The sequence below is a fragment of the Podarcis muralis genome, chromosome 11, assembly GCF_964188315.1.
Source record: "Podarcis muralis chromosome 11, rPodMur119.hap1.1, whole genome shotgun sequence".
Taxonomy (NCBI): Eukaryota; Metazoa; Chordata; class Lepidosauria; order Squamata; family Lacertidae; genus Podarcis; species Podarcis muralis.
In genome coordinates, this window is record NC_135665.1 from 59,538,037 (window position 1) to 59,826,394 (window position 288,358).

General features: G+C 44.4%; 1 protein-coding gene across 1 annotated transcript; it reads left to right on the forward strand.

Moving 5' to 3' along the window:
* The first annotated feature begins 14,652 nt into the window (after positions 1-14,652).
* On the forward strand, positions 14,653-192,885 carry RIT2 (Ras like without CAAX 2). Its single transcript, XM_077936519.1, has 5 exons — positions 14,653-14,912; positions 83,930-83,986; positions 103,720-103,793; positions 111,632-111,823; positions 189,933-192,885. Exons 1-5 carry the CDS (start codon positions 14,807-14,809, stop codon positions 190,158-190,160), a joined length of 657 nt encoding a protein of 218 aa, XP_077792645.1. The 5' UTR covers positions 14,653-14,806; the 3' UTR covers positions 190,161-192,885.
* Positions 192,886-288,358: the final 95,473 nt, after the last annotated feature.

Consider the following 288,358-nt stretch of genomic DNA (forward strand, 5'->3'; position numbering starts at 1 on the left):
AGCTAAAATTTCCAAAGTTGCCTGTGAATGGTAATTTATTGTCAAACCAATTTGGAAACTGTAGCTCTCAGCACCTATGACAAACTACAGGTCCCAGAGTTCTTTGGGAGAAGCAATGATCGTTTAAAGTGGCATCATAGTGCTTTAAATATATGGTGTGACTGTGGCATCTGACAAAGTTCCATCTCAACCTATGATTGTGCCTTCCTTGAGGAATCCCACAAATTTCACTCCTTTTAGGTTCCCATGAAGTTCCTCTGCTGTTTGGTTGAAGAGAAACCTTCAATTTCACTTGACATTTTGGTTGCAATTCTGCAACCGATCATACAAACCATAAGCACCGTACATTTGAAAGTTCCTGTGTGCAAATTCTACTTCATGGAATGGTATTTCTGCATGAGCTTTCACTTCAGCAAGGCACCTGAAGACAAATATTATTAATAAACATTAGCAGCGCGATTGCACAGACTTACTTGCCCTCCAGTTCAAATATAAAAGGAAATCTTCCATCCATTTAGGAAATAATGTATTACTACAACTACTACTACTACTATTTCCCAACAATTGCATCCCAGATATCTTGAAAACATTTGCAGGCTGCCATGAAGATAAAGGATAGCTAAGCTTTTAAAGGTACTTAACATTATATTTATGGGATTCACTGGGGGTTAGGTTCACTCAGTGCCCCAAAGTTGATTTCTCCAGTACTCTTTCAATTAATCTTAATTGACTGTCCTTAATTGGAGGTTCCCAAAGATTTGAAGCTCTCAAAAATCAAACCTCCTTTTGTTCTACTGGGTTGTCAATTAAAGTTGACTGATTACATCTCCCCTTATCCTGTGTGGATAACATGCAATTAATTGCTACAATCTGCAAATAGTCACCAGCAAATTGCTTACAGGCAGCTATCCTGCATCCTAGATATTCCAGACTTGGACATGAGAGTCCCAATGCCCAGTGCTGATTCTTGGAGATCTGTTATATATTGTATGTCACAACAAGGCTCTACAGTGTGCTCATTGTGTGGCTGTCAGTAGATTAAGTGGTACATTAAAGAGTGATTAGATAATCTAAACATAAATATAGGGTGTCATTGGGAGGGTGCTTAGTGTAATCAAGTATGGAGCACACTTTTCAAGATATTCACAACTGGTGATGCAAATGCACACTAGTGATTAAACCAGGGGTGCAGCCTGGGAGTCATTTTGAACTCACAGCTGTCCATGGAGGCGCAGGTCAATTCTGTGTCCAGGGCGGCTGTCTACCAGCTCCACCTGATACGCAGGCTGAGACCCTACCCGCCTGCAGACTGTCTTGCCATAGTGGTGCATGCTCTAGTTATCTCCCAATTGGACTACTGCAATGCGCTCTATGTGGGGCTACTTTTGAAGGTGACCCGGAAACTACAACTAATCCAGATTGCGGCAGCTAGACTGGTGACTGGGAGTGGCCGCCGGGACCACATAACACCGGTCCTGAGAGATCTGTATTGGCTCCTAGTATGTTTCCGAGCACAATTCAAAGTGTTGGTGCTGAACTTGAAAGCCCTAAATGGCCTTGGCCCAGTATACCTGAAGGAGCGTCTCCACCCCCATCGTTCAGCCTGGACACTGTGATCCCGCGCCGAGGGCCTTCTGGCAGTTCCCTCATTGCGAGAAGTGAGGTTACAGGGAACCAGACAGAGGGCCTTCTCGGTAGTGGCACCCACCCTGTGGAACACCCTCCCTTCAGATGTGAAGGAAATAAGCAGCTATCTTCTCTTTAAAATATATCTGAAGGCAGCCCTGTTTAGGGAAGTTTTTGATATTTAATGCTGTATTGTTAACACTTGATTGGAAGCCGCTCAGAGTGGCTGGGGAAACTCAGCCAGATGGGCGGGGTATAAATAATAAATTATTAAACAAACAAAAATCCTGGGGTTGCTCTAGGTTCAAGCCCCGCAAGAGTCTTTGCAGAATTAGGCTCCAGGTGCAAGTACACAAGTCCACAAACTGCAGGTTTCTGCTCGAAACGAGCATCTTTCTCCCCACTTTCAAGAGCTCTTGAAAGTCACTGTCAGAATAGGTTGCTGGGCAAGATAAGCCATTGACCTATCCAGCAGGCTACTCTTTAAGTTCTTATGAGGTTTCTAGTGCAAGTCCTAAGGTACATATTCCACATCAGGAAATGAAAAAATTCAACGACATCTTTAGATATTGTTATAGACAAGCTAATGAAGGTTTTGTGGCCCACAAAGAACACAGTTGATTAATTTGTGGTGGAATCAAGTGCAAGTTGCTGTTGATTTACAGGGTTCTGTTGAACTATTGTCTTTCTTTCTGTACATTACCCCAGTGTGGTGTAGTGGTTAAGAGTTAAGAGCAGTAGTCTCGTTGTCAGAGCTGCCCTAGGTCCCAGCTCACAAAGGACCAACGCCAGTTTGTTGTTATATAAAACAGTCTTTATTGAAGCTCAGTTCTGCTTTCACAGCCGCGGCGCGCAGCTCTGTGTCTTGAACTCTAGACCGCTGAAGCTCCGTCTGAGTCTCCTCCCCCCAGACACCAGTTTAAGACTCTAGCCTTGCTCCACCTCTTCCTTTGCCATCTTCTCCTCTGGGCCCGCCTGTCCGCTGGGGTCTCACCTCTCCTAGACTCTTCTGACGCTGAGTCTCCTGAGTCCTCCCCCTCCCTCCGGCGGGCTTTAGGACCTGGTTCCCAATCCGGGTTTCCTGCTGTGCCGCGCGCCTGTACATTCGAACTTGGCGCGCGCGCCCAGCCAGCCACCTTCCTCCTGACCGTTACACTGCTCCTGTCACTGCTTCCCCCTTCGGGGAGGCTAGCTGCACCTGACTCTCCCTCCGTTCCCTCACTCTGCGATGGAGGTGTGGCCACCCCTGCCTCATCTTCTCTCCCTGCTGGAGGAGAAGCTGGCCCTGCTCTCCCGCTGCTGCTTTGGGAGTCCCCGCTGGCCCCTTGCTTCTGGTGTGTCCCCCCTGGGACCCCCCTCGCCCTGGCCATCGGCGCCCCCCTCTGGGAATCTTCTGATTCGCTGGAGAGACTCATGGAATCTCTCGGGCCACTTTCATACTCCCCTACACTGCCCTCAGATTCTTCCCCTTTGCTCTCCATTTCCTCTCTCCCCTGTGCCTCTGCTCCTGAGCCCCTGACACTCGTAATCTGGGGAACCGGGTTCGTGTCTCCGCTCCTCCACATACAGCTGCTGGGTGACCTTGGGCTAGTCACACTTCTTTGAAGTCTCTCAGCCCCACTCACCTCACGGAGTGTTTGTTGTGGGGGAGGAAGGGAGAGGAGAATGTTAGCCGCTTTGAGACTCCTTAAAGGGAGTGAAAGGCGGGATATCAAATCCAAACTCTTCTTCTTTTTTAAAAAGAAACTTAATAGATTGATCAGTCACTAGAGGAATAGCCTCTTCAAACTGATTAGCAGCAAAACAGGCTGCAATCCTTCCAATAGCTTTGGCATAAGACCTTCAACTGGAAGTCAAGGGTTGATGATCTTACTTTTTCAAAATCCCCTTATAAGCATCTCAGCACTATTTAATGAGGTGCCTTTACCAAATCTATACACTTGGAAAGGGCCTGCTCTGAGAATGCACCCAGACCTAGACCTTTTCCCAGAAAGCTAATTCCTCCTTTTAGTCTTACCTTTCAGTACCCAACTGCAATTACAATTGGGGCTCCCCCTCCTCCTCTTAACACGAACCATTTAGGACTAACACCAGTCAATACATATAAATCTCAATAATGGCTTTGCTTGGGCTCTAAAAAAAAACAACACAACACACTAAAATGGTTTCTCCTTTTCCAGTGGCTCACTGGATTGTGACAATTCCCCCCCCCCCCGAATTGTATACATGTTAACAAACATACTAAAACGAAATCTTTGGCCAAATGTTTGCTGTATAATCTATAAGGCCCTCTTAAGTCAATGGCATCCGGGAGGGGCCACCATTCAATGCCTGAGAATCTACTTTGCATGCAGAAAATTGTAGAGTCAATCCTTAGAGTCTCCAGGCAGGGCTGGAAACATCCCCCACCTGAAATACTGCAGAGCCACTGTCATCCACTGTAGATAATGCTAAGCTAGATATACCAATGGAGTGACTCTGTACCAAGTAGCATTCTATGTGCCCACATTGCATGCATTGAAGGCTTTGGCAGCTCCAGAAAGTTATGGGCCAAGCCATTGTGGATAAGCGTGGTCTTCAGCACTTCTTGAAGGGCAGTGTTGACATGACGCCCTTCATCCGAGGATCACAAATATTTTTGCTGAATATGTCCACAGCCATTTCATACTTGGGGAATGTGTTTGGCATTGCAATCTGCTGAAAATAATTTTGAAGGTAATTTGTGTTTGTGTGTGCGGATTTGCAATACATCAAAGGTAAGGTCATTGGGCTTAAAGTTTCCTGCTTGGCAGGGAGTTGGACTCGATGGCCCTTGTGGTCTATTCCAACTCTATGATTCTATGAAAGAATGAGATACAGTGGTACCTCGGTTCTCAAACTTAATCCACTCTGGGAGTCTGTTCGACTCCAGAAACTGTTTGAAAACCAAGGGGCAGCTTCCGATTGGCTGCGGGAGCTTCCTGCACTCAAGCGGAAGCTGCGGCAGATGTTTAGCTCCCAAAAAACATTCACAAACTGGAACACTTACTTTGCACTTAGGTTCGCAGTGTTCGGTAACCAATTTTTTTGACAACTAATAATAATAATATTATTATTATAATAATTTATTATTTATACTCTGCGCATCTGGGGTTGAATAACCAATGAACCACTGTAGTGTGGTATTTCTAGTGGCATATGGCTGGCAATTTTTAGTTTGCATTTGAGTTCTTTAGTTATGAGCCAGCTGAGCTTCTTCTTCTTTAGTGTTTATTAATTATCTCTTCTTGTGATGGGATGATGCTGTGGTCTAAACCACTGAGCCTCTTGGGCTTGCTGATCAGTAGGTTGGCGGTTCAATTCCCTGTGTCGGGGTGAGCTCCTGTTGCTCTGTCCCAGCTCCTGCCAACCTAGCAGTTTGAAAGCACACCAGTACAAGTAGATAAATAGGTACCGCTGTGGCGGGAAGGTAAATGGCATTTCTGTGCGCTCTGGCACTCATCACAATGTTGTGCCAGAAGCGGTTTAGTCAGGCTGGCCACATGACCCGGAAAGATGTCTGTGGACAAACGCTGGCTCCCTCAGCCTGAAAGCGAGATGAGCGCCACAACCCCAGAGTCGCCTTTGACTGGACTTAACCGTCCGGGGTCCTTTACCTTTACCTTTTACATTTTTACCTTGTAAGCCGCCTTGAGAGGGTTTCTGTCCACAAAATATTTTAAATCAATAAAAGCATAAGTACATGTTTGCTAAAAGAAATAGTGTCCATCCATTCAGACTGAGGGTGAGAGAAGCACTGCCCTCATTCTGAATTATTTTCAGAGTGCCATCATGTAGCCCCTGTGATTGCATAGTGCTCACTTTAGGAGCTGTTGCTTAACACAGGAGTGAAAGGGAGGCACATGAGGTGGTGATGAGCAGGGTACAAATGCAGCAACCCCCCCCCTCAGAAAGCCCATCTGCCATAAAGGAAGCATGTGGCTCTGCCCCAACAACTGAGCCACAGTGTGTCTGATCCTTTTTCCTGTTTTCATCACAAGGGCAATCTCAGCCAACCAAGGATCAAAATATCACAATGTAGTCAATCGGATCTCTCTATATGGCATCACTGGGTGAAAACAAACCCAACTGAGAGATTGGGCCATCAAAATTAACTGAGAAGAAGGGAAAGTGAGTAGGCAAAAAAGACTCTGCACTCAGTAGTTTTAAAGCCACTCAGGGCCCCAAATGCCACTGCCCAATATAAAATACTGTATAATATAACGTTGAAACCAAATTAACGATGGTAAGGAAATGCCAGCTTGAAAATCGTGTCTGTCTGCGTATCATTTTTGAAGGGCTTTTCATATGAATAATAAAAAAAACCCAGAATTTATTTCTCCTCCAGAGTTTTTGTATCAGGCTTATGTAGCAAAACACAAATGTTTCCCCTGGTACACACATTTATATGCAAATCCATATAATGCACCTATTGAAGATTCATTGCACTATGGTGTCTAGATCTTAATTAGTATATTATAGTCTCTCTCATAGCTCACTGCTTTCCATATGGCTGTTCAGCATTTTGTAGCTGGTGCTTATTCCTTTTCCCTGCATACCTTTAGCTTCCCATCACAGGCCTCCCACAACCTGTCAGTCAGTGTATCTGAATCCACTTTGGTGTGATTCCCCATAAAATTTAAAGCTGTTAGAGAGTTGGTCCATCTGACCTCCTCTGGTCCTCTGGTTAGCAGCTTTAAAAAGTCTCTTGTAAACCCCACTAAATAATATTCTGTGATCTCTCCTACTCGGTAGCAGCTAGGGATGTCAGAGAATTCCATCAGACATGGGAGTGGATATTGCTGATGGCTGCATATTTGTATCCTGTCCTCAACAGAAATCAATCCAGCAAATACGATTGGCATTTGCTGTTGCTTTAAGTCCACGATTGATGTGTAATTGATTACGTTTCCCTTCTCATTTGCATTGTGTTTGCTTTTCATTGAAATGAATGACATTACAAATGTAAGATCAGCCTGCTGGATCAGGCCAATGGCCCTTCTAGTCTAGCATCCTGTTCTCACAGCGGCCAACCAGATGTTTGTGGGAAAGTAGGGAGTGCAAAGTAGGGAGACTTTTGAGAGTCCCATGGACTGCAAGAAGATCAAACGCATCCATTCTTAAGGAAATCAGCCCTGAGTGCTCACTGGAAGGACAGATCGTGAAGCTGAGGCTCCAGTACTTTGGCCACCTCATGAGAAGAGAAGACTCCCTGGAGAAGACACTGATGCTGGGAAAGATGGAGGGCACAAGGAGAAGGGGGCGACAGAGGACGAGATGGTTGGATAGTGTTTTCGAGGTTACCAGCATGAGTTTGACCAAACTGCGGGAGGTAGTGGAGGACAGAGGTGCCTGGTGTGCTCTGGTCCATGGGGTCACGAAGAGTCGGACACGACTAAACGACTAAACAACAACAACAAAAGGGAGTGCAAGAGCAGCAATCCCCTCCTGTGGTTTCCAGCAACTCGTATTCCGAAGCATCTTGCCTCTGGCTGTGGAGGCAGAGCAAGAGTCATCATGGCTAGTAGCAATCAGTAGACCTCAGTAGCCATCAGTAGAGCCAGTGTGGTGTAGTTGTTAAGAGTCTGGTGAACCGGGTTCACGTTCCCGCTCCTCCACATGCAGCTGCTGGGTGACATTGGGCTAGTCACACTTCTCTGAAGTCTCTCAGCCCCACTCACCTCACAGAGCGCTTGTTGTGGGGGGGGGGGGGAGGGAAAGGAGAATGTGAGCCGCTTTGAGACTCCTTCGGGTAGTGATAAAGCGGGATATCAAATCCAAACTCTTCTTCTTCTTCTTCCTCCATGAGTCATCTAGGATGGTGGCCATCACTGCTTCCTGTGGGAACAAGCTCCATCATTTAACTATGCACTACATGAAGTGATTAATTACGTTAAATATACAAGTTATGTCATTTTGCCACTGTGGACAGTGAGGAAAATATCTTGGGTGGAAGATAGCGTTGCCATACTTCAAGAAGTAAAAATCCAGACATAGTTGCTGAGTTTATATATTTCAATATATCATATTTCAACATTGTAAAACATACTTTTATAGCTTATACAATTTTTTTTTTACTTCCATCAATCACATCTGAAAATGTTCTAATTTTTCCCACTTAATTTACATTTCTTACTTCACTATTACTTTTAAATATCTTAACTATTGTCTCTCTTCTTTATCGTCTTTGCAATATTTCATATATTCCTCCTTACAAAACTTCTTGTAGTGCTACTAGCGTAATTTGTTGATTACAATTGCTCTTCAGATAGTTTGCATATTTATTCCAATCTTCTGTGAATCTCTGGTCCTGCAGGTTTCGAATCCTTCCTGTCATCTTGTCCAATTCTGAGTAGTCCATTAACTTTGTCTGCCATTCTTCTTTTGTCGGTATTTCTTCTTGCTTCCATTTCTGGGCCAACTAGTTGCTGAGCTTTTGGGGGGCGTCAGGGTGGCAAGTGGGCATGGTAAATCACCATATGGGAGGCAACAAGGAAGCAACCTCTCCACAGTGCTTCCGCTTCCGCCGTGGAACATACAAAATTCTGGACATTTAATCCTAAATTAATCCCCCCCCCCCGGATGATCACATTAGACTCTGCCCCCCGGACATCACAGGAATTTCCCAGTTTATATGCCCAGTTTATATGCCCAGAGGAGGGTAACCAAAATGGTCAAAGGCCTGGAAAAGATGCCTTATGAGGAACGGCTAGGGGAGCTGGGCATGTTTAGCCTGGAGAAGAGGAGGTTAAGGGGTGATATGATAGCCATGTTCAAATATATAAAAGGATGTCACATAGAGGAGGGAGAAAGGTTGTTTTCTGCTGCTCCAGAGAAGCGGACACAGAGCAATGGATCCAAACTACAAGAAAGAAGATTCCACCTAAACATTAGGAAGAACTTCCTGACAGTAAGAGCTGTTCGACAGTGGAATTTGCTGCCAAGGAGTGTGGTGGAGTCTCCTTCTTTGGAGGTCTTTAAGCAAAGGCTTGACAACCATATGTCAGGAGTGCTCTGATGGTGTTTCCTGCTTGGCAGGGGGTTGGACTCGATGGCCCTTGTGGTCTATTCCAACTCTATGATTCTATGATTCTATATGGCAACCCTAACAGAAGACAAACTGCAGTGAAACAGAAGCAGGGCTGCATGCAATAGAAAAATGATGCCTTCTTACATCCTTAGTAGGAAGCAAATTATTCCTCAATCTCAAAGGGGATAAAACTCCACAGCATTTTTTGTGAGGGTTTCTTGTGAACAAATTGCTGAACAGTGAAGAAGTGGGTAATTGCTCTCTGCTGTGAGGTCAACCATCATATTGTTTATTTTTAATCAGCTTGTCATCTCTTGTGAGGCTATTGGAAACAGATGCAACAGAATCATCACAAAGGAACAGAGTTAAAACCACAGTGGGGGAAGTTCAGCTAGTGCACTGAAATTTCATGGCCTGCTTACTATTGTCCAGTTCTCATGGCTGAACACCAGAACATCTATAGATGTTGAGGAAGGGCTAATGCTCAGTGGGTGAGCACCTGTGTTGCATGTAGAAGGTCTCAGGTTCAATCTACAGCATTTCCAAGTAAAGCATGGAAAGAGCACTGTCTGAAATCTGGGAGAGGCATTGTCAGTCAGTGTCAGCGATACTGAGCTAGCTAGACCCATGGTCTGGTTCAGTGGATGGCAAATAGCTATGTCCCTATGATTCCCATCTGTAAAGGTACCCCTGACCATTAGGTCCAGTCGTGACCGACTCTGGGGTTGAGGCGCTCATCTTGCTTTATTGGCCGAGGGAGCCGGCGTACAGCTTCCGGGTCATGTGGCCAGCATGACTAAGCCGCTTCTGATGAACCAGAGCAGCAACGCCGTTTACCTTCCCGCCGGAGTGGTACCTTTTTATCTACATGCACTTTGATGTGCTTTCGAACTGCTAGGTTGGCAGGAGCAGGGACCGAGCAACGGGAGCTCACCCCATCACGGGGATTCGAACCGCTGACCTTCTGATCGGCAAGCCCTAGGCTCTGTGGTTTAACCCACAGCACCACCCGCGTCCCCATCCCATCTGTATGAGCACACTACAAACAGATCAAACCAATTAGGGGAAAGGCAGAGGGCTTGCAAGGCACATCTGTGTATACCAGTTATTGAGAATCACATGCAAGGAGAGGACTGTTACAGTCAGGTCCTGCTTGCAGGCTTTCCATTAGCATATGGTTGCCTACTGCGAGAACTGGATGCTGGATTCGATGGGCCTTTGGACTGATCCACCAAATCAATTCTTATGTTCAAGGTCCCTTCTGGGCAGCTGGCCAAGAGCCCCATGCCTGCGGTGGGTGGAACCAGAGGCAAAAGTGGGCAGAGAGAAAAATGCACATATTATACACATCTACACCAGACCCTCCAAGTTCCCCTGTTTTCCAGGGACAGTCCTGGATCTAGAGAAGCTGTCCCAGTTTCTCATTTGATTCCGGAATGTCCCACTTTTCCTTAGGACGTCCCTGTTTTCATCAGATAAATGTTGCAGTGTGTATGGAGTTATGAGACCTCCCCCAGCCAAGGAGATAAGTAACAATACATCCTTTAGACGACATCTGAAAGCAGCCCTTTTTTAATGGTTTTTTATGTTTTTATATATGTTGGAAGCCGCCCAGAGTGGCTGGGGCAAGCCAGTTAGATGGGTGGTGTATAAATAATATAATTATTATTATAATGAATTAGGATGTCTCAATTTTCATGGGATAAATGTTGGAGCGGATGATACACAGACACACAAATAACCTTCTCTATCCTCCATCCATGTAAGTGGATCTTGAGTTCAGGAAGACATTCTAGCCAGGCCAAAACACTCAAGGAGGGTTGTTATGTACTGAGCTGAATCCTAGAACAATAGCATCCAGAATGCAGCAGTCTGATTGGTCCGCAGGAGCCACCCAATCCAGCTCCAGGTGGAAGTGAATCAGTGACCTGCAGGAGCAGCCAATCAGGCTCCTGGATGAAGTGAATCAGCAACCTGATTGGCCTGTAGGAGCAGCCAATCAGGCTTCTGGAGGAAGTGAATCTGCAACCTGATTGGCCTACAGGAGTAGCCTGGAATTAGCCAATCATGTGGGGCCCATTGTGTAAATAATGTATATATAGCTAGACGTTTTGGGGAAAGCTTCATTCATTGCTACTATGAACCAAATAAAGAGCATGAAATTCACACTTGACTCTGAGTATATTTCAAGGGTGCAAGGCAGAGAGGAAGTATAACCTGAAAAGAGGGCAAGACAGAGGGGTCTAGAGGTCTACATTTAGAATCTGGGTCTGAATTTCCCCACCCCTGTCTTGCAACAACCTTGTGAGGATGTTTAGGTCAAGAGACAGTGACTGGACCAAGTTTACCTAGAAAGCATCTTCGCCAGTGGAGATTCCAACCTGGGGCTCCCCAGTCAAAGTTCTAGCCACAGCACCCCACACTCTATTGCACTTTCCCTCTCTTGTCTTGGAACGAAGGAATTTGCGAGCTTTTCCCCAGATATGGTCTTTTTTAATTGCTTTCTGCATTTCTAACCAAATATGATTGCTAAGGAGTGGGGGAACGCCCAGTGTTTGCCACTTAACAGGATCTTTCATTTGTATGCCCTCATCCATATTCATGTATTTTAAAATGATCCACATGTCTTTAAGGCCATCGCTTGCTGGCACAAAAATCACTTACGATTTGCATAATGCTTGGGACTGAGGTTTTGTAGACTCCCAAGTTCACCAGACAAGTGGCAGGGATACTTATGCAGGCTAATTGATGAGGAAGTGTGCAGATCTCCTAAAGACAAAACGATCTCCAATGCAGTCTCATGGTGCTGTATACAGTGACTGCTTGCTGTATCAAGATCCCATTATTTTAATCCCACATGCTTCTTGTTTGCAAGATGACTGCTCTGAGGGCCAAAGTCAATGCGGTATTATATGTGTAGCTGCACCAAAAATGGCAGCTTTGCATCTAGTTCCGTCTCCTGCTCCATAGGACCTGGCAGAATTTAGCCTGCATCATACCATCAAAAGAAGGCATTGCTGTATGCTAACTGTGGCCAGTGCCACAGTAGCCCAATTTGGGAGGTATCTAACTGGAGAAGGGACATAGGAATCAGCCCTCCCAGGAAAACTGAAACGTAAACTGAGAACGTCTAGAGGTCAATAAAGTACAGTGGTATCTCGGGTTAAGTACTTAATTGGTTCTGGAGGTCTGTACTTAACCTGAAACTGTTCTTAACCTGAAGCACTACTGTAGCTAATGGGGCCTCCTGCTGCCGCCGTGCCGCCGTAGCAAGATTTCTGTTCTTATCCTGAAGCAAAGTTCTTAACCTGAAGCACTATTTCTGGGTTAGCGGAGTGTGTAACCTGAAGCGTATGTAACCTGAAGCGTATGTAACCCAGCGTACCACTGTAAGTGCAATTTCTTTTTCTGTTTGGTATGATTTTATTATTTACGTTAATAATGCAGAGCATGAACAATCCCCATGGAAGAAAATTCCCTTTCGGGGTTCAATATGGAGGCTCACACCAAGCTCCCAATTGGTTAGACGTTATTCATTAATGAATGCATTAAGGCCTGCAGGGCTTTTTCTCAGCTGGAACTTGGTGAAACTCAGGTGGGTGCCATTTTCATTATAAGAGAATAAGGGAGGTGTTCATGGTGAGTTCCAGCACCTCTTTTTCTAGAAAAAATAGCACTTGCAGGACAAATTCCAGAGTCTGCAAGAACTTTCCATTATGACACACATCATTAAAAAATACAATCTTAGCTGTATCATCCTCTCCCTGACCATCTTCTGCCAATGTTAGGAGCGTCCTACTTTCGTGTAGGACCCTGGTAGAGACACATGCTCGACTGGCATGTTCTCTCCCTCCTGGTCGATCATTCGGGAGCTTCAAGAGCTTTCTTCAGCCCGAACATCACAGTGACTGATACCAAGAAGCATCAGCACGCTTAGGGATCCACAGTTTGTGTAACAGACCTCAGTAGCTCAGCATGTTGGCTAATCTACTTTTATTTACATATAATACACTCGGAGCATTCTGACTCAGCTCCTTCCTCTTTCTCATCAGACAGCAAAGAGAGAAAGAACAAAGAACAATAGTCCTACTTCACGGAACACAGTAGTACAAAACATCCTGGCTCCGTCATTTCCCACACTGTGGAATGAAAACATACACTGTCATGTGATAGACAACAATCTCATGACTGCAAACACAGAGCAGGAATCCTAACACCGCTCACCCCTCCATCTCGCTTTCAACCATGGTCCTTGTAAACACTTACTCAACCCCTGTTTTTACTGTACATGCAGAGTCCTCCTTGTAGTCCCCGATTATGGAACTCTCAGTGCATAGTTAAAATGTGGAGACAGTGATGACTACCAACCTGGATTGGTTTAAAATTCTAATTTAAAAGGATGGCTGTGTTTCCACTTGCGTATTGTCTCAGGAAGAGCATACTTGGCAGGTTCACCCATAAATATGAACTCGTGAATACATCTCCCCTCTCCTTACCAGTGGAGCTGGACAGATTTGGCTTTACTGAAGCATCCGCAGTGGAGTCATCTGAAGTCAGAGGATGGCAAGGAGACATCCTTGGGCCAGAGAGACATGGCACCACAAGCTCATCTTGTAGAACTCCTTCTGTGCCTGGCCCTGCATGGAGTTAACCTTTTACTCCAGATCACTCAACGAAAGTTTCGTGACAAAGATACCAGAATCTTGCACCTTCTGTAGGGTTAGCATTGGTGAGCTCAATTCCTTGGAGACCCTTTTTGCTAGGATTCTCATATTATAGAAATCTGAGGTACTGATTCACACAACCATGTAATTCCTGCAGTACTGAGGGTTGGACACGGGTGGCACTGTGGTCTAAACCACTGAGTTTCTAGGGCTTGCTGATCGGAAGGTTGGCGGTTTGAATCCCCATGACGGGGTGAGTTTCCGTTGCTCTGTTCCAGCTTCTGCCAACCTAGCAGTTCAAAAGCATACCAGTGCAAGTAGATAAATAGATACCGCTGCGGTGGGAAGGTAAACAAAGTTTCTGTGAGCTCTGGCACTCGTCACGGTCCTCTGTGTGCCAGTAGCGGTTTAGTCATGCTGGCCACATGACCCGGAAAGCTGTCAGAGAGCCAGTGTGGTGTAGTGGTTAAGAGTGGTAGTCTCGTAATCTGGGGAACCGGGTTTGCATCTCCGCTCCTCCACATGCAGCTGCTGGGTGACCTTGGGCTAGTCACACTTCTTTGAAGTCTCTCAGCCCCACTCACCTCACAGAGTGTTTGTTGTGGGGGAGGAAGGGAAAGGAGAATGTTAGCTGCTTTGAGACTCCTTAAAGGGAGTGAAAGGTGGGATATCAAATCCAAACTCTTCTTCTTCTTCTGTGGACAAATGGTTCCCTCAGCCTGAAAAGTGAAATGAGTGTCACACCCCATAGTTGCGTTTGACTGGACTTAACTGTCCAGTGCTCCTTTACTTTTTTTTTTTTTACTGGGGTTTGGACTAGATGACCTTCCAATTCTACAATTCTATGCTTCTATGAGAATACACTTGTGTTGTGTGGATTAGTTCCTTGCACTGCTCTGAATTCTGCCCCCCTGCTTATTTACATTCCCTGGTGTAAATAAGAACTACCCTTCTATTTATGCAGCCTTGCCTTCTGATATGTAAGAGTGTTGAATCCAGGGTCCCTGATTATCTAGGGGGTTCTTTGCTGAGCTGTCACCTTGCTTCAGGCTTGGAGCAACCCTTCGGTTGTGAAAACAAATCCGATCTCAACGTTGCTGAAGGAAGCTTGTTCTTACAGCAGAACGGATAACCAAGACAAGTCCTATAAACCTCATAAAGGTGCTTGGTTGGTGAGCAATAGGCAGCTTTGCATGTCCGGGAAGAGGACAGTGAAAGAAAAGCGATACACAGAAGGGAGGGAAGTATGTGAGAAAGGGGGGGGTGACGAGCTGGATTTTTATTGGAAGCTCTTAAACTGGTTGCTATGAGACCTTCTGCAGCTAATGCAGGCACCGCAGCCAGCGCGAGAGAGACTGCTAAACTGTACCTCTCGTGTCTCTCTCACTCTCTTCCCCTCCCCAATTGCTTGCATAGTTGTTTGAAAGAGAGCATCTGCCACTTCTGTGTGCGCCCCCCTCCCCAGAAGATGATGGAGACTGAACGTGAAATTCCCAATTCCTCCAACAGTTCTCCAGGAGACTCCAGGGAGTACAAGGTGGTGATGTTGGGATCAGGTGGAGTAGGCAAGAGTGGTAAGTTTCTGCTGTTGCTTTTGGGTGGGCTAGGGTATGTGTTGAAGGGCAGTGTTTGAGATGAACATGGATGTATGGATAGGGGGAGGGCACATTTAATAGCGTCGGAAATCCTGCTCTCCGTCGATCCGTAATTTGGATTAGAGAGTCGGTTTCTGTTGGTGTTAATAATAATAATAAAATGATTTTGAATGACTTTATTCATTGAGCCAAGGGCTGGTTTGCCAAGAATTTACCATTGTCAAAGTCTTGCACTGATTGTGGAAAGAGAGAGGGGAATAGGAGCTGTGTCAAACCACAAATGCACAACTCATATTGAGTCCAATGGATGTGATAGACCTTTGGATGTTTTGAGTGTGGGCCTGATGAACCTGAAACCCGGTGTCTGCCGAGTTTCAGATGCTACATGCTATAATGGGATAGTAGGAATTGGCCTATATATTTCCCCTTCAACTTTCCATCCTAGAGTTGTGCAAGGGAGCCCACCCACGGCCGATGAAAAAGCCAGCTCAGCAGTGACAAAGTGAATGGGATGCTTGCGGCTAACTTTCCCCAACTTTTCCTTTTGACTTCTTTATGGCTTGCCATTAGACCTTGGCTCATAATACAGTCACCTCTTGCCTGCAAAGTTATTAGGGTGTAACTCTGATATTCTCCTTCTCCCTCTGGACAAGAAGTTTGTTGGTATCGGACATATTATAATGCCCTGGAGAGAGAGGGAGAGAGAGATGCTGTTGTTCAGTGGCTGCGGTATCCTCCGAATGAGCTGTTACTTAGGTCTGGTGTTTGTCTTTTGCCAGAGATTGTAACCTTTTGATTTATCTTTGCTGACACTTAACATCCTCTAATCTTAAAGCTACTTTGCTGAGCACGCAGAGTCTGTCCTGGCACTTGCTTTCTGGGATGATGTACCTGCCTCTGAAACATGCCTATAATTACATCTGCTAAACCCCGTACACTCTATTAAGGCTCAGAACTACTAGACTGAACAAACAGCTGAATCAAGCTGTACATATTTTGTATATGAACTGTGCTTTCCTTTTGTTAAAAAAAAAAAACCCACCTTGACAACACAAGGTGTGAAAAGCAGCTACATTTTATTGACCTGCTTAGAATCTCCCAGAGTTTCAGGGTAGTGAGCAATCTATAAAGGGGAACTGAGCAAGCAGATGGGGAGGGGATTTTCTCTCCCCCACCTTGATGCCCTTATGTCTGACACAATATTAGAGAACATCTGGACTTTGCAACCTGTACATTTTACACGTGGAAGGGATTTAGAGGGTCCTATACAGCCCAGGCGTCTGTAGGAATATTAATTGTGATGTTGGTGAAAGTTTGTCACATGCCTCTAAGTTGCCGCTGAACTTAAGGTAAAGGTAAAGGGACCCCTGACCATTAAGTCGAGTCGTGACCGACTCTGGGATTGTGGCATTCATCTCGCTTTACTGGCTGAGGGAGCTGGCGTACAGCTTCCGGGTCATGTGGCCAGCATGACTAAGCCGCTTCTGGTGAACAGAGCAGCGCACGGAAACGCCATTTACCTTCCCGCCAGAGCAGTACCTATTTATCTACTTGCACTTTGACATGCTTTCGAACTGCTAGGTTGTCAGGAGTAGGGACTGAGCAACGGGAGCTCACACTGTCACAAGGATTCGAACCACCGACCTTCTGATCGGCAAGTCCTAGGTTCTGTGGTTTAACCCACAGCGCCACCCACGTCCCACCGCCGCTGAACTTAGTTTAAAATAAAAAATAAAAAGTGAATTTGGAGGGTGCTGCTCAGGTGAAATATCCAACAGTACAGAACATCTGCCCTTTGAGGGAAGGAGAAAATGTCCAGATATTTTTTGTTTAGGAGGGCAGACAGTAACTTAAGAGGGAATGTGCTAGATATTTAAAAAGCATAACATATATATATACACATTCTAAAGTGGATAGAGAGAATGTTCTCTCCCCTTTTTAACACCAAGGCTGAAATCCTATACACATTTTCATCAGGACACAATTAGGCTTACTTCCTAGAAGATTTCATTTCATGGGGGGAGTCACTCAGTGAAACTGGTCAGCGGCAGATCTTGACAACAGAAGATACAGTGGGTGTTAAATGAACAGAGGATGATGGAAGGATGTGACAGAACATCTACAGTTTGCTTACAGAAGGTCTCAGGGTTCAGTCCCCAGAACCTTCAGGTAGGACTGAGGCAGCCCCTTGCCTAAAATTCTGGAGAACCAATGGAAATCAGTATAGACAATTCTGAGCTAGCTGGAGCCATGGTTTGACTCAATGTGAGTTTCACATTTTGCTAGAATTCACATGGTACGGTGACAGCTACTAGTTTAGTTGGCTTAAGAGGGATAAGCTAACTTCATGGTATGGCACTGTGTTTCAATGTCTAGTTATGATTCCTGAATTTCATGAGGTTGGATTAGGTGACCCTTGCAATCCCTTTGAACTCTATAATTCTATGAGTCTATGACTATCGGTCATGATGGTCAAGGGGAAAGCTGCAGTTGCTGAAGGACTGCAGTGCAGGGAAAGGTACTAATTTTCAAAACCTGTTTCAGGGCTTTCCAGAAGAATCTGTCTTTCCTCTGGTGGTGTTGTGGGCCTCACGCCCCCAACACGAGCACGGAGGCTGGCTTCCAGCCCCCGCGCGATCAGGGGAATCCTCGGGGCTGCGTCATCCTCTGAGCCAGCCAATCGGGGGTTGTGGAGTGCCTCACTTAAGGCAAGCACGGCCCCGGGATCTCCCTCTTTTGACCGCTCAGCTGCTGAGGTTTCCCACCCACCCTTCAGGGTTCCCCTTTTGACCTTGCTATGGACCTCAGTTGGTTGCCATTAAAGGGCCTGGTAGGATTTTTTTCCACTTGGCAAATTGGCACTGGCCACTGGGTTTTTTGCCTGCCTCGTAGCAAATCGTCACAACTCCTTTGGTTTTGGCGGTTAGGCATTGGTAGGGGTATTGTTATGTAGATGTGTCGGGGGGGGGGGAGGAGTGCCATCACCTCCCCCAAATATTGAAGGGTAGTCAGGTAAAGGATTCCAGGGGGTGTGGCCTTGTCCGAAGCCTATGGAGGCCAGGGCCTAAAGCACCCCCCCCCGAGCGGTGACCCCGGGGGAGTTCCTAGTTGATGTGCATCAGCAGGTCTCCCCCTGCTGGTGTTAACCCTTCCCGGTCTTCAAGCAAACAGGCTGAAGCCGGATAGGACCAATGCCTAAGCCAGTACCGCTCTTTACCTGTAACCAATAAATTTGTGGCCAATTTTAGCGCATTAACCTAAATAATGGTGTCACGTGTCTTTATTTCTACTGGTGGGAGGCGGGAACTCACCACGCAACAAGGTGGGCAAAACCCTTTTGGTCCTGTTCCAGCAGGGATCTTCCTTGGTCCTTATCTCTAGGAATCTCAAGTGAGAGTTAAATGGCTTTGCATAGGGAGATGGAGGGTTGACACAAGGAAGGAGGTGGGTGGGAAGAAGTGACAAAAGAGCTGCCATTGGCCCAGGCACTCTGTTCAATTTGAGAAAGATAGCATCAGTTCCAAGTGCTTGCAGAAACACAGGGCCCATTCTAAGCAATGTGCTCAAAGAGGCTTTCCATCTGCTAGGTTTGCACTATGTAGGACTGTGCTTGAAGTTTTGCCTGAAGTGCAATCCTAAAAGGATTGCTAGCTAGGTGATGGGGAAGGAATTCAAGTCAATAGACTTTTAAAGCCAAGTCTATCAAATTTGCGCTTCATGGAAGCAATATGCAAAATGAATCAGAGCTCTCCTTTGAAATTCACACTTCTCTAAATTTTGTCACGCCAATTCTCCACCCAAACAATGTTTACAAAATGCCACATATGAAAAGCCTTCGGATACTACTTTAATAATCATGGCTCCCCTCAACAAATCCTGAAAGCTGTAGTTTGTTAAATGTACTGCGAGCTGTTAGGAGACTCCCTCAAAGAGCTACAATTGCCAGCACCCTTAACAAGCTACAGTTCCCAAGATTCTTTGAGGGTCATATAAGAGTAATTTAACTGTTGTTGTTGTTGTTGTTGATTATCTGTCCTTCACCCTAAGGTCCCAATTAAAACATAACATAACATTATTATTATTATTATTATTATTATTATTATTATTATTATTCCCCCCACCCATCTGTCTGGGCTTCAACAACCACTCTGGGCAGCTTCCATCACATACAGAAACATAATAAAACATCAAACATTAAAAACTTCCTGATACATGATTGCATTCAGATGTCTTTCAAAAGTTGTGTAGTTCTTTAGCTCCTTGACATCTGATGGGAAGGAGTTCCACCGGGAGGGCGCCTCCACCGAGAAGGCCCTCTGCCTGGTTCACTTTGTGCAGTGAGGGAACCTCCAGATGACCCTTGGAGGTGGACCTCAGTGTCCAGGCTGAAAGATGGGGTTGGAGACATTCATTTGGGTATACAGTGGTACCTCGGGTTACAGACACTTCAGGTTACAGACTCTGCTAACCCAGAAATAGTACCTCGGGTTAAGAACTTTGCTTCAGGATGAGAACAGAAATCGAGCGGCAGCAGCACGGTAGCAGTGGGAGGCCCCATTAGCTAAAGTGGTGCTTTAGGTTAAGAACAGTTTCAGGTTAAGAACGGGCCTCCGGAACGAATTAAGTACGTAACCTGAGGTACCACTATATAGTCTGAAACAACCCCCGGTCACAGAAATAAGGTGGGTCCTAAAAATGAATGTTACCTGTATATCTGAAGGACTGTCTCCACCCGCATCATTCTGCCCAGTTGCTGAGGTCCAGTGCCGAGGGCCTTCTGGCGGTTCCCTCACTGTGAGAAGCAAAGCTACAGGGAACCAGGCAGAGGGCCTTCTCGGTAGTGGCGCCCACCCTGTGGAACGCCCTCCCATCAGATATCAAAGAGATAAACAACTACCTGACATTTTAAAAGACATCTGAAGGCAACCCTGTTCAGGGAAGTTTTTAATGTGTGACTTTTTAATGTATTTTTAATCTTTGTTGGAAGCCGCCCAGAGTGGCTGGGGAAACCCAGCCAGATGGGCGGGATACAAATGATAAATGATGGTGATGGTGATGCTGCTGCAATAGCATTCAAACAAAATGGTTCCTCAATCAAGTTGGGCTCAACTTATGTTCTTCTTATAAAATCATAGAATTATGGGGTTGAAAGGGATCCAACGGGTAATGCTTATCACACAGAAACTGTACTCAGATTGTTGTGGCACATGGTGACCTGAATGACAGACCCTGATCAGGGTGGGTGCTGTTATGGACTGAAGTTCTCACCCTGGGCCAGCAGATAGTTTTCACTCAGGTCCACATATGCAAATAGGGGATTGAAAGTGACATTCAGTGATTGGATAGTTACAGAAAATGGTTACACTTGTGTTCTAGTGGAGCTCTATATAAGCAGGCTGGCTGAACCCTTCAGTTCAGTTCTGTTCTGGCCTGTGAATAAACAAGAGCTGTTTGAAGAATTACTGTGTCATCTGATATGTTCACCCACAACTTAACAGGTGCTGTGTCTTGTGGTGTGTGGATCTCCCACCAGCCCCTTCCAACATTATGATTCCACCAGACAAAGGGAAGACATGCAAAGCAGAGAGGAGTGCTTTGGCCCAAGAGGAAAAACTCACACATCTGCCAGGGAGCCAGCTGCCCCATTTCCAAAACAGCCCGTCTGTGCAAAGCTTCCTTTTACTACCCTCTTATTTAGACGCGAAACAAGCGATACACAAAATATATTTAAAGGACCCTGCATCCCAGTCTTTAAATTTGTTATGCTAATTACGCTAATAACTATAATTAATTACAATGCACTCCGCTCAGTGTTTGCAGTAATTAGCCATGAGGGCTGCACAAAGCATTGGGTTAAGCATTCTAAAAGGAAGGAGCTCTAAACAAGCCAGAGTGAACTGACATCGCGCTCCTGAGTTAACTGGAATTACTAGATGACTCACAGTGGGATGGAATGTGCAGGGTGCAATACTATATGAAGAGGTGGGCAAAGCCTCATAGGCCCTGGAAAGAACCATCTGGTTTTAGCTTAATGGCAAGGATGAGTGGCAGCTCCCCAATGCCTCAGTGTGGGATCAAACCATTGTAGAGTTGGAAAGACCATCTAATCTAAGGTTACCAGATGTTTTTCAATGAATCCAGGGACTAAATAAATAAATACTACACGTTCGGGGCATTGATGCTGCAGCGATGGTGGCGGCAGAGGGGTAGCAGCCGCCGCCTTGACCTCAAACACCATGTTTCCCCTTCCTCTGAGGCTCCGATCTCCTTTCTCCATGAGCTTGGCCAGCCCGTGAGTTGTTGGTTCTTCAGTGGTGGTGGGGAAGTGGTGCACGGTGGGTCAGGCATGGAAGGTGGAGAAGGAGGGCCGAAAGCAGTGGCGGTGGTGAGGCTCAGGCAGCGCGATGCCTCCCTTCCCATCAGAGCAGCCCCAATCCTGTTCCTACTTTCATGCAAGCAGGAGGGGGTAGGGATCTCTCAGCTGGGAAGGGAGGCTTTCCATTGCCTAACTGAGAGATCCCTGCCCCCTCCTGCTTGCATGCAAGCTCTGATAGGCAGCGTGAAGCCTCCCTTCACAACTGAGAGATCCCTGCCGTGCTCCTGCTTACACACAAGTAGGAGTTGGGAGGCTGCTCTGATAGGCAGCACGAAGCCTCCCTTCACAGCTTAGTTGCTGGGGTCAGGGAAGGTGGAGGCAGCCCGGAAGCTGCATCTTAGAGCCCATGCACCATCGTCATATGGGGACTTCTGATCCAGGCTGCTGAGACTGCCGCTGCTGTGCTTCCTGGGGACATTAGATGAAATCCAGGATCATTCTGGGGATGGAATTTGTCCAGGGACTTATTTGCAAATCCGGGGACTGCCCCCGGGAAATGGGGGTGTCTGGTAAGCCTAATCTAGTTCATCCCCCTGCAATGCAGTCAGTGAAATTGATGCTGTCCTATCAACAGTGCTGTGGGGAATGGGATAGAGCAGGGCTGGGTGGACCTTCAGGCTGGAAGCCAAATGTGGCCCTTCAGAATCTCTATCAGGCCCTCAAGACTCTCCCTCCCTCTCAATGTCCTTCTCCACAGGCTATGCCTCCTCCTTAGCCTTGCACCATCCTCAAGTGGTTTTGCCTTTGTGGATTGTGCAGTTGCGTGTTGAGTCCCACAGTGCCACCCCCCAAAAATTCACACTTCACACATGATTTTTTGTTTAAGGTTTTTGGCATAAATTTTGGCCACAACTTTATTCAAATACAAAAAATGTGAGTGGTTGCTTAGGCATTGGTTTGACTATCTGTCCTTGCCCCCCGAGGACAGAGCTGGCACTTCCGGGCACCACCGGAAGCCAGCGTGGGAAACAAGTATTGGGGAGAAGTGAGGATGGGAAACAGTCCAACACTTCTCACCCTCATGTTCCGTTGGGGCTTGCACGGCCCAAGCCCGGCTCCACGGGCAAGGACGAAAGAATGGCAAGCCCCTGGATTCCTTTAACGGAATTCCCTTTCCGCATCATTTGGAGGGATAGGCACCTTACCCCTCCAAGAACCAATTTAACCAATGCCTAACCGCCAACCTTACAAGTTGTGACGATTTGCTACGTAGTAGGCAAAAACCAAATGGCACCAGCCAATCAGCCAGATGGCAAAATTCCTACTAGACCCTGCACCAAGGCGGACGACCCCATGACAGGCAATAGCAAGGTCAATAAACCACAGAACCACCCTATAGAGGGAGGGGGGGCAGGTGATCCGATGCAAAAACGGCCAAGAGATCGTCCCATCGTCTACTCCTAATATTTATAGACTTTGGCCCCTCCTTCGAATTTGCAACACACAAAAATCCCCAGCAACCCAATTAACCCTTTACCTGTTTGGGTTCCAAATTTGCCTAGTCATGACCCGGTGGCCTGTTCCCCCAACCGCAACACGTGCTCTCTGTTAAGGAGAACACGCTTTGTCATTATTTGGATCTATATCCTGCCTTTCCTCCTGAAGGAGCCCAGGGCAGCAGAAGAAAACAAGCTTAAAAAGCATTCTATAAACAGTTTAAACAACCTAAAAATAGTTGTGGTTAAAAACAAGTATTCGGTAATCTCAGGATTGCTTGTAACAGTGTTCTTCAGCCATCACATGCCTGGGTACACAGGACTGTATTCAAGGTGCTCCTAAAAGACAATAATGATGAAGACAGGCACACCTCACCAGGAAGGGCAGTCCACAAACTGGGAGCCGCCACTGAAAAGGCCCTGTTGAGGGTCAATGCCAACCAGGAGGTCCCCATGGAACCACCACCAAGAAAGTCTCACCTGCTGATCATAGTTTCAGATGCCTGATACTTTGAGAGATGCTCTTGTAGGTATTTGGGCCCCAAGCCAAGGGTTTGGGAGTTCATATGCTAGTACCAGCTCCTTGAATTGGGTTCAGTACCTCACTGGCAACCAGTGCAGGTCTTTCAGAACCAGTGCCATTGGGAATGTTTTTCTGTGCTGAGTTTTTTCATTTTTTTTACCAGCTCTGATTCTTTTATTCCTGGTTCAGACTTCACTATTTCATATAAAAGCCCCCCCCCCTATAAGTTTTACCTGGACTGATTTTGTGATTCTGTATCTGGGACACCAGATCAGTATGTAGCAACGTGCACCGAAGACCACAGGATTCCTGATTCCTGGAATTTCACACTGGATTGTTAGCTCTGTTCTTCTCTCAAATGAAAAGACCATGGGGTTGGGACAGCTGGGATAATGTAGTGAGCTTTAACTAGAGAGATCAAGGTGAGCTACTGCAGGATTCAACAATGGTTGAATTGTAACTGATTTGAATCTTGCACATCATTCTTCTGAATATTCTTCTGAGATTTATTCATGTATAACGTGCTGTTGATTTCCCCCCTTTGATTTCATTACGCTCCAATCTTTCACAAACTGTGATGTGTTCATTGGCCTTCTGCTGGTGTCTTTAAAAAGAAAATTCCTAATGGATTTTGGCTTCTCACTTCCTGTCTGGGCACCACCCTCTTGCGAGTTGGAGCAATTTAAGAGCCTCATTTTTAGGCTGAATTACGCTGAATGTCCTGTTGCACCTACTTGTATTTGTTTAAAACAGCCTTGGGGAATCTTTGGTTCTCTGTGTGCTGATGGACTCTGATGGATCACTGAGACCATCTGCAGGAATGCCTCTGGTCATTTCCCGAAATGGTGAGGCTCATTCAACAACCATGAGAAACTGAAACTTTAGTGCCATTGGTCCAGTCCTGTGGAACAGCCTGCCAATAGACTCAGTGGAGGTGCACTGTGCCAGCTTTTAACAACCCGCTGGAAACTTTCCTATTCTGTGAGACCTATGTAGGCAATTAAGAGTACATCTTTCCACAATGCTTTACTGATCTCAGTTTTAACTTTTAAAAAACTTTTTGTGCTTTTACTGTATGGCTGTAATTCATTTCTACTGTTGCAAACTGCTTTGATATACTTTTGTGATATTGTTGTTGTTGTGTAGTCGTTTAGTCGTGTCCGACTCTTCGTGACCCCATGGACCAGAGTACGCCAGGCACTCCTGTCTTCCACTGCCTCCCGCAGTTTGGTCAAACTCATGTTGCCAGCTTCGAGAACACTGTCCAACCATCTCGTCCTCTGTCGTCCCCTTCTCCTTGTGCCCTCCATCTTCCCCAACATCAGGGTCTTTTCCAGGGAGTCTTCTCTTCTCATGAGGTGGCCAAAGTATTGGAGCCTCAGCTTCACAATCTGTCCTTCCAGTGAGGACTCCGGGCTGATTTCCTTAAGAATAGATAGGTTTGATCTTCTTGCAGTCCATGGGACTCTCAAGAGTCTTCTCCAGCACCATAATTCAAAAGCATCAATTCTTTGGTGGTCAGCCTTCTTTATGGTCCAGCTCTCACTTCCATACATTTTGTGATATAGCGGCACACAAACATTTTTATATAAAGCAGGGTTGCCATATCTTGAAGAGCAAAAAAGAGGACAGCCTGAACTGCTGCCAGCCAGAGCCGGACAGAGAGGCATGCAGGTACAGGCACATGGGGCCACTGCCACCACACTTGCACACCTCTTTCCCCAGCTTAGGCTGGCAGCAGCTGCGGCATGCAGAGCACCCGTGTGCTTCTTTCCTGGCTCGGGTTGGCAGTGGCTGTGGCATACAGAGCTGCCCACACCTGAGCTGCGTGCACCTGAGCCCAAGCCAAAAATCAATCAATGAAACGAACAAACAAACAAATAACCCCCCTCAAAAAAAATAGACATTTCCTCTAAAATGTAAAAAATTGCCTGAAATGGGCCTGTTGGTCCCCCAAAAGAGGACATGTCCAGGATTTCCAGGACATATGGCAACGCTATAATATAAAAAGCCAACCAAGCAAACAGATAATATAATAAAACTCCTATCAGTCCCAACCAGCATGCCTAGTGGTCAGGGATGATGGGAGATGAAGTCCTACAGCACCCGGATTTCCATAGTTCCCCCAACTCTGGCTTAAAACCTTTTAGACATTGAGAGATCCTATGAACAAATAGGCAGAGCAGCTTCCATCTCTGGGAGGAAAAGGCCTTCGCTCAACTTGAAGCCATTTATCATCATTCTGTCAGGCTCAAAATGCATTCATGTTTTTGCATTAACATTTATTTTTACAAATCTGGACAGAACTGCTGGTCAGAATTCTTTCCACCTCGGGGGCAACACAAACATAAAGCCTTTCATTATTTCGTCAGCGCCTGTGATTCGCCTGCCAGAGGCGACTGGGATTCAATTATGTTTCCCATGTGTACATTTAATGGGTTCCCTTGTGTAAGTCAAATACCAACGGGTTGTTGAGAGAACGTGGCATGAAGGTTTCTCCCTTCAGAACTGGGGGGTTGCGGGGGGGGGGCGCATAGATGGTGACAAATTGGACGAGGGTCAGAGGAGAGCAACAAAATATTATTAAAGGCCCAGAGTTTCTGATTTATGAGGATGGGATTAAAGGGGCTGTACATGCGCAGCTTCGACAAACAATAGACCCCGGATTTTTTTGGTATTAACTAACAGCATTCTTTCAATTTGTGTTAATGTGATGGGGAATTAGGCTAGGGGTCTTGACAGCCCTTGCAATTTGTAAGACTTTAAGGGGGCATAGGCATTAACAAGGGAGCCTCCAAAGTGAGAGAGGAGGGGCTGCAACCAGTGGGGATAATGGGATGAAATGATTGAATTAAAACCAAGGGACATTTTGGTTGAATATTTAATTTGGCTATGGGGCGCTCGCTTGATGTGCCTTTTGAGGGAGGGCATTTATCAGCAAACATTTGCTCGCAGAAAGATTGATTGGCCCATGGAACCATCTCCCTGGGGAGCAGCTTTGTAGAAACTCGCAGCACGTTTGAAGTGAGCTGGAGAAAATGAGCATGGCTCTCAGCATTTCAAACATTCTCACGTTGCCCAGGGGAAGGGTGGATCGGACAACTTCCATTGTGATTTGTTCTATTCTAAGCCCACATTTAAAACACAGTGATATCACTTTAAATCAGGCTTCTTCAACCTTGGCCCTCCAGATGTTTACAGACTACAATTCCCATCATCCTCGACCACTGGTCCTGCTAGCTAGGGATCATGGGAGTTGTAGGCCAAAAACATCTGGAGGGCTGAGGTTGAGGAAGCCTGCTTTAAATAGTTAAGGCTCCTCCCAATGAATTCTGGGAACTGTTGTTCATTAAGAGTGCTGGCAAAACAAAAAAAACACACTACAACAGTTGATAAAAAATTACATTTTAAAAAGACCCTAAAATGAAATTTATTAACTCAGTTGTTTTTTCCAAAAAGAAAAAACGTCCTTCTCCTTCTCCTTCTCCTTCTCCTTCTCCTTCTCTTCCTCCTCCTTCTCCCATTCTTTCACCTTATCAAGGTGTCCAAATAATGCACCATCAATACATTTTGACAAACCACCCCAAACTCCAAGTGGTGTGATACTACAGGTTTCCCGGTACTTGCCCAGGATTCGGTTCCCTTGGAATGAGGGACAGCAGAGACTGTGGTAACTTTAGGATATATGGTTTATTTACACATATATGCAACCTGAGCCTAAGATGGAGGATCTCACAGCATTAACACCTGAAAAAGTCTTGCTTCTATCATACGCACAGCCTAGGATTGCAGCAGAAACCAAGCCTAGCTTTTCAGAGCTTATCCACACTCACTCTTTGCAAGCGCAGGTCCACACTTTAAAATTCTGTGTCTGAGTGCCCTGGTTGTTGTTCCAGAACTTTCCCTATGAAAACCCACTCTTGGAAGCTGAAGTGCAAACAAACAACAATCCAGGTTTTCCACAAATTGCTGTTTGCTCTTATTCAGCTTTAGAGAGTGAGTTTTCATGAGGAAAGCTCTGGAGGAGGAAACAAAACAAAATGAAAAAGGAATTTGGACACAGAATTCTAAATAAGCCCTCGGCTTATAACCTGATCTCAGCTCAGATCACCCACAACTAGTGATGTTAAATTCTCAAGAATATTCTTCAGAGAATAGTCTCACCTTACATCACTACCCACAACTACCTTTGATGTACCAGCCAGGAGTGGTGATGATTCACAACCATTGCCCTAGACAAAGAGTTGCTGATTGAGGTGCTTAAGTGGCAAGCTATGAGCATTAACTTGCAGTTGCCCAGTTGGCAATGGGACCTTCCATCAGGTTCTAACCCAGGGGTTCTCAACCTGTGGGTCCCCAAATGTTGTTGGACTACAACTCCCATCATCCCTGAGCTCTGGCCTTGCTAGCTAGGGGTGATGGGAGTTGTAGTTCAACCACATCTGGGGACCCACAGGTTGAGAAAGGCTGTTCTAAACTTTCCTGGGTACAAGATTCCAGGGACAATTAGGACGGACACAGGGCATCATGCAAACAGACCACCCACAAACTCACAACAAGATTCTGCTATATTTCGAAGCTGCATGCTCATCCTTTTGGATTCCATTCCTCACTTCAGTTTCACCACCATTTGCTTCCCTGTCAGGATTAGGACAGGAAAGGATTAGGACAGATGGGCAAAGTCATAGCAATCCAACAATCATCATCATCACCACCAAGCAAAGGGCAGCTGCCATAAATGACAATTGTGGGAAGGACATGCGCTTGCCAAAGCAATAAGACAAGAAGCAAGAAGGCACAATTTCGGAACTTCAGCATCATCACAACCCCAAACTAGGATGGGGATATGGTCATGAGAAGGTCTGAAGAGAGAATGGAAAGCTTATGTTGGCCCTTGGTGGGGGGAGTGGAATCGAGCCATCCACCGTAAGCAAACTCCTCCTATTAAAACAAGGCAGCAAAGACAGCAATAAAAATAAATGACCAGTGACTGTAATCTATCCGAGTAAGCTTTATATAAGTGCAAATTGCACCAAGCACATTTCCAACCTCTTAATGGGGGGAAAAAATAGTTGTTGGAGCACCCTGATGGAACAAGCAAGAGTGAATTATAAAATTCAAAACCTCCAAGGCAACTACTTTCCCCTAGCAATATTTTCGTCCATATGAAAGTGCCCATTTTCCAAAGGGACGGATTCACGTTGTAATTTGAGCCCATGTAGGTCTGGTCACTTTCAATCTCATGTCCTGTGTTCATCCAGAAGTCAGTTTTGCCCTGTTTCTGGATTAATCTGCATTTTTAATAATCTACACAGATGTTACCTTTAGTGTGTGTGTGTGTGTGTGTGTGTGTGTGTGTGTGTGTGTAGGGACACAGGCGCACAGGTGGCACTGTGGTCTAAACCACTGAGCCACTTGGGCTTGCTGATCAGAAGGTCGGCAGTTCAAATCCCCATGATGGGGTGAGTTCCCATTGCTCTGTCCCAGCTCCTCCCGACCTAGCAGTTCGAAAGCATGCCAGTACAAGTAGATAAATAGGTACTGCTGTGGCGGGAAAGTAAATGGCATTTCTGTGTGCTCTGGTTTCTGTCACGGTGTTCCGTTGCACCAGAAGCGGTTTAGTCATGCTGGCCACATGACCCGGAAGGCTGTCTGTGGACGAGCAGCTGCTCCCTTGGCCTGAAAGTGAGATGAATGCCGCAACCCCATAGTTGCCTTTGACTGGACTTAATCTTTCAGGGGTCCTTTACCTTTTTACCTTGTGTGTGTATACAGTTCACCAGATTCATACGAAACCTGAACCAAATTGGGCCAGTTCAGGTGGATCTGGGCTCTAGCCCAATCATGTTGAGAAAAGTCCTTGATTGAAGGAGAAGCACACAACCTCTGCAGAGAGTAGCATGGGGCTGATTGGAAGATGGCTTTCATACAGCCCTGCACCAGGCTTGGGTTGCAGGCGTCTGATCTTAGAAGCCAACCTGAGCAGTATTTTGCCTCTCTGCTTACCAGTGAGCAGTGGGTTCAATCATACTGGCTGCAGAGGTCAGGTTTGCCAACATGCTCCCCACTCAGATTGGGGCTAATTCAAAGTCCCAGATTAAGGCTTTGATCAGATTTGGGGAGGGGGTACACACAGGGAGGGAGGGAGGGATGGAGGGATGGTGAGAGAGAGAGAGAGAGAGAGAGAGAGAGAGAGAGAGAGACTGCAGTCTTATAGTTCCCTGGGAGTAATTCTCCTTGGACTCTTTGTGTGGGGTGGGCAGTACTGAGATTTTTGTAGGATTTCACGAGATTCATTTCTAGACATAGTTTATCTCAAAGCACACATTTTAAAAGCAATTTTCAGAGGGGTTTTTGAGCCAATGACTACTTTAGGACATTTGAAAAATGCAAAAAAAAATTTCCCAATGTATAGCAACATTCTGAGCAACACATTAAGGACTAAGGGTAGACTTGCCTAAAGAAAAATGTTTTCAGCAGGTCACAAAAAGAGTACAGAAAAATTGCCTTCCTGGCTTCAATAGACAGGGAGTTTCAGAGTGCAGGTGTTGCCACACTAACGAGTCTATTCCTTCAAAGAGTAGGATTAATATTATGTAGCCCTAGTGGCATTATTATTTTCAATTATGCATCACTCCGTTTGAAACATCTCATAGCTATGCCAACTTTTTAAAACAACAACACTGAATGTATATATATATAAAACACATTTCTTGAAAAGCACAGTTAAAGCAATTACACATCTTACAAAAAATTATATCCAATACAAATATCAAGTGGGATAAAACTCTCCACTTAGAAGGTGTGTTGAAAAAGGGACACAAGGACCATAATGGCAAGGCACAGCCATCATGGTTAGTCGCCATTGATAGTCATCTCCTCCACACATTTGTCTAATCCTCTTTTCAAGTCAACTGGGTTGATGTCCATCATGGCCTCCTGTGGAAATGAGTTCCACAGTTCAACTCCGCCCCATGTAAAAAAGTACTTTCTTTTACACATCCTGAATCTCCCAACATTCTGCTTTACTGGCAGCCCGTGAGTTCTAGTGTTATGAAAGAAGGGTGGGGGGGGGAACTCTCTCTCCATTTTCTCCATGATTTATTTATTTTTCAATTTTCTCATGTCTCTTATTTACCTTTACCTTATTTACCTTTTCTCTGAACGAAGAAGTCCCAACCTTTCTTCAATAGGAAGGTCTTCTCCCTCTATACAAGATTGGATCCAAAAGCTAACAGAATATGCCGAATTAGACGGTCTATCAGAAAAAAATAATAAAGAATAAATCAAAACAGGATTTGTTTCAAAATGGGAGGTTTTCAAAGAATATTTAATATAGTAGTTTAAACTCTGTTGCAGCATTCAAGGAACTTCAGTAATAGTTGCAAGGCAGATATAAGAAGTAAGATATATTAAGAAAAAGTTATGATAAAAGTGTGTATTGGCAATAAGTAATGTGAAATCAAAATATGGAATAGATGGGAGGTTGGGTCTTTAGTGTTAAGACCAATTTATGCTTTATCGTTTGTTAAGAAAATTCTGTGTCTATGGTTATTCCTGGGTGTAATTTGGTATTTGTGTTTTCTTTTTCTTTCTTTTCTTGCTGTATCAATAATAATAAAAAAGAAGGTCTTCAATAGGTGCTGGAAAGTCAGCAGAGAGACCATGTGTGTGATATGTTATAGCAGGAAGTTTTGATAAGTAAGTGCCACCAGACTAAAGGCCCAATTCTGATGTTGTAAAGAACAGATCTCTTGATAAGATAAAATCTGCAGGAAACACTGTACTGCACAGCACAGTGATTGGTTGCCTCAATAAGGGATGGTAAGATCTTTTTGACATCCCTAATAAACAGAGGTACACATTAATATAACATTATTGGGATATGAAACGATCGACTAGGTCAGGGTCACAATCGTCTGCCCTTCGGCTCAATGCTTCAGACACCTGTGGCTGAAAGAACCCATCACCCAAATGATGATGCGATAGGGAAGGATTCCTGGATTAATGCAAAGGGGATCCTGCAAGTTCAGTCCAGAGTTCAGCCAAACTGTCACGGACAAATGTTATGCATAATTCATTTTTTTGACTTAGTGCCCATAAAGCATTGATGGGAGAAAAGAAAAGAAAAATCAGCTGGCAGTTCAGAGAGGAATGATTTCCACTTCCCTCCAAGCTTCACTTCTTTGCATGGGCCGTTCCTTTAAGGGCACAGGGAGGAAAACAAATTTATGAGAGCGATGCCAGGTGGAAAATACCACTTGTTTATGTTAGTGAGCTGTGTGCCGCTTGCCCGATTTTTCATATCCCATTTTTATCTTCTCCATAAACAACTTTAAGGGCATTGCTTGTTAATAAAAACATTTTATTAGGAATATGTGGGTTTTTCAAGGGCTCAGATTTGCAGACTCTTTATATAGGCTATGCATTTGCTTCCCGCGTTCATATCTTGCTTTAGATTCCACATCTTGAAAAAGACATGGAATACCAGTGAATACCATCCCCATGCCCTGTTTCAGATTGTGCATCAAAAGGTGCATTTAGGAAATCAACCCCAAAAGTGTGGGCAGACCAGATGAATATACTGAGTCAGACCAATGGCCCATCTAGACTAGGCTTGCCCCCTCTGACTAGCCAGATAGGCAGCGTATAAATAATAATAATAATTATTACCAGGTCTGGGATCTTCCAAGTCCTACTATATGGGCTTCATGCAGATCAACCCAATCTGCCCTTTCCGAACCACTCTGCATAACACAGTTCAACCATCCACTGGTTCCTGCACCTCTAAAATTTGGATTTCAGCTAAAAAATGGGCATCCCCTTGATCTCTTGACCCAAGTCTCTGTTTTGAATTACTGCGTTGTTTTAATGGATCTGCTTTATTGCATAGAATTATAGAATTGGAAGGGACACCAAGGGTCATCTAGTCCAACCCTCTGTCATGCAGGAATCATAGCCAAAGCATCCACAATAGATGACCATCCAACCTCTGCTTAAAAACTTCCAAGGGAGGGAGGGAGGGAGACCCTCCACTGTTCAACAGCTCTTACTGCATACTTTAATTGTGCCTTTTAATTACTGTAACTTGAAGCCATTGGTTTGGGTCCTAGCCTCAGGAGCAGGAGAAAACAAACTTGCTCCATCTTCCTTTTGGATATCTGAAGATGGCTTTCATATCTCCTCCCAGTCTCCTCTTTTCCTGGCCAAACATACCCAACTTCCTTAATGGAATGTGTGCAGAAAAGGGCAACCAGGATGATCAAGGGTCTGGAAACCAAGCCTTATAAGGATATAAGGCTTGGTTTCCAGACCCTTGATCATCCTGGTTGCCCTTTTCTGCACACATTTCAGCTTGTCAATATCCTTCTTAAATTGTGGCACCCAGAACTGGACACAGTAGACCAGGCATGGTTTAACCAAGGCAGAATAGAGCAGTACTACTATTCATTTTATCTGGACACTATACTTTTGTTGAAGCTGAGGCTCCAATACTTTGGCCACCTCATGGGAAGAGAAGAGTCCCTGGAAAAGACCCTGATGTTGGGAAAGATGGAGGGCACAAGGAGAAGGGGACGACAGAGGATGAGATGGCGGGACAGTGTTCGCGAAGCTACCAGCATGAGTTTGACCAAACTGCGGGAGGCAGTGGAAGACAGAAGTGCCTGGCATGCTCTGGTCCAGGGGGTCACAAAGAGTCAGACACAAAGATGTTGGCTATTTGCAGTATGGTAGCGCTGCAGATAGCTTGCTGGGGAGATCATGCATTAAAAATGAAAAGGACTCAAAAATAACTTAAACAAGGTTTTAATAAGAAAAACAAAAACTCCATTTACACTAAATACATTAACAACCAAACCAGACCCAACCACCAACCCAAACCCCAGGGTAATGGGAGAGCTAGGTGCTGCTCCTTATATACTAAACCCAAATGCTGACACACCTTAATCAAATACAACTCAGCAGCACCTGCTATGTTTCACAGCTTTAAAGTTGGGTCTCGTTATCTTGCTCTGGCCCCTTTAAGATATACACATCGAGTGGAACAATGATGAACCTTTACATTTAAAGAAACCATTCAACATTTCCCCTGCGGTTCATCATTGTGGAACAAAAACAGAAAGCATACTTTGTACATGTTTTTCATGTGTAACCTTTGGAAGTGCTTTTGTAAAAATGTCCGCAATTTGACTGTCACCAGGAACATATTCAAATACAACCATTTCATCAGCAATTAGTTGCTTTACAAATTCTAAACGTAACCTTAAGACTCTAGTGCGCTGCGTATTGGTCTCTGAGCACAGGATAGCAAGTCCACTCTGGGAATCAAGGTAGACTTTTACTGGTAGTGTTACTTGCATCTGTAGGTCTGCAAACACTTGCAGATACCATTCTACACCACGAGTGGCCTGAACGCATGCACACAATTCACTTTCTGTTGTGGAGAGACAAATAATGGTTTGTGTTTGGGACTTCCATTCAAATGGACAACCGTTATAACAAAACACCATACCAGACACACCCCTGCAATTATTTTGTTCCATTGCATGAGATGCATCGCAGAAAATTTCAAAACCTTTGTCAATACATGTTGTAAACTGCAACCTATAATGTTTGGTATGTTTAAGGTACATTACCACTCTCTTAAGAGCAGAGAAACATTGTGTAGTAGGCTTTTCCACAAATTTTGCCAGAAAGTGAAAAGCATAAGTTATATCTGGTCTTGAGATTCTTTGAATGAAATTTAGCTTGCCTATAGCAGAACGATACAAAGTTTTGTTAGGAAATGGCTTGTCTTCACCTGTAAAGGTGAAACCACACACCATAGGTGTTTCCTTCCCATTTGCATTTTCTAAACATAGCATTTCAACAAGATCATCAATTTTTGCAGTTTGATGAACCAGAAAAGATCCATTTTTGCCTTTCTCAATTTGCATGGATAAGTAATTTTTAGCTATGCCTAATTCCACTACATCAAATTTCTTCTGTAACTGTGATACCACCTGTTCATATTCCTGTTTAGTTTTTGTAGAAATTAATACGTCATCTACATACACACATATTTTTGTTACAGAGTTTGCCCTTTCCTTTATGAACACACAATTGTCTGCCTTTCCTTGTGAAAAACCAATATCCAGCAATTCTTTTGCTAAAGTTTGGTGCCAATTCCTTCCACTTTGGTGCAGACCATAAAGGGATTTGTTTAATTTGCATACCAAACCTTCAGCGGCGTCTATGCCTTCAGGAACACGCATAAAAATTTGTTCTTTTAAATCTGCAAACAAATATGCAGTTTTTATATCTAGGTGATAAACGGAATGTCCACGCTGTGATGCATCTTTTAACAAAAGCTTAACTGTTTCATATTTTACGCTTGGTGAATAACACAAATCATAATCTTCGCCTGGAATTTGTTGAAAACCCCTAGCAACTAATCTTGCTTTGTACCTTACAACTTCATTTTTGTCATTCGTTTTAACTCTATAAACCCATTTCGAATCAATAAGTCTCATATCTGGGGTTTGTGGTACAAGAGACCAAGTGTTATGCTCTTTTAAAGAAGCTATCTCGGAGTTCATAGCTTTATACCAATTTGCAGCTTGTTGCTTAGGTAATTTCTGAACATCACTGTAGCTTTTTGGCTCAAAAACTACCTTATTGGCATACACAGTATTAAAATGTTCATCTGCAAATCGTTGTGGCTTCTGTCTCTTTCTATCTGAACGTCTCAGTCCAGAAGGAGAGTCAGACTTCTCAGACTTAATGGGACTAAGTAAACCACTAGTTTCAGGTTGTAAATCATTGTCAGATTGAAGAGGTGCCTGTAGGCTAAGCTCTCGGTCAGAAAACTCAAGAGAATCTGACCTCCCCTCGGGTGCCTGTGACTTTAAATCATCAAACAATTTATCAGACTCAACAGGCTTTTTGTCTTTTCCCATTAATTCAGAAGCACTATTTCCTGCTGCTTCTTCTGCTGTTTCTTCCTCTTCTTCCTCAGTATTATCTATACCATCAGTATCTTGGAAGATAGCAACTCCATTCCAATTTACAGTTTGTATCATGCTTCTGGTAATATGAAATTTGCCAGTTGCTGGTATGTAAATTCTGTACGCCCCCTGCTGGTAGCCCATTAATTTTCCCTGGACACTACGTTCACCCAATTTTTGTTTAGCAGGATAATGCATAATTACATCTGAACCCCAAATGCGGAGGTATTTCAGATTAGGGCGTTTTTTAAACAGTTTCTCATAGGGGGTGACATCTAAACCAGTATGATAACTGCGATTTCTAACGTAACAAAATGCATTAAGTGCTTCAGCCCAAAAGTCTTTGGGCAGATTAGCATCATGCAGATACGTTTTAACCCCTGCCTGTAGGTCACGCTGCACAACTTCAACAAGCCCATTTTGCCAGGGACTTCGGGGGCAAGATAACTCATGAGTAGTCCCCTGCGCTTCCAGGAATTTCTCAAAATCCTCAGAAACAAATTCCCCGCCCCGGTCAGAAAACAGGTTCTTAATTGGTTTGTTAAAGTGCGTTTTTACCCAGTTGCAAAAAACTTTATACTTTTCAAATGCTTGGGACTTCTCAGCTATTGCATAAGTCCAACAGTATCTACTATACTGGTCTATCAGAGTAAGCCAGTACTTAGAACCTCCTAATGATGGTGGGAGTGGCCCAACTAAATCACAATGTACACGCTCAAATGGTTCAGTTACTTTCCTATCTGAGCACCTACCCTTGCGTGCAACCTTAATCTTATTCTTGCAACAGGATAGACATTGCATAAAGAATTTACATGGTTTTAAGTTGAGGCCATTAACAATATTCTTTGTCTTAATTACATCAGCAAAATTCAGGTGTCCCAGAATTCTGTGCGCCTCATGGACACACCCGGAATGAGGCCTTACATTCCTCAACCCCTGGCTTGACTGTGCTGCTCTGCAATTTATAGGCGATTGGGAGTAGGTGCGAAAATACAGTCTATATAAACCATCAGAGTCCCGGGCATACAATAAACGTTTGTTCCCATCAAAAAACTCACACATTGATTTTAAGAAACGCACAGTTATGCCTTGACGAGCAAAGCACCTTACTGACAATAAATTGTCCACTGACGGGCAGTAAATGCAGTTTGCTATTGTAATGTTTAAAGAGTCAAGTTTAACAGTACCTCTGCCAAGCGACTGCAAGACTTGTGAATTGGCTAAATGTACATTACCAATTTCCTCTTCAAAAGAAATAAACAAGCTTCGATCATTGCAGATGTGCTGAGATGCTCCAGAGTCTATAATAAAAGACTTCCACTTGGCATCTTTAATTCTTTTACGATTTGTAGTCCAAGCATGAAAAGCTCGCGGCTCGTTTCTGTCTTTACTATACGATGTCTGCTGTTGGGCTGACAACCGTATCTGACGAACAGAAACAGACTTGGGAGTACTTTGCTTTCTTTTGGCTCTGCAGTCCTTTGCAAAATGTCCTTGCTTATTGCAGAACCAACAACGCTTTGCAGCTTTAAATGCAGTTGTATCACCACAGGTTTGCATATGGCGTTCCTCATTCTTTCTGGAAATAGGAGTGCTTATGGCACAAGCCTCCCTTCTATCCAACTCGCCCATTAATCTTGCCGTTACCCCTTCCACAGTTAATTGTGCTGGTGGAACAGCAGATATCTGGCTAGCTATACCATCAAAGTCCTCATTAAGGGAACAAAGGATGATAAAAACATACTGAATATCAGGTATCACCATGTCCCTTCGAATTAATTCGCCGCGTATTGCCTCCAGGCGTCTCAAGTGTGCTGCCAAATCACCACCAGGCTGCAACTTCGTCTGGTACAACTGCTTGAAAAACGTCAATGCAGATGCTGACTCTTTTCTAACATGCACTGCTGCAAGACTGTCCCACATTTCTTTGGCAGTTTTCTTATTTCTTATATAGACTACTTGCTGGTCGCTGACTGCCAAATTAATTATCGCCCTGGCTTTTGCATCTCCTTTCGACCAAGCATTAGTTACAGGGTCAGGAGGGTCATCAGTTACATAGGTCCATACTTCTCTAGAGGTCAAAAGCGCCTCCACCCGAAAAGACCATAAACTATAGTTCTCATCTGTTAGCTGTGGGAAGACCAGAGCCTTCTCAGCTTCAGGAACCCGGTCAACCATTCTGGAACTCTTCCAGACCCACAAAAAATTACACTAACAGGAGAAGGAGTTTTCAAACCTTTCTCAGAGTCCAAAAATATGCAGTCATCCACTCAGCAGCTGGGCCCATAACCAAAGATGTTGGCTATTTGCAGTATGGTAGCGCTGCAGATAGCTTGCTGGGGAGATCATGCATTAAAAATGAAAAGGACTCAAAAATAACTTAAACAAGGTTTTAATAAGAAAAACAAAAACTCCATTTACACTAAATACATTAACAACCAAACCAGACCCAACCACCAACCCAAACCCCAGGGTAATGGGAGAGCTAGGTGCTGCTCCTTATATACTAAACCCAAATGCTGACACACCTTAATCAAATACAACTCAGCAGCACCTGCTATGTTTCACAGCTTTAAAGTTGGGTCTCGTTATCTTGCTCTGGCCCCTTTAAGATATACACATCGAGTGGAACAATGATGAACCTTTACATTTAAAGAAACCATTCAACAAACTAAACGACTAAACAACAACAACAACAACAATACTTTTGTTGATGCAGCCTAAAACAGCATTAGCTTTTTCTTACTCTACTGCATCTCATGGTTCACTCATGTGAAGCTTTTGGTCTGCTAAGACACCCAAATCATTTTCACACATACGTACTACCTTTACTAGCAAACCAGGTGTCCTCCATATTTTCTTTGTGCAGCTGCCTAAGTGTAAGGACCTTACATTTGTCCCCATTGAGATTGGTTTTGTTAGCTTGGGCCCAGTTCTCCAATCAAGCTGGTGGACACAAACAGACTGAAATACCCCATAGAAGGAGACTCAGAGACAATGTGCATCTCAAGAAGGAGACCCAGCAGGAATGCATGCAAGGGAAATGGAGGGAGCAGAAGGCTCGTAAATGTTATCATAAACCAATTTCAGGCAGCACCTGCTCTTGTCTCCAGGATACTGGAGGAGTCTCTGAACTCCCAGGTGGCGCTTGCAAAATCTAGGAGGATTTTGGCCTGAGCTAGTATTGTGAGTCTCAGCACCTGGTTCTTTTTAATGAGTCATTAGACTAGGCCAGCATTACCCACCTGATCATACTTAAACAGGCATTAATCATTGTAGCTGCATTGATTTTGGTGAGGCTGTGCCTGTTGTTTCAGCTTAATATAAAGAGCATGCAGAACATCGGTGGAGCACGGCTCATTTATTAAAAAAGGATAAGCAACGCCAAGGCTTGAGCCTGCAACCTGGGGAGGCATATTTTATAACCTAAGTTTTAATGTGGTGTTCTCCTCCTAGAAATGGGAGAATCTGTCCATTTTGGTTTATCTCGTGTTCCTGCTCTTAACTCCAGTTCTCTACATCACCAAATCTGTTAAGGATATTTTTTCATAACGAGTTGTCATGAAAATTCAGCAGCATTTTAATGCAACTGTCTCCTAACATACACATCTTTGAGTTTGGCCTGATATGCAGATTTTTGCAAAGCGTTTCCCCCAAATGTTATGCTGTTTTCACTAAAATGTGCACTTTCCTCAGCTCGCGTTCAAAACTGGTGCAAATTTCAGGTGATACCTGTGTTTTATAGAACCACAGAACTGCAGAGTTTGAAGGGACCTCAAGTGTCATCATCCAATCCCCTGCAATGCAGGAATCCAAGATAAAGAATCTCCAACAGATGATCATTCAACCTTTGTTTAGAAACATCCAATGAAGGAGAGTCTTTCCACTGTTGAACAGCAATGACTGTGAGAAAGTTCTTCCTAATGTTTACTCAGAATCTCCTTTCTTGTTATTTGAATGAATTGGTTGGTGTCCTGCCCTCTGGACCAGCCAACCATGTGACAGTTCCAGCTTCCATGTGACAATCTTTTATATATTTGAAGATGGCTATCATTATCACCTCTCAGTTTTCTCTTCTCCGGGCCAAACATACCCAACTCCTCAACCCTTCCTCATGAGGCTTGAGAAATTTCTGTTTGCAAATTGTTTTGGAAAGTGGAAATTTGGTAGGTTTGCCTTTAAATCTGAACTGAAACAAATTTCTCCCCATGTCAGCTGTTCTTCAGGGACGTCTGTTGCATATCTACCTCCCAAGTTGGGCAGCCAGCCTTTGGGATTCATCCCTTAGGCTGTGCCATTCGCAACCATTAGACCTATAGCAATTAGCCAGTCTTCCGTGGCTTCTACAGAGACAAGCCAAAAAGGAGAAGCTTCACCTGCTGATTTCTGCATATCAAATGTCTGTTAAAGGCACCAGCAAAGGCAGCCTGTTGTTGCTTGTTTTCAGAGCCACTTGGCAACCCTCTTTCCCAGCACTGTCAACATAATTAATGGCCACCCTCCTTAACATATCCATCAAGTTTATGTGGCTGGCTCCATTTATCTTGCAGAGTGAAGAATGCAAGGAGAAGAGCCCTGCTGGATCAGACACAAGGCTCCCCCCCCCCAGGCCAGGATCCTGTTTCACAAAGTGGCCAACCAGATGTCCCTGGAAAGACTGCAAGCAAGAGCATAAGGCTGAACGTCATCTCCTGCTGTACTAGCATTTGGGAGCTCACTGTCTCTGATCCTGGAGATAGCATGTAGCCTTTGATAGCCTCATCACCCAACAAGTTGTCTGGTCCCTTGACAACTTCCAGCCATGTGCCTATGGGAACAGAGGCAGCCAGGTGCAGAAAGTGTCCAAGTGTCCCTATTTTCCAGGAACAGTCCCAGATTTACAGAAGCTATCACAACTTCTGATTTGATCCCAGAATGCCCCGCTTTTTCTTAGGACAACCCTATTTCCATTGGAGAAATATTGAAGTGTATGGTAGGATGTCCCTATTTTCATTGGTGAAATGTCAGAGCCAAGCAGGGGAAGAGAGCAAAGCCTCATGATGCCCATCACCAGAGTAGCTTCAGCTGGTCAATATGGGCATAAGGTTAAGGGTTAATGCACAGCCATAACAAGTGCATTTCATAACTCCAGCAAAAGACCCTAAACCTCCCAGCAGTTTGTATATGAACATACATGAGTGCTGGCACTGCACATGTGAGTCCAAATATGCACATCGTAGCACAGCAAGACAAAGCAGAATTTTAGCTCCTGCTTTCATGGGGGGATATTTAGGGGAATATGGGGGGGGGGGAGATTTCTGCCCAGTCTGAATTTGCAAAGAGTGGGTGTCCTCTCTCATGATACCCAGGTGAAGGCTAGAACTGTACATCTTCATTTCTCGTTCTATTTCTGGGACTCTACTCTCCACTCCCTTGATTATTGTTTTTTTTGTTTAGTTATAGATGATATCTATGTTACTAGCATAGCCCCAGGCTGCCCTCCTAGGCAATGTATGAAGGAAAACTTACCAAAGAGGAGCAAGGAGAGGTTAGGGAATATAGTTTGTGAGATGAAAAGAGTAACCAAAGGGGAAAAGATGGGAGGGTACTTCATGTTCACCATGCTGCCTCTCAGGGCTTAGCCACATTTACCTGTTGCTGCACTCTTTTCCTGCAACAGATCCACACTTTAAAGCTCTGTGTCCGAGTGCTCCTTCCCCTCTCCAGCTACATCATTCCATGGAAAACCTACTCTTTAAAGCTGAAGCACAACAAAAGGCAATTCAAGTTTTTGACAGATTGCTGTTTGCTTCAGTTCAGCTTTAAAGAGCAGGTTTTCATGGGGAAAGCTCTGGACCAAAAAAGCTGGCATTCAGACACACAGCTTTATGCCTGGAAAGCATAAAGGAAAGGTGAAGGTGGAGGAAATGTAAGCGTTCAGATTCCCTCCTAGGTAGATTTAATGCCTGACCCCTTTCTAATTCTTGGAATATCTAGGCTTGCCATTGCTGGCTTGCTAATATACTTGTCCAGCTCAGTGTCAATAGAAAGGGTTCTAGTTATAGTGAAACCCACGTAGACATAACCATCTGTTTATATGTGTACCTATACATATCTTTTACATACATGTGTAAATAAACCATATATCCTAAAGACACCACAGTCTCTGCTGTGCCTCATTTCAAAGCAAACACAAACCAGGGGTAAGCACCTTGAACCCCTGGAATCTCACACCACTTGGAGTTTGGGGTGGCATGCAACAATACAAAACAACAACAACAACAATTTTATTATTTATACCCCACCCATATGGCTGGGTTTCCCCAGCCACTCTCGGAGACTTCCAACAAAATATTTAAAATACATTAAAACATCAGTCATAAAAAACTTCCCTAAAGAGGGCTGCCTTCATATGTTTTCTAAAAGTCAGATAGATGTTTATTTCCTTTGACATCTGGTGGGAGGGTGTTCCACAGGGCAGGTGCAACTACCGAAAAGGCCCTCTGCCTGGTTCCCCATAGCTTTGCTTCTCGCAGTGAGGGAACTGCCAGAAGGCCTTCGGCGCTGGACCTCAGTGTCCGGGCTGAACCATCTCTCCTTCAGGTATACTGGGCTGAGGCAATTTAGGGCTTTACAGGTCAGCACCAACACTTTGAATTGTGCTCGGAAATGTAAGGTAAAGGTAAAGGGACCCCTGACCATCAGATCCAGTCATGACTGACTCTGGGGTTGCGGCGCTCATCTCGTCTTGCTTTATTGGCCAAGGGAACCGGCATTTGTCCGCAGACAGCTTCCGGGTCATGTGGCCAGCATGACCAAGCTGCTTCTGGCGAACCAGAGCAGCGCACGGAAACGCCGTTTACCTTCCCGCTGGAGCGGTACCTATTTATCTACTTGCACTTTGATGTGCTTTTGAACTGCTAGGTTGGCAGGAGCAGGGACCAAGCAACGGGAGCTCACCCCATCACGGGGATTCAAACCGCCGACCTACCTTCTGATCGGCAAGTCCTAGGCTCTGTGGTTTAACCCACAGCGCCACCCGTGTCCCGTGTCAGAAATGTACTGGGAGTCAATATAGGTCTTGGCAGCCACTCCCATCTAGGCTTTTCAGCAATGCAGAGGATTTCTGGCAGTAATTGTGTCAATGGCCTGTTTCATTTCTCCATTCCACAGTGGAGCCAGGGCAGCCACAGGATCACAAGATCTGCCAAATGACACATCCTTCAGCGCATCCAGGAATCCTTTGGATTCTATAGGTCTCTGGAGGTGGGACATCTAAATGGCTCTGTCACACCTCCAGCAGGGAACTGGGTGTGCTGAATGTAACACACACAGCCCTTCCTCTGAGAGGTTATAAAACTAGCAGGATGGCTTCTACATGAGAAGGTGCAGGAAGCCAGCACGGTCCTTGTGGCTGGTTGAACAACAGATTGATGTAGCTCTGATATTTTTGTTGCACAACTGCTTATGCAACAAAGCTTCTGCTAGTGCAACTGTTGCACTGGATTTCATATGGCACAACCATTATTCTCACCCTTATGCCAATGCAAAAGCCCTTTTGCTGGTGGTCAGAGTGCTGAACCAAGGATCACCCAGTGAAAGTTGGTTCAAGTCCTCAAATAAAGTACTTATCTACCTAAGAAATGCCTAATTTATTGAACTAAGATGTGGTGAGGGCCCTTAGTTTCATGGCTTTAAAGAGGGATTGAAAATAATTGAAAAGAATAATCATAGAATCATGGGCTGGTGATCATCTAGTCCGACCCCTTGCAAATGCAGGAATATGCAGCTATCCCATATGGGTCAAACCTTGGTGTTTTCAGTACTGCACTCTAACCAACTGAGCTATCCAGAGGTCTATTGAAGATCATATGGGTGTGTGTGTGTAACTTATATGTCCAAAATCAATACGCCAGTGATTGCTAGCAATAAGGCAAGGCTATTGCCTCCATGCCCTGCTTGAGGGCTTCCTCAAGGGGCATATTTGTTATGATGAAAAATCTTAGCTGAGTGATAGAACACATGCTGTGAATGCAGAAGGTGCAATGTCTGGAATCTCCAGGCAGGGGTTTCATAAGACCCCTTATGAAACATTGGACAGCCGCTGTCAGACATTGAAGAAAACAGTGAGCTAGACACCATGATGAACTGACTCAGTTTCCTTTGGTTTCATTGTGTTAATATTGCATTGGTTTTGACTTTATTGCGATTCCCATAATGTGCTGTACACTGCTTTGTGGTTTCTAAATGAAGAGCAGTATTTAAATATTTTAAAAGAAATAATATATATAGCTGAGAAAGGGGATACCCCAGGCCGTTGACTTTTGGTGAACTATCCCTGCTTGCAGAGTCATTGTGGCTACTCATGACTTTGCTGCAAACTTGAGGCTGCAGTCCATGGAAGCAATAGAGATTTTATCCCCCCCTCCCCCGTTTGGCTGCTGTAGCCTCAATCGCTCAGGGCATCCTCTTCCCTGGCACCACTGCTGCCACTTGCAAAGGAGGTTGACTTCAGGGGAATCTCTCTGCCTTGCAATGTGGGGGATTTACTAGCTAATCACTGATTTATTTAATGAGAGCGGCGGTAAACAGCAGGACCATGTTTCATATAAATAACACAATCGATAATGGCTGCCCCTCTGCTCCCGCATCTAACTCATCCTTGTTAGAAATAAATTTGCTCTGTGTGAGCTGAGAGCAAATATTCCTTTTTAGCTGAGTTTATCCTGCCAGTAGGTGCATGAATGCTTCTTGGCTTCTTTGTAGAGAATTAGAGAAGAGGGAGATAGTAGGGGGCACAGCTTCCGATGGAGCAAACTACTTAATTTCTTAGCAGAGGAATTAAACCTGACTGGGCTTAAGCCTAACTGGAAACCACACTATTTGACTATATTTTATTTCAATGATTTCCCCTTCCATTCCACCAAGGGTTGCCACCCTAGTTTGTGCAGGCAGAGGATGTGACCGTGAAGAGGAAAGCTGAGAGTGAGAGCGAAAGTTATTGCAGGATGCGGGATGTGGGCAGAGGGTGAGGTGAGGTCAAGAAGAGGCGTTTGAGAAAACGTTCCCAAGGAAGACTATACCTCAATGGTACAAAACATACATTGCATGAGAAGGTCCCAGTTTCAGCATCCCCAGTTAGGGCTGCGAGAGAACACTGCCTGAATTTCTGGAGAGCACATATAGAATAAGAGAACAAGAAGAACATTATGTTTAAAGAAGATTGGAACAAGTTTATTAAATATATGGGAAATGATTGTGTACAGCTGAAAACGCTGGCAGCATTAAGATAAATTCAACAGTGTAAACAAGTTTTGATGGATGCAAGAATGGAATACTGGATAGTCTATGTAAAATATGCAGGGATTTATGATATGTAAAATGAACCATGGAAAGAGAAGAGGGAAGTCTTCGATATACAGAGGTACCTCGAGTTACAGGCGCTTTAGGTTACAGATGCTTCAGGTTACAGACACCGCTAACCCAGAAATAGTACCTTGGGTTAAGAACTTTGCTTCAGGATGAGAACAGAAATTGCGTGGCAGCAGCAGGAGGCCCCATTAGCTAAAGTGGTACCTCAGGTTAAGAACAGTTTCAGGTTAAGAACGTACCTCCAGAACGAATTAAGTTCTTAACCCGAGGTACCACTGTATTAAGGATGTAAAATGAGAATTTTAAATTGTAAAACCTAAAAAATTAATAAAAATTATATGAGAATAAGAATAAAAATAATACAATTCTGGAGAGCAGCTCCCAGCCAGTGTAGGCAAGACTGAGATGGGCTAAACATCTGGCTCCATGCTAATCAGCTTCCTATTTTTCCTCTGTTTTCAAATGAGTCACTGATTGTTTGGGGAAAGTGAATTGTGAGCATGATATTTGCTAAAAGAGAAATAGCCTGATCTCTCCAAAGAGCGGTGTGGCCTTGGTTCTAAGTCATAAATTGGGGTGGGGGGTGGGGAGCTGCTGGTTCAAAATCACAGATAAAAGTGCCTGAAAACAAGAGAGCAGACTAGGACTCCAATGGGGCTTTTGAACACCCCCTCTCCCCCCCCCCCACTATTAATGCAAGCCACAGAAATCAGGGAAAGAACTGCCAAGCTTACAATGTCTTGAGCAGAAGAAAGTAGGCTTGCCTGTGGCTGTTTTCCCAGTAGGGAAGCATCCTTCATGCCAGGTACTGAAGTTTCAGAATCCCACCTCTCAAAGTTACTTTTATATATATAAATAAAATCAATCCTCAGTTGAGCATAAGGACTGGGGGGAGGGATGAAGAGTTTGATTTTGATTGCACTTTAATGCAAACTTTCCTAAACTGCACATCCTGCAATACAACGTGACCTGCAACGACTGCTGCTCTTCAGACTTTGCACTTTACCGTATTTTGCAATGGTGTTCACCATCCCAATCAGAGCCTGCAAAAAATGTATATCCTAGTGGAAATGCACTAAATTGTGGGAGAGTGCTTACGAAAAATGTGCATATTATATACAAAAAAACATGCACACTGATGAGCTTTGTGAGGATTTTTAAAAATTGTAAACTGCTGCAGAAATGTGGAAAGCTGAATGTAAGGTTGGAAAAAATGGGAAACTGAGGGATACTGAAATGGACAGGTTTTCCCAGACTTTGACTGGGGTGAGCTCTCGTCCCCTGTTTCCGCACAGCTATCTTCCTTGTTTTTCTGAAATATTGGTGGTTTCTTTGGGAGAGATTCAGAACTTAAGAGTAACATACAACAAATTATCCAGTGAAAGTCTAATATTTGTCCACTCTTTTATTATTCTAATGTGGTTTCTAAGGAAGATCAATAATTACTTTTCTGGTATAACCCTACTTGTGTTGCATCTAAGTATGCTTCGTGGGAATGCTTGCCATTGCTGGTGAAGATTAAATAGACTTTCCATGCTCTTATAAGGGAGTGATTCTACTACTGAACAGCTAAGTTTTGATCACTCATGTCATTTCAAGATCTCTTGAACCACCACCCATGCTTTACAACTCCCATCGCAAGAAGCCACAGATTCACTGTTGCAAATCAGCACCCCAACCAATCAACAGATTTGAGCATATTGTCATCACTGGCAAACCCTGTGACTATTCATTGCAGGAGAAAAATATGTGTGTGTGTTAGGCAGTAGGGTTTCTCTGCTCATGACCTGCTTGTGAGCTTCCTAGAAGTATCTTATTGTGGGAATTTGGCTTGTCCTCTCATTATGGAGTATAAGGCTATCGATGCCTATTAACAGGGATATTCCTTTCCACCTTAAATACAGACATGATTGTTGTGTGTCTCATGCCTGTTTACACTCCAGCACAGCTTGCTGGGAACTTCCTTTTGTGTGTTGCTTTTGCTTATGCTGCTTGCTTTGGATGAGATTGGACATGTTTTCCTTTTGTCCTGCTGTACGTTGAATAAACTGCTTGTAAATATGCTCACACAGCCGTCTCCTGCCACTTCTGTTGTGTAGCGTTTACTCTGCTGAGTAGCATGCTCTTGTTTCTGAAGCTTGAGTCGCTGATGCTGCACCAAGGACTGGAGATCACCCCACACACCAGCTGGTGGGCTGGGGCCAGCTGGGGGCCTGCCAATTGTCCCCGATTCCTTGGCTGCATCCCAACAGTGGTCATCTCCTTCCTTTTTTTGAAGGAAGTATGCTTCTGAATACCAGTTTCTGAGAATTGCAGGTAGGGAGAATGCTGTTGCATTCTTCTCACAGGGATCTGGTCTGAGAACAAAATGCAGGACTAGATGAGTCCTTGTTCTTTCTTGAGTGCCATCTAGTAGCAAAGGGAGAGAGAGGGTAAGCAGGGCATGCTTGGCTGCTTAGGCTGAGACAATACCAACTCTATGTGTCTCCTGCATGATCCATTTCCATCCAGGCAGGTCTGTATTATTTCCTTTAGACAGAAAGCTTGTGATCATGAATACTGGAGTAGATGAGCCATTTCCTGATCCAACAACCTAAAATTATTATTAAAGATGTTCTCGTGTAATGAAACAGACAAACAAACAAGGAAAAAATACATGGACCTTAAGGTCCATGAATAACCATCGTTTAGAAGTCCTGGGCCCTAAGGAAGTCAGATTATCCTCCACCAGGGTCAGGGCTTTTTCAGTGATGGCTCCGACCTAGTGGAATGCTCTCAAAGAGCTATATATAAATGACTAGGGCCCTGCAGGATTTAACTTCCTTTCTTCAGGCCTGTAAGACAGAGCTATTCCGCCTAGCCTTTAATTTGAATTCAGCCTGATCTTTTATTTCCCTTCTCTTCCCTCCCCCTCCCCTTTTATGAAGATTACCCGCTCTGAGACCCCACAGCTAATTCTCCCCTGGCCTCCTCGCTGGCCCAAGTAGGACCAATTCAGCCAGCTAGTCCTGGGGCTTACCTAATGCTTATTTCCCCTGATTGATTTCTGAATTTATTGTTATTCATGTTTTTATAATGTATTTTATGCTGCTTTTATAATTAAGGGTTTTAAATTTGTTGTTAGCCGCCCTGAGCCCAGTTTTTGAACTGGGAAGGGTGGGGTATAAATAAAAAATTATTATTATTTTATTATAGAGTCTCTACTTTCAATTCATAGTCTTTTTCACAGTTCGTTTACATTTGGTATGAGACACTGTTGTCATAGACGTTATGTGGTTGTGGAGGAATAGAGGTGGGGGATAATCTTTCATTCTATTGCATAGGTTTTTTTGCAGGGTTTTTGTGTCAGCATCACATGGGGAGGTCCTTGAGCGACCTCATTTTATGTCGATGTTGTTGTTAGTGAATTTTCCAAAAAGAAACAAATACAAACAAAGTCAAACAATACAAACTAAATCATAATAAAGCAATGTTCTTAATTTCTTAAATGCCATCTGGAGACTCCTTTGATGATTCTTCAGACATTTAGGTGTATAAGTAAGAATGCACATAGCATGTTTTTCAAAAAATGATCATCCAGACACAACTACCAGGAGCTAATGACTGGATATGGTTCTCTGTTGAGTACAACGTTCGATGCCATGTTGACTCTCCCTGTCCTAAGAAGACAAAAGATGATTGCAGTGATGGGAAATGACATTACATCTGTTTCAATAAATAGGAACACTGCTTTTTCTTTTCTTTTTTAATCTTAGGGAATAAAAGAAAAATGGTAGCACAGAAGAAGATAAGTGCCAATAATGTTTCCCCTTGTCTCTCATCATTATTCTGCCACATCGCCACATGTCAATCAATGGCAGAAAGAAATATAGGGCTCCGTTACTGGCAATCAAATTGATTTCATTGATTGACGCATACAGAATCTCTGACTGAGCTAAGTCCGATGGCCCATCATTTGTCCGCCTGTCACATTTGCTATGTATATATTATTGAGCTGATTGAATCTTAGGGCAATCCAAGCCCCAACAAATACCACAAACTGAAAGGGGAAAGTCAGCCAAGAATAAGGGATAATAATTAATGAAGACAGGAGGCTTTACTTAACATTAACTCTCCCTCTCTCTCTTCTTTGTGTACCACCCAATGGCTTAATGATTAATACCTTAAAAAGAACCATAAATGCAAGGGTCTTATCTTGGTTCAACTGATAACCCATTGTTCCTCCAAGGTGCTCACAACAACCCTGCAATGTAGGTTTGGCTGGGAGAGAACCAGCAGCCCAATATAAGAACATAAGAACAGCTTGCAGGATCAGACCTATGGCCCATCTGGACCAGCATCTTGTTCTCACAGTGGCCGACTAGCTGCCTGCGAGAAACCCTCAAGCAAGACCAGAGCATAAGAGCACGAGTTGACTAGAAAACTCTCAGAGTCCCTCCAAAGTCTACAGTTCTATGATTCCCACAAATGCGGTTGCCAGAAAGTGACATTCAGAAGCACGGCTGCCTTCAATGCTCTGCAGAACATATCCATTATGGCTAATGATCTTCTCCATGAATTTGACTAATTCTCTTTCAAAGCCATACACATTAGTGGACATCAGAGCCAGTGTGGTGTAGTGATTAACAGCAGTAGACTCGTAATCTGGTGAACCGGGTTTGCGTCTCCGCTCCTCCACATGCAGTGTGACCTTGGGCTAGTCACACTTCTTTGAAGTCTCTCAGCCCCACTCACCTCACTGAGTGTTTGTTGTGGGGCGGGAAGGGAAAGGAGATTGTGAGCCGCTTTGAGACTCCTTCAGGAGTGGGATATCAAATCCAAACTCCTCCTCCTCCTCCTCCTCCTCCTCCTCCTCCTCCTCCTCTTCTTCTTTTTCTTCTTCTTCTTCTAGGGCACGTTCTATAGTTTAACTGTGCACTGTGTGATTAAATATTTTCTTCTATCTGTCCCAAATCTTCCAGTGTTTAGCTTCACTAAACAAGTACCAGTGTTAGGAGAGAGGGGTGGAACCTTCCTCTATTTTTTCTGCATGTCATGCATTTTTTTTAATATATATAAAAAAATTATCAATAACGTGGCATCACATTGCCATCAGATGATGATGGTAAGAACCTCAAAGCCCCATGCAGCACTTGCAAATGGCCCTGTGTAGGGCTCTGAAGTGCTGCTGAACAGCAAGCTTGAAATCACTGTTCATCGACTGATGGGTGGGGACTTCAAGACTGCTTTCAGCAGCAATGAGCTATGTGATTGAATTCCCTGGAAGGAACTTGGTCCTGCATCCCATCTAGCTGTGTCTCTACTTGTCCCATATGATGCCAAGTGTGAGACAGGTGGGCATGGTTTGGGAAAGCAGCCTCTCGGGCCAAACTGGAACTTGTGCTGGTCTAAATCTGGCCCATGTGGCAGAGGGATTAGCTACCCCTGTTTTAGTATATCCTTGCTGACTGCAATGTATTCTTATTCTTATTCCTTTGGCTCTTGATTTTTTGTAGGTGGTTTAGAACCCCTTTGGGATTAGTAATGAGTATGCCTAAAGCCCGATGGGACGCGGGTGGCGCTGTGGGTTAAAGCCTCAGTGCCTAGGACTTGCTGATCGAAAGGTCTGCGGTTCGAATCCCCGTGGCGGGGTGCGCTCCCGTCGTTCGGTCCCAGCGCCTGTCAACCTAGCAGTTCGAAAGCACCTTCGGGTGCAAGTAGATAAATAGGGACCGCTTACCAGCGGGAAGGTAAACGGCGTTCCGTGTGCTGCGCTGGCTCACCAGATGCAGCTTTGTCACGCTGGCCACGTGACCCGGAAGTGTCTGCTGACAGCGCTGGCTCCCGGCCTCTAGAGTGAGATGAGCGCACAACCCTAGAGTCTGTCAAGACTGGCCCGTACGGGCAGGGGTACCTTTACCTTTACCTTTTATGCCTAAAGCCCACCACTTTAATCATATATACAAATAGTTATCTTATTCTCCAAGTCTGGATGCTTGTTGTTGTTGTTTTTGTTTAGTCGTTTAGTCGTGTCCAACTCTTCATGACCCCATGGACCAGAACACGCCAGGCACTCCTGTCTTCCACTGCCTCCCGCAGTTTGGTCAAACTCATGCTGGTAGCTTCGAGAACACTGTCCAGCCATCTTGTCCTCTGTCGTCCCCTTCTCCTTGTGCCCTCCATCTTTCCTAACACCAGGGTCTTTTCCAGGGAGTCTTCTCTTCTCATGAGGTGGCCAAAGTATTGGAGCCTCAGCTTCACGATCTGTCCTTCCATTGATCACTCAGGGCTGATTTCCTTCAGAATGGAAGGTTTGATCTTCTTGCAGTCCATGGGACTCTCAAGAGTCTCCTCCAGCACCAGAATTCAAAAGCATCAATTCTTCGGCGATCAGCCTTCTTTATGGTCCAGCTCTCACTTCCATACGTCACTACTGGGAAAACCATAGCTTTAACTATACAGACCTTTGTTGGCAAGGTGATGTCTCTGCTCTTTAAGATGCTGTCTAGGTCTGGATGCTTACATGCCCCAAACGGCCCATCGTTCTAAAATGAAGGCATCCATGGGCTCATAGAACCTCAAGGTTTTCAGAAGCTCAAAGCAACTTTATTAAAAATTACTTATTTATTTTAAAAAACACTTCTTAAGAAAGGGGAAGCCCAGAACAGTCCGATGTGGACTTAAGATGCTCAGTAGGCATGAAAAATTGACTGATGTGGTGATGTGGGTGGCGAGGAATGAATGTAGAATCCTGGGAAAGGGCATGGTTGGAAGGATGGTTGGAACACAACACAAACACTCATGTAACAATATTTTGTGGCAAATCCCACTTTTGTTCACACAGTGGCTCCCCCTCTCCTCCCCCCTCCACTTTCTGTTTCCTTGGTGGTGGTGCTGGGAAGGACCTGCAGGCAAAGAGTATCTTTTCTGGAAGAAGAAAAAATAATGTCAAGGAAATCTGAGATACCAGGTAGATGCCGTATTGAATATCCGAGAGCATGGGGAGACAAAAGGAAAACCCCAGTGGAAATCAAGAGACAGGCTTCACACTTTCTTGCCTGCAGCCTTTATTGCCTTTGCCCTCTCAAGAACCACATGAGACAGGTGACATTAATTCCCAGGTTATGACAGAGATGCTGAAGTTGAGAGAGTAGCCAAGAACACAGTGTGTTTCTGGCACTGGTGGAAATGTTGCTTGCCTTGTTGACACTCTTTAAAGTGTCCTCCAATCTCAGATGTTTTGCCTAAATACAAACCTTCAGATTCTTCTTCTTTCTCTTGATCTTGATGGAATTTGTGGCAACTAATGATCTAGGAATTTCTTACAGAATTGTTTTCAATGTGGGTGAAAAATAATGCAACATTCTTTCCCCAGACACTGTAAGTTAGATTCATACTTGTGTACAGGAAGGGTCCATTGGAACTGGAAGAAAGGGGTAGCAACACACACACCCCTTCAAATTTGTCCTTTCTGGGGATTGCTTTAGAACAGCATGAGATGCTGTCCAGGGAACCTCTAGCACAGAGCCCCTGCTGATTCCTGGTTCCCTCCACAAATGGAAGGAGCACAGTGTTCATTTTAGGTATACCTGTCCCTTTCAACCTTTCAAATACCTGCATTGCAGAAATCACCTGTCCAAACATCCTATGACTTCTACATTTTCACTATGATAACTTTTGCAGTGGGATTATCTTGGTAAATGTTAAATCTTACAACAACTCATAACTTTTAAATGGAGGTGCTTGGTGTATTTTTTTTAAAGACCCTACATTAATAAATGTGCAGCATTGCAAATCACTGAAGCACAAGGGTGCCCTTTTCTTTTTTTAAAAACACCATTTTAAAATCAAAGACAGAGCAAATGAACTGAAATAGCAACAACTCTCATTGCGGCAGATCACAGCGCTCATCTTCTGTAAACGGTTCAAGATGAAGTGCATTAAGTGTTTTGATGATACCACATATTCCGGGCAAAATTGCAGGTTATTACATAATTCAGAGATTATGCCGAGCAAAACGGCACTGCTTATGGGAAGGGATGAAAGTGACTTACCGCTGGCACAATAAATGTGCAAAGCTTCCAGTGGAAAATAGAATGTGGGAGTTAATAATAACAGTGATACTTGCCAGGGCCGGCCCTATGATGAGGCAGAGTGATGCAACTGCCTCAGGTGGCAGATGCTGAGGGGTGGGGGTGGGCGGAGCTGTGAGTGCCCTGTGGCCTCCCCTGTACCCGCTATGCTAGTCTACTACCCTGAAGTGCTGTGGAGATACTGCCCTTTCACCAGTACTGAAGTAAGATTCAGCTTCCAGTCCAATTGGCTTCTGTATGTGTCTAATAATAATAATAATAATTTATTTATTACACACACACCCCCAATCTGCCTGAGTTTCCCCAGCCACTTTGGGCATTAAAAACAATACAGCATTAAATATTAAAAACTTCCTTAAACAGCGTTGCCTTCAGATGTGTTCTAAAAGTCTGGTAGTTGTTTATCTCTTTGACATCTGATGGGAGGGCATTCCACAGGGCAGGCGACACCACCGAGAAGGCCCTATGTCTGGTTCCCTGTAACCTCACTTCTCGCAATGAGGGAAATGCCAGAAGGCCCTCGGCGCTGGATCTCAGAGTCCAAGCTGAACGATGGGGGTGGAGACGCTCTTTCAGGTATACAGGACCGAGGCTGTTTAAGGCTTTAAAGGTCAGCACCAACACTTTGAATTGTGCTCAGAAACGTACTGGGAGCTAATGTTATGTGGTCCCAGCGGCCCCTCCTAGTCACCACTCTAGCTGCCACATTCTGGATTAATTGCAGTTTCCGGGTCGCCTTCAGAGGTAGCCCCACATAGAGTGCATTGCAGTAGTCCAAGAGGGAGATAACGAGAGCATGCACCACTCTGGCAAAACAGTCCATGGGCAGGTAGGGTCTCAGCCTGAGTACCAGATGGAGTTGGTAGACAGCTGCCCTGGACACAGAATTGACTTGCACCTCCATGGACAGCTGTGAGTCCAAAGTGACCCCCAGGCTGTGCGCCTGGTCCTTCAGGGGCACAGTTACCCCATTCAGGACCAGGGAGTCCCCCACAGCTGCCCACCCCCTGTCCCCCCAAAACAGTACTTCTGTCTTGTCAAGATTCAACCTCAATCTGTTAGCCGCCATCCATCCTCCAACCGCCTCCAGGTACTCACAGACACTCCAGGCACTTGGGAGAGAGAGCCTCAGGCAACAAAGCCACTCCCGACCTAAAGAGGGGGGGTTTGCGGGCTCATGCCCCCGTCTACAATCTCGCGGGGCTGGCACCAGCCCCGCAGGACTCAGGGATTCCCCAGTCTCATTAATATTCATCACCCTCAGCGCCAGCCAATCGGCTGGCGCTAGGGGCGGGCTTACTAGGTGCTCTTAAGGTCGGGGCAGCCCTGGCTCGCCCCTTTTCTTCCCTACAGCAGCTGTGGTTTCCCACCCACCCGCCCTCTAGGTTTGCATTCGGACTTTGCTATGGGCTTCGGCTGGCCGCCGCAAGGGGCCTGGTAGGAGTTTTTCCATTTGGCTAATTGGCTGTATTTTGAAGCCACTTGGTTTTTTCACCTACCTCGTAGCAAAACCTCACAACTCCTTGGTTTTGGCGGTTAGGCATTGGCAGGGGTATTGTTATGCAAATGAAGTCGGGGGGGAGGAACGCCATCACCTCCCCCAAATCTTGAAGGGTAGTTCGTTAAAGGACTCCGGGCGGGGTGCGTTGCCTCATCCGAAACCTACGGAGGCTAGGGCCTAAAGCGCGCTCCCGAGCGGTAACCCCTTGGGGAGCGCCTAGGGATGTGCATCTCGGGGGCTCCCCCTGTTGGTGCTTAACCCTTCCCGGTTAGACCGGATAGTCTGTTAGGGCCAATGCCTAAAGCTAATACCACTCTTACCTGTAATCAATAAAGTTGTGGCCATTTTCGCCCATTAACCTAAATTCTGGTGTCCGGTGTCTTTATTTACTCCATCTGTGGGAGGGGGTGGGAATCGCCACGCAAAATGTCTTGAGCCTACCCTGATTCTTGGTGGTTGTGTGATGCCCTTAGAGTGTTCAAAGATGGGAGACATGGCTCACTCCACTGGCTAGGTTGAGAGACCATCTGGCTCTTCCTCTCCCTCAACTAGCAACCATTCCAGTTGGCATCAGCTGAGGGAGTGGAGTGTCACTCCGCTGGCTCAGCTGATAGACCCATCACTATTGCGCTTGTCCTATCTACATGGAGGGCAAGGCTATCAGTGGCTAGTAAGCACAATGACTGTGTTCTCCCTCCACTGTCAAAGACAGTATGCATCTGAATTCCTGTTGCTGGGAATTGCCGGTGGGTGGAATGCTGTTGCACTGAGGTCCTGCTGGTGTGCTTCTCACAGACATCCAGTTAGCCACTGCAAGAACAGAATGATGGACTAGATGAGTCCTTGGCCTAGTCCAGCAAGGTTCTTCTTAAGTTCTCTCTTGATTGACATCTAGCAGCAGAGGGAGAGATGGCAAACAAGGCTTACTCCACTGCCTAGAGCAGAGGTTCTCAACCTGTGGGTCCCCAGATGTTCTTGGACTACAACTCCCATCACCCCTGAGCTCTGGGGGTGATGGGAGTTGAAGTCCAACAACATCCGGGGACCCACAGGTTGAGAACCGCTGGCCTAGAGTGAGACGACACCAGCGCCATTTGTCTCCTCCCCTGCCTGGTCCATTTCCACCCAAGCAGGTCATTATACAGACTTCATAAGTATACGAACTGGTGCTTATGTTTCCTTTCCACTCTCCCCATCACTATTTCCTTTTATATCACGCCTTTTAGATTTCAAGATTGTGATCAGATACTTTTTTTTTTTACTCAGAATAAACCCATTGAAATTAATTAAGATGGCTAAGTTAGGTCGTTTCAACAGGTCAAGTCTAAGTAAAACTTACTTGAATGCCCCCAATTCAATGAATGAGTCCTTTCAGCAGAATCCCTTTGTAAGGAGATGTGCTTGTAGAGCGAAGCTTCCCCTTGCTCCTCCTCCCAAAATGGCTTAGCATTTTCGGGAGAACCCAGTTGTGTTTTGCACTGTAAAGGCAGCACACTTGAAGAGTAAACAAAACAATGTGGAAAGTGCTCAAATGAGAATACGCCAGTATACAAAGGGCAGATTCTCCTCATTTTCCAGCATCAGTCAACTACAAAAATGAGCTTCTTCTCTTTTTCTCTCTCTTTCTGGAGGGGGGCACTCCCAAGTCCCAGGTGGGGGCAAGCATCATTCCTTCCTCTGATTGCTTAGCAACAGGATTAAGTGATTAAATAACCTTAGCAACAGCAGCTTCCCTGCATCTGCAGCCTTAGAATGGTATCTCTATGTTTAGCTCTTTAACTTTATAAACATCCAATGACTTACTTAAATGAGAGAAAAAAAGCTAAGAATCTGGCACCCGTGCTGTCATGAAACTTGGTACATATGTATTCTCTTTACCCCGCTGTCAGTCACTCTGAATGTTGCCTTACTGATTGCTGAATGGTAGTATGTAGATAGTTTGCAGTCATGGATAAAGGAAGCAAAAGGCAAAGAAAGAACGATAGGAAGGAGTTGGGCTCCAAGGCTTTTGTTTTCTTCAACAATAGTAAAGTAATAATGAATAATAGTAAAACTGGATGCACAGTTGCACCCAAATTAATGGATGGTGAAATTTAAAAGGCTGCTGTGTGGAATAATAGGCAGGGAGTGAAAATCTCCAGCAGTTCAGAAGCAGATCAAACGAGACAATGTTCAAAAAGTTGTCACAAAATAGTTTTCTGGGAAATTGCATTTACCTTGAGCCTACACAAAGAAAATATAGTACTGATGTTGGAACTGTAGGGTTTTCCCATGTTGGGACTGGATCGCTTAAAGGTCCAACAATGATGAAGTATATCAGATGGACCCTTCCGCCTCTAGATGGAACCAGACTTAGGAGACCCCTGTTGTGTTAGAGTCGGAATGGAGAATGTGTGGCCTTCCAGATGTTGTTGGGCTCCAGTTCCCATTAACCTCATCTGGCATGGCCAATGGAGACAGGGCCCAATATCTGGAGGACCCCACCACTACTTTAAACTAAGTTTTTCTGACTCACTTCTAAACAAAAGCAACACACACACACATATATCTATGTGTATTTTTTTAATAGCAAAAACCAGTGTGGTATTTGCAAAGCTTCACACTCTGGTAATGTTCCACACTCTAGAGAGGAGTACAGGAGACATAATTCAGTCTTTTGGCTCCGTGACAAGTTGCATCTTGGCTTGAATCTTTCAGGACTTAAAGGGGGAAAAATCCCTGTCAATACATTTCTGAGTACTTCAAAGAAATCACCTAGTTCCCATCTCAAGTCGTTTATACAGATCTCTCTTTTAGAATACACCACCCCCCCCGGCTCCTCATTTTATAGCTAGCAGTTGGGCTGTACAACCCATAGTTTGACAGTCTTACCTCAAACTTTTAAAATTCTGCTGCTATAACTTTTAAGTGAGAAGTGTGTGTGTGTGTGTGTGTGTGTGTGTGTGTGTGTCTGATATGAACTGGGGATGCACCATACACACTCTGGTCTGGTGAGTCCTCCTCACAGCTTCTGCCACCTATGTAGACCCATGTTTCCACCCCATGGTTGACAAGCATATGGAGATCCTTCAGAGGGTTAGATTTAGCCCACTTGTGAATACCTTTTCTTAATGATTGGCTAAAGCCAAAGGTCCTGTGAAATCCTGTTTGTTTCCTACCTCTTGAAATCTTAGAATTCAATGTCATCTAATGAATCTGTATCTTGCAGGATTCAAAACAGACAAGATATTGTTTTCACAGGGCACATAGTTAAATGATGGAATTTGTCCCACAAGGTGCAGTGATGGGCATCAACTTTGATTACTTTCAAGGATACTTAGGCACCATTACAAATCCTGAGAACCCCCATGTAAGCCCCTCCATTATTTCCCCTGAGCCCCCGAAGCTAGTCTATCCTGCATCTTCTAAGTGAGTACTGTATATTGCCCTCAGATTTCATGAAGGTGCTGTCCAGGAAGAGGTGCTGAAATGAGGTTCAGAAGTCAAGATGGTTGGATAATGTACATCAAACAGGTATCTTGCCTCCTGCATCAGGTAGCTAAATGGCTTGGGCCAGTCCTGGTTCCTACATCGAGGTTCAAAAATGGTTGGATTGCTTAGAAAATGAATAGTAAACAAGGGATGGCTCACCTGCGGCCCTTCAGATATTGTGAGCCAGCATGATCAATGTACAAGAATGATGTAGATGTAGCCAAGTTTTTGAATGGACCACCTGGATGTGGACATAATTACACCTGTGCTGAGATAATTTTGATGGCTGCCGATCAACTCCTGGGCCATGTTCAAGGTTTTGTTGTTAACACAGAAGACCCTGAACAACATGAGACCAGGTTACTTGAAAAACCAACCACCTGCTCTTGTATACACCTGCAAGATCACTAAGATCATCCGAGTAAATTCTACTTGTGGCATTACGTCCTGCAGGATATCATAGGCAATCTGAAAGCATGCAATTTATGCTGTTGGCCAAGTACTGTGGAATGCCCTTCCTTCTGCCATACACAAAGCAGCAATCATATGTTGTTGTTGTTGTTTTCATTTCCCTTCCACTTTATATTTGCTTCAGATGTCTTGCAAATACTTTGTTTTTTGAACAGGTTGCCCCTGACACATAAGGTTGGTCCCTGTCTTAAGTCTTTAAATCCTCTAGATTTCTGGTTTATTGCCTTTAATATGCCTTTATGTGTTTTTATATTGCTATTTTATTTGTTTTGGGTTGTGTTTTTGTTTCAGTGTGTTCAGGATACATTGTTTTAGACTGTACACTACTTAAGAGATTTTTTGAAAGATTAAGCAGATTAGAAATAGTTAAAAATAAATATACAAACAAATAAATATATTGTCCAGCAACATGAAAAGAGCCACGGGTTCTTATGCTTAACATGAGTCAACAGTGTGATGCAGCAGCAACAAAACAAAAAAAAGAAAGCTAATGCTATCCTAGGCTGCATCAATAGAAGTATAGTGTGCCAATCAAGGGAAGTAGTAGTACCACTCTATTCTTCCTTGGTCAGACCACACCTGGAATACTGTGTCCAATTCTGGGTACCACAATTTAAGAATGTTGACAAGCTGGAATGTGTACAGAGGAGGGCAGCCAAGATGATCAAGGTTCTGGAAACCAAGCCTTATGAGGAATGGTTGAAGGCGCTGGGTATGTTTAGCTTGGAAAAGAGGAGACTGAGAAAAGTTATGATAGCCATCTTCAAATATCTCAAGGGTTCTAACATGGAAGCTTGTCTTCTCCTGCTGTGGAAGGTAGGACTTGAACCAATGGCTCCAAGTTACAATAAAGGAGATTCTGATTCAACATGGATAATAACTTTTTAATGGTAAGAGCTGTTGTACAGTGGAATGGACTCCCCCAGAAAGTGGTGGACTCTTGTTCATTGGAAATTTTAAAGCAGAGGATGGATGGACACTTGTTATGGGTGCTTTAGTAAGAGGGGGTTGGCCTAGATGACCCTCAGAGTCCCTTTCAACTCTACAATTCAACTCCTGATCTAAACTCATAGGGTTATATGGCTTTTACATGGGATCGGAGAAATTTATGAATGGTTTTTCTCCATAAATTCCAATGAAATTTCATCATGGGAGCTAAGTGGAATCTCTAGTATCTCTCAAGAGTAGGTAGAAGTGTTTTATCTCCTGATCTTAGTTCTAACTGCCACAGCACTGAGATTGAACATGGATGTAAAAAGCACCAGTTCTTCCCAATCCAGTACTGGGGTGGGGATGGTTGGAAATTCTGCCTTTTTATAAGCCAGAAGAGTGATTATATCTGCTATCAGTGCTGGGGAGCTTATGATTTAGACCAGGGTTCCCCAAACTTGGGTCTCCAGCTGTTTTTGGAGTACAGTGTGGTGTAGTGGTTAAGAGTGGTGGACTCGTAATCTGGTGAACCAGGTTTGCTTCCCCACTCCTCCACATGCAGCTGCTGGGTGACCTTGGGCTAGTCACACTTCTCTGAAGTCTCTCAGCCCCACTCACCTCACAGAGTGTTTGTTGTTAGCCACTTTGAGACTCCTTCAGGTAGTGATAAAGTGGGATATCAAATCCAAACTCCTCTTCTTCTACTACTACTACAGTCCCCATCATCCCTGACCACTGGTGCTAGGGATATGGGAGCTGTAGTCCAAAGACAACTGGAGACCCAAGTTTGGGAAACACTGATTTAGACGCTTAGCTATCACTCTCCCTCCTTTTTAAGGACTTCTCTCTCCATCTCCATAAATGATGGTGTGGGATGACTGGCAGGTGGGCAGAACTTGCTTGGAGAGGCTTTGTGGGCTGGGTCAGATAGACCTTTGATCTAATCCAGCAGGAATCTTCTGATATTCTTACATTTCATCTCGCTAGTGCATTTACAAGAAACACACTATACTGATTCCGCCTCACAATAATCATAAGCCCTGAGATGAAGCAGTACTTCTCTCTCTCTCTCTCTCTCTCTCTCTCTCTCTCTCTCTCTCTCTCTCTCTCTCTCCACTGCTAGACTATCAATCCCCACTCTTGGGTGGTTTAAGAAGTATGGCTTTAGCCTTCTTCTCGACACCTGGATATAATAATGCCATCTTCTACTTCTTTGTGAAGTCTATGAACACTGCAGGAGTTATTCTTTCCCCTGTATGTTTTACTGCCTCGGTATTGCATGGACTTCTGCGTATGCTTTGCAATTGATAAGGCTCGAGGGTACAAATATCCCAGATAACAAGCGGATCAACACAGAATAGATGGAGACTTCCGGGGTCTCTCAGCCCAAAGGAAAGCTCATTGAGTAGCAAAGTGCAGCAACCAAATTGGATTTTACACTCCAGCACGTGTACACTGAGGGCCTTCTCAAGCAGATAATCATAAGCAGAGCTCCAGTGGATTGAAACCTCCTTCTCGAAGTACAGTTTTAGAAGCTTTTTTTATCTTCGTATTTCGTTCTTCGTTCTTTTGTGGAAAATTCTATTGCTTTAAAGTTAAGAGTTGCCTTGCTGGGTCAGATATTGTCTGGTCCAGCATTCTTGTTTCTGATGGTGCTCTGATCATATGTCTCTGAAAAGCTCATAGCCAGGACTTGGAACACAAATCTGGAGAGGCACTAAACTTTCTCAGAACACTGCCCCCCCCCCCTGAGAATTTTCTTTTTTCCTTTGGGAAAGAGGGCATTTTCAAAACGCTCTACAACTTTTGGTATGTTGGTTGTAATTTTCGGAGGAAGAAATGGACTCCAGGGAGGAGAAACTAATAGCTATTTAAAACTCCCTCCCCTCTTTTTTTTCCTTCCTTCCTTCCTTCCTTCCTTCCTTCCTTCCTTCCTTCCTCCCTCCCTCCCTCCCTCCCTCCCTCCTTTCTTTCCTTCCTTCCTTCCTTCCTTCCTTCCTTCCTTCCTTCCTTCCTTCCTTCCTTCCTTCCTTCCTTCCTCTCTCCCTCTAGTTAAAAATGTTTCTTTTTTAATTTTAAAGGCAAATAAATAGAAATAAATCTAACTTGACAGCAGACAAACCTCCCTAGGGAGGAAGTTCAAGATGGAGCAGGAGCACCTTGTTCCCAGTCACCAAATGCCTTCCCTCTGACAGAGAAGCCTCTCTAAGGATGCTGATAACACTTTCCCATGTTCATATGGAAGGATGGGAAATAAATCCCATTCCATTGACACTTAAAAGTGAACTTACCTAATTTGCCCTTTCCCCCCTAAAAAACAAACAAACAAACACATAGACGGAAGCACAGTCCTCTATAAAAACTCACACTTCTCCAAATTTTGAAATGCCAAATAATCTGTACCAAGATGCATATACTAGGGTAAAGTGTGCAAAGAATGCATATATTACCGGAAATTGCACTGCAAAAAATGTTTATGTTAGGAGAAATTTTCACTCAAATGTTGATGAATTTTCATGGGCAGCTTGCTTAAAAAATAAAAAAAAAACTGTCATGGAAATTTGGATAACTGAACTTAGGAACTGATCTTAGAAACCAAAATGGACAGATCTGCAAATCCAACATCAGATGAACCTATCCAGGGAGGATCTTCCAGAAGAGGCAACAGCATCCAGTGGTCTGTCTCTATTCACCACTCGCAGTGGTGCCCAAATTTCTTTCAAAGAGGACCAGATTTAATGAAGTGAAAGTTGACCTTTTTTTAGGATTGAAGTTCTTGAGAGATAAACTGCCACAGGGGCTGGATTAAACCGACTGTTCGGCCGGATTAGGCTGCTGAAACGGACTTTTCTTCTCCTTTTCTTAGGTTCATGCTGCAAGAGCTGGGTTTTGAAAAGTTAAACAACCCTGTTGTATCGCACTCAGGAGATAAAACTCAAGGCTGTTGCCTCACACTCTGCCAGTGAATTCCTCAGGTTAAATAAGCATTCCCTATAGAGTGCATTTCCTCCTGCCTGTCCAGAACCTGAATTTGCAGCAAATCAAGTTCCACATGTTCTAATATGGGCAAAAACATTCTGCTTATGGAATCTAGATGGCATGCCCTTTGGCCAAGATTCATATAGGAATGAAGGAGGCTAAGGTTATACTGAGTAAGGCCATCAGTCCATCTACTTCAGCTGCATTAACATTGACTGACAGCAGCTCTCCAAGAGTGGAATATTTCCAAGCCCTACCTGGACTATAAAGAAGGCTGATCGCCGAAGAATTGATGCTTTTGAATTATGGTGCTGGAGGAGACTCTTGAGAGTCCCATGGACTGCAAGAAGATCAAACCTATCCATTCTGAAGGAAATCAGCCCTGAGTGCTCACTGGAAGGACAGATCCTGAAGCTGATGCTCCAATACTTTGGCCACCTCTTGAGAAGAGAAGACTTCCTGGAAAAGACCCTGATGTTGGGAAAGATGGAGGGCACAAGGAGAAGGGGACGACAGAGGACGAGATGGTTGGACAGTGTTCTCGAAGCTACTGTGGGAGGCAGTGGAAGGCAGTGGAAAGCATGCTCTGGTCCATGGAGTCACAAAGAGTCGGACATGACTAAACAACAACAACAACCTGGAGACAACAGAGATTGAACCTGGAACTTTCTGCATGCAAGGTGTTCCTTTGGGTCCCTTCCAACTCTACAATTCCATGATTCCTCTTCCACTGGGTTAAAGCCCTTCTCTAGTCATATAACTGAAAATTATTAACCAGGGAGCCTTTCTCAGCTTTACCTGGAGACACCAGGAATCGAACCTGTGACCTTCTGCATGCAAAGCAGGTGTTCTGCCAGTGAGCTACATCCATTCCCAGCATAAGATATGAGAGATTTGCCCTGTACAGCACCAGGCACAGCACTGACATGGCACTAACTCAGTGTTGAGGGAGCCTCAATAGTAGATGGCGCTTCAGGTATTCCCCAGTGCTCATTAACCATTCAGTCCCTAAATGATTATGCATCTGTCTAATGACAATGTCAGCTTTAAAAAAAAATAAAACAAGAGTAAAATACTGCATGTGATAACAAGGAAGGGTGTAGGCCTATTAGGAGAGAAACTCCTGGAGGTGAAGGTGACAGCTTTATGGCACTGGCCCCTTCCCTTATTTGCAGTAACTCATTTTATGTATAGTGTTTCATATTGGTGCAGCCAAAGGGCTGGATCTGCTGGTGATTTACTCCCACCCATAAGGAGGATGGGAGCTTGCAAGAGGGGAGAAAATAAGTCTGTTGATTAGAACAGTAAATTAAGGTGAGCCGGAGAGGGGGGAGCACCAGAGAACCAGATTCTACAGGCCTGCATAAACATTTCATGCTGTTTTGCCACTTGTTACTTTGCTTCCTTATAAACTGTGCACTCAAAGCACTCTTAATCCCATCATAAAGCTCTCTTCCCCCTTCATCTTCTTCCTCACCTCGCTGGGTGATTTTATTTCTCCTTTGCTCAGGTCAAACCTTCGGTTTGTTGCACTTTTGCCACACAATCAGAAACACAGTTGCTGCTGCTTCTGGGGTTGCCCAGTGAAAGCTGGCCATTTGGGCAACTGGGGTAATGCCCCACCAAACTCAATCTACCCTGGGCCAGTCCCCACTTCCCTGGCTTCCTGTTCACAAGCAGTCCAGGCAGGGGATGGTACAGCCTGTGAGCTCCCTCCTCCTCCTTAACCTCAATGTTGCCCTCTTGTAGAACTCTGAAGGGCAAAAATAGGATGAGAAGGTTCTGCCTGAAGTTGGTTCTGGCCCCAAATACTTCCACTCTGCCAGTCCCAATGGGCATCAGCTACCATGGCCACAGACTATTCAAAATGGAGGAGGATGAGGAGGAGGAAGAAGAGGAGGAGGAGGAAGAAGAGGAAGAGGAAGAGGAAGAGGAAGAGGAAGAGGAAGAGGAAGAGGAAGAAGAAGAAGAAGAAGAAGAAGAAGAAGAAGAAGAAGAAGTAGTTTGGGTATTGTTTGCTGTTAAATGATGAGCTTGATCAATGACCAGTATGTGATTCAAAGTGAAATCAGAATCAAAAGTTGGGTGACCAATCCCAGGTAAATCATGTGAGGAACTTCAAGGGAAGATGAAATAAAGCTTTATATCAATACCACAGTTGTTTTTAAGGAAAGGGATAGATGACAGCTTCCATCATCCCTGACCATTGGCCATGCTGCTTGGGGTGATGAGATCTAGAGTCCAACATCAGGTTCCTCAACCTTGTCAGTGATTTCCCTGTTGTGAATGGATCTTACCAAAATAACAATTCTCTTCCAGAGAGATATCAAGGGAAACTTGAGGGAAGCTAAAAGGGTTTGTATAATCACAGAGTGGCTAACCGGGGGACCCAGGCACCATGTTGGCACTTGAACTCCATGCTGCCTTTCAAATAATAATAATAATAATAATAATAATAATAATAATAATAATAATAATAATAATTTATTATTTATACCCCGCCCATCTGGCTGGGTTTCCCCAGCCACTCTGGGCGGCTTCCAACAGAACACTAAAATACAATAACCTATTAAACATTAAAAGCTTCCCTAAACAGGGCTGCCTTCAGATGTCTTCTAAAAGTCTGGTAGTTGTTTTTCTCTTTGACATCTGGTGGGAGGGCGTTCCACAGGGCGGGCGCCACTACCAAGAAGGCCCTCTGCCTGGTTCCCTGTAACTTGGCTTCTCGTAGCGAGGGAACCGATGGAGGTGGAAATGCTCCTTCAGGTATACTGGACCGAGGCCATTTAGAGCTTTACAGGTCAGCACCAACACTTTGAATTGTGCTCAGAAACGTACTGGGAGCCAGTGTAGGTCTTTCAAGACCGGTGTTATATGGTCTTGGTGGCCGCTCCCAGTCACCAGTCTAGCTGACTCTCACCCCTCTCTGTACAAAGCAAAAGATATCCTAAGGGCCATGGGAGCATCCTCTCCTTTCACACCAAAATGGGTAGTGGCTGGATAACATGTGGTCCCTTCAGTTCTGTTTTTGTCCTAGGGAGTCTTGCCTTCAGCATTTTATCCATAAATGCATGGGGCGGGGAAGCATTTCAGAATCTAACACATCACCTCGTGAGCTACCACGAATTGCAAAGATACTTCCAGAGGGATCTATGATTTGGAAAACTAAACATGAAACATATTTAGGACTAAGGATCTGAATGCATTAGATGATAAATTTGGAGTTAGAAGAACAAATCACTTTCTTTATCAAGAGTGGAATTGTGGAAATAGGAAGACTTAAAACAGACAAGCTTCTTACACAGGATACTCCTCCCTTTTATTTGGTGTTTGTGGATGGAACTAGATATTATGGTAGAAAATGACAATTGTACTCCCCCTGTAAAATGCATGCAGAATTGGGAGGGGCACAGCTGTTTGTCAATTGATTTATACTGGGAGAGATAATTGCATGCTTAGGACTTTCTCATGGAAAGGAGGACATTAAAGTACTTAGCATTGGCTGGATCATGCACATTTAATTTATATTTTGATGCATATAAAGGGTACAAAATTGAATAATGTGTCGATTCCATCAGAGGGGAAAATAAAAGACTAAAAAACCTCCACTCACCTTTTTTTTTATTTCAGCATTTGTAGATTTCTGACCTTTTCAGCCACGCATAAAAGCTACAATGAATCACCTCCATGGTGCTTGAAGCACTCCCTCTCACCCTAGAATACATTCAACCATTGTTTCTTTTGTCAATATTTCATCCAAACAGAGCGCACACATCTGCAAGGCAATGTGAGCACCCTTTTGTTGGGAGCAGAATGGAGAGGATAAAGGGATAAGTAGCTATTTTATTTTATCTGAACCATAAATATAATAGGAGCTCTTTCTAAGGATTAAAAAAAAATCCCAGTAGCTAATGCATAGTTTCCAACATTTCACAGTGGAAAGTAGGGGACACTCTTCTGTATTTATAATGCCCCTTGTCTCATTGCTTGAATGCCCCAATACAAACCTTTTCACCAATAGGTGCTGTTAATAGGGTCCCCCTCCTGTCCCTGAATGCTTGGGTAAAACAAGCACACAGTTTTCCTGTTGTTATTATCAAAAGATCAAAGTGAAGCTCACCAGCCACATCATATGAAAAGGAAGGATATCTTAACTCCTTGCTGCCACCACCAGGGACCTCATGGCACCAATGGTGGAAAGTGGGGTGGCATTTTGGTATGTTAGGCTGAGAGATCATGCCTGCTTCAAGAGTACCCAGTGAGCTTCAAGGTGGAATGAGGATTTGAACCTGGGTCACCCCAGTCCAACAATCCAACCATAACACCACAGTGGAGCCACATCCAGACCATACATTTAAAGCACAATGATACAATTTTGAATAACCATGGCTTCCCCAAAGGATTCTGGGATGTGTAGTTTGTTAAGGGTGCTGAGAGTTGTTGTTGTTGTTTAGTCGTTTAGTCGTGTCTGACTCTTCGCGACCCCATGGACCAGAGTACGCCAGGCACTCCTCTCTTCCACTGCCTCCCGCAGTTTGGTCAAACTCATGCTGGTAGCTTCGAGAACACTATCCAACCATCTCGTCCTCTGTCATCCCCTTCTCCTTGTGCCCTCCATCTTTCCCAACATCAGGGTCTTCTCCAGGGAGTCTTCTCTTCTCATGAGGTGGCCAAAGTATTGGAGCCTCAGCTTCAGGATCTGTCCTTCCAGTGAGCACTCAGAGCTGATTTTCTTCAGAATGGATAGGTTTGATCTTCTTGCAGTCCATGGGACTCTCAAGAGTCTCCTCCAGCACCATAATTCAAAAGCATCAATTCTTCGGCGATCAGCCTTCTTTATGGTCCAGCTCTCACTTCCACACATCACTACTGGGAAAACCATGGCTTTAACCATGAGAGTTGTTAGGAAACGCTAATTCCCCTCAGAGAGCTACGATTCTCAGAGTTCCCTGGGAAGAGGCATTGATTCTTAATCTCGACTGGGAAGTGTAGATCTGGGAGAGGACTACAGGCAGAGGCATATTTTGGCTCCCTTGGCAAGCAGCTGTATCGGAACCTCCAAAGCTGGGAGAGGCCACGGTCCAGAAAATCAAAAAGCGTGTTGCCTTTTGTGCTCCTCCAGTGACTCCCTCTGTGGTTATCAGGGGTGTGTCTGCTCTGCTCCACCTCTTCATCCTCCTTCTCCATTGGTCCATCTGCCTGCCCGTCTTCCTGCCTCCCTCTCTCATTCCCTCCATTCACTGCTTTCCTTTCTCCCTCCCTCCCTCCCTTTTTCTTCTTCCTGCAACTCTTGCTGCCCCACTTCTGTTTCCTCCCCACTGCAAGCCCCACTGGATGTTCTGCTCGCACTTCTAAAAGCATCCTTAGCCGACTGGGAAGGGGGCCCTGCAGGGTTACTGTGATGGCCCACGCCAGTGATCAAATTCTTCCGTCAAGGCACTCCCAGGGCCTGGCCACCCAGAGCTGTGGAGGAGTGGTCCATGAAGTGTGCAGGCTGGTGGGCTCCTAGTCACTCCAAGTCAGAGTAGAGAGGCATGGTTTTTGCACCCTCCTGGGGCTGCTCCCCTGGCAGAGGCCAACCTGGCCAACGCCTAGGTACACCCCCTGAATACAAGTCTCAGCACCCTTGAGAAACTTCACCTCCCAGAATGATCACAGTCAGAATTCAGTTCCAGAAACACCTCTCTCCCCACCGTCATTGCCTACTCTGCAGATCTTAAGGAGCAAAAGGCTTAAATGTGGTCCTTAATCCCATAGCCTTGTAGGGTTGGAAGGGATCCAACCTGTTATCTAGTTCAACCCCCTGCAATGCAGGAATCACAGCTAATCAAATACTTCTATCAAGATTCTGGTCTTCTGGTAGCCCAAACTTGTTCATTTGATCCTGCAGACCTTCTCTTAGAATCACAGAATCATAGAGTTGGAAGAGACCACAAGGGCCATCGAGTCCAACCCCCTGCCAAGCAGGAAACACCATCAGAGCACTCCTGCTTTCCCATTCATTCGTTTTTGACAGATGTTGCAATAGGTCAGAGGAGCAGTCTAAGCAGTTTTAAGCAGAAGTATGTTTATTATTATTTTTACCAGACCAGTACGCTCTGGTTTTTCTATGTCTCAAACCCCACAGAGTGCATGTTGTGGTTCAGCTTCTCAGAGAAGCAACTCTGCTCCATTTGCAGAGTTTGTCAACTCCTGTCACAGCTGTTTCATCACTGCTTGAAGTCAAGGGTGTAATTTTACGTGGGAGAAAGCTTGGGAGACTACGGAACGGCTTGCGTTATCTGAAAAGGCTTTATTTACCATTTCTCCCAAACAGTAATACATCTATTCAGAGAATATTGAGATCTTATTATATGGAATCATGTCAGCATTTAGAAAATTAGAGGTTTCTTTTTAAAACCTAGAATGAACTGATTTTTAAAAAAAATCTTTTTAAAGATGATCACACTCACAGCTCAAGCTGGTTGTCTGGGGGGGAAAATTGTTAGTTGAGGAAAGAAGAGGGAAGCCTGAGCTTAGAATGTGTCTGAACAGATTGTACTGAGAGCAAAGTTCTGGGTAAGAAACATTTACAAGGTCAGGTAGAATCCTATTGGCCCCTTCTGTCCCCTGATCCCTGCAGTGCTGATAGATGTAATACCACCTCCGGGCCAAATGTGGTGCTCAGTGCAAGTCGGATGCAGCTGATGCTCTGAAAAAGCTACACAGATGGATTGTGGATAAAACCAGTTACTGCCATGGTCCCCAGATGAAGACCCTCGGAGCCTTCAACTTGTGGCCTTTACGTTATTTAAAAATGCAAAGCATTTGGATATTGCTTTTCAGCCCTGAGGGCCTCTCATTTAGGTAAATACTTGGCATCCGATTTCCTCTCTGCATCAGCACCATAGCAGTTTAGCAGAATAGCGCTGTGTGGTGTAGTGGTTAAGAGCGGTAGTCTCATAATCTGGGGAACCGGGTTCGCGTCTCCGCTCCTCCACATGCAGCTGCTGGGTGACCTTGGGCTAGTCACACTTCCTTGAAGTCTCTCAGCCCCACTCACCTCACAGAGTGTTTGTTGTGGAGGAGGAAGGGAAAGGAGAATGTTAGCCACTTTGAGACTCCTTAAAGGGAGTGAGAGGTGGGATATCAAATCCAAACTCTTCTTCTTCTTCTGTGAAGTGTGGCGGCAGCAGTGGTGGAGGATGTGGAGAGGACAAATTCCTGTAGGAGAAGGATAATAATGGCCACTAGACATGATGGCCATGCTCTACCTCCATGGTCAAAAGCAGAAATGCTTCTGAAATGCTCCTTGCTGTAAGCCACAGAAGGAGAGAGTGCTCTTATGTTCGGGTCCTGCATGGGATTTCCCACCAGCTTGCCAGGAGTGCGTGCAGGGGCCAGGCCCTGTGACCAGTAGGGCTTAGCAGGACTGGGGCCTTCCTAAGTTTGTTCTGGAGAGGCAAGACGTGGCCACAAAGGTGAGGCCACTTGGTAACTTACTGCACCTGGTGGCAAGAGCCAGGAAGGGATATAAGGTCAGTATTTCCCTTCAGCTCTTTGCCACAGCAACACATTTCCTGCCTTGCTGCATTTGGCTTCTTGCTTCCTGATCCTTGGACCTCAGCTTCGTGGCTCCTTGTTTCTCGACCCTTGGACCCTTAACTTGGTTACTCACTGCTTCCTGACCCTCATACCCCTGGCTTCTGGACTCTCATTCCTGCTCCCACCCTGCCATCTTGCCCCTGGTCTGGATGTCCTCAGCTGGGACTTTGATCGCTCAATGACCGGACCATGACACAGCATCTGGTTACTCACTACGGGATCAGGATGCTGGGCTAGATTAATCAGGGTTCCTCTGATGTTCTTATAGCTGGCATGCCCAAGAACCCTTGGCATCTCTGCTGAGGTGATAGGAAAAGGGGCAGAGGAAGATCTCTTTCCCATACCTTTGGGGGTGGGATGTCATTGCCAATCAGACTGTGCCAGAAGGGGGTAGACTATAGACCTGAGCTGGTAAATACCCTCTTGATCATCTTCCATTCATGCAACAACAACAAGAAGAAGAGTTTGGATTTGATATCCCGCTTTATCACTACCCAAAGGAGTCTCAAAGCGGCTAACATTCTCCTTTTCCTTCCTCCCCCACAACAAACACTCTGTGAGGTGAGTGGGGCTGAGAGACTTCAAAGAAGTGTGACTAGCCCAAGGTCACCCAGCAGCTGCATGTGGAGGAGCGGGGACGCGAACCCGGTTGACCAGATTACGAGTCTACCGCTCTTAACCACTACACCACATTGACTTCAAATGGCATTGGGAACTAGAGAGGTGCTTTCAATGTGGACCCCATTTCTGCCACAGATTTACCTTAGGAACTTAAGAAGAACCAAAGGCCCATCGAGTCCAGCATTCTCTTCTTCCAGTGATCAACCAGATGTCCAGATACGAGGTTCACAAAGAGAAGCAAACACAACAGCCACCTCAAGCCATCTCAAAACCATTGGAACCAGCTCTCCATGCATTTGTGAACGCACCTGCCCTTCAGTCTGATTTTCAAGTGGATATTTGATGTATATAATCCGTTCTGAGCCTGAAATACATTGACTGAAGTTTGGTGGCTGAAGCTGGGATTTGTTTCTATTCCTTATCTCGCTCTTCATTTGTTTTTGGCAGTTCTCCTTTACTACTGCCAGAGGGGGTTTTGTCAAACTGAGAGGCCGTGGCATGGATAAATATCTAACCAATTCTTTGCCAACAGAGAAAAGAGTTTAATAATTTGCTCCCACTGAGCCACTTTTATGGGGTAATTGCTACTCATTTCATTGAATTTCATCAGCTAAGCAGGATTCCACGGGCTTGTGATGTCTAAATGAGACCTCTTTGCAGGTCAGAACAGGGAGGGAGGGGGGAATCTTGTAGAAAATAGCATTTAATCTATATTGATCTAAAAGTGCTTTATGGTGTTAGAGGTCACCATATTGCTGTTGTCATGGGCTTGTCTCCGGAGAAATAAAACAAGGTCATTTTGATCAGCGATGGCCTTTAAGAACATAATGGTACCTCTCAGAGATCAGTAGGTGAAGTGGACAATAAGGTTCCACCGCCCTGCTGCCTAGCTGCAGTTCCTCAGCAACCATCTGAAATGGACCTTTTCAATTTGCCCCAGAGGGAGAGGGAGGTTGCGACTGGTACAACCAGAGGCCGAAATCAGTTTGGGGGGGAAATGAACCACATATATTTATAATATATATATATCAGCAGAAGACTGGTGGAAGCATTTCAGTTCATGAGAGATGCGAGCATGATCTACAAATAATATCAAAGGGAAAAATCAAAAGCACTTTATACATAAATGAGTCTTGAGGAAGGGACAATATAAGTCTGTGCAAGGAGGAAAATGGGATACAGTGATTACACTGGAAAATAAAGTGTGAAATTAAATCAACTGATATTAAAGCATTAGGGGAGGGATTCAATGTAGGACTAATTTGAAATCTCTTTCTAGTGTACCAGCTGTGCTAGTGAAATGGCTTAAGCACGAAAAGATGCAGGAAGCCAGCAAGGTTCCCGTGGCTGATTGTGCAACAAATTGCTATATTGGTTGCACAACTGGTGGCTCAACAAGCTTCCAGTAGCACAACTGTTGCATTGGATTATAGATTCCACAATGCTGAATTACAACTTATTACCAAACTTAAAACCATGGAGAGACCTGGTCTGAATACAGTCATACCTTGGATTACAGCCGCTTCAGGTTGCGTTTTTTTGGGTTACGGACCGCCAAAACCCAGAAGTATGGGAATCGGTTACTTCTGGGTTTCGGGTCGTGCATGCGCAGAAGCACTAAATTGTGCTTTGCACATGCGCAGAAGTGTCAAATTGCAACCAGCGTGTGCGCAGATGCGGCTTGGGAACACTGCAGGTTGCGAACATGCATCCCACATGGATCACGTTCACAAACCGAGCGTCCACAGTAGAGACCTTGGATTCTTATCTCATTATACATGATAAAGCTATTTTTGGCCATCTCATCCATTGCTTTTCCCTGTAAGACCAATTGCAGTCATTAACAGTCGACAACAGGTTTACCACACCTGTTTAGGGAAGTTTTTAATGTGTGACAATTTAATGTATTTTAAATCTTTGTTGGAAGCCACCCAGAGTGGTTGGGGAAACCCATCCAGATGGGTGGGGTACAAATAATAAATTATTATTATTATTATTATTATTATTATTATTATTATTATTATTATTTTATTATCAGCCAATCACCCATTCCGACCACCCTTCTGAGTAATACCCCTCCCCACCCTCTCACTATATATAAAGGTCTGGTTACTTCTGTTTCAATGTATCTGAAGAAGTGTGCATGCACACGAAACCTCATACCAAGAACAAACTTAGTTGGTCTCTAAGGTGCTACTTGAAATGCAAGTAACCCATTTTCTTCCATTGTTGTCCTTGTCCTAAATAGAAATAATTGCAGCCTGGCTCTTCTGCAGAGAAAAAACAGCTTGCAGGTGGAAGGTGATGGAGACTGTTTTGTGTCTGTATTATCCCACTAGTAATTGTGATGGACCTATTTTGGCCCATGGGGCAGTGGTCCTTCATTGATGCTTTCCTGAGAGTCTACAAAATGGGCAGTTGTTTGAGGAGGTGATGGAAAACCAACCTCAGCAGTCTCTCAGTTGATCTTCCCTGGCACCCATCTTTCACTCCTGGAATCTGTTAATTCTGCCTTGTGTGAAGAAGTCCTTCTTTTCTTGGTTGCTCAAAATATCCTCCAGGTCTCCCAGGTGACACCCATTCATGAGATGTGCAACCAAACTCCACCCTCTTTGTATGTATGTGGAATGGCCAGGCTGGCGGAGCATTTTTTAATTTCAAAATTTCAATTTAGACTTAACGTGACATGATTTGCAGCCTTCCTCCACCCCCCACCCCCGGATCATTTCTTGGAGCGGGGAGGGTTAACCGTCTGATCGAAAAGGTTACAGATGAACAAGATTAAACATTTATTGCCGTGTTAATAAATGATTGCACCTGCGGTGGAGGCAAATATAAATGTTAAGGGGCCTCATTATAAATTCATAGCAGCTCTGCAAGCATAACTGTTTAAAGAAGTCTCTTCCCCCCGTCAGTCTGGATACAGAATGTGGGGAACAGGGCCTGCCCAATACATTTTGCTGCCTGAGGTGAACCAGCAAATGGAGTCTCCCCTCAGAATCCTGGGATCTGTAGTTTGTTAAGGGTGTTTGATGGATAGGGAATATAAGTCCCTGGGACCAGATGCAGCCTTTCAGACCTGTCTGTTTTGCATCCTCCATGAGTGTTTTTGACTTAAATGCGTCTTTGAGTGCCTAATGCTTCTCGCTTGCCTGAATGGAGGATAGACAGTGATGCGCGAGTGTGAAGAAATTAGCTTACTTGTCAGATGGTAGTGGTGGTTGCTCGTGAGTAACCAGTCAGGACTCTGGCCTGTCTTTTAAAGGTTTTATTTTGTTGCAGAACTATTTACAGTGCAGAACCGCAAGTTCATGTCTGTCTCAGTCGCTAGCAGAATCCGGGAGTGGTCATTTCTGGGTCCTCCCCCAACATAAGAGCTTAGTCACCCCCCAGCCTTTTCCTTCCTTCTTTGCTTTTTACACCTCTGCGCAAGGTGGGCAGAAGAAGAAGAAGAGTTTGGATTTGATATCCCTCTTTATCACTACCCGAAGGAGTCTCAAAGCGGCTAACATTCTCCATTCCCTTCCTCCCCCACAACAAATACTCTGTGAGGTGAGTGGGGCTGACAGACTTCAAAAAAGTGTGACTGGCCCAAGCAGCTGCATGTGGAGGAGCGGAGACGCGAACCCGGTTCCCCAGATTACAAGTCTATTCCTCTTAACCATTACACCACACTGGCTCATGAAGAGGCGTGCTTCCTTCCTGGCTGGCTTGGCCAGGAGCGGTGCTGAGGCTCCCATCTAGCCCTTTCCCCTCCTTTACCTAGGAGGTGTGGCTTTTCCCACCCTCAGACTGACGAGGTGTGGAACTGGGGCTCCCAGTAGCATCTTCTGGTTCCTTCCCCTCTTCCCCACTGGAGGTGTGGCTTTCTCCACCACAGGAACTGCTTCTCAAGATTTTCGGAGGTTTCCTGTATCCCAACTGCCCCTCTGCCTCCCTTCCCTGTTCCGATGGCAGTCCCCTGACACTACTGTATAAAAATAAAACAGGAAGCGCTAACTTCTAGCAGTGAGAAAGGCAGCGTAATCAGCAATCCTAACAGTGTTCCTGTGCTCAGTTTATTAGAAGGAAAGCATATAAAATCAGCATCAAATAAACCTCCAGTTTCACCACAGAAAATGAGAAAAATCTGCCTGCCTTCCCACCTCTGTCACTGAAGCAGCTGCCTCATCGAGGCTCATAATAGTGCCAGTTCTGCTTGGGCAACACACTTATGACTCTCACCTTGGTGGCAGGGAGTGTGGGCAAGTTTGGTTTGGTGGTGTTCCCCTCAAATGAGAGACAATGTGGCCTAGGCCCACATACCTATCGGACCACCTCTCCTGGTATGCCCTGCAGAGGACCTTAAGGTCCACAAATGACAACATTTTGGAGGTCCCAGGTCGCAAGGTGGTTAGATTGGTCTCAGCTAGGGCCAGGGCCTTTTCAGTACTGACCCCAACTTGGTGGAGTGCTCTCTCACAAGAGACTAAGGCCCTGCGGGACTTGACATCTTTCCACAGGGCCTGCAAGACAGAGCTGTTCCGCCTGGCCTTTGGTTTGGACTCAGTCTGACCTTTATGTTTCCCTCCCCTTATGGTTTTGATCTATGGGCTACTTTTGAAATGAGGCTGCATTTTAAATTGCATTTTAACCTGTATTTTAAATTATTGTTGTTGTTTTTTCCTATTATGTTTTTACTGTAATTTTACTGGTGTTAGCCACCCTGAGCCTGGCTCTGGCTGGGGAGGGCAGGGTATAAATAACAACAACAACAACAACAACAACAACAACAACAACAACAATAATAATAATTAGTGTTGTAGTTGCATCACTACATCCCCTCCAAGTGTGCTGTTTTAAGTGGGACATCTCATATTGACAGCCCATCCCAGCTTCTGATTCCTGTCCAGGATATCCCATTTTGGCTCCTTTGCTCTGGCCGTGCCAGAATGTGGGACTCAAAGATGGGCATTTGGGGTTCTGTGCTGCAGCGCAAGTCAGTTGGCTCACACCAGAGTGCAGGACCAAAAAATGGGGTGTGTGTGTGTGTGTCAGTGGCAGAAGAAGCCGCTCAGGTGTTTGGGGTGGTGCGCACAGGGGCGGGGCGAGCCACCCATAGGGGCAGGGTGCACCACACGGCCTCTTGAGTCTGCCTGCCTCCTCCCACTCAGCCACCCTACAGCTGGGGGCTGGGGGCAGCGGGTGGACTGTTTGGGCAGCACGGATCCTGCGCTCGCCAAGCCACTGCATCTCTCCCAGGAGAGACATGTGGCTCGGGCGCGCTGCAGGCCCCACGGAGAGTGCTGCCCCCCTCAGTGGTGACACCCCTCAGTGGTGCCCCCCTTCCTCTGCCCCTGGGGAGAATTACCTTGACCTTGCCACTCTTCCTCCTTCTGTCACGGGGCTTCCAGGAGCTGGCTTCTGGAAGTATGTTTGCAGCATTGGCAGAGGAGGAGGAGAAATCTGTAACTTCCCCTAGACTGTTCTTTGCTGGTGGAGCATCTCCCGAGGCAATGGAGGAGGAGGAGGCCATCAGATGCCAGCAGACAAAGGTGGGAGGGGAGAGGGGGAGGTGAGCAGCCAAGCAAGCGATGGGGTCAGTGGGAGGGTGGGTTGTTCCAATTTGCCCTCTTAAAAGGTTGGGGGATATGTCACTATTTGGGATGCACCTAGGCCGTAGACTATAATATGTGTCCCCAACCTCCCAGCTTTCTACAGTGATGCCAGATGGTGGTGCTAGTATGTTGTCTAGGTGGGAGGTTTTCTGAGCAGAACAATTGGGCCTGATCCCAGTGCACCAGCTCCAGACTGGTGTAGCAACTGGACCTTGAATGGACTTGCTGCCATCTTGCAATGGCAGAGTGACTGGTTTGTACCACTTCAGGACTTTCCTCTAGGCCAGGCATGTCCAAAGTCCGTTTCGGGGGCCTAATCCGGCCTGACGTTTGGTTCAATGTGGCCCCTATGGCAGTTTTTTTCCTGGGGTAAAATCAGCAACTTCAACCCTAAAAAAAGCTCAATGACTTCAGTTTTAAAAAATGGTTAACAACTGTGGTTGGCCCTTTGGTTGGCCCTCAAGGCCCTTCACTTCATCAAATCTGGCCCTCTTTGAAAAAAGTTTGGACACCACTGCTCTAGGCTTTGCCTGTGAGTAGCCCACCACTGTGTCCCCTGTCCACAGGTTTGATGGGAAGAAAATGGAAGCCAACATTGATCGAGTGACTCTCACATCGCTCCGTCAGCAGTAGCTGATGAGAGGCCAGGTCAGCCCAGTGGTTGGATTACCCCATCAGATTATGAGTTTTCTGTTAGAGTGAATTTAGATGGGCTTTTGCTCAGATCAGGCAAGGCTGTCTTTATGTTCTTCTTGTACTGTTAAGCAAAAACAAAATAAAGAGAGAAAATGTCTGTCTGGTAGGAGGGCATGGCATTGATCTCTGTCTACAGTTGGATAGTATAGTAATAGATAAATCTGTTGCTGATGACATGCCTTTTGGTTTCATCAGAATATTAAAATCCTGTGCAAAACTGCACCTATGTATAAATTAGGTACACTTATCTCTGAATTATATATGCAGCAGAAGAGGCTGCTGTATTAAAATGAGGCTTTTAAATGAGAATGAGTAAATGAAATACATGGGTAAGTCTGGAATTGAAATAAATACATAAAGATGCAGAGGAGAACGACTGTAATAAATGGTATGTTTATTGTACCAAAGGGAGAAAAAAAGAATATTCCAATTGAATTGTTGTCATTATTTCCTAAAATCTTGAATTGCAAGTCATCATATAGATATTTAATGAATATTTGATAAGGTTTTGAAGACCTCTCTGTTTCGAAGGCATGATTTAATTTCAAGCTGCTCAATAAAAATAGATAGCTGTTTTAGACGGTTGGGTGACTTCTTTAACCCTTGTACTGCCAGTGATTTGCCAATTGTCTCAAATATCTGAAACATTTAGCTTCGTCTCTTCAGATTCTGCAACAAGAACACCACAAGTCTTCCATGCAAATGAGAAGAAGCATTCATTCAGTATGGGCAAAGTAAAAGAAGAAGAAGAAGAAGAAGAAGAAGAAGAAACTTCAGCATTTTTTTCAGTCCCATGCATTTGTGAACAATCTTTCCTCCTGTTGTATTGCAGAGTGGATGGGGAACTCAGCAGTGAAACATGTGCTAGGTTGTTGTTGTTGTTTAGTCGTTTAGTCGTGTCCGACTCTTCGTGACCCCATGGACCAGAGCACGCCAGGCACCTCTGTCCTCCACTACTTCCCGCAGTTTGGTCAGACTCATGCTGGTAACCTCGAAAACACTATCCAACGATCTCGTCCTCTGTCGCCCCCTTCTCCTTGTGCCCTCCATCTTTCCCAGCATCAGTGTCTTCTCCAGGGAGTCTTCTCTTCTCATGAGGTGGCCAAAGTACTGGAGCCTCAGCTTCACGATCTGTCCTTCCAGTGAGCACTCAGGGCTGATTTCCTTAAGAATGGATGCGTTTGATCTTCTTGCAGTCCATGGGACTCTCAAGAGTCTTCTCCAGCACCATAATTCAAAAGCATCAATTCTTCGGCGATCAGCCTTCTTGATGGTCCAGCTCTCACTTCCATACATCACTACTGGGAAAACCATGGCTTTAACTATATGGACCTTTGTTGGCAAGGTGACGTCTCTACTTCTCAAGATGCTGTCTAGGCCTGTCATTGCCCTTCTCCCAAGAAGGAGGCGTCTTTTAATTTCGTGGCTGCTGTCACCATCTGCAGTGATCATGGAGCCCAAGAAAGTAAAATCTCTCACTGCCTCCATTTCTTCCCCTTCTATTTGCCAGGAGGTGATGGGACCAGTGGCCATGATCTTCGTTTTTTTGATGTTGAGCTTCAGACCATATTTTGCGCTCTCCTCTTTCACCCTCATTAAAAGGTTCTTTAATTCCTCCTCACTTTCTGCCATCAAGGTTGTGTCATCTGCATGTCTGAGGTTGTTGATATTTCTTCCAGCAATCTTAATTCCAGCTTGGGATTCATCTAGCCCAGCCTTTTGCATGATGTATTCTGCATATAAATTAAATAAGCAGGGAGACAAAATACAGCCTTGTCGTACTCCTTTCCCAATTTTGAACCAATCAGTTGTTCCATATCCAGTTCTAACTGTAGCTTCTTGTCCCACATAGAGATTTCTCAGGAGACAGATGAGGTGATCAGGCACTCCCATTTCTTTAAGAACTTGCCATAGTTTGCTGTGGTCGACACAGTCAAAGGCTTTTGCATAGTCAATGAAGCAGAAGTAGATGTCTTTCTGGAACTCTCTAGCTTTCTCCATAATCCAGCGCATGTTTGCAATTTGGTCTCTGGTTCCTCTGCCTCTTCTAAATCCAGCTTGTATGTGCTAGGTTAAATCCCCCCAATTCTTGGTTGTCGCCAATTTGCTGTTGTTGTTTAGTCGTTTAGTCGTGTCCGACTCTTCGTGACCCATTGGACCAGAGCACGCCAGGCACTCCTGTCTTCCCCTTCCTCCCGCAGCTTGGTCAAACTCATGCTGGTAGCTTCGAGAACACTGTCCAACCATCTCGTCCTCTGTTGTCCCCTTCTCCTTGTGCCCTCCATCTTTCCCAACACCAGGGTCTTTTCCAGGGAGTCTTCTCTTCTCATGAGGTGGCCAAAGTATTGGAGCCTCAGCTTCAGGATCTGTCCTTCCAGTGAGCACTCAGGGCTGATTTCCTTCAGAATGGATAGGCTTGATCTTCTTGCGGTCCATGGGACTCTCAAGAGTCTCCTCCAGCACCATAATTAAAAAGCATCAATTCTTCGGCGATCAGCCTTCTTGATGGTCCAGCTCTCACTTCCATATATCACTACTGGGAAAACCATAGCTTTAACAATACGGACCTTTGTAGGCAAGGTGATGTCTCAGATTTTTAAGATGCCGCTTTTTAAGATGCTGTTGCCAATTACAGAAGCACAATTCTCAATTTGTTCCTGTAGCAATTTCATGACACATTGTGCAAGGAATTTCAGTTGCCACGAAGTTGCAAAATATTATGCTGCAAATGTGAATGTCCAGCCATGTATGTTTACCTGTTAATGAATTATGTTAAGGAATTACCTGCAACAATCAGAATCTAAGCATCAGTCAAATCCACCATCCTATTTTCAGGAGTAGTCTTCAAGTTGCCTTTGGGAAACCCACATAAAGGGTGTGGAGACCCTGATCATTATGTCCATAGTATTTGTTATCCAGGGATAGGATGCATATGTCTATAGAGACATGCAAATGGATTTCCAGAATGGTGTACAGTGTTCTGGATTTGGAATATAGATAAGAGTGAATGCGCTCTTTTTGGGCAAAGCAACCCTCCACCCCTTGAAGAAATATTCTTAATAGGGTTATTAATTTATTCTTAATTTATTCTTAATAGGGATCCTTTGTATCATATTTAATGGGGGGATTAACACATTTGATTAGAATGGAAGAAAGAAATTAAAGATGGGATGAATTCACAGTAGATTGGTTGCATTTTTAAAAAACATTCTAGTGCATCATATCAAAATATGCAATTTTGCAGAAAGTTATATTTAATTAGAGTATATCAAAAAGAGGAAGATCTAGTTTTTATGTAATCCATGTTGTAGTAAGAATGGATCAACTTTTGTTTTTGTGTCATTTAGATGGTTGCAATTTTTCTTATATTTCTTTATATTAAAAAAGAAGAAAGGGAGAATGCTTTTTTGTGCAAATGAATGCTGATTGGGGAACATAAGGGACAGGTCTTCTCAATGGTGGCCCCACAGTTGCCCCTTGTACAGTTCAGGGATTTATTTATTCATTGCACTCGTCACCTTTTAGCCTCTCAGAAGGGCTTACATAAACATCCAGTGGCCAGTGATGGTTTTGGTTGTTATCCCTTGAGAAAGAACACCAACTCTTCTCCTTCCCACAGCCAGATTAGATCCTGTGACAATATCTAGGCCAGGAGGAGAGGACAGTTATTCTTCAGACAGCTGCCTTCTTAGCTGTTAGAATCCTCACAGCTTTTAAACATCCCTCAAAAAATCAATAGTTTTGAGTTACTTTCAGCTGTTAATAATAATCAATTTCTGATTATTAAATGGCTATATTATTACTGGTTTTAAATCACGTAATTCCTGATGGTTTCATTGGATTTTTTATTTTTATTTTTTTAAAAAATGAACATTGAGCCGGATTGCGGGATAAATGTTTTTTAACTGCTATTTAAAATGATGGTCTTTCATTGAATTGTATTTTACTGAATATTGTAACTGCTTTTTGCTTGCTCTCCCTGCTCTGCAAGCCATATCGGGAGGGCTTTGCCCAGAAAGGCAGCCTGAAAACATGAAAATAAAATAGAATAAATAAACTGCTCAAGCCAATGCTGTTTTTTTTTAAAAAAAAATGAAATGCACAAAATGCTTTGGGACCCTGACTGCTTTCGCCTCCTAGACACCAGAGCTTTGTGATCTTCTAAACAATCACAGCTACCGACTTTGGGGATGCTCCGGGGTTGAAATCCCTGTTGCGTTCCCTTCACTTTTAGAAAATGTATCAAATGTGCTTGTGGGCAGCCAGGTGGGAGTTCATGCCTTAACTTTCTGATGGACTTCTCTGCAGTTTGCGATGATTCTTCTCCTGCCCATTGATTTCCTATCAGAAAGACTTGGCGCAATAACTGTGTGCATATATATAATAAATGATGGCTACCAAAAGGCTGAACGACGCGCGCTTTGTGAGCACTCCATGCTACCTGGGTTTTTATTGATTGCAAGGGGGCGGGTTGTGCTACAAGGGACAGCAATAAAGCTAAGAAGACAGATGAGATGCATTTTGAATGATGTGAGTAGGCAGCGACAGTCTTGTATATTCATAGTCTTGCCCTGCTGGCATCTGAGGCCTGCAGAGGGATGAATGAATGGTAGGTTCTCCACGGTGATAGAATGGACTGTACCACACCAGCTGCAGGGGTGATTGGAATTTCTGTGCATTCGGGAAAATGGTGAAATTAACTAATACAGTGGTACCTTGGTTCTCAAACTTAATCCGTTCCGGAAGTCGGTTCCAAAACCAAAGCATTCCAAAACCAAGGGGTGCTTTCCCATAGAAAGTAATGCAAAATGGATTAATCCGTTCCAGACAACCCCTAAAACAGCAATTTAACATGGATTTTACTATCTAACCGGACCATTGATCCATAAAATGCAAGCAATAAACAATATAATGCAGTCACACAATCAATCAGTAGCTGAAGTGGGTTCCACATAGTCGCAAAAACAAACCCAAAAAAAGGGCCACAAAAACGCAAAATAAATAGCAAAAACAGACAGACCTCAGCGTAACACTCAAAAGAGAAGTCTGGCACTCAAAACGGAGCACGTTCGGCTTCTGTAAAAAGTTCGCAAACTGGAACACTTCCAGGTTTGCAGTGTTTGGGTTCCAAGTTGTTTGAGAACCAAGGTACCACTGTATTTTAGTTAAGGGAAGGTAAAGGTAAAGGTAAAGGTACCCCTGCCCGTACGGGCCAGTCTTGACAGACTCTAGGGTTGTGCGCCCATCTCACTCAAGAGGCCGGGGGCCAGCGCTGTCTGCAGACACTTCCGGGTCACGTGGCCAGCGTGACATTGCTGCTCTGGCGAGCCAGAGCCGCACACGGAAACGCCGTTTACCTTCCCGCTGGTAAGCGGTCCCTATTTATCTACTTGCACCCGGGGTGCTTTCGAACTGCTAGGTTGGCAGGCGCTGGGACCGAACGACGGGAGCGCACCCCGCCGCGGGGATTCGAACCGCCAGCCATGCGATTGGCAAGTCCTAGGCGCTGAGGTTTAACCCACAGCGCCACCCGCGTCCCAAAGGGAAGGTAGACAAGTCAATAATATGCTTAACTGAATCTAAGAACATAAGAAGAATGCTTCTGAATTTGGCCAAAGGCCCATCTATTCCAACATCAGGAAACAAAGTCCTTGAAAAATAAACTATACAGTGGTACCTTGGGTTACAGACGCTTCAGGTTACAGACGCTTCAGGTTACAGACTCCGCTAACCCGGAAGGAGTACCTTGGGTTAAGTACTTTGCTTCAGGATGAGAACAGAAATTGTGTGGCCACAGCGGGAGGCCCCATTAGCTAAAGTGGTATCTCAGGTTAAGAATAGTTTCAGGTTAAGAACGGACCTCCAGAATGAATTAAGTTCTTAACCCGAGGTACCACTGTACTTGCTCTTCTCTGTGACATCTGTTGAAGGCAAGATTTCTGCATCAGTCTGTTTTTAAGGTTTTTAATTTATTATCGTTACAGTAACAATCCAAAACTATTAATAAAATGCAGAACTGGTGCTTTCCCCAATGCCATGTGATGTTTGTTCTGCTAATGCAGAAAATCCAGCGTGACAGTACCTACACTTTGGAACTCCCTGCGTAGGTGGCTTTTGGTGTTGACTCTGTCCTCTGTGAACCTTTTGCCCCTAACAGATTACCTGAGTGAATAGGGGTTGGCAGGGGTTGGGGAGAAGGTTCCTCACCTGTACTCTGGGACCTGTGTAAGTTCTCAATCCTAGAGAAATTATTCCCCCACCTCTATTTTCTGGTAGAAACTGGATTGCAAACATTCTGGCCCCCTTGTCTTCCTGACCATTTAGAACATCCATGGCTATTCCACATCATCATACCCATCAGTCAGTTGAGCCAATCAGCTCCAGAGGTTGCATAACATCACTAGTCTAGTATACAGTATTGTAGGTTACTGAAAACAGGAGGGAGAAGCATTAGGCTGAAGATTTTGTCTGCAACTTTCTTTCATTTCCAGTCTGGACAAGTTATGGATATTCATGAAATATGTATGTGTGCTGGTCACTTTATAATAATAATAATTTATTATTTATACCCTGCCCATCTGCTGGGTTTCCCCAGCCCCTCTGGGCAGCTGCCAACCAAATATTAAAAACAATACAGCATCAGACATTAAAAACTTCCCTAAACAGGGCCGCCTTCACTTGTCTTTTAAAAGTAAAATAGTTGTTTATTTCCTCGACATCTGATGGGAGGGTGTTCCACAGGGTGGGTGCCACTACCGAGAAGGCCCTCTGCCTGGCTCCCTGTAACTTCACTTCTTGCAGCGAGGGAACTGCCAGAAGGCCCTTGGTGCTGGACCTCAATATCTGGGCTGGATGATGGGGGTGGAGACGCTCCTTCAGGTATACAGGATCAAGGCTGTTTAGGACTTTAAAGGTCAGCACCAACACTTTGAATTGTGCTTGGAAACATACTGGGAGCCAATGAAGATCTTTCAGGACCAGTGTTATATGGTCTCGACGGCCACTCCCAGTCACCAGTCTAGCTGCTGCATTCTGGATTAATTGCAGTTTCCGAGTCACCTTCAAAGGCAGCCCCATGTAGAGTGCATTTCAGTAGTCCAAGTAGGAGATAACTAGAGTATGCACTGTAGGAAAACAAATGTGTACAATAACAAATATATTAACAAAGTGCAGAGCTGAGGAGGGAATATAACTCACTTCTTATCAAGGTCAAGGTGTGAGTCAGGAATTTTTTTTAAAATCTGCCATTGAGATTTTCAAAAAAACTCCATCCCTGCATAGGGCTGCACTCTGTTTTTCAGTTATTCAGAAATGCAAACTACTTGGTTTTGGTTTTTCTGAGCTGCGTATCACAGCTGCTAATCATTGACTCATCATTTCCATCTCTTTCTGTTTCCCCAGCGATGACAATGCAGTTTATCAGCCACCGGTTCCCCGACTACCATGATCCCACCATAGGTAAGTTAAACCCTCTTTCTTACACCAGCACTTTGGGCCGTGGAGCAATGAGAAATTGGGCTTCTAACTGCTGAAAAGGTTTCTCATTGATTGCATCCCCTTTATCCAAGTGACTCATTAATTAACCAATTAAATGGAAATACATTTGCATATAAATCGGCACCTGAATATCATTTTCACGTTCGAAATTCTGAAGGGAGCACAAGATTGCCTGCAGCATGATAAACCAAAGCTACTACATGTGGTTTGAAGAAATGGCTCCCTTTAGGATTTCCTTGTTGTTTAGTACATCATAAACACACTGGAACTAAAATAGCCTTGAAAAATAGGGGAAGGGGACCGTGATCATGACCATGCTAGCATATTGGTTCCCAGTGTTTTATGAACTCAACTTTTAGTTGATTAATCTGCTAATGATGCAAATGAAAAGCTATAGCCCTGGTTGAAATGATTCATGGCCATTGTGTTAGAATTAACTGCACAGTCCCTTTATGTATGAGCAGAGGCATATCTAAGCTCCCTTGCACCCTTCAAAGCCATGGGCCAGAAACTTTAAAAGCTTGCTTTTCAACACCTTTTGTGCTCCAAACCAGATTTCTCCGCAAAGGCGCCCAGCTGTCGAGGGCAGTAGAGGAGCAGTCCAGGGAGCGTGTTAGCGGATGGGCTCCTAGTCACTCTGAGCCAAAGTGGAAAGGCACAATTTTTGTGTACCTCCCAGGCCTGCGTCCTTGGCAGGGACAAACCTGGCCAACCCCTGGGTATGCTGCTGTGTGTGACTCAGACTCCATGCTCTTCCTTCTCAGCATAGACCTTCTTTTAGGGTCCTGCCAGGGAGCTGTATATAACCCAGTTAAGTAAAGCAGTTTGTTACCAACACCTGTGTGCAGCCTGAATATTGGAAAGGTTCAATAGGCAAGGCTTCCAATGTGAACTTTGTGAAACCTTCGAAAATTCAAAATGGCAGTTACTTGGCCAGGGATTTTGGGAGATGCCTAGCAGTAAAATTAGCTTTCAAGTTGGTGTTTCAGAATCCAGCGTTTTTGTGTTTATCAAGGGGAGGCAGGCATTTTAGGCCTGTGGGCACATTTGGATTGTTGAGCGAGTCCTATTGGCACCACCTGCTCTGGCAATTTCTCTCCCTCTTCCCCTCAGATTTGCTCCCCCTCAAACAGAAAAGGAGCTAGAGCACACCCATGCAAACACTTCACATTTCCTAAGGACCTATGTAAAAGTCATATCTAGAAGAAGCCTTGAAAAGCACATAGGGATTAAAGAGGAAGTTGGAAAGGGCGACTCTCTTACCACTTCCTTCTTCAGCTCTATGTACTTTTCAAATGAGAACAGGGTAAGCACACTCTCCACCTCATGCATGACCCAAGAGGCAATGGTGTGGTGCGTCAGAGACTTTGTCGGCACCAGGGGAAGACCTCAAGTACACCACTGAGCCCATGGGCTCCTTGAGGGCAACCTCTGATGTATCTACTAAGTGTGAACTGCCAGCAAAAAGGATGAAACTTCTGTATACATACCAGCTCACAGTTTGACCAACAGAAACACTGCAAGTCATTCATAAAAGACTGAATGAAACGGTTTGGAATAGTCCTTCTCTGAGTATCTGAATCTCTTTTTAAAGCCCGTTGACGTTTTAAAGCCCATTGACTTTTTAAAGCCCGTTGGCAAAAACGTTCTTTTATTTAAAGCTTGGTCAAGGTCAAGTGGGGAGGAAGCTTATAATTTTTCACGTAAACAATCTAGATCCTACACCTAAGAAAGCTGAATTTTCCAGCCTGTGTGTAATGTCAGCACTGAGAATTTAACTTCCATTCCATAACAGAAACTGTTTTTCTTTCTTTCATAAGTCATTAATTTATTCAGGCCAGGAGTTGTTGAGAGCCCCAGAGGCCCATCCCCAAGCTTCCAAATATATATTTGCAACCATAATAAGGACTAGAAACCTGCTTGTTTGTTATGATTCTCAGGAAGATGAATCCTGAGCCATTTCCCGTATTGTGTCTCCTTTCCCGCTCTGTACTCCTCTAGAAATGTGATATGTTTTTTCAGCCTTCCCCACAATGCTATCAAGGAAAGGCCAGACCAAATTGTAACCCTGTGTCTTTTGAGTCCTCTGAATTATTGGTTTGCGATTGCCGCTGCAACAGCATTCAGTGGCAACAGCAACATCGGATGTCACTGTCCATCAGGCCCTTTTGCTTGATCCCAAAGATGGTGGGCCTTGTTATAAATTCCTAGTATCACCTTTAAAAGGGAAGAGTGAGTAATGACCCCAGAGGTACCCTTCTGGATGTCCACAGGGCACATTCATCACTTTGGATTAACATTGCTGAGCATTCGGTGCTGACAGATGGCTGAGAGCAAACATTTATCTGGCTATAAAAGGAGATGGCTTTAAGAGAATGAAAGACAGAAGTTTGCTGCACTCCGTTTTCTTTGAGCTTTAACCATTTCCTCATCTTTCACACTTCAGATCTGCAGGAAAGGAAGGCTCATTGAGTGTGGGGTGGAGATTTTGCTTTTGCACTAGTTGACAGAAAAGTAGAGAGGCTAAGACAACCCCCTTAAGCTAGTTTGGGGCTCAGGACCGCAATGCCTCAAGGACCACCTCTCTCCATATGAACCTACCTGGATCCTGTGAACATCCTCTGAGGCCCTTCTTCATGTGCTCACTCCACAAGGAGTCTGGAGGGTGGCAACACAGGAATGGGCCTTTTCTGTGGTGGCTCCCCATTTGTGGAATGCTCTCGCCAGAGCATTCATTATACACCTGTCACCTTCATTATACACCTTTAGGTGCCAGGCAAAATCGTTCTGCTACAACCAGGCTTTGGGCTGATTAACATCCTATAACCTTTCAAATGTGTTTGTGGGATGGTGTGAGAGGAAGGGAGTTGTTGCTTGTGGTTGTTGTTATGTATTTTGTGCTTTCATCTTGTATTTTTGTGTTGCGAATCTCCTTGAGATCTACGGATGAAGGGCGGCATACAAATTTTAATAATAATAATAATAATAATAATAATAATAATAATAATACTGAAAATGTTTAGTTAATTGGTTAGCACAGAGTTTAAAACTTAGATTAAAACATCATTAGGGCAGCATTCATGATGCAAAGGACTCTTGATGTAAAATCATTTTAACCTGACATCTAAATTTTGGCAAGGATGTTGACTGTAGTTCCATAAAGTTGGGTCCACTAGGCTGGAGTCACAACTCTCATTGACACAAGTAATGCTTCTGGGCCATGGAGGACCAGTATTAGATCTCCCCCAGATGATCTTAGTGATCAGTTGGAACATACAGGGCAAGGTGGTCTTTAAGATACCCTGGGCCTAAGTTGTCCAGCAGCTTAGACACTGGTACAAGAACCATGAACATGACCCAGTATCAGATGGGAAGCCAGTGCAGGTTATTTAACACTACTGGTGGTTGTTCCCATCATCAGTCTAGCCTTGGCATTCTGCAGTAGCTGAAGCTTCCAGACCAGACCCCAGGGCAGCCCCACATAACGTGTATTTCAGTAGTCCAGGCTATGCATGAGTTAAATGTGATCAGGTTGTCCCTGTCAAGGAGCTGTTCTTTACTTTAGGTGACTACATGAATTTGTCCTGGGGTTAATCTCTGTGTTTGCTTCCAGATTCTGGGCTCTGCCTGCAAGTGTTCCAAATATCCCTAGGCTCTGCTTCTAGGCTCATAGCAAATTGCTGAAAAATCCTCCAGTTCCACCCTTAGATCTGATATAGGGCTCAGGCTGTCCATCCCAGCACCTGCCCAGATACCAGAATTTTGTATGAGATGACAGCCTAATCTTTAAGTGGATTCCCCACAAAGAAGAAATATGTTGACTTCTGTACATTTATTTTAGCATATTTTTTCAGATCAGTGTATTTTCTGAAAGCAATTCAGATTGGTGGTGTTTATTTATTTTTAGTTTTGCGTTGCCAAAAACATGACTAATGCTTCCATCTACTGGTCCCCAGTTGCCTGCCTGCCTGTCTGCCTGTCTCTCAAATATAACCATTGAGCCAACTCTCTGTAGCAAAACATCCGAAATTTGGGATCACAGACAAAAATCTGTGATTGGAATTATGCAAAGCAGGCTCATTTGCATAAGCTTCCTTTGCATGTTCTCTCCAATTTTGCGTGGGGTTTTGAATACTGCATTAGGGTTTATTTGCATAAATTCGGAAAAGATTGCTGGAACTCATGTTACAGTCTGAGCCACTCTTGGAGATTAGGGGTATCTATTAACCTATGTGCACCAATTCTCTCTATCTACCAATGACAGGTCCAGTTTTTCTTATGCCTGTCCCTGAGTCCTAGCCATGCCTACTCAGAAGTTAGTTCTGTTGCATTCCATAGGTGATACTGAAGTAAAGCGAGATTGCCTTACCCATCAGTGAAGGGCAATCAAATCAAGTTTTAATTATAATAATTATTATTAACATATGCCCACTCAAACACTTCAGTTTGAAGAACTGTCATCGTTTCAGGTGCCACATAATAATATGTCTTCCACATTAGTAAGAAATGGATATTTTAGCGTGGCGGCACCTGCATACCCAGACGTTTAGAAAGTTGATGCGAGTTTCAATCTGTTTTTACTCTATTGCAGGGGGTAGGCAAACTTTTCCACCAGAAGGCCAGATCACCCACCGCTCTTGACCCACTGGCTTTCGGAGCCATGGGGGGGGGGGTAGGCATCTGCGGCTTCCTATTGGCCATGGTTGCGTCCCGGAAGTCCTATCCTGCAGCCAGTAGGAAGTCATTGCGTCCCCCTCAGTCAGTCCCCGTGTGGAGCTAAACCGGTGCACCATATCCAGCCCACGGAACATAGTTTGCTGACCCCTGGTCTATTGTTATTTTAACTATCTGAAAGTCTTAAATTATTGTTATTTTTTCTTATTGACAATTTTATTATTTTATCTTATTTGTAAGCTGCTTTGTGGGTCTTTTTTTAACAATCAAGTGATGTCTAAAAGTTATGAAATGTATAAAATTGGGGGCGGGGAGAACAATGTATTTCTTGAATTTCTTTGAGGAAATGTGGTGATGTTATTCTCTTTTGGCCTATTACCCAGTAGCAACTACACTTGTTAGAGTCAACAATATTGTTAGATGGGCCATTGTTTTTACCCAAATAAGCATGTATTTTCACAACAGATTTTCAATGATGCGGCTCATTAAGAATCCCTGGCCCAACTGCATCATTTAGCAGAATCATAATTTTGAAGGAGAGGTGGTCTTGGAAGAAGAACGTTCCTTGCTTGACTTGCTAAACCATATGTGGCGACAATTCCAGAGGACATCCCTGGAAGAAAATGAAATGATTTCCATTGTACATTTCCTATTTAATAGCAATGAGGAAACAATTTCCCAGCACCGGCAGAAACAATTTTCTTCCTGAACAAATGGAGAACTAATGATTTTGCACTCAGAGCAGTTACTTGGCAATGTTGCTGGGCGTTAGTGTAGCTAGAGAGATGGGGGGAGGAGGAGGAGGAGGAGGAGGAGGGAACAAACTGGGTGGGTGCCAAGATGCTCAACAGCCATGTAACTGATCTCAAACCAAATTCATGAAAATCAGGTGGCATGCAGATTAGACAGCAAAGCAGCTAGCTAATTTTAAGCAACAATAACATGTCAGGAGGTTCTGCAAACAATAACATGTCAGGAGGTTCTTGAGAAGCACTTGGAGTCAGGGTCATGAGAAGAATGATATTGGGGGCCATCTTCAAAGACTTTTGGAATCTGAAACATGGAAATGATGTGCTCTCACTATTCCTCTGGGATGTGTTCCAGTTCTCTAGAAGCTGGAAGAATAGAGATTGCCAGAAAAGGGGGGGGGGACTGCTTTGGGAGGGGGTGAATGTTTTTATTGCTGTATTCTGTAGTGAATGTTTTTATTGCTGTATTCTGTATTTGCAGGGACATTCTGTGAGCCACCCTTTAACACAATGACACAGGGATGGATAGCCAGTGACCCTCTGGATGTTGGTAGACTGCAGCTTCCCCCATTCCTGATTATTGGCCATGCCAGATGGGACTGATGGCACCCAATGACATTTAGCGGGCACCTAGAAGAGAACAAGTTTTCTGAGTGATAGAGATGGCAGAGGAATGTGATTCAAAACAAAGCCATCCTTCAAAATGTTGACTTCTCCAAATTTTGCAATGCAGTTCTCCAGCCAAGTATTGTGTACAGAAATGTACCAGTTAAATTAATGGAAAATTAGTGAAAACAACATACACAAATGCATAATCATAGAATCATAGAATTGGAGAGTTGGAAGGGACCATGGCAGATGACCCTACAATCTCTGCTTAAAAACCTCCAAATTTGATGGACAAATTTTGTTTTGTTCACATTTAAAGAGGAACCTACATTACAGTGGTACCTTGGGTTAAGTACTTAATTCGTTCTGGAGGTCTGTTCTTCACCTGAAACTGTTCTTAACCTAAAGCACCACTTTAGCTAATGGGGCCCCCTGCTGCCACCACGCCGCCAGAGCACGATTTCTGTTCTCATCCTGAAGCAAAGTTCTTAACCTGAAGCACTATTTCTGGGTTAGCAGAGTCTGTAACCTGAAGTGTATGTAACCTGAAGCATATGTAATCCGAGGTACCACTGTATTTATACTTTCTGAACCAGTATGCAGACCAAAATATAGCCCCTCTTAGAAATTTGCATTGGTCCGAATTTTGCACTGCAATTCTGCAGTAATATGTACAAAAATTAATAGGCTAGGGTAAAGCATGCATAAAATGCATGTGTTTGTGAAAAGAACATACAAAGATGCATTATATTTGAGGAAATTGTTTTGCAAAAATGTGCATATTAATTTAACATGCAAACATGTAATTAGCACTAAAATGCTGGTGAGCTTTCAGTGAGTCATCCAAATGGATGTGCAAATGTTGGTAAAGGCAGGGGGAAATGAGAAGTAGATAGAAGCAGAAAACCCCATCCCTACTTCTAAATAAACATTTATGCGATTGCTCTGGCAATGAATGGGGGGAAATGCACATTACTGTTAGGATCGAACAAAGTGGAGTGTTTTGTCCTTGTGAACCAGCTCATCCTCTCTCCTCTGCCCGGATAATTGTCCTGAATTATCAATGCAACGTCACCTTTTGACAACAGGGAAATATTTGTGGAAACAATAGAGGAGGCTTTGCACATCCTTGCACTCTCTCTCTCTTCTTTGTGCAGCTCTCTATCTTCCTCTCTCCCTTTCCAGACTCACTTCCAATACCACTACTCCAAGGTTAGGGGTTAATTGGTAACTTTCCTTTGGGGCACTTAGCCAGTCCCTCTTGGCTCAGAAATACAATTGCATGTCAGCACTGATCACTCATGCCTGAAGAGCTTAAGGAAAGGGAAAGCTAGTGGAGCGCAAGAGATACACACCATCAAGTGTCACCGTTAATCACAGGCACCAAGCTTTTTAATGCACAGGGTATTTTACATCAGTCGGCGCACTGCACACCTTCAAGGCGTACCTATGCAATTGCAAACATGAAGCATTCCAGTATTTCCCATTCTCCTCTCACATGCATCGGCCCTGCATGCCTTTTCCTCAGATAAGGCTGTAGACATCACCTTGCTGGATCTGTCCAAATGCCCAGGATCCTGCTTCCAGAAGTGGCTGGCAAAATATGTTCCTGGCAAGCCCAATTATGCACAAAACTCTGTCAATACAAATTCTGTGCCAACTTGTAAAGGTAAAGGGTAAAGGGACCCCTGATCGTTAGGTCCAGTCGTGGACGACTCTGGGGTTGTGGCACTCATCTCGCTTTAGTGGCCGAGGAAGCCAGCGTACAGCTTCTGGGTCATGCGGCCAGCATGGCTAAGCCCCTTCTGGTGAACCAGAGCAGCGCACAGAAATGCCGTTTACCTTCCCACCGGAGCGGTACCTATTTATCTACTTGCACTTCATGCTTTCAAACTGCTAGGTTGGCAGGAGCAGGGACCAAGCAATGGGAGCTCACCCCATCACGGGGATTCAAACCGCGACCTTCTGATCGGCAAGTCCTAGGCTCTGTGGTTTAACCCACAGCACCATCCATGTCCCTTCTGCCAACTTATAAATGCCTGCTAAAAAGCTTTTCTATTCTGCCAGGCCTACTGTATATAGGCAATGAAGAGTACATCTCCAACAATGGCTTATTGATGCTTGTTTTAAAGCTTTGTTTACTTTTAATTTTTTAGTGGTTTTTTATTGTATGTTTTTTTATCTTTACATGTTGTAGATGCATACATTCATAATTTTATTTGTATGTTGCCTTTCCATAGTTCAAGCCATGCTCAAGATGGCTTACAATATGGAAAATATATATATATAATTACAAACGTAACCAAAATAGTGATAAACAATAAATTAAACATCAAAAAGTACATAACCAATTAAACAATTTCCAATAAAGATACAAAAATTAATACCCATAATAGCAACAACCCCACCCCCACCCAATGAAAACCCACAAACAATTCCCCAACCCAAGAGTCTGTTCAGCAGCCTCAGCTTTTGTAGTTGGAGTCAGTCCGGGGACTCCCTCTCAGTAGAAAAAGGTCTGCAAGGCAAGGAGCAGGTCTTCCAGAACTCACTACCAAGATATAAACTTCTTAGTTATGTTTTGTGATTTAACTGTATATAAATACTTTTATAAATAAATGCTAATAAATCTAAGGTGTATGAAGCATGAAGGTGCTATGGGTGTACCATTCTGTTGGTTTTCCGTAGCATAACATCTGGGGACGTAGTGCCTCTGAACACGGAGAATCCATTAAACTGTCACCAAAGGAAAGTGGCCTGCAGCCCAACCATCTTGGACAGTGGAGCCATCAGGAAGAGCAATGGAGACCCTTAGGCAGGAGATTCAGCTACCCAAGAATTCTCAAGCCAAAGAAAGTTGCTTTAGAATAATCTGCAAGCGTTTTCTAACAGTTAGGAGATCCTCAGGAAAAAAGAGAGAGCAACCAATTGCCCTGCTTGCTGAGAGATGCTGGCAACAAGAAAAGGAGAGAGGGCAGATGTGTAGACAAGTTCCGGTGGTACCGGGTGCAAAGTTTTTTTGTCACACCCCTGACCTACATTGCAATTTTTGGGTACGTTGCCCAAAGTTGTTGAGCTTATTTTAAGGTAGGGTTGTCCACAAAACAGATATGCCCACAGATAGCACAAATCTGACCAACGATCACATAAAACTAGGTCAGCACCGCCAGCCAGGGGTGCTAGCGCCAACCACAGACCATGAAAATCTGACTGCTGATTGCATAAAAGTGCCCACCGGGGATCCGAACGCTGCCTGCTGGGGGGAGGGGGGGTTCCAGGCTGATCGCCCAGCATATTTGCGTGATCAGCGGGTGGATTTTCACAACGACAATTGTGCCAATTGTGAAAAACACCCGCTGGGGTGCGCGCGTGCCACCACGCCAATCCGTCCAGGGGAATTTTGTCACCACCCCTAGGCATGACACCCGGGGCGAACCGCACCCCTGCACCCTCCTTGCGACACCCCTGAGAGAGGGTTGTGACTTTTTCTCCCCTGCCTGTGTGCTATCTGGAGGCATCTGACTGGACACAAAATTCTGCACTTGACTGCCACTTGACCTGGTCCAGCAGGCCACTTCTTGTATCATGTTCTTACCCAGAAAGGTTTTTAGAAAGTGATCCTTGTCATAGTTGCTGCTGGGAGCACCCATGTTGTCTCCCTACTGCTATAGAATCTTGTGGAGTTATTTGTTGTTCACACACACACACACACACACACACACACACACACACACACAAACACAGCCCTTTGATGCATACGGCACCTTACAGTAACAGAAGCAAGTTAAAGGTCCCTTGTCTGTGGGGGCTTCCAAACTAATTTCAACAGAAGAGAAGACAAGGGAGAATGCGGAGGGAGGAGGGGAAGGAATACGAAAGTGCTGAAGGAAACTGGGTGAGAATATGTGAAAATAAATTGCCACGTTGCCAGGCTCTGTTTCTGTGAGAACTAAAGAACTGAGCCAAAGTATTTTGATTCTGAATGATGAAAGCATTGCAAAAAAGAAAGAAAGAGAGGAAGAAGGAAAATTTATATTAGGCAAAACCGCATACAAGAAACGGTGTACAGTGGTACCTCAGGTTACATACGCTTCAGACTCTGCTAACCCAGAAATAGTACCTCGGGTTAAGAACTTTGCTTCAGGATGAGAATGGCAGCAGCAGGAGGCCCCATTAGCTAAAGTGGTGTTTCAGGTTAAGAACAGTTTCAGGTTAAGAACAGACCTCTGGAACAAATTAAGTACTTAACCCGAGGTACCACTGTATTAGGGAAGCAATTGCAAGCCAAAGCTATGTACTTCCTCCTCTGACCCATCCCCAAACTCGGCCCTCCAGATGTTTTGGGACTATAATTCCCATATCCCTGACCACTGGTCATGTTAGCTAGGGATGGTATGAGTTGTAGTCCCAAAACATCTAGAGGGCCAAGTTTGGGGATGCCTGTTGTAGAATAAGGACTCAATGCAACAGGCATCCCCAAACTCGGCCCTCCAGATGTTTTGGGACTACAATTCCCATCATCCCTGACCACTGGTCCTGTTAGCTAAGGATGATGGGAGTTGTAGTCCCAAACCATCTGGAGGACCGAGTGTGGGGATGCCTGCCATACAATGACTTTGAATTGATACAGAAGAAGAAGAAGAAGAAGAAGAAGAAGAAGAAGAAGAAGAAGAAGAAGAAGAAGAAGAAGAAGAAGAAGAAGAAGAAGAAGAGTATTAGTAGTATTAGTAGTAGTAGTAGTTTGGATTTGATATCCCACCTTTCACTCCCTTTAAGGAGTCTCAAAGCGGCTAACATTCTCCTTTCCCTTCCTCCCCCACAACAAACACTCTGTGAGGTGAGCGGGGCTGAGAGACTTCAGAGAAGTGTGACTGGCCCAAGGTCACCCAGCAGCTGCATGTGGAGGAGCGGAGATGTGAACCCGGTTCCCCAGATTACGAGACTACCGCTCTTAACCACTACACTACACTGGCTCTCGACAGGCCACAACTTTATTGATTACAGATGAAAGAGGTTTGGATAATCTTTAACTTCTGGCCCACTTGCCGGAAGTGGCACCATGGGTCAATCTGACAGCAGGGTTTCCTAAAACTTACATTAAATAGGGGGACCCCTGCAGAGATCTGTTGCCTGGGGCATGCTATCAGTCTCGGGCCCCAACAGGGCATATGGACATAGGCAACTCGTCGAGGTAGAAACAGGTAAAGAGTCCAGGTCTAGGATGCTTAAATGAACCAGGAGCAAACCTGGGGGAAGCCTACCTGCTCTGTCAGTCCTGCCCCCAAGGTCAGCCCCGAATGGCCAATAAGGCAGGCAGGCTTGGATCTGGCACCTAATAGAAAAAAGTTAAAGGGACCCCTGACCATTAAGTCCAGTCGTGACTGACTCTGGGGTTGTGGTGCTCATCTCGCTTTATTGGCCGAGGGAGCCGGTGTACAGCTTCCAGGTCATGTGGCCAGGATAACTAAGCCACTTCTGGCAAACCAGAGGAGCGCACGGAAATGCCGTTTACCTTCCCGCCAGAGCAGTACCTATTTATCTACTTGCACTTTGACATGCTTTCGAACTGCTAGGTTGGCAGAAGCAGGGACCGAGCAACAGGAGCTCACCCCATCGCGGGGATTCGAACCGCTGACCTTCTGACCAGCAAGTCCTAGGCTCTGTGGTTTAACCCACAGCATCACCCGCGTCCCTATCTAATAAATAGAGGGTGCATTATGCCCACTCTGCCTGCTCAGGTAGGACTCCAATCCCTGGGACTCCCTTGTCAGGTCCCTAGGAAGCCTTCACCATCCCACAATGCCACCACACTTAGGCGGTGAGTGATCTTGCACTAAAACAATGGTGAATTTTCAGGAGGCCTTTTCGGGGAAATACGGAGAACTGAAAATTGGGGGGGGGGGGGAATTAGAAGGCAAAATGAACCGAAACTGACTGCATCACCAATTCCTAGTCATGACTCCCCACCCACAATCTTCACTTTTCTGAGCTAAACAGATCCCTTTCTTTCAACCTTTCCTTATAGGACTGTCCCCCCAATTTTTGTAGTCTTCCTCAGAACCTGTTCCAATTTGTCGACACCCATAGCAAGCATAAGGGATCTAAGCTCGTTGCAAGACACGCTTCAAAGCAAAACGCAAGACTTCAGAAGGCACCCCCTTCCACATAAAACATGAGTCATTTCTAACATACACAGTATGAACCCACTTGCCACACAGACATTAATAATAATAATTAATGCTTCCAGAGCTGAATTTCCGCTGAAGCGGGGGGGGGGGGGGATGTCACTCACTTCAAAGGTGTGTGGGTGAGCAAGGCTTTCCTAGTTAATCAGAACCAGTTCCCCCTCTGCACCAGAATAAAAGGTAGCAATTTCTTACCACTTTCGACCCTGTGATTTTGCTACTGAGTGGAGATTAAGGTGGCAATGATTCACTTACTATCATTTCAGGGAGATCAATTAAAGCCTATGCTTACACTGAGAGGTGTTTCCAGCTTGTGTGAAAATAAAAAGTAAATAGACATTTCTCTCCTCTCTCCCTGAAGACCAGGGCTGTCTTAAGCATATGCAGTGCCAGGGTGCAAAGATCTGCCCAGCACCCTCCTCCCCAGGTTGCCCTGTTCCAGGTGTTCAGGAGGGCGGAGCTGGCCGGCCGCCTCAGCATCTTGCTGGCGGAAGCAACGGGAATAATAACATCAATCTATTCTGCTTTTGTCAGATCCCACCTGGAGTCCAGTGTCAAGTTCTGGGCACCACTGTTTAAGGAGGATTTTGACCGGCAGATGAAGCTCAGTGCTTTCCATATAACTTTTAGATCCTATGTAAGAGGTCTCCTGGTGTTTAGGACTGATGGGTGACTCCTGGACCATCCTTCTAATAGCCTGCATATATGAAAATGCTCACATGGGTTGGAGAGCCCCCAGAAGGTGTTTGCAGCCACATGCAAGGTCATGGTCTTAGCTGCTAACCCCTGCTTCTTAAGGAAGATGAGAAATGGAAGGACATCCTTCTTCCAAGCTGTGGGGAGGCATGGACCAGCCCTGGCTTGAGACCAGAAGGCCTTGAAGGAGGAACATGTCCTGGACTGCAGTACTCCCTGCATCATGGCATGTATCCAATTGCCCAGAAGTATTTGGGAAATGACTCTGGCAGGACTGTCTTAAGCATATGTGGTGCTGGGGTGCAAAGATCCGGCCAGTGCCCCCCTCCCCCAGGTTGCCCAGTCCCAGGCGTGCAGGAGGGCAGAGCCAGAAAGCCGCCTCAGCGTCTCACTGGCTCGGTCACCCCCAAACTTGTGGCGCAGAGCCGCCCAAGCAGAAGAGCCTGCTGCGGCGCTCTGGCCGATGGATGGGCTCTTCCCCAGACTCAACTCTCGAGCCCCAGACTCTTGGCCTGGTGCCCCTGAGAGCCCGGCGCCTGGGTGCCCTGCACCCCTAGTGTCTATGGTAAGACGGCCCTGCCGAAGATGAACCATCCAATGAGGCAGCGGTCGAATCCACACACATATAAAAAACGTTCTGAAAATGCAGTAACGTTTCCGAGCACAATTCAAAGTATTGGTGCTGACCTTTAAAGCCCTAAACGGCCTCGCCCCAGTGTACCTGAAGGAGCGTCTCCACCCCTATCCTTCAGCCCAGACACTGAGGTCCAGTGCAGAAGGCCTTCTGATGGTTCCCTTGCTGCGAGAAGCCAAGTTACAGGGAACCAGGCAGAGGGCCTTCTTGGTAGTGGCTCCTGCCCTGGGGAATGCCCTCCCACCAGATGTCAAAGAGAAAAACAACTACCAGATTTTTAGAAGACATCCAAAGGCAGCCCTGTTTAGGGAAGCTTTTAATGTTTAATAGGTTATTTTATTTTAATATTCCATTGGAAGCCTCCCAGAGTGGCTGGAGAAACCCAGCCAGATGGGCGAGGTATAAATAATAAATTATTATTATTATTATTATTATTATTATTATTATTATTATTATTAAAGCTTTTTAAAAAATACATTGAATTTTCCATAAGGTTTGCCATTGCCATCTAGTGTCACATTGTATATTGCACTTAAAACACACTTAAAACGTTTTATTTGCAGCTGTATAGCTGAGTCCAGAGAGAGAAAAGGAAACAAAATTTTGGGAGATGCCAGCCTCAGCTATTGAAGTGTCATGGGGAGAGAGCATGGCCCAAGAAGGACCCCTAGGGTTGCCTCTGATCCTTTCTTTAATTTTTAGTTTCATTTTTTAAAGATACAGCTGAGCTCAAGTAAGAATTCAAGGCTTGGATTTTTGTTTTTTTGATTTGCATTCTGGTACCACTGTTATTGAGGGGAACTCAAAGCAGTGCTAAATTAAAGTCCCTTAGTGGAATGAATGGCTTATGCAACAGGAGGCGCAGGAAACCAGAAAGGCCCAATGATTCGAAAGATTACTGTAGATCTGATACTTTCTTGCTACACAACCTGTTCCACAGCAAACTTCCACAACCACAACTGTTGCGTTGGATCTCACATTGCACCACTTCCTTTTTTTAAAGGGGGGAATTCAAGTTATCTCATGACAATCCACAGAGCTTAAAAACAAAGGAACAGCAATATTCACTGTGCATTAAAACAAAACTCCCTTCCTCATAGAATGACAAATCTTCAGGAATAATCAATTAGGATAATGCTGTATTTAGAAAACCAGCCAGTTACATCCCATCAAATGCATGCGAGTAGAAGAACATTTTAACTTGGTGCGGAAAATATGATCATGGCCTTATCAGGGAGAGTATTCCACAGATGGGCTACAACTGAAAAGAGCCTCTCTTCCCACAACTCTCTTGACAAGGACTTAATATGTTGATCTTGGGAGATGGGTAGATTCATGATGAGAGATGCTTTCCATCAACGACTGAGGTCCTGAGATGCATAAGTCTTTATGGGTTAAGACCAGCACTGAAACCACAACTGAAACTCTCCAGAAATGTGCTCCAAATGCGTGAAATCTGCTTGACACATTTAGAAAGAAAACAGAATTGGAGAATGTCTTGTAAGGCCTACTGAAAGAAGTTGAGCATGCCAGACCTCTGCAATATAGGGGGAAGATTTAGAATTAGAGCAGTGTCAGTATTTTATTTTATTTTTTATTACTCTGGATACCGCTTGGTAATTTGTTTTATTTATTTGCATGTGTATTGTTTCCTTATCGGTGACTTAAGTACTTCAGCTGTGTGTAGTACCTATTGAATTTCAAGGACTTAATTAATTTTAATATAATATCCAATGGTACAATTTGCTTTTCAAAGGGAATTAACTTCTGAGCCATTGAGCAGTAAAAGTAAATACTGTACAAAAATACATAGATAGCAGAGAGAAAGACATTCCCATGCCAAGCTTGATTTGCATTTATATAGTTGCCATAACAGTAATGAGGATCAATTTGCTTAATGATTCAAGATATATTGGAATAAATCGCAAAGGCCGTTGGAAATTATCAGAGGCCAATTCAAAGAAATCTGGTCATTTGCTGCATCACCACATCCAAACCACTCCTTCCCAAAGATTGTAAACTGATCTAGCATAAGAATAGCCTTCTCTGGCCAACCAGATGCCTCTGGGAAGTCCAAAATTAGGACTCCCCTCACCCCTTGTGGTTTCCAGCAACTGGTATTCAGAAGCATATTGCTTCTTGCTGTGGAGGCAGAGGATGGGCGTCAGAAATAGTGGCTATCAATAGCCTTATCTTCCATGAATTTGGCCCATGCTCTTTAAAATCCATCTAAGTTGGCCTTAACTGTCTCCTGTAGGAACAAGTCCCATAGTGTTAACTATGTGCTGTGTTGTTGTTTAGTTGTGTCCGACTTTTCGTGACCCCCTGGACCAGAGCACGCCAGGCACTCCTGTCTTCCACTGCCTCCCGCAGTTTGGTCAAGCTCATGCTGGTAGCTTCGAGAACACTGTCCAACTATCTCGTCCTCTGTTGTCCCTTTCTCCTTGTGCTCTCAATCTTCCCCAACATCAGGGTCTTCTCCAGGGAGTCTTCTCTTCTCATGAGGTGGCCAAAGTCTTGGAGCATCAGCTTCAAGATCTGTCCTTCCAGTGAGCACTCAGGGCTGATTTTCTTCAGAATGGATAGGTTTGATCTTCTTGCAGTCCATGGGACTCTCAAGAGTCTCCTCCAGCACCATAATACAAAAGCATCAATTCTTCAGCCATCAGCCTTCTTTATGGTCCAGCTCTCACTTCCATACATCACTACTGGGAAAACCATAGTTTGAACCATACAGACCTTTGTTGGCAATGTGCTGTGTAGCTGTCCCAAATCATCCAATCTTCAGCTTCATTGCATGTCCACAAGTTCCAATGTTATGAAAGAGAGAGAGAGACTTTTCTCTCTCTACACTTCCTCCATGTCAACTTATCTCATGTTGCCTCTAATTCACATTTTCTCTAAACTAAAATGTCCCAGATGCTGTAAACATTTTTCATGAAACCAGGAACATAGGATACAAGTCTAGTCCATCTAGCTTTTTATTATTTGTTCTGACTTGCAGTAGCTCCCCAAGTTCTCAAGCAGAGCTTTCTTCCATTCTCCGCTACCCAATTCTTTGCTTGGAGACACCAGGGATTGAACCTCAGATCTTCTGCATGCGAAGCAGGTTTTATGGTCCCTCCCTATGGTGCCTGACAGAAACCTTCATTTAACGTGACACTTGCCTGAGTGTGCCACAGCAGGAAGATGGCCCAATCTGGCTCCTAGGAGATTTTAAGATGTGGCTAATCAAAGCTCAACACCAAGAATTCTAATTAACCAACTAAACACTGTATAGACTAAAGAGCAGGGACACCGAGCAAATGAAGACGGGCTGCTTTGCTCCATCAACATCTTTGAGGGATTGCACTTTGGAATGCTAATGTGTGTCAAAGAAAAATCAATAACAAAAACAATATTGTATAACAGCCACCACTTGGTCCTACTTGACTGCCACTGCTGGGTGATTTCAAAGGGAGGGGAGATTTTGCAGGTGTGATAGAACCTGGAGTAAGATTGATTTCCCTCTTCTGAAATGGAAAGTACGGGTGTTGATCATGGCAGCATGTAGTCCTAGCTACACATTGGGACACTGCTGTAATAATTCAAATCCTTATTGTTGTTGTTGTTTAGTCATTTAGTTGTGTCTGACTGTTCCTCACCCCATGGACCAGAGCATGCCAAGCACTCCTGCCTTCCACTGCCTCCCACACTTTGGTCAAACTCATGTTGGTAGCTTCGAGAACGCTGTCCAACCATCTCGTCCACTGTTGTCCCCTTCTCCTTGTGTCCGCAATCTTTCCAACATCAGGATCTTCTCCAGGGAGTCTTCTCTTCTCATGAGGTGGCCAAAGTATTGGAGCCTCAGCTTCAGGATCTGTCCTTCCAGTGAGCACTCAGGGCTGATTTCCTTCAGAATGGATAGGTTTGATCTTCTTGCAGTCCATGGGACTCACAAAAGTCTCCTCCAGCACCATAATTCAAAAGCATCAATTCTTCGGCGATCAGCCTTCTTTATGGTCCAGCTCTCACTTCCATACATCACTACTGGGAAAACCATAGCTTTAACTATACAGACCTTTGTCAGCAAGCTGCTTTTAAAGATGCTGTGTAGGTTTATCATTGCTTTTCTCCCAAGAAGCAGGCATCTTTTAATTTCGTGACTGGTGTCACCATCTGCAGTGATCATGGAGCCCAATAAAGTAAAATCTCTCACTGCCTCCATTTCTTCCCCTTCTATTTGCCAGGAGGTGATGGGACCAGGCAGCTATGGCTAGAGATGGGCTGATCCACCAATAATGGTTTCTCTCAGTTCCTCATATTAGTTTTAAGTTCAATTTCCTTATTTCTTCATCAGTTTTCATGATTTTTTTAATGCATGGGGGTAACAGGGCCAATTAACTATTGAAACCCTTTTGTATGCAGAATGAGGAGCATTTGGCTAGTAAATACTGGTTGGAGAGTAGATTTTACCTGTTGCAGTCACAGAGAGAGAGAGAGATGCTTGTAGGTAATAAAATAGCTAAGTTGTTGATTGTAGGAAGTACAGAATTGGGATATAAATGTTTCTAGTTTGAGTCTAAGTAACTAGTCTAGCTCCTTTGATCTCTAAGAGGATAGGTAAAGACAACTTTTCAAATTTAAGTCTGAGAGAGGTGTGTGAGCAGGATAGATTAAAGGGGCAGGGGCAGTCTGGGGATACCAAATATCAAGCAGCCCAAGTGATGGGCTCTTAGGTGCAGAGGGCTAGTTTGGATTGTAACATAGGACCTGACTGTCCATATGTTCCCGCTGATGAATGGTCTTTCTCAGGCATGTTGTTGGGAACTCCCGGTCCTTCTCCTCGCCTCACAGCTCACTGCGCAAGCGAGGCACACCATCCATCACCATAAACACACCGCCTGTCTTGCATTGTTGTTTAATTAAACAACAGAGATAATTTGCAGCCCATGTTGCAGTATAAATATTGTCCGACGCTTCGGCTCCAATTAACCTTAACAAGAAAATATGAATAACAAGACGGGGCGTGAAATATACAGTGGAGCAAAATAATCTATACAAATATTAGCTGGTGCTTATTTTCCACTTGGAAGACAGCAGCCTATGACTATGGGGGGGAAGGGAACAGTTTGTGTAGAATTTCTTTTTAATGTTATGCATGCATAAAAGCCAATTTGCTAAACCGAAAAAGTAATAGACTGGGGAAGTAAACTTTTAAAGGTTTTCTTTAAATAATAATAACCAAAGCTGACCCCCCCAGCTGCTTTTCAGCCAATGAGACATGAAGCACACCTTCCTCCTCTCCACCGTTCAAATGTTCAGCCTTCACCAGCTGCTTAGGAAAGGTCCATAGCTCATTGGTGGAGCATCAACTTTGCATGCAGATGGACCCAGGTCCAATGTCTGGTATCTTCAGGTAGGGCTTGGAATACACCCAGTCTAGGAATCCTGGAGAGCCTCTGCCAGCCACTTTAGCCAATATGGAGCAAGCTGGGAAAATAGTGTGACTCAAGGCAGCTTTCTAGGTTCCTAGTGTTCTCGAAGCTACCATCATGAGTTGGACCAAACTGCGGGAGGCAGTGGAAGACAGGAGTGCCTGGCGTGCTCTGGTCCATGGGGTCACGAAGAGTTGGACATGACTAAATGACTAAACAACAACAACAGAGTTCTATGAAAACTACAACACCCCAGCAGATAAAATATCAGAGATAATCAGCTAGGCATAAAAGAACATCTCATCTCATCAAACATTTGAAATAGAGCAGTATCTTGACCCCAGGATTATTGGTTGCTTTTTGTTTTTGTGCTTCTATCTTCTCATTTTATATTTTTATGGTGTGAGCTGCCCTGTGATATTCATATGAATGGTGGTATATAAATTTAATGCATAAATAATAAAAGATGACAAATCAGCCTCACTGGGGAGTCTTATCTATAGGATACTGTAGCACACACACCACCACCCCAACTCCATTGTCATAAGAAGAATGAATTATGCGAGGAAATTTCTGTGATTCATGCATGTTGCAGAATTATTCCTTTCTTGTTGCAGAAATTAAAGTTGCATTGCTGCCCAACTTTGTCTTTTTTCTTCCTTTAGCTTAGAATGCCTGCAGTCCTGCTTATATGGTTTATTTCCTTTCTCTTATGCTTCTCCCCTCGCAGAGGATGCTTATAAAACACAAGTACGTATAGATGATGAACCTGCTTATTTGGACATTCTGGACACTGCTGGACAAGTGAGTAGTTTCTCTGCCTGGACAATTTGAGCTGCCAATGAAAGTTGCCACAGAGTGTGCGTGAGGATACTGAAAAAATAAGGGAAGCCCATACACACACACACACACACACACACACACACACACACACACGGCATTTAAGATCCAGGGCAGAGGGAAAGGTCCTGTAAGGTGAGAACTCCCCTTCCTCTAAAACAGCGGTTCTCAACCTGTGGGTCCCCAGATGTTGTTGGACTACAACTCCCATCACCCTTAGCTAGCAAGGCCAGAGCTCACGGATGATGGGAGTTGTAGTCCAACAACATCTGGGGACCCACAGGTTGAGAACCGCTGCTCTAAAACATGGGTAGGCAAACTAAGGTCCGTGGGCCAGATCCGGCCCAATCACCTTCTAAAACCTGCCCATGGACAGTCTGGGAATCGGTGTGTTTTTACATGAGTAGAATGTGTCCTTTTATTTAAAATGCATCTCTGGGTTATTTGTGGGGCGTAGGAATTCATTCATATTTTTTTTCCTTTTCAAAATACAGTCCGGCCCCCCACAAGGTCTGAGGGACAGTGGACTGGCCCCCTGCTGAAAAAGTTTGCTGACCCCTGCTAAGGATGGGAAACTTTATGCCTTGTGGAGAACTTTCCAGGAGCCTCATGCTTCTGGGCAAGGGCAGAACAATGGGTGGAACAATGGATGAGACTCTTACCTTTGTAAGTAGTCTAGACTCCAGCCATGCAACAGTCAGAGATCTCTACACACATCTCTCTCTATCATCTCTCCTGCTAAACAAGAGGCATTATTCTAGGCCAATAATGTGTTCCAGCCAGGTAAAAGCATTCAAGAAGGTCAAGCTGCTGAGGGGGTGTGGCCTTGGGACAAGAGGTGTGGCCTGTGGAGGGGTGTGATTGCCAATGTGGTTCCTGTGGACAAACATGCCCTCACAGAGGTCTTTCCTGGTGCCCCTAGGCTCCACTCCTCCTACTTTTAGGTCTGAAAGATGCTTTCTGTTGTAGCCAATAGCGTGCTTGGTTGCAGTGTGTGCACATGTCAGGGAGAATAGGTTATTCACAGAACAGAAAAAGACAGTGACGCAATGGCTAACTTACAGTTAGTTTCTAACACAGAATACATAGAGACTTCTAAGGGTTGCTCCTTAGATGAAGATGAAGCAGTTGCCCAGATTGGCTTGTAACTCCCCCCACTCACTCTAGCCCTCTGTGTCAGGCTCCTCCCTCTGTCCACACGAGCCCCAATGGACCCTCTCTGTTTCTCCCTGGCTCTCTGCTCTGTGACATGCAGTAGATGCCTTATTCTGGAAGGTAGGGGGAAGCTTGCAGGCTGTCAGGGTGGCTCTGTGGAGGAGCTGCCAAAGACTACTTCCTGTGGGCTGGTGCACCTGCCTGTTTCCTCCCCTTCATCTTTCTCCAAGCTCCCATCTCTTCCCAGCTTTCCCCCCTCCTCTGGGGTGTGGCCAGTTTCCCACCACCAGGAGCCAGGATCCAATTCCTCTCCCTCTGTGCTTTCCCTGGGAGGCTCTTGGTCAGGCAGCGTCAACCACTTCACTGCACCCAGCCAGTCCCTGACTTTGTATGTGTTGTGCCTGCAACAGTTTCTCTTGTTTGTAAATGTGCCATTTGCCCCCCAAAAGTTGGTGGGAGAACTCAGGGGAGGCCCAGTCAGAAATAACTGGAGGGCAGCAGTCAGATGCTGAGTGTGAGACCTACCACCCATTTTTGAAAGTCTTTGACCACCTGGTATGGTGGCCTGGGATTCTGGCTCAGACTCGGAGCCGGAGGAGTCTCGGTCTGCACTGGATCCTCTGCCTCAGGCAGCATCTGAACCGAGTCTGGGGCCTGATTCTGAAGAGCCCCAGTCTGCACAGGTTCCCCTGCAACAAGCACCAGCTGGGCTGAGTCAGGGGCCTGAGCCTGCCCTGGCTCCAGATGCAGGGATTACCTCGTTGCCCTCTGCTGGGCAATCACGTACAGCTGCTCCACTACCAGGAGAGGCTGAGGCGGCCTCTGGGTCTAGTAACCCACCAACATCTCCCGAGCTGCAGAGACTCAGGTCTGAGAGGAGAGACCTGAGTACTCACAGGAGGAGTGCTCGCCTTCGGGTGAAACAGGGAGGTGAGTCACTGGGGGATCAGGACCGGTCGTTACCCCGTCAGAGATAAAAGACTGCTGGTTGCGGGAGCAACATTGCTGCTTGCTGGAACCTGCTTGAGACCTTGTGCCTGACCTAGCCTGGTTTCCTGCCTTGTCCCTGTTGGACTGACTCCTTGTTGAATTATTGGATTTGGGACCGGACCTGGACCGTGTGGTTTGGGTTAACCCCCAGGCCCAGGACACCTGGCTGCCACGTTGGTTTCCCACCACCACCTCTGTAGGTAAGAACTCCAGTCTGAACACAGAGCCACATTCCCCAAAGCTGCCAGGTTCTGCCTGATGATATCAATTGGTGTTGGCTAGACAATGCCTTGGCAGTCACCAATGTGCAGTCAGCAAAGTGTGCTGCGTGACTGTGTTTAGGGAAAGCATTTAGAAGAGGAACAGGAGATCAAGAGACTGGTTGAAAATGTACCTAACAGTTGTGGAGGATCTGTTCCAAGGTACAGAGACTCCCATTTGCTTTTGTTATTGTTGTCAGAGGAATGGGAAACAGAAGGTAGATCTTATTAACTCGCTGGCAGGGAGCTAGGATGCTTTCTTTCCCCCCTTTGAAGCATCATATTCCCTGAGATTGAACATTGATAATGGCAATCATTGCATCTGTCCTGCACTGTCTCTGTGGGCTCTTGTTTATTGATGCTAATTAATGTTTTGCATTCCAGTGTTCAAAGATGTTATAGAAAGTAAACGCATTTGATGTTTATCTTAATGGATATCTAGTGAGTTAAGCCTTTATGATGATATTGAACATTTTGGCAATCTACAAGGGTTAAGTGCAGTTCCGTAGTGGCTAAGTGCAATCAGGACACTTTTAATAGAGGTAAAAGTCCTATTTGCATGACTACCTGAAGAACAATCTACAGTGAAGTGTGTTCAGTATTTACAAGAAAATATATAAATCATATTTCAAACGAAGCTGCTTGCAGCTTTCCACAAAATTGTATTCTGGACAATAGTTATATTTTAAAATGCCTTCTAATAAAAGTAAAATAATTTTCACAAACTGTTTTCCCACCTGTTGCATTATTGCTTCAAAATAAGTATTTCTTTCCAAGGTTGGTGATTGGGGGGAAATGTCACTTCAGTGGTGCAATGGAAATGGTATCAGCTGTTGAGTGTGGATGTTTATTTACAGGCAAATTATGCCAAGAGAAAACTATTATTTAATCATTGCAAATAATTAATTAGATATGGAAGATGATAATATAATGATATTCAAGCAAATTTATATCTATCTAGCTATTCATCATAGGCTTGGGAGGGGTAAATCCTCACTCAATACCTACATTTCCAACACTGGATGGTAATAATTGCAACATGTTATTTTAATTGGAATTTTACATGGCACACCACATATCACCCATTGATAGGTTACAGTCAGGAGTCTTTCACAGCCCTACCTGGGGATACTAGCGATTGAACCAGGGATCTTCTGCATGCAAATTGCTCTACCATGGAGCGAAGGTCTTTCACGACACTGAAATAGACCATTCGTCCATCTAGCTCAGTATTGTCCACCTTGACTAGCAATGTCTCACCAGGTTTTCATGCAAGGGGACATCCCCAGCCCTACCTGGAAATGTCAGGCATTGAGCCTTGGACCTTCTGCACACAGATGTTTTACCACTGAGGTATGACTATTCCCTGGTGGAATCTAGTGAGCATTCCTGGGGCAGGACCTGGGATCTTCTACATTCAAAGCAGATTCTCCACAATGGAGCTTTTGCCTTCTTTATCCTGCTTCTTGGTTATACCAGAGTGTGATGAGATGTTGACAAAAAACAATGAAATGTTAAAATCCCACTTTTATACATAGATACCTTGTTCAGAAAGGGGAGCGTAGGAGAAGGACAAAGTAAGAAAAGATCTACAGGTCTCAAGGGACTCAATACTTACCAGAAGAAGCTATCACCTTCAAACTCCTTCGGGACCTTTTCTTCTCCTTCCAGTCCTTTCTGCTCTTTCCTCAAACATAATGACTGAGCTATTAATCCGTTCCCTTTACTATTAATGATGCATTTTGTGATTTAAGGTGAAAATCCATTTTATACTATCCTGCATGCAGATGAGAAGAGAGCACATAGTTTATAGTGTGCAATAAACCAAATGAAGCTGGATTTCTTTTTTACTTTATTTTTCTTTAAGGAGATTCAACAGTGAATCTTGCTCCACTGACTGCATCTAAGAGAAAATGATCAAGGTGTTTCTCCTTAAGGAAAAAGCCATAAGCATTAATATGAAAGACAAAATTTGCCAAGCAGGACACTGTTGCACAGAACTGTTTTACTGCAAGTGGGAAGGAGCACCGCCACCCCTTCTGTTTAAGGGATGAATCCAGAACCAAGGCTGGAGGAACTCAATATTTTCATATTCCTAGAAGAAATGATCTGGTCTGCAATTCAGTAATGTGGAATCTTTGCTTTCTTCAAAAGTTGTGATTCACAGTTTGAGCATATCACAATGCAATGTAAATGTGCATTTCAAGAAAAAATACACTTTACATTTTTTTAAAAAAATACCTAGAACACTGAATGTAAATTTTACCTTTGTATATTAGGCAGCATCTTAAAAAGCAGAGACATCACCTTGCCGACAAAGGTCCGTATAATTAAAGCCATGGTTTTCCCAGTAGTGATGTATGGAAGTGAGAGCTGGAACATAAAGAAGGCTGATCGCCGAAGAATTGATGCTTTTGAATTATGGTGCTGGAGGAGACTCTTGAGAGTCCCATGGACTGCAAGAAGATCAAACCGATCCATTCTGAAGGAAATCAGCCCTGAGTGTTCACTGGAAGGACAGATTCTGAAGCTGAGGCTCCAATGCTTTGGCCACCTCATGAGAAGAGAAGACTCCCTGGAAAAGACCCTGATGTTGAGAAAGATGGAGGGCCCAAGGAGAAGGGGACGGCAGAGGACGAGATGGTTGGACAGTGTTCTCGAAGCTACCAACATGAGTCTGACCAAACTACGGGAGGCAGTGGAAGACAGGAGTGCCTGGCGTGCTCTGGTCCATGGGGTCACAAAGAGTCGGACACGACTAAACGACTAAACAACAACAACAACAACAACAATATTAGGCTAGTTTCTTCAGACACATATACCCCTCTATCTTCCATCCAGGCAATCAAGAAGCATGACCAGAGTTCAAGGACATATTCCAGCCAGGAATATAGGGTGTAAAGTAGAGCAGGCAAAGTGTGTCACTTGGGGAGAGTCTTGAGGGCCAAATAGAGGGGTCTGGAATGTCCCATTTGGCCCCTGGGTCTGAGGTTCCCAACTCCTGCAACACATAACATCTAGGCATGTCTGTTCCAGTGAAGGCAATAATCAGCACCTTGGACAGTTCATCATAGACACTAATGCAAAATTGTGCTTATGCAACCTAAGGTCTGTTCTCAAGGAGGGTGCAAAAGTGAGGGATGTGTCTCAGAAAGTTATGTGGCCTAGGTCGAGTCTTGGGGGCCATATAAAGCTTCCAAGTCTGAGGTTCCCCATTCCCACCTGAGAGACTTTTTAGCTTAACATATAAAAGAAACACAATGGAATTGTGTGCAAAAGAATAAAAATGCTGACTTGGGAAAGCCATAGGTAGATTCACCTATTGAGGTTGCAACCCAAAACACCTTTACTGTGTGGGACTTACAGGTACCTTTGAGCTGATGTGGGCAGGAGTATTGATTTTGTGAAATGGAACCAATTCAGAGAACCCTAAAATTGGGATCAGTCCCAAGGAGACTGTCAGCCAGTTGCCTGCCTGGTCTTTTCTTGGGAACATCCTTCGTCCAGTTCTTCAGTCTTTAAGCCCAGGAACAGATGGCATTTGCTTGCGCACATGTCCTAGATACCACCTGCTGTCTGCTGTCTTCATCCGTTTTCCCATTTGCCGTCTCCCTTTGTAAACTTTGTTAAGGGGAAGAAAAATGAGAAGACCGAAATCATGTTTTCTGAGTGCTGCTATTTCAGCTTTGCTTGCCCTGGCAACCAGCAACCTACAAGTGTTCAGCTGTTTTGTGCAGATGGCGTCTCTGTATAAATATTCCAGTATGAATTCTGCCTTTCCTGCCTTCGAGTCGAATATAAAGAGCCTTTGCATGTCAGTGGGTTGTACTTCCCCGGGACCATTGCCGTCAAAGTAGCAAAGATTCCCTTTGTATTTCCTAATGGTCTCTTGTGCAATCTTGAAACACAGAAGACCACCACCAACCAATTTCATGCAACGGAATCTTCTGTGTGGCACGTTCCTTGTTCACCATCCCCAGTTGATGACCTCAGGCTACCTGAATGAATGCACACAAAATCTGTGTAGTCTTCTGGGTTCTAACTTTTGAACATGACCATTCTGTTGGGCAATTTAGGTTGCTGTTTGGATCTCCAGTCCAGGACAGTGTTTTTTGGAGAATGAAGTTGTCTCTGAAGCATAGATATTGGCCACCCCAATCCAGACTTCTTTTTTAATCCTCTCCCCTTGGTGCAATGATACTGATAGTGTTTTAAACACAAAACTTTGCTTGGCGCTCCTGTGAAGGACCTGCCTATTCCACAATATACTGTTCAGCACTTTCAGCATTACATTTCCTGTGGTTCATGTGTACATGAGATAACAATGTGGCTCATATTCAGTGCATCCTGAATGCTAATGTCTCCTTTGATTTCTCCCTGCTACGAATGTGGCATTTTGCTTAATTAGTAAAGAAGCGTTGCTTGCTGCTGTCGTTTGGAAAGAAAGAAAGAAAAGGTTTTCTGTTCTGAATTTTTTTTGAAAACATAGCAAATATAGAGAACACTTCTTAAAGAGGGCAGTTCTTCAAAATGCAAGGTTTGAAAAGGGTTTCATAAATTGGAACATGCCCCATACACAATACGTCTATGTTATTTCCAAATTGATTTGCTGTAATTTGCAAAGTCCCATTCTGCTTTCTCCATGAAGAGGACAGAAGTGCAGCTTTGTTTATTAGTGTGTGTGTGTGTGTGTGTGTGTGTGTGTGTGTGTGTGTGTGTGTCAATCACTGGGAAGCTCCATAGCTCAGTGGTAGAGCCCATGTTTGTATGTGAAATGTCCCAGGTCCAATCCTCATCATCCCATAGTAGGCAGTGAAAGATTCCTGCTTGAGACTTTGGAGATCTGCTGCCAGTCATTGCAGATAATGCTAAGCTAGATGGCCCAATAGCCTGACTCAGTATGAAGCGACTTCCTATGAAATGAATGGATTTGGAATGAGACAGCTTCATATAACCTCAAAAGCTCTCCAGGTCTGTGAAACTGTAATAATGGTGAGCTTTATTGGGTTACCTTTTTTTGGACCCTATTGCAGAGAGACGGACATAATGGAAAAACAAGAAAAACAACATACATGCAAGACATCCAAATTCAAATGTTCTTCTTTTAAAAATAAAATAAAATCAGCTAACCGTTTTGCATTATTTACCGCAAGAAACCAGACAAACAAAAATAATTCAAGGGGAAGAAGGGTGGAGGATAAGACCTGGATACCTTATGAATATTAGAAGTGAATCACCTGTGTTTTTTCTGCTAGTTAAAACGGTAAACAAAATCACTTTTGAAATAGAAAAAAGGAGGAAAAAATTACCTTAGAAGCACACTCTCAGCAAATCTGTTCTTTATAGGTTCTTTATTTTGCTTGCTAAATTATATAGCATCTCAATGTTACTCTGCAGGCAGAATTCACGGCCATGAGAGACCAATATATGCGAGGTGGAGAGGGCTTCGTTATTTGCTATTCCATCACGGACCGACAGTCCTTTCAAGAAGCTGCAGAATTCAAGGAGCTCATTTATCGTGTCCGGCATACGTATGACATCCCCGTGGTGCTGGTGGGGAACAAAATTGATCTCAAGGAGTTTCGGCAGGTAAGCAAAGTTGTTGCCGCTTTTAAAAATGAATAATAAGAAGGGTTGGCTCTGGAGCATGCAGAATGCCACTCTAACTGCAGGTGTGAACAGAGTCTGAACATCAACCAGCCTTTCTGACAAATGATCAACTGTCCAGCATGTGGCATTTCGGTTAATTAGGAAATGAATGTTGCTCACTGAAAGGGAAGAGGTTCTATTGCATGTGTGAAAAGCCTTGCATTGATGAAATGAGTTATTGAATCATAGAACTGTAGAGATGGAAGGGATTCCATGGGTAGGAATCACTGCTAAAGAATTCCCAACCTCTTCTTCAAAACCTCCAGTAATGGAGAGTCCACTATTTTATGTGGTAATATGTTCGCTGTTGAACAGCTCCTGCCATCAGAAAGTTCTTCCTAATGTTTATTTGTAATCTTCCTTCTTGTCAATTAAATCCATTGGTTGGGTCCTCCCCTCTGGAGCAGCAGAAAACAAGCTTGCTCCACCTGCCATGTGACAGCCATTTGGATATTTGAAGGGTTAGTTGGAAGCTGTCGCCATGTCCTTTTGCCTCCTGCCTCTTGGCCATCCTTCCTCCAGCTCTTGTCTCCCTCCTATCAACACCACAAAGTTCCTCATCAGACCAAAAGAAGAGCCCCATTGGAATAACCCAAAAGCTCACAGTACTCTGGATACAAGCCATTATCTATTAACTGTAAATTATTGCAGCACATCATCAGTGTGGTGCAAAGTGTAAAAAGTCTCCTCCTCTAAAATGCAACAGAAGGAAGGTAACAGAAAAAGAGGGAGTGGGGAAGAGGAAGAATATGCAGTTGTTTTATTTACATGGTGTCAATTTTACTAGTAGGCATGGCAGAAGCAGTCAGTGGGGCAAGGCAGAAGCATTTGCCTGTCCTCCTGCTACTAGCATGAGGGTGGCTTACCTGTAGATCGGAGAGGGGAGGCGGTGGTGAGGTCACCCCCTAATCTGCTCTGCTACCTCGTGTGTGGTGGAGAATCACCAGCGCTGAAGCCCAACTGCTAGTTCAGTTGGCTTCTATATGTAGTATTGAGGTGGGAGATGAGGTTCATTGGCCTCAGGCAGCAAGGTTTCTTGAGCTGGTCCCACACTTACTGTACATGCTCGTAGACTTCACCAAAGACTACAGCATGGGATGAGAACTAAGGGGTTATGCCAAAGAACCAGTTGATCCGTGGTGCCATAAACCTCTGCAGCTGACTGCTGAAAGTGTAGTGTGTGTGCTTAACACAGCATTGTTAAGCTCATATTCTTCTCGTGTGCATTTCTGAGGCCTCCTGTTACACACTGGACTATGATGAGCCTTTGGCCTGATCCAGCAGGGCTCTTCTTATGTTCTTAATTTACACAGAGGTAAATGTATAACATAGTCCTTTTAGAATATTGTTGCATAGCAATAACCCCCCCCCCCATATTTCAGCCATTTGCAGCTCTCCCCTGTATATTTTTCTTTCAAAAAGTGTTGGAGTAGAGGAATAAATCCCAAGGATTGCAATTGAATTCTTGTATTGGAGTTTTTTTTTAAAGAAAGAAAAAAGAAAGAAAAGAAAATCCAATGAAAATGATTGACGTAAGCAATTTTAAGGTGTCCAGGGGCCCAGTCACAAGAAGGACCGCCTTCTGAGGACGATCCTATTTGCCACCTCAAGACACCTTGAAATTTGGCTTGGGGTAGGTAGCAAAATGCCTCTCCCTCCTCCAAAAAAAGAAAATGAAAAATGCATTTATTTTTTCTGCTGTAGAAGGTTTTAAAAATCCAGCTAAAATGCAAAAGGCAGTTACCCACAATGGAATTCCCACCCTGGCAGAACCCAACAAGGGTGGTATAACTAGCACATCTGCTCTCACCAGTCTTTTCATCCTTCAGTCCTGGATGCTGCTGTAAAATTTTTGCATATGAAATGTATTATAATATTATTTACGGTGCCTGGAGGAGGGGGGGGGAAAGTAATCTCACTTCCAGTGTTCTTTAGCATTGTTTTGCATTTGACAACAATTTCATAACAATCAGACAGGGTGTAGGAGTCGGGTCAGACAAAGCCACTGTTTGATATGCAGCCCCCCCCACAATGCAATTAATGATGTATGTCGTCTGTCTCGCGAATCTATCTATGGCGGTCCAGGAACAAGACTAATCTGCAATTAAAATGACACATCAGGGGGAACTTCACTGCAACAAGCAAGCTTATTAGTTTGAAATAATGTTTCGCCTTTCTGATAGCCCTGGTAAAATGATTGTGGCTGTTCCTTTAAGTAGGTCTTGTCGTTTTTAAGTATGTCGTGTTGTTATCCCTGGGAACAAGGGGTTTATCTTTTCACCTTCTAAAGACAAATTGGAATTTAAGAGGCTGAGAAGAAGTGCTGTTTGCTACCCCTGGAAAAGTTAAGCAGTTGACTGCAAAGGATTTGCACAGAGACCCAGGTGCTCGAGGGAATACTGAGCTGTGTTATGCAATACAGTGGTACCTCGGGTTAAGAACTTAATTCATTCCAGAGGTCCGTTCTTAACCTGAAACTGTTCTTAACCTGAGGTACCACTTTAACTAATGGGGCCTCCCGCTGCTGCTGTGCCGCTGCTGCACAATTTCTGTTCTCATCCTGAAGCAAAGTTCTTAACCCGAGGTACTATTTCTGGGTTAGTGGAGTCTGTAGCCTGAAGCGTCTGTAACCCGAGGTGGTGGTTGTTGTTGTTTAGTCGCTTAGTCGTGTCCGACTCTTCGTGACCCCATGGACCAGAGCACGCCAGGCATTCCTGTCTTCCACTCCCTCCTGCAGCCTGGCCAAACTCATGCTGGTAGCTTCGAGAACACTGTCCAACCATCTCGTCCTCCGTCGTCCCCTTCTCCTTGTGCCCTCCATCTTTCCCAACATCAGGGTCTTTTCCAGGGAGTCTTCTCTTCTCATGAGGTGGCCAGAGTATTGGAGCCTCAGCTTCAAGATCTGTCCTTCCGGTGAGCACTCAGGGCTGATTTCCTTCAGAATGGATAGGTTTGATCTTCTTGCAGTCCATAGGACTCTCAAGCGTCTCCCCCAGCACCATAATTCAAAAGCATCAATTCTTCAGTGATCAGCCTTCTTCAGGGTCCAGCTCTCAAGGCCACAAGGTACCACTGTACAAATAATGGTAACCCAAGGTACCACTGTTCAAATAATGTCTATTTTAAATATATGGTGTGGGTGTGATCCCAGATAAAGCACATGCTTGTGTTTGTGGGAAGTGGGAGAGCTAGTTGGATGGGCAGCCAACTTCTGCTTAAAAACCTCCAGTGAAGGAGAACCCACCACCTCCCGAGGGAGACCGTTCCACTGTCAAACAGCTCTTACTGTCAAAACGTACATCCTGATGTCCAGTTGGAATCTCCTTCCTTGTAACTTGAATCCACTGGCTTGCGTCCCAGCATCCAGAGCAGGAGAAACCATGCTTGATCCATCTTCCACGTGGCAGCTCTTCAGATATTTGAAGATGGCAATCATTTCACCTCTCAGTGTCTGCCTTTCCAGGTTAAACATACTCAGCTCCTTCAACCATTCCTCATAAGGCTTGGTTTCCAGCCCCTTAATAATCTTGGCTGTCCTCCTCTGTACGCCTTCCAGCTTGTCAGTCAATTCAATTTATTGTGTCTAGCAAACAGCCATTCTTGTTGTTGTTTAGTTGTGTCCGACTCTTCGTGACCCCATGGACCAGAGCACACCAGGCACTCCCATCTTCCACTGCCTCCCGCAGTTTGGTCAGACTCATGTTACATGAAAATAATAATAATAACAAGAATACAACTACTCCCAGCTTGTCAATATCCTCCCTAAACTATGGTGTCATATATGCTGAAAGGCATGTTGTTGTTGAAGAGGTTACTCATCATTTCACTGTCATTTTTTAAGGGCTGGGAGACTGATCTCTTCTTTTAAGGAAGGGATGTGTGTATGTGGGTATTATTATTTGTTGCTGTTATTGTTGTGCTTTAAGGTACTGATTGGATTTGGCAAAGATTATTTTATAGTTTGAATTTTGTATATTTGTTAAGGTTTGTGAGCGGCCTTGAGGGCTTTTTGGCAGGGAGGAGGATCAAAAGGCAGCACAGAAATAAACTCTAATGGACTTGGATAAGATGAGAGACAGGAATGCCCTGAAACTATTCAGATTATCTGGGAAGAGATTTGAACTAATGTCAAAGCTCAGCCATCCTATCCACTGCATCATGTTTCCGAAAGTGTGAGAAGCATAACCCTAGGGTCCACAGAAGGGTTTCAAAGGGTACATTGCATATTTTTTTTTTCATTTTACTTTATCATAGTCATTTTAGCTGCATATAAAGAGATAAAATAGTAGCATTAAAACCACCCCAAAATTATATTTCCCCAAGAAGGGGTAAACTGGTAAGAAGAAACACTCAAAAGGAGTACATGGCTATTGTATGTTTGAGAAAGCCACTACCGAGCTTGGGAGGAGGTGGGGTTGCGGGCTTCACACCCACTCCACGTGTTCCCAGCCCCTGCGAGTTCAGGAGAATCTTCAGTCGCGTCATCCACCCAGCCAGCCAATTGGCTGGCGGGGGGCGTGGCCTGCCCTATTTAGGGCCGGCGCGGCCAAGGCTCTTTTCACTGTGCCAGCCAGCTGATTCAGTTTCCCACCCTCCCTCCCTTTAGGCAGGCTCCTTGACATTGCTATGGACTTTGGTTGGTCGCCGCAAGGGGCCTGGTAGGAATTTTTTCCAATTGGTAAATTGGCTCCAGCCAATTGGTTTTTCGCCTACCTCGTAGCAACTCATCACAACTCCTCAGCATTGGCGGTTAGGCATTGGTAAGGGAGGGTTAAGTGTATGTGAAGGGTGGGGGAGGAAGCACCATCGCCTCCCCCCACAGCTAAGGGTAGTCCGATAAAGGACTCCGGGGGGCGTTGCCCTATCCGAAGCCTATGGAGGTGTGGGCCTAAGGCACACCCCTGAGCGGTGACCCCGGGGGAGCTCCTAGTTGACGTGCCTCAGCCGGACTCCCTCTACTGGTGGTTAACCCTTGCTGGTCTTCACACAATCGGGCTGAAGCCGGCTAGTCGATAGGACCAATGCCTAAGCCAATACCGCTCATTCCTGTAATCAATAAAGTTGTGGCCTATTTTGCCCATTAACCTTAATACTTGGTGTCCTCTGTCTTTATTTCTTCCTGGGGGAGGCAGGAACTCTCCACGCAAACCCTGGCTATTATAATTTTGAGCCCTTGTCTGTTTAGTTTAAAATGGATGCATTTCTTTTTCTTTATCACATATTCCGGGGAAGAGGTTCAGAGGAATCAGACAAGGCTTTGCCCTTTGCTCAAACCTCCTTTGTGTCAATTTGCAATGAAACCCCTGCAAAGTCTCTTTTACTAAAATAGATATTCATGGGAACAAAATTGCATTTGCTGGAAACTGGAGTTCGAAATGGCTTCCCCAGCCTGTGCATTACTTTCCCACCATCACAGAGCAACACCTCTCTGAGATCATCTTATTTTTCATTTGTGAAGTCTCTGCTAACTTAAGCAGTTATTCTTGCTGCCTCGGTGACATTATCTGGATAAGCTCAGCTCCCTGAACATCTGGTAGAGAAACCTCTGAATTCGCAGACCTATTTCTATCTCCTAAAATAAGCCTGAACCCTGGAGATTCATATCATTTGCCCAAAAATAGATGCTCTACAGTGTCCTAAATCTGTTGGTTTTATGACACTAACCACAAGCTACTAAATCTTGTTACATAAGGTAGTGAAACTGTTAAAGAACAAAGAATCTTTCCACTGCCATATGTTATAGCTTGTGCTTTTCACCTTCCTGGAACTCCTAAAAGCCCCAGGCTTCCCTAACCATTTGCCTTTCAGATCCTCTTGATCTGGTTTACAAATGCATATCATTGCTTGAATGAGCCCTTCAAGTGGCGAGTTGCTTGCATGAATGGCTCACCATAGATCCAGCACCATATATACCAAGCTTTTATAGCCCCCATGCTAGCAATTTCAAAATGACTACTGTGTGGGTCATGGGACTTTGAAACCTGGATATGCTTGGCTACCTATGGTCATGCCAAACATTTCTCCCAGCAGACAATCAACTGCGACCAGAGGGAACCTTCTTGAAGCAAAGTAAGACCCTTTCCAGTTTAATTAGGTGCTAAAGGTCGCTCCAACTGCAATGCTTAACTGCCCATGATATAAGAACTAGAAACCCAAGTTGTATATTTTTTTATTTTAATAACGTTTCACTTTAATTGCATTTAACCTTTTAGATAGAATGCACAAAGGGAAAGGTTTGATTTCTGTGCAAGATTCCTGCGTTTTACAACCTTATGCTCCCCAGGCCATAAACAAGAAACTTTATCTAACCCTGAAAGTGGCACAAATAGTCATTAAAGGATGTTGTTCCAGTTAACACTGGAGTGTAAATACAAACATATCCTTCAAGCTTCTTGGGAGATAGGAGAGCCAAGGGAAGTGAGACAGAGAAAGGAATGTCAACAGCACACTTTGCAAAGGAAAAAGGATGGGAAGAAAACCAGAACAGTTGGCCATGCCCCTGTGAGTACCCAGCAGTCCTGTCCAGCCCAATGGACACCAGCTACAACTGACTGATGTTGCAGAATAAGCAGCAAATCAGGTGAACTGGATTTCACATGCACATGCACACCCTAGTACCGAGTCAAACATACTGAATTGAGTGTGGTCCCTGCATTCCAGATGAAGTGGATTTCAGCGTCATCCTTAATAATACTTGCATGAGAATGAAGTCAAAACCAATCTATTCTTTAATACTGTTTGTTCTGCCCCTCCAGAACAGAGCTGCCATCATTAATGTTCAAAAATGTCCTGCTCTGATGCACAATCAGAGCTCACAGGTACTGGAAGTTGTATCACTCAAAGATAACACATGCTAATTAGACTTTAATCAGCCTACCTTCTGAAACACCATCATTCCTGTTAGGATTTCACTTGCTCTCCTCCCCCGCCCCTTTTTTCTTTAGGTTTGCTTTGAGTGGTGCAAACAATATGTATTTTGACATTTCCTTGGGTTGATCGTTGTAGCGTAACAGTTTAATCAGATATCGTAAGAAACTGTTGTAAGCATAAAAGACACGTCAAAACTGTTGTTAAGAATGACTATTCATTTACGCTTGTGACACGCTTCCTAATATTCACCATCATTAAGGACTTTAGTTGTGCAAATTATGGATGAGAAATGCTGTCTTTAGCATTTGCATGTACTGTTGCTGATTCTTGCTCAGTCCTTAGCAGATGGGATGATCCATTATTACCCCTCTCTGTTTAACAGCATCATTTGACTTTTCCCCCCAGAACTTCCAACTCTTAATTGACTGTACCCCTAGGTATTTGAATAATTTTCCAGGGTTCCGTATTGTGTGGGGTTCACATCCCCACTGTAGATGATCACCCTCCAATTCATGGAGGGAAACAGGGCTGGCATCGGGGGGGGGGGGCAGGGGGCAGCTAGCATAAGCAGCTACCACTTCTAATTCCTTTGTGTGCTAAGTTAACTCAGAATATAAATACCTGCCTTGGTAACTGCCTTATAACGATACAGACCATTGGCTTATATGACCTAGGACCCTCGTACCTACGGGACCGCCTCTCCTGGTATGTCCCACAGAGGAACTTACGGTCTTCAAACGAAAACATCTTGGAGGTCCCAGGCCACAGAGAGGTTAGGCTGGCCTCAACCAGAGCCAGGGCTTTTTTGGCCATGGCTCCGATCTGGTGGAACGCTCTGTCACAAGAGACTAGGGCCCTGCGGGACTTGACATCTTTCCACAGGGCCTGCAAGATGGAGCTGTTCTGCCAGGCCTTTGGCCAAGGCACAGTCTGACCCCCTCCTTTTGGTAATCCTCACAGGACTCTAGCCCAATGGTTGCCATTAATTTGATTTGAATTAATTTTATAATGAAATGATTTTAGAATGTTGTATTATTTTATTGTTGTTAACCGCCCTGAGCCCGGCTTCGGCTGGGGAGGGTGGGATATAAATAAATTATTATTATTATTATTATTATTATTATTATTATTATTATTATTATTATTAATTACCCAGCTCTGTCTACAATGACCAGCACCAGCTTTTGAGGAGTTCTCCCATAGATTGTCAAGGGGCAGATGGGGCTCATCAACCTAGAAAGGTAGCCCATCTAGGAGAAGACAAGCTCTGACCCTAAATCTCCACCAGTGCCGTATTTACATACAGTGGAACCTCGAGTTTCGGACGTAATCTCTGACGGAGGCACGTCTGCAACCCGCAGCGTTCGTAACCTGCAGTGCTGTGTCTGCACATGTGCATGACACGATTTGGTCTTCTGCGCATGCACAAAGCACAATTTAGCACTTCTGTGCATGTGCGAGCAGCGAAACCCGGAAGTAACCCTTTCCGGTACTTCCGGGTTTCACGCAGTTCGCAACCTGAAAACACGTAACCTGAAGCATTTGTAACCCGAGGTACCACTGTATAAGCAGAACAAGCTATAGCTTAGGGCCCCATTCTCTTGGGGGCCCCAAAAAAAATTAAAGGAGAAAAAAACTGGATGTACATTTCCAAAATATAAGTTCAACAATTACTTTGATAAAATACATATTTTGATATGTGCAAATGGCTTTAGATACCTATTAGGTCTATAAATTACCATATAGCATATATTCAACACAATAAAACAGTGACAATTTGTTGTTGACAAAGGACAGTAGGACATATAAAGGGCCCCATTATCTTCAGTAGCTTAGGGTCTCATCAAACCTAAATCTGGCCCTGATCTCCACTGCCTTTCAGGATATCTATGGGCGAAGAAAATGTTAAGGAGGAAACCCTGCACAAATCTTGAGTGGAGTCCCTAAAACGGCTGGATGGCACCTTGTACATCTCTAGCTGGCAACTCCTGCAGCCAAGCTGGTGCCAAACATATTGCTCTGGTTTCATTTGGACCACATCTGTAAGGCCAAGAGTGGGGTCTTGTTGTCTGGGCAGCTCAGGACCTCCATACACACTGCTAAGGCCTGTGCCCCAGTGTGATGTTAACATATGAGAGTGCTGGAGGTGAAATAGTTAAACAGATTGCCCAATCAGGACCCAGGAGGTGGAGTCAGAGGGACTATAAAACCAGCTCGGGGAGGGGCAAAGGGAGGAGTTCGTTGGGAGTTGGGTGGTTGGTTGGAGTGGGAGTGAATTGGGATAGAGTCTGTTGGGAGGTTGAGTTAGTGTAGTGAAATAAGCTGAGTCAGGAATAGTTAGGGGCTAGGAAGACAAGTAAATATCCGAGAGGTGGTTTAGTGAGTGAGAGCAGGTAGCAGAAGTTATAGGTCTGGATAGGCACCCCATGATTGTAATTGACCGATACCGTTTATGAAACCACATGCTTGTTAAACTGCAATAAATAAACAAAAGTTTATGTTCCAATTTAACCCTGACTGGACTCAGTATTGTACCAGGTAGGGCCTGGGTGGTGGCAGCGAGAAATAAAGTGGTGGCACAGGGATCAATAGACGGTGAAACGTCCAGGGACCCTGTGTGATCGCCACACCCAGGGAAGTCACTTCAGTACTGCTAACACAGTGGTTTGACTTCACCCCCAGAGGTGTACTCCATTGACAGGCAGATGCCAACAACAACAACATGGAGAGGCCAGATATTGAACTTCGGTCATTCTGCATGCAAAGTATATACTGGCCCACTGGACCACCCTCCTCCCCACCTGAATCAAGCTATTGCATGTTGAGGTCCCCAGGGCCACCCCAATAACTCACACATCACACAGAATTTTTTGTTTAAGGTTTTTGGCATAATTTTGGCCACAACTTTATTGAAATACAAATTTGTGAGTGGTTGCTTAGGCATTGGTTGCGACTATCTGCCCCCACCATGGGGGACAGACTGACATTCCGCACAATGCGAAAGTCAGAATAGGGGAATACACTTGGGGGTTACGCGGAGCAGGGAACCTGCCCTCATCCCAAATGCAACCAGGAGCTCATTGCTATGGCCCGAGCCCCCTTGACAGAGTGGACAAGCAATAGTTAGCCCCCAATTCCTTTAACGGAATCCCTTGCAGCAGCAGCATTAGAGGGGCAGGCACTCAACCTACCAAGGGTAGGCACTCAACCGCTTCCCCTCAACCAACCAAACCATAAACCAATGCCTAACCGCAACCTTACAAGTTGTGATGATTTGCTACGCAGTAGGCAAAAACCAAATGGCCCCAGCCAATTAGCCAGATGGACAAAATTCCTACCAGGCCCCTGCCCCAAGAGCAGACGACCCCAAGACAGGCATAGCAAGGTCAAAGCGAACAACCCTAATTCTAGGGAGGGGGGGATGGGCAATCCGATGCACGGTCAAAAAGAGGAAGCCCTAGCCTCATGCAAGGAGTTTTAGCAATTCTGGCTGTCAATCAACAAATGGCAACATTAACTTCTTCCCAACAACAAGGGAAGCCCCAATCGCATCAGTGGCCAACGAACAATTAGCCCGCCCCCAACTTTGGAGTGTCCTGGTGGCCCCCACCGCAACACGTGCTCTCCATGAAGGAGAACACGCTTTGTCTTATCACTGTTAGCCTCTCAAATATCATAATCAACCTCTTGAACCTGCTTCACATGTGCACATCATAGCTTGATGAGCATCAAGTGGTGAATTGCTTGTGTGAATGAATCATCATAGATCCAGCATCACAGACCTAATTTTTATAGTCCACAAGTTAGTAATTTGAAAATAACTACTATGTGGGTAGGTGGGGATTTGAAATCTGGATAGACTCGGCTTCCTGGCAGCCATGTCAAGCAAGATTTCAATAGGTGTACCTGTAGGAGTAAGATGTTCTGCACAACAGTACATGTTTGTGAGCTATTGGAGCTGTGTTAGCAAGCATGTGATTTGCATAAAGCACAGAGGCTTCCGAGAGGAAAGTTTTGAGCCTCACTATAAACAGTTAAGACAGATAATGGCTTGGAGAAGAGCCTAAGAGAGCACACAAGCAACTTTTGCCTAAGTTATAGATCATTCTGTGTCCTGGATCTTACTTTACATTCCAATACGGAGAATAACTTTTGTGGGAAACGATGCTTGATTCAGAATACGTCTGGACAGCACAAGCCAAGCACATTTGCATTCCAAACTGGGCTGGTTATGAACTTCAGCAACATCGCTAGAGAGAACTGCTGGTGTGTCGAGAGAAATTAATCAGTGAATTAATTAAAGGTTCCTGCGATTGCAAAGTGTCCATCCTCAGCTTCTCCACCTCCGCCTCCTGCCCCCGAGGCAGAGTTAGCCTCTGTTTGTGACAGGTAATTCTGCTATGTGTCTGTATTGAGTCCAGCGGCTTCATTCAATTACTTCTGATGCAGATATTCTGCCTTCATTGCCTATGGGGGTAGCCCTACCCCAGTTTTCCCTCGGCTAATAAGCTAATGAGCAGTCCTTTTGAATTTAGTGACAACAGATTCCTGCACGAGACCTTCCTAAGCAATTGTATATATCAGTGAAATCATGTATAGCATGGAACTGGATATCTCCCAAGCAATCTAAAGTGCAGTGGATCACTAAACGTTTTAGACACCAGGATTTTATGCAAATTTAGCCAGCCAAGACAAAAAAAATCAAAATGTCTCATTCTTCTGTGTGTGGTGCCTGTCTTCGCTTTCCTAGAAACCTCTCAAAACTCTGAAAAAATTTCCAATGAAGTATAGTTGTTTTTTAAAACTAGGATAGTGCTATACAACTTCTACATCTAAACTTAAGTCCATAGTTTATACATCTCAATAGTTTCTAAGGCAGGTCTTTCCTTTCAGTGCCTTCTAAAAACTTAGTTGTTCCATCTAGCCTTTGTTAGCCTTTGATACTAGTTTGTTGCAATTTGCACTGGCTCTATACTCATCTTTTTTGAGGGTGGGTGTGTTAATATTATTATTATTTTTTAATTGTGAATCACCTTTACACATACAATCAAAGCTGGTGTAGAAATATTTTAACACAGATATATTTTTCTTTATAAAGTTGTTTTTGCTCTAATTGTCCCTCAGGGGTACTATGATATATTAAGGACTATAATCGGTGGGTTTCATTTTCCTCTTTCATTGCAACTCTATACAATGCTACACAGTGCAATACTAATAATAAACAAATAAATAAATATCTACACAGAAGTAATATGATTTTATTCCCAGGGATATGGATATAGAATTACAACTTTAATTAGTGAGATCTTGTCGTGTTGTTACCTGTATTTTTTAATTTTTAATAAATAAATAAATAAATAAATAAATAAATAAATACCGGCATTAAAAATAGAACAATCATTTTTTCCGTCATACTTTTTTTTTTTTAAAAAAAAAGAAGTAATCCATAACAACAACCTGGATAAAATTACACAGAAGATGATATTGATTGTAATCTTTCCAGAGAAAGAGGATAAATAACAAGGGAGAATGATACTTTATGCAGCTTTTCAAGCCCCAACAGGAAACTTCTCAAGCTAATGTTTGATTTTACTAAATCCCGGGTTCTTGTTTTACTTCCTTCACCATGACAACAGTGAAGTTTACAGTTAGCAACTGCAGTCATAAAAATAGGCAACCTTTGGCCTGCACCTCTGCATCGTGTTCTTCCTTGTTCACTTCCTCCCTGCAGACGTAAGAATTTGTGTACGTATGTGTGTACGTGTTAGCTCATCTCCAGACTGGTGGGTTCTTGTGAGTGTCTTCTGCAACATACCATCAATTCAATAACAGCTTATTTGTGGTGGATTTGTACAGGGCCATCCAAATACCATTCCATTCCATTACCTGTTCTCCATCGCTTTCCCCAAGCTATTGCATTTTGCCACCTGGAAGGGCACTCTTGTGTGATAGCACAACGGAAGCAGAGCCCTAAATGAATCATGCCCCAAGTAGCTGAAATACCACCTCTTTTCCCGCAGAGCCCCTCAAGTGCTGAGATCAGCATAGGGTACCTTCTTGGTAGTTCCTCTACACTCTGAGGCTCAGGTTCGGGGTGTATAAGGCATTCTCTGTGGTCACCCCATGCTATGCAACAGAGATGTGTCTGTCATCTTCATTGTACAGCTTCCATTGAATATCATACAGGCAACACATTTACATGGGAGTCACATTCTGAGGCACTGCGCATGTAAGTGAAATCATGTATACAGTGGATGCTCGGGTTGTGAACGGGATCCATGTGGGTTGCACGTTCGCAACCTGCAGCGTTCGCAACCTGTGTCTGCGAATCTGCACACGCGTGGGTAATGATTTGGTACTTCTGTGCATGCACAAAGCGCGATTTAGTGCTTCTGTACGTGCTCAACCTTCAAAACCCGTTCTGGTACTTCCGGGTTTTGGTGGTCTGCAACCCGAAGAGACGCAACCTGAAACAGCTGTAACCCGAGGTTTGACTATATTTGAAACACCATGGAAAAAGCCTGCAAACACCCCTTTTTGCCCCTGCCCTGCCCCATTCCCCCTCTTTTTGTGATGTGTTTGGGTCCCTTCCAAGTTCGGTCACACACATATTGAACATGGGCAATTGGGGAATTATTGCCACTCTAGGCAGGGCTGTCTTAAGCATATCCGGAGCTGTGCTGCAAAGCTCCCTCTGGCACCCGCCCACCCCATTTCCCAGAGTTGTTGACCTTTGACCTTTTTTAGGGAGGATGGCACTGCTGGCGGGGCTGGAGGAGGCGGGCAGGGGCTGGAGGGTGGCTCCTCTGGCAGGAAAGAGGTGGAGACTGGACGTGGCGCCTCCCGGCTCAGCTGGCCGCTTCGTGCCAAGGTGCCATGGCAGAGGCGGGTGAGGGTGGCGAGCTGATGCCAGGAGGCGCAGCGTCCAGCCTCCGCCTCTTCCCTGGCGCCCTCCAGAACCTGGTGCCCTGTGCCACTAGCCTCTATGGGTGAGATGCCCCTGACTCTAGACCCTGATTTTTGACTCTTGAGGTCTATATTTTTAGGCCCCAACCTTATATTTTGAGATTGCAAGCTGTATTAAACTGTTTTCACTATTGTGTTTTAATGTTGCAGCCTGCCCTGGGATCTTACTCAGTTGTGTTCTGAATGCCTGTTTCAATAGGATCCTTTATTACACTGCCGCATACTAATTCTTCTCAATAATGTTCTAGTTGATATTAGACAATTTCCCCTGGGTGTTTACTTGGAAATGAGTGAGGCAGAAATTAATTCATTTCACACAGTGTTCTTGGAGAAGGAAGTGTGTTGTTGCAGACGATGGGTGTGCAGAGAAGGAAGGTATAAGCAGGTTTATATAGCAAAATATTTAACTAAGTGTGTGGGAGGAGAAACCCTGAAAATTTCCTGAAATGGTGGTTTTAAGATGTAGCAATAGCATCAGAGTTGCGGGGGCGGGGGGAGGAATTCAATTCAGTTTGGATTTAAAGATGAACTTACCCAGATCACAGTTTCCAAAAAAATACAGAAACTGAATCTCAGCTATCCCTGGGAATCCACACTTCTCTGAATTTTGGAACACAATTCTTCAGCTGAGTAATATGAGTTTTCTGCATTTTATAGCATATACAGTGCTATAAAATGCATAAAAATGTGATTTAAAAAATGCATAAAATGCACATTAGTGAAAACAACAAAAATGCATTATATTGGAAAAAATGCCTTTGCAAGCATGCGTATAATGAGGCAAGGTTGCCTGTGGATGAGCTGATGAATTTTCGTGAGGACTTTTCGAGAACAAATAAGTCACCAACCGGTGTGGCAATGTGGAGAACTGAACTTAGAAAGAAATGGAGAGAAACTGAAATCCATGCTTTGTTGGGATGTGTCCTGGGAGACGGGGGCAATTGGCAGGCCCCCAGCTGGCTCCAGCCCACCGGCCGGCAGCCGGGCGAACTCTGGTTCTTGGAACAGCATCAAAAGCTGCAACCCAATCCTCAGAAACCTTTAGAGACTGAGCATGCAGGCTAGCAGAGATAAGAACTCTTTGCAATGGAAGTAGCAGACAGAGGCATATATAAGCGTATTTGCAAGCATTTTATTCAGCATCAGGACAAAGGAAAAACATGTCTGCTTCCCTTCGTGTCCAAGCAAAAAGCATAGGCAAAAGCTATATGCAACTGAAGTTCCCAGCAGACTGTGCTGGAAGTAAACAGACATGTGACATACAACAACTCCACATGCCTGTTCCAAAGGTGGAACAGAACTACATCCCAATATGCCTCTGTGTTTCAGAGCCCAAAACAGTTTCCTGCCTACATGCTCTCTGCCATCCACCAAGGTTCATGAATCTGTGAAAGGAGCAAGCCCTGTCCAGGCACTGCTTTCCACACAATTAAGATTGCGAGGGGAGAGACAGTGTGGTTGTGCACACAAGGCCCGTGGAGCTGTTGCACACTACTGTTGGTGTCTGCTACTTGGGCCCACGATGCCTTCTTTGGTCACTGAAAAGCCAATAAATGCAATAGACAGAGGAGACTCCCATAATCACTCATTTATTCAGCTGTGTAAAACAGAGCGGGCGAGCCACACTCACCAGTGTGATGGTGAAGCTACGCCAAATAGCCTTTGTTCATACTTTTTACAGGCATCCCCCTCCCTTTCCCCTTTTCGAGGTTCCTTGTGCTGATCAAAATAGGACACTTGTCTGGAGACCTTGAAGGGGACAGCTGCATGGCAGAGGGAGGTTTTCCTGAAAATCGCCTAGCAACGTTATCTGGTCTTCACATATTTGTGGCTCACCCTCCTAAATTCTAAAGCAGGCAGTTTTCTACAGAAACAAAATGGCATCAGATAGGCTAACCAAAAAACAGGACAAGAACAGGCCTCTGTGGCTTTTCCTGAGACCCCAAACTACACCAACCTTGTGCTCAAGTTTCCAGAGTACAGGGACAGCCTACCCATGTTCAGAAATCTTCCCTTCTGAAGGTTATTCTGATAGGTCATTGGCAACACATTTTCTCAGGTCAGGTCCAGTGGCAGACTTTGGGCTACCCTGTGCCATGCCAAAATTGGTACCTCCACCTGCCTTTCATCTTCCATTGTTCATTATTGGTGCAGCTCCCAGAAGAGGTTTTAGGGTAGCGCTGCAGTGTAAGGTAAAGGTAAAGGGACCCCTGACCATTAGGTCCAGTTGTGACTGACTCTGGGGTTGCGGTGCTCATCTCGCCATATTGGCCAAGGGAGCTGGCGTACAGCTTCCGGGTCATGTGGCCAGCATGACTAAGCCACTTCTGGCAAACCAGAGCAGTGCACGGAAACACCGTTTACCTTCCCGCCGGAGCGGTACCTATTTATCTACTTGCACTTTGACATGCTTCTGAACTGCTAGGTTGGCAGGAGCAGGGACCGAGCAACAGGAGCTCACCCCATCGCGGGGATTCGAACCGCCGACCTTCTGATCGGCAAGCCCTAGGCTCTGTGATTTAACCCACAGCGCCATCTGCGTCCCTTGTGCTGCACTGTACAGGACTCCAAAACAATGCTGTGGGACAGAACGTGCGAGGAGAGAGGCACCCAATTTTAGCGTTGTACAGGGCACTACTGAAATTTGAGAGTCCAAAGTTTGCCACTGCGACGCTTCCTTGCAGCACCCTCTCAGCGTGGTTCCCAGTGCAGGCAAACAGGTTGTGCCTCCCTAAATTTGCCTCTGTCATGTCTGAGCTCTGGACCGCCCTTCCTAGGAATGCCCGATTCGCTCCTTCTCTGTCGTTTGGCCTCCAGTTGCAGGCCTTCTTTTACAGAAAGGCGTTTCCTTTTGTAGGGAAGGGTTTTAATTGTTTTCAGGGAATCTCGTTAGTATTACTGCAGTATAGCTGCTCTGGAGGTAAACGGTCCATTGCTCCGTGGCAGAACATCTGTTTTGGATGCAGAAAATCCCAGTTGCATACACTGGCATCTCCAGACAGGGCTGGCGAATACATCACATGTAAAATCTCTGTGAGCTACTGCAAGTCAGTGTGGACAATAGCTAGCTTGGTGGAAAGTCATTCCCTTTTCCTGATATGTCCTCCTATTGCCTCTGCCTCTCAACTTCATTGGACTGGTCATGTTGTGCGGATGCCTGATGATCATCTTCCAAAGCAACTACTCTATTCCAAACTTAAAAATGGAAAGCGTAATGCTGGTGGTCAACAAAAAGAGGTTTAAAGACTCTCTCAAGGTAAATCTAAAAAAATGTAGTATAAACACCAACAATCGGGAAACTCTGGCCTGCGAGCGCTCCAATTGGAGAACAGCCTGTACCAAAAATGTCATGGGCTTTGAAGACACTCGAACTCAGGACACAAGAGAGAAATGTGATAAGGGGAAGACAAACTTGGCAAATCCACACCGTGATTTTCCTGCTTGGCAGGGGGTTGGACTCGATGGCCCTTGTGGTCTCTTCCAACTCTATGATTCTATGATTCTATGATCCCCACTGTGGAAGGATGTGTGGATCCAGAACTGACTTACACAGTCACTTACAAACTCAGTTTTAAAACTGTGTTTATGGAAGACAATCTTACTTGGCTATGAGTGATCGCCAAAGAAGAAAAAGAAGAGCCTTCCTTTTAAAAAGTATTTATTTAAAAAGGAAATAAAATCAATATATATTATGGCTATAGCCACATTCTGGAAGGACTTCAAAAGTGTCAACTTGAATGTTTGGTTGCAAGAGAATGTTTGCCCTTAAGAGAAAATAGACTCACAAATTAAGATGAACGAGAGGAACAAAGCACATTTGTGGGAGAATGGTGGAGCTTAATTTCATTCACAAATTCTCCAGAAAACAAAATACCAGTTCCGAAGGTTGGTACTAATATGGATCACTTAAGAAGGTGTTTTACAAATGTGTACTGTTACAAGTTGTGGTGTATGTACCAGAATACAGGTATTCATAATGTATTCTCCAGGGAAATTTAAAGAATGAAAAAAAGGGGGAAATGTTAAAAGGGATAAAAAGAAAAGCACATATATAATGGATCTTTGTAAAGAACTATCACAGTAGTTTAGACTCACTCCACCAAGACTGAAGGATATTACAATAACGCACAATTCACGTCTTGTCTGTTCAGAAGTAAGGCCCAGGGATTTCACTGAGACTAATGTCCGTATGTGTCTACACAGGACTTCAAGCCAAAGTAAATCCTGGCTTGTTTGCTCAGTTTACTCAGCTGAATCACTGTCCTTTTGTCTCTAAATTTGGGAAATGGACCCTGCCACCTCCCTCTCTGGAATAGCCTGTCACCAGGCAACTTGCACCAAGTTGCCTTCCTGCAAATAATACGCCCCCGTTGTTGTTGCTGTTTTTTTAAAAATCCATTTTTGAACAACCACCGCCTCACGCCTCATTTGCACCCAGCTGACCATGCACCATTCTGCATCTGTTCCAAGCAGAATTGTACTGTATCATTTTCACATTCTGCCTTTCAACTGAATAGCGCTATTTGTCCAGCGAAAATGGCCTGGTGTTCAGCACCATTAACACTCGTGGTGATAGGTAAATAATGATGCACGGGAGGACATTAAAATGAGAAATAGACAGAGTCACTTAGCTGAAGTGCTCCGAACCCTCAAGCGAGCTTCTGCTTAGATTAGGAGTGGGGGCTTGGATTCCAGTGGGATGCTGAAGGACAAAAGAAAAAGAAAAAAGTTTAATTTCTCGGCCCATGACATGTCAAGGTCAAAGGTAGGCTTCTATTCCTAGTAGGCCAGCTTTAATGCCATCTTCTTTTCAGTTCTTCCATGCAGCTTAATTTCTCCCTCCTTCCTCTCTTCTTTCCTTCTTTCCCATGCTTTTCTTTTTCCTTTACAGTGGTACCTTGGTTCTCAAACTTAATCCTTGCCGGAAGTCCATTCCAAACCCAAAGCATTCCAAAACCAAGGCGCGCTTTCCCATAGAAAGTAATGCAAAACGGATTAATCCGTTCCAGACATTTAAAAACAACCCCTAAAACAGCAATTTAACATGAATTTTACTATCTAACGAGACCGTTGATCCATAAAATGAAAGCAATAAACAATGGACAGCAGTCACACAACCAATCACTCAATAGCTGAATTGGGTTCCAGTGTCACAACAACAAAACATAAAAGCCGCAAAAACAAAAATGCAAAATAAATAGCAAAATCAGACAGACCTCAGCTTAACACTGTGGCACTCAAAATGGAGCATGTTTGGCTTCTGAAAAAAATTCACAAACCAGAACATTTACTTTCAGGTTTGCAGTGTTTGGGTTCCAAGTTGTTTGAGTACCAAAGCGTTTGAGAACCAAAGTACCACTGTATTCCTGTTTTTCTTTCCTCTCTATGCCCCTTCCTTCCTTACCTCTTCCTTCTCATTCCACCTTCTTTTTTCCCCCCATCTCTCCACTCCACCTCTCTATACAAATTCCCCATTATATTCCATTCCACTTGGATGGTTGTAAAAGAAGGAGCAAGCATGCATACGAAAGAGCTTAGGGCTGAGCTAAATATACAATGAATGTAGGAGCAGAGGGGCACAATAAATTGACTGATAACAAGTCTGACCCATTGGTCAATTTATCTCTGTATTGTCTACACTGACTGGCAAGTGATTCTCCAAAGTCTGAGACTCCCTGGAGATGCCAGGAATTTAACCTGGGACTGATGCTCTACCACTGAACTATGGCCATAACATAGGAGAGTCTCTTCATCCCATTGATGATTTTGGTTGTCTTTTCTGAACCTTTTCCAACTCTACAATATCATAACAGTGTTGGACTGAAAAGTTGAAATTATGTATATGACATTGCATATGCACCAAGTTTCGACTGGAATATTTTCTTTCTTAAATGAAAAGCTTAAACTTATTCTACTCTTTGTTGGAAGGCAAATGTGTGATATTTTCATCCAAACAGCGGGGCATTTTTAATGTAGGATGTCTACAGGAAGAAAATAATTGCTTATCATAGAAGAGCTGACAGTAAGGAGAGGATATTATATTAAAAAATAAGTGCATGTAGGGGAGAATGGGAGACCTCTAACAGTGTTCCTTGATATTTCCCCCTCTCTCTCCCTGCCTTTGACTTGAAATAGGGTGGTAGATTTTTTAATATCGTGCAGAAAGAGAAAAACCTATTTCCTTCTTGTAATTTAATTAGCAGGTTTCAGAAGCATATAAATATGTGGTTTTTGTTTCATGAAGTGTGCGGCACTAAAGCAACAATGGGATTGCAATGAGCTGTGGTCATTTTCATTTGATGATCAAAGCCCCAAGTGGCTTTTGTAAAGCTATCAAGTAATGAATGTCCATCTGATATCTGTAAAAAGAGGATATCACTGATATGCTTTAATGCATATCAAGGAAATTAATGCAAAGAGATAGGTGCAGGAGGAATTACCACCCAACACTAGGAAGATTATTTTTTTGGGGGGGGGGATCCATTGCTTTCAATGCCATTTATATGCTATTTGGATGTAGAATAACAGAACTGTAGAACTGTAGAGTTGGAAGGGACTTCCAAGTGTCATCTAGTCCACCCTCTGAAATGCAGGAATCACAGCTAACATGTACCAGGCAGAAAGCATGCCTCAGCCACATATACCTCCCCCATCATTCAGCCCAGACACTGAGGTCCTCCTCCTGATTCCCTCACTGCAAGAAGTGAAGTTACAGGGGACCAGACAGAGGGCCTTCTCTGTGGTGGCACCCTCCCTGTGGCATGCCCTCCCATCAGATGTCAAAGAGATAAAGAACTACACAAATTTTAGAAGATATCTGAAGGCAGCCCTGTATTGGGAAGTTTTTAATGTTTGATGTTTTACTATGTTTTTATACGTACTGTAAGCCACCCAGAGTGACTGGGGAAGCCTAACAACAACAACAACAACAACAACAACAACAACAACAACAACAACAACAACAACAACAAGAAGGATGCAGGTGGCTCTGTGGTCTAAACTACTGAGCCTCTTGGGCTTGCCAGTCGGAAGGTTGGTGGTTCAAATCCCCGCAACAGAGTGAGCTCCCATTGATCTGTCCCACCTCCTGTCAACCTAGCAGTTCGAAAGCACGCCAGTGCAAGTAGATAAATAGGTACTGCTGCGGCAGGAAGGTAAACGGCGTTTCCATGCGCTCTGGTTTCTGTCACGGTGTCCCGTTGCAGCAGAAGTGATTTGGTCATGCTGGCCACATGACCCGGAAAGCTTTCTGTGGACAAACGGCAGCTGCCAAGGCCTGAAAGCGAGATGAGGGCCACAACCCCATTGTTGCCTTTGACTGGACTTAACTGTCCAGGGTCCTTTACCTTTACTTTTACCTCCTCCTCCTCCTCCTCCTCCTCCTCCTCCTTCTTCTTCCAGGAAACTGCAAGTGAAGCAATGGGGGAATGCAGAAGGTCCTACTCTAGTTTCTATGGAACTGGGGACAATGGTAAAGGTCAATTGCAACCAGCACCATGAAACAGCACTTAGTGGAGGGGAACATTTGTCAGAATGGAGGCCACATTCCCCCTCCCTGGTTATTAGTGTTATGCTTTACCACTGTATCATAAGGCATGTGGAGTGTCTGGAACGCTCTAAACAAAAGGGTGTAAAGTAGATGTGGGGAACCTCTATCAGGCCAAGGGGTGTGGCAACCTTTTGAGCTCATGGGGGGCGGACCCAGAAGCAAAGCTAGCAGAACAAAAATGCAATTTTTACTTTTGTGTTAGAAAACTAGCTTCAACACACATGCACGCACCACTCTGTCTCCTCCATTCAGGCAAGCAAAAGGCACTAGCAGGGCTTGACCACCCATTCCAACCAGGGGTGTGAAGGAGAGCGATTGAGGGGTGTGGCCTGGGTACAGTTTGGAGGGCCGGACAGAGAGGGCTGGAGGGCCAGAATGTTTTCAGGGTAGCACCTACCCCATTCTAGCCTAAAGATAGCATAGCCTCATCGCTTTCTAAATGTAACAGATATCTGTAACTTATTGCTTAAAAACCCATCAATACTTCGCTGCTTGAAATATATACATAGGGGGGGGCAGTCTCCAATAGGTTCATCAGCATTAAAAAACAAAACAGATCCTGCTTTCAAGGGTGATAACTGTGATGAAAAACTGAGGTTTTTTTAAAGATATAAAAAACCCCAAACACATACATTTTAAACAGTGATTAATGAACTTATTGATTTATTCCAGTGATCCTTTAATTAATTGTTTTCAGCGCCTGCAAATGTAAGGAGCAAAAGCAATCTGATCCAGATATCAACCCAGCCTTTTGGAGTGTGTGTTCCTGGGGACTGGTTTGCAGTTTTAGCCACTGTGCAAAGTAGGGGCATGCATTTTAAAGAGATTTGCAGTCCTTCCTTCAAGCATCACCACTCCCTATCAGGAACCTATGATGAGGTGGGACAAAATCCCACCCCTCTTGCTGATCCTGTCTGCTCCTGTGTGTGCAATGTTTCTCTGCAACTCACCCACCTGTAAATGATACTGTTGCTTGCATCACAATGGTAATGGAAGTTGTGGGTAGTACTGCAACTTCATATATATGAAAAAAGATCCCTCCATGTTAAAAGTCATGTTAGCAATCCAGCCTTAGCATACCAGACTTCAAACTTTCCCCTGATATGCTAGCATTCTAGCTGCAAGGGGTTTATATTTTTACTTACTTTTTAACGTGAGGGATAATTTAAACCTGCTGTTTGCCTGCATGAAGTCTGGAACTGTCAACTCCCCAAAGGTTGTATTCTGAAGGCACAGACAGACTGTTGTTTAGACTGGCACAGATGACCACATCCTAGGTTCACACCAAGAGCTGTAGAATGGAACAAAGATCACCTATGGGAAGCCTTCAAGCAGGAATTAAGTTAAACAACACTCTCCCTTCTTCCTAGCAGCTGGCATTGCTGCCTCCAGCAGTGCTTTGGTTCAAATATTGATTTGATAAGTGCAAATTATTTAATTTCTCATTAACATGCAATCAGAATCAAATTTCTCCTCCCCAACCTTCAACCCCAGCCTTCCCAAAACAGATGAAATCCCAAAAATGGGAAGAGAGTGCTTCTATTATGCACCAAAGGATTGGCACCAGCTCTGCACCACTTGTTCTTCTGGGTCTCCTTGCCTGCACAATGAGGTCTAGCCTCTTTGAGGCTCACTCAGAAATTTGGGCAGCATGCTTCCAGAGTTTGGGCAGAATCAAAACAAAGAAAATCTTCATTCCCATCAAAACCTCAGAAAGAAAATAAAGGGTTCCATATTGCCCTCTTCTTACTTCCAAGTCAGCAGATTTAGGATCATGGTGCCAAGCTGGTGTTTTCTTTTCAAACACTCTGGTCTGTGGACTGTTGCACGTGGCTATCAAGTGAGGGAATCGGCTGTCTCCACTAATTTTATATCCTCAGCGCTTCTGTAATGGGATAATTTCCCACCCAGGACTAGTGGTCCATTAAGTCATCTTTTACAGCACGGTCATAAACTTGAATGGCAGCAAATAGTTATGGCTAATCAAATGGAAGGCAAAAGATTCTGAGTCGTGAATTGCAACCTGAGAGCTCATTGTCCCATCAGCAAGGTGTTTGTGTAGGCATAGAAGGGAGCTCTGAAATAAAAAATCACGTGGATTATACTAACTTCTGGCAGATGGCTAAAAATAAGCTAAACAGTGGAATACTAACCTGAGATGAACAATGCAAATTGAACAGTGAAATTCTAAACAAATGTGGACATAGCTCTATTCCAGAGGAACCTGTAGAGAGAGTACATAGCCTACAAACCCATGTGAGCACTTTCTGCAATATTTCCAATGGTGTTGCCTTAGGCAACATTCAAAGCAAATGTGGAGATTTCTCCTATGAGGAAACATCTGAGGAAAGTTGAGGGAAGACTGTTGCTTAAAGAGTTGCACTGCTGGTGTGTCGGTGGGCAAGTAGAGGGTACCACACAGCTGTCTCGCCCAAACCATATTTCAGAATGGATTGGTAGGTTTCTCCTCAGGCAATTTTGGAGGAAGAGAGATGCCAAATGAGTTGTATTTTTTTTTTAAAAAAAGGGGGGTAGCAAGTTTGAATAGGCCTTTGGCCACCACTTTCCCTGCATTGTTATGGGGCAGTGTTTGAGTAGTGCCCGCCGCCATCTTGGATTTTGTTGTTCTTGTGATAATTGGAGGTGCGGGTGGAGATTTGGAATGTCTAAACTGAAAAGGCAAGTAAGAAGTACTGCCACAGAACTTGGGGACAGCCTGTGAAGCTGAACGATGGAAGATTCAGGACAGATAGAAGAAGATACAGTGGTACCTCAAGTTACAAACGCCTCAGGTTACAAACACCTCAGGTTACAAACTCCACTAACCTGGAAGAGTTACCTCGAGTTGAGAACTTTGCCCCAGGATGAGAATGGAAATCGTGTGCCAGCGGCGCAGCAGCTAGTGGACTACTAGTCCACTACTAGTAGTCCACTACTTTATAATGTTTCTGTAAGTACAACATAAATAGTTTGCAATCTTTTTAAAAATCTCTGTTGTCCTTGTCTCTAAGTTTTCCAGTTAGCATCGCCATTTCAGCATATTCCATCAGTTTTTCTTGCCATTCTTCTTTGGTTGGTATCTTATCATCTTTCCATTTTTGGGCTAGCATTATCCTTTTCTATGTGTATTGTCAGAAGTGCATTGAGCGGCTAATGCACCAAAAGCTTTTTCTCAATAAAAGTGAATGGGAAAACCTTGAGTAGTCACAGCTCAGTTTCTGGGGGTCAGGACACGGTTTTCCCAGAGACATCTTTCTGGCCTCTATGAGAACAGGATGGTGGACTAACTGGGCCACTGGGCTGAACCAGCCGGCTCTTTTTCTCTCCTTTTGGCAAATGTCATCCATCACTGGTGTCTTTAAGTTAGGCTGGGAGAGACTTCTGTCTGAAGCCACTTGTAGACAGTGTTGACAAGACAGAGCTAGATGAACCAAGGATCTAACTTGGTACAAGTCCTGAATTGTCGCTGATTTTAACCTAAAGAGAAATCTCAGACCAAACTACAGATTAAACTGAAGAATCTCAAGAGAAGCAAAAGACCAGACAAACAATGTTTCCTTTTTCCTTAAAATTAACATTTTTTTGCTTTGGGTTAAACAGCTGGTCCAAAGACATCACACTATTTGTTTCTGCTGTTTCACTCTTTTCTCGCCTTCCACCAAAAGCTTAATTATACCTATCTGCCCTTTGTTTAACCTCTCTCGTGTATAACACCAAAGCTGATTGTAACAGACAGAAAAATTATGAACCAACAAACTGTGAAGTAATGAAGTGAAAAATGTGAGTTGTGTGAACTAATGGATTGGAAACTAACCAACTGTGAGCGAGGTCAATCGCACATCTCAAGCCATCTTGGACATCCCTAATGCAATGTGAATTTCAGACTTGGCTTCACACCTGGGAATGGCTGAGATATGCCAGATATTCACATAGCTTCAATTAATGTTCCCAGCTCTAAAAACCACAAGGCAAAAGAAGGTCCTTTTTAAAAGTCACCCATGGTCCAGAGAGTGCAAACTGTAGGGCAGAGAAATTTGATTCAGTTTGCATTTACATTAAGTCACACTTTCGGGGAAGAAAGATATGAACGGAAATACAGCCATGCTTCAGAAATTTTGCTACTCTGAATTTTTCAATGCAGCTCCCCAGCCAAATAATGTGTGCAAAAACACATATGCAAGGGTAAAGTTTGCAACAAAATGAGTGGGCTTGGATGGTGCTGTGGTCTAAACCACTGAGCCTCTTGGGCTTGCCGATCAGAAGGTTGGCAGTTCGAATCCCCACAACGGGGTGAGTTCCCATTGCTCTGTCCCAGCTTCTGGCAACCTAGTAGTTTGAAAGCATGCCAGTGCAAGTAGATAAGTAGGTACTGCTGTGGCAGGAAGGTAAACAGCATTTCCGTGCGCTCTGGCACTCATCATGGTGATCCGTTGTGCCAGAAGCAGTTTAGTCATGCTGGCCACATGACCCGGAAAGCTGTCTGTGGACAAATGCTGGCTCCCTTGGCCTGAAAAGTGAGGTGAGTGCCGCACCCCACACCCCAAAGTCGCCTTTGACTGTACTTAGCCATCCAGGGATTATTTACCTTTACCTTTTTACCTTTGCATCAAAATGAATATATTAGTGAAAATAATGTAAAATCGTGCATTATATTTGGAGAAAGGTCTTCCAAAAAAATAAATAAAGCAAAATTGTCTACCAAAATACTAGGAGAAATTCATATTCAAATGCTGAGGGTTCATGAGGGTTAAGAATAATAATCAGACAGAAAAAGCAAAAAAAATAAAAAAAAATAAGAATAATAATCAGACAGAAGCATAAATGTGACATACTGAATTTAGGACTGGAAAAATGAGAAACAGACAGAAACCAAAATTGACAGATTCACCCATCCCTATGGCCAAGTACAAGTACAAATAACAGAAAGGAAAGGAAAACTAAACTCAGTGAATTGCTTTGTCCCTAAGGGGTCATCTCAAAATGATTAGCCTTCTAGTGGGACACTGGTTCTCCACCTGAGCTCTGTTGTTGGTTGTTGCAGATCTGCTGCTTCCTCCTACGTTCTGGTGATTGATGTATACTGCAGATGCAACTGATTTGAGTGGGGGGAGGAGAACAGAAGTGGTAAACTTTCAAGTGGTATTTTACGCACTCCCTATGTTTCTCCTGTAATGGCTATCTGTGGTCTGAGTTGGTGATGACTTACGGAATTTAAATAGGCAAGTCAAAAGGGAAAGAGAGGGGACTGAATGCATAGTTAAACTATGGAACTCACGCCCACAGACGACAGTGTCTTGAAAGACCTACATTGGCTCCCAGGACATTTCCGAGCACATTTCAAAGTGTTGGTGCTGACCTTTAAAGCCCTAAATGGCCTCGATCCAGTATACCTGAAGGAGCGTCTCCACCCCCATCGTTCAGCCCTGACACTGAGGTCCAGCTCAGAGGGCCTTCTGGCAGTTCCCTCCCTGTGAGAAGTGAGGTTACAGGAAACCAGGCAGAGGGCCTTCTTGCTAGTGGCGCCCTCCCTGTAGAACACCCTCCCCCAGATGTCAAAGAGAACAACAACTATCTGACTTTTAGAAGACATCTGAAGACAGCACTGTTTAGGGAAGCTTTTAATGTTTGATGCATTAGAGTATTTTAATATTTTTTGGAAGCCGCCCAGAGTGGCTGGGGAAGCCCAGCCAGATGGGCGGGTATAAATAAATTATTATTATTATTATTATTATTATTATTATTATTATTATTATTATTATGTCAGCTACTAACTTAGATGGGTGGACCACAGAAGGGGAGAAGCTTGAATCCTGCTTGCGTGTTTCATCCAAGCATTTAGGTGACCACTCTGAGAACAGGATGCTGGACTAGATGGGCCATTGACCTAATCCATCAGGCTCCTCTTGCATTATTAAGTTATGGACCTAATAGTGCATTTTGGCATAAAGTACACTTCAGAGGGTGGACTCTGTGGGTTAAACCAACAGAGCCTAGGACTTGCTGATCAGAAGGTTGGTGGTTCGAATCCCTGCGACGGGGTGAGCTCCCGTTGCTCGCTCCCTGCTCCTGCCAACCTAGCAGTTCGTAAGCACATCAAAGTGCAAGTAGATAAATAGGTACCGCTCCGGCGGGAAGGTAAACAGCGTTTCTGTGCGCTGCTCTGGTTCGTCAGAAGCGGCTTAGTCATGCTGGCCACATGACCCGGAAGCTGTACGCTGGCTCCCTCGGCCAATAAAGCGAGATGAGCGCCGCAACCCCAGAGTCGGCCACGACTGGATCTAATAGTCAGGAGTCCCTTTACCTTTACCTTACACTTCAGAGACATATAAAAATCAACACTATGTAGCTAAACTATGTTTCTGTGGAGAGTGGGTAGAGGGACCCACGACTAACTTGGTAAATCTAAATATTTAAGAAAGCAAGGTTGACAAAAATATGGCTGTTATTCCTGTGTGTGCGTGCCTGTGCAATCTTCAATTAAATTATGATATTAAGTTGGCTGCAACGAGAGTCCATTAAAGATTTAGTTACCTTCTGTGGTGAACATTAAGAAGCTATTACTCAAATTCTATTTAAACAGTTAAAAGGAATTAAAATGTATAGGAAAGATCATTACATATCACGAGCTAATTTTCCAACACAAGCTTAGCGACTGATAGATTGCTTAAGCCTCTCCAAGGTTTTAGTTTCCCACTCAATAATTTAGAGGCGAAAGCGGGGGGTTATGTTGATTTATAATTTGTTACCATCAGTCTCTTGTGCGGAGGGAGGAAGCCCTGCTGCCATAATAGGCCTTATTCCACACTCTTTATTTGAAGTCGTGCTCTTCCTAGTTGAAACTTGATGACTATCAGAGAGGAAATGGCATCAGTTCAGCAAAGGTCAAACCGCTTACATTCACCATGGCTTTTCCTTTCAGAAAACAACAAGAAGAAACTGCGCTCTCCCCTCTCGCTCCCTTTGCAATGAAGCTGTAATATAAGCATGTCTGTGTGTTTCTTTCCCAGATGCTTCAAAGAATACCGTCTGGTTCTCGTTTTTGTTTAGGTTGGCAGTAAGGCAGGTGCTTAGCAGTCGTTCAGTGTAATCCCTTGTTCGATGGAGGAGGCTCTCTCTAGGAAACAACTGGAGGGCTAATTTGCCCTGCGGTGGCTCAGGCCTTAGTTACATCCTGCTTAGATTACTGCAATACGCTCTACGTGGGGCTGCCTTTGGAAAGTACTCAATAACTTCATCCACCTCCAAGAGCTGACTATATGTACCTTTCCTTGTTTGATTATTTTGCAAAACAAGAAAATCTTCAAAGAAGAAGAAGAAGAAGACTGGTGACTGAGAGCGGCCACCGAAACCACATAACACTGGTCTTGAAAGACCTACATTGGCTCCCAGTACATTTCAAAGTGTTGGTGCTGACCTTTAAAGCCCTAAACGGCCTCAGCCCAGTATATCTGAAAGAGCGTCTCCACCCCCATCGTTCAGCCTGAACACTGAGGTCCAGTGCCAAGGGCCTTCTGGCGGTTCCCTCACTGCGAGAAGCCAAGTTATAGGAAGCCAGGCAGAGGGCCTTCTTGCTAGTGGCGCCCACCCTGTGGAACGCCCTCCCACCGGATGTCAAAGAGAACAACAACTACCAGACTTTTAGAAGACATCTGAAGGCAGCCTTGTTTAGGGAAGCTTTTAATGTTTGGTGTATTACTGTATTTTAATATTTTGTTGGAAGCTGCCCAGAGGGGCTGGCTATAGAGAGCATATGACTCGCTTGCTGCAAGAGCTCCACTGCCTACTATTCTGTCTCCAGGCACAATTCAAAGGTCAGGTCATGACTTATAAACCCCTACACAGTCATACCTTGGTTCTCGAACGGAATCCATTCCGGAAGTCTGTTCAACTTCTGAAAACATTCAAAAACCAAGGCGCAGCTTCCAATTGGCTGTAGGAGCTTCCTGCACTCAGTTGGAAGCTGTAGAAGCCACGTTGGACATTTGTGTTCCAAAGAACGTTCGCAAGCCGGAACACTCACTTCCGGGTTTGCAGCATTCAGGTGCCAAAACGTTTGAGTCATAAGGTGTTTGAGAACCAAGGTACGACTGTACAGCTTAGGTCAATGCTATCTGAAGGACCATATTCTCCGATATGAACCTGCCTGGGTTTTGAGATCTTCAAAAGGGAGGCCCTTCTCTCAGTCCCACCACTTTCACAGGCATTTCCCCTTGGAAGGGACATGGGAGAGAATCTTCTCAGTGGCTGCTCCCAGACTCTGGAACTCTCTCCCTAGAGAAACCAGACTGGCTCCCTCCTTGCTGTCCTTCCACTGGTTGGTGAAGACATTCTTATTCCAAGAGGCTTTTGGGAGCCAGCTGCTTTTACTGAAAGCCCTGGCGCCATGTTGTTTTTGTTGTGAATGCATGTTTTTAATTGTGTGTGTGTGTGGTTTTAATTCTATTAATGTTTATTGTAAACCACCTTGAGTCAGGGTATAAATAAATAAATTAATAATAATAATAATAATAATAATAATAGTTTTGACCAGGGATGGGGAACCTCAGACAGAGGGGAAGAATATGGATCCCCAGCCCTCTCTGTCTGGCCTTCAGGAACATCCCTGATCCAGCGTCAGATTTAGGGCACCGCAGGAAGTTCCACCCCACAGGGTGCTGAGCCAAGGGGGCACAAAATAAGAATAACAACAGCAACAATTATATAATTATAAAGGTCCCTACTGAGAAGATTCATAAAAAAGCGACTGTAAAAAAAAAAAGAGAAATTATTGTGAAAATAACATACGTATATTCAGTCGGGGAGGGGGGCATCCAATGTTGTCCTTGTTCAGGGCACCATATTACCAAAGACCGCCCCTGCCTGACCCACACCTTTAAAAGAGAATTAGACAAGTTCATGGGAGATATCAATGGCTACTTTGTGTTCTGCCTCCACATTCAGTCTCCTTCTGAATACCAGTTGCTGGCTATCACAAGGAGAGAGCTGTTGTGCTCATATCTTCCGTGTGAGTTGCCTCTGGTGAGTAGCTGTGAGGGAGGAAAAATTGGAGTAGATGGGCCTTTGCCCTGACCCAGCAGCTTTCTCCTAGTGTTCATAAAAAGAAAAAAAGACCCTTAGTTTGATCGAGGAAGACAAATCTTGTTTCCTACGTGTCGACTAGTAAGTAAAAAAGGCAGCTGCGTTTGTCTGGCAGCTTTGTCTCAGAGATGTCTTGTCTTCTTGTACATTCAAGTACAAAAGGTTCTTAAGCTGGCATATCGGACAAAGGTGGGACAAGCTAATGGGATTTTCAATTTTCATCGCAGTCTTGCCTCTCCTCCCGCCCTCTTTTTCCACATTATGTGGCTAAATAATTGAAAAAGTTTTGCAAATTACAAATCCCAATGAAGCCCCTGTACACAATAATCAGTTAATTATTCAAAGCTTTCTAGTGGTGTTATCGCCAGTGCAGTAATTGGAATTTCTTTGGCACTCATTCAGCGTTCTGTGATTATATTTCAGAAAGGAGATTCGGTGGGGTGGGGAGGTCAGGCAGCGAGAAGCAGAGTGTTGGGGGTCTTGCTTTTCTCTCCACTCCCCCTTAAAATAAAACAACCAACAACTGGAAATCTATAAAATATTTTACAGGGGCCAAAGGACCTCAAAAGAAAACCATCTAAATTTCACTCGGCAAAGTAAAGCTCTGAAAGAAATCACACAACAGATAGGGTGGGGTATGCGTTTTCTTTCTTTTATGACTCAGGAATAGGATACATATTTTCCCCCAGGTAATTGGGGTTTAATGTGGCTCAAAATGAGCCCAGTGGCAGGTAATCATGGAAATGTTAGCAGTTGTGGAGTGGGAAAAACCCATACTTGGTTATTTTTGTATTTATTTTTTTTGCATTCACATCCCTCATTTCCTCTAAGGAGTCCAATCTGGCATTCATGATCCCCACTCTGCTCATTTCACCCTCACAACAACCTTGTGAGGTAGGTTAGGCTGAGGGAGGGCTGCCTTCAGATGTCTTCTAAAGGTTGTATAGTTACTTATCTCCTTGGCTCAGGGATCACATAATTCCATACCGCACAACTCCACACCCTCCAACATGTCTCGGATGGAAATAACCATGTCTTCAGGAAAAGTGGGACATTCCGGGATCAAATCAGAAGCTGGGACACATGGAAGGTCTTCTGCGAAGATACAGCTCCCAGAATTCCTGGGGGGAAGCCATGGTTGTTAAAAATGGTATAATAATAATAATAATAATAATAATAATAATAATAATAATAATAATAATATATTATTATTATTTATACCCCGCCCATCCGGCTGGGTTTCCCCAGCCACTCTGGGTGGCTTCCAACCGAATATTAAAAACAATACAGAACCAGACATTAAAAACTTCCCTAAACAGTTGCCTTTTAAATGTAAAATAGTTGCTTATTGCCTTGACATCTGGTGGGAGGGCGTTCCACAGGGCAGGCGCCACTACCGAGAAGGCCCTCTGCCTGGTTCCCTGTAACCTGACTTCTCACAGTGAGGGAACCACCAGAAGGCCTTCGGTGCTGGACCTCAGTGTCTGGGCAGAACGATGGGGGTGGAGATGCTCCTTCAGGTATACAGGACTGAGGCCGTTTAGGGCTTTAAGGGTCAGCACCAACACTTTGAATTGTGCTCGGAAACGTACTGGGAGCCAATGAAGATCTTTCAGGACTGGTGTTATATGGTCTCAGCGGCCATTCCAAAACAACAGTCTAGCTGCCGCATTCTGGATTAATTGCAGTTTCTGAGTCACATTCAAAGGTAGCCCCAAGTAGAGCGCATTGCAGTAGTCCAAGCGGTGTTGCTTTGAATGTATGGTGTGAATTTGCCTTGTTCTCTTTTCAAGGACCCAGATTGTAGGCCTCTCTTTCCTAAGCAAACTCTAGTGGCAAGTGTTTGCGTGTGTGTGTGTGTGTGTGTGTGTGTGTGTGTGTGTGTCTTTTCAGTTACAGCTGAGCAGCTTTTGGGTATTATGTTCCTTTATAATTAATACAGTCAATATTTCACAGCCGTCATTTGAGGCAATCGTCTTCATTAAATAACGAAAAAAGGCCAACCAGCCAAATAAGAAGTGAGGCATCTCCTTCGCAATGGTAATAAGAGAACATTTAGCTTGTCTCTATTAAAGGAGAGAGGAGTGGGGTGGAGGGTGTGCGGAAATGATAGAAATCGCGACGACACCTGATGCTTCAAAAGCACTGTCTTGAGGAACAAATATTCAAATGGACTTATAAACAGCAAGCCTGGCATGCAAAATGCAAGGTAATTGCATTTCCAAAGAGATAAACTTCAATGCCTTTTTCTGCATGGATATTTCGCATGCACTAGAAGCTTTCGGCAATTAGGGGCAATTCAGATGCACGTGAAGTCTAGTTAAGGTACATCTCTGCTGGATCAGATAAAATGTTCATCAAGTCCAGGGAGTGGAGATATCTCAAGCCTGGGAACCAAATGCAGTCCTTTAGGTCTCTGTATTTAGCCCTTGAGGCTGTCCCCACACCACATTCCTTCCTGGGCCACACCTGTCACCACCACTCCTGTTTCTTGAGTGTTTCCCCCCCTGCCTGGAACATGTCCTTGAATGTTAAAAGTGTTTCTTGCTGGCCTTTGATGGAGGACAGAGAGGGATCGTGTATGCGTGCGTAGAAACTAGTCTAGCGTAAAGTGGTAAAATTCCCATTTACTTCTCTGCCCAATTCGCCTCTGGCCCCACCCAGTAAAACAACAAAAATGGCAATGTGATCTTTTGAATGGACTCTTTAAAAGAGTCATTGCAGGTCCATGGGCATGTTGTGTTAGACAAGCGAGATTTTAGCTCCTCAAACAACAAAATGGTAGCTGTGCTAGCAGCAAGAGATTGCTTGCCGGCATTCTTCAGAAAGGTGCTTTTGTTTCTCCCTCTTGACAACTGCAAAACTCAGCACTCATTGGGGAAACCATGCAACAGTAACATTCAATGTGGTGTACACAGTTGCTGCTGTTGCTGTTATAATTTCTTAGTCACTTTATCTTGCCCAGAACAAACAAGAAAGGGAAAATACATTTAAAAACATCCCACCCATTTCTAAAAAGCCACAGTTAGTTAAAAACAAGGGACGCAGGTGGCGCTGTGGGTTAAAGCCTCAGCATCTAGGACTTGCCGATCGAAAGGTCGGCGGTTCGAATCCCTGCGGCGGGGTGCGCTCCTGTCGTTCGGTCCCAGCGCCTGCCAACCTAGCAGTTCGAAAGCACCTTCGGGTGCAAGTAGATAAATAGGGACCGCTTACTAGCGGGAAGGTAAACGGCGTTTCCGTGTGCTGCGCTGGCTCGCCAGATGCAGCTTGTCACGCTGGCCACGTGACCCGGAAGTGTCTGCGGACAGCACTGGCCCCCGGCCTATAGAGTGAGATGAGCGCACAACCCTAGAGTCTGGCAAGACTGGCCCGTACGGGCAGGGGTACCTTTACCTTTACCTAGTTAAAAACAAAGATCTGGTTATAGAGAAAAGTCTTTGCCTGGCACCTAAAGAGATATATTGATGCCGCTAGACGAGCCTCCCTGGACACAGAATTCCATAAAGAGGGAGCTACCGCAGAAAACGGCTTACACAGTATGTCACAAAAGTTATTTTATTTTGCTGGTAATGAGGCAGGCTGGGTCCGATATAGTACCTGATATAGTTATGGCAAAAAGTGGAATGCAAGTTTCCTTATTTCTTCTTTTGTTCCTGCACAGTATCATAGCTCTTTCAGAACTAAAATGCCGACTCTTGAATCTATTGTCATTATAGTTATTAGAGTAATTTTTTTAAATGCACAATTATCAATGTCTGTTACTCTTAATGAATGAACGGCTTCTTTTGTTGTAGGCATTCAAAGCACAATTCTAGATATATCTACCCAGAAATATGGCCTGTTGAGTTCAATGGGACTTACTCCTAGGTAGGTCAGTATAATTGCAAGCCTAAATATATTTTAGAAATCTGTATAAAATAAACGTTTTGAGCAGAAGATAGTTGTAACGCAAGCTGCTTAAAAGAGTATTTGAACAGAAACAAGTAATTCCAGAGGTTCCAGGCACTTACCAGCAGAAGGTCGTCTCGGTAGTGGTGCCCACCCTATGGAACACCCTCCCATCAATGTCAAGGAAATAAACAACTATCTGACTTTTAGAAGACATCTGAAGGCAGCCCTGTGTCAGGAAAAATTTAATGTCTGATGTTTTACAATTTGTTTATGTGCTGTAAGCCACCCAAAGTGGCTTAGGAAACCCAGCCAGATGGGCGGGGTATAAATATAACAACAACAACAGCAGCAGCAGCAACAGCAACAACAACAACCGCCCAGGAATTAGTTTCCTAAAGTCTGTGCTCTTTACTATATATAGTTTATTTACACAGATACACAACCTGAGTCTACAATGGTGGGGCTCACAGCCTTAACACCCCAGAAAGTCTTGCTTCTCCCATAGCCACAGCCTTGGATTCCAGCAGAAATCAGGCATTGATCTCAATCTCTGGCTTCTTCCAACAGCCTTCTGGATCAACAGAAGTATAGTGCCCAGATCAAGGCAATAATAGTACCAGCAGTGCTTTTATTCCCCATCCGGAATTGACTGGAACCCAGTTCTGGCACCTCTCACCAAACTCACCAAAGCCATTATAAGAGAACAAGGGAGATGTTCACGGTGAGTTCCAGCACCTCTTTTTCTAGGAAAAGAGCACTGTGTACCACTCTTTTCTCCCTTGGTCAGACCACACCTTGAGTACTTATGTCCATTTCTGGGTACCACAATTTAAGAAGTTTATTGACAAGCTGGAACATGTACAGAGGAGGGCAAACAAGATGATCAAGATGAAAAGCAAGCCTTATGAGGAACAGTTGAAGGAGCTGGGTGTGTTTAGCCTGGAAAAGTGGAGACTGAGGCGATATGACAGCCATCTTCAAATATCTCAAGGGCTGTCACATGGAGGAGGGAGCATGCTTGTTTTCTCCTGCTCTGGAGGGTCAGAGTCATACCAATGGATTCAAGTGACATGGAAGGAGATTCTGACACAACATCACAAAGAACTTTCTGACAGTAAGAGCTGTTCGACAGTGGAATGGCCTCCCTTGGATAGTGGTGGTCTTCTCTTCCTTGGAGGTTTTTAAGCAAAGGTTGGATGGCCATCTATCATGGATGCTTTAGTTGAGATTCCTGCATTGCAGCAGGTTGGAATAGATGACCCTTAGAGTCCTATCCAATTTGACAATTCTATGATTCTATTATTCCATACTCCCAGCCCAGCCCAGCTCTCTCTCTCTCTCTCTCTCTCTGACTTTTGTCTTTCACACTACCAGACAGGTGAGGGAGGGGGCCAATCCATTTGTCCTCTGAAACAGAGCAACATCCTTCCTTTCATGAACAAACCTATAGTTTGGTCCCATTAATTCACCAAGAGACTTGCCTTGCTCCTTCAACAATGGAATCCCCCCAACTTACAACAATGTGGTACCTCTGGTTAAGAACTTAAGTCATTCTGGAGGTCCGTTCTTAACCTGAAACTGTTCTTAACCTGAGGTGCACTTTCGCTAATGGGGCCTCCCGCTGCTGCCGTGCAGCCACTGCACTATTTCTGTTCTCATCCTGAAGCAAAGTTCTTAACCCGAGGTACTATTTCTGGGTTAGCGGAGTCTGTTACCTGAAGCGTCTGTAACCCAAGGTACCACTGTATTAATATCCTGGGGGTTGAACCTGTGATGTTCTGCATGCACAAAAACACCATACCACTTGGCTACAGCTGTTCCCTTGTGTTACAGATTTTAGGAGTATGGGCATGCCAGCCTCACTAAGGAATTGCACTAACCTTTGTCCCCAAATGATAGCTCCCAATTCACCTCTGCTAAAATTTGCTGCAGATATTACTTGGAGGTTTACTTACAGGTTTAAGAAGCTGAAGCAATTGTTTCTTTGACCATGCCACCCAGAAAGCTTTTGGCTGTACTGGGATCTGTGTCTCTCATTTCTGAGGTCCGTGTTTATTTCCTGTAACAATTCTGGCTCCCAGAAACTCTGTTGAATTACTTTTGCTTTCTGGAGTCATTCTGTAGCTCTGCTGTCCAAGGGATACAGTCTTCAGGGCAGGCAACCTCTGACAGCACCACATTTAAAATGGAATGGGATAAATGACCCTTCTTCTTCTTTTTTCTATAGCAAAAGTAAGCAGCCGAAAGTGCCTGCAGTATTCCGTTGATGGAATTTCAGCCACATTTATTTGTTCAGCTTCGAGGCAGCGAGAACTTGGATGAACACATTTTATGAGTTACATTTCCCCTTCAGTTATAATATTAATTAAAATTCACATTAGGGGGCGGGAAGGTGGACTTGCAATCTCCAACCATATCTTAATTTGGAGTTTAACCTGGGTCTTATCATTAAATAAGAGTCACTCTCACACAGGCTGAAAGAATTAAATGGCAAATGGGAGAGGTTGCGCATAGTCCCCGGAAGTCAATGATGACTAAAGCTGCGATCCTAACCCCACTTCCCTGGGAGAAACCCCCATTATATTCAGTAACAAATACTTCTGAGTAGACATGGTTAGGATTGTGCTGCTAATCCCATTAACTGAAAGCAGTGGAATAGGATTAATTTAAATCCTATTGATTCCAATAGGTATTAGTTGCAACTAACTCTTCTCAGTGTGTTCCCCTTGTGATAGATTATATTGAATTTTGTATTCATTCATATATCACGAAAAAACCCTTTCATGATGTGTTATGGCTTTTCTGTGACCACTCAAGATCTCAGATGCTATCATGATGAAACATGGGAACAAGTTCAGTCTCCCATTCATGGGAAGCTCTAAAGCAGTGTTTCCCAACCTTGTGCCTCCAGCTGTTTTTGGCCTACAATTCCCATCATCCCTTGCCACTGGTCTTGCTAGTCAGGGATGATGGGAGTTGTAGTTCAAAAACAGCTGGAGGCACAAGGTTGGGAAACACTGCTCTAAAGGTCAAATGCACTTAAAACATATTTTGAATTGAGAGTTAAGCCTCTAGTCTATTAGACTACTCCAACCTTCTCCAGCCTCGTGTCCTCCAGATGTATTTGACTCCAACCCCAACCAGCCCAATCCAGCATGGGCAATGGGCAAGGTTTATGAGACTTATAGTCCAACAACATCAGGAGGGCAGCAGTTTGGGGAAGCTTGCTCTACTCAGGGCTAGCCTACCCATGAGATGAGGTGAAGTTGTGGTCTCAGGGCAACAGGCTCCAGACAGCTTGAAGGGGCAGCAGATCTCACTTACAAAGAGGTGTCCACTGTCCTCCTGCACTTGTGGGTCTCCTCGTCTGTTGTGCAACTTCCACCCACCTACTGCTGCACACCAACTCAATGCCTCATCATAGAATTGCAGAGTCATTTAGTCCAATCCCCTGCAATGTAAGAATCTCAACTAAAGCATCCATGGCCATCCAACCATCTGCTTAAATAATAGGAGAGTCCATCATCTTCCAAGTGAATCTCTTCCACTGTCAAACAACTCTTACCAAATTGAAGCCATTGGTTTGAACCCTACTCTCTGGAGCAGGAGAAAGCAAACTTGCTCCATCTTCCCTTTGGATATTTGAAGATGACTATCACATCTCCTCTCAGTCTCCTCTTCCCCAGCTCTTCTATCTGCTAGAGATGTGAGGGATTAAATTTAGGAATTTTTCCACGCAAAAGCATGTGTTCTACCACTGAGTAATGGCTTCTCCCTGCAGTGTAACATTTCAAATACAGTGGTACCTCGGGTTACATATGCTTCAGGTTACAGACTCCACTAACCCAGAACTTTGCTTCAGGATGAGAACAGAAAGCTTGCTCTGGCGGCGCGGCAGCAGCGGGGGAGTCCCATTAGCTGCTTCAGGTTAAGAACAGTTTCAGGTTAAGAATGGACCTCCAGAATGAATTAAGTACTTAACCCGAGGTACCACTGTATTTAAAAGCAATGAAGCCATCAAGCCAGTGGATACACATATTGGCCATGGAATATCCTCTGCAGAAACACACCAGTTGCCTTGATTATGGAATTTTTGGGTTCTTCCCAGCTTTGCATTCCAGATCTTAGCATTTTTCTCCTGCTGGTTGTATAGTGACTTCTGCTGGCTTCATGTTGGTGGTATAGAGAGTGTATTAATACTGGTTTTGGAAAGGATGTGATTCAGTGGTGGATAATCTATTTTACATGCATGAAATCCCATGTTCAGTCACTGAAATCTGCAGGTAGAGTTGGGAGAGATCCCTGCCTAAAACCCTGGAGGGTGACTGCAGGTCAGTATGGACAGTACCAATGATCTGATTTCATATAAGAAACATCCCACATCCTTTCAGCCTCCTTCCCTCAATAAGAAATGGTTCTTTCCCGCTGTGTATTGTACTACAGTGGTACCTCGGGTTACATACGCTTCAGGTTACATACACTTCAGGTTACAGACTCTGCTAACCCAGAAATAATACCTCGGGTTAAGAACTTTGCTTCAGGATGAGAACAGAAATCATACTCTGGCGGCGCGGCGGCAGCGGGAGGCCCCATTAGCTAAAGTGGTGCTTCAGGTTAAGAACAGTTTCAGGTTAAGAACGGACCTCTGGAACAAATTAAGTATGTAACCAGAGGTACCACTGTACATGGTATTTCTATATGAGTCGTTTCCTCTTCATTGAGTGTTTCACCGAAAATTCCTCTTGATGCCAAAACTTTCAGCATGAAATCTGAACCAAGTGAAATTTCCAAACGGACCTGATCTCTTGCTATACATAGATGTGAATGAAACTGTTCGCATCCCTGTGCAGTAGGTGAGATCTTGCAGTGCTGGAAAATATTGAGGATAATAATAATAAAAATTTGCAATGCAGGGAGTATCCTTGAAAGTGAATAGAATATCTGCCTTATTACCCTGGGGGACACCTTTCGCCCAGCATCTATATCTGCCCACTCCTTAAGAGTCCTTCTCTGGAGTCTAATTCCCCAGGAAGATGGATCTGCTATCAGTTCTTCATGCTATTGATGCTTTAATGTAATACATGTCAGGAAAGGTTACATTTCCTCTCCATATTTTCCTCCAAATTATGTCAAATCTCATCACGTAATGTGCTGTCAGCACACGGCACAGCGATAGCCAATTTGATTCAATGTGACATGTGGTGGCAGAGGTTGTTTCACAGATTCCTGGTGTATTTTCCCTCCCTCTGGGGGTTTTCTACCTATGATTTCAAAGCAGTTTATAACCAACAAAATCCAGTGTTTTCCATCTCATAGAAGAGCCTCGTTTGGGGCAGCAATAAATAGAGTTGCAGTACAATCCTATGTGCTGCAAAAATCCCATGTGCTCCTGTCTGTGCCTGCTCAGAAGTAAACCTCTCGTGAGTTCACTGGGGCTTCCTCCCAGGAAAATGTGCACAGGATTGCAGCCATGGTTTCTTCTTTTATTCTGTAGCTTGCTTCTTATGCACATAGGCAGAGGCTGCGCTGAGACTGGGAAGGCTAGCCTTGTTATTTGTTTGTTTCATAGGATATGATGATCTTTATTGTCATTGCCCCATACAGAACAACGAAATTGAAAAAATCTACACCAGACATTCAAAAACCAACAAGCTCGCTATCCCAGCTATCCAAACATGGTTAGCCCCCTAAAAACTCTGATACCCCATAATTAAATACAATATACTCCCAAAGAGACTACCTTGCACTGCATTTAAAACCAAAATCGCATTTGGCTAAAAACTGTTTCTCAGGTAGCTAGTCCTAGTCTTTATAACCCTGTAACTTCTTCCAGAAGTCAGAAGCTGAAAGAGATCATTTCCAGGGTGCACACTATCCTGTGCTATCTCTGCAGCTTTCTTATGGCACCTGGAAGCATAGATTTGAAAAGTGCACCCAATTATTCTCTCCGCAGTCTTTACAAAGCTGGACAGCATTGTTTTTCCCCTGACCGTGCAGCTCCCAAACCACACACAGAGACCAGAAGTTAATACACTCTCAACAGTACCATGGTAAAATGCCATCAACAGGTCCTTTGAGAGATTGTTTTTCCGAAAGAGTCTCAGAAAATTGGTACTGAACTGAGCCAAAACCTTTGGCAACTACCTCTCCCTTTTGTGAAGGGGGAGGTATGAAAGGGAGAAAAGGTGGGGAAAGTTTTTGTGCCTTGGGGAGACCCTGTGGCATTAAACTGCCAATTAAACTTAATTGTTCAACGGGCTGAAAGAGCTGAAACCAGGGCACCACAAGTGTGTTAGACCTGGGTGACCAGGGTTCGAATCACCACTTGACCATTAAGCTCCCCAGGTGACCTTGGGAGCCAGTCACTGCAACTCAACCTTGTCTACCTCACAGGGTTGTTGTGGGGATTAAATGAGGGGGGAGGGACCATGTACACCACCTTGAGCTCCTTGGTGAGAAGAGTTGGGATATAAATATGGTAAATAAATAAATAAGGAAAAGAAAGGAAAACACCACGTAGCAGAAAGCAAACTAGATGCCAAGCAGAAGATTCCAACCTGGACTTTGTCCAGATAGACTTTATTTGGCTTTCGTGCTCCCCTCATGAGAAAATGATGCAAACCTGAAACGCCTTTACTTGTACCTTGTATGTACATTTGGCCAGAGCCAAGAATGAAATTGGAGATCAGGTTTGTGTGCATTTTCCCCATTGACAAGTTGCTAGTATGATCATCGTAGCTGACATGTTCACTGCGTTTCAATTGCTGAATTTTGTATCTGGTTTCTTTATTTAGTGTGCATCATTTTTGCATTGTCAATCACCTTGAGACATTCCATATGTTACGACCAACAAGTCTAATGCACTAATAATAAGGTGTTGTATCCAATGTGCGTGTGCTTTAAAAGTTTGGTATGTATGTAGCTGTTAGTACCAAGCATGATACATTGTCCATCCCCATGATTGGGGGGGGGGGGGGGACAGAATCAGTTATGAAAAACAAGCAGTAAAAAATAGCAAGTTACGCAAAACTTGCATAATATATGCACATTCACTCTAATTAAATAATTTATTCAGGTTTCCCAATCCCACTTTTCTTGTTGCAGAATCTGGATTGCCTAGGTGCAGAATTTTATTTTATTATAGTCTGGTAAGGCACACACAGACCTCTGAATGTTATGTGAGGGAGATTATTACATGAGTAGGTTAACTCCATGCTGCAACTTCTCTCTTTTTGCCACTCCACCATCTCACGAGTCGCAATCTGTGTCAGGTGAATAAATGAATTGGCCCAATTTTCTGTTCTCATTATGGGTTTTGTCATGGCAGGTGAATTATCGTGGGATTTTGTCGCCTGATCTATTTGGTGAAATATGAGTCTGCCAAGGACATTTCAGCTCTTATTTTCTATGATGGGATTTTCCAGACTCCCCCTTTTCACCTTTCTTCCTGCCCCTCATGCATGAGGCCTTAACAAGGGGGGCAGAATCACTACCCTGAGTTTTAATTCAAAGAGGATGAGATGCCAGGTGATATGAACAGGTCAGGCATCCCAGGTAGAACTGGGTTAATATTCTGCACTGCGACATTTAAAGGTGCAAAGACAACATCATGAATTAAATAATGCAGGAAAGTTCTGCAAAGAGTCCAGCATATGCATGAATCCTCGATACATTTTGCCGCAACAGCAGCGCTTGGGGGAAAATATGGGTCTTGCAGAAGCCTACCAGAATCATAATTCCATTGAAACATCAAGGGATCATCATAGAATCAAAAGAGCTGCCCATTAATTTTTATCCCAATAGAAATAATTCTTTCACATGGAAAACCCTGGAAGCAAGATTCACCTACCCCAGGCAGCAATACAATGTCCTTGTAGGGTAGGGAGAAGCTGAGAAACAGTCTACTCTTTCACACACACCAGAAGTCGAATAATTGATCTCGTTGGGCTCTGACTGACCTGTGTTATACCAGCTGGAGACAGTACAGTCTTAAGACTTCTGCCTCTGGCTGAGATGGGCCAGCTGGAGCCCAGGAGATTGATTAAGTGACCTTTATCTTGCAGGCTTTACAGAGACTTGATGGGAAAGCAGGGAGAGGATGAGTTTAAAAGGTTTCTAGATCTCCTCCTGACTGGTCCTTCAGACCTGCTTGAGGTCAGCAAATTTTGTGCTTCTTCTCCATGTTGGAGAGTAGTCATTGAGCCCCACAGCTGTCCAGAATGCCCTGAGGAGGGTCAGGATGGTCCAATAGCTAAAGGACCACTGGATGGTTATGTCCAGTCAGAGGCGACTATGGGGTTGCGGCACTCATCTTGCTTTCAGGCCGAGGGAGCTGGCGTTTGTCCACAGACAGCTTTCCGGGTCATGTGGACAACAGGACTAGACCATTTCTGAAGCAACAGGACACCGTGATGGAAACCAGAGCACATGGAAACGCCATTTACCTTCCTGCTACAGTGGTACCTATTTATCTACTTGCACTGGCCTGCTTTCGAACTGCTAGGTTGGCAGGAGCTGGGACAGAACAATGGGAGCTCATTCCCGTCACAGGGATTTGAACCGCTGACCTTCTGATCGGCAAGCCCAAGAGGCTCAGTGGTTTAGACCACAGCACCACCTGCGTCCCCATAACCTCAGCCCAGATCCTAATTAGAAATTACTAACGTGCAATGATTACAATTTAGAAAGATCCTGGTGGGAATAGACACTGTGTGGATGCAGGTGACCAGTGACCACAATGTGAAAGAAACAACTTGGGCCATATTCACACCATCATAGTGCTTGAATGTGGTCATTGTCAGCTGACAATGTACCCAACAAGGCAGGTTATAAATTCATTTTAATGAATAAAGTCAGATACAGTGGTACCTTGGGTTACATACGCTTCAGGTTACAGACTCCGCTAACCCAGAAATAGTACCTCTGGTTATGTACTTAATTCCTTCCAGAGGTCTGTTCTTAACCTGAAACTGTTCTTAACCTGAAGCACCACTTTAGCTAATGGGGCCTCCTGCTGCTGCTGCACCGCCGCTGCACGATTTCTGTTCTCATCCTGAAGCAAAGTTATTAACCTGAGGTACTATTTCTGGGTTAGTGGAGTCTGTAACCTGAAGCATATGTAACCCAAGGTACCACTGTATACATAATGTACTTAAAATGTGGGAAATATAAGCACCATAAGAACAGAAGAACATAAGAAGAGCCTGCTGGATCAGGCCAATGGCCCATGTAGACCAGAATCCTGTTCTCACAGTGGTCAAGCATGAAAGCAGGACCCCAGCACCAGAGTATTCTCCCTTCCTGCAGTTGCCAAAAAAACAGTCTTCCCTTTTGTGTTTTCCAGTAAAATCTGGAACACTCTTCATTACAGGATGACAAGAAAGAGGTGTGAAGTTGCATAAACTGCTGCCTACCTATCTGCACATTAATGCATGGTATGCGGATCAGCTTAGTTGATATCGGAAGTCACAAACTCCCTCAAGCTTGCCTAATATAAAAAGTGTGTACCTGCATTTGGCTCTTGTTCAGATGAATGGGGCTGCTTGTACTTTGAGGTGCCTTGCACTGATATTTATATTATGGGTTATTGGAGCAACCTTAAGCTGATCCAAAATTACCAAAGGGACCATAGAGACAGAGGTGCTACAGGTGTTAACTAAAGGCTACAGCTGGCTAGCTCAAACCAAAGGTATTGTCAGTTTCGCAACATGCCTTGCCAATTGTGCCTTTTGCAGTGATATAAACAAATGATGCGTAAAGGCCATTATCACGTTCTTTATGGAACAGGAAGGCCTGCAACCCAGATTTATGTCTCGCCAAAGCATTATTTCTTACAATATTATCCATTAGTTGTGCACAAACATGTTCAGGCAATTTAGATAACGTAGGTAATGGTGGGACAGAGTGATATGAAAACCCTGAGGGAAACTTATTCAGATATGGGTGTCATTCTGCTCCTCGTGTCCAGATGCAAACTGATGGATTGCAATAACAAATTAATCACAAAAGGCTGTGAGCAGGTGAGACGTGAAGCAAGGGAAATCGTTACATTTAAGAGCTGGGTGTTTTCAATGGAAAGGGAGATTGAACATTAGGGATAGGAAAGTTACATTAAAAGCCTGCTCACCCATAGACTCGATTAGTGGCCTTGTGCAAGTTATGTTCCTAAGCCTCAACTACCCACCTGTGACAACCACAGGGGTGTTATGAAGCTGAATGTGATGAGGAAGGTAAAATCATTTTCCAGCTAAGGATAAAAGTAAAGGGACCCCTGATCATTAGGTCCAGTCTTGGCCGACTCTGGGGTTGCGGCGCTCATCTCGCTTTATTGGCCAAGGGAGCCGACATACAGCTTCTGGGTCATGTATCCAGCATGACTAAGCCACTTCTGGCGAACCAGAGCAGCGCGCGGAAACGCCCTTTATCTTCCTGCTGGAGCGGTACCTATTTATCTACTTGCACTTTGACGTGATTTCGAACTGCTAGGTTGGCAGGAGCAGGGACCGAGCAAAGGGAGCTCACCCCGTCGCGGGGATTTGAACCGCCGACCTTCTGATCGGCAAGTCCTAGGCTCTGTGGTTTAGCCCACAGCGCCACCCGCGTCCAGCTAAGGATACAATCCAGCAATTTCTTTTGCTCTGAGAAACTGTCCCCTTGCGACTTCCCTCAACTTGGATGGCTTTAAAAGAAGATCAGACAAATTAATGAAGGATGAGGCTTTCATTGGCTAGAAATCCTATGTTCTACCTTCACTGTTGGTGGCAGGTGGCATCTGTAGACCAGAGGAGTGTGCCTTTGGGAGTGAAGTCAAACTGCTGCAAGGTTACCGTGCCTGCTGTGGCTGTAGAGACCAATACAGGAGAGACACGTTTTGTTGCACAAAAGAAGTCATCCGGTTGTGCTACTGCAGGTGCACCATGACATTTCTTCTCTCTGTGCTCCTCCCAGTGGTCATTACCCCTCTGGTCACTGCTGTGGTTGCACAGCCAGACTGCCTGTCTCCAGGCAAGGCAGGAATCTTTTGCCCAGTGTGAGGCTCAAACTCACAACCCTGAGATTTAGAAACTCATGCTCTATCTACCGAGCTATCTGAAATAACATGGCACTTCATGAATCATAATACTTCCCTCACCTACCCACAACCCAGGCTCATGACTGAGTGGGTGTTTGAAGGCTCCTGGGGAAGTTGAGAAAACATTGGACTCCTATTACAGCTTGTTTGGAAGCACACACTCTGTGTGTGTGTGTGTGTGTGTGTGTGTGTGTGTGTGTGTGTGTGACAGTAGTTTGGCTCATTATCCGATACAAGGGAAGGTTTTTCCATCATTGTATGCAGGCCTCACCAAAGCCCAAAATCCCAGTGACTCTTAGAGAGTGATATTTTGTTCTCTTCCTTTTCCTTCTGGTCTCTAATGCTTATTGATTACTTTTTCTTTTATCACTTTCTATTGATTACTTGTGTCCATAGTTATTCATAAGACATATTGATCATGTAGTAATTAACCTCTAATGGGGGTCAACTAAGGTCAACAGTATGGCCTTGCCTATCTCGATTTTTGTTAATTTGTGTTTATTGGGATTTTGTTTTTCTCATTTTCAGTTTTGCAATTGACTTTGTTTTTTCTCAGCATGGGCTTCTTTGATATGCCATGAAATATTAAAATTGTTTACAAGCTGTGTTGCATTGTCTACTGCATTATTTTTCTTGGCTGATGCCCCTGCTAATTGCCATAATGCAGTCTTCTCCAAACTGGTGGTCTCCATAGGTCTCAGACAACAACTCCTGGCTAGGGATCATGGGAGTTGTAGTCCAAAGCATTTGAATGCCACCAGGTTGGCAAAGGCTGCAATAATGTTTTTAACTATTGTACTGTGTTGTTGAGTGTTTATTCAGAAATAGAGACATGCTTTATGTAGGCAGATATATATGCTTTGCATACATCAAAATCCAAACAAATATTGGAACTGTTTCTCTGTGGCCACAGCCTCTGGAGAAATTCTCAGGGAATACCAATGATTTTGAGAATACCAGGGAACATTTCTCTGAGGGTGCCCCATACACTTCTAGCATTGAACTGAATTTCAAACCATGTGAAATGTTTAAATAACATTAATGATGCTTCTGCCTGGCTTAAATTCTCAAGGATTTTCTGGGAAGATAAAATATCAGAATTTTTTTCATTGAACTGAAGAGGATCTTTTGCATACCTCCATTTCTGATTAGAAGACTGGTGCTGGCTTCTGTTGATGTTTGGCGTACCTTCTCCTTGAATATTTTTGGACTGAAACTCCCATACACAGCTGCCTGCAGGACTGGTAGTCAGGGATGATGGGAGCTGCAGTTGAAGAACATCTGAAGGGCCACAAGATCTTCATCCCTAATGCAGAAGTTCATTGTATCACATACTTGTAGGCAGTGCTATTTTTCTAGAAAAAGAGGTGCCAGAGCTCATGATGAATTTCTCCCTTGATCACTTAGAAAGGCAATGGTCCCATCTGAGAGGGGTTGGAGCTGAGTTCTGGTGAGCTCTTGCTGAAACAAAGTCCTGTTTATAGGTACTGAATCCTACAAGCACCTACATACTTGTAGGTACTGAATCACATACTTGTAGGTACTGTGCAAAATGTGTTCAAAATTGAAATTGAAATACTTTATTGTCACTTGTACAACTTGTATATAGTGAGATTACACGAGCACCTCCCACTCAGCTCTCTTAGTCTTAATTCCCCTCGTTTACTGACGCACACCCACCAAACCCAAAAGTCACTTGCCCTGTTGTTATCTTCTCATTCAGCAGCCTAACAGCCCACAGATACACCAGTCTATTGTCCCACCCTGCCTGAAGTCGTCAACTATTGTCCCTCTGCCTAAAAAATCCACAATCAGTAGTTTGAATGACTACAGACCAGTTGCACTGACTCCAATCATCATGAAGTGTTTTGAGAAACTGGTGCGCCGTCACATTATTTCCTGTCTTCCATCAACTTTTGACAACTACCAGTTTGCATACAGGGCAAATAGATCCACAGAAGACGCTATCACCACCACTCTCCATGCTGCTCTGTCCCATCTGGAGCAGCCGGGGAGTTATGTGAGGCTGCTGTTTGTGGATTTTAGCTCTGCTTTTAACACTATCCTCCCCCATAGACTGGTGTCCAAGCTAGAGGCGATTGGACTCTCCAACTCCACCTGTCTCTGGGTTTTGGATTTTTTGTCAGAACGTTCTCAGAGGGTTAGAGTAGGGTCACATATGTCCACAGCCCTTAGCCTTAACACCGGCTCACCACAGGGTTGTGTGTTGAGTCCCCTGCTCTATGCTCTCTATACGTATGACTGTACAGCCATCTATTCCAGCAACAAAATCATCAAGTTTGCTGATGACACTACGGTGGTAGGGCTCATTTCAGGAGGGGATGAGTCCGCCTATCGGGACGAGGTGGAGCGGCTCTGTGTTTGGTGTGGAGAGAACAATCTGGCTCTTAATACGGCTAAGACCAAGGAATTGGTGGTGGATTACAGGGAAAAAAAGGCGGACATTCAGCCCTTGTATATCAACGGGGAACGGGTGGAGAGGGTGGCGGAATTCAGGTTTTTGGGAGTAACTATCGATCAGGGCATGACTTGGAGCGCAAATACCACTGCTCTGGTGAAGAAGGCCCAGCAGAGAATTTATTTCCTCAGACTTTTAAAGAAGAACAATCTGAGTGAGAGACTGCTGGTGTCCTTCTACCGAGGCTCCATAGAGAGCATTCTTACATACTGTATTTGTGCTTGGTTCTCCAGTTGTACAGCTAGGGAGAGGAAGGTGCTCCAGAAGGTCATAACCACAGCCCAAAGGATTATTGGTCATCCTCTCCCATCTTTGGAAGAACTGTACGGTTCCCGTTGTCTTAGGAAAGCAAACAACATCCTGCAGGATTCATCTCACCCGGGACACAGTCTGTTTGTACTACTGCCTTCTGGCAGGAGATATAGAAACATCAAGTCAAGGACAAATAGACTGAAAAACAGTTTCTATCCAAGAGCTGTGGCCTTTTTGAATGCTGTAACTCGATAGTGTGACCTGGGAGTTTGATGGGTGTTGGTGTGGGTGTGGCTGGAATGTGGTTTGTTTGGTTGTTGTTGTTGTTGTTTTGCTTTTGTTGTTTTTTAAGGGATGGCATCCAATTTCGTTGCACTTGTGCAATGTTGCACTTGTGTAATGACAATAAAGAATCTATTCTATTCTATTCTACAATAAAAAAAAAGCAAAGATAGAAGCTGTTCTTTACCTTGTTGGTGCGACTAATCATGCTTCTATATCTTCTGCCCGAGGGCAGGAGATCAAGAAATTTTCCTCACTCTCCTGAGGCAACGTTCTTCTGCGATGTCATCCAGCGGATTCACGGGACAGCCCATAATATCTTGTGCTGTATTCACCACCCTCTGTAGGCACTTTCTGTTGTGGACCGGTAGAAGGAGATAATCAAATGTTGATTGACATCATTCTTTTGCAATACTCTGAGGAGATGGAGTCTCTGTTGGGTTTTCTTAACCATCTGGGTTGTATTGATTTTCCAAGTAAGGTCTTCACTGAGATAAACAATCATGGCACAAGTTTTCAAAATCCCTCAGACATTTTTCCAAAGAAGGAACCTACAAGTCCATCTTTAAACATTGCATTAGGAGAAATATAGTTAGAAATATATCGAATAACTCCCCCATCCCTGTTCCACCTTTCACTGTTCTCTCTCTCTCTCTGGCTCATTCTCTCGCACAAACATGGTGCAGCCCAAAGAACAAGCTGAATCCATTCAACAACTTCTATTACAGCAGAAAGGGCCCCCAAAACTTCAAAGAACTTCATAGAATGAAGGATTGGACCCTACATTTGGACCACTAGGTTCTGCTCGGCTGAGAAACATAATGCTCTGTGCTTCTGTCCCCATCATAATTCTTTTCCTGCTTCCAGTTACTGATGGAATAAGGACAGCTAGAGGACTCTTATCAGGGCAGCTCATTCAGCAATATTAAGTGAACTTTGTTTTATGTTCAGACAGTTTAGCAATGATGCCTTTTATATGACTAATTTATGTCGGACATGTCAGGAGTGCTTTTTTTTCCAGATTCATGGCATTCACCACGGCGTCAGCAGGCTTCCTTCCTATGCAATGCGCAGGGACATATTTAACTGGACAAAGGATGCAGTGGGAAAGAAACCACTTAGAAGCCCCCACTAGAGAAAACACCTTGAAATAAAAATATATATGATCTCGTAGGATGCATAGGCTACCAAATAGCCTTTACAACCCATAATATGAGTTGTGTTACTCATATTATGGGTCTGTGGGTTAACCCAACCTTTTGGACTGCTTCTGAACACGAAAATGCAGTCCTGCTGTAGACAGGGACGCAAGTACTAACCTACCCAGACATATATCTGCTTTAAAAGTGCTATTGATTTTATCCTTAATGATAATGGCTCAATGCACTATGACTCTGAATGCTAGGAATCGCAGGTGGGGAGAGTGCTGCTGCGCTCAGGTTATGCTTGTGGGCATAAGCATCTAGTTGGCCACTGTCTTGGTCTGATGTCTTGCCAAATGCAAGGTGGTTCTTTTAAAAGGAGATTCGGAACTAATACAAAGCGCAAGTGAGTGAGAACATTAAAGATTTGATTCCAAACAGCAAGCAATATATACATACCAAGCAAGCACTTCAATCTGCCACTTGGAAGCCCTCAAGAAGCAGCAAAGTGACTCCCCCTGGTAGCCTCAGTTTGCACAGCCCCACAGCCGATCAGTCCATGCACGAGCTTCTCAGAAACTCTGCCCCGAACCATCCGATCCCCAAACCACACAAGCCTGTGTGGCTTGCTCGACTGGCTACGTGCAGATCATTCACTACTGGCTACAGAGAGCCAGTGTGGTGTAGTGGTTAAGAGCGATAGACCCGTAATCTGGTGAACCGGGTTCGCGTCTCTGCTCCTCCACATGCAGCTGCTGGGTGACCTTGGGCCAGTCACACTTCTTTGAAGTCTCTCAGCCCCACTCACCTCACAGAGTGTTTGTTGTGGGGGAGGAAGGGAAAGGAGAATGTTAGCCGCTTTGAGACTCCTTCGGGTAGTGATAAAGCAGAATATCAAATCCAAACTCTTCTTCTCTTCTTCTACATGCAGATTATTCGTTAGCCAGCCCCTTCCAATGCCTCACTTTCTCAAAACAATGTCCAACACCAAAGAAGGTACCCAGCACTATCGCTTCCTCCCAACTGATTAGGGCATTAAAGGCTGTTCTTCATGCCATCAAAGAACTTAACAAGAGACAGGGAGGGGGAAGGAACAGAGGCAGGAAGGGTAACTATGTCAGATCACTAACTCCTTGAATATACAATTTAATTCATCCTGGGGGTCTGTTTACACCACAAAAAATCTATATCCAGACGTGCCACTTCTGCACACACGTGCGGCGCAATAGAGTGCTTCTGCACATGCACGAGTGGCAAAAAAGACTTCCAGATTTGCCGCTTTTGCAACCCAAGGTTTCAACGGTCCACCAAGGTCCACCATAACTCAGTACACCTTGAAAATGTAACAGATGGGAGAGGGAGAGAATTGGGAAGGGAATCCAAACAAGGACAGATTTTTACCTCATTTACTGCCAGCAGCATTTTTTCTCTCCCCTGGCTGGAAACCATTTTGTGTTTCCTCTCCCAAATTCTTTTTCTTTTATCATATGCACACAGTCCCTGTTTTGCCCTCACTTTGATGCCATTAATGTGAAACTAAATCAGATTGAGGACATCTTGCTTCCTTCTTCCCCTCTAGTATCTTCTAGAGAGGAATTAGCAATGGAAGAGAAATTTAGTTCAGTTTGCATATGTAATTCACTTTAAAAAAAAAATGTGGGCTGAAATGCAGCTCTCCTTCTCTGAAGTTTGCAGTGCAGTTCTACAACCAAACAATGTGTACAAAATGTGTTTAGGGATGTGGGAGGTGCTGTGGTCTAAACCACTGAGCCTACTTTCAGCTCAGATCTAGTTTTGAGAGCCAACATCAGTCTCCTTTTTAGAAACAATTGGCACATAACAGCAACTTTCTCATGCACAAGCTCCCCACCACCCTGAAATCAAGGAGTGCTCAAAAGGAACTGCCATGTTCCATTTTTCTTCTTCGTAGATTTCTCTTTCACTAATAATAAAAAGCATGGCATAGAATGTTGCATTAGCTGGAGGTTAGCCTTGGAAAGTAATTTAATGTGAATATCATTATTAAAACCCTACAGCTTCCGATGGGTTTTTCAGATGAATAAATCTGTGGCAATATAAAATTACTTGATTTATAACTATGTATTAGTCAATTGAAATGTCAGTTATTATCTTCCCTTGCTCAAAAGCTTTGGATTTGTCATATAATTTTATGCATCTTTTAGAACAGGCTCAAAAAGTCTCAGGAAAGAACGTAAGAACAAAACTTCAGCCTGAAGGATAATAGCCAAGAAACTCATATCCCCCTATGTGGCTCAAGTAAGATATCACAGAGTCGATAATTGATATGGCAAAATAGCTACATTTAGAAAAGTCATTTCTTGGTTAATAGAGCTTGATGACTACACTAGATTGGAATGAATTTACTGCAGGGATATCTGTTGTAGCATGGGTCATGCAGAAGTTGAGTGTACAGTGGTGTACAGCTACAAGGGATAGAAGAATCTGGTATTTCTAACATCTGTCAGTTTCTCATTTTCACAGTCTTCAGTTCATCTCATTGCCCTATCAGTTTGCAACCTCCCCCCCTTTTTTAAATATTCATGAAAATTCATGCACACTTTGTTTTTATTTTTCTGAATATACAAGCAAGTTGCAAGCAATTTTTTCTAATATAAATGCATTTGTGCATTATTTCCATGATTATATGCATTTTTCTGCACACTTTCTCCCTGATTTGTTGTTGTTTAGTCGTTTAGTCATGTCTGACTCTTCATGACCCCCTGGACCAGAGCACACCAGGCCCTCCTGTCTTCCACTGCCTCCTGCAGTTTGATCAAACTCATGCTGGTAGTTTCAAGAACACTGTCCAGCCATCTCGTCCTCTGTCGTCCCCTTCTCCTTGTGCCCTCCATCTTTCCCAACATCAGGGTCTTTTCCATGGAGTCTTCTCTTCTCATGAGGTGGCCAAAGTATTGGAGCCTCAGCTTCACGATCTGTCCTTCCAGTGAGCACTCAGGGCTGATTTCCTTAAGAATGGATAGGTTTGATCTTCTTGCAGTCCATGGGACTCTCAAGAGTCTCCTCCAGCACCATAATTCAAAAGCATTCTTCAGTGATCAGCCTTCTTTATGGTCCAGCTCTCACTTCCATACATCACTACTGGGAAAACCATGGCTTTTACTATACGGACCTTTGTTGGCAAGGTGATGTCTCTACTTTTTAAGATATAAAAGTAGAGTTTCTCCCTAATATATGGGTGGTATTCAATTAAGTTTTACTCATGGTAAGCTCATTGAAATGAATGGATCTAACTTTGTCATTAATTTCAATGGGTCTATTCAGAGTAAAGCATAACCTATGTTTCACTGCCCCCCTCTTTTTGTACTTATTTGTTTGGTTGGGGAACTGCCACCAGATATTCAAAGTATGGATTTTGAAGGATAGTGACTTTTCAGTTCAGGAATTAGGCAGATTTGCATTAAAAAGAACGAACAATGTTTATTGCATTAGTGCACGGACCATAGCAAAATAAAACAAAATATCAAATGTTTGCGATGTTCATAGAAGTTCAGAAGTCACAACTAAAATTAATAAATAAAACGCAGACAGAATTCTAAAATAAAATAAATGAAGCTTTACCTATACAACGGGTAGGCATTACTAAAACAAAAAGTGACATTTGGAAACTGTGTCAGGATATACTTTATGCTTTCATGTCTTCAAGTCTCCATGACACTTTACAGAAATGGAATCCAATAACTTTCCCCTAAGTGTGGCGGAGTCAAGTATGGATTTCATGCTCTTTATACAGCTCATAGTAGTGAGGAATGGAAGTGCCCCCAAAATGTCTGATTTATATACATTATTTACACAATGGGCCCCACGTGATTGGCTAATTCTGGGATTTTCCTATAGGCCAATCAGGTTGCGGATTCACTTCCACCTGGAGTTGGATTGGGTGGCTCCTGCGGACCAATCAGACTGCTGCATTCTGGATCCTATTGTTCTAGGACCAATCAGACTGCTGCAATCTGAATCCTATTGTTCTAGGACCAATCAGATTGCTGCATTTTGGATCCTATTCAACAGCAATGCTATGTGAACCAAACCACTTCACCCCCCCCCCATCTCTACAAATAATCACAGCTAAAAAGCAGAGTTTAAATCCCCACTTATCCATACGGCTCACAGAGTGACCCGGCGCCAATCACAGAATCAAACATACAAACACACTCAGAGTAACCTACCTCACCGGTTTGCAGTGTGACTAAAATGGAACTGTCCCCATGAGTTCCTAGTGAAAGGGTGGTGATGGGATATAAATTTGAAAAATAAAATAAAATAAGTGACATTTGTGTCAGAGAGACTCCCCAGCAGCTGCCAGGGTCAGGTGGTAGCTCAGTGGCAGAAAGTCTTAAGTTCTCTCCCTGTCTGAAACCCTGGAAGACCACGGCTATTTCACTCCTTATAAGCCACGTCAATCTCTGACTTTTGCCTTTTGTGTTTCTGGGGGTTTACCTGTTGTTATTCTGTCTCTCACAGCTACAATAAACCTACCATTAAAATTATGGACTGGTCATTTCTTCCTCAGAGGGCAAACTGGCAAATTTAGCAGGGGATCAAATACTTTCCCCCCTCACTTAGGGCAGCTTCCTACATACCTTTTCCAACTAGTGATTTCACACCATGAATTCCTTGAGGCATTCTATATAGTTTTGCCAGGCTTTCTCCACTCCAGAAACAAAAAAACAGCCAGTTGTTATTTCCCCCCAGTCACAACCGTCCCTCATTATTTCAGGCCTTCTTACCAGGTACAAAGAATCGAGTCACATAATCAAATTCCTCAGGCAAAAGCATTTTTTACCCCCCTTGTTCGATTTCCTAACACGAACAGATTCCCCCCCCCCCACAGCTAACAAGTGTCTGTGCTAATCAGCTTCGCCCACTCATTTTCACAGAATAATGTGTGAGAGCTATTTTTGGCTCTCGTTTTGCTGTTCATACCAGTTGTTCCAATGTCTCTCCCCCCCCCCCCGGAGCATTCCAGCCTATCTGCTTTCCCATGTCCAAGAAGACACACATCAATCTGCAGTGTATAGGCAGTGCAAACAAAAGCCACATTGGATAGCTATTTCACTATCTTGCATGCATACCCTCCAACATTTCTCCAAACAAAATAGGGACACCCTATTTAATAATAATAATAATAATAATAATAATAATAATAATAATAATAATAATATCCCACCCAAGTGACTGGGTTGCCCCAGGCACTCTGGGCAGTTTCCAACATATATAAAAACACAATAAAGCATTAAGCATTTAAAAAACAACACCTCCCCTACACAGGGCTGCCTTCAGATGTCTTCTAAAGGTTGTATAGTTATCTCCTTGGCTTGAGGGTCACGTAGGTCCATACGCTCCAAGATTTCTCTTAAGAAAACAGGGGCACCCTGAGCAAAAAGTGGACATTCTGGGATCAAATCATTAACTGGGATGGCTTCTGTAAATCCGGGACTGTCCCTGGAAAATAGGGATACTTGGAGGGTCTGTATATGGAACTTGAAGATCTGTACCTCCTCTGAGGAGAACTTACTGTATTTTTTGCTCCATAAGATGCACCTGACCACAAGACACACCTAGTTTTTAGAGGAGGAAAGGGGGAAAGCCCCATTTTGGGGGGATCAGCTCACAGTTGTGCAGCTTCTTTTGCAAAGGGGGAAAGCCCCCTTTTTGAGGATTAGCTCAAAGTTGTAGAGCTTACTTTGCAAAGGGGGAAAATCCTGTTTTTATGGGGTTCAGCTCACAGTTCTAAAGCTTCTTTAGGAAAGGAAGCCTTTTTCTACAGTTTCCAGACAGATAATCTACTCAGACAGTCACATGTTGCTCGGGAAACAAACAGCCTCCATCTGCAGAACATTCAACAATGGAGGCCTGGGCAAGGGTCCGGGTCCGGAAAGGGAGCCAGCGATCGACCACACATTCGCTCCATAAGACGCACAGACATCTCCTCTTACTTTTTAGGAGGGAAAAGGTGCGTCTTATGGAGTGAAAATTATGGTAATTGGCCCCATGACAGGGGTGAAATAACAAGAGGGGACACAGAGTTGAGAAAATCTTTATTGACAGGAGTAGAAAGTGGGCATGCCATGGCAGTAGGGCAAGGATCCTGGTCTACATTCCAACAGCCCTTGATGGCCCTGTATACCTGAAGAACCATCTCCACCCCTATCATTCAGCTCAGATACTGAGGTCCAGCTCTGAGGGCCTTCTGGTGGTTCTTTCATTGAGAGAAGTGAAATTACAGGGAACCAGTCCCCAGTGCCAACCATGGTACAGTGGTATCTCGCGTTACGAACTTAATTAGATCTGGAGGTCTGTTCTTAACCCGAAACCGTTCTTAACCTGAGGTGCGCTTTTGCTAATGGGGCCTCCCTCTGCTGCCATGCCACCAGCGCACGATTTCTGTTCTCATCCTGGGGCAAAATTTGAAACCTGAGGTAACTACTTCCGGGTTAGCAGAGTTTGTAACCCAAAGCATTTGTAACCCGAGGTACCACTGTATTTGCAAGGCAGGCTTAGGATGTGCACCGGTCACCTGAACGCGGACTCCCCCTCTCACACTGTGGTGAGATGTGCCATCTTTATTAAATCACACAAATTATTTATAAATTTGCACCTGTAGCTATAAAGAAGCACAAGCAGATTCAATGCAGATCTGCACTGGTTTTAGGAGGGATGGTGAATTTCCTGTATTATCACAAGTTTGCTGAATTGTCGTGTTGCAAGTGACCCAGAGGGTCACCTAGTCCAAACTCCTGCAGTGCAGGAATTAAGCCATGGCTTGTTCTTTTTGCCTTGTTTTCTTCTGTTTTGTTTAGGTGAGTTATAGGCAGTGGCGTAGCGTGGGGGGTGCAGGGGGGCGGCTGCACCGGGCGCAACATCTGGGGGGGGGGTGCTCCATGGGTTAGGGGGCACAAATTACTTGCCTTGCCCCGGGTGCTGACAACCCACGCTATGTCACTGGTTATAGGTGGCATGTTGGCAGTTTTGCCTGTTATATTCTTGAGCTTAATTTGCTGGAGTTGCTTTGTTTCATCTTTGCTTTTTCTTTGTTGCAAGCTAAGAACAGGCAGGAGACAGCATCACTCTGGTGCAACTGTTTCGCACGTCACCCTCCCTGAAAGCAGATAAAATATAATTCCCCTCGTAAAGCCAAATCTTTAGTTTCCTGGCTCCTCTGGGCCCGGGGACCAGATGGCTTCCTCTCATTTTGGCTGAGATTCAGTCTGCGGCTTCCATTTTGGCCTCTCCTTCGTCTCAGGCTCTGGATTCTTATGTGGCAACGGCTCAAAGTGGTCAAATAATTGCTTGGAAAAGGCTGTTTATAGGCAGAAGTGGGGCTACTTCCACCAAATAATGCTTTGCAAATATTTTGTATATCACCATAAAACTAATTAGCTATTTTTGTTTTGCATCTACAAGGTACATGCGATGCAGTAGAAGGTTTTCCTGGGATCTCGGTGGTTTTAACTGATTTGATTGATGTTGCAGAATTAAACCTATTGGAAAACCCATGTGAGATAATAATAATAATAAAAATCTGGGCATTTAAAATAGAACTGGCTTTGTGTCTCAACTTTTAACACTAGGTTGATATCCAGATGTAACACAGGTGATATTTTATATGCCGCCCATCTGGTTGGGTTACCCCAACCACTCTGGGCAGCTCCCAACAGAATATTACACAAACAGAATAAAACATCAGACATTAAAAACTTCTCTAAACAGGGCTGCCTACAGATGTCTTCTAAAAGTCAGATAGTCATTTATTTCCTTGACATCTGCTGGGAGGGTGCTCCACAGGGCGGGCGCTACTACCGAGAAAGCACTACCGTGAGAGCCAGTGTGGTGTAGTGGTTAAGAGCGGTAGACTCCTAATCTGGGGAACCGGGTTCGCATCTCCACTCCTCCACCTGCAGCTGCTGGGTGACCTTGGGCCAGTCACACTTCTCTGAAGTCTCTCAGCCCCACTCACCTCACAGAGTGTTTGTTGTGGGGGAGGAAGGGAAAGGAGATTGTTAGCCTCTTTGAGACTCCTTAAAGGGAATGAAAGGCGGGATATCAAATCCAAACTCCTCCTCCTCCTCCCCTCTGCCTGGTTCCCTGTAACCTCACTTCTCACAGAGAGGGAACTGCCAGAAGGCCCTCGGAGCTGAACAATGGAGGTGGAGACACTCCTTCAAGTATACAGGACCAAGGCCATTTAGGCCTTTAAAGATCAGCACCAATACTTTGAATTTGCTCGGAAACGTACTGGGAGCCAATGCAGATCTCTCAGGACCAGTGCTATATGGTCTCGGCGGCCACTCCCAGTCAACAGTCTAGCTGCCGCATTCTGGATTAATTGCAGTTTCCGAGTCACCTTCAAAGGTACCCCCACGTGAAGCACAGTATTGTACTGCTGCAGTCTTGTTACCTCTATAGATGCCCACCTTGGGCAGGGAGGTTTTCCAGTAGCAGCCAGCAATGCTTCATCCATCCATGTGGAATGCCGGCTAAATTTACTAGTAGCTATATATTTTTCATTTTAGTCCATGGTGATTTGTGAGCAATTATCTCTCTTTTCAACCCCTCCCTATTCATAGTATGTTCTTTCTTTCTTTCTTAAATAGACTGCCCACACCAGTAAAAATTAAATTGGCAACTTTGCTGTATTAATTTTAACGTCCTCAGAAATATCGCTTTGCTCTTGTCCTGGTGACATTCATGAAATATTTAGCAGGGAAGGGGGAGGATTTCTTCACATTGTCAATGTATTTCACCAAAGAAAGATGTTATGTTCCTGGCCCATCATGGCATATTTATAAGAAGGACCTCTAAGTCATTCCAGGGCCTGGACACCAGGACACCACGAAGTTATTATGTCAGGAACATAGTTTGCCTCAAGACTTTCTGGATGTAGGCCCCGCTGCTGAAGACCTAGAGTTGAGAAACATCTACGGTAACTACCTTCCTTGAAAAGGGAGATTGGAAGAGATGTGAATCTGTGATAGATCACAAGCTTTTCATGGAGAAAATCTCACATTTAACCCCCTCCTCTCCTTAAGCTTCCCAGTTAAAAGGTCAGATAGTAGGTTGAATGATCAGGTAGAAGGAGAATGACCTCTGCGTAGGTCTCTGGTCCTACTGATGGCCTGAGTAGACAATACTGGTCAAGATTGGAGGTTGGAAGAGGGTAGTTCAGGGTCTGCTGATGAATCTCATATTATTTGTAGCATAACAATACGGTGTGTGTTTTTAGTATCATCTGTCCAACAATGGTCCCATCTGCATAAGACATTTAAAGTAGTACAGTAAAACCTCAGTTGTCAAGCGTAATCCATTCCGGAAGACTGTTCAACTTCCGAAATGTTCGACAACCAAGGCGCGGCTTCCAATTGGCTGAAAAAGCTTCTTGTACTCAAGCGGAAACCACTTCAGGCTTTCGGGTTCCAAAAAATGTTTGAAAACCGGAGCACTTACTTCCAAGTTTTTCCGCGTTCGGGAGTCAAAACATACGATAATGGAGGCATTCGGGAACCGAGGTTTAATACAAATGTAAACAGTTCCCCAAAGAATCATGGGAAATCTAGTTTGCTAAGCTTGCTAGGAGTTGTTAGGGGGCTCCCATTCCCTTCACAGAGCTACATTTCCCAGAGGGAAGAGGGATTGACTCTGGCACATCCCAAGTATAAGGGAGCTTCCTATGATGTTCCAGGTTCAGCCTCTGGCATTTCCATTTACAAAGGATCTCGGATTGTAGGGAGAGTCACTGCCAGCCATAGCAGACAGATCAGGGCTGGATGAGCTAATGGGATAATAAACTTCTTGCATGTTCTGTTGACTATGGAGCCTAACAGAAGACCAAAAGAATGGGGATGGAAAGGTCTGAGGAACAAGCTTCAGCTTCTGGATCCTCTGTGAAGACAATGACATGTCCACGTTAGTGATGTAATAAGAGGCATGGGAGATCTGTGGTCTTCCAGGTAGAAGTTGGAAGTCAACATCAGAGGGCTGGACTAGATGACCCTTTGGGTCCCTTCCGACTCAAGAATTACAATTCTATAATTCTATCAGTCCTGGCCAGCATGGCTAATGGTCATGGATGATGGGAACCATAGTCCAATGACACCAAGGGGATGGTGGTCTCAAATTCCCCATCCCTTTGCTACCCTATCTGGATCTCTCTTACTGTGTTAGGCTGTGTGGAAGAGGACCATCAGTTGTTCTAGTCTACATGGCTTCTGTATAGGAAGTTTGCAGCTGCCATCTAGGCACTGAATTGCAACTGGCCATGCACTTCCCCATGTTCCAAACCCTGCCCAGATCTAGTCAAATCTCCAGTTTGATTCACTGGTTTTGGCTGTGTAATTATTTATATGTGGACAGACTAAATCAGGCCATGTTTAAGTGAACCGGGTATTTTAATAAGCTAACAAAATGAGCCTTTCCAGTGATTTAGGTAGCTGATATAAACAGCCAATTCCAAAGACACTAATGAGTATGCCTTCCAGAGATAATGCATGACATTGATCAAAGGGATCAACTAATATTGCAAAAGCCACAATAAATAATTTCCTATGAAATGATTTTTATTTTCTTTATTTTCACCTCTGAAAACCTCTGGCGAGACAGTAGAATTATGAACTAGGAGGAAGAAGAAGCTTGCATGTTTCGATTTCGGTTTCACATCACTAGCCCAGTCATTTGGAGCTCATGTTTATCTTTTATTAATTTCAAGTTATCCATGGTTCCCGGTGCCCATTAGGACTGCTGGGGAGGAAGGCAAGGAGCTCAACAGAAACAATGACAGGAAGAGCAAGCTAATTCTGGTATGGGCCCCAATTCTCCTCCCAGCTGAAGGGCAACATTGAAGTACAGAAGGAGGACACTAACAGCCTAAGGCACCCATTGCATTGGTTGGAACTAAGAAGGCAGTTTAGAACTAAGGGAGGATTAAATTTGGTGGGGCAAAGTCCCATGTAGCCCTAACTGACCAAACTCCACTGCAAGTTATAATCAATTACCTGTTTTGCTTTTATCCCATGGAATGGTCCATGGTCAAAGATGCTTTCCTCCAGATGTTCATGACATCTGGAGGAAAGTCATGTTGGCTATCCCCACCGTAGCGTCAAAAGGAAAGTCACTGCTCACTGCCTTGCATACACCATTCTCCAAATGGCAGTTCAGACTCACATTTTGTTTGTGTCAATGTATGATCTGAATTTGACTCAGGGCTCCAGGTGGAGGAGAGACCCTGTGGAGGACTTGATGGGGAATGTCCTTCCTCTGTGTAGTAGTCTATCTGTTCTTCATGCAGGATATGAACCCATTCTTAAAAGTAAAAAGTTGGAAGTGCTGCAAAAGAGTTAACCTGGTGAAAGAGGAGAAGGTCAACTGTAGTAATGGCTCGACTGGAGTCATTTAACTGATAGTGCTATTCAATCAATACATTTTTTAAAAAAACACCCCAAAACATAGAGATGCTGTTTATGCATCCATTGGTGTGTGCATGGGTGCTCTGAACATAGCCCATGGTGACTTTTGAGCTCTGTGCAGATGACCCATTAAGCAGAGCACAGAATTTAGCACTGGTGAAGCCAGGATGGCAGGGTGGTAATTCAAAGGTTGCTGTGGCAACGACGCTTAATTTCCAGCAGTCAGACAAAACAAAGGATGGTTTATAGGACAATTAATATAGGCTGTGCTCCATGTCTTCAGGCTTTCCGCTGCCCGAGGTAACGGCCATTAGTGGAGCCATAAACTATGTGATGATCTGCATCGCTGGGTCTCAAATGAAGACGTTTATTTTAAAATTTCATTCAGGACAATTCAATTTTGTTTTAGAAGAGAGAGAGAGAGAAAGAGAGAGAGAGAGAGAGATGATTTGTCAAATGTATCTTGCAGGCATTGATGAACAGTTGCTATAAAGGGGGAAAGAGCTAATAATGAGATATGACAGAATGCCCAGACATCCGTTATCTTGAGGTGCCGACTTGGGAGATGAGTTTTCAACTGGGCTCAACAATTTGGTGCTTTGGGGTGAGGGCCCTGCCGACAGCCTCCTGCTTCATGGATGACATGTAGATTCATTTTGGTATGCCCCAGGACTTGATTTGAGCATGGCTGCCAAGCCCCACCCAGAAAGAAAATGGGATTTTTGATTCCAAGGATTGGCCATTACATGAGACACTTGGTGCAATGGACCACTGCAATGGGTTACACACATATGAAAATGTTCTGGGAACAAAATAAGACAGCAAAATGATTTATTTTATTTTATTTGAACATTTTTCTCACCTTTCCTCCAAGGAATTCAGGGACCTTTAAGACATTCCCCAGAGCCCCTTCTCCAGGTCCCTCTGTCTAATAATGTGAGCCACTTACTAGAGGGAACAGCACCTTGGCGATGGAAGGCTCAACTGCAGAAATGATCACCTGGTACTTCCATTAGGATATTCCCTGTACCAAGTGAAGATCTTCTTGATCTACCAGGCCTTATAACTTGATCCTTGTTTATTTCCCCTCTTGTTGGGTTTTACTGCTAATTTATTGATCATAGGCTGCTTCGTATGACTTTGTTCTGCTTTGTGTGGATTTGTGCCGCTTCTAAGCTCCTTTTGTGCGGGTGCAGTTTGTTGACTATTTGTCTTGAGTTGTTAATTGATTATATTTGCATTTATTAATTTCAATAGATAGATAGATAGATAGATAGATAGATAGATAGATAGATGATAGATAGACAGAGATGCTTAGGTGAAAATGAGGGCTCCAGCTAACCCAGTTTCAATCTCTTAAAGGACATATTTCCTTGTCTCTCTGAGTGATACAGTGGTACCTCGGGTTAAGTACTTAATTCATTCCGGAGATCCGTTCTTAACCTGAAACTGTTCTTAACCTGAAGCACCACCTTAGCTAATGGGGCCTCTCTCTGCTGCCGCGCCACCGGAGCACGATTTCAGTTCTCATCCTGAAGCAAAGTTCTTAACCCAAGGTATTATTTCTGGGTTAGCGGAGTCTGTAACCTGAAGTGTGTGTAACCTGAAGCGTATGTAACCCAAGGTACCACTGTAGTGGGATTAAGAATATCTTGTGCATCAATCCATCTGGTCCAGAAATCAGTTCCCAACAGTGGCTAACCAGAAGCTCATTTGGAGGCCCTCAAGGAGGCCATGCCAGTAACAGCACTCCCTGGTTTTATGTACCCAAGTTACTGATATTTAGAGGTAGATTGTCTTAACCTGGCACCAAAAACACATTAGCCAAATAGGCCTTGCTTAGGAAAGCATACCATTGCTATGGGGCCACAACTGAAAAGGCCTCTCTGTGTGTGTCATTGCCATTGTCTGACCCTCTCTCCAAGGAGTCATCCAGAGGTGGTCCCCAAATGACGACCTTAGGGTGCAATAAGGTTTGCATCAGGAGAGGCATTCCATTAAGCATTGGGCCATATCAAATTTTGTTAGTTAAACCCACCAGTTTCATTTGGGCACTGAAGTGTATCAGCAGACAGTGAAACAGTGCTAGAACCAGTGCTATCTAGTCATAGAATCATAGGGTTGTAGAGTTGGAAGGGGACCCGAGAGTCATCTAGTCCAACCCCTGCCATGCAGGAATCTCAACTAAAGCATCTGTGACAGATGGTCGTCCATCCTCTGCTTGAAAACCTTCCATGAAAGAGAGTCCACCACCTTCTGAGGGAGCCTGTTCCACTGTCAAACAGCTCTTACCATCATAAAGTTCTTCCTGCTTAGCTCCCATCAGCAGCTTGGCTGCTGCATTTTGCCCCAGTTGCCTTTTCCAAGTCATCCTTATAATCATTACATAGAAGGAATGATGAGCTTAGCCTCATCCAAGCAGCAATAAGCAGGCCTGATCTACACGTGTTCCAGTAGATTGTGGGACCATCTCAGTGCCACCCAGTGCCACCCAGCACCAGGCAAAACACAAGAGGCATGGTTGATTCTCCTACATCTATTGTAAACCACACTATGATCTTCTGATGAAGGGCAGTATAGAAATTTAATTGATGATGATGATGATGATGATGATGATGATGATACCTGTTGATCTCACTTGGGCGGAGGGCTAGTTTGTATTGTGAATTTCCCAACAGACTGGCCAGTGCGTACCCGCTTGCTAGCTTGCATTTGCAGTTCCTCACCCTGGGTTCTTCTTCACCTGACAAAGCCACTTCCGACCTCGGGAGGAGGTGGTGTTGCGGGCTTCATGCCCCCAACATGCACGCGGGGGCTGGCTCTTGGCCCCCACGCAATCTAGGGAATCCTCGGCCGCGTCATCCCCTGGGTAGCCAATCGGCTGGCCTGGGGTGTGTGGCCTGCCTTATTTAAGGCGGGCATGGCCGAGAATCACCCTCTTTGGCCGCTCAGCAGCTCCCCAGATATTGAAGGTTAGTCCGGTAAAGGATTCCAGGGGGCATGGCCCCGACCGAAGCCTATGGAGGTCAGGGCCTAAGGCATGCCCCCAAGCGGTGACCCCGGGGGGGGGGGGTTCCTAGTTGATGTGCATCAGCAGGGCTCCCACTGCTGGTATTAACCCTTCCTGATCTTCAAGCAATCAGGCTGAAGCTGGATAGTCGGTTAGGACCAATGCCTAGGCCAATACCGCTCATCACCTATAACCAATAAAGTTGTGGCCAATTTTAGCCCATTAACCTAAAATAACGTGTCATGTGTCTTTATTCCTACTGGGGGGAGCTGGGAACTCGCCATGCAAAGGGACTTCCCACAGTGAGGAAGCTTTTTCAGGGCTACATCCCTTGTTGAGCAACCTTATGGCGCCCGCATGTCAATGGCAAGGGGACACAGAGGCAAATGTGGAGCACCTGGGGCTGAGTTTCTGCTTTCATCGAAATTATCTTACATCCCTACAGTGAGAGCTCTGGGAGGAAGTATTGGAGAACCCGGCATATAACAAATCAGCAGGGTGGTAGAGACTTTGGATGTGGCCCGCAGACACCACGCTTATGTAAAACAGACAAAGAAAGATTTAGTAGGCGAGCCGATAAGATATATCTAAAAGGAAAGCAAGTTTCAAAATTGCCCTAAGTGGGATAAATTGCAGTATTACTCTGGCGATGCACACATAAAAATGGATTATCTTAGAGGAAAGCAATAATATAGAGGAGATTCTTATTTAATAAACTTTCAGGGCGCAGCTTAGTATTTTGTACTAAATAACAATAGCGACAAACCAAGAGGATAGTTTCCGTTTTTAGATATTTGTAAATGTCAGGGTTTGATTTACTCTCCATTTCACATTTCCTTCTTTATTAATTTTCTATTTCATTATCAATACTGACACTTTGCAGCCCAGTGCTCAGGCTTCCTCCACAAGGACACACAAGGCATTGAATATAGCATATCAATCACTCTTCCTCTGTGACATTTTAGACTGTTACATTGCATTCTTGGACCAATTTGCTCATGGCATTCAACTCCTAGCTTCAAAAATGTGGAAGAGGAGCCATCCTTATTGTGTTTCCAGGTCCAATTCAATGTGCTCACATTTGTGTTTTTAAAGAACACAATTAGTAGTGTCTAACATATCTGAAAGACCATCTACATCTTTACAGATCCTCTCAGGTGTTAAGATCAACAGAGAGGAGTGCTCTCTTGGTCATTCTACTACTCACAAAAGTGCAAGGAATAGCAGCCTGGAAGAAGACGGTTTCTGTTGTTGACCTTAACATGTGAAACTCCCGATCCACAAAGGTGTGTCTAGTATTTTCATTGTATACCTTTTGCCATATACTGAAAACTCACCTCTTTTCTCTGGCATGTGAAAATGGAGATATCTTGCTTTGTAGGACCTATCCCTATTTTTGAATCTGAGGTCCAGCGCCAAGGGCCTTCTGGCAGTTCCCTCACTGTGAGAAGCCAAGTTACAGGGAACCAGGCAGAGTGCCTTCACGGTAGTGGCACCCTCCCTGTGGAACGCCCTCCCACCAGATGTCAAAGACATCTGAAGGCAGTCCTGTTTAGGGAAGCTTTTAATGTTTGATGGACTACTGTATTTTAATATTTTATTGGAAGCTGCCCAGAGTGGCTGGGGAAACCCAGCCAGATGGCTGGGGTATAAATAATAAATTATTATTATTATTATTATTATTATTATTATTATTATTATTATTATTATTATCATCATCATCATCATCATCATCATCATCATCATCTATCCTGTCCTGCTTTTTTTCTGGGATAGTTTTACTCTTTAAAAAAATAATAATTGTATGACTATTAAAGATAAATCTGTCACTTTCAGTTTCTCTCAAGTTCTCGATTTCCCATTTTTAAATTCAGTTCTTTACATTTCCCCCACAACCTTCATTTTTAAGGGCCTCACAAAAATTAACATTATTTTTTTAAAAAGAACCCACAGAAGAACCAGTTTAGGTTGCAAACCTTGCCACCCCCCCACCCCCCCACCCCCGAAAAAAAGGGTTCATTTGTTTTCATAATTTGCCCCTGGACAGGCAACTTGATTTAAGGCCTGACATTCCAGCAGCACATGGGACAAGCTCTCATTCCCATGATCAGAACCACAACATAGTTCAGTATTCAAAGAGACCCAGGTTCAATTCCTGACCAAGGCTGGAAAAGCTCGATGGACCTACGACAGCGTTCTGCAATCCTAACATTAGATATTAAGCCAACTATTAGGATAGCAAACCTGCTATCTGAGTGCCCAAATGCTGATGTTTCCTGAATTGAAGGAGTACATATGGTTGTTTGGTTTCCATTGGAGAGCCCCCCCCCCTCTCTCTCTCTCTCTCTGTGTATTTAGGGATGCCATTTTAATTTTGCAGGTTCAGTTTCTGGCACAGATGTTGTAGTTCTGCTTGTGTGACCTGCGAACCAAAATGCTTCTCTCCACTTTTATCCAATTTACTTTAACTGGATTTACTCCAATCATCTTATTTACTAAGAGCAATCTCAATTCTTTGAGTGCTGATTCTTGTGCAGCAATCCACACAGAAGAGGAATTTTCAGCATGTTTGAGAAATTCCAAAGTCTTTTAGGAATGCAACCCTTGAGGAAACCCCATGCTCTAAACTCCAGCCCAATGAGGACGGCATTCCCAGCAGCCACAAAATGTTGGCACACCGTTCCCAGAGGGGCAGGAGGGGCAGAAAGTCAAAAAGGAATGGCATAACCTGAGGAGGGGGCACTGAACAGGAAAACTCCATATTGCAACATTTTGGGGTTACGATGACGATGACAACATAAGCTGGATGTGCAAACTGATGCAAAAGGTAGCAGAGTTTACGAATGGAGACAGTGTCAAAAGCTACACCCCATTGAAAGCAATGGGCAGCATTTGCATTATTCAGAAGCGCATTTATTTATGCTTGTATTTCCTAAAAACTCTCTAAAACAACAAAAGCACATACATAAAAAACAATTCAAATCCAATGCAGATACCAATCAATCAATCAATCAATCAATTAATCAAAATCTGTAGAAATGAGGAAACAGCTGCCACACATCCCTATTTGTGACTTTGCTTGAAAGTTTCAGAACAATACTTTGTACACGTTGTACAGGCATTCTAAATTAAGGTTCTCTCTCCCCCCCCCCCCGCCGCCCAATTCTTTCTGCCCGTTTTATAATAATCTGGAAATGTGTGCATATCTAGAAATTACTACCTTGTACGTGTTTTCCAACAGAAGCCATCAAGATGTCATATTTTCACAATGTGTCAATTTGTAAATGCCTTGACAATTATTTCTCTGCTTATTATTTATCACGCCTTACCCTCTCATAATGTTGAAAGAAGGGTCTCTTTTGCTGGTTAACAAGGTATAATAGCAAGATGTTTTCTTGATAAATGGCATGGCATAAATCAGGTTATAGCACGCACAGTGAAAGAGTTTTCCATAATAAAAGGCTAACAAATAATAACGCCATACGCTTTATTGGATTTCAGTTGTTACCAGAGTTGTTCACATTGATATGCGACCGCAGATGTTTCTTGCTAGTACTGGAAACCACTGACGCTGTAAACTACAAATCCCAAATCTCCTGTATTGCACATGAAAGAACCGGCATGTCAGTTATTTCCTTCAACAAATCATCTAAAGTGAAGAAAACAACCACAACAGCCTAGAGGGACATTTGGGGATAAAAGTACAGAGTTTTGGGCCAGACTTTGGTCTGGCTCTCACAAAGAACATATAGGTGTTGGGGAGTGTGTGTGTGTGGAGAGACCTGTGTCCGGACTCTGCAATTTAAAATGAGGTGTAGGAAACTGAATATCTGCACACATAGAAAACTACATGGCAGAGGGAAAAGCTTTTTCCCCCCTGTGTACTACCAGGTTGAGTTGCTTCTAGCAGACCAAGCCAGGAAGGAATAGGTAGAGTCGATTCATTACCCCCAGGGGTGGGGAACTGTTTTCAATTTGAGGACCTTGTTCCCTTCTAGGCAAGCATGCAGAGGCCACAAGCCCATGGAGGGCACAGACAGAAGCAAAAATGAATGAAGCAGCAAATGGAAATTCTACCTTTGCACAACAGGCTAATTTCTACACACATACTCTCACACCCTCCTCTCTTCCACCTGGAGAAGCAGGAGGTATTATTGACATTAGGATTATAGAACTACAGAGTTGTAGAGTTGGGAGGGACTCCAAGAGTCATCTAGTCCAACCCCTTGCAATGCAGGAATCTCAACTAAAGCATCCATGACAGATGGCCATCCAACCTCTGCTTAAAAACCTCCAATGAAGGAGAGACCACTATTTTTCAAAAGGAGTGGGTTCCACTGTTGAACAGCTCTTACTAGCAGGAAGTTTTCCCTGATGTTTAGTCAGAATTTCCTTTCTTGTAACTTGAAGCCATTGGTCCATGTCCTAGCCTCCAGAACAGGAGAAAACAAACTTGTTCCCTCTTCCATGTGACGGCCCTCAAGGTATTTGAAGATGGCTATCATATCTCTTCTCAGTCTCTTTTCCAGGCTAAACATACCCAGCTCCTTCAAGGACTCACTCATCCAGAGATCCATGGGGTTTGAAGCAGACAAAGTGAGGCTTGTCACTTTGTGGTGGATTTCTGAGGACTAGATAGGGGGGCCTTGAGTGTCACATTTGGCCCTTGGGCCTGAGCTTCCCCAGACCTTTACATATACTGAAGTACAGGCTGGTCTGGTCCAGTCAAGGCACAAATAAGGACCTTGGGCAGCTCCTTACAGACCCTGATGCAAGATGGTGCTTCAGCTCAGAGCTGGTGCTGCCTGCGACATCCTCAAGATGGGCAAGACCTATTTTGCTCACAGAGCAGAGGGGATACATGGAGACTGGGGTAAACGATGCTGAAAGGCAGTGTCACCCTCCAGACTGGATGTAAATAAAAAGGCAGGCAGGTGGGCACCTGGGGGCAGATTGAAGATGGTGGACATCGTTCCACTTTTCCAAATGGAGCAGCCTCTAGTCTAGAGGAAAATACATTGCATATTAGATGCAAGGACACACTGAATGCCATGCATAGTTTAGTGCTAGACAACAGAAGAAGAAGAGCCAGGAGGAACATTGTGCCACTAACAGCAGTCCCCCAATATTTAGAATAATTTCACCCCCCTTCCCAACCAGTCCCCCAAGTACTTGATTGCCTCTGTCGTCTCACACTCATACACCCCTGCTCTTAAAGAGAAAGATCAGAAGAATCTTGATTTGCATCAGCCACTGGCCACAGCAATAAAATAAAACACAATGTACTGAAGATAGAGCTAAATCAGGCATAGGCAAACACGGCCCTCCAGATGTTTTGGGACTACAACTCCCATCATCCCTAGTTAACAGGACCAGTGGTCAGGGATGATGGGAATTGTAGTCCCAAAACATCTGGAGGGCCGAGTTTGTCTATGCCTGAGCTAAATGCTTAGCTATACAAAATACATTCTAGACGTTTATATCAGTACAAATGGCAGAGTTAATAAAAAACTGAGGAGTGTTAAAAAATTAATCAAATAATAGCTCTTATTCTAATTGCCCCCTGCTGTTATTTTTTTTGCTGTTTTTGCTGTCACCTGGTTATCTTGTTCTCCTAAAAGAAAAGACACAATAGCAGTGGTTAAGCAACCTGGTATGGATAGTAGTAGAGGGGTAATAACCGCCTCAACCTGCTCTTAAATAATGCTGCAATGTTAGATTGAAACACACAAAATTCAGGATGTCCGTGCCCTAGCAGATGTGCCCCCATTGGGTCTTCCAGTTGTGCCATGTCACATTCTGTTGAGCAATAAAATAACACAGAAATCAAAGTGGTAGCGATTTCATATCCCTAAAGCAACTGCTTATTCAAGGGGAAAGCAAATTTGCTCGCTTAGTATTAGCATAGTCGCACCTGGCAAACTAGGGGTTTTTTTAAAAATAAAGAAAGAAAAATTCGGACAAAAGAAGCTTCTAGGCAGAGGGGAAAGTATGTGTGTTCTGACAAAAAGGGTTGCATAGGGCCACATCTTGTCAAAGACATATCAGCAGGTCTGGAAAATCAAGTTCCAAAGGGTAGTATAAAAACTCTTGATAGCGGATTCCTTTTCAGGAACAAAGATTTCGCCGGCTTGATAGAAATTCAATGGCACACAAAAGGCCTTTTTTGATGTCTGTTCCATCTGATAAATACAATGACTTATAGCAGGAAGTGCTGAATGGCGTGGTTGTGCGCTACCTGATTTTGTTAGCTACAGAAGAGGGCTACCTAGGAGATAAACATCACTTCCTCCGATAAGTTTTAATTTTCTCCCCTTTCTCTTTGGGCTCTCTCTCCCTTTAAGCATTTGAAGAGAAAATATAAGAAGGGGGGAATCAAAGCAGACTGCTGTAGAGCACGCTGTGGGGAGAACAAAAATCAAGGAGTAGGTGGAGGAGGAAAATCTGAGATGATGAAAAGTTTTCTGATAAAAGGCAAACAATGATACTGCTGTCTAATTAATTCTGTCTGTCTGTCTGCCTGTCTTCTTTATACACACACTTATGCATTTATGCACACGTAAATGACCAGGGTTGGTGAAAATTTGCTCTGGATGAATGTATAATAGTTAGGGAAAATATTTTGATCCTCAAAGTCGTGAGTTCAAATGTGACCTCAGCTTTGAAGCTCCTAGGTGGTCTTAAAGCAAACCATTTTCTCAACCTCCCACATGTCCATATCTAATAAAGGGGTGACATCTGAACCTTCTTACCCCGTTTCATTCATAATTGGACTAGGCAACTGAATATTTCCTCTCCGGAAAATAGCTTGGCTTAGCTTGAGCCAATTAAGGACCACAATCAGGTGATGTTGCACTGCCGATGAAGTCGCTGGATGAGTACTGGATTCTGTTCCTTCTGTCCATGCTCATAACCCATGATTTACCATCTAGGCTGCAGAAGAACTTGGATATTTTTTTAATTTGCTGAAATTTGTATGCTAAACCATCGGAAGCTGTCATATACAGTGGTACCTTGGGTTAAGTACTTAATTCGTTCCAGAGGTCCATTCTTAACCTGAAACTGTTCTTAACCTGAAGCACCACTTTAGCTAATGGGGCCTCCCACTGCCGCCGCGCTGCCAGAGCACGATTTCTGTTCTCATCCTGAAGCAAAGTTCTTAACCCAAGGTAATATTTATGGGTTAGGAGAGTCTGTAACCTGAAGTGTATGTAACCTGAAGCGTATGTAACCCGAGGTACCACTGTACTGAGCCAGACCATTGGTCCACCTGGCCCAGTACTGTCTACAACAGCAGCTCTTCAGGATTTTGGAGAGAGGACATTTCCATCCCTAACTGGAGATGATTGGGATTGAACCTGGCACCTTCTGCATGCAAAGCAGATTCACTACTACTGAGCTATAGACCTTCCGTGGAATTATGAACTCTGGCAACGTCACTAACAACAGCACTGGCTTCCTTTAAAGGGAGGGAGCTGTAATTGTTCCTGAAGTGATGTCTGTGAAATTCTTTGAACAATCTGTAGCGTTAAATGTTTGCTAAGTCATATGAGAATAGATTTCTACTACAGGAGCTGTTGCCATGCGTGGCATTAGCCACAGCTTGTGGGTGACAAGTTCAGCTCTTGAAGAAATGGTCATGTTAAAACACTCAGTCTATTTCTGGGGAAAACGAGAGCCCTAATGCTGGAAAATGTGACAGCCAGTTTTCTGACAGATTGCCCTGAGCCTGCCTGTGATCTGCCCAACTGAGGTTGACTCAGAAGAGATCAGAAGCATGGAATTTGGCAGGTGGTGACTTGAAGCAAGTACACAAACCCTTGTCATTCTCAGCTCTGCCTGCCCCCCCCCCCCAATCCTTTGCATTCAAGATGCTTTCTCCTTGCAACAGACAAATCAAATGCTTCTCACTCACACAAGCACACCAGTGGAAAGAGCCAGCCTTTAACACCTTGCAGTTTTCATCAGTACTAAAATACATGTTTGCTAATATTCACAATCTGAATCAGACCGGAGGCCATCTGGCTAAAGCAGGGATCGCCAACATTCAAATAAAGGACTGTCCCCCTGGCTCTTCCTAGTCAATGCCATATCCTCTAAAGCAGTTCCCTTATTTACCTTCTTAAAGGTATGCATGTATGAAAGCATTAAAAAAAAGACACCATTTTTTTTTTTGCAGCCTTCTTCCAATCATCAATAACGGTGACGGCATTGCAATCAGCACAGCTTTATAGATTACAGATAATTTCGAAAATGTGCAAAATGCTTTGGGGAGAAATCGACCCTTAATCACTCTCCTTGATGATTGATGCTGAGATCTTCACAGCTCATGTTAGACACAGAAGCCATCTAGGGATGCTGTAAGGTGATCCAAGTGTCTTATGTGTTTCAGCCCTGAGGCCACTGTTCCTGAAACATTTTTATTTTTTTTAGCATAATATTGCCTTAAACTCCCCCATCAATCCTGTCCTCGACAAGGGGAAGCTTTGAGGGATAAAATGTGAGGAGTAAAAACTGTCACTTCTGAACCAGGTCGGCAGGTGTGCGTGCCTTTCCTTAATCTCTGCCGTGTTAAATTGCAGATTGATTTAGTGGTTTTAAACCTGGTCTGTATAAACAGTGTTAAGTCCATGATTGTTGGTGCATGGCAGGCAATAATTGGAAGGGCAACATTTTCTTGGTTTGCAGATCAAATGTGAGTTATGGGCTGCAATCCTTCCTCCCCCCTTTTTTTTTTTCCCTTTTAAGATGACAATTAGCCTGCTTTCTTTCATAAAACTCCCTGTCAGATGGGTTGGTTAAATTGTTGCTGGGGCTATGCAGCAAAAAGAGAGAGAGGAAGGTAATAGATTTCCAGGGACTTTCCAGGAGAAAATGAGAAGGTTGTTTGTTTCAAGAAATAATAATAATAATAATAATAATAATAATAATAATAATAATAATAATAATAATAATAATTTATTATTTATACCCCGCCCATCTGGCTGGGCTTCCCCAGCCACTCTGGGCGGCTTCCAAAAAAATATTAAAATACTGTAATACATCAAACATTAAAAGCTTCCCTAAACAGGGCTGCCTTCAGATGTCTTCTAAAAGTCTGGTAGTTGTTCTTCTCTTTGACATCTGGTGGGAGGGCGTTCCACGGGGCGGGCGCCACTACTGAGAAGGCCCTCTTCCTGGTTCCCTATAACTTGGCTTCTCGCAGGGAGGGAATCGCCAGAAGGCCCTCAGCACTGGACCTCAGTGTCTGGGCAGAATGATGGGGGTGGAGATGCTCCTTCAGATGGAGCTGCCTTAGACCATTGTCCATCTAACCCAATGTCATTTACTACTCTGACTGGCAGAGGACCTACAAAGTCTCTGTGTAGTGCCACCCCATCCTTTCTCTCAGGAATTTTTTTACTCCATCTCTCTATTTCTATGTCTCTGTCTGTCTGCCTGTCTGTCCATCTCTCTCTATCCCAGAGGTAAGCCTGCCAGGGGTCCTAATTCGGCCCAAGAGGCCATTTTCCCCAACCTGCCCCACCACCTGACACCATATGTTGGGTAGGTAAAGATGTGGCTGAAAAGGAACTACCAGGAGTCTTAACACAGAATCATAGAATATTAGAATTGGAAGGGACCCCAGGGATCATCTAGTCCAACCCCCTGCAATGCAGGAATCTCAGCTAAAGCATCTATGACAGATGGCCATCCAACCTGTTTTAAAACCTCAAAGGAAGGAGAGTTCACCACCTCTTGTGGGAGTCTATTCCACTGCTGAACAGTTCTCACTGTCAGAAAGTTTTTCCAAATATTTAGTTGGAATCTCCTTTCTTGTAACTTAAGCCATTGCTTCGAGTCCTACCTTCAACAGCAGGAGAAAACAAGCATACTCCCTCTTCCATACAACAGGCCTTAATATATTTGAAGATGGCTATCATATCTCCTCTCAGTCTCCTCTTTTCCAGGCTCTTTCAACCATTCCTCATAAGACTTGGTTTCCAGACCCTTCATCATCTTGGTTGCCCTCCGCTGCACACGTTCCAGCTTGTCAACATCCTTCTTAAATTGTGGTACCCAGAATCAGACACTGTATTCCAGGTGTGGTCTGACCAAGGCAGAATAAAGGTAAAGGTAAAGGTACCCCTGCCCGTACGGGCCAGTCTTGACAGACTCTAGGGTTGTGCGCTCATCTCACTCTAGAGGCCGGGGGCCAGCACTGTCCGGAGACACTTCCGGGTCACGTGGCCAGCGTGACATCGCTGCTCTGGCAAGCCAGAGCCGCACACGGAAACACCGTTTACCTTCCCGCTATAAAGCGGTCCCTATTTATCTACTTGCACCCGGGGATGCTTTCGAACTGCTAGGTTGGCAGGCGCTGGGACCGAGCAGCGGGAGCACACCAAGGCAGAATAGAGCTGTACTATTCCTAATCTTGATCCTTCCAAACTTTACTCTCTTTTCCATGATCCAGAGTTAAGGCAGGATATAGACCTCAACCATAAAGGAAAGAGAGTTAAACCAGCCTGGTTTTTTCATAGCTAATGAAAGGCAGCCAGGCTGAAAGAGTAACTTTAAGAGAAGCTTTGTACCAATTATCATTCCACCTGCGGCCTAGAAAGCCTCGTCATGGCAACCCCTCTGCCTTTAATGACTGGCGGCTCATCATGGGGCCGAGAGCACTGATTGCCACGGCTGCAGGTGTGGCGTGCGCAGGAAGAGATTTATCGTCTCCCTACTTTGCAGACCAACCTCCAAATCTGCCAGACTGATTTAGCTGCTTTACTTAATGATAACTCTCTGAGCAAAACACACTTAGGTAGGGAGTTTGATACTGCTCTTGACCAAGTTTTAAAGTGAGGCACAACACACAGAAGCAGGGAAGGAACACAGTTTATTTGTTAGCTGTGATTCCTGTACGCAAGGAATGTTAGACTTGATGACCCGTGGGGTGACATCCAAATCTACAGTTCCATATTGCTGTGAATTTGGGGGGTCAGTCTGGATAACACCCTGGACCCTTTCCAAAACCTGCGACCCTTTATCAGTGTGAATGTTTAACAGCAAACCTGCCAACCCAGCCTCTTTGTCAAGGTAGTGGCTTTGGCTGGCTAGTAAGGCACCACAATTTAGCATATCCATTCTGTGCAATATTCTGTGCAATAGAAGCAAATGGGGAGGGGCTTTCCCAACCCCACCTCCCTCGGCTATCTTGTACCTAGAAGAACAACAGCAGAGTTGTATGAGGAAAGCGGCTGGCATTGTGGGTTAAACCACTGTGCTGCTTGGGCTTGCCAATCAAAAGGTCAGCGGTTTGAATCCCCGCGACAGGGTGAGCTCCTGTTGTTCCTGCCAACCTAGCAGTTTGAAAGCACGTCAAAGTGCAAGTAGATAAATAGGTACCGCTCTGGCGGGAAGGTAAACGGCGTTTCCGTGCGCTGCTCTGGTTTCGCCAGAAGCGGCTTAGTCATGCTGGCCACATGACCCAGAAAAACTGTCTGCGACAAATGTCGGCTCCCTTGGCCAGTAAAGTGAGATGAGCACTGCAACCCCAGAGTCATTTGCGACTGGACTTAATTGTCAGGGGTCCCTTTACCTTTACCTATGAGGGAGTTAGAACCTGGCGAGAGAGGGAACCACATGTCTTGCTCTGTGCTGCATCCCAAGTTGTGGCTAAGGGAGAAGCAATATCTTTTGGGATTGTTAATTATGTGAGCCCTTCCACCCGACGCTCATGTTGTATATACCATATGTATAAATAAAACCATATAACCTAATGGCACCAGAGTCTCTGCTGACCTTCATCCCAAGGAAACTACGTAAGTCCTGGGTAAGCGCAAGGACCTCTGGAGTCTCTTGTCACTTGGAACTGGGGGAGGCATGCAACAACACCAACACATACACACCAACACACACACACACACACACACACACACACACACACACACACACTATCCCCAAAGCACAGTTAAGGTATTGATTTGTTTGCTTTCTTGCTTCCCCCCTAGGTGATGTAGAAAAATGCGAGCTCCTGTCAAGTGGGACCCAGAGACTGGCAGTGCCTGCCAAGCTGTGCCCCACTCCTGGCATTTTTCTCCCCCTCCCCTGCGTCCTTTTGGTGTGCGGGAGCTGACCTTAGCACAGCACTAGCTGTCTTAAAAGATGGCAGGCCATCCATCACTGCCTCCGCATGCTGTCAGCGTTCCATTTAATCTCACTTGTAATTTTCAGAGGAGAGGCTGGCAAAAGCCACAACTGGAATTTTAATGGGGTAGCCAATAAATATTTCTCCACTTTATGAGGTCACGGGGCTGCCCAGAGTAACCTGAAAGCTGAGATATTTTCCCAAAGTTTTAAACGGTATGCTCCACGTGAAATAAATAGGACGCATAAAAGGCAGTGCTCGGGGCAGATAAAGGAAAGCATACTGCTTTGTGCATAGCATAGTTAAACTACGGAACTCATGGCCACAGGAGGCAGCGATGGCCATGGAGCTAGATGGCTATAAAAGAAGATTAGACAAATTCATGGAGGAGAGGGTTATCGGTGGCTACTAGCCATCTTGGCAGTGCTCTGCTTCCAAAGTTTGAGGCAGCAATGCTTCTCAATATCAGTCTCTGGAAACCAACGGAAGAGGAATGTTCTCTTATGCTTGCAGGCTTCCCATAGACATCTGATTGGCCACTGTGAGAACAGGTTGCTGGACTAGATGAGTCATTGCCCTGATTCAGTATTGCTCTTTGCACACTCTTATATTCTTATGTACAGTGGTACCTCGGGTTACATACGCTTCAGGTTACATACGCTTCAGGTTACATATGCTTCAGGTTACAGACTCCGCTAACCCAGAAATAGTACCTCGGGTTAAGAACTTTGCTTCAGGATGAGAACAGAAATCACTCTCCAGTGGCATGGCAGCAGCAGGAGGCCCCATTAGCCTGAAGTGGTGCTTCAGGTTAAGAACAGTTTCAGGTTAAGAACGGACCTCCAGAATGAATTAAGTACTTAACCCGAGGTACCACTGTATAGTAAAATGGCTTTTCTTTTAATTAAAAAAAATTATATCCTCTCTATCTTCCTACATCATATTTTACTATTATGTTTGTTCAATTTATTATTATATTTCTATCCCACCTTTCTTTAAAGGAGTTCCATGCAGCATTTGCCACTCTTCTCCCCCTCCCCGTTTTTATCACCATTGCTGGCCCTGTTAGGTAGGCCAGGCTGAGAGATGGTGACCAACCCAAGGTCACCCAAGTGCAGCTTCATGGTCTCCCTGGTGTTAGCCCAACGTCTACACCACACTGGCTCTCAAGGTGGTTTCCAGTTATGAAAATGGTAGCCTAGATGGAGCTAAGTCCATCTGAAAGGCACTTCCAATACTTTCATGAGTAGGACTAGGTATATGCTGTCATTATTGATATCCACCTTGGGGTGCTAGAATCGGAAACAGGGGGAGGGGGAGGACTTAAGCTTAGAAGGCAGGATTTGACTTGTCAAGTACCCCAGAGTCTAGGGGGCACTTTTTGTGTTGAGTGGTCATGCCTCTGTTAAGGTAGTGTTTACCACTCCTTGAACATTCACTCCAACTAGCTCAAACACACCATGATGGGTAATGGCCAAGGGAATATGTTGTTGACTGTACCTCTGTAAGTACCTGGCCCATGTCTTCAGGCCTCTTTGACTGAAACTGATCCCAAAAGATCAGGGGAGATGTTGTGTTCAATATTAGAGCTTCAAAAGATACTGCATTTTAATACTTTGTTGGAAGCCGCCCAGAGTGGCTGGGGAAACCCAACCAGATGGGCGGGGTATAAATAATAAATTCTATTCTATTCTATTCTGTTTCCAGGTCCATCTCCAGATGATTATATGAATACTGAATCCAAAAATAGTCTACAAAAATTATAGATGGTCCCCAACCATAGCAGGAATACTTTGATATCATTTGTTTGAATCTGACCTGGCTAGACCTACAGTCAATCTCTGCTTGGGGCTTATTTCTGTGACAAAGAGCATCTTAATTTTTGTTGTAGGTCTCCCGAGAGGAAGGTGTCAACTTGGCCAGACAGTATGCCTGCCCTTTCTTTGAGACCTCTGCTGCCTTGCATTTCTACATCGACGATGTTTTTCACAAGCTGGTGAGAGAAATCCGAAAGAGGGAGAAGTCTCTGCCTCCGGCAGATGGGAAGCTGAAGAACAAGGACAGTCTGTGGCAGAAACTGAAAGGATCTTTGAAGAAGAAGAAGGAAATCCCTTCTTGATGGTGATCCCCATGCAGTTAGCTGCTGTTTTTTGGGAACTGCACAGAACAATTCCAGAAGGCGTCATCTTATGCAGTCTTATTTTTTCAGGGTCCCTTTTATGCAGCACCAGCCTTCTAACTTTGGATAAGATTCTGTGCAAAGTGGGATACAACCCCTCCTAGTGTGTTAGTAAAGAGAAGGTTGTTTTGCATTTAATATGTTTAGTGGAAAGAAAAATGCACTGTGAATGTCTCTTATTTCATGGACAGTCATGTTCGGGTATCTTATTTATTTATTTCTGAAGATTAATGGTCAACTAAGTCATACACAAAGTTAGACCCATTGAAATCAATAGAATGTAATTCCTTCAGTCCATTTATTATTATTATTATTATTATTATTATTATTATTATTATTATTATTATGATTGAGGTCTACCTTGAGCATGACTAAGGTTGGACGTCAGCCACAATTCATATCCCACTCTTCATCATCAATCGACCTCCGTGTTGGTCACAACATACACCTACATAAAAGCAAACCAATGACACATTCACAAGACAACTACTTTTACTATAAAATCCAGTGTATGGAGCTACTCCATCTATCATTTGTCTTCACTGCAATGGCCAATGCTGTTAACTCAGAAGACCTGGCGGAAATGAAATGCATTCGCCTGGCACTAGAAACCAACTAACCTTAGCACCAGCTGAACAATGGGGGAAAGACTAATCCAAGCCAAGGTGTCGCCATCAAGCTGGTCCTCTCATAAATTCCAGCAGCCCAGGATTGGCTTGGTGGTGGCATATAACCAACAAGGTCTCCTGGCAGAACTCAAAACACTGTGCTGAAGGCATATTATAAGTACTTACAAGGGCTGTTATGAAGTGTTGACTGTCTGTCATCAGGAACCCAGTCAGCATAACCTTATGTCACCAGCAGTTATGTTTACTTTAGGGTCCTATATTTATTTTTGATTGCATGCCACTTGAGGGCCCCAGCCTTGGCTTCTACCATAGATCAGCCAGTTCTTATTCCATTCCTTCATATTCGCCTGCTTCTCTAGGTACTGTGGTTCTTGATTTATAGGCACCCAGCTTCCAAATAATCCATAACGCTTAACCTTACCTAATTGGCCAAAGCACACAAAGGTCTTGGTTGGAGCTTCTGCCATAAGTCATAACCCAACTGGGGAACACTTCAGACTGCTGATCCTAATTAGCCAGGATGCCTCCACCAACGGATGAAAGCAGGGAAGCCTTTATAGACCTGCCGAGGCAAAGATGGCAAAAATTAGCAGTCTTTTCCTCACCAGCATCCGATCTCAGACAGACATGGATAGTTCTGCTACAGCTCCAAAGAGATGACTCACTTTGTGGTCAATCACCCTGGGATCTGGATATTTGGCCACAACATGCATATATACAATCAGCTGTATATATATTTTTTCCAATGATGTCCTGTACAAACATTTAATATATGAGCTAGTTCACTCTCTTCCCTAACCCTGGCAGATTCGATTCTTATCTCACTATGAAATCATTATCTCAGTGGTTGGTCATAAAACAGGATGGGATATATGCCCAATTAAGGCATGCCTTTAAATCTAGCCAGGATCTTTATATTGCCCCCATTATCATTGTGCCAGGGCACTTGGAAGGCTTGTTAATCTCATTCTCAGGAGCCAAGCCCAAGAAATGATGAGGCATATATCACCAGAGCATCCTTTGCCAACATGGCATCTCACATAGGTTGGGGCCATCAGCCCCTGCTAGCACAGCTGAGCTGGTCCACATTGATGAGATTTGTAGTCCAAAAACATATTGAGGACACCAGTTTGACAAAGGATGCACTAGAGTAGCACAATGTTAGGAACATGGGTTTTTTAAAAAAACTTGCTGTATGTAAGGATTTCTTTGTGCTTTTAGAGAGATGTTATGATGGTGATTCTTGCTCTTTCTTTCCTACACAGTACGAACATAATATAGAAAGTAGAGCTGTGCATGGCTCCCCCATTCAATTTGGGGTCCTATCCAACGCTTCAGAGTGCCCCAATCCAGGATGAGTGTCAAACCTTTTTTAGAGCTAGGAATGGTCAGGTGCCTGGGATTTTTCCAGTGCTGTGAAACCCATTCTGGGGATCTGGACTAAAAAGCAGTATGGAAATAATTGGATGATCCAAACCAAATCAATGACTTTGCTTAATTAGGGTTCAGAGGCCTAATTAAACACATGTTCAGGAGCAGGGAGAATGAGACTCATCCAGAGGGCATGTGCTACCCAACTCCTCTCCCCTTTTCACAGTCCCAGAACACTCTGCTTGGACCTGATCTAACCTAGGGCAGACTGAACCCGCTCCACCCAAATCCTGGGTGAACCCAAAACAGCCCAGTTTGGTTCAAGATCTGGGATAGGGCTGGAGCCACTGTATGACTCCATTCAGTAGGTAGGTAGGTAGGTAGGTAGAATTTCGTTTGTTGTGCTTTGTGAAATAAAATTATGGAAGCATGCACAAGAACATACCAAATCATCAGATATTTGAAAACTAAATATAGGAATAAAAGAGATGTAAATTAGGGAAGGGACAAGTTTGCATTCTTGAAATTGAGACTTGCTGCTGCTCCCCACCCCTGGTTTTCGTTTTTGCTTCATCATAGATGGTTTTGTCACTTGCTATGTTTAATATTTTATCTAAAAGAAACCAGGATGAATGCTGCATGCCATAATAAATGTGGGAAAAGAAGATGGTGACATGTTGTCAGTGCTTATACAGGCTTGCTTGCAGCCCCTGGTTTGCCAGGGCAAAGAGATGAATATAGCCATTCTCCATGTTTTAGGATTATTATTTTTTTTTAATGAATTATGTGACTTGGGAATCAAATTCACTGGTGTGGTGTCTCTTTCTTTACTTCTGTGGGTATGGATGAGACTATCCATTGCGTCACATGGCCTTCAAAATGGCCTGTGCTTAGGCAGTGGCAGCCAACATCTGCGACCCTCCAAATGGTCTACAACTCCCATCATTCCCAGAGTGATTTAACAATCTTTTCTTCTTTGTAGGAACTCTGGGAATTGTAGCTCTATGAGAGGAACAGGGTCTCCTAATATGTGCAAGCATAGGAAAGGGTGGCACAGATGATGCCCAAAAGGCTGGAGCTTAAGAATGTCTAATAGCAACAGTTGCTGATGGGGCTGGAACTTAGGAACCTCCTGCCTCTGGTTCCCCAGGTGGGTTGAATCAGCTTCATAGGGGAAGGAGAGGGGTGGCAGCATGGTGAACTTATGTAAATAAGGTTAGGATATTCTATGACAGGCATGGCCAAACTTGGCCCTCCAGCCGTTTTGGGACTACAATTCCCATCATCCCTAGCTAACAGGACCAGTGGTCAGGGATGATGGGAGTTGTAGTCCAAAAACAGCTGGAAGGCCAAGTTTGGCCACCACTGTTCTATGAGAAATATCTGAAAGGAAAGCTCGTTCCTAACTGAGATTGGGGAGGGGAGGAGGAATTCAACCCTTTCTCTTTGTGAGCTAATTTGCTTGTGCTTTGGATCACAACTCAGTGGCCTTGCTCAACAACAGCTGCCATTATTCTTATTAATTGTGACCCCCCCCTTTATTTTCCCTCATAATTACTTGACATTCTTCTTTTGTGTATTGTGTATCGCATCTTGTTCGTCCTTGGCAATGGAGTGGACTAAAAGCGCCAAAAGGGGGGGGAACACCACCAAAACAAACAGAACGAAAAACAAACTCTGGATTATCAGGTCGACATGTTACTTGGTTACTGTTTGACTGGATGAATAATTGCCTTTCTTTTTAAAATAACAAGGGAGTGCCGCTGAGTTGGTGTGGGATGTCAATTTCCCTTTCGTTTTGGCAAAGGCAAAGTTAAATGCCTGAAACAAATTAAACAAATTGAGGTGAATGTCACGAATTTCAGATTGCATTAATGCAAATCCAATTAGAGCAAATTAAACGATTATCAAATTAAACTCTTTCATTTCAGAGGTGAAACGCTCCATGTGGGTGAAGTTGATGTAAGAGAGTCCTTTTACTGAAGCATTGTTGGCTGATCTCCCCCAGATGTCTTTCATAAAATGTCAGGGCTTGGATTCCACTCGTAGTTTTTTTGCCATCTTTCTTTCCCAGTTTCATGAAAACCTACTTTGGGGGACCCAAACACCTGCAAAGGCCAATCTCCTCCATTCATTTCTCATGCATGTGTGGTTGGTAATTTACAAAATTAAATTTATATGCCGCTTATGGGAAACTTGTGGCCCTCCAGCTGCAGTTGGACTTCAAAAACCATGAGCCCCATCCAGCTTGGCCAATGGCCAGGGACATCCAGCCCAGACACTGAGGTCCAGCGCTGAGGGCCTTCTGGCGGTTCCCTCGCTATGAGAAGTGAGATTACAGGGAAGCAGGCAGAGGGCCTTCTCGGTATTGGCACCCGCCCTGTGGAACGCCCTCCCAGCAGATGTCAAGGCAATAAGCAACTATTTTACTTTTAGAAGACATCTGAAGGCAGCCCTGTTTAGGGAAGTTTTTAATGTTTGATGCTGCATTGTTTTTAATGTTCAGTTGGAAGCTGCCCAGAGTGGCTGGGGAAACTCAGCCAGATGGGCGGAGTATAAATAATAAATTATGATGATGATAAAAAAATTCCTTCCAGTAGCACCTTAAAGACCAACTAAGTTAGTTCTTGGTATGAGCTTTCGTGTGCATGCACATTTCTTCAGATACACATCTGTGATGATGATGATGATGATGATGATGATGATGGGAGCTATAGTCCAACAGTTTCCCATCCCTGTTATAGGCCTACCCCCCTAACGTGATGCAGGAAAACTACAGCAGCCCGTATGGCTGCACTGGAGGGTAGGAACTCAAACTAATGGATTCAAATTACACCAAAGGGATTTTGACGAAACATCAGGAATAACTTTCTGACAGTGAGAACTGCTGTGACGGTGGAGTGGGCACCCTCAGGAGGTCATGGACTCTCCTTCCATGGAGGTTGGATGACCACCTGTCATGGATCCTTTAGCTGAGATTCCTTCATTGCAAAGAGTTGGACTAGATGACCCTCAGGGTCACTCCCAGTTCTACGTATGATTCTATGACTGGCTTGCCATAAAGCAAAGGGGAGTCCCTCCCCCCAGTAACTGGTTCCAGTTGTCAAGTTGATCTTTCCACTATGAAGCTTCTCCTAATAATCTACTAACATCTGCTCACCCATATTCTAGCTCATCACGTTCTGCCCTCTGAAGTAACAGAGAAAAAGTCTTTGGTCCCCCCCGCTCTATGTGACAGTTCATTGGGTATTAGGTGGCCTTGCACACCCTCAAACATCTCTCCTCCTGGTTTAACACTTCCAGTTCTCCCAACCATTCCTCAACAGACTTGTTTTACATGCTCCTGATGGCCTTGGCTGTCCATTGCTATTTGTCTACATTCTTCTTCAAACTGCAGCACATCGTGAAGTTGCCCAAACTTTAACCTGCTCCGAAATAAAAATTTGCGTAGCTCATAGCATTTGTGCCCTCAAGGTTTGGGAGACTGGGCAAAGCTTGCAAAACCCGAATTAAAAAATTGAGGGTTACATTTGTGACCTATGCCCACTTTTGCCTTTTGGCATCGCCCACCACTGGCATGTGTTCTCTCAGAAGGTTGCTTGTTGTTGAAAATATTGATTTTTCTATGAGTTAGGTCTCTCCCAGAAGGGGATTCATAAACTGAGTGCTGTCAACCACTGCCCCTGCCCCCACAAAAACACACACACACATACACAGATTTTATAATCTGAACCCTACTACTACAGACAATCAGACTTCTTCCATATACTGTCCTGCTATTGTTCTGTGGGTTGGCTCTGATCTGCCTCCTCACTGGTATTTTAAATAGTCGTGGGGTGTGGGTTTTTTTGCTTTTTTAATGGGAAATTGTTGTGCTCCAGCACATATGCAGAATGAATAAATCATGGAGCCAAAAAGGAAGCAGGATGTGATTGCGCAATCACATCAGAAATCCCCTTTGTTCTCTGATTTCATTACTTTGCATATGAACCGGATCACAACCTGTAAGAAAAACACATGCAAACTGTCAAAAAGCCCTGTAGCAGACTATGTTCATGCCATATTTTCTGAACAAAATCTAAACTAAAAGAGTGATGGATGGGTAATGCAATGGTGCCACTCTGGAGAAAAGATCAGGAAATTTGGATGCCGGATTAGAGAGAGCAAAGATGTTTCTGTGCTTAACACTTTCAATTGTATAGTTGCCAGGTTGTCATTGTTTTATTTTATTTTGTTTTGTTTTGTTTTATTGCCTGCTGCCACATGTCATCGACCTTATTCAGCTAGCTATTGATGTGGCATTTCTGTAAACTCATAAACAGTGAGGCCAGAGTCACATATGCAAATATGAATCCTGACCACAAAACTGGCAAGAACCATTGAAGAGAGAACCTAACGGCTGAAAAACTGCTCCATATAAGGTACAAGAAGGATTCTGATAGGTACAGTGAAAAAGATGGATTGAATAAAGTTGCATTTCAAGGACTGTGGTTGGATGAAGAGATACTGAGATGCTGAGGGGGCAGAAAGCAATTGGGTTAGAGGGTGAAAAGCAAAGATGATGTAGAAAACCACCCTGAGGTTTTTACAAGCAAGCAATAAAATAAATAATATATTTCCTATATAGTTTCTGTGCTAATGGAAGGCTCTTGTAGACTCCTAGGGCTCTGTCCCGTAATGAATTCCTGAATAAAGTCTGACCTGTTGGGACTTTGGTTTGAATCGCCATACTTGAACCCCCAAGAGAAATTTATCCCACACTATAAAGTCTTTGGAAAAACTACCCTTTCTTCTTCTACAGAAAATCTTACTTTTGTCAAAGATCAAGAAGGGACCCTCAATATTTTCATTTGTGAGGCATGTGTACAAGCATCGTCCTGGTTTCTGCATGGAGAGGGCAGGCAGATGTGAGACATCTGGTTCACACACACAAAAAGGACACATTTTTAAATCCACATTGAGACCTCTTTTTTTGACCGAAGAACTTCATCTGAATGTTCAGGGGATGTGAAAGCTTGTGGTTAACTCAGTTTCAATTCACACATGAGTCCAGGATGTGCAGATCACATCAGTTCACAGGGGAATTCACAAAGATCAAATTCCTCAGGTATCTGTATGCATGACACTTCTGTAGCCTCCTCTAATAGTTTTATGATAACACAATCCAGTTTTCTTTGGAAACCTTTAACACTGATGGGACTGTATCCAACTAAGTGCTACTCAGGGTATACCTACTTAAATGAATGAATCTAAGACAGTCAACTCCAGTACTTTTGATGGAACTACTCTGAGTACAATTAATTTGGGCACAACAGAAAGCTCCCCATACCATTATTTACCCGTAGCCTGGTAGCCCATATCCTTCCTTTAGATGAAGGCATTTCAGAGCTACCTCAAGCCCTGCTGTCCTCCCCCATCTAGAGGACAATCTAAGATCGATTGCCCTGACTGATGGATTCCAGGAGAGGAATAGCAAGCAAAAACCATCTCAGCAGCTGCAACAGGTCTCCCTATACCCCAGGCAATCTACCATTGTCCTTACTGAGGGATGGATTTCAGGAGAGGACAGGCAGGCAGGCAGGTGAAAACCACATCAGGGTCTTAATGGAACTTTTCTCCTACACTGTGACACAACCACCCCTGGCAATCTGCCATTAACAGCCCTGTGTGAAGGATCCAGATGAGTTTTTAATACGTTAAAAGAATATGTTACGTTTTTTAAATGTGTCATTTGGTTGTAAGCTGCCCCAGGAGGATTTATATCCTAAATAGTGGCTTAAAAGGAGCCAGTGTGGTGTAGTGGTTAAGAGCGGTAGACTCGTAATCTGGTGAACCAGGTTTGCGTCTCCACTCCTCCACATGCAGCTGCTGGGTGACCTTGGGCCAGTCACACTTCTCTGAAGTCTCTCAGCCCCACTCATCTCACAGAGTGTTGTGGGGGAGGAAGGGAAAGGAGAATGTTATCCGCTTTGAGATTCCTTCGGGTAGTGATAAAGCGGGATATAAAATCCAAACTCTTCTTATATAAACAACTGGAACAAAATTAATCAGGCCTTGTTGTTAGAAGACACAAACGACTAATTGGGGGTGGGGTGCGTGCAAAGTGACTTAATCCAAAAAATTTGCAGAAATTTGCACAGGCTACTGAAATCACTCTTACTATGTACAGAATTTGAGTAACCTTGGTATGGAAGCCTGATTTTCTTTTTATGCTGTAACACAGATAATGCAGTTTATTATACGCACGGTATTTGAATTATACTCTTGTCTCGCAGTTGGCTTATTTCTTTCACTGTGTGCAGTTTATTCTGCCTGCACTTTGCTCCTTCTTTGGGGTTCTTTTTTTGGCTGAAAAATCTCCCTGGAGCCCTGTGGGATATCTGCATGGCACAGTGATTTGCATCGAAGATGGGGATAGTCTTGTAACTGCTGTGAAAGCCACCCCAGAGGCCCTTCTCCTGGCCTCCCATCCTGATTTATCGTTTCCCCAGCGCTGCTGGATTCCGCCACCCTCCTTTAACCAAATGTTCCAATTTTGCTACAACTGCTCTGAATTATGAGGTTGTTTTCATGATCGGAACGAATGTCCACTCGAGAGCCCCCAGCTCCTGTGGCGACTTGAATCTCTCCCTCAAGAGGTAATAAAGATCAGAGCCTCTGACGCAGCTGTCTTGCCAACTGTATGTCTTCTGTCATTAGACAATTAATGTGACAATGAAAATTTCCCAGCCCAGCACTTTGTCATGCATCAATATTTCTCTTGCCCCACGGTAGGGCTTGGAGACTCACAACGGTTTCAACAGCTTACAAGAACCAATGTGAAAAGAGTGTTATTGATCACCACTTCTGGAGGAAGAGAAGGCGGGGAATAAGGAGCTGTGGAAAGCAAAACCCACTGACTCCTTGTAGGGAACGCCACTCCATAAAGGACATTGGTCAGTGGCTGGGTGGTTATAAGAGTCCGTGGCAACTCAATAACGGCGTTGTTGAACTTTTTCCTGGTGGATTCTGGAAGATAACATTGACACTATGATGGTTTATTTGTGGTGGCTGTATACTGCAATGTCCATACATGGTTGAACTTTATTAGCTGTTCTATGATGCTTCACAAATGTTTTGACATTTTGGCCACCTTGCATTATAGTGCAACAAAACGAGGACACACACAGCTGGAACATTTGCAGTACAAAAATCACAAGGTTTCAGTGGGAAGTTAAGGGACATGACCAAAGGTTTTGCAGGTGTGAACACTATCAAAAGTGGGATTGTGGATCCCCACCATGAGGACATCGTGAGGATATATATTAGCAGACAAGTGATTGTGGGGAAAGAATTAAACATCCCCTCTACCAATGAATCCTATTCAATTCCTACTGAGGAAGGGTCATAGCTCAAAAGGAGAGCTCAAGCTTTGCATTCAGAAGGTCCCAGGTTTAGTCCCCAGCATTTCCGGGTAGGACAGGTAGGATTGGGGAAGAGACCCCCCTTTGAAACCGTGGAGAGCCACTGTCCTTCACTCTTAACAATACTAAGTTAGATAGTTCAGTGGTCTATCTCAGCATAAGGGAGCTTCCTATGCACCTATTCACACTGTTTGGGCATCTTCTCCCTGCACATTCTCCAGAACATGAGGAGCATGAGAGTGGGCTTGTGACCTTCTCCACTCCATCACATTCCTAATGGCCTGACTGCCAGGAGCTGGACTGAGGAGGAATGGTGAGAGGGCCCCCCACCCACCTTCCCAGGAAGAGGAGGACAGTATAGATGGTTTGAACAAACAAACAGTGGTTTGAAGAAGGGCATAGTTCAGAGGCTGATGAGGGTAAGAGCTGGGGTATCATGGAGGAGCAATAGGAAGGAGAAGCACTGGGGGAGAGTAAGCTGGAAGACTCAGTGTCTTTGGAAAGCATTCCTAAGCCCCCCTCTCCCAGAACTAGATGAGCACTCAGGATGATAGAACAGAAATCTCAGAGATAGAAAGCACTGACTAGGAGTGACGTAGATTAAGAGGGACTGAAGTGAGGGGGGGAGACTTTACTTGCAGCAACGCCATCATTAATGGAGACAGTGTTCCTTTGTCTGAATAAATTAAAGGTAAAGGTAAAGGGACCCCTGACCATTAGGTCCAGTCGTGGCCGACTCTGGGGTTGCGACGCTCATCTCGCTTTATTGGCTGAGGGAGCCGTGTACAGCTTCCAGGTCATGTGGCCAGCATGACTAAGCCACTTCTGGTGAACCAGAGCAGCACACGGAAATGTCGTTTACCTTCCCGCCGGAGCAGTACCTATTTATCTACTTGCACTTTGACGTGCTTTTGAACTGCTAGGTTGGCAGGAGCTGGGACTGAACAACGGGAGCTCACCCTGTCGTGGGGATTTGAACCGCCGACCTTCTGATCGGCTGAATAAATGATGTGGTAATAACTCTTTTTGGTCATCTGCCTTTTGACTGCCACTGGGGGAGGGATTGTAATTCCCTGAAGGCTTGATATCACCTTGACCCTGACCCTCCCAGCCCTTCACACACAGATACCCTGGAGAACCACCACCAGTCAGGGTAGACAATAGTAAGCTAGGCAGATCTGACCCAGCAGAGAAGGCAGTTTCATATTTTCAGAGTGCCACCCCTTCAGGACTATTCTGAAATGGAAAGCAAACCACTGGGAGATGCTTTGCGAACATCAAGCATCTCGTCGTTTCTGAAGTTTGAGGGAGAGGTTTGCATGGGAAGCTGGCACAGCTCTTAATCTTGCACAGCATGGCTCTAAACCCTCATTTGCTTGCCCTCCAAATCTAGGCAATGGCACGGATGTGGCCTGCTGAGGACTGGTAATGGCATTTCACGCATACGTCTCACACACAGGAGGACTCCGACTAGGCCTGCAAATGCCATATTCGGAACATCTCACTGCTGGCGGCTCCGCCACACAGCATTCATGGACCGGATGCTAATGCAAAATGCAAAAAAGCTGGCTGGCTCCTTCGGTGATTTGCTAATAAGGTGCTTTCCATGCAGGTGCATTTGGAAGAGACCCAACTGTATGAGGAAAATACAGCAGGGGGATTTCTTGAAGGAGGCAGATGTGTGGTGAAGAAGCTTGAAGAGCTCTTTGGCCCATACGAAAAATGATTGGATTGTCTGGGAAAATGCCAGTTTTTCCCCTTTTTTAATCCTGCCATTTGGTGTTTGGTGGTGGTGGTCTCTCTCTCTCTCTCTCTCTCTCTCTCTCTCTCTCTCTCTCCTTTCTTTCTTTCTCTCCCTGTGTGTGTTCTTATTAGTTTCAGATCTGTTTCAGAAGGAAGGAGGCGATTGCAAAAGCCTATAACAGTCCATTGGTTTCAGAAACCTTACAAGAAACTAGCTTTCCTTAATAAGAGAAAATAAGTGATACACCCACACCCAGACAAACACAATATATTTCTGGTTCAGTATCTCCCTTAAAAAAAAAAAAAACAACAACAGTTTTAATACCTCACTGGGCTGCACACAAAGATGAATGCAGAATAGAACACAATCAACTGATTTATTTATTTTTTAAAAATGCATTTAGTGGCCTTTTCACATATAATAAACGTAATTCAGAATACAATAAACAACAACAATAGCAGCTAGTCTGTCATTGTTTGGAGAAAGGCGGAGCAGCAGCTTAAAGTTGAAACCACTCCTCAGAACCACATTATAACACATATAATCTAGTAGGTCTTTCCCGATGTTTGCTTCCTTGGGTCTGGGGACGTTGACTTGATGGATCGTTCCGTCTCATATGCATACCCTCCAACATGTCCAAGCCAAAAACTGGAATACATGTCTTCCGGGGCCATGGTCCCGTGCGAGTCATGTGACCTGCAGGAGATTGCAGTCTCTCCCCCACCTCCAAGCACGTTTTTTAGGGTTTTATAGCAGTGTGAGATCGTGCGAGATTGTGGTGCCAAAAATGCTCACTGTGCTATTGCTTTACAAATTGGGATGCCCCAGTTTTCCCAAGTCAGTTGAAGGGTATGCATATGGGAGATGAATGGATGCCAGGTGTTGCAAAAGGATAAAGGACCCATCTTGCCTCTGGCCATCCTGAACCTGGCAGGTCAATTTCTCAATGAGAGCAATGGACCACACCTGTCTGGGACTGGTCTGGACCTGAAGATTGGGGAATGCAGTCGCAGGTAGATCAGCTTCTCTCAGAAGAGGAGGGGGAATATTCACACAAACCCTGCCTCCAGCATTTTCAGAAGCAGAGAGAGAGCCAGATACCGACACAGAAGCTGAATAGCTTAGGGAGGAGTTACCTAGCTATGAGATAAGGACAGGGGAACCAGAAGGGAGGGAGCAGCTAGAAGAGACATCAGTTGAGAGTGTGGGGGACCCCCCTCCCCACGGTCTCAGAGATCTGAACAAATCAGAGGAACTTCCCGCTGGCACCTTTCTTGTTGCGGAAGTCGAAAGGAGGGTTTAGAGTAGGCAACTGCCCTCCTTGCGGAGAGCTGTGTATTTTGCTCGCAACATGAAGCTGTAATAAAAGGACTATAAAACTGTTCGTTAATTATTATCTGTGAAGTGACCGAAGGGAGGGGAGGACTCTGCAGCACCTGAGCATACCATGAGTGTATTGAGCGCCAATGTTTAGATATTACTAAATGAGCAGCTGCCAGCAAAAATGTCAACATGGACTTACGAGGGAATGCATGGGAAATTAGTAAAGAGAGAGGTGTCCATCCCTACACATGACTAAGACAGCAAACCTAACACCTGTTCCCAGGGAGTGAGCTGCATTGAACTGACAATGACTAGTTTCTAAATAGACCTATTTAGGGATAGAACGTACATCATGGGTCACACATCTGCAGGGAACTTTGCAAAGCAGCCCTCTGAGCTTCCTGTGTAGTGTAAGAGGTTTGTATCATTTAAATCCTGGTTGAATGGGGGGTGGGGGGAATCCTGCAGTGATCATGGTGCCCAAGAAGGTAAAATCTGTCACTGCTTCCATTTCTTCCCCTTCTGTTTGCCAGGAGGTGATGGGACCAGTGGCCATGATCTTAGTTTTTGTTTGTTTTTTTAAAGATATTTATTAAAGTTTTGAACAGTAAAACAAACTTCACAATCGAAACAAGAAAAGAAAAAGAAAAAAAGAAAAGAAAAACACCATCACATTCAAGCAAAAAACAGAAAAATACAATAGAACACGCAAAAAGAAAAAAGATAAATAAAAGAAAAAAGACATAAAAAAAGATAAAAAGCCAATTTCTTACTTATTGTTTTCTTAACCCTCCTTCCAGACTCCCTCAGGTCTCCCTTTTCTGTGTTCCCTTTTACAAAATCTTGTTCAGCAGTGCCTCCCCCTCTTTCAAATCTTATTTTGTGTTATACGTTTCAACTATTATGTCTCCAATTATTCCCTTTATATCAATTTATTTAAATTTGACATAATATTATTCTATCTTTACCCTTAGTCTTGTGAAACATTTTTTACATATTCATTTCAACTGTATCACTAATGCCATATTATCTTTATATCCTGCATCATTTTAACATTCATACACTTTGCAATGCTTTTGCAGGTAGTCTTTAAATTTCTTCCAGTCCTCCTCCACTAACTCTTCTCCCAGGTCTCGGATTCTGCCAGTCATTTCTGCCAATTCCATGTAGTCTATCACTTGCATCTGCCGTTCTTCCAGAGTGGGCAAATCTTGTGTCTTCCAGTGTCTTGCGATGAGTATTCTTGCTGCTGTTGTTGCGTACATAAAAAAAGTTCTGTCCTTCTTTGACACCATTTGGCCAACAATGCCCAAAAGGAAGGCCTCTGGTTTCTTAGGGACATGATCTTAGTTTTTTTGATGTTGAGCTTCTGACCATATTTTGCGCTCTCCTCTTTCACCCTCATTAAGAGGTTCTTTAATTCTTCCTCACTTTCTGCCATCAAGGTTGTTTCATCTGCATATCTGAGGCTGCTGATATTTCTTCCGGCAATCTTAATATTGGCTTGGGATTCATCCAGTCCAGCTTTCGCATGATGTATTCTGCATGTAAGTTGAATAAGCAGGGAGATAATATACAGCCTTGTCATACTCCTTTCCCAATTTTGAACCAATCAGTTGTTCCATACCCAGTTCTAACTGTTGCTTCTTGTCTCATATAGAGATTTCTCAGGAGACAGATAAGGTGGTCTGGCACTCCCATTTCTTTTAGAACCCCCCCCCCCCCAATAGTTTGCTGTGGTCCATGCAGTCAAAGGCTTTTGCGTAGTCAATGAAGCACACGTGAAGTTTGACATGGCACCTCCAAAATGCAGATGGTTACAATTAACCCTTTTTTCCTTCTGTGTTGGTATAACCAGTGCTTTTTTCCTTCTTTGTTAAGGAAAAAAGGGTGCTGGTATTCACCATGAAGTTGTTACAGTAAGTGCCACACTTTTAATATTTTTTTGGGGGGGAGGTGCCAGTACTGCATACCATTGAGTACCCCCAGAAAAAAAGCACTGGGTATAACAGTGTGCTGGCAAATATCCTTCTTGCAGCAAGGTGAATTGAAACTTATTGCCCACTCTTTCAGGATTACTGAAAATAACAAAAATGACAAAGTCACTTTCTTTGGTTACCCCTAGAGGCACAGCCATCTAGTTAAATAAAGCACTCTTTGTGGTTGGTTTTCCCCCTACAACTGTGCTGCTTTCCTCACTCAGTAGAGCATGACAAACAGGAAATCAAGACTAAGTGAGGAAACGAAGACAGCTCAATATAGCAAAGATCACCTGCGATTTGACTCAAATGTAAATGCTAGACCGCCTACCAGAAATCCATTAATTCAGCTTGACAAATTGCTGGGCTATCCCTTGTGATCCAACGCTTAACTAAGAAAACATTTTGTGAACCGTTTGTCAGCCTCTACAGCATGGTGGTCTCTGTTAGACAGTGGGGTAATTAATCCTCCAACTCACTTGTCTTTTATTTATATTGAAGTGTGTATGTGAGTGTACGTGTGTGGAGTTATTTTTACAATATTCAAAGCAGAACTTCCAGGGATGCGGGCATAAATAAATAAAACCACATTTGGCTCAGCTAACTTCTAGGTTGTCCCCCAAACACAGAATTTGGCAACCCGACAATTGGAGGGGTCGCATTCTTACTTTCAAGGTAACTTTTACATGAGAACTGTAAGCCTTCCACTTACAGAAGGAAGTCTTCAGATCAAAACTAATGTTCATGCTGTACATTATTGCAGGTTGTCACATATTGCCATCAGTGTACAAGGTGTTTACAGGGAAAATAAGTAAATATTAGGTCCCTGCCCCAAGCAGCTTACAGTGTAAATTTAATTCAACCAGTGGAGCAGAGGAGAGAGGAAAGTAAGAGGCAATATGCCTCAGAATGCCTGTTGCTGCAATCACAAGAGGGCAGAAGGCTGCTGTGCTCATCAATCCCTCTGAACTCCCCCAGTAGTGATGAGAGATGTTGGTTCACCCATTGCAAAGCTTGGCAATGACCCTGTTTCAGTGTTTTCTATGGCTCTCTTGCTCGCCTGAGATGAACAGAGTGGAATTGGGATTATTCTGGCCTTAGATGAAGTGTAGCAATGCATTTTAATATCTTCAGTCTTTCCTCTAAGACACCTACCCACGCATTACTCACTGGAACCGCTGGATAATCACCCGAGGAAATTTCTTTATAGGACAGTAGCTTTCCCATGTTAATCTTCTGGCGTCTCTAAGATGTTATGTGCGATAGATCTTGGCTGAGGCAGTAATTGACTCTCCAGATGTTATCTGCGAGAAGTCTAGGCCACTGAGACCCTGATGCGGACCTCTGAAATCCCATTTAGTAAACTGAATTTATCTCTGCTGAGAAGGAACCAGCTGTTTAATTAGGAAAAGAAGATTTCAGGAGAAAATAAACCAACCAACCGGGCAACAGATTTCTTTCTTTTCCAGTGGAAGATTGTACATTGGTTGCTGAGTGCTCAGAAACCATTCCAGGGCAAAACACCTGCTTCATATCAGATGGCTGTGCTCAGCTTGTTGCAATGAATCAAATGGAGGAAACTCTTTTCTGCATTGGAGCTGGGCAAAAGCAACATGGGGGCCTTTGGTTGTGAGGATCAATTCGAGTTGAAGAATGGGCCATTTCCATGAAGCTCTGTAGGAGCCATTATCGTCTAGACCTGTGGAATACAAGAGTGCTTTCATGAAAGTCATGGTGAAAGAAGCAGGGCTTTGGGGGAAATGAGGGTGCGGCGATCACACACAGGGCCCCCGGACGTTTGACGGTCTATTGACCCTGTGCCGCCACTGCGATTGCTTTTTCCGCTGCCACCACCCCGTATCTCATGGGGACACACGGAGTCCAGTCAGTTGTTAACATAAACAAATAATCAAGTTTATTTTTAAATGCAGGAACAATCTTATGGTTTCAGTTAATTTTTCTCTTGTCAGTTTCTTATTCTTAGTTCCTAACAACTCCAAACTATGGCAGACCAACACGGCTACCTATTTGTAACTGGAACTCCAAACTGATTATTCCAACTCTCTATCTGACTCCACCTAACAATTCCACTCACTCTCTCACAATACAACTCTACCAACCCACACCTAAACCTCCCTCTTCCTTCTTCAACTCCCAAACCTCAACTCCCAACTCCCAAACCTCAACTCCCAACTCCCAAACCTCAACTCTCAACTCCCAAACCTCAACTGACTTTCAAAACCTCCCACTCTAACTTTTATTCCCCCCTTGCATTCTCACTGGCCAATCACATCACACCTATTTTAACCCTTTCCTTATGACCCATCCTAGGAGGCAAGTGCCACAGAGGGCCTGGAAGCAGAAGCAAGAAACTAAGGCTATGTACACATGTGTACAGTCTTTGAACTGCACAGGAGCCACTTTTTCACACTATACTTTTGTACATAGCGGTTGGCAATTATACACAATAACATGATCTAAAGCAGCAGCTACAGTCCATGTTGTCTGCACTAAAGATGGGCAAGTTTTCAAACTAGTGTCAACAAAAACAACAACAACAAGATGATGATGATGATAACCGCTGGGTTGCCCCATTCACTCTGGGTGACTTTGAAGCTCAATACAGATACTGTCCAAAATTGAAATCCCCACATGAAATCTTTATTAGAAAAGAAAGGTCTTTAGCAGGAGCTGAAATGATAATAGAGATGACACCTTGACCATTAGGTCCAGCTCATCTTGCTTTACTGACTGAGGGAGCTGGCGTACAGCTTCCGGGACATGTGGCTAGCATGACTAAGCTGCTTCTGGCGAACCAGAGCAGTGCACGGAAACACCATTTACTTTCCTGCCACAGCGGTATCTATTTATCTACTTGCACTTTGACGTGCTTTCGAACTGCTAGGTTGGCAGGAGCAGGGACCGAGCAACGGGAGCTCACCACGCCGTGGGGATTCGAACCGCCAACCTCTGATCGTCACTGCTAACAACAGTCATGTAATACATAAGGCCACAAGAAAAGTCCTGCTGGATCACATCTAGTCCAGCATCCTGTCCTCACAGTGGCCAAGCAGTGGTCCATGGGAAGCCCACAAGCAGGACCCATCTACGTTGGCATCCATCACTGCCTCCTGTGGGAGTGAACACACCACCAAAAGTGTTGGAGAATCCCCCCCCCCCGGGAGAACATTAATCCTCCCACCTCACCTCCAATTTCCCCATCTTCAAATAACATAAATAATTTTGGGAGGTAATTTTAGCTCAGCGCCTCTGTTTTTTTTCTGTTTTCACTGCAGGAGCAGATGCACAAAGTGTGGAGCGTTTTACCAGGAGACTTGTGCATTGTTCTTAGATACAGTGGTGCCTCGCAAGACGAACGCCTCGCAAAACGAAAAACTCGCAAGACGAAAGAGTTTTCCGTTTTTGAGTCGTTCCGCAAGACGAATTTCCCTATGGGCTTGCTTTGCAAGAAGAAAGCCCATAAGGAAATCTCCGGGGACCTCTTTTAAAATGCTGGCGGTCGGGAGCAAAGACTTTCACCCACCGCCGGCCTTCAGAAGAGGTCCTGGACCTCTTCTGAAGGCCGGCGGGGGGCAAAAGTCTTTGCTCCCCCCCCCGCCCGCCTTCCCGGGACAGCGGAGGCTTCGCTGCCACCTGCCAGCATTTTAAGATCGCCCGGGACAGCGGAGAAGTCTCCGCTGTCCCGGGGGCTTTTAAAATGCTGGGGGTCGGCAGCGAAGCCCTCCTGTCCCCGGAGCTTGCGGGGCGGAAGGTGGGGAGAAGGGCTTTTCTTCCCACCGCCAGCCTTCAGAACAGCCTTCTGAAGGCTGGCGGTGGGAAGAAAAGCCCTTGTCCCCCCCCCCCCCCCAGCCTTCAGAAGAGGTCGGGGGACAGACTGTCCCCGGACCTGGTCTGAAGGCGGTTTCCATAGGAACGCATTGATTGATTTTCAATGCATTCCTATGGGAAACCGTGCTTCGCAAGACGAAAAACTCGCAAGAAGAAAAAACTTGCGGAACGAATTAAGTTCGTCTTGCGAGGCACCACTGTAGTTGTGTTTGGTGTGGATAGGAATGTCCATGACAACATCTGATTGAAAGTATTGCAGTGCTGGCAGACATCCACACATGGGACTCAGCTATACAGCTGCAAATAAAACATCTTAAGTGTGTCTTAAGTGCAATATACATTGACCACTAGACAGATGTTGACCACTACCCATGCTGGCTGGGGCTCATGGGGACCTGGATCAACGTCATCTGGAGGGTCACAGACTTCTCGATTCTGGTCAACCTGATGTGATACAGATTCCTCCAGTTGCCAAGCTCCTATGTCACACATACAGGAGCCTGTGTCATTTGTGTGGACTTGTGTAAGCTCCTTTGAAACCTAACCCTTAAATCAATGGAAGCTGGGTGTGTGCTGAGGGTTGGGTAATGTTCTCAGCCCCACCCATGTGAAAATAAATGGATGTGTGTAAGTATAAGTGATATAAATATCCATAATAAATACAATAAGATGCAAATGCATGCAGACAATGGGTAGATAAGCAAAGGGCTATGGATCTGAGTTGCATTGTTTGGTTACCTTGTTTGTGATGAATTGGTCTGGGAGTGGCCAGTGCTCTCGGGGTAACAATGGAGTAAAAAAATAAATAAGCAAAACTCTCATTTTAGCAGTAGAAAGGATATTGCCAAGACAACCAGTTTTCTCTCTGAAAATATATCAAACTCTATGCTAAAGCTGAAAAAGAAAGAAGGACTACGTAATCCAAAATTAAAATCCAAGAAATGGCACAGATTTGCCTTCCTCTGCTGGGAGATGGAGACTGTCATTAGCATGATAATTGCAGATGGAAAGAGGTACTTTAATTTGGGGAGGTTCATATCAATCTAAGTTGAACATTCCTGGAAAGACTCCTATCTCTTAATGCAGCAGAAGCTTTTCATTAAGCTGCTGGTAGTTAGCTTATTAAAACTGGTGTATAGCTTTGCCTATAAACATTTAATCATGTAGCCCTGGATACGACTCAAGTCAATCTGGGAGAATGTCCAGTGACTCCTTCCAAGCTGCAACCATTGTAGGTCCTTGCTTTTAATTGCTTAGCCCTCTTTCAAGAGTGGACTGTGCACGCTGGACTGCAAAGTACCAACAGATACCTTTAGGCTCGGCTCAAGGAGAGGGCCAGCTCTTATGGTCACTTGGGGACACTTCTGGATCCAGCACTATCTCTGGAGACATAAGTGACCTCAGTGGCCTTCCATCAGCTTTGGCCGGTGGCCCAGCTGTGACACTGTTATTCATAACAGAGGATCACAATAACTCTCCTTGATCATGATCCCGAATTCAGACCTTTCCTTCTATGATTTGAAAAGTGAAGGAAGCAGAGTCTATAATACTCATCAGTTCCCACACAGGTTCTACATGTGAGGTGAAAAACTGGATTGGGCTGTTTTATAATAAATAAATAAATAAATAAATAAATACATACATACATACAATCCAGGTGGTTAAGAAAGCCCAACAGAGACTCCATCTCCTCAGAGTATTGCTGAAGAACGATGTCAATCAACATTTGATGATCTCCTTCTATGGGTCAACAATAGAAAGTGTCCTTTCATACTGCATCACAGTGTGGTATGCTGGTTTGACACCAACTGATAGGAAGTGCCTACAAAGGGTGGTGAATACAGCACAAGATATTATGGGCTGTCCCGTGAATCCACTGGATTAAATAGTGGAAGAACATTGCCTCAGGAGAGTGAGGAAAATTCTCAGGGATGATTCACACCCTGGCCGGCACTTTCTTGAACTCCTGCCCTCAGTCAGAAGATATAGAAGCATGATTAGTCACACCAACAGGGTAAAGAATAGCTTCTATCTGTGGGCTGTTAGGCTGCTGAATGAAAAGATAACAACAGGGCAACTGACTTTTGGGTTTGGTGGGTGTATGTCAGTAAATGGGGGGAATTAAGACTAAGATTGCTGAGTGGGGGGGTGCTCATGTAATCTCACTGTATACAAGTTGTACAAGTGACAATAAAGTATTTCAATTCAGTTTATGAAGAACGTAAGAAGATTCCTGCTGGTTCAGGGTCAGCGGCCCATCTAGTCCAGCATCCTGTTCTCACAATGGCCAACAAGATTGGCCAACCAATGTGAAGCATACAAGCAGGACCCAAACACAAGAGCACCCTTCCATCCTGTGGCTTCCAGAAACTGGTACTCAGAAGCATTACTGCCTCCAGCTGTTGAGGCAGAGCATAGCCAGAATGGCTAGTAGTCAGTGCATCAATATTGTGGGTCCCACCAGTTACTTTATATCATGATTTCTGTCTACAATTTTTTTTCCAGAGCCCCAAATTGGCAGTTTGATCAAATCCAGCCAAGTTTAGCATTTCTGCTGTGCTTCCTGCCTGCACGAGGAAACTCACAAACAACAGATGGCGAGAAGCTTGTCCCGAAAACAGCTCTGAACAAATGATCTGTGCGGCCTTACAACATGCAGCTCTTAGATTTTTAATATCGACTATTAAACCTGCCCTCGTGTATTGTCAGAGTCTGGAAAAAGAGGAAAGCAAAGTACTAATGGTCTAAAGCCACAGATGTTAAAACACTAACAGTCCAATAAATCTCTGGGAAATAGTTTTATCATTTTGCACCATGCAGCACTTGCGCATATTCTTTGGATGAATTTATGGCGAGGAATTTGGCATCCGTAAGAAAATTCCAAATGGCAGGATTTATTAGAGCAAAATACTGTTGCAATTAACAATAAATCGGGGAAATGGTGAGTGAACTCACTTGTATCGTTACCTTTTCATTATCAGGGAAATGGCATGTAATAATTGGAAGGTAGAAGGGGGGACCCTGGTCTTTTCTTTCTACTTGTAACAGGAATGCAGACATCAGACTGTATAACATAATAGGCTATCTGCCTCCGAGGGTTTCATGTTACTGCGCCAATATATTTGTTGCTATCGGGGCATTATTATTATTTTTGCCAGCACTAGGCCATGGGCTTCCTGGGTACGGTGACTTGAAGCAGATCTGAAGATGCTATTAATGGATCCCAGCAAAAGAGGGATTGGTAGATCTAGCAGAGACTGCTGCAGCAGGCACAAAGATAGGGTGGCATTAAGCAGAGTAGATCTACTGAAATCTATGATAGGGCCATTAATTTCAATCAGTAAGACTTAGTTCAATACCACCCGTAGGTAGTTCAAAGAAAGCATGTCTCAAAATCAACTTTGGGCATTGCAAAATGTGAAGATAGCACTGCTGGATCAGACCGAAACTGCTTCAGCATCTTGTTTCCCCATAAGCTAGGTAAACACTTATTGGAAGCCCACAAACAGTCCTTGAAGACAACAGCTCTTTCCTACTGCTGCTTCCCAGTGATTGGAATCTATGTAGCCGAGCAGGAACAAAGAGCAAAGGGGGGTCCCTTCTACTGAGTCAGGCCACTGGTCCATCTAACTCAGTATTGGTCAGTGGCGTGCGGTGAACTTTTTTGTAGGGGAACAGTTAGAGCCACAGGCGCCAGCTTGTGAGGGCAATGGGGGGAGGGTTGCCATGTGACATCATGCACATGAGCATTGTGCCTCCCTCTCTAAGCTGGGCAGAAGCTTCCTGGGCTTTGGGAAGGAGGCACCGGGCCTATGACAAGATGCTAGAGCCCTCCTAAAGGTAAAGGTAAAGAGACCCCTGACCATTAGGTCCAGTTGTGGCCAGGGTTGCGATGCTCATCTCACTTTATTGGGTGAGGGAGCCGGCGTACAGCTTCCGGGTCATGTGGCCAGCATGACTAAGCCACTTCTGGCGAACCAGAGCAGCGCACAGAAACGCCATTTACCTTCCCGCCAGAACGGTACCTATTTATCTACTTGCACTTTGATGTGCTTTCGAACTGCTAGGTTGGCAGGAGCAGGGACCGAGCAACGGGAGCTCACCCCATTGCGGGGATTCGAATCGCCGACCTTCTGATTGGCAAGTCCTAGGCTGTGTGGTTTAACCCACAGTGACACTGCCTTCCCAAAGCCAGGCAGGTTTTGGGAAGGTGGCAGGAGGGCTCTTGGATCCATCAGATAATTGCACCTCCATAACACAGGCAGAAGCTTCCCAGGCTTTGGGAATGAGGCACCAGGGGAACATTTAGGGGACTTGCCTTCTCCCCCCTTGTCCACTGACAACATGCCACCAGTATTGCCCATACGAGGGGTGGAATTCCTCAAGCCAGAGATCAAAATGCAGAGCTTCAGGCTTTTCACTCTGGCCCCCAAGACTCTCCACAGGCAATATCTACTCCCCAACCACATCCCCACTCCCTTTGTCATTCACCAATTCTGCTTTGAACCCTCCTGCAGTGCTTTGGCTGGCTGCAGTGTGTCCTTGAACTCTGATGATAATGCCTCTTTCTTGCTTGGACGGAGAACAGGTATGTGTCAAATCTAGGGACACAGGTGGTGCTGTGGTCTAAACCACTGAGCCTCTTGGGCTTGTCAATCAGAATGTCAGCGGTTCGAATCCCCGTGACGGAGTGAGCTCCCATTGCTCGGTCCCAGCTCCTGCCAACCTAGCAGTTTGAAAGCACACCAAAAATGCAAGTAGATAAATAGGTACCTCTTCGGCAGGCATTTCCGTGCACTGCTCTGGTTTTGCCAGAAGTGGCTCAGCCATGCTGGCCCAGAAAAACTGTCTGCAGACAAATGCTGGCTCCCTTGGCCTGTAAAGCGAGATGAGTGCCGCAACCCCAGAGTCGTCTGCAGCAGGACCTAACTGTCAGCGGTCCTTTACCTTTACCTTTTTATGTGTCAAAACTACCCTACCCTACAAAGGTAACATTTACATTCATTGCTCCACCAGCTTTGACCTCTAGTCTCACCTGCCATGGACATGTGGGCCCTGTCAATTTGCTCAGAGAGGAATGCATCCTTTAGAAATGGCTCCACATCCCTGAATTATTTATTTTCTATTGTGCTGAAAACTTAAATACCACATAGTTGCAATGGTTTGTAAGCTTACTGACAGTATTTCCAATGAAGGATGCTCCCAATCTTGTTTGGAGATGCTGTGGATTTAACTTGGGACCTCCTTTGTGCAGAGGAGACACTCTGTCACTGAGCTACAGCCCTCCCATATTTACTTACTGTACATGGTACTTTGTAGAGCTCTTTATTTTACAGTTCAAACCTTCAGCGCCTAAGTGATCTCAAGCCAGCTCATGGTTGAAAATAAAACAACACAATCAAATTTATTCTTGTGAACTGTCTGGAAAATCCCAGGCAGGGTGCAATTGAGTGAGATAGCACTTGTCTTATTCCAGCTTGTCTTCGGCTTGCTGTGACTCACTGTGGAAGCAGCACTGGCTGTTGCTAGAAGGCAGTGTGTCTATTACTCTACCGTTGGGCTGCAAAGCTCTTGTGAAGCTGCATGAAAGCGCTCTGTCATAAACCTCACCTTGGACAGCATTGTGCATGGGGTGACTCTTCCTGGTAGTGTGTGTGTCTATGACGGGGAGTGTGCTTGCTTCTCCCTTGACCTCTCATGAGATCTTGCAGGGTGGTGTTTGTGACATATTTAAAATGCAGTCAAACCAATAATTCATGTTTTGAATTCATGTTTCGGAGGCAAACGGCATTTCCGTTCGCTCTGGCACTCATCCCGTTCTCCCGTTGTGCCAGAAGCAGTTTAGTTGTGCTGGCCACATGACCTGGAAAAGCTGTCTGTGGACAAACGTTGGCTCCCTCTGCCTAAAAGTGGAGATGAGTGCTACACCCCAGAGTCAAATCCGACTGGACTTAAGCGTCCAGGGGTCCTTTACCTTACCTACCTCATGTTTTGCTAAATAGGCACATGATAAAAGCTGAAGCTCACAGAGTTTCCCATAAACTTGCTAGGGAGAACTCTCTGAGGGTTCCCTGATGTGACAACATCTGCGAAATCTGAGCTCCATGTTCAGATTACATTTTAAGCTAGACTTAAGTATGCCTTTGTAACTCAATCACCATTTTAAGCCTGCCTGAGCAATGCTGCTGTATATGTTGCTCTTCATTCCCACCTACCCATCTTCATTGTTAAAGCTTCATTGGGAAACATGCTCTTTAAAGCAGAATTGGAGCAAATGCAGGAACCACATAACACCGGTCCTGAGAGATCTGCATTGGCTCCAAGTATGTTTCTGAGCACAATTCAAAGTGTTGGTGCTGACCTTTAAAGCCCTAAACGGCCTTGGTCCTGTATATTTGAAGGAGTGTCTCCACCCCCATCATCCAGCCCAGACACTGAGATCCAGTGCTGAGGGCCTTCTGGCGGTTCCCTCATTGCGAGAAGTGAGGTTACGGGGAACCAGATAGAGGGACTTCTTGGTAGTGGCGCCCGCCCTGTGGAACGCCCTCCCATCAGATGTGAAGGAAATAAGCCTCTATCTTATATTTAAAAGACATCTGAAGGCAGCCCTGTATAGGGAAGTTTTTAATATTTAATGCTGTATTGTTTTTAACACTTGATTGGGAGCTGCCCAGAGTGGCTAGGGAAACTCAGCCAGATGGGTGTGGTATAAATAATAAAGTATTATTATTATTATTATTATTATTATTATTATTATTATTATTATTATTATTTCTACAATATGCCACCAGAATGACTTCTTCTCATGCAGCAAAACTCCATTTCCTTCTCATCAAAATGACCCCAAATCTACTCCAGAAGGTTGGACAAATTTCTGGAGCAGATTTTTAAAAATAAAAAATAAAAATGGATGGGGTTAATGTGGGCGCACACTACGGGGGGAGAAGAAGAGGAAGAAGAAGTGGCCATCTGTCATGGATGCTTTAACTGAGATTCCTGGGCAAGACCTTCGGGATCCCTTCCAACTATAAGATTCTATGATTCTATTGCATAAGCAGAAGTCATTGGATATACAACCCGTCATCTTCAATGATTTCCTGTTTGGTGAGAAATGCAGCAACGTCTACTACTTTCTCAATAAAACCAGAGAATTTCCAGCTCCTTTTGCTCCAAAGTAGAAAGTAATCTGTGTTGCTAAGGAGCCTTGTTCTTCTCTGCCCCCCCCCCCAACTCTTTCAGCTCCCACACATAATTATAACACAGGGTAGATGTGTAAGTTTACAACGTTGCAGATGTGTGTTGATTAATGTGCTCAGAGTTTCTGCCTCTGCATTTAAGACAGGTATTTCTCTCTCTCCCCCCTTCTCAGTGTCTTTGCAACTTAGCAATTTATTTGCTGAACCAAGCAGTTGTAAGTGCAGGGCCGGATCCTTTTTCTCTTTTCCTTTTCTCAAAGGCAGCCCTTCCTATGCATTGACTCTTCTTTTACACTCTTTGGGAATCCGGATAGCAAAATCCATTCTGAAGAGAACCTTATTACCAGTAGGCGGGAGCTCACTTCCACTCCAGAGCTGTGTAGGGACAAAAGTGTTGATTTCAAAAGTAATATAGTTTTCTAATTATGCTGCCTCTAAAATTACCTCTGGGAAAGCAAATGAGAAATAAAAGTTTCCTTTTAATTACAGGAATGAAGAGGAGAGTATATATACCCTCTAATTACATGGCTGCAAATAAATTTGTTCCGTTACACTTTCTGCAGCTTGCATCGGAGGTCTATAGCACAAAGGCACACACAAAGCCAATGCTCTCTTCATTATCCTTGCAAACAGCAGCCTTCAGAACAACTCATAAATATCAGCGTGGGGATTTATACAGCAAAGAAGCCACCTCCACACATGTTACTTTGGAATAACACGAAAGCAACCAAATAAAATTTAACAGGGGCAGATGTAAAATGTTACACACAGGACAAGAGAACCAAAATATATGATGGTCGTGTGGGAGGCATGCAGATATAACATCTTGATGAATCTGATCAAGATCCATTGAGGCAAAGGGTAGAGAACCTATGGCTCTATATTGGACTCCAGTTCCCATCTGCTCAAGCCAGCATGGCCAATGATCAGGGTTGATAGGAGTTGGAGTCCAACTGTACCCGGAAGGCCACTTGAGCACTGGTGATGAACAGAAGTCCCCATCACACCCAGAGAGCAGCAGAGAAGATTAAGTGGCCCAAGCCTGGCCATGGGGCACACACAGTTCTGTCACCTAACAGCTCACCATCATTTTCTGCACCCACAACTTCTACCAACACCTTGACTTACGGTAGGGTTGGTCCTATGAAGAAGTGCATTTCTACACATTTTAAAGTGTGCCGTTTCAAGTGTCGGTTGTGATGGAGATGTAGGTATGGATTATGGTACCATGGTAGGCGAACTGCATGCTGGGAGGTACAACTAGCTAGAGGGCAAATAAGGAACTGGGGAACAGAAGAAGGGGAGGATGGAATTGAAGATCAGCAGAATTAGGTTTAGCTCTGTTCTAAGGATGCATTTGGAAGGATTGGTCTTGCTGTTTGGGCAACCATACAATATGATAGAAATACTCATGTGCATCCATTGTGTGCTGAGGTCCCAGCCCAGGAAGGAGTAGCTTTCTACTGTGCATCAACCCTCTACACCGAATTGGGGAGGTGGGTAAATTTAATGGGGTGTGGGGAAAGGCTTTGATCATAAGAACATAAAAAGAGATTTACTGGATCAGGCCAACGACCCATCTATTCTAGCATCCTGTTCTCATAGTAGCCAACCAGATCTTTGTGATGCCTATCAAGAAAAAAAGGCAGTGCAGTCATTTCTTATTAGGTAGGAAATGTTTATTCATAAATCTAAAAGCTCCACAAATATCAAACCGACACTCATCATTTTTTCCTTGCAGGATTAAGTGTTTGGTATATTTTGTAGTTCTCCGAAAAGCAATCTACCGCAGTAAATTTCAAAGTAAACATTGTAAATCTGTATTGAAGAGTGAATGCATTTGGAACTAATACTGGGCTATTTCTTTTCAAAAGTTTGAGGCTGGAGAGCAGTGGTGGGGCAGGAAGAATGGTCCACTGCAAAGTGAAGAGGGCAGGCAGCAAAATGCCGGCAATATTTTCACTGCAATCCTATACATCATGGCATCCAATTGGTGCCTTCCAGAACTTGTTGGACCACAACTCTCATGACCCTGACCATTGCCCATGCTAGCATGAGCAGCCCCCAGATTCTTTCTGCATTGTTGAACATGGGAGCCCACAAGACAGAATAAGAAATCATGAATAGGGTTCCCGTCGCATAACAGCCATGACTCACTGTTCTTCCATTAGAGCAAGTATATTGTGCTGGTCCCATGGGTAAATCGAGAGGGGAGGTCCAAGTCCAGTCCGAGGTCGAAGGAGCAACATGGAGGCAGCCCGTAAAAGCTGCAGCTGGGTACAGGGCAGGATTTAGGCAGGAACTGGCAATCAACAATATTGCTTCCGCAACTTGGGACTGGGGCTGGCTGGCTTTTATCTGCCCCGAGGCATAGGGCGGCCCCAATCCTCAGGTGACTCTCCTCTCCTGGCCTGGAGGTGAGCACTCCTCCTGCGGGAACTTAGTTCCCTCTGCCTCTCTGCCCTAAGCCTCTGCAGCCCAGGAGAGGCTGGAGGGTTACTGGACCCAGAAGCAGCCTCAGCTTCCTCTGACGGGACTGAGAGTGGAGCACCTGCAGGCAATGGGTCCTCCATCACCTCCGGAGCCAGAGCAGACTCAGCTGGTGCCTGCACCTGAGGATCCAGCACAGGTGAGGACCCTTCAGGCTCATGCCCCAGCCCCGGCTCAGCTGGTTCTGGAGGTGGGGAATCCTGTGCAGGCTGGGATCCCTCAGGTTCAACCTCCGAGTCCGAATCCAAATCCCAGGCCATCACATATATCTGGTAAAAGACATTAGGCAACATTTGATGGTTGTTGAGGGCTTTTCTGGTGTGTGTGTGTGTGTGTGTGTGTGTGTGTGTGTGTGTGTGTAGTTGCTAACCTCCTCCTGTGTTGAGATAAACGTGTTACAATTTAATTATTTCATGCTTCCTTTACTGATGCAAGCAAGCCAAAAGGGCTGGAGAACTACAAGCATTTCCCTGCAAAATTCCACTGAGGAACTCGTGAATTTTTCATGCACCTGTCAGTTTTAGGGAAACGGCACCATTAAGCCCACGGCCAAATGTCACATTTCCCAAAGCAAATGGCCGGGGCTCCCTGAATGGCTGTATGGGATAGGGTCAAATGACATGTGCTAGGTAGAAGAGGCTCTGAATTCTCCTCTCTTCCTTCTAGCTGCCAAGTGACCCTGACCCAGCTAGAAAAGAATGGACTATGTCATCTGTTTGGATTTTTAGAAAGAAACAGTGGGCATCTGTTCAGAGCCATGTAACTGGTCCCAGAACAAAGCACAGAAGGAATAAAAAGTGTTCCAATCTTCCAACAGAGTAAAATTGCAAGCAAAAAGGAAGCTGGACAAAGCATAGCTCTAGAATTTTATGTGTCCCTGACTTCCAAATATCAAAAGGAGTGACCTCCAAAGTGGAAGGAACATGTTTCCATCACTTCAGCTATAAAGCTGAGGGATTTTGTGGGATAGAACTTGCTGAGGATAAACGGGAATGCCATCCAGTTCTCTTCCATGGCATTTCCCAATTATTTCCTCATTGAGACTTGGCTTCTAAGGATGCTTCACCTCCCACCTTTACTGGGACCCTTTATTCCCATAAGATAAACATTATTTCAGGTTGGGTATCCTCCAGCTTTGCAGGGAAGGTGTTGGGAAAATCAGTCCAATGAGCCAAATCTGGCCTTCCAAGCTTCTTTGCCTGATGTCTGGGACTCTGTCCAGCTACACCTCCTCTCTCTAGGCCCACATCCCTCACTGCTTCTGCTTTGCACTTTACCAATACCAATACCAATAACATACTTAGTTGGTCGGTCTCTAATTTGCTACAGGAAGGAATTTTTTTTATTTGGAGGAATCCTGTTGCTGGTTCCATTTTCCCTCTGTGCATGTGTCGTAGGGTAGCCTTCCAGACTTCAGACAGATATCATCATATTTTTATTTCTATGCTTGTTGTTTAGTCATTTAGTCGTGTCCGACTCTTCGTGACCCCATGGACCAGAGCACGCCAGGCACTCCTGTCTTCCACTGCCTCCCGCAGTTTGGTCAAACTCATGCTGGTAGCTTCGAGAACACTGTCCAACCATCTCGTCCTCTGTCATCCCCTTCTCCTTGTGCCCTCCATCTTTCCCAACATCAGGGTCTTTTCCAGGGAGTCTTCTTTTCTCATGACATGGCCAAAGTATTGGAGCCTCAGCCTCAGGATCCGTCCTTCCAGTGAGCACTCAGGGCTGATTTCCTTCAGAATGGATCGGTTTGATCTTCTTGCAGTCCATGGGACTCTCAAGAGTCTCTTCCAGCACCATAATTCAAAAGCATCAATTCTTCGGCGATCAGCCTTTTTTAGTTGGTCTCTACGGTGCTACTGGAAGGAATTATTTTGTTTTGTTTCGACTACGGCAGACCAACACTGCTACCTACCTCTAACTTTGCCTGTTTAGAATGTGACCTCAGAGTATGATAATCCTTCTTGTTTGCATCCTTTGTAGAGGATGGGGGGTGTAGATACGAGCCTATGAGGAAGGGTCATAGCTCAGTAGTATGTATCTCTGTTGAATGCAGAAGGTCCCAGGTCCAATCCCTGGTGTCGCCAGGTAGGACTGAGAATTCCCCTGTCTGGAATGCTAGAGAGCCACTGCCAGTCAGCCTACCCTACTCTACTTTGACAATACTGAGCTAGATGGAATCAATGGTCCGACTCAGTATAAGGCAGCTTTCTATGTTCCTATGGGTGTAAAAACTAGCTCGGCACACTTTCTTTCCTCCTGGCCTTGTCCACTACTGAGAACCACTGTAGTGTAGTGCTTAGAGCAGCCTTTCTCAGACTTGGGTTTCCAGATGTTGTTGGATTACAACTCCCATCATCTGTAGCCAGCAGGAGCAGCAGTCAGGGATGGCGGGATATGGTAATACAGCATCATCTGGAAACCCAAGGTTGAGAAAGTTTGGGTTGGAGTGTTGGACTAGGACTGGGAGACAAAGGTTTGAATCCCCACTCAGCCAATCAAGCTCCTTGGGTGACCTTAGGCCAATCACTGGCTCACAACTTAACCTCACATGGTTGTTGTGGGGATTAAATGAAGAGGGGAAGAACTATGTATGCCCTGAGCTCTTTTAAGAACAAGGTGGCCTACAAATTCAACAAACAAAAAAATATTCCCCCAGAAGTGAATCCAGACCTTTGGAAAAGGTCCCCTGCTCCCCTGGCCAACAATACTACAAGGATATTGCTTGTTAGGGACATCCAACATAATTCTGATTAGCCTTCCTGAGGGCTGGTATGCTTTGTCTGGAGTTCAGTTTATTGGTCTTCTCTGACAAAGGAGTCCATAGCTTTTCTTAGTGTAACTCAGGGCATTGTAATTTGTGTCACATCCTTTGTAGATAAAGCTGAATTTCAAAACAAACACTTTAAATAATTACATTCATATTTTTTATTGCATTTATTGCCATGATTTGGATCACTGTAATTTGAAATAATGTGCCTTTTTTCACAGCAAGCAGGAATGCAGGCAATAATTTATGTTGATTAATATATTAGTGTCACCTCTAGCTGGGGGTGTCTGTTGGTAGCAAGACACCAGTTTAACAAATGTAGTGGCTGGTGAAGTTGCGCTATATTTGAGAGCAAAATGTCTCCACTTTTGGCCAGAGCAAAATGAAATGCCTCTGTCATTTCCCCTCTTGGGAAGTGGTCTGTCATGGACAGCTTATTGGGGGGTCACAAAACAGGCATGGAAAGTCCCCTGAAGTCAACCCTCTATGGATGTCAGCTTGGAATCTGATTGAGACAGCTGTGGGAGGTCATGATTTTAAGGCTTGGATCAGATCCTTTGCAAAGGACCTTCTTCGTGAGAGATTTTCCTAGGAATAATTTGCCATGTTCCTTCACTTCTTGCTCAAAGATAAAGAGATGTGAAGTCACTGAGCTCAAAGAAAATAGGCAATCACTAGCAGACAAAAGAAAATACTTCATCATACCAAATGCAATTAACTGAGAGGATTCACTATCACAGCACAGGGCAGTGGCAATGACTGATAATAACAAAATACAATGCAGTTTAAACCACATTGTACCCCCTTGAAGTCGAGTAATAGTACATGACAAGTCAGCAGGAGAGCAGTCAATAAAGCGAACACAAGGAATATAAGGAGCCATCCCAATATTGAAGTAGTGAGAGAATCCAGATTTTCCAGGCTTGGTTTCCTTGGAATGAAAGTTGGTGGAAATTGTGGTGTCTGTAGGATGTATGGTTTTATTTACACATAGTTACTACACGGAGAGGGATACAGCTTTAATATCTCAGCAGATCTTGCTTCTCTATTAGTTACAGCTTTGAATCCTGCACAGCACAGATGAAGCATGTCTTCTAGCCTTCTTCCAACTTTCTCTCACACAACTCTGGCTGTTTTCTTTTACCTAGCCATTAGGTGAGATGGTGGAGGAAAGGCCCGCCCATTAACCTGGGGGGCACCATTACGTAATTTTCACCTCCTCAGCTTGTGACGCAAGATGTGACATGTCTGCAGAGGGTGGGAATCACTATGTACAGATGAAAACCAACAACAAGAAGGATGCAGCCCTGGAACGACAGCTTCACAATGAGGCTGCTGAGTCCTCCCAAACCCTTCATCATCAACCGCTCTTATTTCCCAGGGGAGAGAGATAGTTCCAAAGTGTGGTGAAACCTCACAAAGGTCCTTTCCCTCATTCCATTCAACCTACAGTAATTTCTCTTATCAATGGGCCAGAAATCAGGATCTCACTGGCTGATTGCAAAACCCAAGCAGGTTTATCTCCAGCACCTCATGTTCAGATTTCATGGTTTTATTGAATGGCATACTGCCATACAAATTCAGCTATCATAGGGAATAGCCATTAGTAGTCATAAGAATATAAAAGAGTGCATCTAGTCTAGCATCCTTTTTCTCACAGTGGCCAATTAGATGACTCTAGCAAGCACACAAGCAGGTCATGAGCGCAATAGCTCATTCTGTCCTGTGCCCTTTCCAAAGTCCTGTCTAGCAGTGAAGCACAGAAGTGGAGTTTTGAAAGGTAGATATTTTTGCGAGGAGCAGATATATGCATAAACATCCCCTTAGCCAGCTGTTTTGGAGCAGTTACACCACTGACCTATACAGTGCTAGAATATATTGCTTTTGCTCAACTTCAACTTCCTGGCACTGTGTTGAAAAGAGCAGGCTTCATTAGGGATTCCAGGCAGACACACATTCCCTCCCTCCATGTGACTCGCTGGCTCCTTTCCCCCTCTCTACCCACCCATCCCACTTCTCAGTTGTGGTTCAGCAGCATTGCACTTCCTCCACCAGTCATGCTGCTTTGCAGTCCATCATGCTGGTGTCTGTCAAAAAACTCCTAGCTAATATCTGCCGCTCCAAATCCCCAGACTTGCACAGAAAGGGAATGAGAACGAGAGAGGGCAGAGGAATAAACCGTGAATGGAAGGTGGTTCATTCAGGGTTAGGGCATAAATGTGACTGATCCTTATATCCACAAAGATGTTTAAGAAGCCTTTTTTGCATCTGGCCCAAGAATCCATCTTCCATTACTGTGTCCGTCTTAGTATGTATACAGTACAAATGCCACAAATAATCTACAATTTCCAGCTTCTAGGGCAAAACCAGCATATTTGCGTGCTGAGGTCCCCCAAAACACCCCTACCCCAAATAACTCACACATTACGCATGATTTTTGTTTAAGGTTTTTGGCATAATTTTGGCCACAACTTTATTATCATACAAATTGTGAGTGGTTGCTTAGGCATTGGTTATGACTAGCTATCCCCCCTGCCTTGGGGGATAGCACTGACTCCCGGATTCCAGCGAGAGTCAGTGTGGAGGAACAAGATCAGGGCAACTGGGGCTGCGACACAGACCCTTCAGTTCCTCCCCGCATGCTCCTTGGGGTCTTACGTGGCCCGCACCCGATTCCAGGGGTTTGGACAAGGGGATGGTAAGCCCCAGAATTCCTTTAACGGAATTCCCGTGCAGCAGCAGCATTGGAGGGGCAGGCCCAGCCTATCCATACCCCTCCACCAACCAATTTAACCAATGCCTAACCGCCAACCTTACAAGTTGTGACGATTTGCTACGCAGTAGGCAAAACCCAATTGGCACGCACTAATCAGCCAAAAGGAAAAATTCCTACCAGGCCCCCGCACCAATGTAGACGACCCCATGACAGGCATAGCAAGGTCAAAGCGGAAGCCCAATCAAGGGAGGGAGGGCGGGTGATCCGGTGTCCACAGCAAAAGAGAAAGGAACATTCTGTGGACTTAGCTTAAATAACCTCTGGTCCCACCCCTAAATTGGCAACATCAAATTTACCCCAGTAACACCAGCCACCAATCTGATCCAAGCCCCTTGAATCAACCTGGCTGGCAACTGAGGGTGTTTTGTCTGGCCCCATCCGCAACACGTGCTCTCTTTTTAGTGAGAACACGCTTTGTCATTTCAGTTGGGTGTCTTCAACATTCATGGGGCTTATCAGAATATTATTACTGGGTAAAGGGGATGACTGGTGCATAATTAAGCCAAATTTGAAACAATCATGGTTGTGTGATGTACAACAATGATCAGATCTGTTTCGCAAAAACAAAAACAAAAGGTTAGCTCCTTAGACAGGTAGCAGAAGTCTGAGATATTACTGTCAGGTCTTCCAGAAAGTGGAGACATTGAATGAACAAACTGATGAGAAATTGAAAGGGGATAACACTGTGTACCAAGTGTGGTTCAGAACTGTGGTGCAATTCATGCAATGGAAGTAAGTCTCAATGAGCTCCATGGGGTTTACTCCCAAGTAAGAGTGTGTTCCGGGGACGCGGGTGGCGCTGTGGGTAAAAGCCTCAGCGCCTAGGGCTTGCCGATCGAAAGGTCGGCGGTTCGAATCCCCGCAGCGGGGTGCGTTCCCGTTGCTCGGTCCCAGCGCCTGCCAACCTAGCAGTTCGAAAGCACCCTCGGGTGCCAGTAGATAAATAAGGACCGCTTACTGGCGGGAAGGTAAACGGTGTTTCCGTGTGCTGCGCTGGCTCGCCAGATGCAGCTTTGTCACGCTGGCCACGTGACCCGGAAGTGTCTCCGGACAGCGCTGGCCCCTGGCCTCTTAAGTGAGATGGGTGCACAACCCCAGAGTCTGTCAAGACTGGCCCGTACGGGCAGGGGTACCTTTACCTTTAAGAGTGTGCTGCACTGAAGCCTCAGGGAGAGGCTTGTGAATGGGGAAAATGTTGTGCAATTGATCCAACAATTGTTGATGTTGAAGGGTGTGGCAATTCCAAACCGGCAGCTGGTTTGAGAATATAATTGTCAGATTGTCAAAAGAAAGAAAGAGGCTGAAGGAGCAAGCTGATACAGATATAAAGAACGAGCGATGAACCAAAAGGATTCCAGATCCTCATTACGCAAACCAAGCTCACCTCACCTATTGTTGTTCTGTGTCCCAGTCCGATGTACAGGGAGGTGGAAACTTCTACTGAAATAGCAGGAAGGGTTTTACACCTCCTTCCTATAGAAGTTATTTTTGCTGGTTTACATCAGCACCAGTGACATTTCCACACAGAAATTATCAGTGATGGAGGCAGACAAAATCAGAGAGGCCATAGAGACACTCTTGCCATAGAGACAATTTGGCAGCAGAATGGCAATTCTTCCAGTGGCTAAAGATCCACATGATCAGTCAGAGACTTCTGGAAGTCTGCTTTGGAAAACAACAGGTCCCACTGCTTAAAGAGATTCCCTACACTTTGTGGGGCTCTGGAGACAACAGCAACTTGCCAGTTGGGGAGCAAATTCAGCAATGGAATCTGAGTTTGTTCAGTTTGAAAGAAAGAGGCAGTGTGGTATAGTGATTAGTGTGTTGGACTAGATTCACAGGGGCCAGCAAACTTTTTCAGCAGGGGGGCGGTCCACTGTCCCTCAGACCTTGTGGGGGGGGGCAGACTATATTTTTTTGTGGGGGGATGAATGAATTCCTATGCCCCACAAATAGCCCAGAGATGTGTTTTAAATAAAAGCACACATTCTACTCATGTAAAAACATGCTGATTCCTGGACTGTCCACAGGCCGGATTTAGAAGGCAATTGGGCCGGATCCGGCCCTCGGGCCTTAGTTTGCCTACCCATAGACTAGAACCTGGGAGAGCAGGGCTTGATTCCCCACTTGGCAATGAAGCTCACCTTAGGCTGGTCTCTGTCTCTTAGCTTAATTTACTCCACAAGGTTGTAGTGGGGATTAAATGAGGAGGAGAACCATCTAAACCACATTGAGCTCTGTGGAGGAAAAAGTGGGCTATGAACACAATAAATGAATAAATACATTGAATTTTAGAATACATTGGAATGAAAAATATGGGGCAATGAAGAACTAGTGGTTCTACCCAACTTTAGAGAAACTATATATGCTTTTTGCAAGTTAACACACACAAAGAGAGAGAGAGAGATTTGCTTTTTAAAAATGTATGTAGAGCATTTTTTTAAAAAAATGAAGGGAGTCTTTTTGTTCACATACTGGGAGGCTGCAGTTGGCATGCCTTGGAAAGTGATTAGAGAAGAGTTCAGAGTTCTTGGACTACTGCAGGCAAGTGGTCTTCTTCATCTGTAGAACTGAAATATGGTGTCAAAGATAAATACGTTCAGGACAAAAAAAAAAGGAGAAAGAGAGAGGAAAAACCTGCTGGAGGAAAAGGGTTTAATGTGGCTTGAAAGTGCTTTCACCATCTGTCTGCCGTGATAAGGTCACATCCCTGAGACAACCTAGATTTGGTTGTCTACAGCTGAAAGCTGACACAACAAGTATCAAGACAACAGATGTCACTAAAGGGTCAGAGATTCCATTCCTTTGGTGGCTGAGCTTGTGTGCTATAAAAAGCTAGAGGCCACACAGCTAAGCACACACTAACATTCAAAAGAAATAATTACTTGGGGAAAGTGGTATTACTGTATTACTCAACTTAGCTACACCTTGTTCTCCACAATAAGTTTTAGTGGAAATTCATCAGGAGGAAGTCATATAATATTTTGTACATGGGATATCAGGATCTCTTCCAGACAGGGATGGGGAAGGAATTCAATTCAGTTTGTGTTTAAAGGCAAACCTACATAATTCCTACTTTGTTCCACCTTCCTGACAGTTTCTTACCTGTTAAATTCAATTTTTGACATGCTCTGCAAACAATGTAAGATCATCTATTGGAAATCTAGTACTCATTTCCATGTTGTTGTTGGTTTTTTTTGGGGGGGGCAGTGGATTGCAACCATGGAAACCTGAAATATTGCAGGAGTTTTGCATTGTACGTTTCCTTTGGTTTCCGTGGATCAGGCCCGCACCACTCAGGTAACAAAAAATTGGGTGTTGTTTTTGCATACTGCATGATTATTGATCAGTGGGTGGCCTCATCCACCAGTCAAAGTTGGCTGGCAGGTGGGGAGCGATAAAGTTCTGGCCTGCTCCAGTCCAATAAATCTTGAGCCACAGTTAAATCTGCTCATCTTGGAGGTGCTTGTTTTGTTTGTTTTACTATTTTGTTTCTTTTGCTATTTTGCAAAAATTCCACTTTGTCACACCGATAAGAATTTCGAAACACTTTGGCAAATGCTACTACAAGTATTAAGATTACTCAGTGTGCACGGCCAATATGCAGGCTGGGCGCATGGATTGCGCCTCCCTGCACACCCCACCCAAGCAAGCCTGACACAGCAGGCAGACACGCTTTAGAATTCCCAAGAGCTTACATGTGAAGTCTAATGTTTGCAGACCTGCATATCCTGGCTGCCTCCCAGATTCTTTAATATTTGTTATTCATGTTGGTTCCCCCCTACTGCCCCGCCCAGTTAATGATAAAACCTACTACACACAAGGGATGCGGGTGGCACTGTGGGTTAAACCACAGAGCCTAGGACAGGTGGCACTGTGGGTTAAACCACAGAGCCTAGTGATGGGGTGAGCTCTCGTTGCTCGGTCCCTGCTCCTGCCAACCTAGCAGTTCAAAAGCACATCAAAGTGCAAGTAGATAAATAGGTACCGCTCAGGCGGGAAGGTAAACGGTGTTTCTGTGCACTGCTCTGGTTTGCCAGAAGCAGCTTAGTCATGCTGGCCACATGACCCGGAAGCTGTACGCCGGCTCCCTCGGCCAATAAAGCGAGATGGTTCCCTTTACCTTTATTGACGCTTTTATTCATTCCAGTTTTCCTCCAAAAATTTCAAGGTGGGTGTGCTTTAAATGTATGGTTTGGATCTGCTGAAAGAAAAGATGTCTAAGCACAAACCAAATTGTGACACTCTCTGTTGGGACCAGTGTTCTGTTCCATAAAGTTTTGAAATTCATCCAGCCCACCGTCCACAGAGTCCACAGCACCCAGATTTCATCCAGCCCATCTCTGCAACCTCCCAGCCTCCCACCTTCTTTCCGCCTAAGTCAATTTTTTTCCGTTTCGCCTTTACGGTGCACTAAAACACCTCCCCGAACCTGTAGCAATCTGGGTTCATGGCTGTAACAAATGCGGCCCTGTGTGTTTTAGAAAAACACCACCTAATTCTTCTTTGTAGCCAAGCCTAACATAAACGGAGATTTATCTGCGTGCTAACAATATCTATTATGGGCTTTAGCAAAGGGGGCAGGGAAGGGATGGCTGTTCACTCAGTGAGACGTTATCACTAGCAGAGTGCTGACACCTTCGATAAAAGCAGCAGCTGTATCTCTATAAAATCTTTCCTTTTAAAACCACCAAGTTTATATCAGCAGTTAGCCAGAGAAAGCCGGAAACATTTGTCTTGCCGGACATGGCTGTCACTTCTTATCCCGCTGCAGGTTTTTTTAATTGAGATTGTCAAATAGCAGGAAATTTGACTTAATGCAGCTCTCAGACCCAAAAACACTCTGCTGTAATTCCGCGGCCAATTTCTCCTGTCTCTTGAAGCAGGCGGCCTAATCTCAGAGCAAGAAAGCAAAATGCAGCAATATTAAAGCCAGACAGCAGGGATGGGTGGAGATGGGGCTATCCAGATGCCTTCAGACTCCAGTTGCCTGTGGCAAACCAGCCAGAAGGATTGGGGCACAAATGCACTCTCCCCTCCTGTGGTTTCCAGCAATGGGTATTCAGGAGCCTTGCTGCCTCTGACTGTGGAGGCAGAGCATAGCCAACATGGCTAGTAGCCATTGATAGCCCTCTTCCATGAATGCTCTTTTAAAGTCATTCAGGTTGGTGGCCATCACTGGCTCCTGTGAAAGTCTGTTCCATCATCATTGTTGTTTAGTCGTTTAGTCGTGTCCGACTCTTCGTGACCCCATGGACCAGAGCACGCCAGGCACTCCTGTCTTCCACTGCCTCCCGCAGTTTGGTCAAACTCATGCTGGTAGCTTCGAGAACACTGTCCAACCATCTCGTCCTCCGTCATCCCCTTCTCCTTGTGCCCTCCATCTTTCCCAACATCAGGGTCTTTTCCACAGAGTCTTCTCTTCTCATGAGGTGGCCACAGTATTGGAGCCTCAGCTTCAGGATCTGTCCTTCCAGTGAGCACTCAGGGCTGATTTCCTTAAGAATGGATAGGTTTGATCTTCTTGCAGTCCATGGGACTCTCAAGAGTCTCCTCCAGCACCATAATTCAAAAGCATTGATTCCTCGGTGATCAGCCTTCTTTATGGTCCAGCTCTCACTTCCATACATCACTTCCATACATCAAAAGCTGACATGAGACCAAGAGTCAACAAGTACCATAAGGAAAAGTTGGAAAGAGCCATGAAGAAAGAATTCAAGAGGATGTGAAACTGTTAAGAGGTGTCCATGGATCTTCTGAGAGTAGCAGATGTTCTAGTGAACCAGAGTAGACTGGGTCTTCTCAGAGTTGTGTTGCTTGGGAATGCAGCACAAAGCAAGGGAGCCAACTTGGGCCCCAGGTTAAGGGTGTCCAGCGTTTGTGACACCATGACATCTTGTTGTAATGTGATGTCATGATGCCACACTGCCCCCTGGTCTTGGAACCTGACTTCTGGTGGTGCTAGCAGGAAGTCAGGTTCTGGGACCTTGTGAGACCTCAGAGGTTGTTTGGGAGCCCTGTGGTGTGGGTGCTGAGCACCCACAAGAATTTATTTGTGGGTGCTCAGGCACCCACCCAGAGCTCCCATTGCTGGGCACACCTGGCACAAAGTGGATGGTAAATTCATTCATCACTTTTGGGGAACCAACACTTCATTGTAAAATTAAGCAAAGAGCACAATCCAATTGATATCTACTATGTTCTGATCCACATATAAACCCATGACTGGCGAATTAGGTCAATCCACTTTAAATGTAGACTGAGTGACTTTCTCTTCCTTCACCACTGAGATCTACGGTATTTAAGACCTTCATCACCACAAAGATATAAAGCTCTGAGAAGGAGCTCTGTAGGCTGCAGTTCAGACAGAAGGAAGGTTTGATTACCATGTACAAAGCAGTTTTGTGTGTTATTTTAATGAGAAAGCTTCATCTATTGACACAGGGGAGTTGTGTGTGAGTCCTAGCTGGTGTTAACTCTCCAGAACATGATAACCAGTTGCCTTTTCGCAATGTGAACCCTCAGAATGAAGAGTTTATCAGCTGCCTTCCACTATGGACACTTGCTGAGCCAAGAACACCTTCCCTTGCCCTTTGTTTTTATTCATCTAGGTTTTTAAAGCTAGTCCCAAGCTTTGAATTCCCTCTGTGTGTGAGAACGGAAGCTGTGTGAGTAGCTAAGAGGGAAAAAATTATCCATGCTGAGACCAAAGGTAGCAATTTATCATGTCAGAGCTGCAGAGCTTGAGTGTAAAAAAACCCCAAAAAAACCCTACCTAATGAGGCAGAAAGAATCCAAAGGAGATGGGATCATCTTTCCAAAGTTTGCTGCAAAATTTGGGATCATTCACCAATATTTGCACTATATATTGCACCTTATTAAAGGTGCTGTCACAGTTTTTGCTTCTGACTCCAAATGCTGAGGAATTATATCTAGTTTAACCTTACCAGCCTAGAAACTGTATCAGTAATGCAGAAGGAATGCTTTGTTCATAGCTTAGGGGCTATGCACAATTATATCTTTGGATGTACTGCTCATTCAGTTGTATTCAGATTGCAAATTCTCCTTTGCTCATCAGCATTTCATTGATGGATGAAGATTTATAGCCAGACAGTTGTGTATCTTGGGTCTGGAGAATCTCATCCAAGCGAGAATGCAAAATCCGATCATTCGCAATATATAGGGACATTCAAAATCTCCTGACCCCCTCCCCATAAGCTGATGGGGAAAACAGAGTAAGGAGAGGGGGGACCCTCCCAATTGCCTTAGTATGATTCATTGTGCTGGCTCCCAGTAGTATTTATTTATTTGATTTAATTGGTTTATATATTGCCCTTCATCATAAGATCTTAGGGCAGTTCACAGAATAAATAGTACATCTATTTAGTTGACTGCACCCCTATATTTTTAGGACCATAGGAAGCTGCCTTCTACCAAGTCAGAGCACTGGTCCATCTGGCTCAGTACCACCTACACTGGCAGGCATCAGCTCTGCAGGGTTTCAGGTGGAAATCTCTCCCAGTCCTACCTGCAGATGCTGGGGATCGAACCTGTGACCTTCTGTACGAAGGCAGCTGTGATGGCCTGGGATTCAGACTCGGATGCTGAACCTGAGGGATCCCAGCCTGCACAGGATTCCCCACCTCCAGAACCAGCTGAGGCAGGGCTGGGGCATGAGCCTGAAGGGTCCTCACCTGTGCTGGATCCTCAGGTGCAGGCACCAGCTGAGTCTGCTCTGGCTCCAGAGGTGATGGAGGACCCAATGCCTCCAGGTGCTCCACTCTCAGCCCCATCAGAGGAGGCTGAGGTTGCCTCTGGGTCTGGTAACCCTCTAACCTCTCCTGAGCTGCAGAGGCTCAGGGCAGAGAGGCGGAGGGAACTAAGTTCCCGCAGGAGGAGTGCTCGCCTCCAGGCCAGGAGAGGCGAGTTACCAGAGGATCGGGGCTGCCCTATGCCTTGGGGCAACTAAAAGCCAGCCAGCCCCAGTTCCAAGTTGTGGGAGCTACATTGTTGGTTGCTAGTTCCTGTCTGAACCCTGTCCTGCTTTTCTGCCATAGCTCCTGGCCTGCCCTGGCTCCCTGCTTGCATGCCTGTTCCTGACTACACCTAACCCCTGCCCTTCACCCAGCTTCAGCTGCTATGGACTGCCTCCATGTTGCACCTTGATCACGGACCAGGCTTGGACCTCGCCTCTCGGGTAACCCACGGGACCAGCACAGCAGCTGTTCTACCACCAAGCCAGACTCCTTCCTCGTGAGCCCTGATGATGATTAGGTGATGCTGCTTTGATTGCCTGAAGACACAGACCTGCAGCTGCTGCCTGGGGACTTCCATCTTCCTCCATCTGCCTGGACCAGCAGACCAGGACCTGCCTGGAGCTACTGAGAGCAGTGCAAGGACTAGGACCCTGGACAGGCAGGCAGCATTGATAAATCCTGCTGCTCCAGTTAGGTGTGTACCAGCTGCTTTGGGGCAGCTCTATAAAGCCAGCCTGCTTTGGGGGTGGGGCTGCCCCAAAGGGGCGACACCAATGGGAGTCGTCCCTTGGGGGTGGGTGTTACTTCAGGGGTGGAACGAGGTTGTGGACTGGCCCTGTTGTGGCTGCTGACTTGCATAAACCAGTAGATAAAAGGATATATAAGGAAAGGTAATGGGACCCCTGACCATTGGGTCCAGTCATGGATGACTCTGGGGTTGCAGTGCTCATCTCACTTTATTGGTTGAGGGAGCCAGCGTACAGCTTCCGGGTCATGTGGCCAGCATGACTAAGCCACTTTTGCCGAACCAGAGCAGTGCACGGAGATGCCGTTTACCTTTCCACTGGAGTGGTACCTATTTATCTACCTGCACTTTGTGCTTTCGAACTGCTGGTTTGGCAGGAGCAGGGGCCGAGCAACGGGAGCTCACCCCGTCGTGGGGATTTGAACCGCTGACCTTCTGATCGGCAAGCCCTAGACTCTGTGGTTTAACCCACAGCGCCACCCGCCTCCCCCCATAAAAGGATATACAAAGGAACAAAACTCAAAAGTATTTCTCTACTAGCAGGCAGGCCATCTGCAACTTACAGATCTTAGTAGAAAAAGAAACTAGTGAATTATTTAATCAGGAAGGGGGAACTTCTTATTCCAACAGACTTTCAGGAACTGACTGTCGTAAGGGAAATGCTCTAGCAGACTCTTGAGATCTAAAGTAAAATATCAGCGGACTTCTTGAAGCCACTGGCTAGTGTCGATTGGTTTTTCTCCCATAATCCTTCTAAGAAGGACACTATATCTTCCTAGGGGGACACGGGTGGGGTGGGATGGAGAAGGCAAGCCATTGAGGGGAATTTGTTTGTCAGGGGTGGTGGTATTGCCCACCAGTCATATAGAGAAGCATTGTCCCCACTGCCTACCAAAAACCCTACCAAAATGGTCACCTTTTTTTCACTTGGAAATGAGAGACAATAATGGGGGTAGTGTTTCTCTTTGCCCCAAATGTATTGCATGGCAAGGACCTAATCTGGAGTCAACTGGTGGCATTCCGATGTCAGCTTTATACATAGCTCAAGTTCTTTTCCAGCCTCTCAGCAAATACTTGTGGATGCCAAGAAGCATCACTGCAGATAATTTGGCTAATTATCTGTCCAATTATGACAATTGCTGCCTCTCGACACTGACAACATTTGGAGATGGCCCAGACCATCTTGGGTTTAATGATATTGTAGCTTGAAAGAATCCCATGATTAAGTGAATTTGCAAAAAAGAAAAGGCTTTTTTTCTTTCTTCCCAAGCATTGAACCAGTTTGAATTTTGAAGAGAAGATGGGGACATTTACCATATTTTCTATCTATAAGATGCCCCCATGTATAAGATGGTCCCTATTTTGGGGGACTCAGATTTAAGAAAATGGGGGAAGACACTATCCATGTATAAGATGCCTCTTAATTTTCGAGATTATTTTTTTTGGGGGGGGGAACCAAGTCTTATACACGAAAAAATACGGTACAGTGGTACCTCAGGTTAAGAACTTAATTCGTTCTAGAGGTCTGTTCTTAACCTGAATCTGTTCTTAACCTGAGGTACCACTTTAGCTAATGAGGCCTCCTGCTGCTGCCACACAATTTCTGTTCACATCCTGAAGCAAAGTAATAATAATAAAATTTTATTTATATCCTGCCCTCCACAGCCGAAGCCGGGCTCAGAGCGGCTAACAACAATAAAAGTAACACAGCATTCTAAAATAAATTCATTCTAAAATCAATTCAAAATCAAATTAATGGCAACCATTGGGCTAGAGTTCTGTGAGGATTACCGAAGGAGGGGGTCAGACTGTGCCTTGGCCAAAAGCTCTGTCTTGCAGGCCCTGCGGAAAGATGTCAAGTCCCGCAGGGCCCTAGTCTCTTGTGACAGAGCGTTCCACCAGATCGGGGCCACGGCCGAAAAAGCCCTGGCTCTGGTTGAGGCAGCCCTAACCTTCCTGTATCCCGGGACCTCCAAGATGTTTTTGTTTGAAGACCGTAAGGTCCTCCATGGGATATAGCAGGAGAGAAGGTCCCATAGGTATGAGGGTCCTAGGCCGTATAGGGCTTTAAAGGTTAAAACCAGCACCTAAATAAAACAATATAAAACATAAGTCAATTGTCCATAAAAACACAACGTAAATTTCCTCTGAAATCCTTCAGTCCTTCCTCCCCATGCCCCAATATTAGCTGCATTCAAACACACCCTTAAGACTTGATTTAGCACTATGCCTATTGAAGTTGATGATCACCACTGCATTACAGAGTAGTGCATTCCAATAGAATCATAGAGTAGTTGAAAGGGACTCAAAGGATCATATAGTCCAATCCTCTGCAATGCAGGAATCATGGATAATTTAAGCATTCACAAATCCACTCCACTTTCCAGTGGGGAGGAGTTGTGGTGGACCGCGTGGCCACCCACTCCCCACTGGGGGTGGGGGACTGGGTCCCTGTTGCCCGGGGGATCCCAGCCATGTCAGAGCCTGGCCAGCCAATCCGCTGGCCAGGGGTCATGGCCGGGACCATTTAATCGGAGGCACGAGCCGGAGGGCTTCCTCTTTGGCTCGCTTCCTCCCTCAATCACCCGCCCTCCATCCCTATTTTGCAGGTTTAAGCACTGGCCTTGTTATGGACCTCAGTTGGTCACCACTGAGGGGCCTGGTAGGATTTTTTCCACTTGGCAAATTGGCACTGGCCACATGGTTTTCACCTACCTCGTAGCAATCGTCACAACTTTGTTAGGGTTGCGGTTAGGCATTGTTTGACCTTATAATGGGGGAGGGGAGGTGTGGCCATCACCCCCCCTCCAAGCTTAAGGGTATTCTGTTAAAGGAATTTGGGGGTGTTGATATTGTCTGAATCCCGGGGCAGGGCTAGGGCCATGACATGACCCCAATGGGAACACCAGGGGGAGCTCAAGTTGGTATGCATCGACAGGCCTCCCCCTTCTGGTGGTTTACCCTTACAGGACTTCCTGCGCATCGGGCAGGAGTCAGATATAGTCGGGTCCATTCAATGCCTAAGCCAATACTGCTCACATTCTGTAATCAATAAAGTTGTGGCCAAGTTTGCCCAATAACGTTAACCTTAACGTTAACGTGGGTGGTGCTGTGGGTAAAAGCCTCAGTGCCTAGGACTTGCTGATCAGAAGGTCGGCGGTTCAAATCCCCGCGGCGGGGTGCGCACCCGTTGCTCGGTCCCAGCGCCTGCCAACCTAGCAGTTCGAAAGCACCCCCGGGTGCAAGTAGATAAATAGGGACCGCTTACTAGCGGGAAGGTAAACGGCGTTCTGTGTGCTGCGCTGGCTCGCCAGATGCAGCTTGTCACGCTGGCCACGTGACCCGGAAGTGTCTGCGGACAGCGCTGGCTCCTGGCCTCTAGAGTGAGATGAGCGCACAACCCTAGAGTCTGGCAAGACTGGCCCGTACGGGCAGGGGTACATTTACCTTTACCTTAATATCCGTGTCCTTATGTGTGTTATTTCTCAACAAGGGGGTGGCTTCGGAGTCTTGACACGCAATGTAAAGAAACGCTCTGTCTTTGGCAGAGAGTCTTTCCCAAACCTTCTACCTGTGCACCTCTAAGTGTAGATGCCCTCTTTGTATTGCACGGAGCAAACATTACCCTGCGGGCCAAGGTAGAAACAGGTAAGAAAGTGTTCAATTACCAGCCCATCTCTGACAGTAATGTCGTTAGTGCAAAGAATTTATTGGAAGGAAATGAAAGTTCCAGCCTTTTGAGGAACTGCGGCCAGCTTTCAAGATTAACTGACAAGAAAATATATTGAGTGCTACTAATGGGAGATGTGTCCTGCCTCACTGCTATGGGAGCTGCCACGCAGAAATAATGAAAGATTTTACAAAATGTGCCTGTGACATAATTTATATGGAACCAACACATGTCATAATGCTGGCTAGCGAGTGACCTATGATTCTCTAATGTGTCCTGTAAGCTCATTAGTTGTATCAGGGGTGGGGAACATCCAGGCATATGTTCTGGGAGCCATGATGGAGGGCAAATGGATTTCCCAGGCAGAGCGTTGCAGGCAGCTGTTGGAGATGGCCACAGAATCCGCTTTAAAAATGTATATTTCAAAGGTTCCTTGGGAGAATAGGGGATTTTGTGTGTGTGTGTGCACATTAGAAACGCAGTTCAACACTTGTTTGATTTGTGTCAAGCTTGGATCTGCATTCATGCCTGGCCCAACAGTGCCTTGTGGGTAAGGGACATACATCACACTTAGAGACTTAGGCCATGCATAAGACTCAGCTTTTTTTGCCAAAGGGAGCTCAAGAACAAAGCACTGGCTTTTCAGGAAGAAGGTTCCAGGCACAGTCACGGGCAGCTCCATTTAAAAGGACCAGATTGCCATATTGGAAAATCAGCTAGAATATATATATATATATATATATATATATATATATATATATATATATATGCTTTCGTAGATTTTCACGGGTACAGGAATGCAGGTTTTGGTGTCCTCGGGTATCTTCCCGTGTAAAAGTTGGGGTGTCTAGGCGACGTTTCGACGAGGTCTCACTCGTCATCTTCAGGCTGGTGCTTTCGGCTTCTTGTTACTGGAACAGTAAGAGATCTGCTCTGTTCCAGTAAGAGATCCTGCTCTGTTCCAGTAACAAGAAGCCGAAAGCACCAGCCTGAAGATGACGAGTGAGACCTCGTCGAAACGTCGCCTAGACACCCCAACTTTTACACGGGAAGATACCCGAGGACACCAAAACCTGCATATATATATATATATATATATATGCAGGTTTTGGTGTCCTCGGGTGTCTTCCCGTGTAAAAGATGGGGTGTCTAGGCGACGTTTCGACGAGGTCTCACTCGTCATCTTCAGGCTGGTGCTTTCGGCTTCTTGTTACTGGAACAGAGCAGGATCTCAGTGTTTGAGTTCCTATAAATACTGTTGAGGAGGTGTGGTGTATAGCCTCCAATGTTCTGGGCAGAGAGGAAGTTCCCAGGCTAGTGTGCCTTTTCTGTACATGGAACACTTTGAAACCAATGCTTTAGACAAGTCAGAACACAAACCCAAACTTTGGCTCAGATATGTTGACGACACCTTTGTAATTTGGCCACACGGGAAAGAAAAACTGGATAGCTTCCTCACACATCTCAACAGCCTACACCCCAAAATACAATTCACTATGGAAATAGAAGCCAACAACCAACTTCCCTTCCTTGACGTCCTAATCTACAAAAAACCTGATGGCTCCCTAGGACACACTATCTACCGGAAAAAAACACACACTAACCGCTACTTACATGCACAATCACACCACCACCCTGCACAAATAAACTCCGTAGCCAAGACTCTCATCTCCAGAACCAAACGCCTGGCTGACAAAGACCACCTGACAACTGAGTTACAGAATCTCTCAAATGTGTTAATTGCCAATGGATACCAGCAAAACAGGGTTATGAAGCTAATCCAAAAAGAAACACCCCCCAAAAACCAAGACACAGAAGAAAACAATGGCATGGCCCTCCTTCCTTATATCAAGGGCACTACAGATAAAATTAGCAAAATCCTCCATAAACACAATATCAAAACAGCCTTTTGCACCAACCAAAAAATAGCCAATATCCTCAGAAACCCCAAGTTGGAAAACCAAGGGGTCTATGAAATACCCTGCAAAGTCTGCCCAGCCACGTACATTGGACAAACAAACAGACGAATAAATGCACGTATTGCAGAACACAAGAATGCCGTCAAAAAAGAAGAAAAAACTTCCTCTCTTTTCCAACACATGAAAGAAACAGGACACGAAATTAATTTTGCAGATTCCAAATTGCTCTTTAACATGGAACATCACCACAAGAGAATAATCATGGAAGCCATCGAGATAGAGAAACACCCTCACAACATGAACAAGCGTGACGACACATCCCGCTTGCCAGACATCTGGAAATTAGCCCTCCCCACAAAAACTGACACCAGAGCCAGAGGCACACAGAACGCCATCACCAATCAACCACACCAGACCCAAACCCAGACCCTCTCCACAGATAAATTACAGACACCATCCAGTAGCCAAACCATGGTGGCACCTCCGGATGCTGCACCCCCCTGCAATCCCTACACAGATCTGGCTGGCACAGGCCACAAAACCACAGCTCGCCCCTATACACGAAGCCAAGCCAGAGCACAACTAAGTGCAGTACAGCCATCTTCTCAGAAAAACTCTTCACAAAGTTCAAGAGGTCAAGACACAAAGGCCTTAGCAACTAATCCACACCTAATGACCCACCTAAGTGGTACTCAGGATATCACTCAAGAAATCACTCAAGATATCCCTCAAGTAATTAAGGAACAAAAGAAGAAAAGGCACACTAGCCTGGGAACTTCCTCTCTGCCCAGAACATTGGAGGCTATACACCACACCTCCTCAACAGTATTTATAGGAACTCAAACACTGAGATCCTGCTCTGTTCCAGTAACAAGAAGCCGAAAGCACCAGCCTGAAGATGACGAGTGAGACCTCGTCGAAACGTCGCCTAGACACCCCATCTTTTACACGGGAAGACACCCGAGGACACCAAAACCTGCATTCCTGTACCCGTGAAAATCTACGAAAGCATATATATATATATATATATATATATATATATATATATATCAGCATTCTGTCTGATAGCGTGAGTCTTTCTTTTCCACTCCTTGGGGAAGGGTTAGCTAACATCATGAAATGGCTGCGTGAGCAGAGATCAAAACCATTTTGCCTGGATGATTTCACTTCCAGCGTGGGAGCCAGCGTGGTGTAGTGGTTAAGAGCGGTGGACTTGTAATCTGGTGAACCGGGTTCGCGTCCCCGCTCCTCCACATGCAGCTGCTGGGTGACCTTGGGCTGGTCACACTTCTCTGAAGTCTCTCAGCCCCACTCACCTCACAGAGTGTTTGTTGTGGGGGAGGAAGGGAAAGGAGATTTTTAGCCACTTTGAGACTCCTTAAGGGGAGTGAAAGGTGGGATATCAAGTCCAAACCCCTCCCCTCCTCCTCCTCCTCCTCCTCCTCTTCTTCTTCTTCCTCTTCTTCCATTCTGAGTGCAGCTCCTCAGAATAGTCCACTTTCTTTCTGCTTATTTTGAGTTTGTGAAGCAACCTGGGTTTTTCTTCTTCTTCTGAGAAGATGAAATGGGGGAAGGGTTGGAAGGGAATTTTACCACCCCCTGGCCACCTGCCACCTGAGGCAAATTCCCCATTCTGCCAAATGGCAGCTTGGAATTCAGATGTTAGGATACTTTGAATGTTGGAAAGTTTTAGAAAGTGCTTTCTTAACACAGTGGGATATTCAGTGAAAGCACCTGGATTGCTCAGTTGGTTAGCATGGTGCTGATAATGCCAAGGTTGCAGGTTCAATCCCCATTATGGGACAGCTGCATATTCCTGCATTGCAGGAGGTTGGACTAGATGCTCTTCAGAGTCTCTTCCAACTCTAAGATTCTATGATTCTATGAATTTGTTCTCACAAGAAGTGGTGAGGGCCATCTCACTTGCACGGTTTCCAAAGAGGATTAAATAAATTCATGGAGGATAAGGCCACTAGCTATGATGGCTATATTGTTCCTCCACTCCACTCATGGAGGCAATGCTCCTCTGAATGGCAGTTCCTTGGGGTCATAAATGGAGAGAGCACTGTTTCACTCAAGGGTTGCTTGTGAGCTTCTTATGAGGATTTGGTTGGCCATTGTGGGAACAGAATTCTGGACTATATGGGCAGTGATCCAGCAAGGCTCTCCTAAAGTCTCTATGTTCTTAAATGGTGTGGTTCACATTCTTCACCTGCTTAAAAGATAGTTCCTCACTCTGATCTTAAGTAAAGGGGGATCTCTAGGAGAAACCAGGAAAAGCCAATCTATACCACACAAAGTTCTCAATTTCTTCACCCCAACTGAGGTGTTCCCTGCCAGTCCATGCCTACCTTTCAGCTTCATGCAGCTGCCATTCCTTATAATTAATTCTCCCTTTATACCACTAAAAGCTCTGGTGCTTTGCTTTCTCTTAATCTCAGAACAACGGAACCATTAAATGTATGCCCTGCAGGTTTCTTTCATTAGCTTCTTTAGAACTTCTGAATGAATTCCTTGGGATTTGGGCTGCTTATGGACTGACACCTCCGTGACAGTCTTTTGATGTGAACTTTCATGCCACTGTTACTATGACAATGGAGCGGTGCGGTGTTGGTTTAATTGGATTTTTTTTATTATTATTTCTTGTTGCTCAGAAGGCTCAATATGTTTTAATAACTGGCTCAGATGTTTCTCATATAATTGCTCGCAGCTATAATCTTATGCTTTATTTCTCACTCTCTCAAATTTTTTGGTGCTTTTTTGGGGGGGATTTGGGAAGCTGTGTCCAAATGTGTTTCATTCTCTTTCTTTTAGGTGGAACCCTGACTGACTCCAGCTACTGAACTGAATATTGGGCTGGGGTATTGTTTGTGGGTTTTTGTTGGGGTAGAGGGTTGTTGCCATATTTGATATTTATTATTTCCATCTTTATTTTAGATATCATGATTTATGTGAAAGTTATTTAATTTGGTTGCGTACTTTTTGATGTCTTATTTATTGTTTTTGACCACTTTTGTTATGTTTGCAATTATGTAATTTGTGTGTGTTTGCTGCCTTGAGCATGGTTTTAACTACGGAAAGGTGACTTACAAATAAAATTAATAACACCAGTGGTTGCAATTATTGTACATATATGATAATCATAAGAACAATACCAAGCAGATAAAAATATCCTAAAACGCAATTAGAGTCTTTTAAAAAATGTTCGTCTGGCCCTTATTTAACGGAAGAAATTTGCAGTTTTCACTGTCACCAGCTTGTCTTGATCTCCAGAGGGAAAAGTCACATAAAAATTGAATGAGCACCCTGGCAGAAACAGTAATACGGAAGCAATTCACTCTTTGGGTGAATATCAGTACAATCTCTGCCATCTCCACATGGAGATATCCAATTTTTGTAATGAGATTCTCATGTAACAACTCTCTCAAGTACTGCTGAAGGAAGCAGATTCAGCCATAAACTCAATAAGGCTCTTCTAAATTTGGGGTCTGTAAGATCCTGTAGATAATATGCTACTGTATGAAGGGGGCTACTTGGAAACCATTCATCCTGGACAGATTGTTTTGTTGTTAAGTATCAATCAAGCATTGCCTGAATGTGTATTTTGCTATACCCAAACTCCTGGCTCACCTAGGAACATAGAAGTGATGAGATTGGTCCATCAAGCTCAATATAATCAACACTTGTGTTCAGCAGTAGCTCTCCAGGATTCCAGTCCTGCATGGAGACATTGGAGAACCTGTGACCTTCTGATGCAAAGCAGATGATTTACGAAGGAGCTACGATGCTTCTCCAAATGATGATGATGATGATGATGATGATGATGATGATGATGATGATGATAATAATAATAATAATAATAATAATAATAATAATAATAATAATAATTTATTTATACACCGCCCATCTGGCTGAGTTTCCCCAGCCACTCTGGGCGGCTTCCAATCAAGTGTTAAAAACAATACAGCATTAAATATTAAAAACTTCCCTAAACAGAGCTGCCTTCAGATGTCTTTTAAAGATAGGATAGCTGCTTTTTTCCTTCACATCTGAAGGGAGGGCGTTCCACAGAGCAGGCGCCACTACCGAGAAGGCCCTCTGTCTGGTTCCCTGTAACCTCACTTCTCGCAATGAGGGAACCGCCAGAAGGCCCTCGGCGCTGGATCTCAGTGTCCGGGCAGAACGATGGGGGTGGAGACGCTCCTTCAGGTATACAGGACCGAAGCCGTTTAGGGCTTTAAAGGTCAGCACCAACACTTTGAATTGTGCTCGGAAACGTACTGGGAGCCAATGCAGATCTCTCAGGACTGGTGTTATGTGGTCCCGGCGACCACTCCCAGTCACCAGTCTAGCTGCCGCATTCTGGATTAATTGCAGTTTCCGGGTCACCTTCAAAGGTAGCCCCACGTAGAGCGCATGATCTATGGCGTTGAGTATTGTTTGCATAACAACATGTCCCCCCTTTGCCATATTTTGTTAATTGTCTGCTGGATCATGTGTCTGAAGCAGCCTGGAGTTAAGAGTGCTCAAAACCACTTAAATCAATGGGTTTAGGCACACTTAGCTATGCACTGGAATGCAGCCAATGCCTTTGACTTATCCATAAGGACTTCTCTCTTGCAAACTGACTTTCCGCAGCCCTCCTAGGCAGCCCTAATCCCTTTAGGTCTAGCGAGCCGACACCTCTTAACAAACCTCCTATGCAAATGTTGCCTATTTGGGGGATTACATGGGGATTTGCAATTTTCCTGTTTGTCTTCATGTTTGGGTGTCACTGGGTGAATGCTATTAGCAAATTTAGCAGGGAAGTGGAAAGGTAATCTGCAGCAGAGAGGGAACGAAGGTGCTTTGCTAATTCAAGGGCTGGGGGGGGGGGAGAATATAGCGAGTGGATGTGTCTACCGTACTGCAGTGTTATTATCTCAAGGGATGCTGGCCAATTAAGGGACTGTGCTTTTTAACAAATTAATCAAGTGCTTAATTGATTCAGCTTAAATATGTGTAATATTAATACAGCCTCAATGTAAGTACTTTTTTTTTTTTTGCAAATATTTATGAGAATTTTTTTTCTAGAGACGTGCTGTAGCTCTGTTGTATTCTTATGCTGTTTCTTGATGTATTCTTGCTGTCTTGATTCAATTTGATTCACTTTCGTTTTCTGTCTCATTTTACTTGGGTTCATTGTTTGGGTTGGGGAGAGTCATTGTTTGTTACTTAAAAAGTGGTTAGCATTATTATTACTATTACCAATAACAATGACAGTAATAATGGCGGCAGCAACATATAGGGCAGACCCTCCAAGTGCCCCTATTCTCCAGGGACGTCCCTGATTTACAGAAGCCATCCCAGTTTCTGATTTGATCCTGGAATGTCCCACTTTTCCTTAAGATGTCCCTATTTTCATTGGAGAAATGTTGGAGTGTATGGAGTTATGCAAACCCCATTATTATTATTATTATTATTATTATTATTATTATTATTATTATTATTATTATTTTATGTTTGGCCTTGTTTCTCAATTTGATCCTTTTAGATGATTTTGTATGTTTTGTGGTATTTTACGCATTGTGACTTGCCAATATATTTATTGATTATAGTGTAAGTGTAAACTGTTTAATTATTATTTGCTGATATTTAATTTTACTGTTTACTATTATATTCTAACGGATTATTGAATATTACTACACTTGATATAAGTTGTTTATTTTAAAGTTACAGTATTGTGACTTTTTGTTGTATTGGATCAGACTGTTATTATTAATGTTTGATGTTTTATTATGCTTCTATATGTGTCGGAAGTCACCCAGGGTGGCTGGGGCATCCCAGCCAGATGGGTGGGGTATTAATAATAATAATAATAATAATAATAATAATAATAATAATGCTTTGTGTATCCACATCTAATTTTGCCCCTTTCAAAAATTTATTTTTGGTGTGTGCCAAAAGTGTGTGCTTTGTTTTTGTTAATCTACCAAGAATAAAACAAAATCGGGATTAAAAGGTTTTCTCTGGATGAGGGAAGGCTGTTGTAGTAGTTGTGGCACTTGTCTTCTTCTGATAGTAAAAGCTCTGTGAGGGGGGGAGGGAGGTCAGTTGTGGGGGAGTGAGAAATGTCCCTATTTTCATCTGAGGAATGTTGGAGAGTATCCATAGGAGGGTCTCCAGGTGTTACTTTGCTAAGAAAGCTTTACAGCAGAGCTTTCCAAACTGTGCGTCACGACACATTAGTGTATCGGCCGCAGTGTGTGTCACGCAAACTCTCCTCCCAGGGCTGGAAAGGGGTGAGTTTAACCTCTGGTTTGCTAGCAAAACTGAATTATTTATTTATTTATTTATTTATTTATTTGTACCCCGCCCATCTGGCTGGGTTTCCCCAGCCACTCTGGGCGGCTTCCAACAAAGATGAAAAATAAACTAAAATGTCACATATTAAAAACTTCCCTGAACAGGGCTGCCTTCAGATGTCTTCTGAATGTCAGGTAGTTGTTTATCGCTTTGACATCTGATGGGAGGGTGTTCCACAGGGCGGGCGCCACTACCGAGAAGGCCCTCTGCCTGGTTCCCTGTAACTTGGCCTCTCGCAGTGAGGGAACCGCCAGAAGGCCCTCGGTGCTGGACCTCAGTGTCCGGGCAGAAAGATGGGGGAGGAGACGCTCCTTCAGGTATACTGGGCTGAGGCCGTTTAGGGCTTTAAAGGTCAGCACCAACACTTTGAATTGTGCTCGGAAATGTACTGGGAGCCAATGTAGGTCTTTCAAGACTGGTGTTATATGGTCTCAGCAGCCACTCCCAGTCACCAGTCGAGCTGCCGCATTACTGTGTCGCAGAATGATGTGTGTCTAAAAAGGGTGCCACCAACATGAAAAGTTTGGAAAGCTCTTCTTTACAGTCTCTAACTCAGACCCTTGGCCTCCACTCAAATGCCAGCTATTTTAATCCCGGTTTTTGCATGTGCATCTCATCTCACCAAAGACTCAAATGCCATTTGAATGGCCATTTGCCTATCCAAGAGCCCACTAATTGTGAAACATATTTCAGACAGCAATAATGGGGCAGCCAGTAAGTCGTAAAAATGTACGCTTGACTTCAGCAATAGGAAGTGCGTGGGAATTATTAATAAGGGAAGAGATTGCAAAACATTTTGAAAATGCATAATTTATTAAGGGATGGCCAAGGTGGACTCGTAAAAATAGACCATGCATGTGTTCTCTTTGCCTGTGTTGCCAAGGCATGAGGGGGGAAAGTGGGGGACAGAAATAGCGTCCTGCGAATAAGTACACAGGCTAAATATTTCAGAATATAAGAAGGACCCTGCTGGCTCAGCTCAAAGGCCCATCCAGCACAACATGGTGGCCTCGCAGTCAGCACCCAGTTGCCTATGGGCTACTAACCTTGATGGTCTCCACTGTAAGAGGCACTCTCAAGGTTGCATCATCAGTGAACAACATCTCTCAGATAAGGACCCACCACACTTGTGGCTAGAGATGTGAGGGTTGAACAGACCTCCGTCACTCCTTCAATGAAAATACGGAGTTGAGGTGGAGGTATATGAGAACAACAGGGAGAAAGCTATGCCAAAGAGAGTTGACGTGAGTTCCTCTTTTGCACTATTACTTATAGGGAAGGCGTCCGGGGATGAGCTGTCATACTGGATGGTGCTGCCCATGTTCTCATGGAAGGTCACGATCATCTTCTGAAGCTGAGGTGGCCATCCTATCTTGTTGAGCAGTGTGGACAGTCCTTTTTGTCTGACGAGGTCAAAGGCCTTCGTCAGGTCTGAACACCAGTTGCTGGGAACCACAAAAGTGGAGAGTACTGTTTGTTATGTATTCAGTGGTTTGTGTTTGCTTGAGCTTGAGTCTGGACTAAGCATTCTGAGCCCCTGTGTTCTGATTCGATACATGATATCCAATCACAGAACACTTCAGAATTTGGGCCTCTGCCATTGGCCCTTAAATTTTGAGTTATGATTCGCAGTTTGGAAGTTTAGACAGCCAATCACATTGGGAGTGGGAGTGGCCCAGGCCTTCAGAAATGTATATAAGCAATTGCTTTGTCCCTGTTGTTCAGTTCTGTTAGTTCAAAAAAGGTTCTTGCTTTTGCCACTGTGTCTTGCCTCATGGGAATCCACCTACACTTCACTGTTCCCAGGTCCCGCCTATGGACTTTCCATAGTCATCTGGTTGGCAACTATGCGAACAGGATGCTAGATTGGGTAGTCCACTGTCATAACCCCGCAGGCTTTTCTTATGTTCTTATGTTTGATGGGAAGCAGACAATGAGGACCCGAGTGCAACGTATTTTCTTGAATTTTGTATGTGTGCATTCTGATCTTTTTTTAAATTTTGGGTGCTCTTCTTTAACTTTGTTAAATTTGCTTTCAAACTACAACCTCCTTCCAGGGGCAAGGGAGAAATTCAGTTCAGTTCCTATTCACATGTCCTGAAACTAAATGCAAATCCAAGCACAGCTATCCTTTGAAATCTGCACTGCACCAAATTTTGCAATAAAGCTCTCTAACCAAAGAATGTGCACAAAAATATATCTATTATGGATAACGGTGCATTAAAATTCATATATTAGCAAAACTAACATCTGAAATTGCATTGACTGTGGGGAAGGGAGGGGGGCATTGGGCTCCAGTCCCAGCCTTGGAACAGGGCTGCAAAACAGAAGAGAGAAATGGATTCATAAATGGAGTTGAGGAAGTGAAAGGGGAGCTTAGTTAGCTGTGTGAGGTGGGAAAAGGGAAGCCAAGGGGGTTAACATGGGAAGAGGTGGTTTAGCAAGTGAAACAAGCAAAGGGACAGCCCCTAGTTTGCAAGTAAGGGCACTCCAAATAAGAGAAAATAAAAGCTCTTCAGTTTATTGAATGTGAAGATCAGCATATATAAACCTGATCAAATGCTGAATGCCAGGAAGGAGTCCAATTTAAATTCAAGGCCACTGGATCTTCAATAGCCACCATGTTGAGATGCAGATATCTTTCTCCCTTTGATTGCTGGGCATAAAAACAACCCAACCAAGACTTTCCCTTCCTCTGATGCTGTTTCCTTCCATGCAGATCTGGGGTCGGTGCTACTTAACAATTCAATCCAGATCATCAGAAAGGAAGGACCTAATTTTAATTTTAATGGTAACTGACACACTCCTTCAGTTTTATATTCTTATCACAGGGTGCATGTTTGGTTGCGAAGACTAGAGCAGATTTGAATCCTTGATATGATATATGAAATGTACCAAGAAATAAAATTTTTGCTGCAATTATGCCTGAATCAACCATATGTTTCACACCAAAAGTTATATATTTATCTCTCTTCTGAGCTTTCAATTCAACATGTTTATTAAATTCTTAGCATAAAACTAACAGATTATTCCATTGAAAGGGAAAGGGTGTTTTTGGGACGGCTAGCATCAAAGGCTCCAGTCCATTGCTGTAATATTTTGCCTTTTCCTGTTGGGGGATTAGTTTTTAAGTCAATCAATCAATTGAAGTTTGGGGTGGGGCCACAGGCGAAGCCTTCTTCCACCCCGCCTACATTACTGCTTTCAGATCTGGTTAGTTTCTGGGTTAGCTTCTTCATTTTATCAATCTAGATAGGCTATTCCCCTGACATTGGCATTATTCCCCAGTGTTGTAAATATCAGCAACTTCTATTTGCCCCTCCACTTCCCCCCGGGAAAACCCATGGTTTGGTGCTGAATGGGAACGAATGGCAACCAAGTTTTTTGTGAATTGCTTTTTGTTCCCATTTAGTGCTAAAGCTAAAGGATAGATTGTGAAGCTGAGACTCCAATACTTTGGCCACCTCATGAGAAGAGAAGACTCCCTGGAAAAGACCCTGATGTTGGGGAAGATGGAGGGCACAAGGAGAAGGGGACGACAGAGGACGAGATGGTTGGACAGTGTTCTCGAAGCTACAAACATGAGTCTGACCAAACTGCGGGAGGCAGTGGAAGACAGGAGTGCCTGGTGTGCTCTGGTCCATGGGGTCACGAAGAGTCGGACACGACTAAACGACTAAACAACAACAACAGTGCTAAAGCATAGGTTTTCTAGGGGGAAGAGGCAGGGCAAAGGCAAAACCTCTTGGACCATACCTAGAGAGTACAGGACGAAAGGAAAACCACTTGGACCCATGCTTTCTAGGCACAGAACAAGCAGGTGGTGACTAGGAGAGACAACTGGGACCATATAACCAACATTGACTCCCAGTAGGTTTCCGAGCACAGTTCAAAGTGTTGGTGCTGACCTTTAAAGCCCTAAATGGCTTTGGCCCTGTATACTTAAAGGAGCATCTCCATCCCCATCGTTTAGCCTGGACACTGAGGTCCACCTTCAAGGGCCTTCTGGCAGTTCCCTCACTGTGAGAAGTGAGGTTACAGGGAACCAAGTAGAGGACCTTCTTGGTAGTGGTGCCCACCCTGTGGAACGTCGTCCCATCAGATGTCAAGGAGATGAATAACTATGTAACCTTTAGAAGACATCTGAAGGCAGCCCTGTACAGTGGTACCTTGGGGTACAAACGCTTCAGGTTACATTCGCTTCAGATTACAAACTCCGCTAACCCAGAGATAGGACCTTGGGTTAAGAACTTTACTTCAGGATGAGAACAGAAATCATGCGGTGGCAGTGGGAGGCCCCATTAGTTAAAGTGGTACCTCAGGTTAAGAACAGTTTCAGATTAAGAACAGACCTCCGGAATGAATTAAGTTCTTAACCCGAGGTACCACTGTATTTGTTGTTGTTGTTGTTTAGTCATTTAGTCGTATCCGACTCTTCATGACCCCATGGCCTCAGCTTCAGGATCTGTCCTTCCAGTGAGCACTCAGGGCTGATTTCCTTCAGAATGGATAGGTTTGATCTTCTTGCAGTCTGTGGGACTCTCAAGAGTCTCCTCCAGCACCATAATTCAAAAGCATCAATTCTTCGGTGATCAGCCTTCTTTATGGTCCAGCTCTCACTTCCATACGTCACTACTGGGAAAACCATAGCTGTATAGGAAAGCCTATTTATGTGCAACATTATATTATTTTATATATATATTGGAAGTTGCCCAGAGTGGCTGGGGCAACCCAGTCAGATGGACGGGGTATAAATAATAAAATAATTATGATGATGATGGATGAGCCCTTGGTGTCCTGAGAAGCCAGTAATATTTGGGGCATTACTGTTGGTTCTGCAAAGGAAAAAAAAATATGGCACTCTGCAGAGAGAAGCTGGTGCATAATTGAGACAATTGTGTGCATGTAATCCCCAACAATGATGGAAATCAATATTTGACAGCTCAGAAAGATGCTCATGCTTTTGAGGGGTGTGTGTATTATGCAGTTAAAATCTATTGTGGATTTTATTACTATTAATAATCACCATGTGAGGTGTTTATGCATTGCACATATCATAAATCTATTTTTGCATATGTAGTGAACATGCAATGTCATCATGCATATAGGCACAAATATTAAGGGTGGTTTGGATTTTTAAACCTTGTTGTTGTTGTTGTTGTTGTTGTTGTTGTTGTTATCACACATCCCTAAACTAATGCTCAACCACATGCAAAATACTGAAAAGAGTTGTTTTGCTTCTGCCTCAGAGCTCCCATCTGCCAAGCAGCTATTTCTGTACATTCTGCCCTGCAATGTTTAATCAAAACCTAAGCATGATTTAATTCTTGTTCTTTAAATAAAAACACAATAAAAATCTATTGTGGATTTTATTACTATGAAGAATTATTAGATGAGGTGCTTATGTGTTGCACAAATCATAAATCTATTTTTTCATGTATGTGTGTTGAACATGCAATGTCATCATGCATGCTGGCGGAAATATTAAAAGTGGTTTGGATACAGTATTTGAAAAAAAACAATTATTATAATTTTAGTTTTTATTATTGTTACACATCCCTCAACTCACGCTCAGCCACATGCAAGATATCTAAAGGTGTGACTTCTCTCCTGCTTCATATCTCTCACCCATATCTCTCTGCTATTTCTGTACATTCTGCCCTGCAATGTTTAATCATGATTTAATACCTGCTCTTTAAATAAAAATGAAAGAATTGCTCGGCAGAGGTTGCTAGGCCTCCCCTCACCCTCTCCCCAAGACAGCTGTTGGGATGCATTGTGTATGTGGAATTCAGGGAAGCACCTTGACCTTAAGATCCTGGCTGAAAACCTCAGTATATCTTGCTCAGTGGAATGGACATTTCTGGATCACAATCAGGTCCCCAAAGTGTTAATTAGTGATGACTCTGCTACAAAAGGTCTGGAGGGCTCTTTCATAAACTCTTTGGTGGCTTAGATAGACATTCCCATAAATCAATATGAGAGCCGATATTTTTCTCCTTCCCAGATTCCCAGTCCCATTTGCTTGGTGGTTAGATGTTAAATATCAGAAACACAGTTGTGGTGAACCACTACTGATGTGGTTATCTGCTTATTTCATAAAGCATATACATCACCAAAAAAAAAAAAAAAAACCCAACAACAACCTCAGAGCAGTTTACAAAAAAGAATAAAACAATAAAATGATCAGCGGAAACAGATAAATGCAACTGTCTAAAATGTTCGGTGAAAATTTAAATCAGGGAAACATTAAGAGCAGGCGACAACACGTGTCGACACTCTACATATCTGAGTAAAGGTAAAGGTAAAGGGACTCCTGACCATTAGGTCCAGTCATGGCCGACTCTGGGGTTGCGGCGCTCATCTCGCTTTATTGGACGAGGGAGCCGGTGTTTGTCCGCAGACAGCTTCTGAGTCATGTGGCCAGCATGACTAAGCCTCTTCTGGCAAACCAGAGCTGCACATGGAAACACTGTTTACCTTCCCGTCGGAGTGGTACCTATTTATCTACTTGCACTTTGTGCTTTTGAACTGCTAGGTTGGCAGGAGCTGGGACTAAACAACAAGAGCTCACCCCGTCGCAGGGATTTGAACCGCCGACCTTCTGATTGGCAAGTCCTAGGCTCTGTGGTTTAACCCACATCGCCACCCACGTCCCCACATATCTGGGTAGGCTTGCCTAAACAAAAATTTTTTAAGCAGGCATCAGGAAAAGTAAAGGGAAGGGGCCTGCCTGATATCAATAGGCAGGGAGTTCCAAAGCGTAGGTGCTTCAACATTAAAAGTTTGATTTCTTGCAAATGCAGAAGAAATATTATGTGACACCCATAATAATTCCCATTCTATGTACCACAATGAAATTGCAGTCTGGCCTCCATCACATTGCTCAGCACTCTTGGGATCCAGACTTTAGCCAGACATATATTGTTGAAGCACATTTTCTCATTTTTTCATCACAATTTGCCCAAATCTGTCTCTTCTTAATTGTGACAGGAAGGGACCTGAGGCACAGCAGATAAACGTTGTTGGTCCTGTATGACCAGAAAGCAGAACTGTGATTTAGGTTCAGGCAACCCAGGAAAGTACTTGGGACACTGAGCTTGGTGTGTATGTGTATCAGGCTTGGAGAGTGTCTGCTATGAGCCATCCATTTAACCACCCTCTCAGCAGCTGAATCAAGTAGCACTGGGGGGGGGGGCACTTTGGTCTTTCAAATTTCAGTGGTGCACTGTGCAAGCCCCCAAATTGGTGCTCCCCGCCCTCTGAATCTCATCTTCGGTTCTGCTCAAGTCCCAACGTCATAGCTGTGACACTTCCTAGGCTCGGAACCCAGTGCTGAAGGGAACCAGTCACACTGCCCTAAATCCTCCTCTGGTAGCTGTCAGGGACCATGCTGAGGAGGGCTGCTCTGAGGAAGAATGGTGGGAGCCACCCCCTCTCCCTTATCCTGAATCTTCCTGGGAGCAGGAGGACAGTATAGATTTGGAATAGTGGTTTGCAGAGGGACATAGTTCAGAAGGCAGAAGCTGGGAAATACTGGATGGGGAACAGCTAGGAGAAGAAACACGAGAAGAGAGAGAGTTAACAGATTCACAGTCTCTGGAAAGTATTCACTCCCCTTCCTCAAAGTCCTGGAGAGCTCAGAAAGTGTCAGAACAGAAAGCGCAGAGGGTAAGGTAAAGGTAAAGGGACCCCTGACCAATAAGTCCAGTCGCAAACGACTCTGTGGTTGCGGAACTCATCTCGCTTTACTGGCCGAGGGAGCCGGCGTTTGTTCACAGACAGCTTCCGAGTCATGGGGCCAGCATGATTAAGCCACTTCTGGTGAACCAGAGCAGTGCACGGAAACGCCGCTTACCTTCCCACTGGAGCGTACCTATTTATCTACTTGCACTTTGAGGTGCTTTCGAACTGCTAGGTTGGCAGGAGCAGGGACCGAGCAATGGGAGCTCACGCAGTTGCGGGGTTTCGAACCGCTGACCTTCTGATCAGCAAGCCCAAGAGGCTCAGTGGCTTAGACCACAGCGCCACCCAGCGCAGAGGGTACAAGCTCAGATTACAAAACATAGGAGTAACGTAAATTAATAGGGACAGAGTGGGGAGTATCCCTTAACTGGGAGCACCGCCATTTCTAGGAGATGTGTTCTTTGTTCTCTCGTTGTGATTATTCTCTCGTTGTGCTGGTAAGCAGATTCCTTTTCCTTTGTTTTGCTTATCTACTGCCATGGGGGGGAGGAAGCCATTTCCCTGAAGCCTGACAGTAGTCCTAGAACTCATGGAAATCCAATGAGAGACATTGGAAGATTCAGGACAGGAAAATGAACTATTATTTTTTTATGAACATCTGTCCATCTAGACAACTATTTTGGATCTGTTTTTGGATCTCAGGAATCCAGTAATAAAGTAGATAGTACTAGTATTGTATCTGCCAGGACCAGTCTTAAGTCTGCCCACCCCTGTCTTAAATGTTCCTGCTCCAAACACCTGCCCAAGCTGTTTGTATGGGTAAGCGCTCTCTCTCTCTCTCTCTCTCTCTCTCTCTCTCTCTCTCTCTCTCTCTCTCTCTCTCTCCCTCCCTCTCTCTCTCTCTCTCTCATGTGTGTCGCACAGACACAGGATGATGATCTGGCAACATGGCTTTCGCCAGTTGTTCAGATTCCACTTTTGTAAACTTCCACCGAGCAAAGTTGCAAAAACTTGGAAACACTTCAGAGTTAAATTTATGCCTTCACTTAGTAGGGATTACAGCTCTGGAAATATATTTTTATATATACATGCTTATAAAATGTTGTGATGCATTTATTACAGGAGATCTTTTCATTTCGGTAATTAGTACAAAGTTGCATCTCCTTAGACTTACCACTGTGCGCTGCGGCAGAGCGGGCCGTGATTCATGCTTTTTGTCATTTGCCCTAATGATGATTATAATTCATGACTTTGAATTTGGGCTTTACGAGGCCATACACTGTTGGCAATTTATCGATTGTGCCATTGCTATTATGCTACTGGAGAGCACCCATTTGTTCAAATGCCTTTTCTTTTTTTTTAGGTGAAAACTTACTTATCAGGGAACCCTGGTTAGTGCTTCAGCTTTGTAATTTCCATAATTACCTTTGAGGTCTTGCAAGAACATACTGTGTTGGATGGATCTTGGATGGGCATATGCAGGATCTTAAGAGGAGCCTTGCTGGATCAAACCAAACGTCCAATGAGTCCAGCTTATTCTTCTCACAATGGCCAAACAAATGTGCAAATCGATCAATTTTGGGTCCCCCCCAATTTCTCATTTCCCCTCAACTTAAGAACATCCTGTGCTCACAGTAGCCAGCTAGATGCCTCTGGGGAACCTGCACTGGTGCCAACTCTATGGGGTCCTGGTTGTCTGGGCTCCCCACAATTTTTTGTGGGGACTCAGCTCCAAACTTCATGGCTCTGACATGATAGATACATGATAGATAGATGACAGATAGATAGATAGATAGATAGATAGATAGATAGATAGATCATTTATTACGGTCAGAGACCAGCTTATAAAACACACTTGGGGGTACAATCCCAGAAGGAAAACAAACATTTAAAACAATGTACAACAATAAATTTAAAATGTATAAATGTGATAAGCGTATAGACACTTAAAACTTTAAGATAAACTTCCACAGAGAGATGACCCAGAGTCACCCATGGAACCGAGTTTGGGGATTTTATTAACGAACTAGTTTGGGTCGGGGGATGGTCTGCGCCTACAGATCTGTACACAGAATCTGGCGACCATCTGGGTCGTCTAATGATCTTTGCCTAACAGAAAAAGGTCAATTTTTTGCTTTTCCGGGAGGTCAGCGAGCCCCACCAGCAGGGGAACAATGGTCTCACTACGTGCCTCTTCGTAAAAGGGACATCTAAAGAGCAAGTGCTCTGGGCTTCCTATCTCCCCCAGTGAACAGGCGCAAAGTCTCTGAGTATATGGGACTTTTTTAAAGGATACTTCCATGACCGGCGAGGGCAGAGACTTCCGGATTCTTCATGATGTCACATTATGTCATGGGCGCCATTGGGCACCCATAAGCTGAAACCCAAGTTTGCGCCTTTGAAACCTGCAAGTGGGACCCGAGCACAAAAGCCTTCTCCTCTCCTGTGGTTTCCAGCAGCTGGTATTCAGAAGCGCTACTGCCTCCAACCATGGGGACAAAGCACAGCCGCCATGGCTAGGAGTCATCAATAACCATGTCCCCCCATGAATTTGTCCAATCCTTGTTTAAAGCCATCGAAGTTGGGGTCATCACTGCCAGTTGTGGTAGCGAGTTCCACAGCTTAACTATGCAAACTAAATCAAATTCTCCCCATCCCTCCCATTTTGAGCACTCTCGGGGGAGACCGTGAAATTCAAACTTAGGGCATCTCATTATGTGAAGGAGTGTAGCCAGCTACTGAGGTGCACGTTGATGGACTGAAAGACAGATATGACACCCCTCCCACCAAATTTCTATCTCAATTCACATCTTACCTTAGATGCATGGATGGAAGCTGTAGCTGAAGTGGAGTGGAATGCATGGGCTTTTCAGGAAAACATTCCCAGGTTCAGTCCCTGGAGTGTCCAGGTAGGGTTGGGGGATATAATAGCTTAATGATAGGGCTGTAGTTCAGTGGTAAAGGTCTCAGGTTCAGTCCCTGGCATCTCCCGTTTGCTTTGGGTATGTTCCCTGCCTAAACCTTAAAGCCTCATGTCAGTCATGACAATGCTAAGTGGCTCGCCATTTGAGGAATGCTCTCCCCAGGGTGGCTGAGCTGGCACCTTCACTATGGTAAAAAGATAAAAGGTAAAGGACCCCTGGACGGTTAAATGCAGTCAAAGGCAACTATGGGGTTGCGGCGCCCATCTTGCTTTCAGGCCGAGGGAGCCGGCGTTTGTCCACAGACAGCTTTCCAGGTCATGTGGCCAGCAGGACTAAACCACTTCTGGTGCAACAGAACACAGTGACGGAAACCAAATGCCGTTTACCTTCCCGCTGCAGCAGTGCCTATTTATCTACTTGTACTGGTGTGCTTTTGAACTGCTAGGTTGGCAGTAGCTGGGACAGAGCAACGGGAGCTCACCCCAACACGGGGAATCGAACCGCCAACCTACTGATCGACAAGCCCAAGAGGCTCAGTGACCACAGCGCCACCCACAAACACCCCCTTTAGGCACCAGAGGAAAACATTCCTCTTCATCCTTTGACCAATTACCATCCCTTTTAAATGTGTTTCCAGGAGGAGATGCCAAGGGGGGTGGTGGTTTCCTGGTTTGTTTTGTTCTTGTTTTTATTAAGTTTTTTTTTGGGGGGGGGGGTCTTGTATTTTTATACTGTGAACTGCCCTGAGATCTGCAGAGGAATGGAAGTATGCAAATTCAACAAATAATCAAATAATAATAAATAGATGGGCCTGCTCCTTAAGTTCCCATGTTGTTCCTCCACCACCCGTTTTGCACCCTGCCTGGCAGAACTAAATCCATCCCACTCCCTCGACTTCCTCCTCCTCCTGTTCCCAGCACCAGACAAGAGTCCTGCTCTGTTTTGCTTCAAATTCTGCACCTGCTCATCAACCCTTCCCCACGATTCGCAAAACTGGAAGAGAATATGCAAAAGTCTATAAATCGCAAAAAAACAAATTATGCAAATGTGCTTTATTTGCATAATGTATACCAATCACCAATTTCAGCTTTTCTTGGCACTGAAACTGGCTCACATGGGTGGGATGTGGGGGGAGGGGGGACGATAGAAGAAACTTCATCTATTGTGCAGCACAGACTACATATGGTCCTGTCTATGGGAGTCATGAGTAACATCCATCCTTCCAGGATCTTCTTTTTAAAAAAGAGCTCATTGTCTCTTAGACCCACAAAAAAGGCCCTTTTTATAAATAAAAAAAGATGCTCTCAACCAACAGATGTTGGGGATGAAAAATCGCTAAGGTGATAGGAAATTTATAATTTATTTATGGGACCACCATCTGTTCTATGTAGGAATCTTGCATGCAGAAGAAACTCTCTTTTTTGACTAGACAGCCTTAAAAGGATTAAAGAAGAAGAAGCTTACACCAGTTTTGCATCTTTCTTAATAGTCCGCAGTCAAATCAGTGACAAGTGTGTGAATCAAGCTTGGAGTATTTGATCCATTTGGAGACATTGCCAGGTTTTCTCTCACATGTGAGCTTTGCTTTTTCTTGAGAATTGGGCAGAGCCACAGAGAACATTGACTGCCTCCGTCCTCTGCCACCCACTCCATTCACGCATGTTTCTGGATGAAACCCTGCCTCAGTCCTTCTTGAGGTCATGGGAAGATTTCTAAGTTAAAGCAGGGTGCTTTTCAACCAAGTCAAGCAGAGCGGGTAGCCTTGTAGTAGAAACCACTGAGTTACCTGAGAGCAGCCATCTTTCCCTGTGTGAGTCCTTGGCCACATTTGTTGTTGTTTAGTTGTTTAGTCGTGCCCGACTCTTCGTGACCCCATGGACCAGAGCACACCAGGCACTCCTGTCTTCCACTGCCTCCTGCAGTTTGGTCAAACTCATGCTGGTAGCTTGGAGAACACTATCCAACCATCTCGTCCTCTGTCGTCCCCTTCTCCTTGTGCCCTCCATCTTTCCCAACATCAGGGTCTTTTTCAGGGAGTCTTCTCTTCACATGATGTGGCCAAAGTATTGGAGCCTCAGCTTCAGGATCTGTCCTTCCAGTGAGCACTCAGGGCTGATTTCCTTCAGAATGGATAGGTTTGATCTTCTTGCAGTCCATGGGACTCTCAAGAGTCTCCTCCAGCATCGATTCTTTGGCGATCAGCCTTCTTTATGGTCCAGCTCTCTCTTCCATACATCACTACTGGGAAAACCATACATTAACACCATACATTTAAAGAACTAGGATATCACTTGTAACAGTCACACCTTCACCCAAAGGATTGTGGGATACATAGTTTGTTAAGGGTGCAGAGTTGTTAAAGGTAAAGGTAAAGGGACCCCTGACTAAGGTTGCTCACCCCTACTGAGACATCCGGATGCTGTCCTTGTTATTTTTCAAATGCTTTCCCAAGACTCTCAACTTGGGTTAGGAGAGAGTTGAACAGTTAGAATGGAGCTGAGTCAGGAATGCCTTTTTGCCAAAGTAGGGCTTCAAGAGATTCTCAAAGGAGGAGAAGGAGATGAAGAAGTTATTTCATGCATGGTGGAGGAACATGGTAGGCGATAGGGAGAGGGTTTCAGTGGGGGAGGATTTCAGTGGGGTGCCAGTAGGAGGTGCACAGACAACATTGTCACTCCTGGCAGATTCTGCCAAAATGATATCAGAAACTTGGTGCTTGCCTCCTCCTTTTCTAATAAGGGGAAATTAGGATGTGTTGAGGAGATATGTCCAATAGAAGACTTGAAAGTCTAATGGGCTGGAAGAGAAAAGGGCATGGACTGACACCAAGTAAAGGCCAGGCACTTAGGGATTTTAGAGGGAAATTCTTCACGTTGACGGTAATTGATTTCTGAAATGGACAAAGAGAGGCAGCATGCTGGAAACAAATTTAGCAAGCATTTAGAAGGAGAGGCTTAGAACGGGAGAAAGGTTGTAGTTGATACAGAAATGGAGCTCTTTCTGCAACTGGGTGGGGGGAAATGGACTAGTGGTGAAGATCAGATACTGGGTAAGATCTGCTAAATGTAAGAGGCATTTGGGAAACTGCAAAATCACATTAGGTTGATTGGCTAATTGCCGGGGGGTCAGGGCCCCAGCAGCAGCAAAGAAGCTGAGAGGCAGGAGTGGGTGGGCTTGTTGTGTATGGATGGTCAGATCTATCAATTTCAGTTTCTTGTGTTTTTCCAGTTTAAATTCAGGTCTGCACAGTTTCTCATCAGTGCATTCATTTTTAAAGTTACAGATAGGTAGCTGTGTTGGTCTGCCATAGTCAAAACAAAAAAAATTCCTTCCAGTAGCACCTTAAAGACCAACTAAGTTAGTTCTTGGTATGAGCTTTCGTGTGCATGCATACTGTGTATCTGAAGAAGTGTGCGTGCACACGAAAGCTCATACCAAGAACTAACTTAGTTGGTCTTTAAGGTGCTACTGGAAGGAATTTTTTTTGTTTTCATTTTTAAAGTTCTCCTGAAAATTCATCAACATTTCAACACAAATTTCTCCTAATATGCACAGGTTTTATGCAGGTCTTCCCAATGCAATGCATTTTGGTATGGCATTTTCATTAATACATGCACACTTGAATAGATACATTTTTTTCCACATGACTTGGCCGGAGAACTGCATTGTATAATTTGGAGAAGCACAATTTTCAAAGGATGGCTGTGTTTCAGTTCATGCATTATTTTGAAAAGTGCAAATTGGATAGGTTCATCTTTAAATGTGAAGCACATCCCATTTTCTCCCATCCCCAGGCTCTGGCTGGGATCTGTGACACTGACACAATAAGCAAGCAGCATTGGATAAGGACAAGCTTGGTGCAAAAGTGATGGAGATGCTTCTGTGCTTTCTCCAGAAGCCAAGGCAGCTGACAGAGAAAAGTCAGAAGCTGGAAAACAGGGGACAACTTGGGAACTATAGATAGAGGCACTGGAATGGATAGGAAGAAATCTATTCAGCTTTGCTCTGAGATGGAGAACTGGGGAGATGGAAAAGAATTAAAGGGGCTTTCTAATCTCTTTCCTTCCACCAATGGACATAGAGAACAGCTGGAGCAAACCAATGAGTGAGACAATATTTGCAATCAACAGTCCTAGCTGCTTCTTCCTGTTAGCCACTGGTTTGCTGGCAGAGAGGAAACAAAGGAGCTGCAATAATCAAGCACATGATTTATAAGCAAAAGTTTCCAGGTCCAAATCCCTGACATTTCGTTGGTCCACACATATAGCCATGCATATGTTCCACCACTGTGCTTTGGCCCTGTGGTGATCACACAGGGTCCCCGGACATTTGACGGTCTATTGATCCCTGTGCCACCACTGTGCTCGCTTCCCCGCTGCCACCAACCCGTTACTCTCGGGTACACACTGAGTCCAGACAGTTATTAAAATTGAACCAAATAAACAAGTTTATTTTATAAGCGTTAACAAGTTTATGGTTTCTCAGATAAAATTCTTGTCAGTTTCTTAACTTTAGTTTCTTTACCAGCCTGTACCTTCCTAATACCTTCTGACTAATTATCTCAACTGTTTGACTGACTCCTCTTAACAGATTCTCTCATTCTCTCACATCAGACTAACCCAAACCACAGACTTATCCTCTCCCTCTCTTCTCTAACTCCAGACTGACTTCTTAACAACTCTAACTCTAACTAACTAACTCTAACTCTAACTAAGTCTAAGTCTAAGTCTAACTCTAACTCTAACTCTAACTCCTCCCCTTGGGTTCCTATTGGTTAGGCATTTTACAATTAGTTAACCCTTTCCTTATGAACCCAGTATGATGTCACACACCTAGGAGGGCAAACGCCACAGGCCCTTTCCCTGTTTTTCCACATAAGGCTTCAGATAGATCTGTTTGGCTTTCTGGCATGGGCAGCATTGTAGGTGGGCCCTGGGGCCACTCTCATGAACCAGCATATGGCAGGCCGGCTCATCCCCTGCTGCTGAAATTGACCAATGGCAGCAGGGCCTTGTGGGCATTCCTCTTGGTGCAGGATCAATGGTGGCACCTGACCCCACCCCCATGACCAAGATAAAATGTGACCTGCCAGGCCACTTGGAATGCTGAGATGGATAGACCAATGGTCTGACTTGCTCTGAGGTAGCATCCTGTGTTCCAAACACCAAGGACTCTGCTGGAGGAAACTAATATCCACCTAGTCCAGCATTGTTCATCCTGCAGGGACCACATTGATGCCTTCAGAAAGCCACTCCCGACATAAGGAGGGGGAGTTACGGGCTCAAGCCCCGCTTACATCCTCGCGGGGCTGACTGCAGCCCCGCGGGACTTGGGGAATCCCGGGATTCATTAGTATTCATCACTCACCGTGCCAGCCAATCGGCTGGCGGTGGGGGCGGGCTTAGTTGGGTTCATTTAAGGTCGGGGCGGCCCGTGCTCGCCCCTTTCTTTCTTACAGCCAGCTGTGGTTTCCCACCCGCCCACCCTCTAGGCTGTCATTTGACTTTGCTATGGGCTTCGGCTGGTCGCCGCAAGGGGCCTGGTAGGAGTTTTTCCACTTGGCTAATTGGCATTATTTTGGAAGCCACTTGTTTTTTTTCGCCTACCTCGTAGCAAAACATCACAACACCTTTGGTTTTGGCGGTTAGGCATTGGCATTTTGGCGGTTAGGCATTGGCATTATCATGGTATTATCATGCAAATGAGTTGGGGGGGGAGGAGCTCCATCACCTCCCCCAAATGTTGAAGGATAGTCCGAAAAAGGGCTCCGGGTGGCGTCGCCTCGTCCGAAACCTATGGAGGCTAGGGCCTAAAGCGCGCTCCCAAGCGGTAACCCCTCGGGGAGCGCCTAGGGATGTGCATCTCAGGGGCTCCCCCGTTGGTGCTTAACCCTTCCCGGTTCTATGCCGGTTAGTCTGATAGGGCCAATGCCTAAAGCCAATACCGCTCTTACCTGTAATCAATAAAGTTGTGGCCATTTTTCGCCCATTAACCTAAATTCTGTTGTCCAGTGTCTTTATTTAACTCATTTGTGGGAGGGGGTGGGAATAGCCACGCAACAGCCCCAAAAGAAGGACAGGAAGCCTTTCCCCACTGGTACCATAGAACCAAAGACTCATAGAAGTGGAATGAACCCCAAGTTTCATCTGGTCCAACATCCTTCAATGCAGGAATCACAGCTAAAGAATCCCCGACAGATGGCCATACAAACTCTGTTTATAAACCTCCAAGGAAGCATAGTTCACTACTTCCCAAGGTCCGTTCCATTGTTGAACAGCTCTTACCGCCAGAAAGTTCATCATAATATGCCATCATTATTAGGAATAGAGAGCAATTGGCTGTTAGAAACTCAGAGGTATCAATCATCCTAGAATTTCACAGCGGGAGTGTTTGGTGCATAGGTCTAGAAAACTGGGGACAGGAGAGTTAGAATTATGTGCAATCCCAAGGGAGGGGAGGCGCATCATGTTCATATCAGGCAAGATAAATGCACAGTATCCCATTAGATTAAAGAGCTGTCAAAGCAGGTTGGTCGATCCTGTTGTGTGACAGTCGTGACCCACCCCTTTGCTAGGAAAAGGTTGTCAGCGAACAAACCACACAGGTATACGAGCCCTGTTTATAGGCAAAGGTAATGCCAGGAAAGTGTGTTCCGATAAGATATTAGAGTTACAAACATCATTCAAACTTGCTCTGAAATAAATCCCACGTCTGGCTGAATTTTCTATAATTTTATTGGCAGGTTCTCCCTTCAGGGCTTGTTTATAAGATCAGTTATATCTAAGCTGCATATGCAGCTCACTCTTTTCCTAAATTAACAAACCACTGGTCAGCAGGTGGAAAAGAAGACAGCAGTTGAGAATGTCCCACATAAATTTCCAGGCTCCAGTATGAATCCTACCCAAAGGGGCGGTTAATTTGTAGAGTGGGGAGAAGAGACTGGAGCTGAGTTTCCCGTTATCCTGATAACATCTGGGATGCTTTCAGGCAGAGATATTCAATGTGGTGCTTTCCAAAGGTGGTTGGACTACAGCTCCCATCATCCCTGGCCATTGGGCATATTTATTGGGGTGGATCCTTTTTTCTTATGGAGCTGTCTATAAAACCTTTTGGAAATTTAAGTTGGCTCCAAATACCATAAACTAGTGCTGTGCCAAAAGAGAAAAGCACATCTGCCTTGAAAAATAAATAGATCTCCAAATGTTAAAGAGGAAATAAACTGCATTCAAAAATCACCAAAGGGGAAGAAAAATAGTTGCTGAAATTCTCATAGGCAGGATGCATGAAGATATAAGAAAAGTTTGCTGGATCAGACTAATGGTCCATTTAGCCCCGGTCCACCAGTGGCCTACCAGATACCTGTGGGAAGCCAGCAAGCAGGACCTGGGTACCACAGTATTCTGCCCATTTGTGGTTGCAATAAGTAGTAACCAAACAAACCCCTTTGTTGCAGTCACTACATTATCACATGAGCGCTGTTCCACAGCATTTGCTATTTTCATTTACATACATTCATTTGAAATAAGATGGGTTTATGAAGCAATTCTATATCCTCCCACCACGCTGATGAATAATTCTACGAAACAGTAGTCAATATCCAGAATCACTGTTCAGTGTTGGACATCATATTTGCTGAATACACAAAGCTTCACAGCTTGTCTTTCAGCGTACAAAATCTGGTACCTTGCTTCACTTAAAGATTTTCAGAGACTTTGAGACGAAAGATTTCATTTTGGACTTGTTATGGTATGAAGGGATTCTATAAAATATTGTCTATTGCGTATGTACATGGTCATCGTGTTGCCTAGACATTGTTGACATTTGTGATTCCACGCAACTGGTATTCAGAAGCTCCGACAGCAGATGCAGAACATGGCCTACATGGCTAGTAGCCAATGGTAGCTTTATGCCTCATTAATTTGTCCAATTTTAATGTCACCGACATTTGTGGGCGTTATTAAATCTTGTGGGAGCAAGTTCCAGAGTTCAGTGATGCGCTGTGTTGAGTTTGCCCTGAGGGATAGCTCCGTTGGTAGAGCATGAGACTCTTAATCTTAGGGTTGTGGGTTCAAGTCCCACAATGAGCTAAAGATTCCTGCAATGGGGTGTCCCTATTGCCATCCAAAAAAATATTGGAGGGTAGGCTGCACTGTCTTCCTGGGTGCCCAAATTTCAGTCAAAGCCCCAAGAAAGATATCCATTAAGTAAGGTAAAGGTAAAGGTAAAGGGACCCCTGACCATTAGGTCCAGTCGTGACCGACTCTGGGGTTGTGGCGCTCATCTCGTTCTATAGGCTGAGGGAGCCAGTGTACATCTTCCAGGTCATGTGGCCAGCATGACTAAGCCGCTTCTGGCGAACCAGAGCAGCGCACGGAAACGCCGTTTACCTTCCCGCCGGAGCGGTACCTATTTATCTACTTGCACTTTGATGTGCTTTCAAACTGCTAGGTTGGCAGGAGCAGGGACCGAACAACAGGAGATCACCCCGTCACGGGGATTCGAACCGCTGACCTTCTGATCTGCAAGTCCTAGGCTCTGTGGATTAACCCACAGCGCCACCCGCATCCCTAAGTAAATGGGTCTTTTTTTGAGTCAGGAAATATGGGCAGGCAGGGAGGCTGCAGATAACATGCACAAACCACTCTTGGCCACGTTGAAAGCCCCAAACCCCTCACCCACTGAAATTCTAAAATGATTGGAGAATGAGTCCGAAAAACAGAACCCTGTTTCACACCACTAGTATAAATTTGAGCCCTATTCATTCAAGAATTGAGCCTCCCCATTGTCAATCATCGTGGGGCCTATGATCAGCAGATGAGGCATCATCAGTGGTGCCTCCACTGAGGGATGCTCAGTTGGCATGCATCCTTGTCTGCCCAGCACATATACCTGGTATATCCCATAGCCATTCAGTCATTCAACCCTTCTACACCATATCTATTAAAATGCTCAGGATGGTTTGCAATGAAACCATGTCTGCCAATTCACCTTGAACAGTCTTTTTTTGGTCATCCATTTATGCACATCCATCTACAAACATTGTCATATACCTGTATTATCTATATCTATTCATTCAGCCTAGGTTGTTTGCTAGGAAGACCTTTAAAAGTGTGGCTGGAATATGTATACATATGAAAACAGAGATTACTAATAAAATGTCGGCATCATGTTTTCCTCTGTTTTATTAAGCAGCCTTGCAATGTAATCATTTCTTCTTCCATGTGCTGGGTTGAACCAGAGAAGCTTGACTTCCCTCCCCCCACCCCCCACCCAAATACTTTTTTTTTTTTTTAAGAAACCCTATTGTATAAAAATTTAATGAAGGCAAAGACCTTGAAAGTGTCATCGGCAATGCAAGCCAAATGCACATTTCTTTTGATAGAGTATGCAGAATAAAATGGCTAGCAGTTAAAATCCAGTGGAACGGCAATAATGCGAGCTTGTAATTCTATTTCTCATTCCCCTGATTACTGTCTGATGTTTTTGTTTATCACTGAATCACACGCCGGTCCCTTCATTTGCAGCCCCGTCGTGGGCAAACAACTCACGTTCCATCATGAAAAACACAAAAGGCCAGGAGAATAAATTGAACAACGTCCCCTCTTCCGCTACTTAAGGCTGCAATGATTCCAACTTTTTTATCCATTCCTCTCCCCTTCCCCTCCCTTCTCAGCCCAATACAAATGCCATTATTTTAAGAACTGGAGAGTCTAATCCTTCCTAAATTACATTAAAGCACCTGTTTTCTGCCATTTTTCTTTCCTTTCTTTTTTTCCAGGAGTTCATACGAACATTCCTTGTTTAAATTAATGAGCTTCTGCAGAATTTGCCTTGTGGGAACTGAGGATGTAATTAAGGTTAGGAGCACATGTGCTTGTCTTAGTCAACGTTGGGGAGAGTGGTGTGTTGGTTGAAACATCTGAAATTGCATCTATTCTCATTTTGCATCTATTTAATTACTGGCACATTGAGGTCTGGTTCACACATGCATGTATGATCCTATGATCCTCAGAGTAGAGCCACATAAATGAATGAAGATGAAGTTGTAATACTGCTCTGTTCTGCCTTGGTCAGACCACACCTGGAATAATGTCTCCAGTCCTGGGTGCCATAATTTAAGAAGTATATGGACAAACCGATATGTGTGCAGAGGACGGAAACCAAGATATCAAGGGTCTGGAAACCAAGCCTTATGAGGAATGGTCAAGGGGAGTTGGGTATGTTTAGCCTGAAAAAGAGGAGACTGAGAAGAGATATGATAGCCATCTTCAGATATCTAAAGGGCTATCACATGGAAGAGGGAACAGGCTTGTTTTCTCCTGCTCTGGACCCAAACCAATGGATTCAAGCTGCAAGAAAGGTGATTCAAACTCAAACATCAGGAAGAACTTTCTGACAGTAAGAAATGTTTGACAGTGGAACACTCTCCCTCGGGAGGTTGTGGACTCTCTTTCCTCAGAGGTTTTTAAAGCAGAGGTTGGATGGCAATCTGTCGTGGATGCTTTGGTTGAGATTCCTGCATTGCAGGACACTCAGCTTCCCTTCCAACTCTACAATTCCATGCTGCTATATTTCTGTGGCTTCATTTAAATCATAGTTACCTGACATCTACAAATTAGTAGATGCATATGTTATGCAATTCTGCCTCTGTCTGTCTGTCTCTGTGTGCGTGTGTTTGTGTGTGTGTGTGTGGTGATGCATAAATGACCAGCTCCTACATTTGACTGCCTTGAATTGGCCAGCATCTGCCCTGTTCAAAACCTTGATGGGAAACCACTGGAACGACCAGTCCTTTAAAGCCAACTTCAAGAGATATTTAAATCTGCAGTCTATGCCCAACACTTAACTCAAGCGCAGAGACTTGCTCTGTAGCTGAGGGCGATGTAAAACGAGAAGATATGCATGACATGAAAAGTTGTAACATACTTTCTTCTCCTTCTTCTTCTCTCCCCCCCCCCTTACCCTTACATGAAGAATTTATCTTCTCAGTCACGCTCGGTATCATTTTTCACAAATGAATGGCTTTCTCCTATTTATGCGCTGTGCTGTTTCTGGCTATCAAAATGAATAATGCTTTGGGAGAAATGTTATATTAAAAAGAAGAGAAAGGGAGAGAAAAGAGAGGGCAGGTTGCTTCTAAGTGGGAGGGGGATAAGGGTGTTGTTGTTGTTTTTAAGTCCAAATTTAACCTGTTTGCGTCTTGGGCCATGTTGATGCCACATTTCCCAAGAGGCGGTTGTTTTTAAAAATCACAATTGGTTTCCATTCTCATTCAAATTAAACTAGTTCAATTAAATTAAATTAAAACCTCTATTTTATGCAGTGGTATTGACTCCAGCATAAAGACCACATCCCCATTGATGGCTGGATTTCCTTGCCTTGATAGCTCAGTGAAAACCACCCCCTTGATGTGGCACCAAGTTAGTGGCATATTCCTTTTTTAAATAAAGTTTTGTTAAAACTTTTCATGTTACATTAAAAAAAAATACCAAACTAAACTACGGTAATCTAAACAAAAACAAAAAAAAGGAAAAAAAGAGGGAGTGAGGAAAAAAGAAGAGTAAAGAGCTAAATGAATACAGAGTCCTCTCTCACAGATATATCCTAACTTTTATCCCATACAGAGAAGGATGTACTCCAGGCATCCCCAGCCTTCGGCCCTCCAGATGTCTTGGACTACAATTCCTGTGGGAATGTTCAGGGAGGCAGGAGAGGATATATTGTTTAATTATATCCTTTCCAACTTGCGTTAGCAAGTTCTATAATTTAACAGAGTAACACTCCCCCTTTAAAACTTACACAGTGGATAACTTGTTGCCAGACTTGTTTAAGCCTCTAAAGTTAAGTTTCCTGGTAATTCCCCTTTATTCCCTCCTAAAAAGGAATAGACACGACACAGTATAAAAATAGTTTACTCACATTCTGTTCACAAATGGATCCCAGAAGGCAGTCTTAAGTTACAAAATATTTACACCTGGAATCTATCCCATAAGGAGATAGTTCCTTTGTCCTCTCTTGGCTGGAAACCAAGAGAGCATCTCAGGCTGATGCTTCTTCAACAAAAGCAAAATAGAGAAGAGAGAGATGTGCAATAGCAATAGACTTTATTTGCGTAGCCGACAGGCCAAGAGAGAGATGTGCACAGGCTAGTCCTGTGCTTTTGTTACCTGCACTGGTAAAGTCACGCCCACCTCTGGTCACATGTAGAGGAAGTTTGTCCCAGCACAGGAGGAAACAGGAAGTTTATCTACTGGCTGGACAAACATCCCTCTTCATATCTAAACATGTTCACTCTAGGAATGTTGTATTTGACTGCTCTGTGTTTCACACACCACAGGTCCCATCATCCCTGACCACTGGTCTGTTAGCTAGGGGTCATGAGAGTTGTAGGCCAAAACATCTGGAGGGTCGCAGGTTGGGGATGCCTGATGTACTCACTCATCTCTCACCTGGGACCATTTTCCTCCCCCCCCCCCCAGTCTCTTACTCTGGTAGAGCTCCCCTTCCCTCCCCCTCACATGGGATCTTTCACCAGCTGTCTGTCATCTTCATCTTCATATGTATGCAATTCTTACCAAAATACAGCGAGAGAGAATATTAAGAAAGTAGTAATTGAATTCAAAAAAAATAATTTTTTGAATTATGGTGTTGGAGGAGACTGTTGAGAGTCCCATGGACTGCAAGGAGATCAAACCTATCCATTCTTAAGGAAATCAGCCCTGAGTGTTCACTGGAAGGACAAATCCTGAAGCTGAGGCTCCAATACTTTGGCCACCTCATGAGAAGGGAAGACTCCCTGGAAAAGACCCTGATGTTGGGAAAGATTGAGGACACAAGGAGAAGGGGACGACAGAGGACGAGATGGTTGGACAGTGTTCTCGAAGCTACCAGCATGAGTTTGACCAAGCTGTGGGAGGCAGTGGAAGACAGGAGTGCCTGGCGTGCTCTGGTCCATGGGGTCACGAAGAGTCGGACACGACTAAACGACTAAACAACAACAGTAATTGAATAAAGAGAAAAAAAGGAAGTAAGGGGGGAAAGGAAAATACTGTAGGTCTAAGACAGATAAAAGTAACTTCCAGCTGTCCACCTGTCAGTTGTATATACAAAAATTCTTCAAAGTGGTCAAATGTTCAATATAAATTAATATCCAACTGTTCTTCCCTCTGCTGGGCCATATCTTGGACTCTCCAATTCATTAACTGCTGTAGTTCCTGCATTGTGGGGGTTGGGGGGTTGGAGTAGATGTCCCTTGGGATTCCCTTCCACCTCTACAATTCCGTGATCCAAAGCTCTGTCCCTTTTTGAGGCAGATTCATATGTTCATCAGCCAGCACACTTTCCCAAAACTCAGTTCTCCAAATGTTCAAATCAGATTGCTGCTGATTGTTTTCTTCAAAGTCGCTAATAGAATTTTGCATGCCTCCCCAAACTCTTGAGTGGTGCAAGATTCCAGGGGTTCTAGGTGCTTACTCAGGATTTGTGTTTCCTTTTGGGAATGAGGCCCAGTGGAAACTGTGGTGTCTTTATGGCATATGGTCTACTTACACATAAACAACCTGAGCCTACAACGGAGAGGTTCACAGCATTAATACCCCAAGAGAGTCTTGTTTCTCCCATTTCTGCAACCTTGGATTCAAACAGAAATCAACCATTGTGCTCTAACCTTCTCTCCAGCTTGCTGCCTTTAACAGCCTGCAACCTTTTCTCCTCTAGGTCACATCACACTCAACTCAAACTCAAGCTCTGACTTTGTCTTCTAACTCACTCTGAGTTGTATAAGGGGCCCTCATCCATTTCCCATCTGCTTTCTTAATGGCCCATTACCTTCCCTTTGTTTTCTTAATGGCTCATCTCCCTGCTGATCTCCTGAACATGGGAAGCTGTGTCCACGAATTAGGAATCTAGTCTAGTTTAACTCCCAGCCTTGATTGCATTCTAACACCGTTTGGACCCAGGAATTTAGGGGAGTCTGGCACCCAGAAACTCATAACATTATGCATTTTTGTGCACAATTACCCAAATAAATGCATTTTTCTGCACATCTATTGACTGGAGAACTGCATCGCAACATACATAGAAGCTTGAATTTCAAAGGACGGCTGTGTTTCAGTTTGCACATTGTTCTGGAAAGTGCAAATTAGGTGGATTCAGCTTTAAATGAGAATGGGAATCAATGCTTTTCCGCATCCCTAGATCTTACAAAAAACATCACAAGTCTCCAAGCTCTCTTTTCTGAAGGCTGATGCCATTGGAACTTCCAACTGCTCAGGGAAGTTAGCATGAAACAATATATAATTAGACAAATCCTTCAACACTGCTCCTTGCTTATCTCAGCTCTGACTGATCCTGCCTCTATCTTCTCATCTCAGATTTGGAAGTCTCATTTTATTATTCTGGGGTCAAGGCAGTTCTGAGCAGAAAAACAGAAACACAGCAAATTAAGATGTGCAAGAGATTAAGGTGCTTAGGTTAATTGTGTTTTCATTTCCTTAATAAGAAAATTCGATGATAATTCTTAGAAAAAGGCATTGGTCTTCTTAGTACAACAGAGAGCTCTGCTCAGACAGAATTAGTCCTTAAGTCCTATCCCACTTACCTGGGAGTAATCCTCATTGAACTCAGTAGGATTTGCTTTTGAGCAAACATGCGTAAGATTGAAAAGCTAATTCATATAACTCAGTTCAGCAATATAGTACTATTTTTGCATTGTCTTTGATTTGCTTTTAAAACATTTGCATCACATTTGTAGGCTCTGAGAGGACTTGCAAGAATCATATCCAAATCAATGAAACAAAACCTTAGAATTATTGAGTCGGAAGGGACTCAAACAAAACCTTAGAATTATTGAGTTGGAAGGGACTTTGGAGTCAACTCCATGTTCAGTGCAGGATCTGTACCATGGGTGACAAACCCATGGATGCAGCTAGCAGCCCAATAATTTTTTTTACAAAACCCAACTGATCCCATAGGTCTTCAACTGTGATGTCAAAAAGGTTTTATAGCCCAACCATTCCCCACAGAGGATGATGTGGGGATGGGGATTGGTGCACAGGAACCGGAGCAGCAGGACCCATCACCAGAGCCAGAGGGGTCCCTGTCTCCACAAACATGGTGGGCTCTGAGGCATAGGGAACAGCAGGCAAGGTGCTCCAAAAGGCTGAGGCAGGTAAGTGTGGGATGTGATACATAAGTAGCAGTAAGTACAACACTCCTTGTTTTCCTAGAGTGGACATGCGAGGGAATGTTTGGTCCAGCCAGTCACAAACTTCCTGTTTCCTCCTGGCTGGGACATACTTCCTTTGCATGTGACTAGAGATGGGAGTGACCTTACCTGTCCAGGTAACATGAAAGGACAAGGGAATAAGCCATCTCCCTCTTCTTCGACTTCCTCTCTTCGTTGAAGAAGCTTTTTAGCCAGAGATGCCCTGTTGGCTTTCAACCAACAGAGGACAAAGAGACTATCTCCATATAGGAATAGACTCACATGTATATATCTGTAACTAAGTCTGCTTTCAGGGAGCCATCTGTGAACTGATGTTGCTGTGAGTAAACTACTTTTATATATCTTAAATAAGAATGTGGCGTGTTCATTCTTTTAAGAGGGGAAATAAGGGATCTTACCAGGAATCTATACTGAGAAGCTTAAACAAGCCTGCAACCAGCTGCTTGGTGTGTGTTAAAAAGGGGAATGTTTAAAATTCTGCTAAGTTATAGAACTTGCTAGTGCAAGTTAGGAAGGATATTAATAAGCAATATATCCTCTCCTGCCTCCCTGAACATTCCCACAGTAAGGGCCCACAGCCTAGCTCACTACCTGGCCAGGTGGGGCTCCCTAGCTCTGGGAGGAAGTGTGTGATTTTTCAGCTGGAGCAGGCTTGGAACAGGTGAGGCTCACATGCTATAATCAACATTCCAAGCACAAAAGGGCAGCAGAGCTGAGGTGCTGTGTCTGCTCAACTGCCCATGTTGAGGGACCTCAGCTTGGACGTTTTGGTTAGGATTTTGGACATGTGGATTGACCCAGACTAGGGACTTGGCATACTGACCTGCTGTCAGATAGGCCAGGGGTTCAGGACAGCTGCACGAAGAAGTACTTACCTTTATCTGCCTACACTTTCTTTTCTGGTCTACGATGACTGGTAGTGGCTCCCCAGGACTTCAGACAAGGTGTCTTCTCCAGATCTACCCAGAGAAGCCGGGGGTTGAACCCAGGACCTTCTGTATGCAAGGTAGATAATCTGCCACTGAGCTCAAAACCCCTTCCCTGAAATACTGGCCTTGGGCACTTGATGGTTCTCGTGGGGACCAAAAAGTCTTGAGCTGGCCCTGCTGGTTTCTCTGACTGTGTGGGGCAGCTTATGTTGGCCACCTGACAGTCAAGAGAGAAAAGAACTGCTCTTATAAACCTGACACTCCAGTATCCCACCCCACCTTTGTTTTTTGCCAGCTATTATGAGATGCTGTCCATGGGCATTCAATCCTAACTTAATTAAGTTGGCAAGCCTCAACACTGCACTGTCGGGGCCTGTTATATTTGCGAACCTGCTGGGTATCAAGTATTCGTCAACTGCCTGCATTAACTTTTGATCCACATGACATGCAATAAATCTAGGCTGCTGCCCTGCTGAGTTTGATTTTATAACCTCAGCGTTGTTAAGGCAAACCCTGCATCTCATAGCCAGTCCCTGTCAGGCCCTCTCCCAACTGCTACTCATGCCTTGCCTAGTCCTGATCTGTTTCCTCCCTCCCTTTTTTTTTTTTTTGCTCCTATTTTGATTGATCTGCCAATCTCTGGAGAAGGACTCCAGCATGTTCAGAGCTATAAACCTAAGATGATCTGTGTGCACCTCTTCTTGGCATCTAGCAAGCAGGTGTGCCAACTATAAACCCGGAGAGAGAGATGCTATTAAAAACCACTGAGCGTAGAATCTGGGATCCACAGCACTGGTGGGTATTTGGGTATGCAATGGCTGGATATAGCACTAGGAAAAATGAGATGCTGGTGATGATTTCAATTTATTTGTCACTTGTCACATAAACAGTAATATCCAAGGAAATTATTGCACATGCAGAGTGATGTTTGTGATTTATTTTCTTGACAGACTTTACAAAATTGCCAGCATTTGAGTGTGATTTTTCTCTTAAAATATCGGCTTTTTGTATGCAATTATCCCTAATGCATGCATTTTGCAAGCAACTTTATCCAATAGGATGCATCTTTGCATAGCAAAAATAAAAATATATTTATTTCACAAATAGATGCATCCATGCACCTTCTTCCCTAATAGACAGTTTTCTGTACCCTTTTTTTTTTTTTTTTTTTTTTTGGGGTTGTTTGAGAACTGCATTTAAAAAAAAAAAGAAAACCAGGAAAATGAGTTTTGAAAGATAGCTACATTTCTGGTTGCATATTGTTTCGGGAAGAGTGAATCGGGTATGTTTGTGTTAGAATCAAACCAAAATTCTCCAGCTTCTCTGTCTTTCTCTGGGGTACCATCGACAGCCAGGCTCTAACTATTAACTACAATAGCTATGCTCTGTCTATATGGTTGGAGGCAGTAATACTTCTGAATATCAGTTGCTGGAGGTCAAAGAAGGGGAGAGTATTCTTTTGCTCAAGCCCTGCCTGCCTGTTTCCCACAGGAGTGCCAAATTGGCCCCGTGTCCAATTTGTGGGTGCCTGTCCCCTTCATGGGTAGTCTTGTGGGTGCTCGGGCACCCAGGTCCACAGGGAGTTGGCACCTATGCACAGGTACATGGTTAGTCAATATGAGAACGGGAGGATGAGCAAGAGATACCTGTGGCTATTTTAGATGCGGTGAATACCCAAAGCTTCCAAAATGAGAGGTTTTGCATATCCTGAAAGGCAACAAACCTATCAAATTATTGATGGAAGCGCCGTATTAATAGCCAGGGCTCAGAAAGCATTTAATGCTAACGTAGTATTTCATTGTTCCATCACTTTGCATGCTGGTTGGTCTGTACCCAAGGCCTCATGTGTGGTACCCAGATCAGGCAACCACACACTGGATTCAAACCATGCACCCCCCCCCAACTGAAACTCTTTAATAAGCCAGCTCAACTTTCTTTCTCTCTCTCTCTCCTGCAATTAATTTTTATGGGGTTGAATTTATAGCCAGAGAGCACATAAATGAGGCCATATATCAAGCGGCCATGCTGTAATCCTGACAACAAAATTATTTGACAGTAAAATATCAAATATCCTTTTAAACACTTTTTAAAGCGTGCCAGAGGTGACTTTGAAGCAGGCCAAGCAAACAAACTCTCCCCGCTTTTCGCTTGAGGATTTGTGTCCATTAGAGTTCGTCCGTTGGCAAAAGGTTCAGGAATATAGTATGATCATAATTGGAAAGCCCACAGCTCTCTCCTGGTTCCTGCTAATATCTGCCAAAGTAGAGCTGTTCTCATGAGAAAATTCCATCGGCTAGTAACTCGGGGGGAGGGGGATCGTGATTATCCTGCTGGCCCCACCCCAAGTCAACATCCAGGGCAGGGGGCTCCCTCTACAGCAGGGATGGGGAGTTTGTGGCCCTCCAGATACAATCATAGGATTTTAGAGTTGGAAGTTACACCAAGGGTCATCTAGTCCAACCCCCTGCAATGCGGGAATCTGAACAAAAGCACCCATGACAGATGGCCATTCTGTTAGAATTCCTGCTCCATGATTGCAGTCATAGGATTGTTGTCTTTCACATGACGGTGCATGTTTTGACTCCACAGAGTGGGAAGTAACAGAGACAGGATGTTCATGTTCTGTGAAGTGGGACTATTGTCCTTTGTTCTTTCTCTCCGCTGTCTGATGCTAGAGAAGAGGGAGCCATGTTGCAGTGTTCCGTGTGTGTTTATATGTAAATAAAGTAGATTAGCCAAAATGCTGAGTTGCTGAGGTCTGTCACGCAAGCTGCAAAGACTCTGCAGATCCCTAAGTGTGTCGGTGTCAGTTGGCATCGGTCGCTGTGATGTTTGGGCAGAAGAAAGCTTTTGAAGCTCCCGAATGATCGACCAGGAGGGAGGAAACATGCCAGTCTGGCACGTGTCTCTACCAGGGTCCTACTGGAGTGTAGGCTGAGCTCCTGACACATCCAACCTCTGCTTAAAAATCTCCAAGGAAGGAGAGACCACCACCATTCCACTCCCAAACAGCTTTTACTGGCCTCCAGCTCCATCAGCCTCATCTTCGTGTAGATGTTCTGTGGGATAACCAGCCTCATATTACTAACATGCCTGTTTAATTAATGCGTGAAGGGGTTAAACCAATAGAGAGTAAGCCATCCTGCCAGACTTAGCTCACCTTAGGAGGGACTGGGTGATCAAGCCTTTGTTTCCCCAGTCTACCTAAAAAGCTCAGCATGTGAAGAGGTTCAGCTCACTGCTGAAATTTAGACACAAGTCTCTCTTGAGTTCCTATGCCAATAATTTAGGAACTTTCACCACTTTTGCAACTAAACAAAGTTTTACTGCCTGCACAACCTTTCTGACTGATGTATGGAAAAACATATGAATCTGACCTTTGGAGAATTTGTAAGTAAACCATTTTTAACTTACCCAACAGGTGGTGTTTTCATTCGCTGGAGGAAAAGGGAAGTTTTGGAACTCAAAAGGGAATCTTTTAAAAGGATAAAAGCTTGTATTTCCACACTTTTTTGTACAAACCCTTGGACTGAGGTATTGCATAGGGGTAACGGTTGCTGTTGTTGCTGCTGCTGCTGTTATTGATTTTATTTTTTTGTATACTTATTTTTAGTTCTTGCTATGATTTATGTGGAAATTGTTCAATTTGGTTGTGTGCATTTTGATGTATTTTATTTATTTTTATGACTAATTTGGTTGTTAGTAATAGTGTAAATCTTTTCATGTTGTTAGCTGCCTTGAGCATGGCTCTAATTATGGGAAAGTAGCATACAAATATGCTAAAAAGCAGAGACATCACCTTGCCGACAAAGGTCCGTATAGTTGAAACTATGGTTTTCCCAGTAGTGACGTATGGAAGTGAGAGCCGGACCATAAAGAAGGCTGATCGCCAAAGAATTGATGATTTTGAATTATGGTGCTGGAGGAGACTCTTGAGAGTCCCATGGACTGCAAGAAGATCAAACCTATCCATTCTGAAGGAAATCAGCCCTGAGTGCTCACTGAAAGGACAAATCCTGAAGCTGAGGCTCCAGTACTTTGGCCACCTCATGAGAAGAGAAGACTCCCTGGAAAAAGACCCTGATGTTGGGAAAGATGGAGGGCCCAAGGAGAAGGGGACAACAGAGGACGAGATGGTTGGACAGTGTTCTCGAAGCTACCAGCATGAGTTTGACCAAACTGCGGGAGGCAGTGGAAGACAGGAGTGCCTGGCGTGCTCTGATCCATGGGGTCACGAAGAGTCGGACACGACTAAACGACAAGCATAGAAATAAAAATATGATGACATCTGTCTGAAGTCTGGAAGGCTACCCTACGACACACGCACAGAGGGAAAATGGAACCAGCAACAGGATTCCTCCAAATAAAAAAATACCTTCCAGTAGCACCTTAGAGACCAACTAAGTACCGGTATGTTATTGGTATGAGCTGACTAAGTATGGTATCTGAAGAAGTGTACATGCACACAAAAGCTCATACCAATAATGTACTTAGTTGGTCTCTAAGGTGCTACTTGAAGGATTTTTTTTAATTTTGTTTCGACTACAGCAGACCAACACGGCTACCTTCCTGTAACTAGGATTCCTCCAGTACATTTTTCACATACTTTGTCTCCGCTGCCTTTGAAACTTTTTCCTATGCTTCCTGCAACACCTAAAGCTGCCAGGCTGTTCCTTTCTTGATCGATTGCCCAACCCAATGCCTGCTCATTCTCAGCAGCACTTAAAAACTTTGTTTATTAGACAACGTATGGCTCCTTATGTTATTTGCAGAGGATCTTAATGGTTCTCCTTGTATTGTTCAGGATACAAATGTCTGTATTAACAACAGCAAGGGCAGAAACATCTCTTAATATGCCCAGCTCATCAGAGTGGCTCATCCTTATGGGTGCCTTAATAAGGCATTTAAAATCATAGGGAAATGCCACCTGACAAAAAAATATTTTTTATTTCCACTTTCCCTTCCTACCTTCTCGGACCCACCACTGAATAACCAGGTGGAAATCATGCATGAAATATGATTCTATTTAGTTTAATGGCACGCAGAGCCCAAATGGGCACATTCAGTGTATTATCTTAGCACTGCAAGACTCCATAATGTTTAATGCAATGGGAATCTGTTCAATACTGAACACGAATGAATGGGAAACAAGGCCTTCCTCGGCCTTCTTCCCATTATCAGCAGAGCAGTAAATTCCAAGAAGCTGCCCCAATTGTGCTCATTTCCAAAGTTTGGTGTATTTATGGACACAAATCCCATTGTATATACTCTTAGTTGTTAGACTTTGCCTTCCGCACTAGAGCCTCCCATGTCTGAATCCATTCCAAAACCCACATTTCTCAATCATGAAAATGGCAATATGCCTATAGGTTAGCAAGAAGACAGTGGCATGCCTTTGCAGAGCACTTCATTTCACCCTTGGCATTGCTAGGTCAAGCATCTCAGCAAGTGATGCATTTGGGGAAGGCCTTGGCTGTGCTGTAAGCAGGATGAGTGATAGAGACGGCAGCGCTGGCTGAAAGCTGGACAGGGACTCAAAATGGGCATCAAAAATAGTCTCCTAGAATGTGATGGGTTTCATATCAGGTGTATGCAAATAGGGGGGTCAGTGTGGCCAAAGAGTGTATGGCGTTCAAGAGATGTGCCCCCCATGGGTAGGGAAAAGGAAGGAATTTGCTCCGCCTTCAACCAAAATGAGAACCCAAACTCAGCTATGCCTTGAAATTCACACTTCTCCAAATTTGATGATGTGGTTCTCCAACCAATCATTTTGTGCAAACACGAACATGTTAGGTAAGCATTTGCATAAAATGCTTATATCAGTGGAAATAACATTCAACATGCATTACATGGGAGAAAACTGATTTGCAAAAATAGAAATGTGTATTGATCTTTCTAATATCCTGCAACTCATTCCCATGGTTTTTGGGCACCACAGAAAGACTTTAAGAAGCAGGCTGGCACACTAAGTAGAATAATAGAAGTATAACCACCCGACCCCAACCCCTCCCCCTCTCCCCCCTTTTTTCCTTCCTAATTGTTTAAACCAATTCATAAACCAAGAACTTAAACATCGACCACTAATAATGAAACACATGTTGTAGATATATTTCCACATTTATTATGCTATTTTTGTGATATACAAATGACATAGAAAACTTGGTATACTTATTTGTTTAACATTATTCTTGTTTATAAAACACATACAACAACAACAACAACAACAACAACAACAACAACAACAACAACAACAACAACAACATATTATTTATACCCTGCCCATCTGGCTGGCCTTACCCAGCCACTCTGGGCGGCTTCCCAAAAAATATTAAAATACTATAATACATCAAACATTAAAATCTTCCCTAAACAGGGCTGCCTTCAGATGTCTTCTAAAAGTCTGGTAGTTGTTCTAATCTTTGACATCTGGTGGGAGGGAGTTCCACAGGGTGGGTGCCACCATCGAGAAGGCCCTCTGCCTGGTTCCCTGTAACTTGGCTTCTCGCAGTGAGGGAACTGCCAGAAGGCCCTCGGTGCTGGACCTCAGTGTCCTTCAGATATACTGGACCGAGGCCCTTTAGGGCTTTAAAGGTCAGCACCAACACTTTGAATTGTGCTCGGAAACGTACTGGGAGCCAGTGTAGGTCTTTCAAGAAGAAGAAGGAGGAGGAGGAGGAGGAGGAGGAGGAGGAGGATAAGGCTGGCTCTCAAAGCTATTGCAGCTCTTATTATATATCTTATGGAACTTGATATTGATGGACTTCAGCAAATGGGCAAAACAATTCAGCCCACTCCACCGTCAGTCCTTAATGCCAGGGGCTGCCAAATATTTGGGACTCGTGGGCACATTTGCAAACTGTTGCAAGCACCATTCACATGACACAGTTGTCACACAACTATGCACATGGATGCGTACTGAAGTTGCTTCCTCCCCACCAGTGTTTAGGCTGAAAAGAGTTGTTATTGGTCTTGCTTTTTCTCTCCCCTGCCCCCCCCCCCAGCCTAATGCGATTGTGATCTTACTGGAGAATGCAGCTGGGGAGGCAATAGTTAACATTCCCAAGCCTACTCTCAACATGGAAGGTGTGGAGAGGTGGGACACCTGGGCCCCTGGGAGGGGCTAAAGTCCACCTGTGGGCCCTGCACTGGCAACCCATGTTTTACCCTCTTTCGAAAAGTGATGGGGGAGGAAGCTGGGGAGATGGAAACAGAATAAGCACAGCCACATAATCAATAGTTTTGTGTGCAGGGCGGGGGGAGAGGGCATAAATGGAAAGCACAGTTATGAGTAATAATAGAGCAAATTCCTGACTCCTGCTGCATCCATAACTATAATTTTGCAAAATGACGCAAATTATTGGAGCCTAGCAATGTTGCCCACGGAAGCTTAAATGTTTTGTAAGTAGTATTGATTTGGATTTGAATGTCAGAGACTAGTCTTATCAGCCTCCGCTGCCCCACCAAGCAACATTGGCACAGACTGAAACACACACATACACACACAACCACATAATGATCATATTGTCCTCTGAATTCTAATTAAGTGTCTTTATTTTGAAAGCCGGCAAACAGCAGTGCAAGTATGCAATTATCAAGGTAGTTATTGACCCTTTGCGGGGGCAGAATGACCACAATTTTAAGCATTGCTGAATAGCGCATGATTTGCATTGAATGAAGCCCTTTTTTTCGCCAAGATGGATTGGTTCTGCTTTCTAAATATATAATTTGCAGTCCTGAAAGAGATGACTTAAATAGTTCAAATGGAACATGAGACGGTTATTAACAGGTCTGATGACATGGCAATGTGAAATATTAACCTTTGCAAAATCAATCGCCTGCTCATCTCTCCTTGTCAAAGGAAAACTAATTGAATTAGTCAGCAGAGAAGTTTGGGTCTGATTCAGCAAAGCGCAACAGCGCAAAGGTCGGATTGGATCCGGCACAATGAAAGCTAATGAGCAGGTGCCAGATGGATACATGAACTGGGGTGCTCCAAAGCTCTCTTCGGGGTATTACACACTTGAATAAGCAGAGCATGGACGTGAGAACAAGAACATTAGCTCTGCTTCCACCCAACGCACCATTGTCAACCCCCAAAGTCAAGGGAATTTTCAGCCTAAGGGCTGCATTTATGGTACTCATAGGCAACTTTCTGAAGGCCACAGGAAGGTTAATATGGCCAGAGGAGGGGCAGACCAATGGGTGTTGCTCTTTACCTTTGAACAATTGGCTGCATCCCAGCCATGCAAAAACCATCTAGTCCAACCCCCCTGCAATGCAGGAATCTCAGCTAAACATCCATGACAGATGGCTATCCAACCTCTGCTTAAAAACCTCCAAGGAAGGAGAGGCTACAACCTCCTAAGGGAGACCATTCCACTGTCAAACAGCTCTTACTGTCAGAAAGTTTCTTCTCATGTTTAGTTAGAATCTCCTTTCTTGTAACTTCAAGCCATTGGTTTGAGTCCTACCCACCAGAGCAGAAGAAAACAAGCTTGCTCCATCTTCCATGAGATATTTGAAGATGGCTATCATATCTCCTCTCCTCTCAGTCTCCTCCTTTCCAGGCTAAACATACCCAGCACCTTCAACCATTCCTCCTGAGGTTGGGTTTCCAGACCCTTGATCATCTTGGTTGCCCTACTCTGTCCATGCCCCTGCTTGTCAATATTCTTCTTAACCTGAGATGCCCAGAGCTTGACACAGTACTCCAGGTGTGGTCTGGCATCTAGCCAGGTGAGGTGGGGACTCACCCTTAGTCACTAGAGCATGAGACTCTTAATTGCAGGGTTATGGGTTTGAGCCCCATGTTGGGCAAAAAGATCCCTGCATTGCAGTGGGTTGGACTAGATGGCGCTTCCAACTCTATGATACTATGATTCTGTCTCTATGGCAACAGAGCAACCTGTTTGGATACGGTAAATAGCAGTGCTTGGTTGGCCAGCTAAGACCATCACCTTAACAAATGAAATGGTTTGGCTTTCTTAGGAGCCTCTTCTACTAGATTCTGCACAGGAAACCTTCCAGCCCTGTGATCCTCAGAAGAAGAGTGGCACAGAAATTCAATAAATGAATAAACACATAACTTCGTAATGGTTTTCTTTTATGTTGATACACAAAGTATGGAAAGGTCCCTTTGGTCTTCAGCATAGTTCTATCCACAACGCTGGATCAGCATTGGATCGCTCTCTGACAAACACCCTGGCCTCTGATTAATTGTAATCAGTTATGGAATCTCAGAGTTTTGGGCTGAAAAAGAGGCAGAGGTCGTACTCCAGGGATCCAGACACAGTAATATGTTTAATGTGGTGGTGCTGGCATTTTCAAACTTTTGCTTTTGTTTAAAATGTAGGGATGCATTAAATGTGTTTACACCATAAAGCTTCCACTGCCCTTTTCAAAATGCTTTGCGCAGCATCGCTTTATCTCTCCTGAACAGTGCAGAATTTATAGCTTTCCGAGGCTGGCAAAGGTTCCCTTCTTCTCATTTCCTTTTGTACTTGCAATATTAACAAATCATTTAAGCGCAATTCCCATACAGCCCCGGTGCACTTTACAAAGTAATAGAACAATATAACATTGCAATACTGTCCTAGATGGCCCCACAAATTAGGCAAAAATACAATCAGTCGACCTCCCAGTGTCAATTGAAATGAGTACAGCAAACCCGTCTTTATTTCTTCGGAGAGGATAATGCCTGCAAAAACATTTGCCACTTTGGTATCTCAAGAAATACGGGAATATGCATGAGTCTCTGTTGTAGGAATTCAAGGTAACAGAGAATATGCAACCTAATAAAAGCTTTCTAGATCAGTCCCAGAGCCTATCTAGTTAAGCTTCCTGTTTCTTGCTTCTATAAAGCTCACAATAGTCTTTTCCCATAGTTGCTCACCAGCCATAGGCCTTCTGCTTCTAAAGTGTGAGGGCTACTTTTGCAATCATAAGAACATAAGAACAACCCTGCTGGATCATGCCAAAGGTCCACCTAGGCTATCACAGTTTCCCACAGGCATCTGGTTGGCCACTATGAGAAAAGGATGCTGGACTAGAAGGGCCATTGGCCTGATCCAGCAGGCTTTTCTTATGTTCTTAACACTCTGCTCTCACAGTGGCCAGCTGGGTGCCCCTGGAGAACCCACAAGTAGGACCTGAGTGCAGTGGCAGACCTTGGGGTGTCAAAATTCAGCAGTGCCCTGTGTGACACCAAAATTTAGTGCTCCCTGCCTCTCACACACCATTCTAAGTGATAGTTATGGTGTCCCCTGTGTGCTTCCATGGCTCTGTGCCAAATGTGACTGAACCGGTTGTGCTCCCATAAATCCACCTCTCCTGAGGGCAAGTACACCTCTTCCTGCTTGTGATTCCCTCCAAGTTTCCCTATTTTCCAGGGACATCCCTGGAAAAGCCATCCAGGTTTCTGATTTGATCTTGGAATATCCAGCTTTTCCTTTGGACATCCCTATTTTCATTGGAGAAAAGCTGAATGGTGTGGAATAGGAAGTTTCTATTTTCATCGGAGAAGTGTTGGAGGGTATGAGCAATTGGCATTCAGAAGCAGTAACTGCCTCTGATAGTGGCAATAGAACACAGCTATCACTACTTTTACCTTCCATGAATTTGTCTGATCCTCTTTAAAAACCACCCAAGTCCTGCAGGAGGACATCTCTTGTGGGAGCAAATTCCAAGGTTTAGCTATGGTGCCATGGCTGCAGGCCATGAATATATGCCTTGGGCAGTTGTCTAATCTGCCCTTAAAGATATCTAAGCCTCTAGCCCTCACTATTACCTTATTTAGTTAAATGGAAATATTTTGAGGCAATTTTTCCAGGCAATGTCCACCTAAAAGCTTATAGCAGTACAGTGGTACCTCGGGTTAAGTACTTAATTCATTCCAGAGGTCCGTTCTTAACCTGAAACTGTTCTTAACCTGAAGCACCATTTTAGCTAATCGGGCCTCCTGCTGCCGCTGCACCGCCAGAGCACGATTTCTGTTCTTATCCTGAAGCAAAGTTCTTAACCCAAAGTAATATTTCTGGGTTAGTGGAGTCTGTAACCTGAAGCATATGTAACCTGAAGCGTATGCAACCCAAGCTACCACTGTATAGCATTACAGCAACACAACTCAACCAAAAACAGACGCCTCTAGGAAGCCCACAAACAGGAGACGAGGATAGGGATGGGGAGAAATTCAAATCAGTTTGTATTTAAATGCGAACCTATCTAACGCATACTTTCTGACAAAATTTGCAAACCAAAACATAGCCATCATTTGAAATTTGCACTACTCTGAATTTTGCAGAGCAGTTCTTTAGCCGAGTAATTTGTGCACAAGTGCATATACTATGGTAAAGTGTGCCTATATTAGTGAAATGAGGGTGCAAATATGCATTAGGGAAAACTGCTTTGATTCTCCCTCCCGCATGTTTAGCAAATGTGCATACACACACACACACACACATATATGGAGAAATGTGTGCTACAATGCTGTTGAGTTTTCTTTCTAGGATTCTCTCTTTCATATGTGGAAATGTGGATAACTGAACTGAAGTCCAGAAAAATATTTTTTAAAAAACAAAAAGAACCTGAGAGAAACTGAATTTGACAGATTCACCCATTGTTAGCTGGGAGTAAACCCTTTTGTACGACTAAACAGACACTCATGCGATTGGACTCCAAGAGTGATATTAGCAAGTGGAACATCAAAGGTGTTTAACATAGGGCATCAGCGATGGGGCAGAGGGCACAGGTGTCTCTTGGCTGAGAGCAGAAATAGTTGCAGTCAGAAAGCCAGTCATCTCCTGCGCTCCAGATCTGTGTTTTTCTAAAGCCATTCACTGTGGAAAGACGCATGTCTTACAACCGCTCCCTTCTCTGCCGGTGGAATGCGCAGCTCTCGCTGGGGTATGCCACTGTGTTTGATGAGGGATAAATGTGCATTCCCTCTGCCCAGCGCAGATCCCGCCAGCAGCCGCTCTTTGAAGTTCTCATCTGTATGCATTAGAGCCGGGAGTCAAGCCAGTGTGTGCTCCGCTCCAGCCCACGGTGTGTCACAGTGGCAGCACCTAGAAAGCCTATGAATATTTATCGGTAGGAAAAAGGCATCCATGTGTATTTGCTCAATCTCTCTCCCCGCTCTTCCTTTCCTCCCTTCAATCACAAACTTGATTTTTTTTTTAATTTAGAGAGGGAGAGAGAAGGCAATGTACCAGATACCGCAGACAACCTCCAATACATAACCAAAGGCTGCATGCAGAGTATTTATTTTCCTATTTCTCCTCCCCCCCCCCGCCCCGTACATCTTCATTTTGCATTTGTGTTTTTGGGGAGACTGAGCATGAGCAGGGATGTGTGTGAGCTTGTAGGTCTGCTTAGGGGTGCATGAAGTTGTTCCTGGTTGGGATGAATTTGTCCAACCATGCTGACCATCAGAAGATGCTACCCAAGATCAGGCGAGGAAGCATCCTGTCTCCATCTTCCTATTTCTCATTTCTTAATCTCAGAGGAATATGGGAAGCTGAGTTATGGTCCTTCCACCAGTCATACTCAAAAGATTGTTGGAAATAATGAGCATTAAAAGCAGATCAAGAAAGCCTTGTGATTGCCTCTCTGTCCCCTTGGCTTTATCCTGGGGTGCCATTCAGGAAAGGCATACATCTTTATTTCATTTTTGATGCCCTCTGTTAAGTAGGGATAGGGAACTCTGAGAACTGTAAGTCCAGGAGGAGATATATGGGGGTCTCAGCATCCTTATCAAATTACAACATGACATGGATGGCACTGTGGTCTAAACCACTGAGCCTCTTGGGCTTGCTGATTGGAAGGTCAGTGGTTCAAACCCGCTTGACAGGGTGAGCTCCCGTTGCTCTGTCCCAGCTCCTGCCATCCTAGCAGTTCAAAAGCACACCAGTGCAAGTAGATAAATAGGTACCACTGTGGTGGGAAGGTAAACAGCATTTCCGTGCGCTCTGGTTTCCATCACGGTGTTCTGTTGCACCAGAAGCGGTTTAGTCATGCTGACCACATGACCCGGAAAGCTGTCTGTGGACAAACGCTGGCTCCCTCGGCCTGAAAGCAAGATGAGTGCCGCAACCCCATTTGACTGGTCGTAACCATCCAGGGCTCCTTTACCTTTAGCTTTTTTTAAGAACGGCTCCTCCCACAATACCTCCTCATATTTATATCCCAGCTCTATCACTGAAATTTGTTCTCAATTTCCCTGAAGTTACAGAGGCCCAACTGGCTTCAGTTAGAAGTCGGGCATTTAGTGTCAATGGTCACATGTTGTGGAAGATTCTTCCAGCAGAGATTTGGCAGGCATCCTTGCTTTCAACTTTCAGGCATCTCTTGAATATATTTTTATGTCAACAGTCCTTTGCAGCTATATAGACTTTCTTGTTCGCCAGTCATTCTAATGGTTATTTTCTTTTGCAATGACAATGAGTTATGTTGCATGCACAAGCTGTCACTTATGTGTTGTTTTTACCTGTATGGGCCTATGGCCGTAATAAATATTATCGTATTATCGTATCGTATCGTTGCATGGTACACTGCCTCAATATTTTATATGTGTTGATGGTATATGAGTGTTTAAATAAATAAAATACATATCCAAAGATACTGCTTCTTTTTTTAAAAAAAAAATCAGCTCAACTTCCCTTTATTTTTGGTTCTTTTCATTAGAGGAGGTCACATCAAGACACGGGGAACCTTTATACCATGGATCATTAGCGTGACAGCTGAATAATGGTGGGGCTCCTCTTCTGAAGGTGGGAATGTGATGACATTTATTTTCCCATCACAAGGGGAATCAAAGAGAGATGCTTGCATGAGTCAGGCAATATTGTCAAAATTATCCCAGAGAAAAGGAAATCATTAACTGAAATCATTAACTGAGTAATAGTTCTCCTAAACCTTGTTTTTACTCTTCCAGTCATACCCAACTTCCTGGCCAGAAATTAGCCATATCTGTCTGCATGTGTGTCTGTCAATTTTTGTATCTCTGTTTCTTATCTTTCAAGTCTTAAATTCAGTTGTCCACATTTCCAAAGCAATTGGCAATATAATCCTCCTGAAAACCCATCAGCATTATACTGTAAATTTACCCTGATACACATATTTTTGCATGTGACTAATATACATTTTTTTGCAAGCAATTTCCCCTCATATAATGCATAGATGCATGTTATTTACATTAATATGTGCATTTGTAGACACACTTTGCTGTGACATGTGCATTTAGTTGGGAGAACAGCAATGCCACATTTTGAGAAGTGTGAGTTTCAGAGGATAGCTGTGCTTCGGTCGGCATATTGGTTTGACAAGTGTGAATTAGGTAGTTCCTTATTAAAATGCAAGCAGGATTGAACTTATTCCCCATCTCTCCTGTGCAGGCATACACCAGCTAAATGCTGGTCAAATTTGCTGAGCAGCCGAGAGGGAAGGATGGAGTTATAATTACAGTGGTACCTTGGGTTACAGACGCTTCAGGTTACATACGCTTCAGGCTACAAACTCCGCTAATCCAGAAATAGTACCTCGGGTTAAGAACTTTGCTTCAGGATGAGAACAGAAATTGTGCTCCAGCGGCGCGGCGGCAGCAGGAGGCCCCATTAGCTAAAGTGATCTTCAGGTTAAGAATAGTTTCAGGTTAAGAACGGACCTCCAGAACGAATTAAGTACTTAACCTGAGGCACCACTGTATGCTCCCAGCTTTCTGAGACCACACTGTCTTTTCTACTTAATTTGACTATCATTGAGAGGAGTAGTACGACTCATGCAACACGTTGGTGACTAATATACATACAATAATTACCCATATAATTATACATTCTTTATCAATCTTCTGAGAAAAATACAAAACCTTGTGTAAAGCCACAGAGACTTATGCGCTACCCAACTTAAGATGAACTCATAATGTCTGGTTTCAATGGATTTTTCAAATGCTTAACTCAGTCTTTTGTTTTATCTTTTAAGGTAAGTTCATGAAGATACCCACAAAGGGTAAGTTTGGTGTTGTTCACAATACTGAGAGATGCTAGTGAGGTTGTAGATGGATGTTAATGAAGTTGTAGATAGGGGGCCGGCGTTTTGCACCTGTTTCGCCCTGGCAGTCCAAGCAAGGCTGCTGTTGGCCCCGATGGGGCCCTTTTACTGGGGTTTGCAGGTAGCGCAACCCAAAGGTAGCTTTCCAGGCTTCTCCAGTGGTCTAATCTCAAAGCCTTGATATGTATATTGATATGCAATTTCATAAACAATACTATTTCTTGGCTTAAGCTTAAGGGACTGATTTGCTAATAGTATTCTTTATGAAATGTCTGTGACCGTAATAATAAAATTAATTCATTCAAGGTTTTGTATTTTTCTCAGAAGATTGATAAAGAATGCATAATTAATTTGGTACGGTAATTATTGTATGTATAATGCTGTGGGTTAAACCACAGAGCCTAGGACTTGTCGATCAGAAGGTTGGCGGTTTGAATCCCTGCGACGGGGTGAGCTCCCGCTGCTCGGTCCCTGCTCCTGCCAACCTAGCAGTTCAAAAGCACGTCAAAGTGCAAGTAGATAAATAGGTACTGCTCTGGTGGGAAGGTAAACGGTGTTTCCGTGTGCTTCTCTAGTTCGCCAGAAGCAGCTTAGTCATGCTGGCCACATGACCTGTACGCCGGCTTCCTTGGCCAATAAAGTGAGTTGAGCGCCGCAACCCCAGAGTCGGCCACGACTGGACCTAATGGTCGGGGGTCCCCTTACCTTTACCTTTACAGGTTAGTTTAAGCAATCCAGATTGCTTTAAGGCAGACTAGATTTTCCTGGTATTTCCCCCTGTTTTAAAACAATAATCACATAGTCTTGTAAAAGGTAAAAATAACATCTACTCACTCAGTTTCTGTTGCAGGATAACAAATACAGCAGCTTTGTTCAGGCAGGCTTAAAATGGCAATACAGTGGTACCTCGGGTTAAGAACTTAATTCATTCTGGAGGTTTGTTCTTAACCTGAAACTGTTCTTAACCTGAGGTACCACTTTAGCTAATGGGGCCTCCCACTGATGCCATGCTGCCGCTGTGCGATTTCTATTCTCATCCTGAAGCAAAGTTCTTAACCCGATGTACTATTTCTGGGTTAGCGGAGTCTGTAACCTGAAGTGTCTGTAACCCGAGGTACCACTGTACAGTTGCAAAGACATAGTCTAGCTTAAGATGCAGTCTGAGCTGTAGCTCAGATTTAGCAGTTGTTCTTACATTTCTGGCTTGGAGATGAGATGAAGAGGAAGAGGAAGAGGAAAAGAGGAAGCAATAAGAGGATATGTCCAGGCAGGTAAGGAGTGCAAATATATACCCTCCCCCTGTCAGGGAACAGTGAGAGTGTCTCTCGCAGAGTTCTCTCTAGCAATCTTACAGGAAAAGTCTCTGACCTTCTGTTCCTATCATGTACCTATCTAGCAAACAATGAATTGTTGGTCTGACTGCCCTTTGAATACCCCACAATTATTTATTAAAATATTTGAACCCACATTTTAAAAGTTCCCTAACTAACAATGAGCTGGAAATCAACGCTACAAAATTAAAACCATGTTGCTAACAAAATCACCATTACAGCAGAGTAGCCAAAGCCTGATCAGTAGAGTTGGAGATCAACAATGCAATTACTGCCAGGCAATCCTTTCCCCCCAAAGGTCCAGAGAGCATCCATATTTTATTCGCATTGTTTGGCAGAAGACCGCTAATGATGCATCCAAGCACAATAACTGAGGAAGCGTTGTCCTCTGTGCCCCCATCCCTTGCCTAGATGGGCTGGAAACATAGTGGAAGGACCCTGATGTCCATCTAAATGTCCATCTAACCATTAGAAGATATTGTGGGCTGAGAAAGACACCTCTGTGCCCAAGCTGGGTGGAACAATGGCCTGACTTGGCTTACAACGCTGTCTTAAACTACTTTGGGGAGAAGGAGGAATGTGTTTCCTATCTCTGTTTGTTCCAAAAGGAAGGAGTTCATTGGTATTCCTCAGGTTATATGCTTCGGCATTTCTCATAGAACAGCAGACAGCTGTGTCTGGCTGTAGAGGCAGAGCAGATGCTGGACGCCAGTTGTCAGACCTTGGCGGTGTGCTTTAATTGACCCTTTGAAAAAGATGAGTTCGGAAATTCAACGAAAAGAACTCGTTGTGTGGGCTGCAGCAATTTTTGAACTGGCCAACCTGCGAGTGAGGTGGGCATGAAGAAGAAGAAGAAGAAGAAGAAGAAGAAGAAGAAGAAGAAGAAGAAGAAGAAGAAGAAGAAGAAGAAGAAGAAGAAGAAGAAGAAGCTGTACCTCCAGCACTGCCCTGCAAGTTATTATTTTAAGAAAGGAAAGCGATTAAGAGGAGAGGCAGGAGAAAGATGAGGAGCATTGCACAACTTAATTCCA

Coding starts and splice junctions, on each gene's coding strand:
- RIT2 (XM_077936519.1), top strand. CDS start 14,807: ATGATGGAGACTGAACGTGAAATTCCCAATTCCTCCAACAGTTCTCCA. Junction 103,794..111,631: donor TTCTGGACACTGCTGGACAA/GTGAGTAGTTTC, acceptor GTTACTCTGCAG/GCAGAATTCACGGCCATGAG. Junction 111,824..189,932: donor ATCTCAAGGAGTTTCGGCAG/GTAAGCAAAGTT, acceptor TTTTTGTTGTAG/GTCTCCCGAGAGGAAGGTGT.